General features: G+C 44.5%; 1 protein-coding gene and 1 long non-coding RNA gene across 12 annotated transcripts; both read right to left on the reverse strand.

Moving 5' to 3' along the window:
• Window positions 1-4,656: 4,656 nt before the first annotated feature.
• Window positions 4,657-33,003, reverse strand: LOC106018619 (uncharacterized). The gene is made up of 3 exons (XR_003492459.3): window positions 32,913-33,003; window positions 7,984-8,043; window positions 4,657-5,207 (listed from the first exon to the last, which is right to left on the reverse strand). It is a non-coding gene; the product is annotated as an uncharacterized lncRNA (long non-coding RNA).
• An 11,011-nt stretch (window positions 33,004-44,014) lies between these two features.
• Window positions 44,015-222,057, reverse strand: CADM1 (cell adhesion molecule 1). Of its 11 annotated transcripts, none has more exons than XM_038167497.2 (13): window positions 221,901-222,057; window positions 101,942-102,088; window positions 100,685-100,837; window positions 96,898-97,035; window positions 94,903-95,058; window positions 83,176-83,275; window positions 79,948-80,120; window positions 76,218-76,289; window positions 64,612-64,644; window positions 58,229-58,282; window positions 56,012-56,092; window positions 47,596-47,727; window positions 44,015-46,600 (listed from the first exon to the last, which is right to left on the reverse strand). In XM_038167497.2, exons 1-13 carry the CDS (start codon window positions 222,040-222,042, stop codon window positions 46,482-46,484), a joined length of 1,500 nt encoding a protein of 499 aa, XP_038023425.1. In that variant the 5' UTR covers window positions 222,043-222,057; the 3' UTR covers window positions 44,015-46,481. The 11 variants fall into 11 exon arrangements, with proteins under 11 accessions (XP_038023425.1, XP_038023427.1, XP_071883881.1 ...); XM_038167499.2 differs by lacking the exon at window positions 221,901-222,057 and adding an exon at window positions 217,597-217,778; XM_072027780.1 differs by lacking the exon at window positions 221,901-222,057 and adding an exon at window positions 190,950-190,980.
• Window positions 222,058-257,567: the final 35,510 nt, after the last annotated feature.

Genomic DNA, 257,567 nt, shown 5'->3' on the forward strand with positions numbered 1-257,567 from the left:
AACCCACATTTTCCCCCTATACTACCAATTGTCTTTTTGCCTTTCCTCCCCTCGCCCCCCCTCCTTTTCTTTTCATGATTTTAATGCACAAGAACATTTAGGATTGCCAGTGGATCCAAACCTGTGCTTTGTGACTCATTTCAGATAAACTCTTCTGGACAATAGCAAGATTACCTCTAAAGTGCCAATACCGGGGAAATAAAATTTCTATATCAAAGGATTCTTCAAACCAACAGAGGTGCAAGAAGCTCCAGTAACTGGAATACGAATTTAGATAAAATAACAAAATGACAGACGTAAGAAGCATGTAATGGTGTATTCCAGACCGAATGCCCATCACTGCAGCTGCTGGCCCTAAGACCAAAGCCAGGCACTGGCCTTTCAGCTCAAGCAGTCAAAACTCACTGGTATTCTGCTGAAAGAGCATCCTCGGGTGAAATTTCTATTCTGTCAGCAGTGCATAGCTGGCTTTTATCTGTGCTCTACGTGTCTTTGCATGAAGACATTTTTGATTCTTCAGAACTGACGTGAGAAATCATGACAACACTAATGTAGAAAGATGTAAAGCAAAATCCCCAAACTCCCAAACACCTCAGTTGTTGTCTCTATTCTACAGATAGGTGAATGGGAAAATCTGCGGACATGTGGCCTACTAGAATAGAAGGTAATAGGAATACAACAATGCAACGCCTTAGCCCTGTGATCCTCACAAGCTCATCCCACGCAGTTGAAAAAGGCAGAAAAACTCTCAGGTTTTACTGGAATGGACAAAGTTCTTGTTTCTGGCATGTTTCTTAGAGTATTTCTAGAGGAATATGCCCTTTGTTGAGTCTTCTCTTACTTTCTTTCATTGTTACTTGTGATAAAACCATTGAAAAAATTTGAGTAGCAAAGAACATGGTGGCCATAACTTGGCTGTTATTCCTTCCCCGTTTCAATATCTCAGTTGTTTTCCTCGTTTGAAAAATGCCATCCAGCTCCATCCATGCAATATGTGATGGGGCGGATCCCTTACATCCCCCAGTCAGCTAAGCCTTGCATCGCAAGAAGGCATCACTTTGGGGTCAGAAGGGGCAGTCAGCCCTGTACTAGTTAATAAATTGTCCCTCCTTTCTGGCTGCTAGGAGAAATGAGGCTTCAGTTGGGAGGAAATTATTTTGCGGGTATTGTTTTGCTAACAATAGCAATTCCTGCTTCTGAGAATGCTATTTTGCTTAATACCTTTTTCTGTAGAGTGGTAACATGTGACAGAGTAATAGCCCTGGGAGCAGTACGAAGGGTTCGGGTTTGTGACAAGAAAAACAGACAACTGCTTCCACCAGAAAAGAAAGAGAAAATAAATGCAAAGAAAATAAGTGTTCCACATAAGAATCCCCTGACAACATAAGGTTTTAATCTTCAGGATTAAATGCTGTTTTGATTCTTTACCGCACAATAAATGTATTTATAGGGGAAAAGGTGCCTATTTTGTTCTCCGGAAAGAGAAAAGGTAGCCAGGCCTAACCAATGCACTGCTTGTTTGAAATAAAATGCAAGTGCGTTTTGAAAAGGAGAAGTTTTCTGTCAGAGGAGGAATTAGAAGCAAACCCCACAGATTGGGACAGGACTGGAGCGGATGGCCCAGGGAACACCCAGGCTCACTGCAGCTGACCTGCCAGCCCGGCGTGTGGGAAGGGGAGCAGAGCAGTTCCCGGTGCCTTGTGTCAGCTTTCTGCTCGTATGGGTGTTGATGAGACCGCTCAGAGTGCACAAGCACTGAAAATTAACTGACAATACAGCGGGAGGCAGGACACCGGCAGCTGGTGCTGCAGCAGGCAAGGCAGAGGCTGTTCTGACCAAGGCAGGGAGGCTCCCCAGGCAGTCGCAGTCTTCACTTCCTGAAGAAACTCTTACTTGATGAGTTCATGTGCAGGCCTGAGCTTGCTAAAAGGCTACAAGAAGTTTGTCCTTCCTCATACGGGCATGGAAGCAGAGGCAGATGGAGCAGCAGGCACAGGGCTTCTGTGGGAGGCCTATCACGATGAAGACACAGCCTGATGCCCTTAAAAATGACTTCCAAAAATGGTCCAGTGACCCAAGAAATCTAATTATTTGTTAACGTTTTTTGTTAATTGTTTGTTTGGTTTCTTTTTACAGAAAGCATGGCTGTATTCTCGGCACAAAGTGTTTACGCTGATGAATTATTCAAATTCTGTAAAACTAGACATCATTATTCTCATGTGAGATAAAGGAGCAGTTGCACATATACATGGATGTAGATATAATACAGGCTTTAAAAAGAAGTACAATTATTGGTATTCTCCACCCAAGAAAAAAAAAAAAGACAAAATGCTCTTTTTTTTCTTTTATTTATAAGAAAAGAAACAAATACCAAGCCCTGCCACACATGCTTACGATAGGACGCTGGTGTGCCCTGCATAGTCCTCTGATGATAACTGACCCCTTGCCCACCTGCATCAGCAACCATAAATAACGAACCCATGTGAGCAGTCTCAGAGAGGAGATACAACCCTATGGAAGCTGTGGAGGGAGAAGGGAAGGAACTGCCCCAAGCTTTCCTGCTTCTCTTGGCTCTTCCACCAGGCTGAACTGAGGCTTTTTCTCCCTCTTCCTTCACGAGCAACCTTACCACAGTAAGCCCACATGCACATCTGCAGCTCCCTTAGCAACCTGACAGCTACGGGCATGTGCAGCACCACAAGCAAAGCACCTCTGACAATAAACCAGCACAGAATACCTGCGGCCTGTGGAACCCCACAGAGACAAGCCAGTGCTTGTTGTTGCAGTGCCACCAGCACCGTTAATTGAGCAAGCTACAGCTGACAGCCACAGTGCCCAGAGCATTCCTGTGAAAGCAAACCTGCACGACTGCAGGGAGCAAAGCTCCCACTCCCCCCTCCAAAAAAAATTAAATAAAATAAAACACTTACAGCCTCCCATTTAAACCTCTCAATTAGCCAGGCTGCTCGTCAGAGGGCTAAGCTTCATAATAAAAAGAAAATAACAAGAGACTTCTAACAGTGCATGATAAAAAGAGTGCAAAGCAAAGAGCTTATTTAAAAAAAAAAATGTAAGAAATCTTTTAGCTGATGTCCTTTTCCCCTCTCCAGAGGAGTGATGGAGGGGGCTTGTGTTCTTATTGATCTGACCTGCAACACCCCTAGCATAGCTTGTTAAAAAAAAGAAAAACAATGTTTAGCAACACAACATCTTGTTAACTTGGTAAGCCAGGGTAGCCTTCCTGCTTCTCAGCAATCATTCAGGCATTGCCTGCTTAAAAAGAGCCGAACAGTATTGCTCTTAATAGGGTTATTAATAACTGTCACATTCCAAGAAGGTGAAATAATGTGTTTTCTTTCTTTCATAGATTAAAGCAAACCTGTAGGGAATTGTCTGAGTCCACCTGCCCCCACCCTTTGTATCCTTAAGCCAGTGTGGAAGAACAGTGAAGCGAGTCCACCAGCAAAAATGCTTCATCAACGTGATATATTTAAAGGGAAATATCAGCCAAGAACCTAAACCTAACCCTAACCCAAAACCTAACCCTAAGCCTAACCGTAACCCTAACCCTATCCCAACCCTAACCCTAATTCCTAACCCGTAACACTAACCCTAATACCGTAGGGTTAGTGCTATATATAATATAATATATATATATATATAATTATATATATATATATATATATATATAATATAATACCTGCTTCTCCAGCAGGTCAACAGACTTTGAGGCTCAGAGCACCCTGCCTCTCCTGGGGGAGCTGTAGGAGCACGCCTCCCTGCCTAGCTACCACAAACAGCAGGCTGACAGACTGCCATCATTCTAGCCTTATCATTAGATTTTAAAACCACTGGCAGGTCCTCAAGGTTTTGATCACAGGCATCAGCAGGGAAATCACAGTCTGTAATTGCGTTAGCCATTTGGGATGGCCGCACTGAATTGCCTCAGCCAGAACCCACAGTTTCAGAAGAGACTCGAGGCTTGCTCTGTGGCAACAAGCACTGTTTAATGATGCCTCAACTTTTGCTCTGAAAAATGTGCTTGTGGCTTTATTGTAGTTACAGCTTTAGACCTAAATATAACTAAAAGCCAGGGGGAGGAGAGTTGTTTAAGATTGTTTGACTGCAGGCAAAAATCTCAATCCCTACATGTTAATTTAAAGTTTGAGGTTTTTCTTTGGATGCTGCTGAGATAGACATAGCTATGAGTAAATATGTCAAAATAATCTATCAAGGGGAAATCTGGTCCCTGAGCTGTTCAATGAAAGAGGTAAATTACACAAAGATTATTACTTGATTTCCAAAATATATTCAAAAAAAAAAAAAAAAAAGAGATAAAGAGAAGAATAGGACAAGCGACAAGCTTTGGGGCTCTTTAATAACTTTTAGACAGATTCCATCCCTTTTTTTTTGCTTTGAAATCAGCAAGATTTGGACACATTCATTACTAACTGCAGTTCCCAACCTTTTTCAGCCTAGTTCAAACTAATGTGGAGCTACAAGGCTGATTTGGAGCTCTGAATTACACCGGAGCCTGACTGTCTTTCATCTCTATCACTGCCACTGTTGCCAGATGACTGCGTGCTGCAAAGTGCTTACATCTTCCTTCAAGACTCCAGCTCCTAGGTGGAAGTAAGCATGGAAGAAAGCTGTTGTTGCTGCTGCACAGAAAAGCTTGAGAAATAAGACCCAGCTGTACCCAATAAACTCGGACAAGAAGGTTGGGGAAACAAACAAACAAACAAACAAAAACAGACAAAACCTTCAGCATTTAATTGAAAAGCAAACAAAGGTATTTCTTCAGTGGTGGAAAACTACTTCATGGTTTTCATTGGAAGGAGGCTGCTGAGATGACTTTGCAGACGAGGTTGCCACAAACGGGGGAAGGAATTGTCACAACACGCAGAAGCCCGGTGCAGATCTGGCCCACGCACCCACACGTACACACGCAGATGCAGAGCACAGGAGCCAAGGATCTCAGCAGTACCTGTCCCAGACTGTGTCAGTCAAAGGGCTGGGGGTCTGTGAGCTCAGCCTGGGAGCTGGACTGGCCCCAATCCCCAGGGCACGCTGCACGCACCCGCCTGCTGCTCCAGCCCCTGGGCTTCATCCTTCTAAGTGCTCTGAGTCTAAATCACCTTGCGCTTGGAAAGCCTGGGTAAAAGTTGACCACCGTGCTAGAAGGCTGTTGTTCACTAGTAGAAGCGCTGCATTAATCCATGCAATAAAGAAAAAACTTGTCTTAAAAAAAAAAATCAAAAATATTAAAAAGCCTAACTGAATAGTATTCCCCTTGAGGCTTATCAATGCTTCATTTTCCATCGCAAAAATAACATACTGTAAAAGACTGATTAGTCAACTGATAATTGAGTTCTTAAATGTCAAAAACAATATAGTATGAATATTCAACAGATCATGACACTGAAACTTACCTGTTCAATCAACAGTGACTAACATTTTTTTTATTCCCATTGTTCTTTTCCAGATATTATGTTAATTTGACTTTTCTGAGGTACTGAACAAGGTTCTCTTAAAACATGTCGTCTTGCAGGTTAATGTATAACGGGCTGCTTAAAAGAAAACTGTTTGGAAGTCGTGCCTGATTTATATCCCTTTGCATTAGCTTCATCTCACAGTTCAGGTAAAGGGGCAATTGAAACAAAATTGTGTTGAAACAGATATAGTTAATATTTCAGCTTCCAAGAAGGAGAAAATTCAGCATGTAGTTTGAAAAAAAATGTGATATTTTCCTGCTGTTTGAGGTTAAATGCAGCCCAAGGTTCAAAGTCACAACACATTTCAGACATCATTTAATTTAACAGGGGAAAACACAGGCCAAATTTAATTAAAGGATGTATCTGTGGTTTTTAAATGAATGCAGTGTTATCAGAGCAGCCCAAACAGCCGGGTGCTCCTCTTCGGGCAGGAGAGCTGGGTGGGAAGCTGCAGGAGCCAACGCTTTGCCCATGTCCTCTTAAAACCCCAGTCTGCCACACGCTGCAAGCAGCACTGCAAGCCTGGCGGTCCCAGGCTGTGGCAGCAGGAGACATGGAGCTGCTGCAGGTCCTCCTGCATGCCAGAGAATGAGCTACAGGAGACACCGACCATCATCCCAGTACTTCTGCTGTCTCCTAGCTGCCTGAGATATGGTCTCCTCTGTGTGCCAAATACCCAAAAGGAGCACATGCTCCTCTTGAAATTAATTTATATTTTTAAATAATTTGAAATTAATGTGGACAAGGTCCTCAGTGGTGGACTGTACAGAAACACCTTTGCATTATCTGGAGATAATAAAGTGGCAGGCTCAGTCTCTCCTCTCATTGTTTGTCTCCATTGTTTCATTTTATATTATTCCGCTGTTCAAAATCTAAATGTATTTATCTATTCCCTTCATCTTTCTCTCTTCAGATTTTCTTTGCAGTTTAGCTTCAAAGAACATACCTTCCAGGAAAGAATATTTCTGGAAATAGCAGAGGAGCTCAAGGATCGTTGCAGTCATGCCACAGGGCACCATTAAATAAAGCAACCTTCTCTGTCGTCATAATCATGATGGAATGACTTGGAAGGAAAACAAACCACAGCTGTAGATGCAGTAGCTGCAAGCACCAAATCTCCAAAGACATCTTCAAAATAAGGGCAGATATATCACAGCAAGGAACAAAACGCCTCAGTACTTGTTTGGGACCATTTGTTTTGCCGAGCCCCTGCAGGTGGTCATTGTGCTGCTCGGGATAATTTGCGTCGCTCTCAGCTGCTGAGGACAGAAACCCAACACCCAGACCCTGCTCCAGCACAGCAAACAGCCACACGTTTAAAGACTGAAGGATTACATCTTCCTAAGCATGTTTTTAATTAACACACAAATGTGTCATCCTAAAAGGGAGCTCAGAAGCCTGGCTCTCAGTTACCCCAAACCAGATTTATGGGCTGTATGTGAAGTGGTTAGCAAAGACATTTAAAAACAATTAGGCTCTTGGAGAGGCAGATTCAAGCAGCCCAGACTGCTCTCATTATGCTGGAGAACGGGAAAATAAAGCCATTAGGCTCACCAGACAACTAGGTTATTTGTACTATTTTTTTTAATGATTAGTTTCCTTAATAATGCCTTCTGCCTGCAGTGGGAGAAACTCTCTTGCGCGCTCTTGCACACCAAGTCACTGATGGATGACGCTCCCATGTGACCAACCAAATCCGATTTTAATGTTTCATGATGCTATTGAAATGAATAAAAAGGCAATTATCACTTTCCTTCAGCAAAGCATCAGATGCTGTTGAACGCTGAGGTGCTGCCAGGAGCAGGGGCCCGGAGGGAAGGCAGAGGCAGTCAGTGGGATCGGGGTGCTGCAGCCCTTGCTGCTCTCCCAGGAGTGCCTGCAGCCTAAATGACGACTCACTTTGCTTTTGAGGAAGGTCCAGCCACCTAGCATCATTTCTGACGTGTTTTCTACACTTTTGCTTCACGTTTTGCCTTCAAACTTCCTCTACAGATCACTGCCTGGATTTTCAACTAGTTTTCCAGAGACCCCAGCATACCAAGGCTAGGTGGCCTGAAGGTTGGGACACATGGCTCCAAAGCCGACTGCATTACCCTTGAAAGCCAGCCCTGTTCGGATTTCTTTGTTGCAGACCATCACGCTTGACTTGTCCCCAATAGCTCAGCCAAGTTCAAGCTCGTTTGTACCCTGTGCTGCACAAGCAGGACATGAGAAAGTCCTTGACCCAGAACAGCACAGAGGGGAGCTTGCAAGAGCCTTCTCCTTGCAAAGTGCTTTTCTGTCGCTAGCATTTCACTTTAGAAAATCAGAAAATAACTTGCAGCATGCAATTCAAGACAAAATGATTTTTCCTTTGTAAGGAAAACTTTTCTTCACACAGGGAGAATTTCATGTATATGAGATATCATCCAAAATTTCAATGTTCTAGGAAAAGAAGAACGCAAGAAGCTTGGAGCATTTTTCCCCCACAGCTCTCATTAAGCCTTACCTAGTCACACAGGTACATCTAAGTCTGAGTCAGGTCCATGCTCCAGCTGCCCTCAGCATCCTGCAAACATAATTCATAAGCTCTCCAGCAAGCTGAAAGCTATGGGCAGGGAGTCCCACCTCCCAGAGCCCCAGCCCCAGCCCTTTCCCACCCAAATTGTTCTCCTCCACTGCCTGCTCTGCTGCACATTCATGGAGCTGGGCTCCACAGCCCACGGGCACGGTGCTGTGCGTGTCTGGGTGGTGACTTTGCTACGGCAGGGACTGATTTCAGGAGCCATTACAGTGTCTTGTATGTCAAAGCCCTCCTGAGCAGCTTCCTCTGATGTGAGCCAGAAACTGCTGGGGGCGGGGGCAGTCTTTTTTAACGCCATCATTTTAGAAAATCCATCTATAGAAATAGAATTCAAAATACTGTTAAAAGAGCATTAATATTCCATCTGAGAGAAGTCAGAAATTCAGGGGAATTTCTTTCCCCTCTTTTCAGGTCTGCCATCTCTTACAGCGTTCTGCACATTGTTATGGATATTGCCCTGCCACTCATTTAGTTCCAGGAGATTTTAGGGAAAAGAGAGATGGACTTCTTTCTTCCATGCCAGGATGAGGAAAGGTGACCTCACACACACTTACATTAATCACCACCATGCCTTTCATTTGCTGCCCGGACCAGTATCCATAATTATACTAACATATATTTCACGAGTACAATGAGAAAGTGTTTCAGAGCAACAGAGCTCCAACAGGGAAAAATTAACCGCCTTCCTTGTGCTGAGACATAATGGTTGTTTATTCCTCCTGGTGGCACAGTAATTCTCAGCAGAACTGCCCTGAGAACAGAAGTAATATATAGTGTGAGTAAGGGGTGGCAGAATCCGTCCCACAAATACGAGCTATTAAGTTAATTCCTTTCCCTTCCTTATTCAGGCTCTGCAATGACAGCCGGATATTTTACCAGGCTTCCTTCCAGCCCGCAGTAGCTGCAGGAAAAGCAGGACTTTGGCTGGCTTGTGCTCCAAATATTCCTGTTTCTTTGCTCTTGCACCTCTAAAGGCTGCCGCCAGTGACAGACAAGTCTCATTACAGAAACATTTGGTATTTTGCTCTTCTCCAGGATGCTTCTGTCACCCAAAAGAATCCCCAGGCTCCAGGCACACACACAACCTAAACAAATAAAAGACAACTGCATCTATATGCAACTCCATGGCTGTTTCCATGGGTCACCCTTGGAATTGGGAGCTGGCCTCTTTGCAAATACCTGTGAACTTCATCAGTGTGCTGTCTGGTCCTTGCATTACTCTTGAGTGAAAATCTCTAAAAACCACTGGGTAACGATCATGTGCTAGGAAGAAGTTCTATACACTCATCCATGAAGCATATTTCAATTACAAAGGCAATTGAAATTTTAATTAGTAACATCACAGAAGTGTTTCTAACTCAGTCAGCTATGTAAAAAACATACAAATAAGAAAATGAAACCCTTCATCACTCCAACAGATACCACCTTAAAAGCCAGAAGAGGACAGACATTTTTATAAAAGCCTTATCAAGTCACACTGGTTTCTAAACTCTGTAGCAGAGAGTAACCCAATCAGTCTTGATTTTGATTGCCACTTATGCAAAGCTGCTCAGCTCTGGAAGGCTCGCAGTCTCGGGGCACCTGCAGGACCGGGGCTCGAGCAGCCTGTGAACCCCAAGAGCTGCACCAAGCCCCTTCCTGCCCTTTGAGAGATGCTCCCTCCCTTTAGTTCCCCACAAAAGTTGGCGCATCACACAGGGGAGCATCCAGGTTTGTGAGTGCTCTTGTTTGCGAGCACATCTCTCTTTTTTTTTTTTTTTGTCTGCTTTGATTTTGCTGGATTTATTTATTTTGCCCGGATATTTCATTGATCGACTCACCCCAGGTTCTTTTCAACATTCTCTATTGACATAATGGGAGCTCTGCATTTGTTTTCGCCTTCCACAGGTCTGCACACTGCCACATTTGTACCACAGGAAGCAGAAAACTAGTTTAACATCTCATTTATTTCATAGATGAGAAAGTAATTCCCTGCTGAATGATTGTCCTGAACCAACAATTCAGAAAGCAGGAATTTACAGTGCCTGCCAGAGACGGGAGTGCATTACTGTAGTGCTGTTATATAATGGAGCTGAAATATGTTTTTTTCCCCTCCTGTTAGCCTGAAGAGAAAAGCCATTAAATATGATTAAGGTTAAGAGATTGCTAAAATTACAAACAGCCGCCATTCAATTATTTTGCTCTATAAAATGCAACACAGATTGGAGTTATTTCTCCGAAATGTGTTTTTAGAAAATAACATAACACAACTAATGTGGTTTGATGTAGCAAATCAGGTTTCAGATACTTCTTGTAACGCAAAACTAAAAGGTTCATAATTTAACTCAAAGTTCGTAACTTAAAGTCATCAGGTGCTTGCTGCATAAGAAAGTGTGTGGGGGGGATCAATCCCGCCCCAACTAATATTCTGTGGAGTCATCTAAAGCTGGAGAGTCAATCAGTTTTAGCACCCATTAAAGAAAAAGACAGGAAAACGCAACAACTTGGCATAACCGTCACACATTTTTTATGGAGAGTAAATCTCTTGAATAGTTTCTGTAATTTTTAATGTGACCTAAGGTGGGTGCTACGGATTTATCTGGGCTAAGAGAGCTCTGGAGAAACACAAGTAGCTAATCAAAACGCCTGCCAAGCCTGTGGAGTTTCACTGCAGGTTATGGTCATTGGGAGCGTGGGCTGCGTATTCGTCACTGTGCCTGCACCGGTATTTAATGCACTGGGAGGCTCGTCGTGCACCGAGCAAGCTAAGTATGCTAAAATGTGTTTTCTGTCAGCTGTACAAGGAGCTGAAATAATTGGAAAGTCAGGAAAAAATCCGTATGTGGCTGTATTAATGGTTAGAGAGTCGTGGTTATTACGGTTAATAAAATATGCGGAACTGCATTATTCTGCTGAAAGCAACACAAACCTTTTGGGGTCCCTGGAGGCAGGGCCCGAAGCTTTTCCATAAGCAAACTCAGAGTGAGCTCAGCACAGAGCCACCTCTGTGTGCAGGTCAGCGGCTGCAATGAGCAAAGCGCCAGCTCAGGGTGCTGGATGGGCCCTGCACAGCCCCCTTGTTTCTGGCCTGGGAGCCTCTGCAGTTTAGGGCCAGCAATTTCAGTGGGAATCACACATGCCAGGAGGATTTGTGACTTTACAGATGCTAATTATTCACCTGTTGGCGTTTGTGTCCCTGCAGAAGTCACACATTTTCACTATAGCTAACATGAGATCTAAAGGGGAGCGCGTGACTTCAGTGAAAACATTTACCTCGACTTGTCACAACTTACCCAGAAAATCTCTTTGCAAGCAGGTCGCAAGGGGTTAACAAAGGAGCAATAGATCATTTGATGACTAATTGCATGATTAGAACCCAACAGATCAATAATTTCTTATAACCGTATACATAATTCATTCCACTAATGTGCTTATAATTATCTAACACGCACCCACTTATATCCTGCAACAGCTATTCATTCATTTATCAACGTTACATAAACTGAAGTATGACAGAGGAAATAAACATGAAGGACATTTTTGAACCTACGCTAAGGCTCAGATGAGCAAGCAACTTTACCACAAGACCCCAGAAAACTTGAACACACAGTGCCCCGACCCACCACCTTCATGAAGGCTAGTGCTGGCCCTTGGGGGCTCCTCAGGCTGGGCTGGCTGCAGCTCAGCATCCCAAGCCCCATGGAGGGTACTTTGCAAGTGCAACCTTCTCAGTCACCAAGTCAGAGGGAGAGGCTTTCCTTCCCACATCTTCCTCCCCCACTATTCCCATAGTTATTTCTCCCCAGACTTGAAGATGGCAGCTCCTGTCTAAACAGCAGGGAATGGAAATGTAGACAGCACCTCTGCGTGGCCCCCACAAAATGTTAAATCGTCTTTGCCTGCTGTGCACAGAGGGTTTGGAGCTGATGGAGTACTAAATGAAGGCGGTCTCTGAATACCATTCATCAAAGATGAGCATGAGAGATAGGTCCAGAGTTACTGGAACTGGTTCTGCTACATCCATCCTCTGCCTACAGTTCCCTTTGTCCTGCCTCCTACAATGTTCCCCACATTAACGTGTCTGGGAGATTAATAATTTTGTCCTGAATCAATGAATTACTGATGGCTAGCGAGATACCTCCCCTGGTAGTAAAGATAATACCATTCCTTGTATAGCACACAAATCACACCGCCATAATCAGAGCAGTTGGGCTTTCTATAGCTGTTGCTACTTAAATCACAGCCGTGCATCTAATCGTTCAGTGTACCAGAGCATTTCCGTGGTGCAAGGGTTTGGTGCAGTGCCTGGGTTCTGGGTTTTGCCCGAGATATTCATGTTTGCATGGAGTTGGCTGGATCCTCTGGGATACCACCGCTATGGAACATGAATTTCCTCACTGCACATACATTGCAAGCCTGCACCTTTGGCAGAGTTGTTCCAGGCTGAGGACACCAGGCAGCCACAAGGACTGCTGTCTGCTGTGCAGCTCATCCAACACTTCTCAGAATGTTAATATCCAGTTTTCAAGCCCAAACAAAAATTTCCCTTACTTGCCTCCACCACCCTTGTGCCCATCTCCATTCAGAATGGTGCAAGGAAGAAAACTAGAACAATAGCACCAGCTAGAAGGGGAGCTTAGTCTTGGACTGAAAACCAGCAACAGCCAGCTGGTATGTGAGAGTGACTTGGGTGCCCTGAGAGGTTTGCCCAGGCCAAGCGAGCACTGCACAAATAATGCCATGCTCAGTAATGCCCATCCCTGAGAAAGCAAGACCACTCTGAAAGCAAGCTGCATCTCTGCTCCCTCTTGCTAACTACCTAAGCAGCTATTCAGTGCACATGAAACAGTAGATAACTCTTTATCTGACAGGTAATTAGCTGTAGAAAAAAAAAAATCAAATTAAAAACAGAGACCATATTAATAACAATGCACAAGCACAAATTTGTCTGGAGATGCACAATGAATTACTTCAATTTACAAAAAAAAACTGTTTTCTCTGCGTATGGGAGAGAATACATCTTCATTTTAGCTCTCATTTGTGTGTCAGGCTTTTAGCAGCAGCCAGGCAGGAAGGTGAGGTCGCAGCCAGCCCCTGCCCCTCCCACCTCATCCACTTTTGCCAGAAATCCCCATACCTGCAGTTAGATCCCAACTGCTGGGCTACGTGTGTCTTAGCAATGCACACAGCTAGTGCTATCAGGTGAGCCTGGAACACAGGCTGAATTAATTAACGGTCTAATACAGGGTCTAGGAATCACAGACATGCCCCAAAACACCTCTAAGAACAAAGACTCAATTTCACTCAATTTCTGTTGCAGGTCAATGAGGAATGGGTATAAGCATCTCTGAAAAATCCCAGAAGAAAATTAAGTAATTTAGATCCCAAATGACAAAATCTAGAACGAGGACTCCACTTGAAGAAGCAAGACATGACAATTTCAGGCACTTTGACACGGCGCATGCAGGGATGAGGAGATGCTGATGGCTAGGGGATGGGAAGGGAGCTAGGGGCAGGGGGTGCTTGGCCCCTTCCACACCACCCACCCGCAGCTGAGCCTCGGGACAAGTTCCAACCATGGGCAGGCACCCACACAGCTGAAGCTGGCATGCTGCTGCTCTGTTTTCTTGGAGCTGGATTACGGAAAAGGGCACAGTGCATCAACAAATAAGCACGCACAGAGCCCTGGGACAGAGGAATTAGAGCTAAAGGCCCAGGGTAGGATTTTGCTGGGGCAAGCAACTCCTCCTCACCAGGGTGGCAGAAACAAGGCAGGAGCTTAGGTGATCGCTGCAATTTCCTTCAAGGCTCATTGCTTTTCAGTTTAATATTTAATGTCGAATTTCAATTACATGACCAGTAATATTCATTTAATTAAAAGTACCATCCTAGCCTGGCGGGCTACAGCTGGAAGAAAGGAGGCTAAAAGGAAGGATTGGGCATCACTCCCACGAGACAAGGCCTGCCTGGGTCCCGAGGCACAGCATCTCTGCCACTCTCTTGGCAGCAGGGACAGCACTGTGTCACTTGTGAGCCCTGTTGTGGGTGATGCAATCTGAGGAGGTGAACGTGGGTTTGGTCACACAGGCCAAAGCAGCACTTCTGATGACTTGAGCTCTCCTCCAGCAGCCAGGGGAGCAGACTGAGCTGTCCTGGGGCAGACAAACCGCAGCCTGAAAGCAATTTCTGACTTGGCTTGTGCTGTTTGCAAAGCCTTTTTTTTTTTTTTTTTTTTCCCCTTCTCTCTCTCTCTCTGCCCACATCAAACAAGTGCAAAAAAAGAAAACAGGAGATGCCAAAAAAAGAAACCTCCCACAAAACCAAAGGAGATCTAGAAAGCCCAAACAGAGCCACCCCATGGCAACAGCAAGGCCCCAGGGAAGGCTGCAGGAGGCCAAGCACAGGGGCAGGAGTTGGTGGCACAAGACAACCTTTAATGTCTTCTCGCCCCGGGGCGTGTGGTTAGCAGGCAGCACCCCGCCCCCTCCAGCTTTTGATTGCTTAAGCATCTCTTTGCAAAGTGTTTATATCTTTTGCATGAATGTTTAATCAGATACCACAGCACTCTTCACAGCAGCTTTCCCCTGGGAGGCAGCCAGAATCGGAGCGACAGCTTCTCCCCGAATTGTTTGGAAGGTTTCTCTGAAAGGGAGACCGTGATCTGCCCTCGCACCCAGCCAAACCCCAGCAGTCCTGTGGGGCTGGGGGGCTCGGGGCAGCCACCACTGCATTTTGGCCCCTGTTTGCTCTAAGCCCACAGCTCCAGCTGCAACCTGTCCCAGGCTGGATGCTGCCCCGCCAGGCAATGCTGGAAAACCAGGCAACAGATGTCCCATCCCTGAGCAGGACGGAGGTGTTAATTAACACCCCACAGGGCAGGGCTGAGACATCCATCCTAATGAAGCTGTGCAAGGTCCGGAGGCGGAGGAGCGAGGCTTCCCTTCCAGCTCGCCTCTGCACGCAGCTCTCATCTGCCCCTCTTTGCCCCGGGGCCTTCCTGGCTTATGGTAAAAGCCATTACTTTAGGATTAGGCTTCAGTTTGATTCCCATCAAAGGCTCTGGTCACTGTGTATTTGCTTAACACTAGACCTTTCAGGTGCCATCAAATTTAACAAGGCTTGACAGGTTCGGGATTAACCACAAAAGCCAGACAAATCCATACTTTCATAGGAGGCCCCAGTGGATGCAACAGGACAGGCAGGATTAGGAGAAGAAAAAAAGAAAGAAGAGAACAGAGAGACACTGAAACTGGCTGCTTCTGCTTGCAGCAGGAGGTGGTGGCCACGGCCCTGCACGCTCCCCTCCTCACGATGGCCCCCACGAGTCCCTGCCTGGGGCTCCCTGGGGGGCGAGGACAGGCACCTCCAGACCCTCGCTGTTTTTTTTAAACAAAGCTCTTATTTTATGCGACATTATTCTGTTTTAGTCAAACATAAGCTCAGAACAAGTCTGTCTGATTGAATTGCATGTGTACTATTTAGCAGGCTAGGCTAGATTATCAGATAGTGCCTTCAGGCTTAAAATTATTCACATAATCTATGGAAAAATGTAATGGAAGATATCCGTTCTTCAGTTTTGCTTTCACAAGCTTAGACGAGGATTTCTTGATGGCAAGGAGATAAGGAACTGGTTAACTATTCCATAAGGATGAAGGCTTTTAGTGCCTTTATAAACTAGATGCCATCTAAAATGCGCTTCATTATTAAATGAACATTTCTCAATATTTTCTGGAAAGTTTTCAAATCTACAGTTCTTCTTTTAACTTTTTGTTTCACATGTGTTCATTGGACTATCAAAATGGAAAATGCGAGTTTCATCTGGAAACTGTTGAAAATGGACATACAGTTATGAAACTTAAAAAAAAAAATTAAATGAAAAATGCAATGAAACCAACCATACTGCAAATAGCTTTCACTCTGACAGACTGAAAGAAACATCAGCCCAGCAGATCCTGAATTAGACTTAGAGTCCTAAAAATAAATAAAATCAATAAAATCTTACAGTGTTCCACCTGCACCAGTGGCGATCACCGCTGCCAGCAGCAGCGCTGTCAGCCTCACTTAGGGCTTCGGAGGAGACCGTCAGCCCACTACGAGCCACGAGCTCCGAGCACTGCGCATGTTCGTGCAGTCCTGAGAGGCTCTTTTCCAGCTCTGCCCTGAATTAAACAAACACAGCGCTCCTCCAGCTGAGCTGGGACTAATGATGCAGTACATTAGTGAGGCTTTGCCAGTTTTACCATGTATCTAGATTATTCATGCAAATCCCCCAAATGCTTTTGCAGCATAAGCAAGGGTCCCATTGCCGCAGAGAAGCCTGTTCTTGGTTACTTGGCAGCTCTTCCCGTGCCTGGTGCTTTTTGTATTGTAAGAAATCCCCTGTGGGGTAAAGCAAAAACTCAGCTGTCTTTCATTATTTGCAACTGGCTGCTCACATTTTTGGCTCCGGTGGCAGCTGCTGTTTTTCAGCTCCGCAGAGCTGCTCGCGTTCCCCTCCATCACTTCGTGCCTTACTTCCAAGCAGCAGCTCCTCACGCTGCTCGGGCAGGCACTGGATTGCCCAGCACCCATTGTGAGCCCATCCCAACTCTGCTCCCACCACAAATCCTGGGGCCTTACATACCCAGGAAAACCATGCAGCACGGTAGGTCCAGCTTCTGGTGACACCGATAAAGCACAAACCCCACCACTTGCCCTTTGCTCCTGGCACAAGTCACCCAAATCCAGCCCCTGGTGGTTTTCCCTTCACTCCCAGCCTCTCTACAGGCACAGGAGCTCAGCTGAGCTCACCTGTGGCCAAAATCCTCCTGTGTTCACACCCCAATACCCCCAGGGATTTTGGGGTGCTATGAGAGGAGTCAAGGTGCAGCCAGGGAAGAGAGAGCTGGTTGTGGAGGGGCTTCCCACAGCCAGCAGGACCCAGAGGGGCAGCCGATGGAAATGAGTGGGTTTATTTATACTTGTAAACAAGGGTGTCCATTCTGAGAGCAAATTGGAGCAACAGCCAGTAACTGATAGTAATTTCCAGTAATTAAATACTAATTAATTGATTTAGAGAGAGATGCACTTGCTTTATATATGGCATTTTTATTAAGTAACTAAGGTTTACTAAGTAATTTCCAAGGCATATTTATTAGCATTGCTTAAATCTCAGTAAACAAGTTATTTTTGTTTTCATTGTGGGAATAATTAAGAATTACTGTGTATTTTATGCAAGAGAATTTCCATCCTGGGCTGCTCTTCACGAGCATCTCTCCCTCCCTCTACCCTGTGCTGAAGCCCACGGGGCAGCCCCCATAGTGCCAATCCATAGGGATGTTACCCAGTTTCTTCTGCCCTTAGGAGAGCACGGTGCTCACAGTCCTCTTGCCCTGCAGCCAGGCAGCACCTCCAGGCACTGCTTGGTTCCTGACCCCACTCCCCAGGCTCATCCTCATGGGGGTGGCACGGCACAGTGTGTACCACCATTCTCAGAGGTCCCTGACATCGAGTCCTTACTTTATTTCCCATTTTCCTCCCAGAGAACGACAGCTCTCAGTCAGCACTGACAGCACAGCGTAAGGACCTCTCACGCTGCTTTCCCCAGGACCACACGCCACGGTCCTGCCCCAAGCACTGGCAGAAGCACTGCTGGTGGAGCAGCCGCCCCCCGCGTCCCTCTGCACCACCCATCACCTCCCCAGTGCGCAAAGAAAATCTGAAGGAATTTTTTTTTTGGTCTCACGATTAAAAAATTGGCTCTGCAATGCTTTATGCATGCATCTGTTATGCTAAAATAACCATCCTTCCTAACCATGCCCACCTGCTGTCTTTTTCAATTTTAAGTATTTCTAAGTAGCAATCAAATCAGTATAATTTGTTCTTTATCTCAGAAAAACCATTGTGAAAGAAAAATGTGACCATTATGTTACATCAGGGAAAAATACAAGCCCTTTATTTTCAGCCTTCTCTATATTCTATCAGATCTCACAGTCGTCATTATGCCAGTTGTATTTAATATTGCTCAAATGAACAGAGCTTTCTTTAATCACCACAACCTCCCTCTCTTCCCTTAACCCACCCCTCCCCAAGGTTAAGACTTTTTTTTTTTTTTTTTTTTTAAATTCAAATACATAAATACTCCTATTACGAATATGTTAAGGGTTTCCAGGAGACAGCTCTGTGGATTTGTTTCAGGAGCTCGCTATCAGTAGCATTAACATCAGTTGCTATTGTGTGAGGATCAAGTCGCTGGATCCTAGAAGAAGTAGGATGCACCAGACGTAACCACCACCCACCGGCTGTTCTAGAGAGATCAAAATAAAGCTAGGCAAATATTGACTTTATAATCAATTTCAAGATTAGGACTGACTGCTGAAATGCACCAAGCTTGATGTAAAAACATTCAATTCCATAACTTTCAATAAAGTCTGCAAATTAGAGGTCAACGATAAATTATTATTTATAGACTTGGTGCAAACATAAGGACTGCGAGTCCATTATAGCTTAGATTAATGCTTTTACATAAATGCTGTTTGCAATGCAAGCATCAGGGCAGGCTTTAGGAAGACATTTCTTTGATTTAACTAATGGGGCAGTGGAACCTTTCATCCATAAAAGAACTACTCACACATGGAACAGAGTAGATAATTTTCAACAATCCAATTTTTTTCATGTTTTTCAGCCCAACGGATAACCCCGTGCTTATTTAGATTTCTTTCAGTTTATTGATTATTCAAACATCTTCCACTTCCTCAGCATCTCTGCAGATTGACTGTAAGTACGCTGATCTCCAGGAGCGCTGCTTTTTGGCAAGAGTCCAGCGATGCTGCGCTGAAGCTGAGCCCCCGATTTCCTCCCTTGCTTGGCAGGAGCCCTCCCAGACCAGGCGACAGGTCTGACACGTGTGGGCACGATGCAGCTGGAGCCAGCGTCTGGAGAGCAGACAGCAAGATGGGAAAAATCTGTCCTGCCCTCTGTGCAATACGTGTGTACCAGGCTGTTTCACCTCCTGGACTTAAAGCCGTGTGCCTCACGGTGCCTAGCGGCACGCTGCAGTCTGATGAAGCACGGAGAAGGTTGGCATGACGCTCCCCCCTCAGGTTAATCATAACTCTTCTTTTCTGCCCCAAACTCCCCCCTTTGCAGACGTGACAGAGCTGGTGACAGCCCAGATCTTGGCAGAGCTGGGGGACAACTCAATTCCCAAGGCTCCTTCCAGTGGGCACCCCTACCAGCCTGCAACAATAATAGACCGACACTGATGCAGGGCTTGGAGTTTCAGTACCTCAGCCCATTAAATCCCCTACACATGGAGGCTCGATCCTCGCTCCGTGCTCCCCTCCCACTGCAGACCCATCTGCGATGGTGCTGGCACAGCACATCCCATTCCCCCCTCAGGCAAACGCAGGCTTGTTCACACTGACCGGGGCTGCTGCGCTAGGACACAATCATCCCTCAAGCCCTCTCGGATCCATACAGAACAAGCAAAGATTTGCTCAGCCAGCTAACCAGTTCAGTGTCTTCCCTTTGGAAGAGGTAAGAAAAGGGGGAGTGCAATTAGATACGCTGTCTACCAAGGCAATTCCAGCTGATTTGCTATTTTTGCTCTTTTAAATGTTAAGTAGCTTTGAGAGAAGCTGCAATAGCTGTGGAAAGAGTTACTGCAGCTTTCCTGTAAAGGTTACCAGACTTTTCTTGCCCACAGCGTGGGCAGCCTGCTAGGGTGGTGGCCACCTCTCGAGGCGGGTCTAATCTGTGCCATCCCAGCAGATGGTTTTACAGCATCCCAGCACAGGGGTCTCCAAGGAACTGGATCTTGGAGAAACTTCTCCTCCAGCCTAAAGACCTCAGAGCAGCATCAGTAAGGATATGTTCTTGCCAGGCGGGAGTACAGCCCCTCCAAGCCAGAAACAAAGCAGTCACTACCCAAGCTGCCTCAGAGAACAACTGCACCCCTTATCTGCATATCCACCACACTAAAAATACATTACCGTCCTTCCCTTCCCTTCTCTCCCCAGTGCCAATTCTAAAAATAAAAGCTGTTTTCTGGAAAATCCCCCATTATAAAAAGCTCCTCTCTCTCAGGAACACAATGTTATCGCCCTTTAAGTGAGCTGTGAGCACATCTTCAATAGATGAGAAGAATGGCACACAAGGTTCAGATCATTAAACAGTAATCCAGGGCTGGGGGGTCAAGCATTTCTATTTAACAATGTGCTCCAGTTGCCAGCTCTTTAGTCCACTGAGAGATCAGTGCAAACTCCACTTCTGAAGGCAGAGATGTTTTGCTGGTAGTCCTGCTTCCCTCCACAGCACTCACACCAGCCCTGCAACATACTGTGCCCCTCTGAGCAGCTGCTGGAGAAAAACTCCACTATTTTCCTTTGCTCATGTTTCGAAAAACATTACCTTTGGCTTTGGCTGTGGAGGGGTGCATTTCAGCCTGCTCCAGCTCTGCTTGGTTTGGAGTCAAAAGAGACGTGGAGAGCAACCGCTCATCCCAAAGCCTGACATTTTGGCCCACCCAAAGCAGAGAGATGCTTTCTGCAGCACAAAACACCCGTGTCTGAACCCAGACTCACTTCAGGAAACATCACCTCAGTCCAGAGGTTTCCAAATCTGAACTCAGACCTTGTTTGTCTCTGAGGCTGCTGAAGCAGACAACTTTGGCGTTTTGTCCCTGCAATTGCCATGCGCAACACTGCTGCTGGCTGAAATCAGGGGGGTATTTCTGCATGACAGCAGGAGGGCTTCGACCCCCCCAGCACACAGCAGCAAGCACGTGAGCAGCAACGAGAGGACAGAGATCATGTTTTATTCAGTTCCTTGCTAATTCCTTCCCTAATCTTCCTTCCAAGCGTGAGGTGCTTTTTACAAAGTAGATGGCAGCTTGATTCATACATCGGTGTTTATATATTACAGACATCTATCCCGAGAGTGGCAGAAGGCCTAGACCTCTGCTGAGGCTAGCAGCTCCTGGCCTCACCCCTTTCCCACACAATGCTGTTCAAGGCCACAGAAATGACCAGCAGGTAGCCCAGAACAAGCCTTCCCCCCTCCTCCTTTTATTTTTTCCCCTTCAAACTCAGCTGCAGCAGAGCACTGCTCCCCGAGCAGACCCCTGGGAGCGGCAGTGAACGCAGCCGAGCCCCCGCCGCCAGCAATCGCAGCCGCTGCCATATGGAGGCGAGCTGCTGATCCACTGTGCCTGGTGCTGCGCCATTGGCAGCGGCTGCTGCCCAGCGCTGCTCACATCTCCCTGCCAGTTCTGCAGCTTGGTACAGCAAAATGAAAACCCTGAACTCCCCAGCCCCTCCAGTAGCACTTTGTGCCTGGACGATGCTGGTGCAGGGCATCAGGAGGGCCAGTTCAATGTCCTCGGCATCGCAGACCCTCTATGGCTCAAAGCAAACCACTTAATTCCTCTGCACCTCTGCTAAGCACAGCAAGGGGAATAACGTTCCTAATTGTTTTTTAAACTGCAAGCTTTTGGACAGGACAGTCCTACTGATCCATGTGCAGACAGCAGTGTAGCTCTGACCAAATGTTGGTCCCGTTAAGGTTGCCTGAACACTAACCACGTCTGAGGCCTCTTTCAATGCACAGGGCTGTGAAATCGTGGATCAGGAAGCTTCCCAGATACATTTGTACCATCAGCTGCCGGGTGACTCAGCACGCAGCCCAAATTCAGCAGGCTAACCTTTGTCACGGACAGAGGGGCTGCTTCTCTCTGCTCTGCCTGCCGCCGCTAATCCCACCAAGCCAGGCTGGTTCTTCGTGGCGCGGAAGAGAAATTAAGCCTGTGTTAGCCGTGACTAACGCCCCATGTCAGGGAGCTGCACAGCAATCCGCTGGCTGCTTTGGCTTCCTATCCCAACACGTCTTTCGCACATGTTCTCACATCCAGCTCAGCTACACTTAGCAGATTCTAGTTTCCATAAATAAAAATTAAACAAACACTTAACGAGCGTCATGCATATTAATACCCTCCAGGTGAAGGTTAGCATGAGCTGTGATTGTAGCAAATCCGCATTTGATTAGATTGACTTGAAAACAGGGGAGATAAACAACTCACAAAAGCCTAAAAATTATAGTAATTTATTCTTTTGACCTCTGCAAGTTTCCAGATTTATGCAACTTCAGCCTCCTTCATACAACAGGATTTTTTCCTACTCAGTGTGCTTCAAAGAAGCAGGTGCTGGCATATTAAAAGTGACTATTCCCCTCGCCTCTCGAATTGCTAACCACATGTACAGTATGGCATCTGTATAACAAGTTGGTGCTTTTGACTCAGCCGTCTAATAAAAAGCTCCTCGTGAAAGCGAGAGACTCGTTACCAGTTCCTCCTCTGAGTCCCGGGCGAGAATCCGAAGCTGTTGGATGAGCAGGAGGTGTCAGGGACGGGAGTACCTGGAATCTGACACTAGAGCTGCCTTCTTAACAAATTAGCTGGGTTTATTTTTAACTGGCAGCTGAAGGCTGCCGCAGCACTGCTGGGGAGCACGCTCAGCGCCGCGCGATGGAGCTGGCTTGGGAAGTCGCAGCAGGAGAGCCCCAGCTCTCGCTCTGGATGAGCCCCTAATTTAAAATAATGTGAATGCTGCAATTATCTGCGGGGCTGACAAGGCGGCAGCCTCGGGATGGACCGCGGGGAAGCGTGGGCAGATCGGCACATGCACCGGGAAAGTTGCAGCAGCTGCGATCTGCATTTACTGTCTAAAACTTGGGCATCTGGCTGCTGCTGGGTCCTGGGCGCAGACCGGGGTGCTCAGCCAGTGCCTCACAACCATGGTCTGAAGGGGGCTGCAAGGCAAACAAGGGGCAGGTCGGCCTGCCTGCCCGCAGGCTGGGCATTTGCACCCAAACCAATGGTCTAAGCCAACTTTTTTAATTAACAGAGAAACGCCCATGTTGTATTTTAGATGCCTACATTGAAACAAGGTGATTTGCACCCTGAAAACATCCCTTTCTCCTCACTCCCATGGTAATGTCATCTGGACAGCACGTTCAGACGTAGGTCTGTATTTTGTGCACCTCTAACCCCTTGGCCCAAAGAGCTTCCATCCCCACAAGGCACACACGATGCTGGCTGCATAGTCACAGGAAGGATCATGTCCACATCTGTTCCAGGTTATTATTATTATTTTTAAATGAGCTACAGAATTCGTGAGGCTGAAACAGTGGTTGGTAGGGAGCCTTGCTTTCAGGGACCAAGACCTCTTTAGAGTTTAGGTAAAGCCTGCCCATTTGGCATTCCCAGTGTTAATTCATTCTGCCCTCCCCCCTGAAAAGGGGACAGTCTCTAACAAGTGCACACCTTTTGGACACCTTCCTATAACCCAGCCTGCCCGTTTAGGGCAGCTCAGCCCAACTGCACACCTGGAGTGGTGCAGATATTTCACGAGACTTCTCTCTCTATGGACAAAGAGCCCTCAGGGTGTTACCTGAGTCTTTATCCAGCACAGCAGCCATTAATTCTAATATTCCTGCTCAGTCCCGAGCCAAAAGGACTTTCCCTCCATGGATCAATAGTCAACAGCTGGTTAATAAATACTAATAAAGGCAACCTGGAAGCATCTAACCTGCAGCTTGAAGTTCTCCATGGGGTCCCTACTCTGCTGCTCAGCAAAAGGTGCAATCACTGTAGGAACACCGGTAACATTTTCAAATAGATGGGCAATTATTATTCATTCATTTCCTGTTTATGGTGACAATGTTAATCACAGCGGTCTCTGGGAGAAGGATGCTAATGAAGATGTGATGCGGGCAGCGCAGTCCTAAGCAAATTCCACAGCCATTTCTCAATTCATTAGCATCCTGTCATTCTGAGGGGCAGCCGCAGAGACCCGTGTTCCCACCTTTCACCAAAACATGACAGGATAATAAAGCAACGCTATTTTCAGTCCTGGGGAAAAGCTGAAAGCACTCCTTAAGCTCAGTGGTTGTTACAACAAGTCCCTAAAACAGAAAACAAAACACCAGAACAAAACCCAGGCACCCAAACGAGCATCAACAAAACCAGAACTGTGAAACAAACCCAAGCGGCTCAGCCTGGACAGCTGCACGAGTCCTGCCCCAGCTGGAGGGCAGGGAAGGGTTTTCCCCATTCCCAAGCCAGATGGGAGAACTGATCTCGTTCCCCTCTATTTTACACTCCTACTTGCATAGAAGAGGCCTCGCAGGCCCACACCCCGGTGCAAAGCTCAGCTATAGCTGTGGTGATGAACGAGCGATTGCACAGAACAAGCCTGCAAAATCTGCGTGGGTGTCCAAGCAAAGGACAAATCCTGGAGGCTGACATCTGGGACAGCTCATGGCAGCAGCTGATGCCCTTGCACCATCAAAAACTCTTTATTCATCAGGAAAGACAGAGAAAAGAGAACAGGCAGCAATTCGTAACAGGAGAACCTTCAACCTGCCAAGGGGATCTATCCTGCATGGCATTTCAGTATTTTCTATTAGCTACCCTACATAGCTAGCTACAAAGAAAATATGATCAAACGTCTTTTTTTTTTTTTTTAATAAAAAAATAAAAAATTAGTGCCTGATAAAATATTCCATGTCTCAGGAACTTTCTGAGGGATCAGAAACACTTAGCATTTTTACTTTATTTAAAAGGAAAAAAACAAAGAAACCCTATAATAAAAATTAATACCAATGCTTCCATTTTTGTGTTTTATAAAAACTAAGTGCTTTAATACAGTTGACACCTCAGCCACAAAGGTTACGTGCGTTAACAGTTCTCGGAGGACACTGGTCGCTCTCCCTTGACCATGCAGAAGGGAATGCTTCCTGCTGTAGGTGTTCCCCATCATGCCTGACGAATGCCACCTTTTAAATACAGCAGATTTACTCCAGCAGCTTGACATAATAAACATGCCCATTTCAATGCCGAATTCAGAGCTGGCAATAGCAACGTATTTTCAGAAAAGATGGAGCATTTCATAACCAGCTTTTAGGTTAGAAAATACGGTCCTCCAAATGATTTTAGAGCCTGCAGAGTTAATGTGATAATAGATACTCGCTTTTTTTTTTTTTTTTTTGACTTAATAGCAAGCATCCTGCTTTGCTGTGTTCAGATTTCTATACTATTTAGATCATCATATCTAAACTCAACTTCTATATCCTGATCGGTTGCCATATGTTACCAGCAAATAGTCAGATGAGCCTTGGAAACTCATAAAAGTATTTGCTAAATCTATGGGGATGCATTTTTTTGCTGATTTCCATTCTCTTGACAGTGGTTTCATCTTCCAGCCAGGGAATAACAACAGGACAATACGAGTGATCACAGGCAGATAGCAAACAGCTGGCACAGTTTGTAAAATATACACGATCCACCCGCAAAATTGTTTGTCTGGTGGATACCTATAAAACAAGAAAATAAATGCGTTTACAGATATTTGAAAGGAGTAATCTGATTTCCTGTTTGGGGCTCATTTTCACCTAGCTCTACTGACCCTTTGCAGGTAGAAGGAATGAGTCATTTCTCAATAGCTGCAACAGAACAAAGGTGCACGTATCCCTCCAATGGATTTTTTTTTGAGACTTTCAGAGGCTGCCACAATCAGGAAGATAACAAACATAAGGCCCTTAGAAAGCAGATCAAGCCTGCTAGGGTAATGACACGGGTCAGTATGAACCCATATGTACACCAAGTAGAGTGTTCTCGATAGGAAAATAAATCTTGGTTTTTGCACAGAGAACGACATGCCCACATTTAAAAAGTGTCACCTGCTTTGTGCAAGATGCTCACAAGCTTTAGATTTTGCAGATGCTGGTGCAACAGGGTAGATCGGAGGTCCCTAGCCACAGCATCTTCTAGTTTCCAAAATAAATCATGTTGTTTCTTTCCCTGCTAACGGGTTGAAAAGCTTCCAGCAAAATGTGGTCAGTTTTAAGGGCTCCCTAGCAAAAGGGCAGGCTCAGTGGCAGAGCAAGACAGGAAAGTGCCGGCACTGCCCAGACAGCACTGTGCATCTCTCCCAGAGATCTCACACTTCTATTATTAAATTTCACTCCCTCTCTCTTGGATACAGCCTCGTTTCACTTTCAGCCTCAGCTGCAACACAATATAATTTGAGCTGTGAAAATGCAGTCAGCACATCTAGCTGCTGTTGCCTGAACCATCCATGATTTTGTCAGCTCTCCATGGTTGACAGAGTTTCCTGATGTTAAATAGGTTTTGCAGATGAGTGGGGGCAAGCTACTAGGATAAGAAATCATAAAAGGGAGAGGAAGACAGAGCAAGATGCAGAGTGAGCAAGAAAGCGAGCAGAAAAGGAGTGTGTTCTGTAAGCCAGAGCATCATGAATACATGGCAGTGCAGAGACCTGCATGGAGATGCCATTCCCATACATCAGTGCATAATCTCCCAACACCCAGAGTGATCCAACAAGGATGGATGCAGGAGGAGAACGTTTCCTGAAGTGGTTGCCCCTGCTGTTACAAGAAAAATGCTTTTCCTCTCCTTTCAGCGGGCCTGGCCAGTCCCACTGCAGGTGCAGGGAGACCTTTTCCTGTGCAAGGTGGTCCTTTCAAGCCCCAAAGCAAGGCAGCGATGCAGCTGAGAACTGCAGCTGGAGCCTTTGGTAGCCCCCGCTGGGTTTGGGAAGGGGTCTGCTGGCATGGGACGGGCAGCTGTGCCCACAGGGACGGGCTCACAGCATCAAGGGTGCTGCACAGCTGCTTCCAAGCTTGCTTCACATCAGGGCACATCTAATGTTTGAGAGCAGTGTGTGCTGTTCCAGTAATGCTATATGCAGCCTAGCAAATCACAGCAGCTTTCCAATCTTTATATTTTTTCCCTATTCAACCTATGAGGGGGAAAAATATACCAACTGTATTTGATAAGACTTACTTCCCCTAGAGAGGACTGTGGGGAAAAGTATTCTAATGAAGGAACAAACAACTCCCATTCCTTGTTTATCTTCATATTTTAAGCAAGGGTTGAGGAAAATGGAGTAATATTTGGCTGAATTCCCTCTGTCTGTCAGAAACCAACACTTCATAAATATTTAATTGTGCCTATCTATCACCTGCTGGAGTCAGGGAATCATCACTAGCTTATTCAGCGAGCTCAGTAATAAGCATGTGGTAAAGTTTAGCCTTTCTTGATATTACTGCCCCAAGGATCCAAATTGCTCTCAAGAAGCTGGGAATACTGGGGATTTAGGATGTGGGCAGAAATTCAGTTTCAGCAAGTAAAATAAAGCAGACCTGTTCTGCTTTCCTTCAGCACTTCAGGTAGCAATGATCAGACCCTTAAGTGACCAAAACACTTTGCACTAATGCACAAATGTAGTTTTTTAATTTGTCCCCAGAGTTTTCGGGTGCTTCTGTGTTTTCATCTAGTCACCCCATCAGTGCTGTCTGTTTCACACACGAGGAGACCAAGTCATGGGAAGGGAAGACTCCCAGCTGCAGCGTTTCCATGGCAGCCATAAAGTTAACTCAGAGAAGTCTAGATGGATGTTCTGACCTAGGGAGAAATAGTTTTTCTGACCTCTGAGAGACAGGCAGGAGTTTGGAAAGGGGCTGAGGTCGCCCAGATCTCCCTGCCTGCCATCTCAGTTTCTCTAGAGAATTGCCTTCATGCTTTAGTGCACCAAAGGGAGACTTCACAAGGTGACCAGTCCGTTCTCCTCAAATATTATCTGGTTGGCTATGCAGTTTGATATACCTCTGCTCCACCAGCTGTTTTACAGCCTACCTCATTAAAATGCCAGCAGGGAATATGAAGAAACTAATTTTTTCTTTAAGCCCTTCATTCCTAATATAAAACTGGTGAGGATGAAACCTCTCTCCATTTACATCTCTGAAAATTGAGCTGCTGCTTTCATCTGGGCCAAGGCACCACTCAGCAAGTTGTTTGCCTTTCTTCCTCCTGTCTCTGGAGACCTCACCCCGGAGGTCCTCCCGAGCAGATATCACTAAAGCAAGGCCCTCTCACCCACCTGCACCTCCACAAAGTGCAGGGAGGCCACAGCACCCATCGCTGTGCTCCGTGCACCAGGCTGCTTCCTGGCTGCTCACGCAGAGGGGACGAAAGAAAGGATGGTCTCAGCACATCCTCTCCTGCTCTGATGCATGCTCCTCCTTAACACTAAAAAAAAATTAAAAAAAATCTCACTGCCCCCATCCTCCTCCTGCGAAGCAAAGCTGTACAATGGCTCGGGTTGTTTTTGATGTACTTTAAAAGGCCATACACTTACATTTAATTAAAAGTATCTACATAGGAATGAAATTAATTAATTCTCCTTCTACCCAAGAGCCCTCTCATTGTGTTCACTTAAATGAGGTTTTTAAATGTTGTCTCTGCCATATCTGGACTAGTTCTCTCCAGACAACACTTGGGCCATTATTTGAGCTCATGCTATGCCACCCAGGCTCTCTTAAAAGAAAACAAAGTGTGTAGGGCCATCCCACGGTCTGCTCCGGAGGATACTGAGCACGAAGCTTAGAACACAAATGAATCGAGTTTGGGAGATCTGAGATGCACAAAGAGGATCTGCTCAGCCCACCCGCAGCCCTTGTAGCCTGGGATGCTGACAGCCTCCGCTCACCACACGCAGCCCGAAATGCTTGACCCGCTGTCGGCACAAACAAGAGGACGCCGCGCGTTTGAAGCTTTGCGAGGTCAGAAGGCTGCAGCAAGCGGGCGTGCTGAGGATGAAGACCTGATGTGCAAGGAGAGAGCTGCAAAAGGCTTCAAAGCCCGGCGCGAAGCCCTGCAGGGGAAGTGCTGCAGCCGAGACAGGGCTGCGCTGCCCCGCGGGAGAGATCAGGATCGGTGCGAGGAGCCCTGCAGGGGTGCTGAGGCTGCATCCAGCTGCCAACCAGTGCCTTCACCCCAGCCCCGGCCGCTAAATGCGATGCAAATCAGTAACTCAACAGCCTGGAAAACACCCGCTCTTCAAACTGCCATTTTTCTGCGATGCCTGTCCATTTCTCCACGCAGGTCAATCGCAAAGACTTTCAACAGTGACAGCTGACAGGAGAACTTAGCATTTAACCCTCCGAAATGAAAGGAAAGGAACAAAGCAGAAGAACAAGCTCTCCACATTTGGACAGGGAGGATGCAGAGAGGTGACCTAAAACAGCGCTACAGGAACGGACCCGGCTATTACACACGAGGGGTAACACACCGCTTCTTCAAGCCCTTGCTCTTCTTTGTGTCCAACTTTTCACCTGGCAGAGGAAATATATTCCTTCTAATTTAATTTCAGGTCGAGACCAGGGCACGCTGCACTCCTGGGCAAGCACTGCTTCCCGTGGACACCAAAGTGGGAAGAAAGTTATCTGTGTTACTGCCAGCAGCGAGGCAGGGGTTAGCCCCCAGCAGGAGCAGTCCCAGGGCTTGCCTTACTATTTGTGGCACCCAGCCCGGGGCAGTTTTCCCAGCGGGGCACTGCAGATGGAGAGAGTGAAGGCAGCAGAGGGGAAACCCCCCCGGCACCACAGTAGCTCAGAGCCACCCCAAGGCAGAGCTGCTGGCGAGCTGCAGAGCCCACAGAAGACCAGAGCCAGGCGTGGAGTGCTTTGCCTTGGGTTCAGTAATAAAAGCACAAGTCCACGGGTTACCAGGGGATCAGGAGAAAGGAAGAAATACCCCACAAATGGCACACCAGAACCACCTCCAGCTCGTCCGCCTTCAGGCAGCAGCACTGAGCCACCTGCATAAGCTGTGCTATGATTTACGCCGTGCCTGAAGCCATGTAAAACTGATGTCCTGATGTCTCTCTGCTCTGACTTGGGTGTTTAGGAACCACAGAAGATGAGATGAATAGGGAGTGCGTTATGGTGTGACCTGCTCCTGCAAAGCCTTGCAGGGAAAGGGTCGTGGATGCCACCAAGTCCCACCTCTCTTCGACGCAACAGCCTTCCCCTTTCCCCTCACCGACTGCTTCATTTATTTCTCTTTTCTTCAAGCTGCCAATCTTCCCATTGATACGTGAGCTCCAGGCTCCTGCAGCCAAAGATTAATTGATGGGGGAACAAGAGATTTCTCCTCCCAAACAATGAGCTTCTCAGGCAGTTTCAACGGTACACCAATTAGGCTATTTACATTTTCAGTTAAATGTAAGTCACCCGGAGATTCCCCGAGGCTCATAAAGGTGATCAGAGTAATCTTCAAGATCTGTGCCAAAAGCAGGGAGCCAAACTTTGTTGGCTGAAAGGAAGGGACTACTCATACCACCGGGTTGTGGCCTGGAGAAACCGTGCACCTGGGTGGCACCCGAGGCAGTCCAGGCAGCCACAACGCCCTGATGGGGCAATACTGCTACTTGCGCACTGGTTGGGTTATATCACAAAGCAAAAAAACACATCTGTAACAGTTACCTGTTCAGAAAACGTCCCATGCTGCCTGGGTTGTACCCACATCCTGTCCTCTCCCCCTCCTTTCATCTCCCACAGCACCCGGCCGGGCTGTGTGCCTTGCAGAAGACGCCCCCCACTCGGACCTGTGCCCACGGGTGGGTGCCTGTGGCACTGCTGCGACCTTGCTGGGGAGCCCCACTCCTCCTTGCAGGCAATCGCACGGCTCCCCCAGGCTGCTCCCGTTTTAAAACAACACATTTGCATCACGCTTCCAGAGGCAGTTTATATTTCACCTGAGTTTCCGATGATAAATCCTTATCAAGAACGCCCATGGCAAGTCTATGGTGACTTTGTTCATTCTTATTAGCTCTGCGCAGATTAGCTCTTCACAGCGCTTAGCCAGTTTATACAGATTTCTGATAAATGTTTTGACAGATTTTCCTGACTTTGGGAAAAAAAAATATGGGGGGAGGGAGAATCTTTGCCTTTCCACACTTCAGATACTGTTAATACATGAAATATTCATTGCCTTTCTACAGTGCACGGTCTACAAACCAGTAAACACTTCTACATCCCCAATTCATAATCATTCCTTCCAAGTCCCTATGCTTGTAGCAGCCTCTGGGTCTTGCTTCATCCCCCGAGCTGCCGACCCACAGGGCAACAAGTCCTCTGTAGGATGTTTCTCCGTGCGCTCTTCTTGGAGTTCCTTTGCACTCCAAGAACCAGAGGCTATTGGGGGGATCCTAAAAACAGATCTTGGATGTCTAGGGAACACTTTTCTCCTTCAAATTTACATCTCTGCAGCACCTCTAGTAAATTCTGTAGACCCTTGTTACCTTTAGTGCTGTCTCTCCCCCGTAATACTGATCTTTTATTCAGCTGAATTCTAAGTGAAAGCTTTTTACATAGTGAAGATGACAATGAGAGCACTGGGTATTTCACCTTGGAGTCAGATATTGGGACTTTCAAAGCTCTGAACTTTTTTTTTTTTTTTTTTTGGAAACCCAGAATCCTTGCCTGCCACCCACAGGCTCATACTGGACAAGACCCCCACTCCAGACAGGCTGGAGGAAGCCGTGGCTGTACTGATAGCGATGTGGGTTTTTGAGTTAAAGCTTCTCTGATATCCTAATCTTTCACTGCAAAAAACATGGTTATGCAAATAGAGGAGTGTCACAGCCTGACCCAGGCCATGGATTGCAATCTTCCTGTCCTCTCCTGATACTGTGGCTGAGGATGGAAATTTCCAACATCCCCTTCATGCAACCATTTACTTTCTGCCAGATTTATCTTCCTGCTATTAGCCTTCAGAGCTCTGATTTGTTTGCCTGTCATTTGGACAAATGTTGACGGGCAGAAACAAGCAGGACTTTTTTTTTCTACCCCTCCCTTCCCCCCCCCTCCAGATTCCAGCTCCAGCAAGAACATCAAGAAAAAAGGATGAACAAGTGACCCATAAAATAAATACAAGGCTTACAGTTTCTGATAAAGATTAAATATTGTAGGAGTCATTTCAAATGACTAGATAAAAGCCAGGGGAAGGAAAAGCCTTAGACCTCGACAGAATAGGGGAAAAAAAATAAAAACACATACAGAAAAAGATGCCTTTTAAGCTTTATGTGGTGTTTGATAACCTGAATAAGTTTTGCTCCAAGCAGACCAGCCTCGCAACTGCATCTCAAATATGTCCCTGAGAAATCTTGGGGGAAAAAAATTAAAAAAAAATCAAGAAGCTGAACACTAACATGGTATTATGCTGACCTGGGAGATGTCAGCTTTCTGCCTACTCAGCTGCAGCCTAGAGATAACCCACAGCTCCTCTGAACTCAAGCAGCATCCCCAGCACCCGCAGACCATGGGGGACTCTGAGCCAGGCCTGCCATCAGGCTGTTTCGCTCACCTATGCATAAACAAGAAGGCAGTGCTTGAGAGGAGGAAATCCATGTTACAGATCATCTCTCTGCTCCCAAACCAGCCAAGAGCTCTGCATGAGAGGGGCTGGGACACCCCCAGGCTGCTGGAGGATCGCCTGTACTGCTGCAGGTGCTGCTGTGAGGCTGCCACACAGTTTCAGGCAACCTCTTTATGCTAAGGCAAGATGAGAGTGCTCATCCTGCTTGACCATAGGAGCATGTACAGAACATACTAGACACATTGCTAAAATATTCTTTTATGTCCAGGTTAGAGAATTCTGGTTTAGAGAGCATTTTGTCCCACACTGTCTGGAGCAGGCATCCTTGCTCTTCCTAGTCCCCACCTGCAACTCACTTCAGCTAACCATGAGTTTTGACAAGACACCTATAGACAAATAACTGTAATTTGTAAGTGCTACAAGCGGGCTGAGTTAGATGGGTGTGAACGCATTCATTTCTGTGGCTCTGTGTACTAAACAAGCCTTTCAAACCTCGCAGCCTTTTGACCAACGTGCCCACTACAACGAAGCTGAATGCGAGCGTGCTACTCAGACAACACCCACCACACGTAAAACGCAGATTTCGCAGTAAAACCATGGCAATACCCACAGCCCCTGAGGAAGGCACATCCAGATGCGCCCCCAAAGCCCCCCTTACCTGCAGAGCAGTCCCAAACAGCCACACCACCAGCCCCTGCAGAGGGCATTAACACCCACAGCTGGCAGCAGGCACGCAGGCTGGTGCTGAGTGCTCTCAGATGGGGCAGAGAAGTGGCCGCAGCTGGGAGCACAGGTGGGGTGGGAGGGCAGTGCCCAGCATCCCCAGTATGCTGGGGGCTGCCAGTTACAGCAGTGACACTGGGTTGCTCGGGTTGAGTGGGGATGATGGTGGGGCACAGAGGAAGAGCAGTCAGGGGCTGCCAGGGCTGGGGTGGGGGCTCCTGGGGACAGGTTCTGCCTGAGCAGCCTTGGAAGGGTCAGAGCGAGTCTGGGCGCTTGGGAACAAACCCACGAGGTTTGGTGAAACCATCCCCACCTCCTGCCTTGCTGTGGGCTGAAGGAGGCTTCGTGCCAGTGCTGGCAGCATGGCCCAGGCACCGCACGCCTGCTCCAGCCAGCCGAGGGCTGGGGAGCCTGCTCTTGGCACAGGGGAAAGCCTTGCTTGACAGCAGCCTGCTGGCTGTGGTGTGAGCAAAGCAGGTAGTCTCCCAAAGCACCAAGGTGTTTGCCTGGACAACGACGCTGCGAAGTCTCTGCCCTCCGGTAAGCTTCTCTCCCCCTCCCTCTCTCCGAAGGATCAGGTGCAGTCGGGTCTCTCCATCCAAGCAGACAAGCAATTGGGCAAACACAAGGCAGAGAGTTAAAACGGCGGCACAGAGAGAATTGGAGCTGCACTCGGCAGCAAATTAGACATTTAAAAACTGAGGAGAGTGACTGCTGAAGATTAAATGCATTATAGATTTGCTGGAGGAGAGGCGAGTGAAAGAAAAGGTGGATCATTGACACCCCTCAGGCACCAGGCTGAAGATTTGTTTACGTACCAGTGTGTAATCAAGTAGGAATGAATGCAAGACACGGGGCCTTAATTTTTCATTTGCAATCAAGGCCACGTACACCTTTTCTTAGTCACAGAAAAACACTGCCACTCTCCTTGCTCCTTCTTAACAGCAGCATTACCCAGAGCAGGGAAAATCAGCCAGGCGTGGGGGGCCGGTTATGCCCCAGGGCAGCTGCAGGGGCTGCAGCCTGGGCATGGGGGGGTGGGATGTGGCTGGAGGTGTTCTCCTGCTTTCTGACACCAAAAAAATCCCAGCTGACACAAAGTCTCACATGTGAAGCGTGGCTCTGCTAGACTTGTTGAAAGGACTCCGGTAAGTGTTGATGCCAGGGTCCGGGCTGGGAGGTGTAGAACAGCCTGAAACATGCGAAAGCTGGATCATGACATTGGTAAGAGGTACGTTGGAAGAAACAGAAGGAGATTGGACACCAGCTTTTGCTATAATTGTAGGGATGCGCCCTCAGCTCCTGAGGCTGCCTCTGAGATAAGTGGCTGAGCAGCTCCTGTTTCTTATGAATGAGGCAAAATACCTGGACCTGTCTTTATGTAGTGATAACAGCAGCACTCATGTTGCCTGCTGCTGAAGTCATTCAGATGACCAAGAATCAGGATTCAGAGGTTTCACTGATCTCAAAATAGAAAGGCCTGGGAAGACTCAGAAAAAGACTCCCAAACCTCTTGGAGTGTCCTTTAAACCTGCCAGTGGTGAGCTGTGGTCTTCTGCAAGTAGTCTGCTGCTCCTGAAGATCGCTGGCTTTCACAAGGCTGGATGGAGGGGATGGTTCATCTAGAGCAAGGCAAGAGATGCTCCAGGCACCCCATCCCTGCCTGCTGTGCCCACCGAGCACCCTGCCCGAGGCCATCCTGGGGAGCAGAGGGACCAGGGCTGGGGAAGAGAGGATGGAAAATACAAAGCAGCAGAGAGGCGATGGCAGTGGAAAGAGCAAGAATGCAAGGGAGCAGGGAAGGCAGGCGTGTGCAGGACTGCAGGCTGGAGATCACCTTCCCTCCTCATTGCTATTCCTGTGCCGCTGCCATCTCGAGGAGCTGCCGCCAGCCTGCCGGCTCGGCGCAGACACGAGCAGGGCGGCAAGGTGCCGGCCCCGGGGGAGGCTGCCGAGCTGAGTACAGAGGAGAGAGGAGGGCGTGTGATCAAATATTCCTTTTACTCCTGGCAGTCTTCATATCTCGGGTTGCTTGTTTCATGTGCGCTGCTCCAGGTGCTCTCCGCGGGCGAGGTGACACCGGTGCTTGTTGCAGCAAGGAGGCGGTGGCACCAGCTGTATGAGGGGGACAGAGCTGCCGTGCCTGGAGGAAAGGGGACAGCAGCCCTGGGGGAAGTCCTGGTGGGACACTTAACCCAGGGTACCATGGTGGTGGTTGTACACCCCAAATACAAACTGCTCATCAGCAGCCATCAACACCCAGTCACACAGGCAGAGAGCCAAAGGCTGCAAGGGAATCCTGCTCATCCCAAAGGATGCTGAGAGCAAGCGCTTGGAGGAAAGGCGAAGGACAACACTTTTACTGGTGGGACACGAAGCAAGTCTTTATTTAAGTAATTCAAAGGAAAACAGGATTTCCAGAAAGCAATCGTGGCTGTAACGGAGCGCTCCAAACAGCCAGCAGAACTTTAAAATAGCTCCTGCTCTGACCAGGCACTTCAAGTCTCAGGATCTTTTTAAACACCAGGGACTCCTTCCCTCTTTGTACTCGGAGACGTCTAAAATGTTCCTGATTTCAGAGGGAGCGAAATGGAAGTGGAACAGACAGACGGCAGTCCAGCAGAGTACTGACGGGCACGAGGAGCCTCTGTGACTACTTAGCTATTAAAGTGGAGCAGGGGCTTTCCTGCTCCTGGGGCCAGGGCACAGGACCCCTCCAGCAGCTCTGCAAAGCACTGAGCTGGGAAGGAGCAGGGGGCAGGCAGGAGCGGGTCTGCTCCTAGCACAGCCCTAGGACAGGGAGGAAGGCTCACGCAGGGCCGAACACCCTCATTGCTCTGAAGGCACACAATCCCCTCCTTATCTGGAGGTCAGAGTTTCGCCAGACTAAACCCAGGCTGTCAAGCACTGATAGATCCTGCCTGCCTTTGATTTTCTCCCACTGGTGCTTGAGGAAATCCTGAACTGTACCCATCCCTATCCTTTCTATCTACATTCAGTATCCCTCTTGTGCCTGTACTCCTCTACACCCATGGTTTACAGCGCTCCGGCTGCCATCCTGCAGAACGGGGTAAGAAATAAGAGGGAGGGAGCAGGGGTTGTGTGGCAGATAGGCAGACACACCGGTTAAAACGGGTATTAATTTAGCTAGGCCTGGCTGACAGGGAGAACGGATGGCGAGCCCTGCAGTCAGCGTCTGTCTGTCCGCACGGGCACGGCGCTGACAAGTTCTTCGGAGCAGAAAGCATTCGATCAGCCTGGCCATGTCCTGGCAGGCAGCGTGGCGAGGCAATTAGTGGGAGTGAAATGGCATAACGAAGGGGACGGGGCGGCTGAGGATAGGACCTTACAGGGGACAGGACCACATCCTGGCCGCACTGAGCGCAAGGGGTCTGTGCCAGCAGCATGTACACGGGAAGGGCTCTGCTCCTGTTTCTCACATATTTTTTTTTGTTTGCCTTCCTCAGTGCGAGGACAGTTCTGCACCAAGCACCCACCTGTCCAAACTGGAAGCCATCACCCACTGCTGAGCTGCCCCCTTTTTTTAACCAAAGCTTGCCAAGGAGCTGCTGCAGTTTGCAAGACAGCAGCAGGGCACGCAGAGCTTTGCCCATCTGCAGAATTACTTTTCCCGTTCTTTCCCTACAAGCATCATTTAAAAACCCACCATCCTGCTACCTGTATATTCACGTTTTTCCAGGAAAGACCTTCAATGTGGAGTAGGAAATGTCTCCATGAGTGTTCCTTGAAATAGGACGGAGCTAGTTTAAACTTTTATTGGCCATTAGACTTAAATTATTTTCTCTGTTTTACTAACTCCCATGTTTAAATATTAGCCTGAGCGTTGCTTTTTAGTTGGAATTTGTTTTTCCCCCTTCACCGAAATTATATGTCCAGATACGGTAGGGTTCATTTAAAATCTGAAGAGGATAATGTGTGCAAGGGAGATAATCTTCTGCAAATGGTTGGCAAATTGGAACTACCAGAATTATGGTCTCGTACAGTGCGGAGGACTGAATTGCTCTGCCTAGGCTCACAGGATTCAACTAAAGCTCATTTCCACTCGTATACTGTAAATATTGTCTACATGCTGCGTTTACAGCCCTCTGTTTTCCTGCTCACTGATGGGGCCCTCCAAGGGGCCCACCTTTCCCTTTAACCTCACCTTTTCCTCTTGCTGGCCCACCCGAGGGATGCTGCTGTGTGTGACAGGTACAAGTTGGGGTTCTCAGGGGCTGTGCAGTGCTCTGAGCAGCTGATCCGGAGTCACGCAGAGCTCTCCTGTCACTGAAGCATGCATGGAGATGAGGCATCGTGCTTGGAGGAATTTTTCACTTACCGGTGGGAGTCCACACACGGTCAGGATGTGCAGAGCAAAGCTGCTGTGCCCACATCTTAGCATCCCTCGGGGCTGCAGCTGAGCTCGGGCTTCTGCAGGAAAACAGCCAGAAAGGTTGAGCGAGGTCCACCAGCACCAGCAGGACCTCCCATCCCTCTCGCTCTGCACTCGAAGCCCAGAGGCCAGCCCCTTCTCCCATGCCTGAACAGCTCCGAGCCCTGGAAAGTCCCCCTGCAGCTGGTCCTGTAGGTCAGCACAGCTCAGCGTTGGCCCCGTGAATGTCACCTCCTTGTCCTTGTCCTCTTGGGGCAGAGGCAGTGTCCTTGCTGCTGCAATGGGCTCCTGCCCACGCCTGGAGCCCCAGAAGGGCCTTTCTTGCCTCACAACCCCATGTAATTTTGGGGGCAGCGGGTTAATGCAGCACTGTGTACTTCCTTAGACTCTTGCAACAGGGCAGCCTCATCTGCTGGAGCACGGCTCCAGCCCAGTCCTTGCTGCTGCTCCTCTAAATGCAGGGCTGGAAGAACTCCTCACACTGCAAGCAGCAGTGACCTCCTGAACAGGGTAATGCAGAGTCAGCCCATAAACACACGGCTGCTCCATTTTGTACTGAAATCGCACCGGGGGCACGGGCAGTGAGAGTTCCTCCGGCTATTTGGGAATTATTAATTTGTTGTTGTTGTATGATTATTGCAAACCAAAGCTCCTCCATAGCACCTTTCTCTCTCCAGAGAGAAAAACAGAGTAACATAAAGCAAGAGAGGCAGGATGCTGCTCGGGCTGGCACTAGCCTAGCAAGGGCAGCGAGGAGCGGAGCCTCCACGGCTGCAGACCAGCTCCCAGCCTGCTCTTACAATATCCCTTTCAACCCAGACACAATGCGAAGCCGAGGGGAGGAAGAGGAGGGAGCGCATGCCCTAGGCCGATCAATACGGTGTGGAGCAGGTATGATCCCACGTGGCACACCGTGAGACACTGCCTGGAAGATCTGACTGGATCTTCAGAAAAACCTATTAGTCTGTTGTCAGGGCTTCTGATGATAACTGACCGGCCAGCTCGGATCAATGCCACGGACTTGTACAGTCACACTTCACCCCAGCTCCTCGCTTTTTTTTTTAACAGCAAGTATATTTCAATCACTGAGCTCAGAATTCAGGTACATTTTACCCGATATAATCTAAAGTATCATGTATCTCTGCTTACTTAATGTAGCATAAGCTACCTCGACTTCTAGCAGCATCAGCCTGGCAGAAGAGGCAGTAATTATGCAAATCAGAATTGTTTATGAAGTTAAAATAATTCCTCATTGTACTTGGTAAAAAATAAATAAATTAAGAATTGTATTTCTTACCCAATAAAATAATCATGCAATTAGTGCCAAATTACTTACGCAACTTGTAAAAACATTAAGTTCAGGGCAAACACTACACTTTTATTTTAAGTAATGATCATTTTCTTCAATTTCATGAAATCTAGAAATGTCCTTCAAATTAAAAGCACTTAACAGCAATAGTTGTACAGCCAAAGAGCTGAGAGGAACAGCAGCCTCGGGCAGCAGGCTGCGAGCAGAGGAGATGATCGGAGGCCAAGGGGAGGCGAGAGGCACGGGAGATGGGCTGGGAGCAAGGAGGAAACAATCCCCAATCATCTGGGGATATGACACTGATTATAAATTGGAGAATTTGTTATTTTCTGTTCTGAAAACTGCTGGGGTCATACGGGGCTTGCTAGAAGTCGAGATCTGCTTGGATGTTCGACAATAAAGCGCACTTGGCTTGTGAGGTCTAAATAGCCAAGGAATAAAGGAGGGATGTAGGGTGTGCAATCTGGGCAGTGTGGAAAATTGCTGCAACTTCTTAAGCCTTAGCAAACGAAATCGAGAAGGTTTCTGTGCAGTTAGTTCTCTGCGTGACACTAAATGGCTGGACAAACGAATAATGCAATCACTTGCTGTATAACTTTAAAGTAAGATATTGGACGTTGACAGAAGTCTACTGGAGTCATCTAAGAGTAAGGATTAAGCTCCAGTTGTCCGAGGCAGATCTCCTTATTCCCTGGGATGTAATGAGGTATAAATAAGAACCTTTTGAAGCTGCAGCTAAGTAAATCTGTGATCATTTCAAGCAGCACTTTCTGTTTGGGTTTCTTTTTCCAAACAGATGGATGCTGCAGCCTGAAATTGCCAAGATTAAAGGGAGCAGTAGTTTAATACACATGACTGGGGAAATAACTGGGCCATTTGAGGAGTTGAATCCGAAGTCTTGGCAAAGACCCTGCTCAACATTCACAGAAGGTAAACAGCCTGAGAGCAAGCAACTGCATTTCCTTCCCAGCACAGAGTCGCTGGCAAGCGCAAAAATAATGAGAAACGTCCTGATTTGGGGCATGGTATGAATGAGCCACACATGTCCATAAATAAATCATGAACTCTGCAACAGGCAGCTTATTTGTTCTCACAAAAGCTGTGGCTGGCAGCATTCTTACTGGGCAATGTTCACAACTGGATTCTTAATAGGCTATTAATGTTCAATCAAACTTTTATCAGTTTTGCTCTGGAAACTGAGACGTGGCCATAACCAAATGGCTCCGTCCCTTCCCCATCTCTTGCAGCAGCCTTGCTGTGCTCTTGCAGGCTTCGCTTTTCCACAGCATTCGGTAGATTGCCTTTGTGCTTACTAAATTATTGAAAATTACCGCAACTAGCAGCAGCAGCAGGGCTGCATTTAAAGGCAGACCACAGCATTAATCACAGCTCAGCGCCCTCGGGGAAGAGCGCCGGCTCGAGCAGATTGAGAGGCAAACAGCACGTCATGTTAGGAACGATGAAAAACCTCTCCCCATTGCAACATACAGAGACAGACACTTCAGGCATCTCATGGCAACACAAGTGCAGAATAAATCAGGTTGTGGTGTTCATGAAGTACTCACCCGGTGTTGTATTTGTATGTGCATCACCTCGATGAGAGATGCAGGCCAGCTGCAGCTACCACGGCGCTGAGCGGCGCCACATCTTCTGCAATGATGAACAGCAGGCAGACACTGGCCTTTTCTCCCCATGGGCGTGTGAATCAACAGCCTCGTGGCACGGCTTAAAATGCTACTGAAATGAATCCATGAGGTCCCAGGCAGATTTTAAGAGTCAGGTTATGTTAACGTGTTAGCTGCCTCGTTTCTCAGATGAGTGAGAGCGCCTGGGCAGCCTCGGCCCAGGAGCTGCACAGCTGCCACCCGTGAGGGATTTTATCTGGCACAAAATGCCATCCCGGATCCCCTGATGGTTGTTATTTTCAGGCAAAATAAATAAGATGCCATTACTGAATGCAGCTAAACAATAATCTGCTAAATTCATGCGATAATAGCGTCACTCTGTGATTTGTTATTCTTCGCTGTCTTTATAGTATTTTAATGGAGTTATTCTGCCCGATGGAGAAGTCTCTAGACAGGGTGGCACTGGAAGATGATGAGATGTCAGTGCTGAGCTCCCTCTCACTTGGCAGTTGGGAACGCATTAGGTATTTCTGAGTTGATGGGCTTGTAATAAAACATATCATGACTGCCTGCCAAGGAGCTTTATGGCACAAACATGAAGAGCAGCACTATAATGCAGCTCTGGTGGTTTGGAAGTGAGCGTTTCCACCGCGGTGCCTCAGACGGCTCATGTAGTGCTTTCAACTCTTCCTCGTTGGAAGCAATGCCAAGTGCTTGCTGTATTTTTCACATTTCTCCTGTGCCTTCTTCTTTTACTCCACTTTTTTTTTTTTTTTTTTTTTCCCCCCAGTGGAATAAAGATTCCCAAATTTTTCTTTCACCTGTTCTATCGACATTGTGCCAGACAGGAATGCTACCACCTGAATTATAATGACCATAAAGTGTTCGGAGAAAGGGGAACAAGAACAGGTGGGAAAGGAATTCAATTGCCTATCTAACTCCATAACCTTGCATTTGACACCACAAGTGTGTGCTGCAGTTAGTTTTGTCTTGAAGAGGAAAAAAATCAACAAAAAACAAAGCATTACGAGCTGGCATCAGACATATGATATTAAAATCTCTTGTAAATTGAAATAATTAGAAAATAGCCATGTTAATGATCAAAGAACATATGTTCACACTCATTTTGTATAAGAAAAGGAATAGCTCCTTTTTCTGGTTTGCCCTAAAGCTTTTTGCTCGGTGTCATAATTTCTCTAAGAAAAATGTTGTTTCTCAGAGAACTGTATTAAATGCACCAAGTGCTCGACAGTGCTGAATACCAGCCTTCAAGCATCAGCAGCCCTCGGCACGTGAGCCCAAATATGTAAAGCTACTCGCAAGTGTAGTAGTTGGTTTATGTATGGACATTATGATGGTGTATCTCTCACTAGTATCTATTCAGTGGAAAACAATTGTTTTTCTCCTCCTTCTTTGTCCAAAACATAAAAGATTGATGCTCCTAATTTCAATGCTGCAGCTGCCTCATAACCTGATTTCAGGAGATGCGGCTAAGGGAAACGTTAGAGGAGAAACAAACATTGGCTTCATCACTAGCTACGCTGAGACTGATCAGTGGTGAAACATATTCTTTGTGGCAGCACTTTTTATTTGAGTTTGGTGTTCTGAGGCAAGCAGGCATTACGTATTACAGTCCTGAAATCCTGAGCGTTTTAAAGGGAGATGCAAGCAAATCTGGCAGTAATCAGAACTGAGTCTGGGATAGCTGTTCAGTGAAGAAAGCTGCGTATTTCAACACTCACCTGCCATTACGGGATTTACATATTTGTCTGTTATTAAACGTTTGTGCACTGGGCTGCCCAACATCAGCTCTGGAAGATTGAAGTATCAGTTACAGATCAATTTTCTCCTTAAGTAAACACTAATGCAGGATAAACAGTATTAGAAGATGCAATCGTAACATTGCTGACTGCAGGCTGGACTTCCTGCTGCTCACAGCAAGTTTAAGCCTAGAGATTAATTAACCTGAGAAGATATCACTTAAGGAAGATTTAAGGCTCTTGCGTTGGGAATATGAGTGAATGAGAAGTCGTGCGTGCTAACAGGGAGGCAGCAGAGACCGAGGAAGGCGTAATGCTCTTTGATCTTCCCATGGCTACCTTTTGTTTTGCTCAGCGCCGACTCTGTACGGCTTTACGGATTAGGTTTGTGAAACCGGGAGAGTTTTTCTTTCATGGCTAAATGGCTGTAAAACCACAGACTGCCAAAGAAATTCCCAGCCGTGGCTGGAGGAATGGGGCAGTTCCCAGAGCCAGCACCTGCACGCGGGCATTGCTGCTAACAAATCACCCCTGCGGTCCTGGTGTTGCATGCACTGCAGACCAGGTGTGATCAAAAAAAAAATTAAAAAGTTGTGCTTAAAATCAGCACAACTTGAGGCTCCCAGGGTTGTCACTTCTCACTCACCTGTGTTTCAACCAGTCCTTACCTTCTGTGAACTTTTTTTGTTTTATGAGCTGTGCTGCAGTTGCTCTTCAGAGCAAAGGATGGTGCTTTGTGTTTAGGAAGCAGGTATTACTTAGCAAGCACTGTCATAAATAAATAATGACTGTGTAACTCTGAAGCTGACTTCACTCAAGGAATAAAGTGCCATGGGAGTTATTCTCTGGTTTTGAACATCTAAGTGTCATGTAGAAGACAACATCCTGTATAAGACCTGGAGATCTGAACTCGCATGTGAGCTAAATTGCAAGCCCCCTTTTTTTCAACACACGACTTGAAGGTAAGCTCTATTTGCTACTCTGAGTTTGTGATCGGCAAAGACCAGTCTCAGAATCAGTGACTGCCAGATCATCGGATATCACTCTGGGGTTTCAGTAATCTCTGGAATCCAAGATTATGTGACCGATTTGGAATAAAAAATTAATTCCATAGACAGATAGAAGTAACTCTGTACAACACAACATTTTGTATTGGCACAACCTGTCCCTACAGAGGAGGAGCACGTCCCTCGCACTGATGAAACACAACCGGACCCCGAGCAGAGGACAAGAGCTCAGCGTGAAGCTGTGCGACTCCCTCGGGCAGCAAGCACTGAGCGAGGCTATGCGCTCTCAACGCCAACGGGCACCACGAGGCTGAGCGCAGGTGCGTGGAGCACCCTGCCAAGTGCTTCTCATCTCGGGATTATCCTCCTCCGTCCAGGAGCTGTAAAAACAGACCTCTCAGCAGGGCAACTGCATGCAGCAGGCCAACATTATTGCTGTGCTCAGTAACCATCACATTATGCTGAAACTCAAATTAAATACTTTACTTATGCAAGGTAGCGATCCTTCCTTAAAAAAATAAAATCTTTTTCATGTCAGCCACCAGCCTAACGAAGCAACTAGAAATACTCCGTCCAAGCACTCCTAGTGGCTTTTATTTTTTCTCCTCCCCATTTGGCCCTTCAGAAAATACTGCTCACACTGCTACCATGGATTAGGAATGAGGGTGTGATGTGGATTTAGCAGTCTGGGAAATCACATCAATGATTTCTCAAAGGAGTAAACCTCTTGTAAAGAGCAAGGCTCCCTTCTCAGACTTGTGGCAGACACTGGAAGGGAGCATCAGGGCTCTTGCCCAACATACCATGGGAAGTTTACCACTGCCGACCTTTTCCACAGCACTCCCTCTGGCTCGGACCGGCCCCGTCCTCGCCCCCGCGCCTCCGCTGTGACCACGGCCTCCAGAGCAGCGGGAGATAAAGAGCGCAGAATGAGAAGTGAAGATAGTTTTGTAACATTAATTTTTTTTTATTAAGAAGACAGATATTTTATAGTACTTCTTTTTCTTTGTAAAAATGGTATACATGAACCAATACAAAATGTGAATGGGAACATATGGATATGTATTTTCTTACATTGTAACATCTTCCATGGACACCTTAAAACAGAACTGGCCTAAGGGGAAAAAATAAAAAGGCTGGGTGAACAAAGAACAAGGTTGTTTAGCATCAGTCACGCATCCTTCATTTGTAATACTCCTTTAAACAAGTTTGTTCTTTCTCCACACTTAAAAATCCTAATGACCTAAAGCTGTACAAAGTAATACTCAACAATACATTTCAAACAGTGCACTGTATACTGAAGAAAAAATACATAAACCAATATACAACTAAAATTCGTAATTTCCTGTTTTTTTACTCTTTTTTTTTTTTTCCAATGTGTGGGGCCGAAATTTTGCAATCTACCTGAGACGGAAAACACCAATCAAAACACATGAACCTGAGACATGTCAACATTTTAAGTCAAAGTTACATCGGTAACACTGCACTACTGTACACTTTCAAAACAAAGATGGGCTGTTCAAAAACAGGATGCCAATTCCGTGATCGATGAGTAAAAAAGCCCCCCCGAACTCTAACATGCTGAATGCTTCTCACCATGGTGTGATTTGGCAATGGTGCTGAAGGCTCAGAAAAGAGCTGCGCTCCACAAAATTTGCTCAGAAAAAAGCTATTCCTGTGAGTTTCTTTTTCTCGTATAAAGGGGAAAGACAGACTACTGCTTGAGAATGGGCTTGTCTGCTCTCATGCCGTCCCATTCCCAACAGACTCCTGCGTCATAATGGTTCTGCCAAAAACAATTAAAAAAACACACACAAAAATGATCCTCCCAACCCCCTAAAAAAAAGTTGACGCTAAGATTAATGTTTCCCTTAAATAAATCAGCATACATGTTCCACATAAACACAGTAAAAAAAAGTATCTCTCAAAATCCAAGATTACTCACCAAAAACAAGTCAGCATATATAATTTTAAAACCGTCTTCTCATTGTGATTTGCTATCTGTCACAATTCTAATTTACCTAAATTCTTCTTTTTTTACCTATGGCTTTATAAGTCAGTTAGCACACTAATTTTTAATGCAAATTCCCACGTTTTACTTATCTGATAAAAAAAAGGCAGTTGCACCTGTCCAGTTGCTCCAGGTTTCGGATCTAACACATGCGGAAGGTGAGGTGTTGCCAGTCGCTGTGCCCCACGGCTGCGGCCGTGCAGGGACAGGGACGGGGACAGGGACAGGGGTGCATGGCTGGCAGCTTTGAGGCAGGAGCAGGGGTGGGAGGCAGCCGGGCATCGGCCAGCACAGCCCGGCCCTGGCTGCCTGCACCCGGACCAGGCTGGGGGCCGGGAGCTCGCAGCTCCCAGAGGACAAACGCGCCTGAGCACCGGTCCCTGCTGCCTTCCCTGGCACAGGGCAAACGGAGGGGAAAAGAATACAAAAACCGCTCGTTTGCAGCCTTCTGCTCCCCAGGGGGGGCTTTTCCTTTTCTAGCAATTTAGGGAGAAGTCAGGCCAATCGGGACAGCGCGACGGAACGGTTTGCAACAAAAATAAGCCCAGAGAAATCCCACCTCTGCCCCTCTGCGGACCAGATCCTGCCACCCTGGAGCCACCTGGGCGGCAGGAGGAGCCCTGGCTGGGAGCAGGACACGGGCACGGGCACACGGGTTGGGGTCACGCCGCGACACATCGGGCACACGGACCCCGGTGTCACGCTGCTCCGCAGTTTTTCTGGGTTGCAGGCTATTTTCTAGTCTCCACCATCTAAAGCATTTGGAACATGGGCAGCCACAAACAGGTTCTCATTGTTTGTTTATCCAAGCCTTTACGACAATAGAGAAAATGGAATATGGGTACACTGAATTGCAAACTATGAGATCTAAAATGTGCTGGTTCTCCTCCGATGAGACCGAGTTCCAAACAGAAAACAGTGAGGATAAAAAGAAAGAAAAATACCTTAAAAAGAAACCAACCTATTCCAAGGGGTCCCAGCAGGCAACTCCAGAAACAGAGGACAAAAGGGGAAACAAAGAACCACAGAAATCCGAAGGGAACTAACGCACAGAAGCCCCTCTTCTTCCCAGCCTCCCCCCCAACCCAAACAAACAGAAATAAAACAAGGCACAGAATCTTCTGCAAATGACTTCACTAAACTAAATCCAAGCCGGACTTGGCCAAAAAAATAAAACCCAAACAAATTGAGGTGTCAAACAGCAGAGTGTACTTTACGAAGAATATTTTTACACAGCAAATCCCGGACCCTCCCAGTCTCACAACTCTCCACCCATTTGCGTTTTTCTTTAAAAAAAAGACACAAGCTGGTTGCAACTTCCAATATCACTGTCTCTTTAGCGTTTAAATAGGGCCAGTAACCGTCCACAGTTGGACACCTCATTGAAACCAAGGCTGCTCTAGATGAAGTACTCTTTCTTTTCTTCAGAGTTGTTTTGTCCTCCTTCTGCATTGATGATAGCTGTGTCTGCGTCGGCTGCATCGTCTGCTCCTTTGGCTTCATGAGTGAAGTATGTACCTGAAAGCGAAGCGGCAAGGTCTGTGACATCGCGAGCGAGAGAGCGACAAAGCCACGAGCAGGAGGGGAAATCAATGCCACAGGAAAGAAATGGAGCCTGAGAGCAGGTCCCACGCAGCTGCGGCTCGGGACTGTGCAGCTGTGATGTTACCAAGGAGCACGACACCACAGACCCCACGGCACGGGGACAGTTATCTCCAGTCCTGCCTGAGGCACCCAGATGTGCAACTCCTTCAAGAGGAGCTGGGCATTTTTATCCTGCATTTCCCATGGAAGTGCAAGCAGAGGGCACAGGAAAGCAGTGCCGGGGCAAGCAGTGGGGCTGATGCTGCCCCACGTCCCACCGCAGCGTTCCCTGCCACCAGCCGCAGGCTGGGCAGTCACGTCCCCATGCAGACGTGATGGTGTGCTGTTCTCCATGGTGTTGTAGTACAGAGAAGAAACTAGGTCACACAGTGATTTTACCCTTCAAATGTCAGTAAAATTGTGTTTTAAACACTTAAAGGAAAGGCATCTTTCATCTTCCTGTTCTCTCTCCCCTAATGTGCCTTGTAGTTTTTTTTTCTCACTGCTTTCTCCTCTCTTCTCTGCATTATTCCTTCCACCCTGGCTGGGGTCTCAACCAGCTCGTCATTATTCTGACACCTTTCCCAAATCCACTAAATAAAAGCTGCTAACAGAGAATCCTTTTGTGCAAACACCTGCCCGTATACACAGGGACTGGAACGGTCACGTCACTGTGGGTGGGTTCAGCCTTACTCTGGAGGTTGTAAAAAGCTCCCAGGATGGACATTTACATTTTACAATGAAAACCACAAAACCAAGACGCTGGCATGACACACCAGCTCAGGTCAATTAGGTTTTGTAGTAAGACTTCCAAATTTCAGTTTTAGCCTGTGTTCGGAGTACACCTAGAGCAGCAGTGCTGACTGCAAGCTTCAGAAGTGACAGCTGTACCAAATCCCTTCATTTTTCAGTTTCAGTCTTTGCCTTACCTTTATGCCTTGCAAAATATCGCCCTAAAATGATGAGCAGGCAAAGCATGGCAAATACGACCACGGCCACAACACCACCGACGACTGCATGGTCCACGCTCCTTATTGACCCCTCCTCACCTGCACGAGAATCTGTTGAGATTAGAAGAGGAATAAGAATTCGGGACTTATTACGACACAATCTGAAGGTTTTGGCTGCAGCTGCCCTCAGGATTGGAAAAGCCACCCTTTTGCTTTCCAAAGGAAAAGGGATAAAGCATCAAGCTATCTCGACAGATGAGTTCAGGCAGAGGAGCAAGCGGGCTGCCCAAGGCTGAACTGATCTGGCCGATCAACTTGCAAGGTATCGTCCGCTATAAGCAGCAGCACTACTGCTATGCACGGGGAAGACAGCTAGGATAGGGAATGGGAGAGGAGAGGAGATGTGGAATCATTGGTGGACACGTGTTTTTGGAAATTTCCCTAGAACACTCCCCAAATTTCAATCCTCCTGGGGAGCAGGGGGGCACAGAGAATAGCAGTAGAATGCTATATGGAAACACGAATCATTAGCTTTAGAGAAACATCATTAAACGAGTGCCCTGGTGACACATTTTAATATCAGCCCCAAAACCTCTACAACCACAAAACAATCAACCAAGCTTTGTAAACGTGTTTGCAGCCGTCTTCTCCCCCAACCCAAGAACTCAAAGATTACATAATTAAGCACAACCTTTTCTGTTCATTACAGTTCATGACGTCCTAAGATGCAAAACTCTTAACCCAAACTATAAAAACCTCTTCAAAAGCAGACAGTAAGCAATAATTGTGCATTGCCTCCAACTGCTTTATTTTATTTATTAAACACCTCACCACGCAATTAGTTTTCTTTTATAAGCATCTCTCCCTTAGGATGCCGTCACTGGGAGAGGAATGACTTATTTGGCTGAGGAACAACTCTGAAATGAACCCAGAATGAGCTATGGCCATGTAAAAAGAATGTATAGCAGTGTAAACAATTTTAATTTAAGAACACAGCTACATCAACCCTTGCTGCAATTCTAATGGCAACTGAGATTTATAACATAGTAAAAAACAATTATTCTCCCGTTGATTAATACATTAACATTTTGGAATAGAAGCTAAACCATTGTCTCTATTTATTTATTTATTTATTTTTTATTGAGTCAAGCGCGACACCTCCATTAAAATGATTTACTAGCCATACCTTACAATTTAAGCATAGCAGCAACAGAAACGGTAAAAATCTTTTAACTTTACATGATTTGTGAAGTCATATGTGAAGGATTTACCATTTAAATCTTTCACTACAAGAAGCACATGGCCTATAAATCTGCCCTGCATGCAGTTGCCCAGACACCTAAGAGAAATGCATTTTACTAGGAAGACTGAGAGTGCAAATTCAAGTCAATTTTTAAGAAAGATTTATCCCCGTCTCTCTCCAAAGAACAGAGCAAATCTCTGAAGCCTCCACCTCTAATAATATTTGAAGTTTATCGATCAAGCGTACAGATCCGTGACAGCTAAAGGTAATGGTGCTCTTTTGAGCTGAAACCTGATACAATGCTTTCAAGCAGGAGCCCAGGATTTACACTTTCTATCGATATTTCCAATTCTGTTCTAAGATTAAGTACTAGGGGATGTAAGTAAATAACTCGTGACTGAGACTGTATAGTACGCTTTAATTAAAACAATTTAAGAAAAAAACGTAGAGCATTTCTTCAAGTAACTTTAAAAAGTAGCAGCTTTGGCATAGGCAGTGGGATGCCTGGGTTTAATTTTGCCAAGGTTTGGTGCATATTAAGGGAGAAAACAAACTAGTACCTATTAGCACCACAATGAGAGAAGTCCTTTCAGCAACTTATCTAACAAGCTAAACTAAGTGTGGCAAAAAATATACCACTGTAAATCAGAAGCGTTTGCTTCCACATCATCTAAAGTCAGGTCATTTAACTGTGGTAGGAACACACCAGGGAAATCTGAAAGCATATTAAAACCTGGTGTTCAGTAAAGTGCATACCAACAGCACACACATCATGGGCAAATATTTTGTAGAAATTCACGATTAGAAAAAATGAGATACAAAAAGTGAAACATAAACTTCCCTCTTACGTTGTAATGACAAAGTGCACTCAAAGGACAAAACCTAATTGCAAAACAACCCATAAAATATCTTACTCTGTTGAAAAGGCATACACACAGCTCTCTCAATGAGGAGAATTAACTGATCTCGAACTGTCGACAGTTCCACATCCAATGAAAATTACTGTCTTTGAAGTCAATTATTCCCAGCTTTCTGATGAAGAAAAATAACAGTAAGTATTTAAGAAAATGGTGCATGTCCTGGAACCACTACGCAAGGATTTCTAGTTGCTGTGGCAAACTGCCAGAACCAGCAGCCTCTCAGAAGGTACTTTTTTTTTTTTTTTTTTTCCTTCTTTTTCTAAATAATCTTCAGTAGGAACAGACTGTATCATAAGCACTTCCCAGCATTTGCTGCTTTGGCAAGAAGCAGAATATCCCTGCTTGTTGATGGGAAAGATGCCCATGAAAGCACTGCAGCGTGCCAAGGAGACCGCCTCACTTGGGAAGAGACACTGTTGTCTGTCTGGAACAGCAGCTAGGGGAAAACCAGAGGACTGGGGAGTTCTAGGTAGAGAGAGCACTCAAACTGAAGTCTCCTCGTGGCAGCTTTGGACAAGTTGCTGCTGCAGACATGCTGCACGCTGCTTTACCAAGGTGACAAACACGTCTGTTTGTCGGCACAGCGCCCGGCAGCACGCGGGGCTGACCTCCCTCCTTGGCAGGTACCGAGCACCAAGGTATGAGAGGATGCACTGAAGGCAAGAGGGAAGCATCCCAAGCTGCAGGACGAATGTCTTACTGGCCTTTGGAACAGCCGAGCAGAATAAATGCACTGAGTTATGGCTCTGTAATGTGTCTAGAGCAGGATTTTGCATCGAGGTGCATTTTTTTTTTCTTAATCACTGTAATTAAGAGAGTTCTGCACCCATGGAACCTGAACACCAGTTGCTGCACCTCATCCTTGCAACACCAGCCTCAAGGCGGTTATACTGAATTTGCAGAGCTGCAGAGATTCAGGCCACTGTTACTTGGAGGGCTGTGCTAAAGCCTTACGCTTGACAGATCCTTTGCAGTTTCTACTCGATTTGCAATTAAGTCAAGAGCAAGGAGTCAGCATTTCCTTGAGAAGGGACAGTTCCGGCCAGAAGAGTTTATTAATTATGAGTTCTTCTACTGGGACATGCACAGCTATTTTCCTGAAGTATTTCTGTTAAAAACATGGCAAAGTGCAAACTGCAAGCTTGTTTTATTAGGTACTCTGCTAAATACCTTTGTCTTCAAGTTTACATACAAAGTAAAAATTAACTACATGCTGAGGATGTCTAGTGGTTGCAAACCATCTGATACCCGAGTCTGTGAGGCGGCTGACAGTGTACTTTTGACTTTAAAGATAACATATTTATGTTTATATATTAATTATCAAAGTGAAAGGAATGGCTCTTCATCTCTAATTGCAAATGTTCTGGATGAAACAGGCTGGAGCTCTGTTTAAAAATAAATATGCCATATTTAGAGGCACTAAAACACTTGTACTTATCAAAATTAAATCCTCTTCCTGTCTTTTCTCTGTTGCATCAATTTGTTCTCCAAATAAAATAGGTAAAAAATCAATTTTTAAAAACTGAAGCCTACTGCTGAAATGAAGAAAACCATTGTTTTCCTCTTCTTAAACATAAAATTAAGAACAAGACAGTAGAAATCCTTAGGAGTCCATATGCTCTGAGGCTCACAGGGGTTTCTACTTCTTTGCTTTTGCATTTTCAGGACGGTGCTTGCCATACAAGCTCACCTGCCTAGGCACCACCTGCACCAAGTCAGCGGGTTGCCGCAGGAACTACTTGAAGCTTCGGGATAACACGGCCAGAAATTTTTGCAGGTCCTGCAGGCAAGCTGGTTCCTTTGACCTTTGCTTCTGCAGTGTGTTTATGAGTGGGATTTTCCAGAAGCCCTTGCCTGGTGGCAGTACTGTTTCTGTTTAGTTCCTTAACTCTCCAAAGGTGATGATTTTTGTCAGCTTTCCTCCTCTTGTCCTTCCATCCTCATCTGCTTCAGCTGTCCCTCTTTCCTAGCTCTTCCACTGTCCACTTTTAATAACCGGCTGCCTTCTGTAATGCTGACCCCCTATCCCCACCTGAACAGCCACAAAAAAGAGCCTCTGAAGAACCTGGGAGCCCAGGGTCTGCAGTGCCCATGGCAAGGCCACCGATGCCGACACCGTTACACCTTTCCTGTGTTTTTCTTTCAACATCCCATCTAAGCCCTGTCTGCTTCAGCTCAGCCCCGCGGTGCCGAGCACAGTGGCTGCTACCCAGCGTGAACAAAATCCTGCCTACGAACGTGGAAGGCAACACAAAGCCGGCAGCTGAGAGCTGCCCCTCGACAGACCCCATCTCCAGCAATCCTGGACACCACTATGGGCAAATCGATCTGTATGCCGCAAGCAACAGACCTGCTTAATTTTCTGTAAGCACCTCGCTTCAGAATATTCTCACGCGAGGTGGGAATGCAGCCAGCCTTCCAATATGCTTGCTAACCCCTGTAACGGGGACGTGAGCCTGCAGCTGCTCCAGCCAGGCTTCACAGACAGCAGCTGCTGCAGCAGGAGCCTGGCACCAAACCGTGCGCCCCGTCCCAGCCCCTCCCCTGGCAGAGGGGGCTCCGGGGAAGAAGGGGGCTTGCTCCAGCAGCAAGGCTGGAGATGGGTATTATTTCATCCTGAATAAGCATCAATAATTGGCATCACTCATTATTTCTTTGGTAATAAAAAAAACGTTGCGACTATGGAGCAGACAATAATTCTCCGAATTTCCACCAAGACAGACAAACTTGACCTTAAAAACTGGAATCTGCTTTGAAATGCTTTCTCCAATTCACAAAATCTATTCCTGCTTCATATCTATGATTAAAAAAAGAAATCACAACTTTATTACTGAAGAGGGAACAGACTAGATGGCAGGAACTGACAAAATGCCACATTATTTGCTAATCCTAATATGTTATTCTTCCTTAAGATTTGCTTCTCTCAGCACCAATTCAATTATAGATGCTACAAATCCTTCTGACATTTAATTCCCTCTTGTCAGAGAGTAGTAAATGTATACATGCAGAGCTTTCCCATTAAGATGTTAATATATATTGGAGCATGCTGGCCTTTAAATCGAATAGTCAGAATTTTTCTGCTATGGCTTTGTTTCTGTTTTGCTTGTGTTTTCTTGAGAGTGAGAGTGGAAGGAAGGGGGATACGCAGGAAGGGAAGAAAAAAGTCAACATACAGACATTTGCAGCATGTTGTGAACAACATGCACAACTACTTTGCTACTCTGCAGCTACTCTACACCTCAGCTGAACCAAATTCCATAGGGTGGTGTTTTGGATTATATCAAAGCACCTTAAAGGAAAACTGCAGTGATAATGTTACAGTCCACTTAGGACAACTTGATATACACAGAAAAAAAAATCAATATATATATATTTTTAACTGCTGTGTTGCTCCCTTGAGAGAATGGTATGATTGTGTCCTGCATTAGGGGGATGCCATAATTTTATCTAACGTAGCATCAAACTTCTCTGCATGAGATGCAGCACAGTATACAGCAGCAGAGAGCACTGTAGTCGCATTTAAAATTGTGGCCAATAAGAAACTTTGGTAGCTTTAAATTAATTTTTGTTTATTATTTTAACCAACTGCTACTTGAATCAACAAAAAGAAATCATAGCACTTCAAAAAAAAAAAAACAAAAAAAAAACCTGAAGTTTTCCTTTAAACAGAAAGTGTAATTCACGAAACACTACACACAGAGAAAGTAAACGCACTTTTGGACTGGTTCCTGTTTGACACCCTACTAACTCATGTAATTTAAAAATTTTAGAGTCCTGAGCCAATCTGATTAAAGATGTAGCAGCACACCCACAGCAGGCTCCGGGCTGCACAACTTCAGTTCACATCGCTCACCTTTTTCTTGGCTAAAGGACAAACCCACACTGGGCTCAGTTTTACCTCCCGGCAGGACAAACGCAGATGACAACAATGACAGCCATCGGCCCCAATAGCTGATCACCGAAAATGACTCAGGGAAGTGGTAACAAGGAACCCAAAGGAGATGTTTATGCTGCTAATTTCCCTTGTAAATATTCTCAGCTGACATCCATACTTTAAACCCATAGAATCCTACTTGTTATGTATTTATTTTTGTGCAAGGGGAGATGCTTTAAAATAAGTGTGTTAATGATCTCAAATTCTCTAATATTTTTGCAGAAGTAATTGTTTAAAAATAGATCACTTACTGCAGCCTCAAGAGTATGAAAAAGGCTGGCAGATTTTAATGGTAATATCCTAATAATGTGGGTTAAGCAACTACAGCAAGGTTTAGCATATGGAAGACTTTTCTCCTCCCAGCCACTCCATAAAAAGGTTCCATTAAATTCTGTTTTTAATGAGGCTTTATATATATATATATATGCATACATGCACATTCATGTGTATTCCTGCTCTTGCTTTTTATAAGTGGCAACATCTCAAGATTAAGAGAAAGGACTAGATCAGATCTGACTGACTCCGCTAGCTAGTATTTTAAATATCAATTACATTGGAGTTAAAAGCTTTGGACCTACAAGGAATGAATCACTTTATTGCTAAAGCCTGCAGAAGAGGTGAAAAACTCCCAAGTGACTTGACTTCAGTCTCACCAGCAGCACAGAAGGTCTGCGGGTCACCTCCAGCACAGAGCCAGTCGCTCACATTTCCCACTAGCACAATTTCTGCTATTATTGCTTTGAACAGTGTATCTCACTGTTTTCCCAGTGTGCTCCAGCACTGCTTCTGATTAATTGATAAGAGTTCTTCACCAACATATAGTATAGGTATTAATTTTGGCATATTTGGATTTATTGCTGCGCTCCCACAAGAATGTCTCTTTTATTCTTGGTGAAAATTAATTTCAAGCTACTGATGTAGCACAACACGGGTTGAATTTGTGTGCACGTATGTACATGTATACAACGTACATATAAATAGCTGCAGTGCTTCCTAGATGCAATATCTGCATCATGTTAGGGAAAAGACCTACATCAATTTCTTTCAAGAATTCCTAACTTACCAATCTTTTCTTCTTCCTGTTAAGTTTATGACACAATTAAAACACCAACATGATGCAGGCTTCCACACTTCTCTACTGGTCATGATTGAGGTGCAATGACCTTAAGTCACTCATGCACTTCTGAAATATTGATAAACCAACTATTCCTCTTTCCTAATAGGAAGAAAACTTAAAAGGAAGTTAGCACTAACATTTTGCCACTGAATTTTATTTTGATGAATAGCTGGTTAATCCTCTTGTAGAATGGAGTTTTTGACATCATGGAACATTACTAAAATTTGGGTGGGCAGGCCGGGGTGCTGGTGGGCAGAGCAGGGGAAAGAACAAGCTGTCATTATTTCAGAAACACTTTAAAGTCTTCATCTACAATCTGGGAGGACAGTAATCACTACCTGCATGACAGGATGAACAATAATATTATTCATTACTATAGTCCAGCATTAAGTGTGCTACCCCTACTCTAATTTATTGATGGACTGTTAAAGAGTAGTGTTAACCTGTTCGTCGTATTGTAATTGAATTTTGTCTAATTTATGCTAGAGATATTCAAGGAGTTCATCCTTCTTCAATCAATAAGCTCCTCTTCAGTGACCCATTTCAAGATCGCTTCATAAAAAATAATGCATTTTGTTTTAATAAATTTAATCACTATGACAGGTGCTCAATGTTTATTGGTTGTTTCTTCAGACTTCTCTCTGCTAGAAAATGGAGCCACACTTACAATCAATAGTAATTGATTAATCAGCATCCCCCTTGAACAAAGGTGCTAATCAGGTTTTGATTAGTTAATCAAACCAGATGTAAAGGCTACACAGGTCTTTCTTGATTGTTCAATGTTGTACAAGATGTGTATCAACACTGCTGGGCAAAACAAGAAGACCAGAACGCACCTGAGGGGACTGAAAATACCCAGGTATGGAATTAGATTAACTGGATTATTGCAATCATAGCACACAGCAGCATAGATATTTATATATGTTTGTGTGTGTACACATACATACACACCGATACGTAGCATTTTGGGCTGGTGATACACAGCACTGCAGGGAACGTCTCTGTAACACCACTAGGTTGAAAAAGCGCTGCGGTAGAGTAAGAAGTCAATCTGTGCTGCAGAAGCACGAGACAAACTGTCTCTGCACTGTTCTTCTACGTTAGGAACAAAAGGTCTGTGAGTGGTATGGACACACACAGCTCAACCAGCAAAAGTTAACACGACACTGGACACTAGCTACCTGGATGCAAGGCAACAGACGCATTACTTAATTGTACAGTTGGCAGAGCCTCCGTTGAAGCATTTAGCAGGACACGAGTACCTGAAACGAACAGCACACTGAGCAAACACTGCAGCAGGACCAACACATTCAGTTTTACCACGTCTCAGCAGCGTGCCACCCCTCGGAGGGCTGAGCTGGAGCCCGGGCGCTGAGGGCAGGCTCCAGTGCCCCGGGGGCAGAGGGGACGGAGCCGATGCCGGAGCGGAGGTGGGGGGCAGCGCTTCCCACGCAGAGCTGGCTCAGCACTCACCTGTGCTACCCGTCTGACAGCTCAAATTTGCTGACACCAGTCCACAAACGGGATCCTATGTCAGTTTCTCAGGAGTCTGGGCATGAGTTATGTGATGGAGGGCAGAGTTTTGGTCATAGCAGAGAACAGTGCAGGGCTGGTTCTCTATTTCCCAGTAATACCGGTAGGTTTGACTTGGTAGAGTCACCCTTTGGTCGTACACAAACAACGTAGATAGCGACAAACGAAATCTTGAAATTCTTGGGAAAAAAAAAATCAGTCTTCAAAACTGATGCTCCAAAATGGGTGTATGTTAGTGCACAAAGGGTGCTTGCTCACCTGCTCGGTACGGCCAGCAGTTGTGCTTGCACTGCTTTGTGGAAAATCTGAAGCAAATTTTGACTTACGTTTAAGATTCACAAAAATAGAAAAGTTCAAGTATATCGTCAGAAAGACATACTAGCCATTCAACACATCCACAGCTTTCTGAGAAAAGAGAATGTGTCGCTGACTGCACTGCAAGGGTAACAGCAAAATTCAACTACGTCACCCCCCGCCGCCCCCCGCAGTCAGTACTGTCACTTCTCAACGGCATGCTACACTTAACTTGTGCTGCTACCAAAAGCTGAGAAAGATTCACTTAAGGGAAAGACAGGACTGCTAGCAGACACCCATTTTGAGGAATTCCTTTGTGGAATTGTTTCCCGTTCTTCTGTTCATTCACCAAAATATGTATTTTCTTTAAAAAAATACAAATAAAAAAATAAAGCTTATCAGAGCAAAACAGTTACTTTCCATCCACACAGTGATATTCAACAGACACCTAGTGCTTCTTACCTATGAGATCTGGCCCAGGCCTGCAACAATAATTATTAGTATTGCTCAGGTGTTAGAATACATATCGAATTAATCAATCATTTCTAACCTCTTGGCCAAAGCATACCTATAGTAGCTTGCAGGAAGAGATGCTGCTGGTTTGATTGGGTTAAAGCATTTTACAGAAAAAGATGAGGGCTCAGGGCTTTGCTTTCTGGGGTTAGTTTTCGTTGACTTTGTAAACTGCAAAAGGGAATAACAGTGCTGGACCCAAACCCTTCCGGGCAGGGCTCTTTGCACGCCCCCCGAGGGCAGGGACCCTGCAGGGATGGGTGGTGGGCACTGGGTGGCCCCTGGCCATCTCCAGGCTCCTTCCCATCCCGCAGGGAGCTGCAGAGATTGTCTGGGAAGCGGCAGCGAAAAAGGGGCTCGTTTCCAAAAGCACTAAGGAAGCCTGTCAAACCACGAAGATCAGAGGTTTAGACTGCTATGACCCTTGTTTTTGAACATACCAATTGCCCCAACTCACCCACTGAGGATGCTTTTACTTTTTCATCTGAATTCACGCAAATTTGCAAGGACCAACTATAAAGTCGCATTTATGCAACTTCCAGTTGCTTGTCGATAAAAAAGAGGTCCAAATCATTGTTTTTATCTCAGCCAATAAAACAATCACCTCCTTTTGATCTCCCACCTGAAATTCCCCTTACAAGAATTTACCAAACAGCCTAGACGTAGAGCCGGCTGCACTTGCTAAAGACAGTTTTGCACATTACAGCGTAGTTGAGTGTTTTACCAACAAAATTTCAACTCAACCATTCTCCAAATTAGTGTTAGGAAAATTACTGCAAGCTACTGAGGCCACAGTAGCTGGCGCACAGCCTGAAAGGTGAACCCCACTGCTCTGAATGCGCCTCCCCCGTTTTCATGTTTCACAGCAGGGTGCCAATGCCCCAAAAAATGGGAGGGAAATCCCAACAGAAAACAGCGTAACTTCCAAGTTGCAGGACTGTGTGCAAATAATTGCCACACCATAGCGACTATACAATGCAAAATGGCCAAGACGCAGAAATCAGTGGAACCAGTATCTACGTAGAAGAGCAGTGCGTTACCTAGGTGCTAGCCCTTACCTGAGAGATCCCCATAGTCCAGCTCCTCTGCGGAATTTGGCAACTGAGTAAAGCCTTACAAGTAAAAACAAACTCATTTTTCTTTGTATTTCTCAAGTGACAAAAACAACACACTTAAGAACTGAGGATGAATTTCTTGGGGGAAAAAATGAGTCAATCACTTGCCATCTTCTGCTGGTTTGAGCAGAGTAACTTGTATTTCAGAATTCCAATCATTTACTTTATTACTGACAGACTGGCAGAAACATTCCTCAGTCTACACTGTTAACACACGAAACATGTAGGTGAATCAAAATCACTCATTCATAACAGCATGCAGAAACCCCCAGACTCAGTCTTTTACTCATCAAATAGGGGCGAATTTCCCAATTTATTCTGGTTTGATTTAGGTTATATATACATGTCAATGTAATTTTTTCTTCCAATTTTCCAGAGAAATTAGATATTTTTGGTAATGTTGACAAGCACAGCAATTTATAAATTAAAGAATATTGAGGATCACATTTCAAAACTGTAAGGCATCTGTACTTGCAGACTGCAGGCTGTACCTTTTGTAAAAAAAAAAAATAATCTGAAACTATTTTTTTTAATTTCCTAAATTCAGTGCATTTCTGAAAAAGTATCTGTCCTCAAAGCTGATAAAGCAGTTCGACAAGACAAACTCTTGTGACCACAAAAGGCAGACACAAAAGAAACGCTATCACTACCGGCCATTTGGAAAACTGTCAGCAAAAGCTTGAAGACTGACAAAAATCCAGATGTTTTGTGGGGAGAACTGAGAGCAGCAGCAATTCAGTGTTCTGTTAATGCACTAAGTGGCAGCTAAACACACGCTCTGTGCTTGCCCAGTTTCTGTAAAATGGATCCAGTGAATGCTAACGGATCTCAATTTGAGTTCTGGGCTTATTTGCAGTACATGATAACCCCTCTCTTCAAGTAATGACTGGCCAAAAAAAAAACACCAAAAAAACCCAAACACCTAATGTAGCTTAAATATGCTCCTGAATAACATTGGAGAACAGGTTCCTTGTGCTTACAGGGGCTTTGGAGCACAAAGAGAATTTACCTGCAAGATGCTGGCCTTGGAGGAACAGAAATACCCCCATCCCCCATCTACTTTTTACATTTTGGGGAGGAGGTAGCAACAGAGGGCTAGAGACATGTTTTTCCTAGGACAAAGGCTTTCGTTTAAATAACAAAGATATTAATAAAGTATAATCAATGTGCAGACTTGTCTCCTATTGGAAAGCCATAAGCAATACATATATCTCATTAAAAATAAAAGTCTTTTTCAGTGATGGTGTTTAAAATATGTCATCGGGAATCTACCATCTGAATTATCTTCTAAAGCAGGAAGCCATTTAGATTAATAGCTAGAAATTTGTTTTTGTACCACTATTGGATTTCAGGGAGTTTTTACGATAATATATAAAAAAATAATTACAGTTGACTCACAGAAGCATTGGACATGCAAATCTGTGCTCTGCAGAACAGCCATTCAACTTTTCTCTCTCTAAAATTGCCCCTGTATAGTCTTCCCTTTCACTTACAAGGAACCACATTTTCTCAATAATGAAAAAGGGCAATGTTACATTTTTAATGAAGCAAAAAAATCTTTTTCAAAAGAAAATTTAACAATTCAACAATTCGTTTTCTACCTGCACCTGGTATACTTAAAAATGCCACTGAACAGTATTAAAATGTGTTGTGAGGCATTTTAAATGTGGTAAATTACTTCTTGATTTTTCTCATTAAACTTTCATATCAGCGATTAAAGTCCCTTCTTTTCATGTCTGATCAGAATGTATTCAAAGTCTGCTGCAACTTCTTTTAAATAAATGAAAGCTAACTTTTCACTCAGATACAATTTCCCTGTCAAATAATAAATCTTAAAAGTGCACAACCAGCACGCTGAGTTGCATATCCTGAAGCCTGATACAGGTGTTTAGACAATTAAATGAACACACCATTTATTTACAGGTTTATTGACAGAGTAATGCTTTGAACTTCTTCATAGGTTACCTCCAATTTTTAAGCAAAATATAATTTTTCCTTTGTAACAAACTGTAAATAACCAATTACAGATTCCGTTTTATGTTGTGTATTCTACAGGGCTGAACAGAAATCTTAACATGTGCATGGATCTTTGTGATGTTTTATTCAATTGCCCCAAGGATTAGGTCTGGAAAATATATTTATAAATGTATTTACTATTAGTTGCACTTTTAAGTAGGGCATTTTTAAAAAGGAAAAAAGGCAGTTGGCCAGACAGAGCTGCTTGATAATGCTAATGCAGAAAGCACAGAGGCTTTTTTTTCCTTGTATGCTGTTTAATTTGGCAAGATTTGGAAGCTGACTAGTGCTCTGGCATGGCTGAGCTTTTGGCTTCAGCCTCATTTTCAGAGACTGAACACAACTGGAAAAAGCAACAACAGCTTAACGCAGAAGTGTTAAATATTTGTTTACAAAACCTTGCTAAGACCAAAAATTCGTATCAGCCTTCAGGAAGTATTTCCAGCTTAGAAAATAATTCCTCTGCTCTATTATGGACAACGCGTTTTCTTGCAACTCTTCGCTCTTGTTTGGGATGTTTTCGTACCATTGAACCTTCACTCCAGACTTCCTGCTTTGCCAGCTTCAGAAGAGATTTTTTACACCCTATTTTCTAATTAACGTTAGCAGAAGTTCTGCCTATCCTAAAAGAACAGCACCTTCCTTCTGCCTCAGGAAGGGAGCTGAAGGCAGCTCGGGGCACCCTGGTATGGAGCCAGAGCCTGCTGCTGGGAGGGATCGCCAGCTGCTGGTCCCTTTGGTGTATGCACCCAGGTGCCCAAAGACATACATGCATAACACATGTAGCAGACGTAACGCATGGCAATGGGCATTGTCTGTGTGATTTAAAAATCATTAAGAAGCTTGTTTAAGCTCTTAGCTTACCATAGGGTGGGGGGAAAAATTTTGGGGGAAAAAACATAAAATTTGTTACTTTTGCTGTAGCAAAAGAACATCGTGTATGAGGTCATGGCTGTTTTTACATGTTCTACTGGTACAGGAGGCAAAAAGCGAGCTTGGTAATCTCACACAAAAACTTTCTCAGAGGGCAGCAACCCTGCAAGGCTGTGTTCCTTAGAAAGCTGTGGAGCCAGCACATTTAAGAAATCAAAAATTTGCATTTTGATTTTTAGGGGGAGGAGGGGTACAGGAGAGAAGAAAGGGAATGGGAAAAAACATTTTCCAAGTTCAGTGGTGGCAGACTTCCAGAGCCGGTGCTGCCACAGCTGCACCAACGGGTGCCCTCATTTTGACTGCGTGCAGGCAGGGAACTGTGATTTCAAAATGCACCAGTGCTTCAGCCCCACTGGCTCCCTGACACATGAAGTGCAAAAGAGAAGGGAAGGAGGGTTTAAGTTCAGTAAACCCAGTGTAGTGCAGTGCAGCAGAAGCACAAGCCTTCCTGCCGGCCATGACCATGCTGTTATTGGAGTTCTGGCAATGAACAGTGCAGAGAAAGGAGACAGTGCATCAGAAAATTTACAGTTAAACTCTCATTTTTAAACAAAAGAGTTAACAATGTTCGTGCTTTAAGTCACTCATGCATTGCTGCTGTTAACTCCATTCCGTAAGAAAACAGGAATGGCAGGGGTTTTGCTACCGCTTTTACATGCATACACATACAGGACTCCTTTTCCCCCCAGTCCTCTAGGATACACTCCAAAAAATTAAATTACTCAAAAATCCTTTCCCCGATTGAAGTATTGTGCTGGTTCCACACTAGCCTTACGTTTCATTTTCTTTGCTATCAATCTCTTTTTTAGGTTTGGTTTGTTGGTTGTTTTTGTTTTTTTGTTTTTTGGTTTGGTTTGGTTTTGGTTTATTATTTTTTCTTCCCCCAATTCATTTGAAATCGTTTTTGGAGAAAATCCATTTGGCTTTAGTTCATGCCCATGCATTTCTAGTCATTCACATACATGCTCACTCCAATTGGACATTGGTAAGAACAAATGGCCAACGTACATAAACACCTGGTATACTCCATACACACTCCAGCAATACAAGCTTGGAAAGAAACCCCAGAGTCTTCGCAGGAAAAGAACCCAGGAGGGCAAACACAGTGGAGTTCAGTACAAAACAGGCTGATTTTTAAGGCAGAAAAGTCTGTCAGAACTAATTTGATTAGGTTTACTTGTCATTTCAGTTGTCAATCTTATGCAGCTGCTCTCCTCCCCCCAGAGGTTAAAATATTCAGAGGCCTTCCTTGAATTAAAAATGTGCTTTCTATGGCTTTCCCTGACACAAAAATGGAGAGATTCCACAAGATGGAAACCATCAGGAACTGCACCGAAGAATCAGGCCAGGGTGACGATGCTGCGTCTCCCCCTGTCTGGTGCAAGAGCTTCCCAGCCTGACCTCAGGGAGAATCAGATTCTCGTGGGCTTTTCCCCAGAGCAGCTCCAGTTATGCACAGATTAAGGGGACTTGTGTGTCAGAAAAGGCTTCCCAAGATGCCTGAAGTCAGGCTAATACCAGAACTATCTGACCCTTCCCATGTTTAGGAATCAACCCCTGCACATATGGATTTCTAGTGCTGAAAAAAAACAGAAAGATGTGAATTTGTACTATTTTCTGATAGCGCAGTCCTCTTTGTTATTTTGCCTCAACGTTCTACCTTTTCTTAGCAAATCCTGGCACCAAAGGCACGGTTACCTCAGCTGAACTGAAGTACGGCGGTGGTGAGCACCCTGTGCCCGCAGCACCCACCTTTCAGCGTGGCACTGCAAGGGCTGGCAAAAGCTGATGGAAGAACCCCCCCCCCCCAGGGGCTGGGAAGAGCAACTCCAGCTGATTTAACTGACAGGATCTCAGAGGCTTCTCAAGCTCCACTACTGGGGTAAGTGCTTGAGTAGATCGACCACCTTTAATTTCTATCGCCATGGAAAACAGCCTCATCTACATGAAAAATGCTAAATTGTTTACCTATATTTTCCTGTAACATCAATTACCTAAAGCTAACAAGTCCTTTTCTTAAGCTGTTATTTAATTCAACCATGCTCCCACGTTCATTGTCTTTCGCTGCCTTTAAAGCCTTCAGGACTTTCCCCAGGGGTGATGATTGGGTGATTAACGTTTTTGCCTTCATCTGACTTTCACAGGCATTAGTGTAGAGCGAGATGAGATGTCACTTGGGACTTTTATTACCTTGCCATGACTTCCATGGCAGTAGCTACAAACTTACTGATGTTGAATCTCGACATTATACAAAATGTACATGGGGAGATCAGCAACGTATAGAAAACAGAAGTATGTCTGAATGCCTTGAAGTTTTACATAAAGTGGAAAAATGCATCCATGTAGGTAAATTGGAAAAAGAGCTGCTTTTCCTTCCGTTTGGTAGGGGCAGTGCTGTTTAACCCCAATTTTACTCAGTCCTCCATCTGCCTATATTACCAGAGCTGTGCTTTGTTGGGAGAAAGCAAGAAAAAAAGATAGTTCAGCACTACAGACTTCTGGCTTATATAATTTAATATCAAAAAGAAAAACAGTTGATTTATCAAACTTTAAAAAAAAAACCACTAAAATAGCAAACTCAAACATGGATTAGTCTTAATTAGAATTGTCAGAGGTTTTGGTTCTTCAGCTGAAAAGCAAGCTTGTGCCAAAAAACTGTATGCTCAACTTTCAGTCTGAAGTGACTATTTAAGCTTGCTTTAAAAATGTAGGAAGCTAAGGAAGCTGTCAAGCTGTTAGCTAGACTTCCTTGAGCAGATGAGAAGGGTTAGTTTGCTAGACTGCTATGCTGATAAGAAAGTGTTGCTATTTGTTTTTAAAATCTCCTTCTGCAGTGTAATAATGAAAACTTCCCTTCTGACCTCCAAGGCAAGGGGCTTGTCTGCCGAACTCCCGCAGAATACCAAGCATGCCGCTCGACTCTGGTGCTCCTGCTGGAGGCCACCTCTTATAAACTTGAAATAAAATTTAAAAAATGCTGAAAATTTCATGCATCTCTTGAAAAATTAAATTTGAATTCATATTTTCAAAAGCCAGATTTCTTTTTAATGTTTGAAATGATTACCCCAGTAATCGAGATTGCTGAATAAATTATTTGCTTCCTTTGCACTCCTCTTACATGTGCGTCATTTCTCCTGGATTTTGGGAATCGGTGCTGGCCTGGAACCACAACAACTGGCTATGAAACTCACAACTGAAATGACAAGACTAGACAGACTTTCAAGTCTTAAAAACTATGTTATATTTATGAGATCAGTCCACTTGAAACATGGTTTTCCCTTGAAGACTACATTTTCCTTTTTTTTCTTCCCCTTCCCAGGCTTGTCTTGCCACTCAGCAGTGCTGAGAAATAAGATAAACAGGAATGTGATACCAACCGTGAACTGCTGGTTCTGTCGTCGCCGTTGTGTCTACACACGGGAACAGAGGATTGGAGGAAGGGAAGAAACAGGAGGAACAGCATGCAAAAAAAGGGAAAATGGAAAAAATGGAACAGATAATATATGAGCAAGCTTTCAAAGAACATTGCGTGACAAGCAATAATAAAATGAAAGGCAAAAAGCATTTGAAGTGAGTTGCACTGTTTAGAAGACATGCCTCGAGTTCAAAAGCTATGAGCCTGAGGAAAACAGTAAATTTTTATTTATTTTTTTTTCTCCAGGACCTTGCCAGAACAATTACTGGTGGTTGCAAAGTCATGGGAACATGAGATGGGGAGAACACCAACACCAACTCTTCTGTTGGTAAGTACCAAAACAGAAGCTCAGGACCAGCACACAGAGCTCCAGCACACAGAGCTGATGCTTAGAAAATATTTTTATTTTTACACATTCAAACATTGCCTTCACCAAAACGCTCCCTCCAACATCCAGTCCAGGTACCTGATCACCTGGCAGGAGACAGTGAATGAATCTTGTTTCAGTTTCTTCCCCTTTGCAGTGTAACCTCTGAGTCCAGACCATTTTTAGAGTTGGCAAGCAAATGATAAATCTCATTGCACACTAGCTGCATACATGGCCTTTTTGCCTTCCTTATGCTGAACCACGTGCCCACAAGCTGCATCTCTTTTCAGTGTAAAAAAAGCTGTTCTAGAATGGACAAATGCAAGTAGATATTCCCAGTCCCTCTGATGTGAAACATGTCCTGAATTCTGGAGCTGAGTTTCACTGGATCACACCCTCAAACTTTTTTTTTTTTTTTTGTGGTCAACGTTTAGTTATATTATATTATTTTTTTAGGGGGTGGTTGTTGGTACAAAGCTGATTTTACTCCATTGACATTGCAAGCCACGGGAAATTTCTTGGAGTTGCCAACTCAGTTTCATCTTTTCAAAGGTGTTTGGAATGTGCAATTCTACAGACAGACCCAAAGTCACAGTCTTTTCTAGACAATTCCATTCTGACAGCACATTATGCTATTTCAGATACCACTGGGTCTGAATCATATGTCCTTCATGTTATCCGGAGTCCCATTATTAGATAATCTCATCTGGTTCTAGATATCCTCCTCCTGTTTGCTAGGACCTATCAGTTGCTCTTACTAGACAGACTTGTTGGCTGCTTGCTGTAATAGTCTGACTTCAGGATATAACCACAACTTTGTGAATACCTATCAACACTGACAACAAAGCCCAGATGTGGTTATTCTCAGCAAAGACAGGGCTTCAGAGAACTCTGCTTGGTTTGATGCAGGCAATGTTTAAATGAAGCGCTCTACTGCATGTTTTGCGAACCAGCCTGGAACTTCGGTTTTGTAGCAACAATGGACAATTCACATTGGTGTTTCTGCTAATTAATTGCTGTCCGGAGAACCCTAGGAAGGGTAGCCTTCCTGCACATTCAGAAAAAGCAGTGGAAAAGTGAGGACCCATTCCTTTTTAATTTAGCTGAGGACAGCCCTAGTCTGGTTTTCTGAAGCACCAATGAGGACAGGAATCATACAAGGAATACACAATGCTTACAGATACAAGGTCTACATGCTTTAATTATAAAAGCAAAACAAATAAACCCTGCACAATTTAACAAACTACACCAAAATTTGCATAACAGATTATCAAGCTGTCATTAGCCTGTTTCCACTGCCAACATATACTGTTCTCATCTTGGCAATCAAGTCTAACACACACTTAAATATGCTAGCATTTGTTCTCCTGCTGGGAACTCTGGTGGAGGCTGCAAGGGAAGCCTTCCAAAGCACAGATGAGAACAAGACTGGGACTCTTCTTTGTTTCTGAGTAGCAATCCTCAAATAATGCCTCATTTTTACCAAGCAAATGGTGAAGGGGAAAATGGTGGTGAAGGTGAGGGGGGAAGTTGTGTTTAGAAAGGATTATAAAACTGAGTATTAATTCCTGAGATAGCATCTTGGCATCTATAAATAGTCTCAATTTACTGTCTTCCTGAAATAAAAAAAAAGTTATGTCAGCTTTTACACTAAATAGAAAATCTGCTGAAAGCAAACTCGTATTCACGTGCTGGAAGAGATATTAGTCAAGAAACAGTGCAAACTGGACAGTGCATCTCGCTTCCCCATCTGGGGACAGAGACCAACAGGTTACAAAAAATAAAGTTCTCAAGCAGTTGTAAGTGCGAACAAATATCCAAGTCAAACAACATGTTGGCTGCAGCTGGAATGACAAAGTTATGATTAGCAAATGGTTTGGATGATTGCAATAGGAAACACAGACCAGTTAAAGTTTAGAATGAATTGTCTGGAAGTCCAGTTCAATCCCAGAGTCTTCTTTGAGAACGATTGTAAATACACAGTGCTCCAAAGAGGAATAATCTCACGTTAAAATAAAGCAAAGGATACACCCCAACACACACACACTACTACAGCAGTTGCATTACAAAGGAGAGAAAAATTGCCATCATTGCTTTGGTATGAAATTAATGAATATATGTAGAACTGTGCATACGCCAAGCTCCATCGCTCTTCTGCCTTATGTAAGAAGGAACATCCCAGGCCCTGCAATGTTGCTGCTAAGACAACCCAGAATTTTAAGACAGACTGGCTAACTTTAAACTTTTTTTTTTTTTTTTTTAAAAAAAAAAGAATAACCATCTCTATATGCCAGACCAGACATACAGAACTCCAGTGATCAGACTTCTGCCCCAGACCCTAGATGAAAAATCTGATCCCCTTTCCTCATGTATGGAGTAAAAACGAAGCACTTGATATGTTTCTGACTTAAAGGTTTAGCAAAGCCCGTGAAAGACTTCGCCATCACCAAAAAGCACCGTTCTGGTTGTAAGTGACAGGTGTGAACCGCTGTCACACAGTCGCACCAAGCTGATGCATATCAGTTCAAATGAGCTGGTGCTGAACCAGGGCTGTTTTACAAGATGTGGCAAAGCAGAGAGGATGAAGAAAAGCAGAGAAACAAAGAAGCTCCATGTGGCACTTTTGACCTTAAGATGAAGATGAAACAGACAAGGGTTCTTTTCCTGATTTCAATCAGGAATACTCAACAGAAGTTGCTCTATGTAGAAGTATAACCAGTGTAACAGTCTTTCAAAATCTACCTGTATGTAAGTTCACTGGAGGACTGATTCATAATTAAACAGGGAAGTCAAAATATAACTATTGGCCTCCATAAAGCTCCACTTTTCACTTAATAATGATTTCTTTTTAGTATCAGTGGTAAGAACAGACTTTACCGTGGCCAGCTCTTGAACAAGGACAGTAACACACTGTGCTGTGATACAGATGGTGGCATCTGCCAAACAAGAAAACTCGAGCAACACCCAACTTTTACGCATTCACCGCTTTGTTAAGTAGCTACGCAGCCACACACACACACATATCTGCATGCATTTATGAAATTACTGCACAAAAGCATCTGGGCAACATTTAGTTGAGTTACGAGCTCCACTGTTACGCCTTCTAATTTTTTCAAATGGATTGTCTCCAACTTAAAACTGTTGGCTGAGTGTGACAGACTGGGCCTTTAAACCAGTCCGTAATTAGTCCACAGCCTTGAACAGAATGAGCACAATGGAGAAAATTAAAACCCTAGTAGCTAAATTAAATTCACAAACTTGAATGCTTATTTTCTTTCTTCAATTGAACTGCAGTGCTACAGCCTTAGAGAAATACACTGATACATTGGAGCTTAACAGCACACAGCTATTGCAAAGAGCATTACAGCAACACCTAATCAAAATAACAGCAAAACACACATTTCATATACAGCTTTTTTTTTTTTTTTTTTTTTTTACCACTTTCAATAGATATTAATAACTATGAATATCTACTTGATACTTTGATACTTAAGCACTGACTTGTGGAGCTCTTATTCTTTCTGATTTTCTAGACTACTTCACATTTAGTTACCAGGACAAGCACAGATCCCTTCACTGTACTGTTTTCACAGCAACCTTAGGTATCAGTGTTCTGTACTATACACAGAAGATTTCTGCTTTATTTCAAACCTTCAAGGCAAATAAAAAAAAAAAAACTACGCAAATCCTCCTAATTTCCACTGACCTGTGACACCTGTTAGACATTAACAGTCGTGTTACCTTTCAACTACATTGTGAGACAGTTGTCTGAGGGGCAAAAGAGCTTAAAAATCCCCACAAAATGAAAAACCGCAGCAGTTCTTCCGTTCTCCAAATATTCCTCAGAAGGATGAATAAAAATGTACTGTGCATTATGATCCTATATGACGGACCTCTGTAAAGTGATTCCAGCTTGTGCTGAAAGCTTTTGTGTATGGGCATGTTGCAATGCACCCCAGGGACAATTTGATTTGCAGAGCAGATGTTTCACAAAAATAATCACAATCTGTATGGAAGCTGTGTGTGACAAGAACAAAAATATTCCTAAATCAGTGCTGCAGCTCAGGCTACGCCTTCCTATGTTTTTCCAGCAAGCTCTAAAAGGATTTTGTTTTTTATTTAAATCCTGACCTCCTGAATATAGTGCCAAGAACCTTTACAGATTCAGCTGAAACTTCATCCAGCAGCCAACACCGATCTATGCAGGCTCAGGCATTCACCCACGCCGCTCTGCTGGCTCTGGCTGGAAGCACCTTGTGTCCACAAAGCTGGCCCACCACGCTGTGGCATACAAAACCTGTGCAAATGTTGCCCATCTGTACTCCACCCATGCTCAGCTCAAGGTGTCCCAGGGGATGGGGTGTCCAGGGCATGGGGTGTCCTGTGCACGGTTCCCTCCTGCCCTCGCTTTCCTGAACGTCCAAGTTTTCGGCAGGACACAAAGATGGTTTCTGCACCGCTTTCACTGCATTATCACCCATAACACCAGGCGTGACAGTACCGTGTCTGCTACTGACTGTAAGTGGTACCAGAAGACTGGATTTCGTTTCATTTTTAACAGGCCTGTGAGTTATTCTCTCTTCCTTTATTCCCTTTAATGTGGTCACATACCGGATGAAAATGTCAGAAGAGTGCAGTATCATCTGTAAATTAACTTGACATTTTACCGGGGACATGCAGAAGCTTCAGCTAAAAGCAAAAGCTAAGCAATAAATAATTTGGGGAAGCAAATCACCGCGCCAAGTCTCTGTGCAGCCAGCCCTGGGGGGCAGGCAGCACCTGGCCCCGCACGAGGCTCCCCTTGGGGCTGCCGGCACCACGACCGCTCTGAGCATGGAATGGGCAAAAAGCACCCAAAGAGGATGTGTGTGGCCCTCACAGCCAGGCTGGAGCCGACCACAACCATCCTTTTAATCTGCCAGGGGAACAGACACGCTCGCTATTTATGATGAAACTCCCCGTGAACACCACCACCAGAAACAAACACAAGCAACCATACCTGGTCAGATTTAAAGCCTGCGATGCTGCTAGTGCACATGTACTTCAGTAATCCCCACGTTGCCTCTTCACCTCCTACAAACCTGCTGCAAGGTAATTTGAGCAAAGAATGGCTTTTATTGCATTCTTCCCACCCACTACCTTTTTGGATTAGTGGTGGAATAAATCCCATACAACTGTAGTTTTTCCACACAACCAGATGTAATCAGAAAATAAAAAACTTCTGCTCAGGATAAAATAATCATTATCCTCGTTTTAAAGAAGTTTTCTGGCATGTGAATTCATGGCCTGAAAATGTCACACCATTTCTTTCTCAATAATTTAAGATTTCTATATATTATTACTTCTTCGGTAGCTAATATGGTATAAAAATGTGTTTTTTTTATATGGACCATACAGAGCTGGCATCTACATAGCCTTTGTCAAGTAGACACAAAGGATCTCCGCCCTCACTCACTTCCAGTGGGCTAATGCATGGCCCCCAGGGGCAAAAAGGAGAGCTCAGCCAATACATGAGCCTTGTTAAGATGCAACGTTCAGATTCAGCATCATTTAACCATTCCTGTAGTGGAGCTTGCTGACTTTAGAACAGCTTTGAGAGAAACTGAACTTTCTTGGGCCTGCTTACAAAAAAAAACTCGCCATCCCAGAGGATCTTGTAGTGTTTTGACAGCACGAGCTCAGTGCCTTTCAGTGGGTCTCATCATGGGGCATGAGCAGTCTTGGGAATTTTTAATCCAGAGCCACTGCCAGCAATGCCTCAGCCCCCTGAACGTGCACACCTCTTACTGCATATTCTAAGGGATATTTGGGTTTAAAATAGGGTTTAAAACTGCACTAAAGACATGCAATAGTCACATCTGCCAGCTTGGCACTGTTGCAAGATGGACAGCCTGGGCTTCGCAGAATCAATAGCACCCAATGCAAGGCTTGAAATACTGGTAACGTGCATGCATGTTGCACCCTCAGGTCTCCACTAGAATGGTTGCCAAGACACCTGCAAGATCTAGCTGCAGAGAAAGTGTGATAAATGCAAATTTGGATGTACAGGTAACTCTGTAGATCCTGGGGCGTGGAAGTGTATGTGCTAGGCAAGTCCAGAAGGCAGCAAAAGAGTGTTTGAAATGGCAGGCTAAAACACTCCGTTCTTCCTTATGCCAAAGATGAGGGCTTGGTTATTATGAAGAACCTTTATCTCCCAGGAAACAACAGCTGTCCAAAACCAGTATTTCAAGTAACAACTCCAGGGGTAATTCAAATTATGCGGTTTGCTCTGCTGTATCGTATTGTACATCTTAATGAACAAAGCCACAAGGACAATTTGAACTGATAAAAAAGGGCTTGCCGGTGATAACAGCTGAAACACCAAAGGATGGTCAGAATATCAATCCAGTTGGAGGATATACTAAAAAGATCAAAATGTCACGCAGGAAATCTTTTCAAGCACCTACACTGAAGCAAAGCAACAGTGACAGAGGAAAAGCTTTAAAGGTCGTGCTGTTTTGGAAACTTCACCACTGTTCAGCTTTTCCTTCTCCTGGAAGAAAGAAGTATGTTAGCTTTTCAGAGTTTAGCTGTGATCTTCCCCCAAACCTCCGTGCCACAATACTACTTTATCAGCTCAGCATGCCTTTGCAGGTCAAGCCCACAGCAGCGCTGGTGCAGCATTTTGATTTGTAAAGCAACAGCACTGCTAAAGGCACCCTGTGCCTTACACAGTGATTTCAGGGGGGCTAGGGAGGGATTGTGAGCACAGCCCGGAGCTGGGCAATAATGGCCACGTTACATCATATACCTACACACTGCATTCCTTGCCCTCTTGTGTTTGCTGCACCTATTGCTCTGGCTCGTATTTGCCGAACAGTGTCTCTATCATCACTCAGAGATAAACTCTTTGAGGCAGAATTGCATTTCCCTGTCATGTCTGAACACAGTTAGAATAGAAATACTGTATGTAAAGCAAGTACAAAAGATGTCTGTTGTTGGAAGCTGCTCAAAATGAGTAACTTACCATGCCTGTGGAGTAGCAAATGTAGCCCTTTGAGATTGTTCCGTTAGATAGCTTTAGCAGGGAAAAATGAAGCCAGCACAAGTTATCTCCAATAACTCAAAAAGAATAATTCCAATAAAATTTTCTATGGGCATCTACAAACACGAGTTTTGGACATAAAAATTTGTTTCAGTGCAGGTCTCTTCTTTCCATTCCCCCCACCATACCTTTTTTTTTCCCGATTAAATTAAAAATTTGCTTTTCAGAACTAGTCTGTGGCTTCAGGGGACACAAACTACGCCAGAATTACACCAGAAATAGGAGGTGGAAGGGTGGGGAGATGGTGGTCAAATAACATAGATTTAAAACTCTCCTCATCCTAAGCAAATGTTTTTAACCTGGCTGGAAGATTACTCGCACCTTGCCTGCTGGCGGAAACAAGAAACGCTCCCATCTGCTAACAAAGCCATTATGCCACAGCAGAATATTTCAGCAGTTTGGTGATGACAGGAATTAAGTTATCAATTGTCTCTTGAGGCTTTAAAAAGTGTTTCAACACTGCTATGCTATGTAATTCTAAAGATTATGTTAATTTGACCTGATTTTTTTCATCTACAAGATCTTGTACTTATTGAGGGAAGTACATTTCCAGGCTTCGTACCGCCTGGCAGTGGGAGCCTGCATGACCAGCAGCAGTTACTAACATTCAGTGCAGGTTGGAAGCAGGAGTTAATTTTGCCACCCGTTTATCAGACCTGGCTACCCAGCCACATGTGGAGGGCTGCCTGCAGGACCGAAATGCCCAGCTGTGCGACCCTTATTTTGGGGCAGGAGGAGCACACGTTACACTCCACCAGTGCAGCTTTCACCATAAGATAAATACAGCCACAGCTGCCTGCCAAAGATACAGTAACATCCAAAGACAGGGATTTTAGAAAGTTGTCATACTTGGCTCTATTGGCATATTCGTTTGGTGACTACCAAAAGGGTGAAATTCCAAACAGCATCATCCACTTCACTGGAGTACAGGCATGTTGCTTGGTTAACACGTACAGAAAACATACATACGAACGTTTATGCACAAAGAAGTGAGGCTAAATGTTAGCTCTTCTTTGTGAGAAAAGCTATTAACTTGTGGGCAGACACATTTTAAGAAGGTTCAGCATTGCATCGGTGTCAGGAAAGAATACAGAAATCTCCCTTCTCAGCTGCTTGTTAGCAAATCTTCCTACATACCATAAGCACTAACTGCTGGTATCAATAAACAATTTTAGATTTTCATTACATTTCTAGCCTTGTCAGTAGTTCAAAACCAATACTGGAATTCATCAAGGAGGCAACTGAACCTGTCCAGGATTTGCAAACAGGAGGTCAGCAAGCTTGTAGATTCTCCATCATTGCAAATAGAGATGTGAGAAAAGCATAGGCCAGTCACACGCACCTGAAACCAAAATACTTCTGCTAGCCTGACAAAAAAGCAACCCCCAATTCCGCTTGTAAAGGAAATAAAGAACTGCTGGTCAATGAATCTTAGTAGTGCGCACTGAATCATTTTTCAATTTAGTCATACTTCCTTATAGTGTAACAACCTCAAAAAGGGTAGTGCTGAGCCTGCGTTCAGGGAAATGGTTTGCTCTGATGGGAAGTTACCCAGGAGGAATAGCTGGGGAAGTATCATGTCAGAAAGCCCTCGCTTCCTGAAAGACCGTCATTACCATGGAGTAATGTCTTCTCAGGAAGAAGAACCCACGGTGCTAAGCTCAAGAGCGGAAGAGTAAGGAGCAGGGATTTAACCTGAATGGATTTCACGTCCAGGAGTTTGATCACTGGCAGCGACCAGATGGTGACAACTCACCTACTGCACCCAGGCACATCATGCTGCTGGCGCCCTCAAAGGCTAAGGACATCCTGGGATCCTTGTATGTCTGAAGAAGTACTAGGAACTAAATTTATATTACAAGGGCTAATGTTTGAATGCTGGATGGGAAATATTATAAGGGGAAACAGGCTCGAGAGGAAAGTGAGAAATTATTCAGAGTAAAGAGAAAACGGAGTTTCCTCCCTTTTTAAGGCAGAGTCAGTGGTGCTCTGGTGCACTGCGGTTATGGATGTACACAGGGGACTGAGGAAAAAGTCTGGGTGAAGAAGACTAGGTTAGAAAAGCCTGTATTCTCCATGTTTAAAGTAAACTTATCTGGGATGACTTCAAAAATGGTTTCTTAATAGCTTTGGATAGAGTCTCAGGAAGCACCTGGCTTTAGTCATGAGGGTGCTGAGCCAGGTCCTGGGGAAGTGCTGGACATCACCGACTTCTCAGCAAGGCAGAAACCCACCCCGCTGTGCCCAGTGCCGTGGCTGGGCTGCATGGTGAGGGCAGGAAGAATGTACCTACGTTCTCACCCAGCTCAGGCAGGAGTCCAGGTGACAGCCCTGTTCGATTTCAAGGCGGATCCACCTTTCCCTTCTTGTTTTTAACAGAAAAAAGTTAGAAAACTACTGCAGAGGAGAGCTTAGAAGCCTAGAGGATACTTAAAATTGACAAACAAGTTGCAATGATTGCAGCAGAAGAGCAAGCAATAATACTGCTATTTATTATTAACAACTACTACTTCAGAGTTTGCAACAGCAGGTGAGGTTGGCATGCACTTTTACAGTAAGTCCTCAGGTGATCCCTGAAATGACAGGCTGATAATAATTCAGTTCCAGGGAAAAGGACAATTGTTAATGTTACCAGGCACTGACATAAACATAATGGGGTCAAATCAAGCATCAAGACAAATTCTTCCTTTTAGTCTTCTATAATTCACCAAAAACATTAACAAATTACTGTAAAACAAAAAAGAGAACTGTATGCATGTTTCTTTACACTGACAGACACTGGACCAAGTTTCTCTGCAAAAGGCTCTTAGAGAGACTTTGAAATAATGAAGTTTGAAAACTATTCTGGAATGAAAATTGGTTAAGAGATTAAAAGCAGAACTGAAATAAAGTGACTAAATTGCAAAATGGGGAAGTGTTCACTGCAGAGTGCCTCAAGCATCCGAACCTGGGTGCCTGGAGTTCAATATTATTAATAGCCACCTGGAAAGAGGAAGACAGAAAATGGAAAAGTCCAGACAACACAATGATATATGGAAGACAGTGCACAGAAAGTGCGTATTAAGGCACATTGGAAGAAAGACTTCAATTGCTTGTCCATGCTAGTGGAGTCTGATTTGGTTGTAAAAACCTCAGAAGGAAAAAGCCACAAAATGCCCTGAACAGGACAGTTAGAATCAGCTGAGCAAAATCATAAAAGCAAATAAAACGTGACGGTATTTGCAAAGGGGATGGTTTAGAGCAACAATAAACATTATACCATTAGCTATTCAATGGTCCATTCTCACCTTCAGTTTGTCACTTCTACCTCAAAAAAAAGAAAAAAAAAAGAAAAAAAAAGGAAAAAAAAAAAGAAATAAAAGCAAAAGCAGCAGTTGAAAAAGAAAACATCAGAAAAATGACAATGCAAATGAATACAGAGAAATTAGAAAGGGCTTTTTTATGAGCGGAGAAAGTTGGGTCTAGTGAGGAAATATGATGCATGTGTGTAAAATAGTGGTGTCTCATGATCACCTAGTTGCTTCTGTTCATGTTTTCTTACCAGACAGGCATAAAGCTAAATTCTAAAAGCCAGCTCCTCAAAAAGGCTCCTACAGACTTTTTTATTTTTGACTCAATACGAAAATAACTGGTGGAATTCATTTTTCTGTGAGACTGAGGTAGACAGCTTATTACAGAAATACACAAAACACCTATGCATGAGAAAAAGCATCTCTACATTAGGTGAATTAAACCACTAAAGACCAAACTTTATGCTTCCAAGTACAAATTGCTCAGAAATTGGTACTGATGGGGTTGAGGGTGAAACAACTCCCCGCGTTAACTGAGTTCTAAGGCTATTTATATGCTTCATTTGGAAGTACCCAGTTTTTGCCACCAGTAACTGAATTAATAGCTTTTTCTGACATGGCAATTTCCATGTTTCAGAAACACCTGCAGTAAGGACTATCCAACTCGTTGAACTGCCAGATTAGGACTCACACAGTGGATGTATTTGAGAAAAAAAAAATCAAGAGATTTGTTTGTTGTTTTTCCCCAGGCTTCAAGCTCTGCTTAAATACATAAAAGACAATAAACATTCAGGACATTTCCAATGGTTATGAAGGTACCATACCTGTGATGGTGGTAGGGATGGTGGTGGTAGTGGTGGTGGTTGTTGTGGGAGGAGGGATAGTTGTGGGGGGATCTGGATAAAATATAAAAAGGAAAATAATAAAAAAGCAAATTAAGAAAAAACAAGCAGAACACAACAGTGATCAATAATGATCAGAGAAAAAACAAGGACGCTAAGAAGCAGCGTAGCTCTTGGGTGCCCTTCCTCCTCTAAAACCAGGTGGTGACTTTCCAGCTGGCTTTAAAGACAAAGGGCCAGATCCTCAGCAGCTGAATCTGAATTTCTAGCTCAATCCGCATCGGGGAGCTATGCAGAGACGTTAACCAGCTGGAGAATCTAGCCCAGAAACTCTCCCCCCTTTTTGCTTTCTACAATGCTAAACAAAATAAAAATAAATAAAACCCAGCATAAATTAGTCAATGAGAGAGAGAGAAATGGAATGGGAGAGCTGTAAGAAAAATAAACTGCACACTTTCCACAACAAAAAGAACAGTTTACATGTACAAAGAAAGACACAATGGTGCTTTGTTGTTTGTCTACATATACATTTGAAAATCCAGGTGGGAGGTTTGTGTGAGGGGCCCTGCTGTGCTTAACAGACTAAATATCAACAGCACATGAATATATCTCACTTTTTTTCCAGGGCTGTTAACTTCACTATTCTTCCTCTATGAATACACGTCAGCAGGATGTTAAAAACTACTTCAAAGATAGTAATAAATACAAAGAAATGAGAACATCATTACTAAATATCAATTTCAAGGTACAAAAAAAAATCACCATATCTTTTTATAAAAAAGCCGATATTTTTCTGACAATTTCATTTCAACACTCTTGGTTTTGCTCATAGTGCATCATTAATGAGAAACACAGATACTGAGATGTTTCTCTTTGTAACTAATAACCGTTTCTCAGAGACACTTGACCTGCTAAGAATCAAACACTGCCACTCTTCCCAGTATTTATATTATGTACAGGGGCACATCCTCAACAAAACTATTGGGCAGGAGAAGGTAGATATGAGAAGATGTAAAAGAAAAAATATGTATCAATGCCCAGATGATCAAACTGAATGTGCTAAGTAGTCGGGAAGACTTTGAACTACAGATTCATCCTGCAATAATAGAGCATGAAACATTTCAGAGGCTTTTGATTTTAGGTTTTCTCTATAGCATGTCAACTTTTCATCACTAACACATCTGCTACTCTTTTATCTCCAAGTGAGCTCTCAGATTCCCTAATTAATACATCTGAACTTTAATTATATGCTGCACCTTTATTGTATTCCGTACAACTTCCAGAAAGTTGAGCAACATTACCTTGGAGTTGACTTCACTGTGGAGACAGATAAAAGGAAGTGGTCATTTACACTGAGTGCCATTTTGTCCTGCTCCTAAAACTTCCTTCCTGCTCTTTGTGCCCAAGGCCATGCTGATGAGATGCTGCCACTTCTCCACAGTAGTAGAGATGGAACAACAGAAGCACAGGAATAAAGTCCCTGCCCTATCATTGTGCCAGCACAGGCAGATAATCCCATCTCATTTCACACCCTGCACTGGGAATGGTGCTGTGCAGCAGATTCTTCCTTGATAAATGCAAAAAATGAATGTTTGCTAATTGTGCCAGAAGTTTCTAGAAAAATGTGTCTGCCCACTCCCATAGGCATGTATATTATTCCTTAATTTCTAGTGGGGGAAGGTGCCAAACGCAGCAAAGGCTGGAGAAGTGCTTTCTGTTGACACGTGGACTGAGACCAGCAGCTCCTTTTCACACTCAACACAGCCACACTGGTTTCCTTTGGTGACACCTTGAGTTAGATTCTATGCCAAAGGGCTTCAGACGATGACCACAGCCTAACCACTTCCACTACATCAGCAGCTCTGGAGGTCTCCCTTCTCGATTCAGGTCTAAAGGAATTCTTTCTGTTGTCCAGAGTTCTGAATGCTCCCAGACATCCAGGAACGGAATGGGATGGGATGTAAAACAATTACTTAACAGAGAGCTCCTGACAGACCATGAAATGCCTCCCTACATGCCAAAATGTCTACTGGGTACCTGAGCTAGAGTCCACGGGTTAATATCCCCTGGGAAGCTGCATCACCTTTACAATAACACCGTCTCCTCCTGGGAATTGAATCACAAGGGGTGAAAGCTCTGATGAATTCCTGTGTAATCTGGTTCTTGCCCACATCAAAAACATGAAATAATTAATGATTGTGAGAGTTAATATGAGGTCTAAATGGCTTACTGAGACCACATTTACAGGTGAGAATGGTGTTCCATCTCCAGAGCCCACCAAATCCCTGGTGTGTCTGCAGGGACACACATTTCAGCTAGATCCTCTGTAATGGTTCCTCCCGAGCCTTACAGAACCTGGGCACTAACCAGGTCATTAACATTGCTGAGAGTTATTCTAGCACTCACTTGGGCCAAAATAGGTTCATTAAACTACACAAGGAATTAAACAACCTCTTCTATAACTGCTTTACTACAGTAGCTTTCCATGCTTTTCATGGGTTGCTGCCTGTATCCTATTTCAGCTTCTTTACTACCTCCCACAACATTTGCTGTTTCTTCAGACAGTGATGTAAACAGTTTTACACCAAGAGTGACTTATTCCATCATCAATTCATATCTGACTTCATTTTGTAAGCTGGAGTATTTTGGAGCTACAGGTGTAAGCTTTGTTACAGCTACAGCTGTAAGGTTTGTTATCAGCTACAGTCTCTGGGCAAGTTTCTAAGACTGGGCCCAAAACTGGTGACACACCACTGGCACCGGATAGGTGATGTTAAGTTCCCAACTATTTACTGGGATCAGAGCAAACACAAGAGAATTTGGACTGCAAAGCTTCGAGCAGCTGTTGCATGGATTGAACTTCAAACCAGAGCACGTCACTGTCCCATCTGAGTAACAGGCAACACCCACCAAAGCTTAGCAATGCCACACAATAAACACTCTAACAGATAAAGTTTAAATATGCAGCCCAGGGGACTTGTTCACAATTAAAGTGGGGGATCACTCCTCAAGTGCCTGCTGAATCTTCATTATGTGCAACACCTCATGACAAGAGAACAACAAGGTTTAGAGCAATGGCAAAATAATACAGAGGAACCGAAGTATTAAAGTAGGTACTTAATAGCACTTTAAAAAGATGCTGAGACATGTTTTAGTGTCTGCTCAGCAGCCAAATATAGGCTTAAGACATCTCATTCCTCCAGTTTATTTACTGGTTTGCAATTATCCAGGGATGCTGGCTGATTCTTCAGTCACTTAACTTGCTAATAAAAGACAAGAAAAAAAAAAAAAAAAAGCCAACCCTGCACCATTGCTGAAGACACTGAAAAAGTCATTACAAAAAGGAAAATATATCGGAGAAGTCCTGTGAGAACTGTCAGGCTAGAGAACTTCACAGTTCTCCCCATGCCTCCATTCTGGCCTTTTCTCAGGCCTCATCTGACAATGCACAAGTGTCATAGCAAGTCCACAAAGGCAGCTCCAGAGAAAGGAACTTAACGGCTCTGCACCTGATGCACGACACCAAGAGTTACAGAAGCAAAAGAAATGCTTTTCCAGCCCCTACCCCAGCCCAGTATAATGTAGATGTGTTGGGAGCTATCTGTAATTCTTGCAGAAAGCAAAACGTTAACTTCTTTAAAAGCTTTCAGAGAGAGGTATGTTGCAATTATGTGTAAATGAGTCTAGAAGAACGGTGGTTTTTCTCACGTACCGTATACAAACAGCATGTAATCCGCATGTGATTTCCCCACCGCGTTTGAAGCCTCACAGCGGTATGTACCATTATCTGTTTTGTTTAGGTTACTAATGAGAAGGTTTGAACCAGACACTACAACGTGTTGAGGCATCTCATCATCTACTCTTAACCACCTCATGTCCGTAGGCCTACAGAGGAGGGAGAAAAAGAAACAGTCACATTACTATTTTCCTATGGTAAAGATGGCATCTTCAATAGTTCATCCACAGACAGAAAGCCCAAACCAAGAAAAACTGTAAAGAAACAAACACATTGCTTTTGCACTTCTCAAGCCCAGATGCTGTCAGGCTTCCTCAATTTAAATTTATTTTAACCCAACAGGAAACTGTATCCAGACCTTATATTTTCTGAAGACACTAATGCAAGCAGGAAGAAAGTTCATTAGTGGTTAATCATTCACTTATTCAGTAAACCTGAAATCTTTGAGATCTATGGACTAAAATGTGCATCCACAGGGTGCTCTGAGTGCAGATCTGGACATGTGACAGAACAAGTACATTTTCATGAAGTTTGAACCATTTCACAGAGAGACGTGATAGACCTATTTACCTCAATTTTGGCTCTACTGCTTAGTGGCAGAATTTTAGCCGCTAGCAAACAGGAACACCTTTCTTCTCTCCCCCAATTATGCTTCTCCAATTGGCAGCCTGTTTCCTGCATCCTTTTACTAATGGAACCAAAATGAGTATCATGTTTGCATAATTTAGGGAACGAAATTAGCATGTCTGTTAGAGCTAGTAAAGAAAAGAAGTGCTTCAGGGCCTGGGGAATTCTTGTTAAGAATAAATAAATAATTATTACTATGAAAACTTTTAAATAGCAGTAAGGACAGATCAGCTACTCCTATGAGACAGCCTTCGCCAGCAATATATAGCAGTTTTTAGGACAACTGAACACTAAGTTCTTAAAAAGGGGAGGTCTACAGAGTAAAACATTTGTCAGACTGCCTAATTCCAAAGATGAAGTTTGCAAGTCATATTCTACTGGGAGCTAGCACTGTTAAAGGTATCAAAATAGCCTGGGCTTTTTACAGTGTCCATATGGGAGAGTACCGTAATGAAATAAAAGCTCCTAAAGTCTCAACATCCCAGCCCCACAACTGGAATGGACAAAATACTGAATAAAATCAGTTGCCTGCTACAAAGTCAACATCTGGTTTTGGGCAACAGCTTGGTGTGCTCTTCCTTGCTTTCCCATCCATGGCACTTACTGCCTGGCGAGGCTGCAGAACACGCTGCTAACGTGTGAGCCTCTGTCCTACAACAGCAGCTCTCCAGAGAGCAGAGCCGCAGTTGCAGTTTTACCTCAACACTGTTGGAAAGGTTTTGATGCTCCTGGCTACAGCTTTCAAAAGCTATTAGTGATTTTGGAGTCCCAGGGTTTCACATGCTGCATGCGCTACACAGCAGCCTGTTTTCAAAGATGTGAATATCCTAAAAGGGATGGTTTCATGGTTTTAGCATATTCCCACTTCTGTCACAGGATTTTGTTGTTTTCTTTAACTGTCTAGCCTTGGACATTGAAAACTTAATACCTGTATTAATACCAAAACAGAAAATTCTACTTTCTCGTGTTTTGTTTTTCTCTGAACTTCCCCCAACCCAATGTTCATGTTGCAAAATATTGCAGAGAAGGATTTTAACTGAAGAAACATCCCTGTTCATCCTAAACCTCTGCAAAGGATTTTATGAAATTTATTATTATTTTTTTCCCAAACAAAATAATAATAATAAAAAAATAAACAGAAACATTTTACTGCACATTTTCTTATGCCTTGAGAGAGACAGGTGAAATGACCTACATAAGGAAACTCCTAGCACATTACTAGCATCACCGTAACATTAAGTGGCATACAGCCTGGGAGATGTGTCTGTCTTAGTTAACATGTGTATGTCTTATTCATAGCCTGGAAAAAAAAAAAGGTAAAGAGGCCTATTCATTAAATTCCCACATGATAGCAAATGGGAGGAACTGCAGTTACCCATGAGAGGAGAAATGCAAAGGGGCTTTGACAGATTCTGAGCAGGGAGTAGATATTCAAATGGGATTATTCAGTCTCTAATGTACAGGGAAGGAATCAGCCACATGCTGAACAGAAGAAACTGAGAAGTGGAAATAAACAAAACAATCTAGGTGAGGTAGGACACTACCGTGGAGGATGACAGCATCACAAGCCTTCTCACTTCTGAGCTGCATAGACCCTTCCTGTCCCTGCCCACAGAAACAGAACTGTCAAACTGGATGACTTCAAGTTCGACTACACCTGGAGTAACTCTTCAGTTCTGGGCACACTACCAAGGAGATGCTGACAGACTTCGGGAATGTTTGCAGAAATCTCATGAACATGATGAAAATAAAAAAGGATCGTAAATACTTGACAACCATAAAGCCAAGTGGGAGAGGAAGTATTAAAAAAAAAAAAAAGTCAACAAAACTTAAATTAGAACAACAATGGAAGTGTGGAAGAAAATCTACCCTCTCTTGTCAGGAATTTCCTGATGCATAAATTTCTTAAGCAATGTAAAAAAGCCTCAAGGGCATGGTATGAAGAGGAGAAAGAATACAACTTGCATTTCATAGAAAAAACATAGGCCACCAAATACGGAGGAGAATCATCATATAATCAATATAAGCAGAAAGACAGACTGCCTTACCTTACAGATCCATTCCACTTTTAGAAGTGCTCAATTCTTTGGGCCGTTCGCACTTCTGCATACTTGCACCTTACTAGGATTCAATACGCAGGCCACTGATCTTGCTTTTGCAGATTAATTGAAATCAATTGACACCTAAGCTGGGAAGAGACTTCCCTGGGGAGGAGATGCATGGCTGTGTGGCACCCACGCTACCACCCGTCCATTCTGCATCAGAGGGCTTGTTCCGCTCCTGGGAGCTCTTACAATAAAAAGTCTTCAACCTTTTTTTTTTTTTTTTTTAAATGTAAGAATAAATGTAAATAAAAACAGATATCTTAATTTGGCAGCACATGCTCAGGTGCAGAAAGGAGATCTCCATACTTTCTTTTTCATACCCTTGCATTGCCTTCGCAGCAGAAAATAGCACACTAAGTTCTGCAAAAGCTAAAGAGGCCTGAAATGCCTACATGCATTTTTGCGTGGCCCTGTAGCACGGCCCCGTCACTGCCAGACAGCCTGGTCCATCCTCTGGTAGTTTCCAACTTACTGTGGTTTTCCAAAAGCTGCACACGTCAGTTCGAGTGGCTCCCCTTCTCTCGTGAGGCCTTGCACTGGGTAATTCTGAGAAACCCGCACTTGAGGCTTATCTGCATGACAAAAACATCATTTCATAAATTTTCTTGTCAAACAGAATCAGATTTCTACGCACTGAACACCAAAAGACAGTCATCATCACTGCTTTCCTCTCGGCCCCCTCTATGCCATTTGTCTAATCAGTAAGTGAACTTGGTATTTGCTTCAAGCTGAAGTGATTAGCACCGAGGAGACGCGAGGCAGATCGGAGATCTGTACTCCGACTGAAGCACCACCGTTTCCCGGGAAATGCTTTTTGCTGCACCCGAGTTTATCTCTGAACTCACTCAAGCTAAAAGGAACTCATTTGCCTTCATGCTGAGGTGAAACCGGAGATATTTGTGGTGCTCAGAATTGATACGTTTTATCATGTATCATATATTACTGTATGACAACACTTTGTGTCCATGCATTTTAATACGTTTGGCTTTACAAGAGATGTTTGTTAGAAACACAAAAAGAAATCACAGCCACTGATGCTTTTGTTTAAACAATGGAAGATTTTAGTTAGTCCAAATGAAGCTCTTCTAAATCCTAAAATAAACACAGAGAATTAAAGCATTTATAGTTAGGGATCCAGCTTCAAACCACTTTAGTAAGACCCTGCAGGAGAAAAAAAACACACACACACACACACAAAACACAGTGGAGTCCATGATTAAAAAATTCATTACCTCCTATAACTGAAACAAAGATTAAAAACGCAATCTAAGCTGTAGCTAAAATGTTATCAATGCAAAAAATCAATTCAATACTACAAATGCCATTAGGCCATATATATTTTTCAGGAATTTACTCAACTGTAAGAAATAAAGGAAGGCAAAAAATCAGTATGCATAAAGGTTGAAACAATTTAAATGTTTCTCGTTCCTTTGAGAGTAACTGCTACCAAAAATATCGGCTTGCTGCATTTTATTAACTGTGTTTAACTCATTAACATGCTTCCTGTGGAATAATAGAGATTAGAAAAAAAAATCCATGTCAGGATTTAACCAATTTAAACTCTCATAATTTTCAGTAATGGAATAAGCTACACTAGTAAATCCTCTCCTGAGATGACTATACCACAAACATTTTATAAACTAATCCCCATTACAGATGCTTCCTGCAGCTATGAAACTAAGGCGTATCTGCAGGCTGGAAAGCACAGCAGCAGCACACGGATTACGACGTTCTGGAAGTGTGTTACACGCCTGAGCTGCAAAGTCCCAGTTCCTCTGGAAACACAGGAATGCAGCGTGCCTGAGAACAGGAGCTGACCCCCAGATAGTGACAGTGCTCAGCGCTTTGAACATGCAGAAGAAATGTGTGGAAGCCACCAGCACGTTCCAGGTGTGAGCAAAGACCGTCCCTAGGAGGGCAGACACAACCTCGGTGCGTGCCCTGGAGCTGAGCCCCAACAAAGGGTGCCTGGGCTGTGCCGTGGCAGCGAGGGGCAGGTGCTCCCCAGCCGGCAAGGTCCAAGCCCCAGACGCACAACCCAGTCCTGTGGGGCAGTGGCACAGATGCACACACACAAAAAAACACAGGAAGACAAAGAACAGTGCTGAAATACCACACTGGGTTTGGTCTGCAACACGAGTACTTACACAACGCATAAACACAGGACAACCAGTGAAATAGTATCATGCAGCAAGTATGCCACAAGCAACACCTTACGTGCTATGCTCACACTTACCCCTCTTGTTCACAATCCCCCCCATCTCGGCCATCTGCTTACTATTTACTATTTGCTTTGTGACAGTATCTAAGGGCCCATGCCAGAAACACGGATGCTATTACACTGCGTGTTGTGGACAGACTGGAAAACCTTCCCAGCCCTATATACAGGGGAACACAAGGGCTACCCTGAACGGCTTCCCTGGGCTGGGAAAGCCATGGGTGAGATCTTCTGCAGCTTGCCTCTTCTGGTGCTCCAATCCTGTTTTTATGAGACATATTTTAGTATTTCTAACGAGATGTTTACCAGCTGTCAATTACTTATGGAAGGCAACAATACACCGAAGGCTTGTTGTACTGAGAATAAACTGCAAGCTCAGTAAGCTCTCCCAAAGCCACAGAAACTGCCCCCCTCCACTTCAGCGTTCTAGCTCCATCGTCTCCACTAATCAAATGTAAGAAGGAAAGTGAATCTATACCATTTTGATTTGCACACTGTAGAGGTGTCACATACAATATAAATCTGGACTTGATTAGCACACATACATGTACTCGTGAAGACAAGAACATTCCCAATAGAGTTATCACAGTGAATGTCTCTTCTAAGCAGGACTCACCAGCATGCGAGTAATTACTGAAGGCACTTATGGAAATAGGAAGTGCTTCAAAATTCTGAAGGATTCAGAAGGATGGCTTGGCACTCAGGAGAACTGACATTTTAATTAGGCTTGTAGTATACAATGAAAATTTCACTTGCTTTGGCCAAGAATTTGGGGGAGGGGATTTTTTTATTATTATTTTTTTAGGACACACATTTAAACGATCTTTAATCCTACTCCTACTGCTAAGCATCCCATCTCAGACAAAGTCAGAATCTATTTTCTTCAGATTATACACTCTGTTAGGTAAAGCTTTGTAAAATGCCAGGCACTGTGGGATCCTGAGCTCAGCTCCTACCTGCAATTGTGACATTTAGTAACTGACACCAGCAAGCTTGTGATGGTTTTCAAGGCCTGTACTAGCAGTTTGCCACCTATTAGCCACTTTATTAAAAAGGCCACGTTCCAGTAGTGACATCTGTGGTACTATAATCTGGGGCTATCACCATCTCAGATGGCAGTCTAGGGCATAAGGCAAGCAGCAGAAGAATTTTTACTACCAAGTGCATTCCAACAGCCTGAAATACTTAACTTGGAACTTCATAATATCATATTGCTGGATTACTAAATAAAAATAAATGCCTGCATCTACACATTTAAGCCACAATATACTCCACTGGCAGACAATTAGATCTAACAACCTCAAGCTATTTCCTAGTATGCCTATTTCTAGTGGCTTAAAAAAAAAAGCCTAGTAATTTAATAAGGTACCTTTATTAAGCTAAATTCATTCAAAAGCTACAAGTGATATACAAGGTTAAATACCAGTAGTCTAAAGGTTACACTGTAGCAGCAACCAATTTGAAAAACTTATTACAAAACCATTCTGCATTTGATGAGATTTCTTTTACAACATGCATACCGTGTGCCTGTAACGCATCCGAAAGGCAGCCTTTAGAGAGGCGACAGCACGCCCTGCTCTTTGCCCCGCTGGTCAATTATGGAGTACACGAGCCCGGCCCCCTCAGCCTCCCACAGTCTTGAAGTCAGCCTGAATATGAAAAATGCTCCTTCTCCTCCCTCTCCGCCTAACAACCTGTATTTTAATTTTGCAAGCAACTGGGATGCTGACGGCTCCTCTGGTGCAAGGCGGTGCCATGGGACAGCCTGGCTCCCTCGGGGCTTCACCTCCAGCTGCACTGGGAGCCGTGGGCTGTGCGTGCTGGCAGAGCTGCAGCAGTGCTTGGCTCATTCCCCCGTCAGATCCCCTCTCGTCCCTCTGTGTGGCATTGCCTCTGGGCTGACGCCATGCGTTTCAGGCTCCACGTTCAGCCTAATTGCTTGTGACCGAGGCACGGAGAGGGCGTCCTCCTCTAAAATGATGTGAGAAACAGAGAACCCGCTGCTTCTCTTGAGAAAGGTCTCAACAAATCGAGACACATTTAAGATGCATCTTCTGTCCTCATTTTGTCTAGTTTAACTTCTAGCCAAAGATTTCTGTTTTTCCTCCCCCTGCTGGATTACAGTTCCCTTTGTACTTCGCACATTCTCCCCATGGCTGTTCTTCTATCCTGTGAACAAATTGCTTCTCAATACTTTTTGGTAGGACAGATTTGGCCAGAGCTTTTTAAGTCTCTTCCTGGGTGGTTTCTTCCTGTTCTCCGCAATTTGTCCTATTTTCCAGCATCTTTTCAAAGTCTGCTCACGAAGGTGCCATGCAAGATTCCAGGAATGGTCTCACCAACACAGAAGAGAAAAGCCATCATCTTAGCCCCAGCTCCTTGCTTCACACATGCAAGGAAGCACTGGCTTTGTCAGGTTGGTTTCCTTGGCAAAACCTTACATCAGGCGTTTTCCCACTACAGCACTCCAAGTGTTTTCCAGGATGTAGCTGCACTTCTGTGAAGAAGGGATATAGCCTACACCCGCTCACCTTTCAGAGTTTTAAAGTGCTGTGGTTCAGAAGCTACAAAAACTCTCAAGATGTTCTGTGCATGCACAACTCTTCCTCTCATTAAGTGTTAGCCAGTTTTCTGGTCATCAGCAAAGATTATTAACAGTGATTTATTATTTTTTTTTAACTTTTTTTTTTTTTTTTAAGAACTTCCAAATGAGTCATGGGAGCACTGAAGAGCATCAGGCCAAGCACCCAGGCCAGTGCATTTGCTCTAAAAATACCATCGCTTGCTGATTACTCCCTAATGACTATTCGTTGAGATCTGCCAGTTAGTGATTTCTTAATCCATTTAAATGTGCGCTCCATCGATTATGCTTAGATCTCATTAATCAGTCAGGATATCACGTTATACAGAGTTCGGTGTCTTACAAAAGCCTAAGCCCATTACTTCTACCCATTTACTTTCATCAGACAGACCTATGATCTCAAAGACAGGCGAGCTTGTTGTCTCAGGGAGTGCCGCCAGACCGATCTGGTAAGCCTGATCTCCTGCGAGGCCCCAGCACTGCTGCATGGGTGCATTGAGGAGCCCGGCTGGGACCCCCAGCAGTTCTCGCCCCTGCCCCACCGTGCCTGGTTCTGGCTGCAGCCTTTGGAGCTCATACTGTCACCTCGGTCCTCTGCAGCTCCAGGTCAGCTCGGGTCAAGCAGGTACTCCCAATTTCTGCCTGTGCCATAACGCACCGACCAGGGGAACGCAGCCAAGCTCTGCTGAAAACATTTATCTTGTTTGTAACGAGACTAAACCCAACGGCAGCACTTGCTGGAGACAGCACGTCTCTCTGCATGCAGTAAGTGCTGCGTGGTGGCAGCGCAGGTTCCTACAACTGCCGAGCCTGTGGCTGAAGTCTTGGGTATTGCAGCCCACAAGGATGCTAATAGGCAATAGATATGACTCCTGCTTGGAAATACAACCTTAAATAAAAGGGTGGTTTTCTTGGCAAATGCAAGAAGGCACGTGAACAACATCTCCCCCTGAAACACAATCAGAATATGCTTAATGAGGAAAATGTGCAGTACATTTAACTCTGTGGCTATATCCATGTAATTTCACTGTGCACAAAAGCTGCTAAAAGCTGCAAAACAAAAGAAAAACACATCACACTTGAGGTAGATGTTCTTTGGGGCCACATCATTTCCTCCGAGTTGAATCATCACACTCCAGCAGCTCCTGGTCCTCCAGCAATCTCAGAGTGATATGGCTCCTACAGTGCAGCAATCTGTCCACTTTAAACACAAACATTGCACTGAAACAGTCATTAATAACACAATAAAAACAGTCTATGAAGCATTTCTTTAGCAGGGGATGTTTTTTTCTCAACTTGTCCAACTCACCAACCACCAACAGCGGCAAACAAGTCAACCCTTCCTGCCCACACAACCACCCCAGCTGAGGTCAGAACACAGTCAAAAAAAAGCCTTCTTTCCCACATGCTGCTTTTGGGGGCAAACACACAAAAACACAGCTGAGGAAAACCAACCACTGTTTTTTTTGCCCCACCACAGCCCAGGAGCAGCACCGAGGTCCTCCTGGCACTTCCATTACCACCATCACTCAGCCGCACACGCAGCATGAAGGGCTCTCAGGACCAGTGCACATTTTCAGAACGGGGTTTCTTTCTCAGCTCCAAATTACAGCTAAACACATACATTAAGTAAATTGCATGACTATACATGGCTGGTTTCTTCATGGCAGACAAGAGCAGACAAAACTGCTCCTGCAGCGCTTCTGACATAGTGGTACTGCAGCATGGGGCTCAGCGTGGTTTGTAATGCCAGACTGTTTGCCAACTGAGAAAATTACAAAATGGATTCTTTCAATGATTCAGCTGAAAATTCTCTTGCCTGCATTGTAAAATTAGGTACTGAATCCAAGTTTTAAAATCCATTTTGTGATTACTGTATTAATTCCTGATGCGTACCTCTTTGCAAAAATAATGACAGATGGTATTCTCAAGAGAAGAATATCCTGCAGGTCAAGCAGAGTTTTTGCCCACTTTAGTTAATTCTAGCTTCAAAATCACCCCGAGTATGCTTTAGTGCTCATCTGAAGAAAGGTGTTTATTTTATACAGATCCTCACCTCTGCTTTGCTCTGTGGCCCAAACTAGCATAGTATATTGAGTATATATATATATAACAAGGATAAACTATTAAAAGAAAATGACTTCTGGCAGTTTCTGTATCTCACTACACTCACCAGCTAGGGAAAGGTCAGGAGGAAAACATTCTTCAATATTAAAAGAAGTCAGAGAAGTTAACATAATACGTAGGTATAATAAATACAGCCATCACCTTTATCCCAACATCAAGCAGGTTTACTTAGCAGGAAATGAAGTCTGCATCAGTGACAGCAGAGACCTGGCTACCCTGTGTTTTCTCCCTAGCTTCTAGAAGGACAGAGCCTGCACTGCAGCCAGCGAGCTCTGCATGCTGTGGTCCCACCAGGGTCACAGCTCTGTGTGGCACAAGCGGCTGGTAACCTGGCTGCTGGGTACTGTGTGCACCGCGGTGGGATGTCGTGCTCAGGAGAACAGGCAGGTATGTTGTACGTGCACGTCCCCATTTCAAAGATGTAGCTGCATGCTGCTGCTGAACACTTCCAAAACGCAGCGTCCAGACCGTACTGTATGCTCTTCATTCCCAACAACACTCCTCTGAGAAAACCTTATTAATGAGCTTGCAAACGAGCACCCAACTGGGAAATGTCACAAACAAGAGTGGCTAATGCCCCAGAAAATCAAATAACTGAACACTTGGCTGATTGTGGTGCTTTTCATATTTATAAAAAGAAAAAAAAAAAAGCTTTAAATCAAAGTTTCTGAAGGGGTCAACACCTCACTGAACAAAACAACTCATTTATTCATTTTTAGAAATCTCCAGATGATAAATTACATTGATGTTAATCACTTCACTGCATAGTATGCAATTAATATTTGTACTCAATAGAAATATAAGGATTACTGGAGATGTGACGGCATACACATATAGCTGATTTTTAACATAATTGGGCACAAAGAGTTCTCCCCTTATAACAGCAGAGGCTGTAACAGATTCCATCAATGCACGTTTTAGAGGTATACATGTAGGTATTACAAAAATGAATGTGTAATTCATTATAACTTCAGAAAAAAATAAAAAACAAACAACTAAAACCAAGATAAAGTGTCAAATGAGGACCTCATCTCCAGTATCACATAATGACCTAAAAAAAAAGTACCACAAAGGCTGAACTTAAATATTTCAGAGTATCTAGTTCCATTCAATTCCTTAATGATATTTTAATGCATTTTGGTGCTTCATTTCCTTTCTAAAATTACACTCAACGCACTGGTCTTCCATCCCTCACTGGATAATCGGAATGACAAAAAGAAAGCAACTTGAGCTGAAATCAACATATATTTTCAAACCAATCCCATGTAACTTATTGTGGCCATCCATTGCACAGGGTTATACGTTCAGTGGTGCAGCTATTAATCAAGCACAGAAGTGTTATTGTTACTGTATGTACATGGCATCCCTTGTCAAACTCTGCTTTTAAAAAGCACTCCCAGGAGATTTTCATAAATATTACAAACTGCTTGTTTGCAGAGATTTCTTTTTAAAAACATACCCTACATTCAGATAGAAGCATTTACTCAAAAATTCACAAAGGGGCAGGATGTGCCACATTATACATTCAATAGCTTACTCCCTGAGTAGGACAAGTTAATACTCAGCATGAGTAAGTCTTACTCAGTTTCACTAACTACAGCAAAAGTTTATTTCCCCCCCAGTATCTGTGCTGGTCAGCTTCAGGTGAACCTGCTATTTATTTTTTTAAAGCTTAGCTTATAGTATAATAACAAGTTATTGGTATGTACTATAGAATTTTACCAGATAACGCAACTGTTCCATTATTTTGCCAGAGGAGAAGCCTCTGCACACATAGGAGGAGCAAGATGGCCATTCCTCTCCCTCAGGTAACAGCAAAAAAGACTGTGCCTGTCCTTAAAGATTTTACATGCTTAGCACCTATAAAGATGCTTGGAAATAACCATGGAGAAAACAAGGCTCCAACAAGACAGATCACATTTACTGTAGTGAACAACTGCCTTATGCAACATTATCACAAATCCCATACTTTTGTGACATGCGTCTGAAATTACTCTGCCTATCTCCCCTTCAAGAGCATTACCTGCTTCCTGGTTCAGGGCATCTGGAGCAACCACAGCCTGGGGTGATAAGGCCAATAGTCAGTTTGAAATATGTTCCTGAAGTTACTGAGAAACTTAAAAAAACCACACAACTCAAATCTGCAATTTTCTTTGAACTACAGCACAGACGAAAATGTTCATTTGAATTGTTTTTAAAATAAAGTGAAGTAGGTCACTTTGCAGACTTCAATTTCTACATCTTTTTTTTTTTCCTTAGCAGAGAAGAAGATTTCAATAAAATGAAATAAATACATATTCTAGGTGCCATCTCCAAATGCACCAAAATAAGTTGAAGTACAAATGCTCCAGATTTTCAATGACACTTAAGATCCTAATTTACAAAAAAGAAACATTTGACATACCGAGCTTTAAGAAAAAACACTTTAAAAAGATAAAAGGTAAACCCTTTGAAGGGAAAATAATGCAACTCTGCAGGAAGACGTGCCTGCCTCCCCTCCGCTCTGGGCTGCTGCAGCCAGCCAGGCGAGCCAGCCCTGCAGCATGGGAGCACGTGCCCTGCCCGCTGCTCATCTCCACTTTGATTCCTCTCTCCAGGAGCATTACAAAAGTCAGTCTCCTCCAGAAGCGTGTGAGAAACAAGAAAAATGTTGGAAATGGCTGAACTGTATGGGAGAGTAACCTCTGAAAATGCCTTTTGTCATTTAAAGATAGCACAAACAGCACTGAGGTCACTGTTTGTTCCCTTTTGCAGGTTCTGTTTTGAGTAGTTTTCGAGGATGATGTTTGCTTCCCTTCCCTCCCCTCCCACTGCAAACTACGCAATTTTTTGTTGTTGTTCTGTCTTCCGTGGTTCTGTTTTTTAAAAACTTTGAATCACGTTTTTCAAAATCTCTCAATTTTCTGAAATTTAGTCAGACAAAAATACCTAATTATCCAAGAAGGTTCCATCCATCATCCTCCTGTCCTTCCCCAACACATTTCCTGCTTGTGCTGGATACACTAAGTGCAGAGAAATACAACATCCACTGAGAAAATACTTTACTATGTCCTGCTGGTGTTCCAAAGAGATGGATCCACTGTGCTCTTGGTGTGAATGGGCAAGACTTAAGCAGAGAGAATGTAACAGCAGACACTTCAACAAACAACATGCAACTGATCTTGAGTTATACCTCTGTGGCTGCAAGAAAAGCAGCTAAAACCACACACACTACCACAGTCACTGAATGCTAAATATTGCTGCTTTGGAGATTTGGCATTGTGCGTGCCTGGAAGGTCACAACGTGGTCAGTGAAAGTGCATGAACAGCAACTGGAAGAGATCTGTTCTGATTGCAAATCCTGTATCTAAAAAGCAATTGAGAAAGTATCAATTAGGCCTGATTGCCAGTCTAAGTTCCCCAAGAGACTAAGTTCATGTCAACAGAAGCTCTGATTGAGATGCCACTCGGTGAAGACATGAAGTTTCCTTCTGCTCGTGTTATTCCGAAGAATTGAGCTGCCCTCACAAGACTGAAGCAAGAAAAGCTCAAGGGTAAATGTTCGCTCTCACTGCCTTTTCTACCCTAAGTTCAGGTCCAGCAGTAGGTATTAAATGCAAACGTCTGGACATCCTCCAGCACACGAAGTCCTGAAGCCAGTAATTGTGGGGAGCTGCAGGGTTACGAGGCACTACATGTTCTTCTTCTGGTACTCTCCTCTCAAGCCATCTGCTACTGCCCACTGAAGCAACTAACTAGACTAACATGGGTCAAGTCCCCGTAAATAATTTCTGTTTACAAACTGTAATTTTAATTCACACCATGTTTAACATCCAAATAACCGTATTTTACGTGTGCTTTGCCTTCATTGTATATGGAACCAACCCTGTAAAGACTGCAAACGAAAATAGCCAGGAAGAGATTTATTTGATATGGAGGAAGAACGGAAGAACAGAAAAAAAAATGTTCCCTCCCAAAACAAACAAACAAACAAACCATTGATCCTCTCCTATCACATCAAACTGTCAAGATTTCAGAGCAATTTCTAAAAGGAAGCCTAGAAGTAACCAGATGTCCTTTCAAGCAAGGGGAAGATATCCAGATATCCTGGAAGATTTCACTATCTGCACATAATAGGGAAGATAGGATTTTTTTCCCCGTTAAGTATTTGATCAAGCCTCACAAAGGTGCTAATGTATTATTAAAGCTAATGGAGCTCTACAAGAAATGTTAATGGACATTAAGTTTGCATAAATGAATTACGCATTAGCACAGTCGCAAGAAATCTAGTATCTGCCAATTTAGGTAGTATCTGATCATTTCTGTTTTCCTCATTACAGGAACATTACTTCACTCTAGTTTCAGAGATACGAGAATTGTAACCAAGATGTTCATAATGAAACTACATAACGAAGCAGATGAAATAAATTAATACAACCTCTTCTTCCCCTTTTAATGTAATGTTATAGTTGAAGTGAACCTACAAAAATATGCGCTTTGAATCATCCTAATGCCCTTGCTTTTCATGGTACCCAAACCATGTTGTGAGGACCATCTGACTTTGGTTTTGGAAGCCATTTTCTGAGCAGAAGCGCGTGCACATAGCAGCTCCATTATCTCCACCAGCTGAAAGTCAGGCATGTCTGCATTTGCGACCACTGGTATTTTCAGATAACTGCTCAGAAACCCTGTTAACATCACATACAGTAGAACAGTTCCTAAACAAAGTGAAAATGCATTATTAACAATGAACGTGTTAGGAACATTATAGCAAAGAATCTGTAGGCCTTTGTCAGTGGTGTTGCTACCAATTCCACATACTTCACCTTGCCCTAATTTAGAAAAACAGATGGAGCTGTATGTTCACAATGCACAATAACAATACTACTTTTGCATGGTGGGCAAGTTTTTGCCAGTAAGCTTGCAATGGTGGCCAGTTGCTTTAATGTTGTATTACAGAAACACTTTCAAAGAGAGTAGGTTGCTAAAAGAAAAATACTTGGATTTAATCTTTCCTGGCAATTTTAAAGCCCAGCCAGGAACCTTTCATGGTGCAAATTCAATGTGAGGAAAGTTATTTAAGAGAATAAATGTATTTATGCTGTTGCAAAAGGGCTGGGAAAAGTCATGGCTTAACCTATTAAATGGTACCCAACATTTTTATTTCAGTTTTTAAAGAACAGAATGTAAACTCCATCTACACTATAATTTTATCTAATCATACAGCAAATGGTTCCTGAGGCCTTAAGTGAGCAATTTTATACATTAAAAGCATTACAAGTTCTGCTACTCACACATGACTTCTAGGTAACGTTGTGTCTGCAAGTCTTTGACAGCCGGGTGATCCACCAAACAGATGACTGGGACCCCGTCGTCCTCACGTCCCACTTTCAGCAACAGCTGGCTGGTCACTGTGTACATATCAGACCACTGCTCCACTTCAGACTTGCCTGGCAGGGAGATGAAAAAGAAAAGCATAAAGTGATTGGGGGGAGCATCTACTGGATGCGCTCACCTTTCTTGTTTCTGTGCCCAGGTGGTGTGCTCCCTTCAGCATCTATTTCCCCTCTTCAGATACAAGGTTATGGCCAGGATGCACGCAGGTATGGAGTAACACACCTCTCCAAGAATTTGTTCCTGATTAAAATCTACACTACATTACCACAATGATTTACAATCCCCTTACACCATCCCCAAATCCCCAAACTCTTAAATCAATGGAGCTACAAATCCCCTCCCACTCTTGAATCAACAATTAGCTAGAAAAGTGATTAAACAGATTAACTTAATTAAAAGTAGTATTGATAGGCTGAAATATTTCAGCAGTACTCCACCTGAAGAAGAGAATAACCACAATGGTGGGAGCAAAGCATAGTTCAGGATTTACTAGGTGGTGTAACACACAACACAGAATCAAGAAAGAAAAGACACGACAGGAGAGAAAGAATTTTTCCATGAACTCTGCAAGCACTTGCTGATAGTGTGCCTCCACTGTGCTTCCAGATTCTCTTATCTGTGGCTTTTTATTTAAGAATTCAGATCACATAGTCAAAACATTAAGAGTAACTTGTAGCAGAGGTCTTTTAAACACAAAATATTTCTGGATAATATATTAAAGTAAAACACGAGGAGAGCTGCAGAAAGTGACATCCCTTTATATTCAGAGGGAAGGCTTTCTGATCAGAGAAGCTACATTTTCACTCTATTCACAACCTAAAACCAAGTATTTCATTTTTTCTACTTCTGTTTAAAAAACATCCAAAGAATCAGCAGGGTGAACTGGTATTTCAAGGAGCTACTACTCAGCTCAGCAGTCTTCAAAGATAAAGGAAAGCTGGGATTCAATTGCCAACGCAAGAAAACTCAATCAAGAAGCTGGACAGGTCAAGCATGAAGGGTCAAATACTATTGCACTGCTGCCCGCCAGAATGGGAAAGGGAACTAAGAAAGAGATCATCTGAAGATCGGTATAACGTTTAGATGACAACAGGTGCTGGAAATCAGTGGGGCACCACTTCAAGCAGCAGCAGGTTTGCATTCCACCTTTATCAGCATACGCTCAGCATGTGTCATACTCGGATGCTTGTAGGTGTTGTACTTAAATAGGAGATTTTATCTTGCCCTTGTAGGGGGGGTGGATTTGAAGTAATGAGTCTGGACTTCTGTAGAGAGCCCTTCAGTGTCTCAGCACAAAGGTGTTGTCAACCAAGCTCACATCTACATGCAGACTTAAACTAACAGCATGACACATGCAATCAGTGTCAGTGACTTGAATGTGCTAATACCAGAAGCGACCAGATTTTGGTGAGTGGGAGAAATCCATCTTACATGAATATTCCACTGAACACAGAAAAAAATACTGTATAAACAAAAGAACTGGATACGAAGGTGAACTGAAAATCTTTACAGTTCAAAGTGCAAATGATTTTACTCATACCTAAAACAGGGGAGAAAAACAAAAACAACCACAGAAATAAACTCTTTGCACAGTTTTTGAGCTCTTCAAAGTCACCTGCAGTTACAGAAAGGCTCCAGAACCCTGTATTCAATTCTGGCAGGTAGGCAGAGGACAAAATGAAGTTCAGCCCTTTTGTGTTAAAGAATAATTTAAGTCTGCCCACATACTCTTTTGTTCCCAAGCTGGTGTTTAAAACAGCTTTCTTTTTTCTTTTCTTTTTTTTTTTTTTTTTAAGTAGCAGAGAACAAATAGACAATATTACATGAATTATTTCAGCCATGTAAAAACAAACAAACAAAAAACAAACAAGTGACTTAGAGGATACATCTACCAGTTAGCTCCTTGTTTCCTTTGAACCATCTGATTGTGGTGGCTGGTCTGCTGGCCATGGCAGTGCAGTTCAGCTCAATCTCTTCTCCCTCAACAGCAATTTCTTTTTGGATATCAATTACCAAATTGCGTGGTGGTACTAAAATGAAAAAAAAAACAACACAACACATACTTGATGAAAAGACAAGTAAGACATTTTCTGATCACTAACACAAGACAAGATCTTCCGAAAAACCCATAAAATCTACCAGAGTAAACTAGCCACCAGCATTTACTTGATCTTTCAATCGATCAAATCCTTTGATAGATGGTTTCACAGTAATCAGAGTAAGTGCTTTCACTCTCCACCTAATAATCAAAGTGGTTTCACAAATTATCACTTATCAAGTTCTTAACTTTCTGTTCTCTCTCCTAGCAAGGCACCACTCCATGGATGAGTTTGAGTATTCCACGTTATTCAGTTGTGTATGTTGCTATTTAAAATACAGTTTGACTTCATGCACATTTCTTGACTTGTGCTGACAGGCAGAGGAAACACCAAAGCTGACATTTGGAAGTGCATTACTTACCGCAGTTCTAACCTCAGAAGGCAATTTTTCTCTCCTGCTGTTCAGTTTCAAGCCTCAGCCTTAAGGAATGGAAGCAGGCCAGCAAACATCAAGCTCATTTAGAATGCTCAAAAGGCACTGAGCACAAGACCATGTTGGACTGCCATCACCTTTTAAACAACACTGCCTACTCCCACAAACTAAACACAAAACCACCCCAGAGAGAGGAGAGAGTCAGCTCTGCATCCAGTGACAGATCCTTGCATCATTTGGTAGTTACTCTGGGATGGTAATTTGCCATTCTCCCCAGACAAGTTTTCTCTACAGATCAAGAGTCTTGCATGAAACATAATCCAGTAATGTTGAGAAACAGGCCAGAGCTTCAGGGTGATAACAACTGCACCATAACCCAGAGACATGACAAACAAGCTTAAAAATTATGACATAGAAACAAGGAGTCTTCCCCACGAAAGAACCAGTAGATAGAGGCAAAAGACAGAAAAAAAAATGAACATCAAGAGTTCATGCAGCGCTGAGTTGTACTTACAGGGAAAAAAAACACGGAACTTCCAAAGGAAACTCAACTTTGCTCTGATCGATATGATTAAGCAACTGTATAGTTCAAATGCGACTAACACGTTTTTCAGCTAATGAAGAACAAATATGTATAAATACCATCCAGATGATCAAATGGACTAATTAGTCACTTGTGGCTTTTCTCTAAAAAGAACAGAACAGGCTACATATTGGAGATTTTCACATGTTCCAATTAAGCGTGAATAAATCTACATATAGTCTCACTGAAGACATTAAAGTCACGGGGAAGAGGAAGGAGGAACATTACTAAAGGAAAAGAAAGTGTGAAGCTCCTCTAACACTGACTGCATAGAAGGATGTCTGAAAACTTTGCCCTGCTCTCTAAAGCAAGAATCATTAGAAGCAGATCAACAAAACTACTCTTTGATATAACTTAAAATATATAGGAGCCTGAGTAATGACTTCGAGATCTTGGGTGGGAAATGAATTCCTAGGAGGACCAACAATGTACTGACACAGATAACTACTCCCCTGCCCTGTCCCATTTTTTCTCCTAATTAGGGAGTCAATAATATGGAAGAAAGGAAAGACATGCTACCCTTGGCTTCACAGCACCCTATCTTTAATTACAAATGTTAGCTAAGATAAACAATCCCCTCCTTAGTCTTCTAATAATAAACATCTATCTTCATTGCCTGCCCTGTGAACTAAGGTTTTGCCTGAGTATGTGATAAAGGTGGACACAAAACACTGCATTATGAATGTGAGGGAAAGGCAGGCACACATTGGTCATGCTGCAAATTTTGCTTAAAAAGAAAAAAAAAAAAAAAAAGAACTGAAGTACAAGACAAGAAAACAGACTTTTTCCTGAATTCTGAAGCATAATGTATGCTAAAAAAAAAACAACAAGCCACCAAGTGCATTATGTTTCCCACTTGAAAGGCATGCAGTGCTGGCTTATAGGCGAATAAAGTAAATACTATTATGTCAAACATATTGTTAGCAGTGAGATTAAATACCACAAAACATTTTTGTGTATGCATGATTACAGAGAAGAGCTGGAAGAGAACTTCTAATATGGATACTGGAAACTGCGCTAGGACTTAAAAGCTGTTGATAAATGTAATAGCTGTAGTAGAACTGCTTACAAACATTACTTAAACAATGTATAAAACCTAAGAACCAAATCTCATTAAATAAAAGAAGAAAGATTTAAACTAATCAGCAAGTGAGATCTTACATTATATCATCCTCTGTAATGCAGGTTCTCCTATTAATAGAATCTTAAAAGCCACTGATAATCTGTAGAAATAGCTCTAATAGCACAAGTTGCTATTACCCGTAACCACAACAGTCTTGCAGCTGCATATCCACAGTCTTGCAAAGCATGAACAAGGTGGGGGGGAAGGGGCAGAATTAACTTCAACTCTGCAAACAGCAATTCCTAAACAAAGGGGCAACTTTAGGATGTCAAGTGAAAGATCTTACATTCCATTACACGTGAAAAATGTTTGCTACTATTGATAGGAAACTATCACTTTCCATTAGTTGAACTTTAGATTTCCCTGAGTTTGTCAACAGACAAAGAAAATCTTACGCATCTTCACATGGTAGGAGGTTACTGAGCTATGCTGTTACTAATATTTGCCCTTAAGGAATTACCATGGACAAGCGAAAATGCTGTCTTTCTTCATTATAATATCATCCCCAAGTTTTAGAAGAAAAGATTTAGCATATGACCCGATCAGTCAGATTACTGACAACACAAAATTCATGAACTGAATTGTTCTACCATGTTATGAAGCATTAACATTAATTTATTTTTCCTCTGTAAATCAGATAATTATTGAAAGACATTTTCTACAGCTTCTCCTTTCTGGCTGACTTCTTTCTTTCTCCACAGAATGAGATGCAACCATCACAACATAAATTCCCTTGCTTGCAAGAAATATATCTTCTCTAGCTCTAAAAGAAGGGGACACATGGCAAGAGGAAAGCTTGTTTTAAACAGCACGTGCGGTCCTGCAAAGCCACTCAATATCCATTCCAGGATGCTAGCAGGTTCAGACTTGCCCAAAAAGCATAATGATTCACTTTGATGTTCTTACAGACAGGCAATATGACAGTTAAAAAATTAATCCCTGCCAATTGTCTGCAAAACAAAGCTTGTGCTAAACTCCACTTCATAAATGGCAGGAAACACAGCAGAATTTCCAAGTGACCTGCGCAGGTAAAACAGAGGCTTAGAAGTAGAAATTACCTCCCACTTATACCTCTGCTTATTCCTTGAAGCTAAAAATACCCTGTGAAAAAATGGGGAAGACCCAATAATCACACTAAGTACAACATGACCTACAAAGACAGACTGGGGGTGCAATCAGGGGTGTGCTGCAAGACAGGGAGAATACACAATGGCCAGAACACACCACTGGGCTTGGTATTTGCAGGCAGCCCTTGAAATTCTCATGCCTGCAAGTTCAAGTACAAAACTGCATTAACCTACTGAAGAGCTGAGCTGGTCTCCAGTGGGGGAGCACTTAGTATTACAATACTTAGAGTTTACCAAAAATCACTGGAGCGCTGTGGCTCTTTTTGGGCAGGCAGAACTCCCCAGTCACAGCCCTGTTCTACTGCCTTATCCAACCCAGACCCCATGCACAGAGCACTTGCAAAGTTCATCACAAGCATCGATTGGGTCCTTACCAAGCACTGTAATAGTGGTATAAATTTCCTGCGGGGGATCGGTGTAGAGCTGGCAGAAGTACCTTCCTTCATCAGAAATAGAGACGTTTGTCAATGACACTCTGAGTTCACTGTTGGAGAAATTCACCAGCTGAAACCTGCTGTCCTTCAGCGCTGCAGAGCAAAGGGATCGTCAGTGACTGTGATGACAAATGCAGCAGTTCCTCTCACAACAAAAAGTCAAAAGTCTATAGAAATGTGAGTAACATCTAAACCAGAACCCCATGGGCTCCTGACTGCAGCTATAATCCTGCTTCTTATGTTTAAGTTTGGATCTATAAAATACTTCTGTTCCCAAATCATTACAAAGAATCAACATAAGCAAATCCACTGGGCACAGCACCAAATCTTTTGACATGGTGTTTATCTTCATACAGCTTAGGGATGCGTAGGTAAATTGCTTACTCTGCAAATCCGTTTCTATATGCTTGCATTTCAGAGTGCAGTGAGTGAACCAGGGACAGTGTGAAAGACAAAAACTGGAAAAGGATCATTTAAGATTTGTTTCCTGATGAGTAGAGGCTACCTAAATTCTTCAAGGAATTTGGAAACCAAGCATTTCAAATCTCCCCAGCTAAACTGCAGGCCACAAATGGTAGCGCAAGTGAAGTGAGCCAGCCTCCACTGCCCTCCCGTACTTGTAGATCATAAAATGTCTCAGAAGGGAATGTGATCTGCCATGTGTTTCTATAATGTGCCAGCATCTCTGCTGTGACATTAATACAAAGAATTTCAAATATTTTATTGCCGCTATGAGGCTCCCATGGTATTGTCACAACAGGAAACAAAGCCAGACTCGTTCACTGGACATCGCAGTGATGGGAGATTTTGTTTTGGCTATAAAGAGGCATAGATTGTCTTGAAAATTTCAGTCTTCAAACCAAACAGATTACCTCTGAGAACATTGCACCGTCTCTGCTTTGCCCTATTCAATTTGTTTGTGTCAGCTAAATATTTGGCACTCAATTGCAATTCACCCTGAATTACTACAATCAATTCCTATTGCAAAGTAAGACAGTCTGACTTTTAAAGGGGACCATCAAGGTTTCCATTAAGGAGAAAGATTATGATTGCCTGTTTCATCTGCCCTCTAAAGAATTGACTAAACTTTAAGTGTCTAACATTAAATTAAAAGAAGAGATCTCAGCAAATGCTTTATCCCAAGTGCAAGCAAGGTACAGGAAAAGTTGTTACCAAATATTAAAAGATGAAACTTACGTCTGAAATCTCTGAAATAAATCGTTTGTCTGTTGGGATTCAGGAGCTGAATCACTGAGTCATCGCTGTTTTTGACTCTACAGCTGATGGTGGCAACATCTCCCTCCACTACCGTCACATCTTCTGTAACCAAATTCTGACCATCACCTTAAGAAGAAAAGGAAGATGATATGAAAATGATAAATGACATCAGCAAGTTTCATTTGGAATCATATAACAGAGTACCAACAAAAAGATCAAACTTCAGTAGGCTCCTACACCCGAAATAGGAACCGATGCCAGCCCCTGTGACAGCCCCAGGAGGTCAGGAGCTGGCACTGCAGCACAGTCAGGGTTTGTGCAGTATGTGTTCAGCAGCGAACATATTCTACAGCCATTTGTTTGTTTGTTTGTTTTGCTGGTATTATTTTCATTGAACAAATGCAATCACCTACATGATAAACACACAGAGTTACAATACCAGGGAATTCAAGGAAGTATTCTCCCCCCCCACCTGTATTGGACATCAGTGAATTGAAGAGGAACAACTGGAAGGGAGATCCATAGCTGCAAAATGCCTACTGTATGGCCCCATTACAGGGCTTGTTTTTTTATTGCAAAGTCACTTTAACTCAGTACATTCTCTCCATTATATTTTGAATAATAAAAAGTAGAAGACTGGGGAAAAATCTCACTGGACTTCACACACCCCTCCAGGCTTTAATACTTGTAGCAGCCCCAGGAGTGTAAGGTTCATGCCACATGCACGGAGATAGTAGAATTTGCTTCCTCTCTTAAAAAGACAAATATTGTTAAATTACCTTGAAAGAACAATTTGCTGTAAAAGGCATTTATCCTTTGACTTTAACAGATATACTTTTGTGAGCTGGTTTTTACTTAATGTCTAATCAGTGGGTGCTATTAATGTCCAGAGGCAGGAAAAAAGAGCTCGATGCAATTATGCCGTGGGAGTCTTGTAATCATTTATAGGTCATCACCTCAAAACTCTCTCTCTAATGAATTGAATCATTAGATCAGATGCACACTGAGAAATTTGGTTCACATTTTAAAGATTGCAGAGGATCATCATTTGAAAAAGTGTTTTGCATTTCAGTTTCTCCACATATTCTTTATTAGGTTAAAGCTGGAAGACTGCGGTGGAAAGGCGGAGCAGCAAGATCTTGTCTGCTTTCAAATCATACAAACGTTACAGACAAGGAGGCAAGTGCAAGTAAGCTTTACTTGTTGATGGCATAAGAAATGAAATAAAATGGGAGAAATTTTGAAACCTTGACCATCAATTTGTCAAATTAAGAGAAGGTGTGTGGGCACCTAACCAACTCCTAAGCTGGCTATGATGGAAAAATGCAAGATTTTGGTAAAACTCAAAATAGGGTTTGCATTTTTGGGCAGAAGAACCAGCACCTCTTCAGCAGCCAGATGCCAGTGTAAACCTGAGGGCCGCCACGTTCAAATATTTTAACAGCAGTAAAGGCAAAAATATTAAACATCACTAACTGCTTCTACGGAGTAATTTTATCAAACCCATTCAAAACAAGGTTCTTGCACAAGGATCAGCTTGATATGTTCTCATAAATGCAATATTCACTACAAATCATTAACAAAGCTATTAAGATTCGATTTCCATCTAAGCAATTATTGCAAGCATATTTTTTTTTCTACATTTACTTTAAAAGACTCAATCCTATTTTCAATTCATTAAACTGTTCCTTGCATTTACTGAGTTTTACATCAGCTTGGAAGCCTATTTGAATTAATAAGAATTACAGTAGAAGTAATTTAGAAATAAATTATTTGAAGTTCAAACCACTGAAGCTTTTCATGCTGGAACGCTGCTACATTAAGCCTGCTGACTGATTGCTTTAGAAGTCCAGCATCTAGGTCCAGGCTGGCGTCAGGATCTGTCTCCAGGAAGTATTTATTCTCCCTCAGGCTTTGGGGTTAATGATAGGCACAGTGCACATGAGGACAAAGCTTCTTGTTCTGAAACAGCCAGCCTTCATGGATTTTTGTGTGTTTATTCTGAACCAAAGGGCATCCTATCTGGCTGCTGTTTGCAAAGATTCTCTTGCTCTGCTGACCTAAATTTGTTTGCTTAACTAACAGCACCAGACAGTACAAGTTAACACTTATGGTTATCTGCATTCACATCTGCTCCCAGTTACCACGACGAGGAAGCTATTCCTGAGAACAGCATCAATTACAAACTTCAAATGAAATAAAAAAAAAAAATGCAACGTGAAGTGAGAACTCTCTAGACCCATTTTAATTTCAACATTTCAGGAAGTTATTCCCTAATATTTACTGGCACCACACAAGTGTTCTGAGTATTAACTTTCATTGAAATACATACATTTAAAGTACCACAACATCACTGTAACAGGGAAAAGATCTGGGTGGGGAGAGGGAGGGAGAAGCTGAATACTATGGATCCTGCACAGAATCACAGTAGATGAGAGGGAAAAAAGGGAAAGTTGCTATTGATAAAGAACTCTGAAAACATCTGCCAATTAGCAGTACTCCTGGGGGGCAGAGCATGAGCAGGGCAAATGGAAAAAAAACAACAGAATTATTCTCGCTTTATTTTCATCTAATTAAATTTGAATATTCATATATAAATATATGAAAGCCCCCATGCACTGGTTTTGTATCAGACACGTCCATGTTGAGAAATCCAAACCTGGAGTTTCCTGGACTAAGCTTTTCATCACTGCCTCCAGAAACTTGCACTTGAAGTAATATGCAAGCACATTCTTGATCTGAATTATAAAACACCATTATTGAGAGAGGAAAAAAGAGAGGAGCCTGTATTAAGCCAGCTTCCAGGGGTGGGCTTCAGTGTGAACTGACATACACACGCAACACATCCGTATAACATTAATGAGCAAGTATAACAACTAAAAGAGTTACCTGCAATGTAAGGGGAAGAAAAAAAATGCTGTGCATGTCTGTTTTATTACCCAAAGCAGTTCTTTGGTGTCATCTATTGAAATCTCTCTGTGCAATGTAAAAAGCTGTTGTATTTCACACTTACTGAAGGGGAGAATAAATTGGAGAGATCCCATACTTAGGGAAAAGCTTTGGATAGATGCTATACAATTAATTTTTGCACTTGTATTTCTGCCTTAGATCACTGCAATATTTGTTTCTAAGACTGCAAAGTAAGAGATATTGACCAGTAAATCGTGTTTAAAACAAGTTCCTCTAAGGTAGACACAGCACAGGGACCTTGGCTCATATGCAGTGGTCACGTTGAAAATTAATTCTTTTTTCCAATTGTAGCACATCAGGATAAAGCGAAGCATCAGGGAGAAAAGAGGGAAAGATTAAAAATACGTGCCTGTGAACACGATTCTTCAATTCCTAACAAAACAGTAGCCACAGGTACTTCATCATGACCAACTGCACTGCTGATTCAGTACACAGAATGCAGACACAAATGCTTTCCAAGAAAGAGTAATTTTCATGAAACACAAAGTATGTAAACAGACACATAAACAAACATTTCTTAATAAATTGAGCCAAAGGGGAAAAAAAGACTTTGAGCTTTGAATTTGACTGGATATAACTTTGGATAATAATGCTTAAAAAAAAAAACCACAAACACAAAACAAACTATTTGTACATGTATTTGATGAAGAATGACATGATGATCAATCCACAGAATTAATGTAATTTTAATGTAAAAAAATATATATATATAAATTTCAGTTATCCAGGAAGAATACAGTGGTTAAATAACCAACCAACAAAGGGTGGGACAAACATTAGACAAGTTTTATGAACGCCTAGCAACATACCTACTCCAAAAGCTTTGTCTCCTTGTTACTGCTTTTCCCTGAGCAGTTTCTGTGCTCTTTCCACCCATCATGAAGACAGTACTGCTTTAAGTTAAGTATCACAAACTGTATTTTCAGCAAGACTACAGTAATTGAACAGACATTTTGCAGTGATCAGATATAGCAACCTTATAGAGCAGGAAGGAGGAGAACAAATCACCATTTAAGTTCTCCGCAAATTTGCTTTAAGGAGAGAGAAGAGAATTGACAGCAGCGTGCTGAAAGCAAGTTGCTGGAGCTCAGTGCATCTGGTCCTGAAGCCTCAACAAACTGTTTTAAAAAGCAACCATCGTCACACTTGATCTTTTGAGAAGAATGGACAATCCACGCTAATTGTGTTGGCAAGAAAAGGCAATTGCTTTCTACGGAGTTAATTTCGTGACATCTTCTCATGCACAAAAGAATGATAACAATTTTAGATCAGGCTGTCTATAAAATATACCTACACATGCGAGCGTGTGACATGGCTTCCATCATGTAGGAAAGCTGCTGCAGCCTGCACTAGTGATGGAAAGGGCTGGGTCTGGCTTTGGATAATAATGCTTAAAACCCATGCAATAATAAGCAGTCTTTAATCCTCAACACGTATTCAAATACACAGAAATAGATACGTTGTCTTCCACCCGTATAAAAAAAGCTTACTGTGAACAACTTGAGGAGCATGGTAGGGAAGGAGGAAAGGCGGCACGCTGCTTTTTATACCCAGAAATACAAACTACTGACTAAGCAAATCACACCGATGGGGTAAGGCTGGGAGCCTTAAGGGCATGTGGTGCTCTCACCAGAGCCTGCAGATGCTGTAGTGTTAATGTGAAGTGCTACCAACAGACCTTCACCCCACTTGTGCTCTTTAACCACCATAAAACAAGGGTTGATCTTCTGATCCCTCAAAAGCATTTCGGTGTGACCCTGCTAGGATGTGCTCCAGGAAGAGGTCCTAGATCAGTTTTTGCTACTTAACGGAGCTGCTTGGCACTAAGCTGTGCAGTGCTGCCTCCACGAGCAGCTCAGCTCCAGCTCCAGACACCGCCTGAACCTGCTTCAAGGGCATCTGTTAGTCCTGCCAGCCTGGGTGAGCACAATTTCACTGCGTTATTAGCCTCTCCGCATCTCCCAGTCCATTTTGCCTGCCAAAGAGCGATGCCGAAAGCCTTCCACGTTAGCAGCTCAGGACTGACGTGCTGGGATAAGTGCTGGCACACATCCGACACCACCTTGCAGCACGTGCCAGCACCTTTTGCATCACCCAGGGAAGAGGAAGGGGGGAGCCAGGAGCTGAGACCCCCCCAGACCCAGCACACATAACCCGGGGGGAGCTCTGAGCGAGGAATATGTCCTGAGACAGCTGTGAACAGATCACGGCAATCATGCTGAGTAACACTGCGTTGGGAAAACTACTCATACTTCTGTTGAAGAAGCCAAGGGCTTTTGGACTACAACGTGAAAGGGCAATTTCTGAGCATAAAATTGGGTTTCTGTGACTCAGCCCCAGCAGCCCATGGCAAGGGTTGGCTCCCTTCAGCTGTCTGCCAGTTGCTCTGACATCTTTCTGCCCCGGAGGCTCTCTTCTAAGTCCAGCCCAAGCAAAAATACTCAATAATGGAAACCCTCCCAAGGCCACAGAGCCTAAAGCTACATGTGGGTGTTTCTGAACAATTATTCTTTTAATTTTATCCTCAATCTCAGAGGAAGATTGTTTTCGACCAGGATTTACAGCTAACATTTTGAAATAGCAACTTTATCTTCTAATAAGATCTAATTACCAGTTTTGTGACCTTCAGTCAAGTATCTTTGAGATTTTACTGCGGTCAAGTAGCTTTTACTCTCTCTTCACAATCTTCTCCATGACTAGCAACTGTCTTAGTATGACCAAAATGCAACTCCACCTCCACTGGGAAGAAGCTCTTCAAAAAAAGCACTGGTGGTAAACAAACAATTCTAGAAAATCTCATATTCAAGTTTGTTTTGCTTTGCAAGTCTGTCATCTTCAATAACGTAATGTGAAGTTTTACCCTGTGTAAAATCTCTGAGTATCAGGAGTGACAGCTACTTCACAGCGAGGCACCCCGCTGCAGGCTCAGAACCAAACTGAGCAGACGAAGCTCAAACGAGATAGAGGGGATGGGACAAAGTATCTCCCCTCCCGGGTCTGAAGTTGAGACTACAGCAAATTGATATAGTAATGCTCACCCTGCATTAACGTTTACTTTCAAATTTTGTGCATATTACTCCTCCTTTACCACAAAAGCTAGCCTTAAAAGGGTTACTTTGATGAAGGGCGCTGATTTCCATGTCAATCCTGTTGCTACAGGTTTTGGTATCACCTGATGCATGCACTCTGGAAGAGCGTAAGCTAAAAGTATTAGTTCTTCTGCAGTAGAAAAAAGGGACAGGGGTGCTTAACATTCATGGAAACTATTCCAGTGTCACAGATCTGTAAGAAAACAGCTACTGCTTATCACTAATGAAGCAGATTGTCAATTAAGGAAGTATTTGGTATTAAGTGCAAAGCCTCTATTTCAAAACAGAGAACAATTCTTTGTTAAAGTTCATCATTTTTCAGAAGAAGAAACTAAAAAAGATGGAGCCAAGAGATGAAAGCTTCATACTGAATTACCAGAAGGGCCAGGATTGTCCCCAGGGAGCAGCAGCACTGGAAGAAGCTCTCTTCATCACCCTCCACAGCATTTTGCTCTCCAGGCTTGGTTATCTAAAGGTTGTTTGACAATCTTCTCTGACAGACTTCATCACCAAATCTAAGGTGAAGAACTTGCACACGTTATTTTTGGATGACCAGTAAATCCAAATGGATTACTACCAGCAACCCCGTAATTTGGCCTAACTACCCCAAGTCTTCCGTTCTGTTATTTACACCGAATTTCAGCAGGTTTCCCCAACATTTTCTGCAGGGATGAAAACACTTCGACCATTCAGCATCCTCGGTGCGAGCGATTTAATTTTCTTGTCATATGTTTTACTCAACCTCTGTAATTGCAGGATCCTATTTTCCCTCTCTTCTCAATACATATTTTAACAAGTGTACACACGTGTGAATGCTTTCAGCACCTTTCATCACTGATTCACCCAGTGAGGCAGAGAACTCCTTTGCCCACCTCTCACTAAGCTACAGCTAACATTTCTCTACCGAATTACTCGCCTGTTTTCTGAGAGAATATGCAAGATTGTGCTAAAAATTGCTTATTATTGGGAGCATGTTTATGTTATGAATTATACACTTCAGAAAAATATACTGCAAATTTGAGTAAGTTGTGCACAGCTATTAAATTTCTGCAGAAGAAAAAATGCTATAGCCACCTTTATTGCTTTTCATGCTTAAATAGTAAGAATAAAAGATGACAACAGCTCCGAACTGACACCAAGGGTTTTATTTACTTTAAACATTTGTGAATTTCTGTGTGATGAAATTGCATTGGGGAATTCTTTCCGCTGGTGTCTAACCAAAAGGGTATAAAGATAGAAAACTGATTTGAAATACAGCTAAAGCAACACAGCCGGCTAAGTATTGTTAGTCTGTAGAAAAGCAGTTACTTTACTAAACCCGTGCTCCATCTGAATTATTAAAATTCTCCCTGTTATTTACCCCGGAGGCTGCCGGGAGCTGGGAGCGCCCCGTCTCCAGCTGAAGAGGGAGCGCTGCAGGAGGCTGGGCACGGCGCTGTGGGGCTGGGCATTTCTCAAAGCCAGTCCAGCCTAAAAAGTCAACTTAAAAAAGTCCTGCTTACAAGACAACGTGTGCAGCGAGCATCTGACTTTCATGTTGTACGACTTGTCTGAACAACCAATAGTCCACATCCCATCTGAAGCATTTTGATCTTACATATTGCACTTGTGAATCCAAACCCTTCTCCTATGACAAAAACCTATGTGCTTTTGGCCCAAAGATCTCTCAGCCTGAAGCATTTCCTGATCTCACCGTGCTCATCAGCACCCCTTCAGCCCTCCCTCTTGCAGGCCTCCCATTACCAGTAACCATATCAGTTCAGATTTATGATCTGTCACCTGTGTTGGGATTAGATGTCATGCTTGTCTTTCTATTACTCAGATATTGATAGATAAAATTCCACGGCCATACATTCCCTGTCCCTTCAAAGGTTACCGTCAGAGGATGCTCAGAATCGATACAGATCTTATCTGTCACTGACCTCGGCGGGGCACAGCAAACAAGGCTCACGGGAACACAGCAGAGAAGAATTCGTCATGGCTCACAGGATTAGTACGGTCTTTTGCAACAAAGCCTGTTGTTCTGCAAATCTGATTTTTATTCCACATTTCTAACCAAACCAAGTCTTGTGGGAGAACAGGATTTACAGCAATTGCCAGGAACAGCCTTTCAGAATATGACCATATTTCAAGGTAAGGCATTTTGACCATTTGGAGAGAGATCGCTACAAGCCACACTCACCACAATGGACCTGGTGTCTACAAGCACAATTTATATGCTTTGCTGCCATGGCTAAGTTGGAAGGCTGCTGGCTATGCTTTTCCTGTGTTAGAACTAATTTCTTAGCTCATCTGACAGCTCATAAATAAAAGGTGTTGCTATTGCAGCCTTTTATTTATATGAATTTATATGTAGGGATGCTCAAACAAGTTTAACTAATGCACCAGAACAGTTTTCCAGAAACTGGGACAAGCTCAAGTCTTGCTTTTACCCTGGAAGCACGCAGTAGATTGCAAGACAATAAAAGGTCATTTATTAACAGACTGCTTTGCACCCGTAAGGTCAGAGGTTCATTGCAATACGATCTCCCAAGAAGAAATAGGTGAGTACCAGTCCTTGGCTGCTGCACGCAGAGGACAGGAAGGCAGCAACCAGCTCCAGACCCTCCTGTGAAATGTGGCTGCAAGTCCTTGCCAAGCCCCAAGCACCGCCTTCTCCAGGCAAGTCTTTTTATTCTAGGCTGTAGTGCCCAGCACATCATCAACCTGGTTTCTAGGTGCTTTATGAGTATGATCATCAATAAATGTTTAAAAAGTACGATATATAAAGTAGAGCCTCAGTTTCTTTCATCCCTCCTTATTTTACAGGGTGCTGCTGCAATTTCATTGTGATGGAGCAACTTCATTCTGGTTAGGGTCATAAAAATACTAAGAAAAATACCATGAAAGATCAAAAAAGTGAAGCTTCCTTTCAGGGGAGGAAAATAAACCACTGCAGACACAGAATGGGAGCAGATCAAGGAGCTCAAACCAGGAAGCAAACCAAGACACCGCATGGAACAGCACCGAGTGTGACCGGGTTGTGCAGCACAAGAGCCAAATTGCTCTGCATTGTACGGGAAGACAACCGGTCAATTAAAAATCATTCAGTTACTGAGCAGGGAAAAGGACAGTAGGTAATGTTTTTGTTTCTACCGAAGAGGGAGAAGCTTTGTGAAACAACCACGATCCCAAACAACTATGTGGGTCATTCAGTACTGTGTGTACGAGTCCCAGCTCCAGGATGCTTTCAATCATCGACAAAGCAATTTAGAAACAGCGAGGACTTCAGGTGACAGGAGATGCTTGATTCATACTCCTATCATTCATCACATGTCTCAAAGACATGTATTGTGGAAAAATTTGAGAAAGCATAGGTACTGGTGAGGCAGGATGAGGAAGTCATCTGCTGCCTGAAAAGCAGCAGCTACTCACCCCTGAGAGATGCCTGCTGGCCTCTAAATGGGGCTGTCAGGTAGAGATGAAAAGGGAGAAGTGAAGAGCATGGGAGTGAAAGCTAAAATGCAGCAAAGGGCAAAGCTCTGCACAGCCTCAGAAGAAATGCAACGTGTGTATCTTTCACAAGTTTTGTGCATGCATTCCTCCTCCAGCTCAGCCATCACCACTGCAAGTCATCATCTGTCAAGGACACCACCTAAAATTCAACAATTCAGTCTTCTTGCTAAAGAGAGATGCTCAGAAGCAACAGCCAGCAAGGGAGAAATAGTCTGACAACATAAGATGGTCCCAGCAGACTGCTGCCTCCATTCAGTATGTTTAAATAATACTCAATTAGGATCAACATTCATTTATTATTAATGTTGTTCTAATACAGAATTTCTTATCTGCTTTTTTTATCTCCCAGCTACATCAATATCAAGGACACACACAGCCTAGATCTAAGAAAGGAGACCTTGATTAATCTGGAGTTTAAAATACACATTGAATTTCCTGTACCTGCCGTGACTTGTTCTATTAGGCACTGAAGCCTGATGTACAGCAGGTTGCTGCAGGTAAGAAGAGGAAGCATTGATAAAATATTCAGTTTTCACGGACAATGAGTGCATTCAGTACATTTACATTATTAGAACAACATTATTTAACAGCTCATGCTGCCTTACATTCATTTCCAATTCCGTCACAGGGGTCTAAAGCTGGGGCAGCCTTTGTTGAAATCCTAACCATGGAAGGAGAGGAACTGTGCATCTGCAGGTGCGGCACCTGCATCACCACCTCAATTTTTGTAACGTAAGGGCTGGCAGCAGCCCCACTTTTCAGATTTCGGATTGGTTGTACTCTGAATTGGCATGTGCTCTGTCTCCTGCACCTTTTCTTATGGCCATTGAAGCTACGCTTCTCACTACCAGCATCCCGACTGTCCACCAGCTACCACCACTGGGCAGCAGCTACGGCATGCCACGATTTTCCTTTGGCATCACATCCTCCACACAGATCCAAGTGCAGGAAGCACTTACTAACCTTTGGTTATTCTGCATCCACCCCTGCTGAGATTGTCTCGGTGATTTTCATGTGTTCTGTAATGCTGTTGTTACTATTAAAGCCCATTTCTGTACGCACTCACTTATTAGACACATTACCTGCTGTAGGCACAACACCCACACCCCCCCCTAAAAAAAAAAAGAAAAGCTAACACAGACTACTCAGAAAGATGGGATTTTCCAATAATGAAGAAAACTGTTTTAAGTCAGATGATGGGTAACATTTTATTATAATGAGCAGATAATTCTTATATCCATACCTATAACCCATTTCTTGGGGATTTTTTTTTAACATCTATAATATTTTACTGTCAGTAGCATCTGTCACAATGTGCAGCTTAATAATCTCTTTTTAAATCCAAGAAATCTTTATTTCCGTAAAGTATCTGAGATGAATTTTGATCAACAGCTTGATCTCTCTCATAAAAAAGGATCTCCCTGAACTGCCTGCGCATGGTAGTTAAAGCTCTTCTAAAATCTTTAGTTCTGCCACCGCAATAGGCAAGAAGTGACAAAATTAATAACAAATGTGCAAACCTGTAGAAAATATCCTAAAGCACAATGGGATAAAAGCAGATAATAAATTGGAATACAGTATTTTTCTTTGGGTATTCTGACCGATTCCCATCCTTTGACTAAAGCAACACGCAGGCAGCTTGAGATCACCGCACTTTACGTGGTGTGTCACACACGGGAGCTCTGCTGTAAGACTTGAATTAAACAGCCCCAGAACTTTTCTCCGAAGCGTTCATCTTCGCTTGATGCACCAAATGCACCAAATTCACCTTCCGAGAGCTTCTGCCTCTGGTACACCTCATTACTTACAGACCCAGAGGAGGTTCTTGTGAAAGCTCGTGCTGATACACCCTTGGAGAAGCACGACAGCACGTTATCGCCAATTCTTACGCAGTACAAGGACGTCCAATCCCACCCTAACTAGCTCGGTGTTATCAACCTCAAGCATTCAGCAACGGTAACACTGCAGATTAAGATACAACATGTCTCCTGCTTTGTCAGCCTCTAGGATTCACTCAATTTATATTTTCCAGGTCTTTCTTTCCTATGATAAGACCAAAACTGCCGCTACTGTCTTTTACAATACAAGCTGGGTTTCTAATGAAAGCTATTGATTTCAGTAGCTGGGGGCTTTCGTGAAATGACAAATATAACTAGGTTCAATAAAAACCATGAGATGGAAACAGCATTAGTGCAAAAAAGCAAAATATAATTTTATAATGTTCTGTCTCCTCAAATACACAGCGTAATTCTGCAAACCTAAACCACTCTCCGACGTGCTACCCAAGGATTACCAGGAGCTTAATCTGATGGAGCTAACGAAGAGCGTTATCAACTGTATGTGATACAACAGCTAATCTGACCGGCAGATCCTGCTGCTTCCTACCCAGAGCAGCTCTCTGCCAGCAGCTCACCGCAGCCAAGTGGGCAGCAAGTCAAACTGCAGCAAGATTCACAATGCCGCCTTTGTGAATTTTAGGATACAACATCAGAGCCGGCAAGCTCGCCAAACAGTTCAAGGGCAGAGCAAGGTTTACACTTCTAATTAGTCGTTTTTATAACCCTGCGTTTTACCACACTTCACAAATCCTCCAGCAGTGCTTCAGACCCTTACAGATTTTGCATTTGTGCTGCAAAACCTATATTTACAGAGGGGAATTAAGGGCTGATCCTCAGCTTCAGCGCACCTTAAAAACAATACAAACAAGCAGCATTAATTTGTTTTGCCTCTGCTTAATAACTGCATATACTCATAAAGGAACTGAGAAACTTTCCGCTGATCTCTTGGCTGAAGTTATTCTGCTGCTTTGCAACGCCTGTGAAATCCAGCTACAAGGGCCAGACAGGTCACTTAAATATCTGTGCATCATCTGTACGCACACAGTTTGATGGGGAAGGGGTATTGTGCTTAGGTCTTTTTTTTCTTTTATTTTCTTTTTTTAGTCTTCCCCTGAAGGGAGAGATTAAAGACAAGATCTTTTGTCAGACAGAAAGAATGACAGACGCTATCAGCTAGGGTTATGCACCCCTACCCCCCCAACCCAAAATCAGGGAGAAAATAGTCGCAGCAGCAGCATTACAATCAAAGGGAGAACTCCTTCCAATTCCAACTTCCAAGGAAGGATAAAAAGGTATATAATAACAAAAGCCTTTAGTCTAGATTCCAGATCAGACACAATGATGAATGCTAGCCTAAAGGGCAACATATTTGTAAGTTTTAAGTCTCTTGCTACACCAACTGTCCTGATTCATCCCTGTGATAAAGGCAGTTCTGAGAGCTATTTTACCATATTTATTATTTTACAGGAGAGGAAGAAAAAATGTGGAATCAGCCTTCAATCTGCCACCCGTCAGATTTATAAATGTTGGTAAAAGAACAATACTAGTGCCTTTAGACATTAATCTACTTGCTACAGAATCTGCAGGTCCCCCCGTCAGCCCTCACCCAGTGGTTCTCTACAGTTGGGGTGGAAAAAAAACCAACAAAAAAAAAAACTTGTATATTTGAAAATACAATACACATGCACACAATTTTTCCCCCTTTATATCTATAGGATTCACTTTCATTAAAACCATGACAAAACCAGAAAGGGCAGGTGCTCCTGAACACATTACTACCTGCTGTCATTGCTTTGCTGGCTGAGTGGAAGCACAAAGCTCTGATCCAGTGTTTATTTTTAAAGATGCAGCTCGCTTGATACATGCTCATTCTGCAGACCTTATTTTCAATAGGGAAGCTGTGTATGCTTGCTGGCTAACTTGAGAAAGGCAACGTTGAAAGGAAAGGAAAAGAAAGCGTACACTGCACACAAAAATAAAACCATGATTTTATAAACTGTGTTAGCACCATCTCCTTTACTGCCTCTGGAGTTACAGCAATGAAGCCATAAAAGAAATAGAGAAATAATGAGAAAGAGAACATTTTTGATTGCTTAGCACCATCACGGAGCAGCAGGAGAGGTAAGGAGAAGTTTTGCACTCATCCAGTTTTCCAGAACCTGTTCAAAGAACAGGAGCTCCACGGCTCTGAATTCACAAGTACTTTTATCAAGCACTTTGTAAATTTTATCTCCTACTTCTTAAAACTGCGGTCGCCTTTTAAAAAATAGATTGTATTTAGTTTTTAATTAAGTCTTCGTCTTTGTATAAAAAACACAGGCCTTGAGGTTTAGATTGTCATTTTAAACAAAAGTAAAATGGTAAATGCCTTTTACATGCAACACCATTAGATATAATTAAGCAATGGGTAAAGCATACATCGTGCTATAAATGTCATTTAGTTTTACAGTTAAACTCATCAACATTTATCAAAACACTGCCTCAAGAAAGAACGAGACAGCTACAGCTAGTGACTTCAATTCACTGCTGTCTTTGAAGCAGCATGCTCGGAGGCAAAGCTGCAGCAAAAAAAGCCTTCACATTTCATATTTTCATCTTTTTGACTGAAATGTTAATTTTCTGCTACGTTTCTGCGTATGCTGGGACGGGTGATGTTTAACCATCGCTCACCAGAACTGGAGAGCTGACTCCAGGAGGAACTGCTGACGGAGGGGCAGGGACAAAGCTGAGCCAAAGAAAAGAAGAGCTCTGGTGCTGGGGATGCTGCCCGCAGCCCGAGCCCTGCTGTGCCACGGCTGACACTGAGCAGCCGGACAAAAAGCCAGGCACTCCCAGTCTGCCCCGTCTGCATCATCTGCCAAGGAAAGGTGCTCTGTGCCCCATGATTAATTGCAGTGTCTTTATTTAATCACTCGGTACAGAAGCAAAACAACAACAGAGACCTAAACGTTGTCTCATGCAGCTCACGCTTGTTTCTCTGCGTTTGTATTGTTTTGCTTTGCCCAAATTTTTATCTTAGCGATTTAATACAAAATCCTGACAATGGTCCAACGTGACAACCCCATTGATAATATTTCTGCCAGCTTAAACACCTGCCACGTCTACCACTGTTCCCATAAACCACTATGAAAAGACACAGGAGTTCTTTACTGGACTTCACAGGCGTTCAGCAAGCGCCAGCAGAAGCCCGTGTGTTTTGCTTTTGTTCATTACCATCCTGCTTTGTTCTAGCACCTTCTGCTGTTTGAGTCTTTCAAGCTACGTATCTCTAGCTGCCAATACTGAACACAATATAAACCCAAAAACCACAGCCAAGGCCTTTACACTGGTGACAGTGCTGTCATTGCCCTAGAATCTAATGGTGCAGTCCTGCTCACAAAAAAAACACAAGTGTGGAACAAAACCATACGCATGTTACCACCTCCTCCTGCTGCCTGAGGCAGCAAAGCCTCCCTGGCCCTGCCAAGCCATTTGAAATACTTAAAGAACTTGTAATTTTTTTTTCCTTTTTCCCCTGAGAAGCCCTAAAAACATACAAACTGAGCCCATTAAAAGCCATTTTTAATTTGCTGATGCTCCTTGACACACCAATGGCAAACACCAGCAGGTATCAGGACAGCAGGCACCGAGCTGACTGTAAGCTATGTCAAGCTCTCTGACTTTGCAGCTTTAGACAGACAAGGCATTAAAAAAAAAAACAAAAAATAGATTTGAAATGGATGCATTTTACCATTACCCATCATTAAATAATTACACTGTTGCACAAATTCAGAGGTAGCAAGGAGTGAATATTCAATGTTTCTGGAAATACGTATTAATTCCCTGCTTCCGCAGCCTGTAAATGAGTGTTTTTAAATCACTGCCATTCTCTACCTTCTCTCCCCCTTTCCTCATCGCCCTAATCTGCTCGGCATTACACTGCTGCTGCGGAAACAGGGTTGCTTTGCTTAAAAGCCTGCTTCACACCCAAAGTGCTGCGGAGCGTTGGCAAGGCAACAGACGGCCACCCCGGGCCCCTTGGAAAGCACCAGCGCGCGTGGCACGGAGAGGAGGACACAGGGCCAGGCAGGACACACGGGCACGGGGTTCCGAATAAAGTGGAGCCGAAGCAAACTGAATGCAGCCTAGGTTGGGAGCATCGTGGGGGTGTTTCCTTCACGGACCCATGCTCACCACGTGTCTGATATCAACGACCAGCCTTTGGAAGGGCCTCGGTGGGTACAGGTGTGCCCCTGCTCTCCAACCCGCCTCCATCCACCTGGCAGCATGGGAACTCCTACCAGGCAAAATCCCATCATCCAGTTCCCTAAATTGCCCTTAAACAACAACAGAAAAAAACAACACTGTGTGTGTGTTGTATGCGCATGGAGAGCATCTTACAGCTACAACTAAGTAGAAGTCAAGGCAGAGATCTCTGGAATGGAAACCATACCCTAGCACCAATCCTCTGGGTCACCTTGTTTTAAAATTGTGTGCTAATAGAGAGAGAGAGACCACTCCACTAAAAATCTATCTTCTTAACTGCTTGAAACGGAATTTAAAATGCATGTATGCGGTGCTCCTATCTGCTCACTATTCTGAGTTTCTCCTTTGGCCTTATGATAAAAGAACGCAGGAAATTATAACCAACTTTCCCCCTAGCCCGGAAAAGGGAATTAATTACTGTGAGCACAAAGTCAGTGCTATTCCAATAAACCAATGCAATCCATTCAAGCACTGAAAAGCAAGAAAAAAAAATTTAGAGGTTTGATACCTTGCTAGTCATTCACATCATGTACCAAAGTGGATATTACAGAACAGCAGTGCCTGAGACTATCACAAAGCCAACATTATCTCTACCATTATTAGAATTAAATACAGCTTCTCTTTCTACACGCACAGCACCAATGTGGCCAGGATTACAAAGCAACGTCAAAAAACCTGCAGCTGCTTGCAGCGCCTGGCTTCATCACAGAGTTTACTCTTTTAGCCAGGATGAGATGATCACAACAGTCAGTGACAAAGTTTCTCAATGTGACAAGACATAAATACGTGCTCAGAGCCATCTAAAACCGTCTGATGCTGCAGATCAGCCCGCTGAAAGCTCTCTCGATGAGTCTCACGTCAGAAGAGGAAAGGATGCTCAGCTGGTGCGCGCAGGTGGGGCGATTTGTCCCCGGTCACTCATGTTTGAAAGCCTTTTCAACCTAGGGTCACCTGGCTGCCTTGCTCTCTCCTCACCACTCTTCTTTCCCTCAGAGGACGGCACCTTTCTAGCGAGCCGGGACAGAAGGAAGCCACCCTCTTGTGCCAGGACTGCCCGACGGTGAGCAGCCCCCGTGGCTTTCGTGAGCCCCAAGGGCAGGATGCTTTGGGCTGTGGGGTGCAGAGCTTTAATTGAACGCTGCTGTTGCGAGGACCTCACAGAGGTGTCGGAGAATTCCGAGCACTCAGTTCTCCAGAAAGGAGCATACGGATATGTGGCATATAAATGGCTTCCCCTCTTTTCATTTGTAATTAAAATAATTGCATTTCAAAATCACAGCCTCCCAAGGTTCGTCCTTGTGCTCCCATTACCAATTCTGAATGCACTCAAATCTTCCCAGCGACATGCCACAAGAGACACCAGACCTTTTACAGATGTTGCTAACAGCAGCCGAAAATCTACTAGACATTTGCTTAGCATTTCTTGAAAGAACAACATTTTAAATTATATACATTCTTCACAATTCTTTCCTCAAACCCCAACAGTTCAAAGAGGTTTGCTTATTTTTGCCAGCTTTTAAGGAGCTGGAAGACTGACCTCTTGTATTCAGCACATCAAAGGGCAGAATATTTAAAAACAAGGCTCTTTCTTAAAGGAAACATTCTGTAACAAACAATCCTGCAGCACAGTCATGACATTTCAAGTTTTCAACTCTTGACTGATTCAGGAGTAGCATCTGCATCCAAGAACAACAGAAGTTCTTCTCTCCCACCCCTCGCCTCCCAAAATTAACAATATTCTGTACTAGTAGCATCATACGGTCCCCTTGGGTTTCCAACATAACGTGCAGCAGCAATTCCCATTTTGGGGAATTCCCATTTTTCAAAGCTGAATAGCTTACAGGTAACTTAAAGTTGCTAGAGATCACCCGGCCTCAAACTGATTGGCCCTACTTTTATATCTCAGCCAAAACATTAATCGATACAAACAGATCATATGCACTTAAGAACATTATATATATAAAAAACACTAATTCCTGATAAGGTCTATCAAAACCACCTTTTTTAAACAAACAGAAACCAGAAAGCCTGACCTTTCAATACCACTGCTGTCAATGAACTGTACGATGCATCATATTTTGGAGCTACAAACATTAAGTGCAATTCATCGTAGGTATTTTTCTAGTAAGTCACTGAAATTACAGTCTGGATCAATCTGGCTTTTAAAAGCAGTTTATAAACTTTAAAATGGCTTTTGCTGAAATGCCACTTGGGTAGCTTCTATACAAAAGGTGTTTTTTCTTTTTTTTTTTTTTTTTTCTGGTTTTAAACTGTCAGTGGTGCAAACACAGATTGAGAATAACCTAGACAAAATTTACAATAGATAAAAACTGGCTTACAAATAATATCAGTAATGTAGGCTACCTGTTAGCTGGAAGAGATACACCAGTTCCAGTCTGCAGGTACCATAAATCACTTTAACCTCTGAAAGGTGCTCACAAGGGTTCCACCTACCAAGTTACGTTAATAACACGCCCAGATCTGAGCAACAACATCCCTTCTGCAACAAGTGCAATGTGCGAGTACAACTCATCTCAACAGCCAGCCTCATTCGGTTGCTGCTTGAAATTCATTACCATGGAATAAAGATTCTGTGAATGGAATTTATTAAGCTTGGTTGATGAGATAAAACACTCAGGTTTTGTAGAAAAACACTTTGACACAGACACCATATGCTTAACACCGTAAATGAGCTAGGTTACTTCAACCAGGAAAATTTCGTTTTTCTACTGCATATATTTAATTCGGTAGCAGCTCGTCTTCCTGTCACAACCCTGAATAAGGAAATCTATGCAGCACGCCTGGAAATGGATCAACGAACATGTGCTTTTCTCCGGTTTGGGATGAATTATCCTTTGCATGCTATCCAAAGACAGCCACGAGCAGCCTTTACAGTTTGATGAATGGCTTTTAAGTTTAGGTTGCATTATGAGAACACAACAAACGATCGTGAATCATAAGATTTTCTGGGTATGCTGTTTCTTATAATTTCCTTTAAAAAAAATTAAAAAAAATCACATTCTGCTCATTAACAAACCTTGCTGCATAAAGCTCAGGATTTGAGAACGTACAACAAGCTGATTATATGGAGGGTGTGTGGGGGACAAGAGATAATGAGTTAAGTCAAATTCTCTTCTAACATGCCCAAAGAAACAATAGTGTGATCAAATGGGAGCAGGGAATTAGAAAGGAAATAAATTTAGCTGCCACGCTCTTCTTTCCAACCCGAAATGCAATATAATGAATTAAACCTGTCACTTGCCCTCTGCCAACTGCCAGGAGCCACTCGGTGCACCCAGGCAGGGGGCAGTGACAGGGAGCCCACCAGCACCACCCCACCGAGCACCTCCAGGGACCCCAGGGCATGCCCGCAGCCGGCTCGCTCCCCACCCCGCTGCCACCACCCACACACACTGAGCACAGCACGGGCACCCAACGTGTTGCTGAGCACACAGACTGGAAGGAAAATATCATTTTTCAATGCCAATTGAGCGTGCATTCATTAATACGAGGTTTTCAATGGCCTACAGAGCTACGCACCACTAGAGCAACGGCACCGCTGGTGTATTTCAGACTGAACCACAGCACACACCGTGCTTGCCTTGCTGTTCTCGTTCCCTGTAGGACGAGCTTTTCCTGCTGGCTCAGAGCACTTTTGGTTTGTTTTCTAAACAGACACCAACGAGGTTTGTGCTGGTAGGCAGGCTGCAGCAGACACAGGCGCCCCCCCGAGCAGAACGGGCAGCAGCCGAAGGTGCCAAACCCATCGCACTGCGACCAGGCTCCCGCTGGGCACCTGCCTGCCTGAGGAAAACAAGGGGGAGAGGCAAGCTCCCAGACACCCCAGAATGAAACACAGGTCTTGAACACAAATACACAACAGGGGGTGGTTTATTTACAAAATCTACGTTGTAGGACACTTTCTAAGCGCACCATCGGTACGTTGGGCGCACAATTACATGACCTGTGCATTTCTGCTTGGGATTATCTTTGAATAGGATGCATCCAATAGCCACATCCCAGCACTTTCTGACAATGCAGAGAACCGCCAGCTTCCTGCACATTGATGAGCCAGGCGGGACCTTTGCCATGGGCTGCAGGGGACAGTCACCAGCCGGCACAGCAGTGCCCAGCACCAGCACCCGGCGACAACCCAGGGCTGCTCCAGCCACTGCCACTCTCTGCAAGCTACCGAGCCCTCCCTCAGTTTCCAGGCAGCTCATTAGCCATAGTGTGAAGATGTTCAAAAGCCAGGAAATTATAAAGTAATATCATCTGTGCAAAGCAGAAGTGCAAGGCCAGTGATAGAAACCTTGCACGCTGGGGAGGGCGTAGGGCCCCTGCGCCCCTGCTCGCCCACCCGCCGACTGCCCCAGAGCTTCTCCCCCCCAGCTCTTCACTTCATGCCCGTGCTTCAGCAGCATCAGACCCCCTGCTTCAGGTCTGCACGTTCTCAGCATCATGGTTTTACAGCTCTCTTTCTGCTAGCAATGGAGTACAAGCTCCTGCCAAGTGCGTGCGTAATCCCGTATTTCTTTTCGCAGCCTTCCCATGCTGCGGTTGGCCATTACCCTGACTGCTGGCTGCTGAGACTTACGGGGGCCGGAGGTGCTAAGGAACAAAGAGCACTGCCAAAGCAGCTCCTCCACCTCCGATCACGTCACTGCTAATTAGGATGGCGCTGAAGGAAGGGAAAGCAAGCCTTCCCAAATACGCGTGATAGTTTTGCTATGACGAGACTCACACAGTTGAGAAAACGACTCAGAGTACCTTTCTGGTCTCAAAAATGCTTTATCATGCCTTAATACCATTGCCAAACCCATTAACAGAAAAAAATAAAATAAAATAAAATAAAATAAAACAGCTTCTTGATCATTTTTCCCTTTCTACCTCCTCCCTACCCCACTGCTAGAGCTCGGGACACAGCACCAGCACTGAAGGGAACATTTCAGATGGCGATCCCAATTAACAGGCACACATCTATTCAAGTCAAAAGGTTTAGCAGCTTTCATTGAAAGTTGTGTTTTTGTCTTCCCGCCATCCCTTCCCAAAGTAAGGGCTCATTACTGATGTAGAACAGTTTTGTAATTGGTTGGGAATGTGGTTCTTAACACAATACCCTGGAGAGGCTGCATTATTAGGTTTCCTAATGCTACTAAAGAATGCAATAAAAAACCAAACCCAGATGTCTGGCTCAAAACCAGGAAACTTGGCTGGTCCAATGAGATTTCCATTACCCTGATATTGTACTGCTAGAGCACTGCCTAAGTATTGTACTTATGTAAAGGTGGCATTCACAAATGAACACTGTAAAATAAAGAGTATAATCGCTACTGCTTTACGCAAGCTTTCCTCCCAGAAAAGGAGAAAGCTTGGCTTCCTTCATGCTGTTTGAGCAGCACTGAACTGAAACTTCCTGCAGGTGAGGTGAGGCTATGATGTCTTAGCACAAAAGGGAGTCTGTTCTTCACAAGTGCTGGTAAGACATAAATTCGTACTCCGTAATGCCACTTTGAGGTGTCAGAAGTCAACGCACCATTTAGTTAAAAATTATGCTCCGAGACTCAGCGCACTGTTGTCCAAATACATTTTTACAGTTTTCAGACCTCTTACACATTCTTTGCTTTTTGTAACCCACACGGTATCCCAAGGAAAGTCATCATCTTTACTTAAACAGCTTTGCACATGTAAAAATGTGAAGTCATCTTCTGTCCAAAGAGAACAAGTCTCTTAAACTGAGAGAATCAGTAAACAAATTGCTGAGGAGAAGCTGCCTGCTGAGGGATCAAAGACAGATGAAGCCTGAATTGTGACAGCTTTGCCAGCATAGCTCACCCCCTCCCTTTCTGTGCCAGAACCACTGAAGCTGACCCGAAAGGGAGCCCATCAGCTGTTTGTCACAGGACACCAAGCCGCAGTACAGAGTACAGCATTATGAGCGAGCGTTTCGGCATCGTGCTGCAGCACTAGGTAGCTAATAGCAAACTTTGCAAAACACAGGACCAGGTCAGAAAAGCATCTCAGAACTGAGGGCAAGAGAATTATTTGTGTCTCAAAACCACACACACACCCCTTAATAAAACAAAACAAAACAAACAAAAAAAGATGCAGTAGAACTCATCACGTTAATTGCTCTGGGGTGATGCAGAGCACAGTTTTGGTAGAACCCAAAGCTTCAAGCTCCTGCTTAAAGTGAAAGATAAGGAGTGAAAAGGTCAATGAAAGGAGACATTGCCAGAAAAGCACTTGCTTATCTGGAACAAATTTTCACCCCCTAAGAAGCACATTCCTGTCTAATTGTCCAGGACAGCAATAGATTGCCTGCATGACAGAACTGGCAGAACATACAACACAGGAGAGTCCTGTTACAGGAGTTTAAATACTAAGGGTGTCTACAGTCACATCACTTCACTTGCCAAAAGCACTCTAGGAACATAAAATAAACATAGTGAAAGCCTCTTAGTGAGATTGCCAAGCTGGAAAAGCAAGCCCTCCATTTAATTAAGAGAGGCAGGCAGTAGCAGGGAGCTTCCTCTGCGCATCCTGAGGATGCGTCATCACACCTGAAGAAAATGGAACTTTTGTCTACAGATAAAAGGCTTTTTCTTAGTTCAGCACATCATCTTCTGGCATTATTTTTGCCACTTGAGCTACAGTTTCCCCAAATCCCTGCTCTCAGAGTCCTGCTCAGAGCCCTCCTAGCAGCCGCTCTCTCTCAGGAGCTGTGCACGGGCAGCCCGGGGGTGGTGGACACGCAGCCAAAGCAACGTGCAGCTGTGGGTTTGGCAGAACCCACACAGTAACGCTGCAAAGCCCAGGAACCTGATGGAACACACAGCTCTTCACAGCAATATTTGCATCAACAAGCGGAAGCAGACAGCCATCTCGTATAAAACAGCACAACTCAGATAAAACACACCGATACGTCATAGATGCAACCAGCACGCACCCTTTGATCTGCCCATCACATGCCTCAAAATGCCCCTCTTCAAAAGAGAAGAGGTAGAATGACACCTCCTCTTTCAGCGTGCAACGTCAGCCTCCCAGTGCTTTCTCTACTGACCCACAGGATAAGAGCCCTTCAAGCCCGGGAATGAAAATGAAAAAGAGGGTACGGAAAGTCCTCCAGCTGAGGGGTTTGGCCAGATGGCCTCTAATGCGAGTGCTAATTCCATACGGTGTTCTAGACCGCAGAAAATTTGCCTTTTTATTCATTTGAAGCAAATCTGAATTTTCCTTTTGTACGTCAGATAAGATACACTCATTGCATCTCTTTCCCTGGAGGGCTTTATAGAAATGTTTTGCGGAAGTAATACCAACCGTGTTTGAAAGATAGTGTTTCTATAAGAAAGAAATTTTGGATTGGGTTGCTAAATGCATCAGCCTGCTTATCAATCTAAGAGCAGCATCTTTAAAGGTCACAAGCGGGAAAAAAAAAAGTCAGATACTCATTCTAATTCCTAGCAAACGGGAGCTCATTTTTCACAAATCCACCCTGCAGTGCTCAGTAACATGACCTTTCACTTACAAAGAGAATAGCGGATTTCTGTCTCTTGTGTTAACCTCCCTTCTTTTCCATAAATTAAGCACAGTCTTGATACCATCTTTACGTACTTTTCCAACAGTCCCCCTGAAGTTTCCACAAACCTTACAGTTTTTGGAACTGTGGAGGTTTGGTAACATGTCTTGAGCCCATGTAATCACGGGCAAACAGAAAAAAAGCAGAATTAAAATGAAAAATTCAGGCACACCGCGTTTGTGGGGAAAAAAATTGACCACAAAGATTTAGCATGGACAAACAGAAAGGTGCTTTTATATAAGCATGTGCTTTTCACTGTACAGCCACAGAAGTTCTAGACACCGATCCAATCACCATTTCACAATTGTTAATACCTTATCAGGATGATATGAGACTTTTTTTTTTTTTTTTTTAATGGTACCTAGCATACATGAAGACATTCCAAGGAAACTTGACAATGAGAATAAGACCTTTCCTCTCAAAAGCAATCAGTTGCTCATGATCTTAAAAATGCAGAAACAAAAAAAAAAAAAACCAACTTGGAAGCAGAGCTAAGAACAGTACAATTTGCAGAACAGAACTATTTGTGGAGTCCTCAAGGGAGATCATAACGTGTCTTTTTTCAACCAAGTCTGGAGTAGTTATTTGGACTAGGAAAACCCAGATGAGAAACATCCCCCAAAACAACAGTCACTCCTGGGGTGGGAGTTGTAAGCTGTGTTCCCATACAGGGAAGTACAGGAGCAGAGTTATCACCTCCTACAACACAGTACACCCACAAACAGCCTTACCATGATCCGCTTGGAAAGCCACGTATTTAACAATCGTTACATTTTGGCAGCTAAAAAAGTTGGCAATGCCAAGATAGGTCGATCTTGTACTGCTGTACTTACTCATAATGATCTTTAGTGGTTGCATGATCTTTGCCCACTTGTTTGCACTACTTCATCTCTTTTACAGAAGCAGAACATGTGACATTTACCACTGCTGCTTTGTAATTATCTCTTATTCTAGTTAGATGTATCTAAAATGTCAGCGTGGGATTCCACCTACACCCATTGCTGCCCAACTTCATTTTGGCCACAAACACTCGCAGGTCTCCACCTTGCCTTGTGGTTTCTCCTGCTTGACACGACTTTGAAAGGAGCTTGTGCTGCCCACGTTGTCTGATCACAGATGTCCCAGGCGTATTCCTGAGGGACAGGGCAACTGTCACCACCCAGGAAAGGACACGTCCCCAGGAAAAGCTTTTATTCAAGGTCAGCGCAGACTGGGCTGGCTGGACACCGGCGGTGTATCAGAAGCCAGGCTTCTGCTGTTAATCTCACACGCTTACAAGGGAGACCAGAAGAAAGAGAAGCTGTCACGCTGCCTTTTAAGCTCTCCTAGGTCTGTTCTGAATATTATGCATGCTTTTTTCCCCTGTGAAATGTCCTGTCATCATGTGACTAATACCAGGATGATTTGCCAATTTCTAAGGCATATGAGTAGCCACATGTAGGACTGCTGACTTCTGATGACTGTCACAAGTGTGACAACAGGATTTGACTATTAGCCATGAGGTCAATTGGCTTTCTGGGAGCTGAGTCAGATCCTTTCTACCATGTAAATGCTCAAAAGGTGTCCCTCAGCTTACATTTTTTATTGTCAACCTTTCACAAAATTAGAGGAGCTTGAGACTTGCTCATGCAGCTGACTGCATTTCTGCAAGGCTCCACAGACAGCTGCACCTATGATCACAGGCATCTAGTTGAAGTAATTATGAGGCATCACTGGAAAAATGGGGGTAGGAGACACAAAACAGCTGGAGAATGGGTCTGTGTAAAACAGCACTGACTGGCCCACAGCACGCTGCGGGTCTGACGCTGTCTCAGTCTCTCCCCGTTCTCCCAAATGGGTTTGTTAAAAATATTCTGCACTCCTCCTTACTTCCAAAAACGGGAAACTAGTAGCAGCCTTCACTAGATTATCCTCACAGAGGAGGGGGTGAGTGGGTTCCACGGCGCTATCAGGACCAACACTATTTGAGTGTTTATGAGTGATGAGATTAAAGCTCGAGGCAGTGTGTAGGGTGGCCGTGGGAGGGGAATAGCTAGCATTTGCAACAATTTTTGCTAGCTCTTCAAAGAGATTTGGCAGATGAACGTGTTCTCTCCACCTCCAATCTCTGGAGGTGAGTCAACGACGAGTCGCAGGCTGTGGTCAAAGGTGAGTGTCGAGCATAATGACCACGCTCAACCGAGACGGACCGGCAAAAAAATATTTCCAGAGTCAACAAGTTACCTCATCTTAAGAGCAAATTCAGTTCCATATGTTCATGAATTATTGATCTCTGCCACTGTATCAATAGTAAGCAGGCAAAGCAGATCACAAGCAATTCACACTTCACAAAAAGGAGAAAACAACTCCGGAAAACTCAATACAAGAACAAGAAATGTCTCATTTTAACAATTCGGGTTTAGTTACGCATTTCCAGCAACTCTTTTCATCTATATCTTTATCACCATTATTTTATATTAGCTTCATGCTTTCAATTCTAACTTTGTCTGGAAAATATTTCTCAGAACATTCTTTGTTCACCACCCACCACTGCAAGGCTGTTGCCAGCTCTCATAGCGGTATCACAGACAGCATGTGCCAGATGAAGAGAATGGCATGTACCTGTCAGTCTTTGTAAGAGCAGCTATTTCGGGATGTGATTTACATGAACAGTCTCCTGCATATTGCTCGAAATCTCCATTTTATAGAAAAATCTGATGTTACCTGAATCCTGTCAGGTCAGACCGTACCAGCATGCTAACAGCGGGCGGACACCACCAGGGCACCTCCCGGCCGTGCTCAGGAGGGAGAACCACGATGCTTAGCTCCTGGTTCGCTTCTTCACAGATTTAATTAACTCGAAAGGCTTTAGTCTTTGCACTTGCAAAAAAGTATTTTCCATCTTAAACTAGGGATAATAAGGGCAGCTGAGCTAAATCTCAAATCAATTTAGAGATACCGCAACGCTTAAGGAGAACTGATGAGACACTAAATAAAAATGCTGTTTTGTGTTCAGACGTGTTATGCTCGGATGTTTTGATTCTCTTTTGTACTTCAGAGCTCCAGCACACCAGTATCTCCCAGGGAAGCCTTCTGGAGCAGACTTTTTAATACACCTTTCCAAACTGGAGCCTCAGATGAATAAATGCAGCACAGAAACACAGTCACTTACCGTGCCTATTCAGATAATCTTTACAAATAAGTATTTACTGCAAACTGTGCTCAACTTATGCCAAGATTCAGCCTGCTCCACTTACCAAAAAGGAAAAACAATAGAGATTTTGAAAATGGCAAAGGCCAGAAATGAGCCAACAAAATCACCGCACACCAACCCATCAAGCCTGCACAGCACACGAACGTACCACTTCTGCCACCAAAAATCCAGCCGCAGCCCAGACTGCTCGTCCACCCAGACTGGAGGCTTTCTTATTTTACAATTCAGCGCCACATTCTCACACTTCTGTGGTCTGACACACTTCTACTGAGGTTGAACTGCGGTACGGAGTCCTCCTGCACAGAAGCAAGCACAAGGCTCAGCAGTCACCACCATCAGTCCTGCTAACGGAGGTGACACTGGGTGCTGTGCCATGCTCACCACCATCGTCCCCTAAAACTGCTCCCGTTCTTATGAAGATGGAAACAGAATTGCAAAAGTGTTTACAAAGTGTGCAGAAATAATCTGATTTGGTAAAAAAAAAAATAAAAAAAAAAAAATAAAAAAACAGACAATTTTAAGTTTGCTCTGTACAGAAGTCATCAAAACTCCTGTCTGATACAAAAACATGGTTTCAGATTAGCTACTTTAAATTTATGGCAGTTGCAAATATAACAGCGTTAGTTTTATCTGGTCTAAATTAGGTTATAAACAGGGAAACTAGCATCTCAATTGCTCTAAGGAGAAAAGTATCATTTTTGTATCATGAAAATTTCTGAAAATAAGTTATTGCAGGAAGCTGTACTTTGCCCACTGGACTCTGAACAGAAACAAGCGTTCCTGATAGTATTCTTCCCTGCCTGAACATATTTTTTCCATGTAGATACCCTTGACTTGTTTTATATTTGATCATTTTTTTCTACAGGATATGTTCACTGAAGCTATTTTAAAAACTAATTACACACTTTCTATGTGATGTAAAAGCAAATGCTTAGAATACATTTCCTGTGGTCACAGATTTTGAAAGCATGTAGGGTAAAACAAGGTGGGACTTTACATTCATTATAATTATCAACATATGTATATATATATTTTTTAGACTAAGCTTATCTACAGTATTTTTCACTTTTCAGATTAGAGGAGCAGTCCACCCCTCCTCCTTCTGCACAGAGAGGAGAAGGTCCTAAAATACCCAACTTGCCCTTTCAGTACCTGTGATTTCCCCATTTTCCACAGGATATTGAAGTTATATTGACGTGCCTACAGGACGCTGAAGCAGATTTACCAGGCGTACACCAACATGCACAGCACAAGCTTTGATCATGAGACCTGTGGATGAACCAGGGAGATGAGCTGGGGATCCAGCTCGTTGGCAGACCTCAGGCAATGGACGGTGGTGCCTGAGAGTGCCCAGTCAGGGCAGATGCTGCGGTCCCTGCGAGGAAAACTACAAAACTAGGAAAAAGTTCCCTGAAAGACTCCTACTTTACTGAGTTACCTTAACTTCATGTCCTATAAAGCTTAGTCACGCAGCTCACTCGTGACCCTGCAGGGCACGGTGTCAGCTCTTATTTTGAGAAGGATTCTTGCACATGTTTGCAGAGCATTCCCAAACCCATCCCCATCTGCAGAGCTTCCTCGCGCAGCACCCTGCAATGCGCGGGGCCAGGCAGCCCGAGGAAAGCGCAGCTGAGCAGCAGCACGCAAGGCACTGCCTTCAAGGCGACCGACGTCTACGAGCACATCCAGCTGGCAGCAGCGAGCAAATAGATCAGGAGACCTCAGAGTAGCAGCCTAATGCAGCTTGGACAGAGGCCTCTCCTACAGCAGCTCGGGCTCCGAGGGAAGGGCTGCCAGCAGCTCTTTGCAGAGACCTCGCGTTAACCTGGGCAGGTGAGGAGATGCGGGAGGCGACCCCCCAGAAGTGAAGCCCCTTTCGGCTGCCCCTGCACTGGCAGCACCGTGCAAGAGCTGCCTCCTCCTCCAGCATTCACCCAGTCTCTTCCCTCCTTTTGCTTAGAGAAGCTCCACCTGTACCAGGCTTCATCAGCACAAACAACAAAATAAGAGTTCAAAACCAAAACCAGCATTCAAAAAATGCACGAGATGACATTAGCAGCTCTGAGGTCATGCGAGTTATGGGCTAATAAAACAGTGGTGTGAGTAGCACTTCAGGCGGCTTCAATTTCCACTTGGGCAAGTTCATTCCAAAAAGTTACCATCCTAGGAAAAGTAATGAATTCTGGTTTTCTTAGTACAGTAATAATTCTCTGCTCCATTTCCACAATAGCTACTTCTTTTTAGTAACTGCCATAAACTCTGATCTTGAACAGAATTTGCTGGTTTGCCAGCACCAACTTCATTGCAGGATGAAAGCCACAAAGGTGAAAGACTTTCCTGACTGAAATTGTGAGACCAGTCTGAAAATAGCACCCCGTTAACTTCGGTCGTCAGTGAAAATCCTTAAAAGGAATTTACTTTATGTGGACTCTTTGAATCAAACGATCTCACTTTTATCATCTTGAGTAAGACTGACTAGCAATAGAAAAATCTTTCAAATGCAGAAAAAAAAAAATCAGTCTCAAATTCTGGATGATTCTCAGTGCCTTTCGCTTGGATGGAATGTTCAAACACCAGAGTTAAGTCTTCTTAAATAATTGGAGGACTTTTCCTCCCTCTTTAAAAAGGCAAAAACGAACAAAACAAGGGTTAGCATTAAATAGATGGCAATTTCCTTTACGCACCTTTATAAAACCTTGCTATAAAATCAACAGTTGCATCTACGAGTGCTGTGCTCACCACAGTTGTGCAGTTATCACCAGGACGCAGCACAGCAGGGTAACGCTGTTCTGGCTCAAACACGTTGGTGTCCTGCCCACAAGGGCAGGTTTTGTACAGCTTCGTTGCTCCCTACAGAACCAGCTCCTACCATCCTGAAAAGGCCGTGGGGAGCCGCAAAGGAACGCTGCCTGCACAGACTCAGCTCTTCATGGATATTTATTATATAACGCCAGAGATGTCTGACATCTACCTCTACAGATGGACAGTAAAAAGTCCCCGGCTGTCTACTTGCCAGGCCAGGCACTCCCGGATTTCTGTCTAGGGGAGAGCTTTAAGATGCGCTTTTACACAACTAATCTGCATTTACGCAGCAGCCAGAGTATCTGGGACAGCTTGGGATCAGGCAGCTGTTTGCTCTGGAGCTACCGAGTACCCAGATGCTGCTCAGCTCCTACAGCAGCTAATCCCGGGAATGTCAGCAGCTCACACGGGAGCATTTTAAGCTTTCATCTATTCCAGCCGGGACTGCTCTTTCAGCTTCCCACACCACAAAACGATTCCTTTTCCAGCCTGTAAACATCTACCGGTGCTAAACCAGAACCCAGCCACCAGAAACACAACAACCACGACACCAAAGCACCGCTGGGCTGCTGAGACGCGTGTGGCTGCTAAATAACTCCGGGATGGCGGACGCAGAGGCTGCAGCTCGCTTCTTCTTCTCTCCCGCAGGCGGAGACGAGCCGCCAGCCAGCTGGGGAGGGCACACGAACGGAGCAAATAATTAGCTTTGCACGCCGCTTCCCTATGGAAGCTGAAAACTGGATTGCAGGGAACGAAAACAACATCGGCGGCGCGAAGCCGGCAGCAAGGCGTCCACGGCTCTCCTCCTCCTGCCCCGCGCCACGGTGCGGCTCTGTGGAATTACCCCGCGCCCAAACGCCTTAGCAAGGCTTTGGCGGCGGATACGCGAGATAAAAGCGCTGCTTTCCACAGGATAGTGACCGAATCTGCAGGGATATTACGCTCAAATTGTCTGGTTAGAATAATAAATAGCGGGTTCGCTGTGTAGTGTCAGACATGCACAACACATTCATTTGTGATCCAAGGCTCAGATTTAAAAAGAGGAAGAAAGGATCCTTGCCTGCCTGAAGATAAACTTAAGTAAATAATGTTTGCCATCAACTCTAAATGAAGAATGACAGTTAAATTTTATAATCATCTTCACAGCTTCAGGACTTACTTTATATTTTCTCAGGCTCATGACCCAGGGGTTGTCATGGCAACTAGGAAATCCTACCTTATCAGGCTCTTACATTTACATTCCTTACGGCTGCTTCCCTTTATGAATTAAATCCATCATGGTCTTCTATTCTCAAAATAAGAAGTTCTTAGGATTATCTCACAGAAACAAGGATCAAATGCTTTGATTGAAACACTATGCAAAAGCTAATTCACTGGTGGTTTTCTTTAAGGGAAGATTGACTGTGCTACAAATAAATGGCTCCCGTCCAAGTTTGCAGTTGGCAGTTTTTCACAAAAAAAAAAGTTAGGAGAGCAAACATGGATTTCACAGTATGTTCGTGTTAGTCTAAAACAGCTTTACATCTGGACTGTAAGCAGAGTGTCTGCTTGGCTGAGACGCCTACAGACAGAGAGCTTCCAAGGCACCGATCAGGTCACCACCAGCACGCGCTCACGCCTCCGTGGAGCTGTGTTACTGCGGCGTGTGGCACACTTACACCTACAGAGCTCGTCCCTCCCGTGCTCAGAGCTGGCAGCAGCTGGAGCACAGGCGCCGAGCCCCAACAGGCTCCGGGCAGTGCAGGCAGGACAGGGCAGCCCCATGGCGTTTCCCCCACCTTTGGGCGTTTCTTCACTCAATAAAACCCAACCTGCGCGCTCCCTGCAGCGGAACTTCGGGTTTAGATCGTTATCTCCTCTACCTTGACTGGTTTATGGGGATTTCTTTTTAACGTTCAAGAGTTACGTGGCTGTTTTCTCAAGCATAAGCACCTGAAAAGGAGCCAGTGAGCTGCCACCACCCAGCCCACCACCCCAATCCTACTAGCCCCCTCCAGGCACTTGTACAAATTCAGTGCTCTAGGAGAGAAATCTAAATAAACCACCAAATGCACGTCCATCAAGCAAGCACAGGATAAAATTTGGACATTTGCCAGAGCCCATGTATTCAAGCAGCACCCATTAAGAAATACAAATTTATTTGCATGCATATGTTAGAGCACAGAGATCCTAATACAGGCTGCTTGGGTATCTGCTTAGCTGCACTAAATACAACACTTTCCTTCAAAGGCGAGATGTCATTGGGAAAGGGCATGAGTTTTGGTTTTGCATATGGGGATGTGGGGGAGAGAAGGAGCACGTATAACTGTTTAAATGAAATTCTTCTACATTTGATGGGCCCAGACACAGAGCACATTTAAGGATTCAAAGATGAGCACTGTCGCTGCTGTTCTGTCTGTCCTAAACAATATAGAATGGAAATTAACTTTTCAATCCCAAAATATTTTCTGCAGGAGTCTTTTGATTAACAGAACTCTTCTAAATTGTAATGAATTTCATAAAGGCAACTCAACATTTGCAGACCTAAAGGCATCAAAAGTTCAATTTGGTTAATGTACTTTTTATTCATTATTGGTTCTCCACAAGAAGCAGATCACCAACTTGTAGAGTGCATTGCTTAATTATCCATGCTGCACTCCTTAGAATGAGAAGTATTTAAGTTGTCTGTCAATACTGCAGGCAGGGCAACAGCTATGATCGATCTATGCAGGGAGAGCAATGCAGCTGGAATGTCAAAGAACAGCAGCAGCACGCTGCTCCACGACAGGACCTAAAGAGTATACATAAAGGAAAACAATCAGAAACTAATTTCAAAGACTTAAAATCTTTTTTTATTTCCAGGGATATAATCTTCTGTATTTGCAGCCTCCAGAACTCTTCCTGCATTCACTGTACATCTTGGTTTCACTGCAAACAGCTCCTGAAAATCTTGCCTGGGCAGCTTGACTCCAGAAGTACGTATGTTCTGTGCTTTATCTCCTTCCTCCATATTGCTTATAGGGAGGACAATGAAAATGTGTATTCCAGTCATCTGCCAGCTCCCTCCGCTCCCCAGGAAACGCAAGCTGAAATGAGAACTGTGCTCTCAAGAGCACTGTTTACCTACACATCCTTAATGAAATTTAGATTTTGAATAACACACATTTACACCAGGATCACCTCAAACTCAGCGACTCAATACACACAAATTACGCACACTTCGACATAAGTGAATGCAGATGCATTCAGAAGAATAAAAAAGAAAACCTAGAGTGCTCTCAACACTGACCTACAACATCTTTCTAGAGAGGTCAGCCCCTGCTCCAGTCTGAAATCCTGCCCACCGATGTCTTGATCAATGGCAGAATTTGGCCATCCTATTTTTGCCTTTGGTAACAAAAGTGATGCTGTATAAAAGGCACCACCCAGCAAAGTATTTTAATTGGCACTCACGGCATGACACAGGGGTGCCTGGAGCCAGGATGTCACCTCGCACAGGACCGTGCCACCTTGGCCGGCCAGGGCTTGCTCATCTGACAGCGGTTCAGAGCAAGGGCAGAGCAGGCACGGTATCTGAGCGTGCCAGTCCTCGTCAGTGTGCCTTTACTGAAATATTCAAAATCAGGGGATCAATAATTCATCATATAATATGATAAAAGGTAATCCACTGTTTGAAGTCAGAGCTAAAACAAACTCCACATCAGTTGCAGCAGTGCAAGGTCTTAGAAATTTCAAGGTACTTTGTGCCATCGTGAAAGACAGAAAAACACAGTCAGAAGGGATGAACGCATCCCTGCTCCACTGTTCTGGAGTCTTCCAGTCCATGTTGGGATGGAAACTATTTACAGACAGGAGTTAAACCAGAAGCCCTTTGCAAAGGGATGCTAATTCAATATTAAGTTACATAAGTCAATATCCTTGTTTCCCTTTTTATCCTTTCAGCCAATGTAAACTAATACAAATGATAATGACATGTCACCCATGACCTCTTAAATACTCTCCTTATGTTAGCACTCTAATATTTATTCTCCCCTTGAAGCAGATGACTCAAGTTGAGTGAAAATTTACTTTCAGTAAAGGAATACCTAAATTGCATTAATGCAATCCTCCTAACATGTCAAAAACAGCACAAGCATATTTAATGCTCTATTTTAAGCGCATAGGGTAGGATTTTCAATACAGTGCTTTACTTCAGCAGCCCAGACTATGACTGTGTATTTATCTACACCATTTTCCATCAGGAGTTTCAGTGTTTTTGTTTGTTTCTTCGGGTTTTGTTTGTTTTTTAAAAGAAAAACACAGCCCAAGCACACACTTCCTAATACCATACCACAGGAGCTTCCCTCCCCAACACACGTACGTCCTTTTTATGGTAGACATGATGGTTTTGAAGAAAAGCATGGAGTTCAATAAAAGAATTAACACAAGGAGAGAGGAGAAAAGCTCTGGACCGGTTTAGAAGCAACGAATCTCGACTGTTTGCCAAAGGTGTCAGAGCTGGCAACGTGCGGGGCTCTGCAGCAAACAGACACCGAATTTTCCGGATTTTAATAGGCATTTGTAACATGTTCTTTCACGGACTCCTCATCAGACTGAAGCTGTTTAGGAGAGCTTAAAAAGATAGGTATCTAAATAGAAAACGTATCTAACCTTCACAAAAACCTAACCAGCATAATAAGTGTCAACTGGGAGATGCATTCGAAAGGGGAAAAAAAAAAAATCAAGTTTCCCGGCCTTCTTCAAAACCCACCCTAGCCACAATGGCTGCTTGTTCTTAGCATAAAAGGCCACAACAGCGCACAAGAAACCCCGCTGATACTTAAAAGGCAGAGATCCAAGGTCAGCCAGGCTCTGAGCCAAGACTTCAGCAATAAACCATCAGATCTGTTCTGAAGTGGGCAAAGTAAAAGGTCTTCTAATTGTAGGGCTCTACAAGTCCCTCACGTTAATTTTGTGCTCACCTTGGAACATGAGCTTTCTACAGAACCTGCAGAGGGGCGAGGATGGGGAGGCCACCTTCTGGAAGGTGCAATGTTTTTTTCCCCCCGTTTAAGTGACTGATCATTCTGGTTGTTAAAGACGGCAGTAAAATACACTCTAAAAGCACCCATCACTGCACCACGTCCCAAATTCTTCCCCTTAACCCCATCTCCTCGGTGCTGGGGATGGCCCAGCACACGATGCAGCGCATGGCAGAGCTGCCTGCAGCCCTTTCTCTTCCTTACTGTGCTCACTCAGAAAGGCTGCTCCACTCTCCAAAGCAAGAGTTATTTGCATTAATGGTAAGAGATGGGAAAGAGAGAAGCATAAAGAATAATTAGCTTAAACAGAAAAAAAAACAAAGAAAAAAAAAAGGCAAACAAAATAAAAAACAAGCACCATGAAAAAACCATTCCAGCCTGTCAGACTGGTGGCAGGAGCACACACCTGCCCCAGCACGGCTCATTACGTCCACCCACCTGAATTTGGGTTCACCTCACCTTTGGGTTTACCAAGCCTGCCCGTGCCACCCAGCCCTCTCCATCCCCAGGGGCACCACGACGGCACCGCTACAAAAACAGTCGCTGTGGCAGAGACTTTGTTTGCAAATTGAGTGAGAAAGTTCATTAAACGATAAAAATTCCAGCCATGCCACCGGGATGTAAATTGCATTCATATCCAGGGTTGACATGTTAAACAGTTTAATTTAGGTACAGCTCTTAGCAGCATTGGGTGTCTGCAACAGAAACAGATGCCTTGAATCATTTCAAAGTATGCTCCTGTCAGAAATGTCCTTTGTGACACCAAAATCAATTTCATTCTCCTTTACTAACTACTTTTCCAAAAATAGAATAGAAAAAGTTGCTTTAATTCCCTCTTTTGTAAGCGGTACAAAACGTGCTGTTAAGCTACCGAAGAACATGGTAGCATGTAACATGTGCAACTGCAGTAATTAGCACTATTTTGATAGAGTAACTGGCAAGGAGAATGAACCTGATCCATCTTCATTATGGAGATCTATAAAACCTTTGACAAGCTTCGTATAAACGGAAGACGGGCTGCTTCCTCCTATTTACACTGGTGTTTCTCCACGAGACAGCTCCAACCGGCAGGGCTCGGAAAATGGCAGAGCCCCGCTCCTCCTGCTCGCCTCCCTCTCCTCGCACACTTCGTGGCGCTTCCACTGTTTGAACAAACTGAACACACAGAACCCGAATTATTTCACGCTGATGGTCAAACCAACACCTCAGCAGTTCCAAAGACCTCGGCGTGCATATTGAAGCAGCCCTTGTAAATCACGCTTTTTCGGTGTTTGCAAATCCAATTAAAACAAAAGACACTGCTATAGAGTAATGCAGTGGGTAAAAATAAAATAAAACCTGAAGTGCTTAGTGACTTTCACTATTAACATTCAGATGCTGTCTACTTGCTCCATTCCCCTCCTCAATCTCTAAAAGGAGGCACCAACAAAAACAGTGTCTTTTTCTCTAAAAGGATCACTTTTACTGTAGAATTCCCTTCCTATCCAGATTACAGTAGAGCAAAAGGATTCAGAGCAAGTGGTATTTTCCTCTCCTGGACTGCTTTAAAATACAAAATGGCATGCCACAGTTAGGTTTTTATCTTGGACCTAGGACCTCAGCCACTCAGACAAACTATCCCCTTTTTAGCTGCACTTTCAGGACGACTTTGCTCTTCAGTACATCCTAAACCTATCTCATTCCCACAAGGTCCTTCCTCTTCAGTTCCACCAGTAAAAGGCAATGATTGTGACCCCCAGGGGGAAGTACATTAACAGCCATCTGAAAGGAATATCACCCCAAAATTCATTTTTTTTTTCCCCTAGTAGCCTAATTCTAAAAACCCAAACACATCGGAGGAGTGACCCGGTTCCTGGAGTTCTCGGGAAAGGCACCCATTTTAGAGGCAGTGAGTCCTCCCCAACCCCGACCCTCCTCCGATGCTGCAAAATCTGCTTGCGTGCACCACAAGGGGCCACGAGTAATAAAAAATAAGGCATTGGGCCATACAGAAAACATTGGAGGCTTCTGAAAATCACTTGCCCACTGCCAGTGTTGGCACCATTATTACATTTGCTTCAGTAAGCCCCTACTCATCCCCAGGCTATGGACAATGCATCTATCACTGGCTGCCTCCATTCAGTGCTTTAAAATGCTTGGTTAATTTAACACTGGAACACAAAAAAATACCAAGACTTCTTACTTATGAACAGTCAATTTTAGATTTTAGAGCCATGAGATATGTATATACTGACACATGTAAATATCTATACTTTTTTTTTTTTTAAACCTATATAATAGAAAAAACACGATGGTTTGTGCTCTGAAAAATCATGTGGGAAACCAAGCTTAAAAAACAAGTACAGCCACAAAAATATAGCCCAAGTAAGTTCATGTTCCTGAAAAATTGATTCAGAGGTTCCCAACTGAACAATGAATCAGCTTGCTAAGGGCATCTGCATATCAAATTAACATGGTTGGGGAAAAAAGGGGACTTTAAAAGCCATCAGCAATAGCATTTACCATCATATTTTAAGTTTATTTTTCCTTGTATGACCAGTTCCCATAGGGCAGAAGGCTAATGATTGCACTTCATCACGAGGAGCACTGGGTATTTACATCCATCCTGCAACTGTGACAGCTGTGTCACTGATTCCCTAACCATTTCCACCACATGAACCAATCATCTGGTACGAAGCTGCAAGATGGAGTGCCCTGCAGTCATTATTCACCAAGCACTTTCATTAACAAACTGCCCTTAATTACAGTGGTAATTGCAAAATTATTTCATAGCAGCAATTATTCTTCTCAGCCCAATCCAAGCTATTTAAGTGGGACATTGTCTCCGAAAATGGCATAAAGCCAAGTAATCTACAACCAAGAATTTACTTTAATTGTGTTGCACGGTTCTTAAATAGTGCATCCAAAATGGCAGCTTTGCAGAGACCACTGCTCGTGGGAGCGCTAACACCAACCTGGCAGATTTCTGCTCTGCAGACATGCCATCAATGCACATGGACCACCTCGCGTTTAATGCCAAGCTCTTAAACCTAGCACTAGATGTGAACAGGACCGAAGTCGCAGGCAGAGCACAGCAAACCTGCATTGCACATCACCATCTCTGGCGCAGCTGCAGCAGGAGAAAGGCATTTCTGTCATCCCCGGGGCACTTCGCAGGGCAGTACCCCACACAGCACATAATTCAAGGTACTAAAAGGGGTAACAGGGAAACAGCTCAGTAAACAAATGGAAAGGTCGAGAAGAGAAGCAGGAAAAAATAGTTTTTCAGAACTGAAATGTAAAGTTTTCTTGGGTACTTATGATTTTCAAAGTTTGTGATTTAAAATACAAACCTGCATCTCATTGTAACAGCACAAGATTGAGAAATGTGTGATTTTCTCCAAAGAAACTATATTAAAAACTCCCCATAGATCATCCTTATAACAACTCTACAGCCAGCAAGTGAATCTATTTCATTTTGATCATTTCAAATATTCCATTAATGAGAAAAATTTGGGCATATTAGTCAGCGATCTAAAATACAAGCTTGGTGCCAGGCTGCCAGCAATTCACAGCTTGGATGGGATTAGGGGCAAAAAAAGGGGAAGTTATTGCATATCACATGAGTAACTGCCACTTGAGTTACCTGTCTGGCACTCGCCTGTAAAAGCCACAGATTGGTGAGATTTGCTCAACGAATCCCATGCTTCTCCTTGCTTCTGCAGCTTTTTAACATCCTCTGGAGTAAATACGGTGGCTGCAAGTGTGCAGAACCCTGATCACAGACGATTTGCAAAGCTCTCTTGTAGTCAGAAAAAACAAACAGCAGATCAACCTGCCTCGAATTCGGCTCTTCTGGGCTTCCTGAGCGCCTAAATGCACTCAATTCTTGACCTTGTTTATGCATACAAATATTGAAATAACACAGTCTTTGATACTCTGGATGTACTCAATCCACAACCACAGAAGTTGGTCGCAAAATACCCAAGTTACCGATTCCCTGCCCATTGTGCTTCTCGAGATTTTTCTCCCTGTGCTGATAACAAAGCGATCTTGTCAGCCTTGTGATGCCTTCAGCAAGATGTGCCTCAATACGTGCTGGATTGTTTCTTTACTTCGAATCTATAAGGTGCTAGGAATTCAAGGGTAATTTATTTGTCAATTTTATTAGAAGAACGCCTCCTACATCACACAGACACCTTGGCTAAATGGGACTGAAAACAAATTTCCAGAAGCTTCCAATGTCTCAGTTCTGAGTTTGGTAAGTTAACTTGAAATGTTTGTTAAATAAAGTCCTGCTGTACGATATGAGCAATGGTCTTCATTTCACAAAAAACGATCCTTTTTCTACCCTAAATTCACAATTTTGAAGTTATTTTTATACCGTTCTTCCAATTGCAAAAAGCTGCCCAAGTCTGATGAGACCTCTAACTGCTGGGGAAGAAAGGGAATCAATTTTGTTTCAAGGGACAAAGAGTAGGCAGGTATTTCTGCCAAACTGATCAGAGCCAGGGTTGTTAGCGCTGCCCCTTAATCAGTCACCTGAGATGAGCTGAAGCAGGCTGTGCCTCCCGGAGCTGCGGCTTCCAGCTCCATCCAGAACGGCTCAGGCAAAGGCTCCCCGTAATGATCTGCGTTGCCAAACACTCGCAACGCCTCCGGGCAGCGCGTAGCTGCGTCGCCGGCACTCGGTGGGTAAAAGGCTGCAGAAAGCGAAGAGGTGCAGACGCGTGGTTGGTAACAGCAGCGATGACAGATAGCTAGATCAGACACATGTTCGCAGATACCTCAAATATCTCAAACGACAATACGCTTCCGCGTGCCGTGTTACTGCACTTCTCAGTCAAACCAGAGACATTCAATAATCACCCAGAAAAGCACCATCTGTTACGCCTTATTGCTTAATTAAACTAAAATACAGAACTCCTTAATTCTCACAGCTCATAAAGATAAAGGTCATCACGCAGCTTTACTGTCAGGTATTCGGTGTATAAAATACGGAGGGTGGAATTTCTTTCGGCCAGGCATCACTCACACATTACTCAATCCACTTGGCACACAAGAGCAGAATTTCGGCAGCGTGATGCCGATCGATGCCGTGACTTGGGGCCTGGCAGCCCGAGCCCCCAAGGTGTTCTCCTCACCCGCCTGCCCACAGCCTCAGCCCCTTCCTCTCGCACCCACACAATGCTGCCCCGAAGCCGTGTTCCCACATCCTCCCCTTTTGCAATATCCTCATTAAAAGCTCTTGCACTGGTTGTTTGCCAGCTGTCGGTTATTCACACACAACTACACAGGTATTTGAAAGCTGCTGAGCTTTCTGTGTGTGCAAAGTCCTAGAGGGGCTAAGTCCTTCCAGGGACACCCCATTAGACATTTGTTACATGGACAAAATAAAACTTGTCCCCGGGATTCACATTAAAACAACCTATTTGAGCCTGCACAGCAATAACCCTTGCAATACAGCAGTAGGTGAAAGCTGAAACCCGCTGATGACGATTTGAGGAATGAAAGAGGAACTGCGAGATTCCCATACTTTCAGTAGAGAAGCAATAGGGGAGCTGTCAGTGCTTTGTTTTTCTCTTCTGAGCAAGTAAACAGAGAAAGGGGAAGCAGAACTAAGTATGGAGCATGCCTGAAATAGCAGCGCTTAACCCAAAATGAGCCCAAGACGGTCACAGGTTGCTTTTGGTGTCCTGTTCCTAAGAGGGGAAGCCGGTGCTACTGGTGAAGCCACCTCGCAGACACTGCTGGAGGAACTGGGCAAGCACGAGGCACGCAGTGTTTCACCTCCTTCCAGTCCAACGCAGCAGCCTCAGCTCCAGTTCCAGAGCAGGCAGGAAAGGTGCCGCTTTCTCCTTTTTATCATTTTTATGTGAAAAAAGGATTTCCAGCACATCCACTTTCCTGAAGTTCCTGCCCAACCTGTCTGGTGTGATCGATGTGAATAATTCAGCCTGGTCCTCTCTTCCTGTGCACAGACAGGAGATTGAGACAGTTACCGTGCTGTTTGCCTACAGCCTGTTCCATCTGGACAGTACTCAATGCTCCACTTTACCCAAAGCTGCTGTCTTTTAAACCTTCCAGCATTATTAATGTTCTCCTCAGAAATATCTGCTTTGTCTTTCAACCACGAACCCCAGTGGAAGCCTCACTAATGCCAACCAAAATTCAATTACTAGCTTGTCAGCTCTTACGCCTCTTCCTTTTTGAGGTTTGGGTTACGAGAAAAGGTGAATTAAAACCTGTCTAATGGCTAAGAAGTCTTCAGACCACCACGGCACCTTTCAGTAGCACGTCTGAGCGCTTCACTCAGCAATCAAGCCTGATGAGATGCTTTACTGAGCCTCCCTGAAAGATGAGGACTAACAGAAGGCGCTGTGATTTCTATTATTTATATATTTATTTTGCTTTCTGCTTCCTGTAGGTGGAGGCAAACTCCTTGCTGAGAGGAGGAGGACGTGCAGAAAGCAGAGCCGCAGGGTACCTGAGGTAGCTGCAGGAGCAGAGCCTGGGCTCCCCAGCACCAGAGCCTGGCTCTGCCAACTCCAGCCCCAGCGCAGTAACTCAGTGCAGCTCCATGCCCCATCTTTAACAGGTCTCTGGTCAGTAATTTAACGTCAGAGCACTCGCTGCCGAAGACTTTAAGTGGTGGTTTTGGCTCTCAAAACCATGACCCAACACGTAACCTGGGCAGATGCTGTTCACCAAGGTGTTTGCCTAGCACTACAGCACGTAATACATTCCGCCTCACTGAGATCTTCCAAAAAAGATCCTAAAAAAAAATCTGCACCCGGTGCAGGTGCAGTGCTTTATATCTTCATTAATGTTTTACTTTCTCCCATCTCCTCCTCCTCCTGTAACTGCCCTCATTTCATTTCTGTCTGCAGCAGATACCATCCCTTCTTACTTCTGAGCTCTTGTTTGCTTAGAGAAACGCTCCCTGCCGTGGGACTGCACGCTCCCGATGAAATGAGCCCTTCCCCTCTGCCCGGGGTTAACTGCTCCTGTTGCTTCTTAGGCTATCAAGGAACGTAAAAGGCCAGCAGAAGGCTTTGGCTTGCCTCTTGTTCTCCCAGTCCTGCCTGCTCACCGAGCACACCCCATCCTAGTGTAAGCAGTCCCAGGAAGATGAAGTTACGTGCTGATGTTCTGCACATCCAGGCATAGCTGGTGGACTGCTCGGACTGAAATCTTCGAGCCCTGTGGTCACTTGATAGTTTTCCGACTTGATTATGTAGAAAATTAAATTATACAAATATTTCACTAAATATCTCTTAAGCCCATTAATATTAATATCAATTCTGTCTCTTATGTGCCTGGCATTTAAAAATCCATTTTAAAATATCTCGCACTAATTTAAGATTCACATCTAGAATACCAATGAGCCAGTAAGATTCCCTGCTCTCTGTTTTGCCTGGCACCCATGTCTGCCCAGTTTGTCTTAGATGTCACTTGGTAGCACTTAAAAAAGATGAATATTCAAAGCATGCTTTTGCCTGCAAATGTTTTATAGCTTTCTGACCACTGAATTTGTTTAAAGCTGCAATTATACTGAACAAACAGTCCCTAGAAGACCAAAGTATTCTGTTCATTTGCACGACACCATATAACTGGCACTCTGATATGACTCCAAATTAATATTTAGAATTCTATACTGAATAAAATCAACATTGTATTATGTGCATGTCCACGTGTGTGAATGCATTTGGTTTGCTGTACGTCTCATTCTGGATATAATCTTTAGGGGATAACATTCAGTAAGAGCTGCATAGTACCCGATTTCCATGCTATAGCCTTTGCCATTTCTCCTCCTCCTATTGAACTCCCTTGGATTTACATGCATTTATTTTATTTATTTAAAGAGCCATTTTCCCTGCAACCAGCTTGAGACAGACATCTTATTTTTGTGCTGGTTAACCATCCTGAAGCACATAAAAATAAGAAAAATCATCTTTTCTGAGTCGACTATCCAACAAATTAAAGATAAACACCAAACGAGTATCATTTAAAACCCTGTATATCCAAACTTACAAATGAAAGAGACTTACGCTGTCTGGCCTGTCCACTTGCCTGCCCACCAAACCACTTGCTACAACACACACCCAAGCGCTTTGCCCATTCTAGCCCAGAAATGACAAGTCATTAAGCCTCCACCGTTCCTCTTGGGAGACTATTCCAGTCTAATAAATCTCATCACTTCACATTGCTCAGCTTATGCTTCACCCTGCTATTTCCAATTCCCTTCCTGGACACAGGTCTGAGCACGGCTCCTGCAGCAGGGAGCTTGATTGCTTTAGACGCAGCGGAACGCGATGCCCTCCCCTCGCCTGCAGCCCCGTCCTGCCGCCCGCGCTCCCGGGGCTTTTGTCAAGCTGCAGCCACGTCCCGGAGGGACAGCGGCAGGTCTGAACCCCAAATTCTCTATTTCAGCCCTGAAACAAGGAGCAAGATCTCGTGTCTGCATCTCAGCTCCAGGCCTGAGCCACCAGGAGCTGCACAACTGTTTTGCATCCCTTTAATCAAAGCTCACATCGAGTCCTGTCACTGGCACCCACTGAAAGCTGGCTACCCGCGCTGCCCTCTCCTCACTTCTCCCAGAAGAGAGTCAGTCAATACTCCCTAGGTGGATTCATTAAAAAGCTTCCAGGTAATTTAATTTCCTTTCTCGTTTTTAAGTAATTCTAGAACACTCTGTCATCCTTCTGCTCTCCTGCATACACAGCACCTCCCCAACAACTCACACAAGATTAATAAGCTACTCCCCCCCAACCCCTGCCTTCTTTTTATTTAAAGAACCTTTATTAACAAGCTAGTTTAACAACAATCCCTGCAGCATCTCGCGGGCTCCTCCTCCAGATCTAATAAATTCTGATTTAATATTATGCCAATCTGTTTTCCAGTCTGTGTAATAACATCCAGACTCGAGCCAATTTGAAGCATTATGGGATAAAATCATGTCAAGTTTTACTTTAGTTCAGTTATGCAATCACTTAGAGATTTGAGATTCCAAAACTTTCCTGAAATCACACAAGCTTGGGTAGCCTTCTGGTGTCCAAAAAAAACCCTCCTTCTTGGAGAGCCGTCCATCCCAGCCTGCATGCCCTTGAAGGGAGCCTGCAGCACTACCCAACGCCACACTGCCCCAAAAGCACCAGGGCTGGCCACCGAGAGCAAACTGGGAAATAAAAACAGGCTGGAAAATGCTTTTAGGGAGAAGAGAAGAAGTCAATGTGGCAGTCACACGCTGCACCAGGAGACAAAGGGCAGAAACCAGTGTCCTCTGCACTACCTGTTCTCCGAGCGGTTGGACCACGAGGACAGAGGGAGCTCAAGCATGAAGATGAGGAGGGACAGCACCATCAGCATCCCGATGCAAATTGCTTCTCGTGTACTAGGTCTTTTGAAGAGCCACAGTAGCAGACACATATTTGAGAAAACTGCAGCCCCAGCTTTCACACCTCGGCATTCACCTGCTGGCACGGCAGGCACATGCTCTGCCATCCCTGTGCCACCATGCCCGTCCTAACAGGGGGTGAGATGAAGAAGAGTGTGTAGCAGAAGAACAGGGCAAAAGACAAAAAATGCACTGGAATAAGGGCAGCAGGGGAAAAGGTGGCAAAAAGCAGCAAGACAAGACTTCACACCACCAACCAGTGCACTGTGCGGTACCTAGGAGGGGGCAAAGCCTTCCTCCCGGTGCCGTCCCAGAAGAGGGAAGCAGTTTCAGCAGCAGCCTTGTACTTGCAGTCTGAAGGACACAGATGAAGGAGGTGACTGCAGAGAGGTCATTCATCCCTTTTAGAGAGAACACGTTTTTATTGTGCCTCTGCAAAGGAAAGGAATTTGTGCTGGATTATGGATGAAGTAAGCTTTGGATGCATTCAGAGACAGCCTGGCAGTAGTCCACTGGTGATACTGAGGTCCCAGTCAGTGAGAAAAGAAATGGGAACTGAGTGGACACCACAGCTTCCCAGGCTGAGGGCATCAGTGCCCGCAGAACGAAGTGAGCTGCTCTCCAGCCTCAGCCCCCCTGTGCTGTATTCCCAGCCTTGGCTCCTTCCTCTGCTAGCTGGGGAAGCCACGCGCGGCTCTAGTGCTCGTGCTTCTCTCCTTTTTATCTCAGATGAGTCATGAGCTCATATCAAAATATTTTCTTTATAGCTGGCAAAACCGAAGCCAAGTTTTCCTTGCCTTTTATAAGGGAAACTACAAGCACTGTAGATACAGTCGGGGAGCCACAAGTGTCAGTTTTGCACTTCAACCGATTCGCTCCTTTCTTATCTATCTTGCAAACTAAAATGATAAAATGATGCATTTTCAAGGGCAGTACCCAATTATCATCATGCTAAATATAACTGCAGTTCATGGGGAAAAAAGCACACATCAGCAAATCCCACGGACCTCACACCGATACCGCCGGGCTTGAACTCATGTCTTAACACAAACAGTAATGCCATGGGGCTGAGTTGTACCCCTTGGCTCTACACATCCACCAGTCCCAGGGCAAAGGAGGAGCTGAGCTTGCCTGGAGAGCAGAGCCAGGCCATTCACAGCACCACCACTGGTGCTGCTGCAAGCTGTTGCTCTGCAGCTCCGTGCCACGGCGCTTCAGCTTCTGGAGATCTTTCTCCTGCTCCCATCTGTATCAGCCACCCAACAGGTACAGAGGGTTCGCACAACTAAACCAACCACCACTATCATTTTGAACTAGCAGACATGTAAATAAAAAAATATATTGCTGGAAAAAAGTACTCAAATAATATTTTCCTATTTGCATGATATAACAAGACGTCCCCAAAACCTGAGTTCATCAGTGCACATCTTTCTCCACAAGCACTTTGCAAAGTCCTTGCCTGCTGCATCCACCTGAAGGTTCTCCTTTCAAGGCCACACTGGCAGATCAACCCATCTGCTGCACACCTGAGATCCTGCACACTAATTCACAGCTTTTCATATGGCAGGGGGAAAAAAAAAACAACCTGTACACCTTCTTTAAAATAAAGCCCAGCAATCTTTATCTGCTGGATTATTTGTTCTTCCAGTATCTAAACTATACAGCAACAAAAAGTTGCCGACATAAATTTCAGCAACCGAGTCTCACTTTATTTTACCAACAAGATCAGAAAACAATTCTCTATCTTCTTGTCAAGTTAAATGTTTCAATATCTAATTCAATGTTCCCAATCTAAAAATTTATGAATTCAGTGAGAAGCCCATGTAATATCTTCACTTTATATCCATCTACTAAGGAAAGAAATTACACCAGCCATTTGTCATGACCGTCACCGCGAAGATAAGTAACAATTGAAATAACTTTAACTTACCTTAAGAACTATGGCTACCATAAAAAAATAGCTGTATGTGCAGGTTCTTCTATACTATAATAGAAGATCGCTTTAATTTGATTCCTCGGGAACAAAGTTAATAGAGAACCTAAAAAACAGTGTCGATTTATCATACTGAAGAGCCACCGCTATGTTTTGCTCAAGAATGTTATCAGTGTAATAGCTAAAGAACATATCAATTTCAAAAGAATCTACAGAAGCCATAATTTTCTTATAAATAGTAATATAAGGAAATGAGATTTGGGTTGGGGAAATCCACGTTTTGATCCTAAATTGAAATATTACACATGTTATTTTTGTTTCCTAAGCAAAGAATATGGGTAGTTTTTTAAAAAGCAAAAAGCTTAATGGCATATGCAAAGTGCTATTACTTAAAGAGAAGATTTCCAGCACATCTTTCAGCCATAGCACCCTTAATGTTTCGCTGAGCATTTAGTAGCAGCACAACATTTTACGGCAGATGACAGAAGAACTCACACCCCCCGACTCAACAAAACCAATGCACGCTCCCTTGCAGCATTCTCCTGTTTGTCATAACAGCTGTTACAAACAGTTTTTGCTAGTCCAAAGAACTTGCTAGCATCCAGTATGTCCTCATCCACGGCACAATGGCTTTGTGCCAGAAGCGATGGCAGTTCAAGTTTTGCCTCGCCTTTGCTTTGTGTTGGATAAAATTACAAGATTTACACAGGTGCATTTTGTTCCAAGAAAGACACATGCAAGTTTAAGTGGCTACAGCAGGAGATAACATTACATTTAAGTCTCATTTTTCAGCTGTATGCCTAAGACTAATAATAGAAACGTACGCTTGCCATCTAAGTAGCATTTTAACACTCAAGAGAACTTAATTTCACAACTGATAGGGGTTATTTAATCCTTAGATGTCACCAAATTCTCCTTATTAAAAATGCAAACCAACTGGTGCTAAATGAAAGGCTGGAAAACAATGCAACAATCAAGATGCAGCAAATACATTGGTAGGGCAGATGAGCTGAGTTACTGGCTATTCAAGACTGGACAAAATTCATTGGTCAGCTGTGGGAAACAATTCATCAAGATGTCTTTGGAAAAGATGAGCCAGCTGTGAACAAAAATCTTTCATAATACTCCCTGCGATAGATCGGATGACCAAATTCACACACACGGTCTCAAGATATTAGAGTTTTCCTTTTTGGTGATGAGAGGGGGAGTTTGGGTATCTTCCTTTACACACCTCACCTGTTTATCTGCCAATTCCAGGCGCAGCTGAAGCAGCTGTAATCTCTTTAACTCTATTTGGAGCAGAGCTAGCAACTATCAAGGGCCGACTCTGCTTGTTCAAATGCAAAGACAAGAGCCCAAATAAAATTTTGAAGCACAGCTGCCTCAAAAAGTTTCTCCCCCAGAGGATTCTCGTTTGAATAGTCCTCATAACACAGCAGAATAATTTGCCTTTGCTCAGTCATAGGCCTAAATTTGCTGGGGGAACATCTGATGTGTTCTCCGAGGGGCAGCTGGGACAGGTACGGATGCGCTCTGCCAGTGCCTTAATGAGGCGTGTGATACTCACAATTCTAACAAATTCCTGAGATCAGTGATTTGCTCAAGGATTCAAGGCTGGAAGGGCCTGAAGAGGCCTAGAGCACCCCTGGGGCACACGGGGCTCTTCCCGAGCAGCCCATACACGTTGGGTCCCTGCGGGCCAGGACCGGGTGTGGGATTCCAGTGGGCACCCGAGGCCTTCAGGCACAGCCCCTGCTGGAGGCCAGCAGCGGGACAGCTGCAACCTGAGCGCCTGCCAAATGAAAAAAATACACTATTTGTCATCGCTGCTTTAGAAAACTTCACATCTGAGGCAGAAACCAAGGGCAAAACTAATCAAAAGAATTCAGACGCTGCGCCTGGAACGGGGAGCGTGCGGAGGGGGGGAGAGGAAGAATAGGGGACTTCTCTCATGGCTAAATTTAGTATGATTTTCATCTGCCTTGAAATGTCAGCACTCAGCAAGGAATAAAACAAGGTTAAAGAATGTGAAGTTGAAAGCGGATGTCTTAGTGTTTATCTACAAAAGCAGCACAACTTTTAACAGCATCATCCCAAGCGGACACGATGCGACTCCAAACTGCAGATCTGCATAATAAATCTCCACGTTCTCCTCGCTCCACAGAGGAAGCCTTGCCCTCACCCTGGTGGCTGCAGCTCCGCTCAATTTGTCAGGATCTCTGCAATCGACAGCTCCACTTCTCTTGCCAAATATTACCAGTGAATGTTTTTGCAGTTGGAATCCTCCTGATGCAGGCTGACAGCACTGTCATTATTACCAACGCTTTCGGCTCGAGCGTAAATGCACCCTGAAGGCCTTCAGGAAAAATCTTTGTTCTGCAGGCTCTCCTGGAAGCACTCAGCTGCTGCTTGCTCGGCGTCCTCGAATGCTGTCACATCAAGCTGCCGCACGGCCGTGCCACCTCATGCACCCACCTCCAAAATCACTAATCCTACAGGGGAACTACGGCACCGCGCATGCTAACATGGCTAGGAATGACCAAATATCAAGTGCTATCAGCAGCTACACTTCGTTGTCTCAGGCACCGGTGGCTCCCGAGGGGCAGCCAGGCAGCTTTTTGTTCCACGTGAGCCCACTCGTTACCCTGATGATGAGGAGGGGGAGTGTGCCCAGCACCATCCCCGCTCGGTCCGAAGGATCTCCTGCGGGTGCCCTCCTCCCCCAGGAGCACTGCGTAGCCAAGGTAACTCGGAAAAGATTCCGAAAGCTTTCCTTCCTCTGCAGCTCTCCCCAACTTTTGACACGAGTACACTACATATGGCTACTATTTTCTCCACTGCGTGTTTCATACCACCGCCTGATAAAAAACCCAAAAATCCCACACAAAGTCTGTGGACAGGATTGGAGTCGTGGTTATCTACCACGTATCACCTCGAAAAGAAATCTTGGGGGATTTGGCAAAGCAAGCAGAGAACGACCAGGAATCAAAACATGCTAGTGACTCATCTGTGGCATATAACTAGAGAAAGGCACTGTATAAAAATGAAATGGATCCTAGGATGTTAATAAGCATCAGTGAAGATGAGATATCAGCACTACTTCTTCTGGAAAAAAAAAAAAAAAAAAAAAAAAGATAGCAGCTGCAATAAAGTCACACAAATAAAGAGGTTTCTTGTGTTATTGATAAGTTTTACAAGTTTGTTAATGAAGACTGCAAATTACCAGGCTAAAACCTGTCATTTACTAATCAAATTTAATACTCACTTTCTTCCTACAGACACAAGATGATTTATCAATTTCTGTTTATCATAATTAGTTCAGAAGCAGTCTCCAGTTCCACACAAGATTAGATCTCCAGGGTCTTAAGCGAGCAGCTCCTGCACTGGGCAGTCACACCTCAAACTCTGGGCAAGCCTGGAATTCCAAATCCTGGGTCATGACACCTAGGAACTGACAACTTTAATTGTAGAGTTTTATCTGTAGCAAAAAGCTGATGGAAACACTAAGTGCTGAAAAGAAATACCTTGGCTTGTATATTTCAACAGTGCTGTGTGTTTGACAGCTTCGGAGCTTCAGGCTTTGGGAGTTGCTTTATTTCAACCTCTAACAAACATCATCGATGCCTTAAAAAACCTTCTGAGCTACTGATTCCGTATGCAAGGATTAACTATCACAAGCACATCTCCCCAAGCAGCTGATAAGGAGCCAGTTACTCAGGGGCATTGCTGAGACTGAGGAGAAAGAAAGAAATAAAACTATTATTCAGATATTTCTTTAAAAAAAAATGTATGAAGATTACTGTAACCCAGACAATGTTCTAACAAAGTCATCAGATTACTAAGTTTGGGAAAGCCTGAAGTACAGGCTCAGCACTGGTGTTTGTTTTCACTAGAACTGTATTAGATTAAAAGGGCCATGCTAATGTGACATTTTCCTATCACAAAGAAAACCCAATGCTAAAATTAGAACATAAATCAGGCACAAATATTCTTCCAGACATGCAATCAACTTTGCTTTCCACTTATCCTCCTTTATGCATCAAGGGGTTATATTAAATTCTATTATGTATCTGTTAACTGTAAGCATTGCTTCTTTATAACTTCAAGAGAGGTGCTGAAGCAGTTATAGCACTGCAAAATACATTAGGTTCACTGCAGATAAAGCAAGGTGATTAGAGCGCTTTGAAATATTCTTTTAAAACCAAGATTGAAAGATAAATCCTTTAGAGTCTGGGATACTTATCTAGACACATTCCAACTGCAAGGCACTATGGGGGGAAAAAAAAAAATAAAGGGCTTGAAATGCAGCATCAGCTCATAAAAGCAATAGCGTTTGCACTGAAAATAACATTACAAGCCAAGCAGCTATTTGGTAACCAGCAGACAGCTTTAAGTATAGATTGCACATATACAAACTTCTAATTAATACAGTCAACTTCAGCCAAACTCCATAAAATATTATCAAAATGCATACAAATATGTCCAGACCAGCACATCCAACTAGCACCTCACTTTCTGCTAGAATCTCAGTTTCCTAATTTAGCAGGCAACAGGCATCATACCAAAAGTTGACTCATGGTATCTGAGGAACCAAAAATATCCACATCCTTTGGAAGTCATGAGCCATTCACCTGATTTGCTTAGCATCTCTAAACCACAGAGAAACTCCCCATGAACTGAGTTGAAATTTCAAGACTATCATGGAAAGTTACTGAACCCAGTATGAATACAAACTTTGAATCCATATGCTATGAAATATAAATAGGCCACAATAGGCTTCCCAAATTAAACAGTACATTTTATAGCGTATCAGAACTTAGCACATTAATAATTAGCATTTTCTTTGTCCCAACTTCAATGAATTTATATCATCCTTCAACACTGTTTAGCTAAAGCAAATAAAAAACAAGAAAATCACATTACTTGTTCCAATCCATACAAAATGATCTGGATATTCACGTTCAAATTTGCTATCATGGATTAGCTGAAGGCAATTACTTGACTTGCTGAATTCTTTTACAATAATTTAAAAAGAGAATTCAAGTCTTTTCTAATAAGAAAAATGAAATCCCATTAGTTGCATCTCCAATGTATATTAACATTCCTTTTGTTTAGAAAGGTTAATATCCCCCAAATAAAGGAGCACAGACTGCCTGTTAAAATAATTACATCATGACATTTCGGAAAGGTTGGCAGATAGACATGGTTTCAAGCAAAGAAAAAACAAAATAAGGAGGCTTTTTTTATTATTATTTAAATTATCCAAATAATATGAAAGGCATTGGCAACTCCCATCATGCTAACAGCTTTCACGGAGGTTTTCTTGTATGACACTTTTTGCCCTAAAGGAAACACTTTAAGATCCCAGTATCTAGCAATTTGCAGGGTAAACCTGAAGCCAGCCAACGTTACAACATCAACATCCATTCCAACTGCTAGCATAAGGTACCCGGGTAGCCTCAACACTTACCTTCCAGCTAGCAGCTTTAGAGGGTTGTATTTACCACACATGAAGATCAGATTATTTTTTTTCCTTTTTACAACACTGTTTCCAGAAATGCACAAATCAGTAAAAAAAAAAAAAAAAAAAAAACTCAACCCACCATGAAGCAAAGGTTACATCATGACCCGTGAAAGATGAAAGGGGAGGTGAAGTGGCTGTGATGACCTGACAACGCTCAGGTGCCACACTGAGCTAGGCTCAACAGCTGCACTGCAAAGTAATTGAAGGCACATGGGAAGGAACGAGGAGAGCAAATGCAACAAACATTCAAATTTCAGTAAAAACATGCTAATTATGATATGAATCGAACACTTAGTAATTAGCAACCTACATACGCTTAAAATTTTGCGGTTTGAGGAATTTCATTTTAAGAGCTTGGGGATTAAAAACTGGTAAAGGTGGTGCCAGCGTGGGCTCCGTGCACCAGTACATTCATGCAAGCCCTTTGCAGCTGCTGGGCTGTGTCGCAAAGCAGCCAGACCATGTAGACAAATACCACCACGGATCAATTCTTTTGTTACTGACTGGATTTCCTGGTAATCTTCCCACTACTTGTTTAACAAATTCCTGTGCAGAAGAGTAAATAAATACTACACCTGTTCATTTTTCATCTGGGATGACATGCATTTATACGAAGCAGTGTAGATGGGAGAATTCCCTCTCCTCCTTCCCTGATTTTTCCAGAAATGGATTCGCTTTGGACCTCCAAAAAAATCATGTTTTAGTTTAGCACCATTTGTGGATTCCTGGAGAAATCAGTTCTCTTCATTGTATGAAATATTTGCATATTTCAAAGTGTTTCAAAAGCAACAAATGTTACAGTTTCCAAATGATTTTGGAACATGCACATATAATTAGCCCTGTCTAACAAATCTGCTCATGACTACAGTAGTAAACAAGCGAATTTAAGCCAAACCTGTTTCAGAGACATCAAATGTCAAGGACTAACTCCTATTCTAACACTTCAGTCAAAGCGTGGAAGGTAATATTTCTTGGGGTTTATTTGCTTTGACTAAACAGTGCTGAAGGATAAGATGCACTTGATGCAGCAAGTTTTCACATGCAGTAAAGTGCCCTGTTTAGTTCATGTGGTCTACCATGGTTATTCTGTTTCAGCTTGCAGAGGATTGAAGGCCATACCAGGATTACAAAAAAACCTCTGCAAAACACTCCCAAAGAGTTGTCATGAGCTTCAGGGCCCATTCTTCCCTGGGGATGTATGTGTGCATGAGGGCAGGAAGCAAGCAGTTAATATATTGCTGTAAGTTAACTTCTGCTATCCAATTTTAAAAGTAACTTAAACAAATCTGCTTCTGATTATAGTAGTTAGCAACTGATTTTAAGCCAAACCTGTTTTTGCGACCTCAAGTCAAGGTCCAACTCCTACTCAGCAGCATCTCAAGCTGCAAGCCATTTCGGTAGGCATCTCCGCCCCCACAAAAGCCGCTTTGTGACAGCAGGGCGCTGCACCCGCTGCACAGCCACCGCCTGCCTGTGCCGCAGGACGACTCGGAGCTGAAGAGCTGCAGCTCCCGAGCCAGCTCCAGCTCCAGTAAATGATGGCAATGCGATTTTCAAAGTGACAATCTCAAAAACTGAAGACACCCAAACAGCGAATAAAAGATGCATCTCATCATTCATAAAAAGCCAATAACGTTCAACAGCTTTCTTGGTGGTTATCTTGCAGGAGAAGGAACTCTCCACTGCGAGCCATCCATTACACACAGGCAACCGAAGCCAACCTTCCTCCAAAGAGCTGGCTCGCAGCAACTACACCAAGCTCAGGTGGATTTCAGCTGTTTTCTTAACACACTCTAGACTTTTTTGGGCTCTAACAGTGTTCCTCGTCCACTCGCATCTGATCACAGACATACTTAAAAGAAAAAGAAAGGACTTTAATAATGTCAAGGTTAACAAGGTCACAAAACAAAATGGAGCATGAGCCACCGTGTCATGGGGACTACCTGGCACAGCCTCAGCATTATTTTCTGTGCCTATTACTGATGGAAGATTATGGAGCAGCAAAAAGCCAAAGTTGACTGCAGAAACTGTAATAGGGAAAGCAAACATCTTTGAATTCTGAAGTAGAGAAGTATTTCTGGGAAAAGAGAAACAACTGCCACCGAACCCCACCGTTTTCACACGCACTTAGCAATGAAGGCCAATTCAAAACATCTTGGTTTAAGTGGAGTTCATTACAGAAGATGACGCACGGTGTGAGAACAGTAATGTAATAGTCAGTCATCTTGCCTTTCAAGTCTGAAATTAGTAGAGAGAAAATTACATTTTTACAGAAGTCTGTTCAAGATGACTTCCACAACATTATACCAAAATACTAAATTGTAAGAATGTTTAATACTGACGATAAAAATCAATCTTTTCTTATTGCCTCTTCCATGAGATTGGAATAAAGGCTGCCTTCATACTAAAAAGGTCATGTTTGCATTTCTGGTAAACACAATGCATTGTTTTTTCCTCTCCATCCAATATGCTCAAGTGAGTCACATCTGGCTGACTTGTCAAAAGATAGTGAAAGTTTGAGGAAATGGTGTTCCACAGATGTTGCAGACTAAAAATAGCCTTTTCACAAATGATAACAATTTTCCAGCTCAGTGGCCAAATATACCGCTCAAAGACACGTATTGCCAATAGAGATTCATTGCAGATGGTAAGTTAAGCAACTTGTTTCTTGTACCATTATAACTTCTCCCTGCTACCAGATTTTGATCATAACCAAATAAAAACTTTCCTGAATTTCAAATCCTACTTAAAAGCCTATTTAAGAACTTCAGCTTCATCTGATCTGACAATCTACCTCAATATCGTCCCCAAGAACAACCCCTTCCAAACAGATGGATCATCCTCACGCTATCCATACTAATAAAGTTATTCCTTGCTGAGTAGAGCAAGGCCACGGGTTGGCAGAACCTCTAGATAAATTATTCATCTCAGTCAATTTTCATCCAGAACTGCAGGCCAGTAGAATAGTACTGCTAGGTTTATTAAAGAACACTTATCTGGGCAAGATGCTTATGCTGACAAAATTGTTGTTTGAGAAGTACAGCACAGGTTTCTCCTCTGCTCATAAAAGTCTAGGGTAAAAGGACCAGCGGGAGCCTCGTACAACAGGGCTATCTCAGACAAGGAACCTCAGCTTCTAATTCTCTTCTTCCATCTCTTCTAGTTCAAACCTGCAGGAATAGCTCAGATGTTATAAAAAGGTGTTTCAAAACTGAGATTTTTAAGAGGCTGGAAAGACATGCATCCAGCCTACACTCATACCTGTGTATTTACACCTTTGCAAGCAGACAACTCTAGCAACTGTACCAACCATTCCTGCGTCAGCTCAAAAATTTTATTTTCAACACTGAGTTAGCATGAGCTCTTCATTGTCTCTTCACCCCAATTCCTCCATTCTATTCGCATAAGGCTGCCGGCAGCATTTCATCGTGGGTCGGCAGCCCCTGCAGGGAGCAGGGCTGTCCTTCAGATGCCTCCGACAGGCACTGGCTGCACCCAGCCTCACCCAGTGTGGCTCACCACGCATCCTCACTGCAGGCTCTTCTCTCCTGCCTTCACACAAACCACTCCAGTAGCACGAAGAAGGGTTTACATTTTCCCAGTAAAGCACCAGGAGAAAAAAAAACAGAAAAAAAGCAATGCCTTGGGTTCCTGCTGAACAAGAGAGTAAGGAGTACTCTAGAAATCCAGGCAACACTTATGGGGAATTTAGCAGCAATGAAGACAGAGCACTGCAAGTCCAGCTTTGCAGTGAGGTAGTTCTTCCTAAGCCTGAAAACAAGCTCTGTATCACATACATTATTTCAAAGGAAGGAAATACTACTACTGCCTCACCACGCAGCTGAGATCTATCTTAAAGTATAAAAAATATGCAAGCCCTTAACTTCCAAAGGATTAATTTTCAAATCAGCTACCTGTAATAAAAACAGTTGTTCTCCTGCAAATTAATCAGTAGAAGAAAACTGCAGATTTTGCATCTTTGGATAGCATCTTTCAAAGCTGTATCTCAACAGGAATACAGAAAAATAATCATGTTTTAGTGCCGACCAATAAATAATAGAAAGAATAAAGCACAGACAAAGCAATTTCTGCAAGCACTGCTAGGACTGCTTCTACAGTTATTGATAGCAAAAAACCTGAATATGAACAACATCAGACTAGCGAAAATACGAAAAATCTTCCGGAAAAAAAAAAATCTATAAAGTGAATACTGATATCCTACTGGCATCTAACTTAGAACTCTGCAGAGGATAAAACCACCTCAAGACCCGATGCATTTACTGTTGAAAATTCTTTACATTCCATGACTAAATCATAAACACTACAGTAGTATTTCAATCTCAGATTCTGCTGATGTTCACAAACTGAACTGTATTTGTATAGTTCATGCTGTCAGCAGAACCCCTAGACTGAACACCATGTCATTCATAAGATAAAGTGTCCAAAAGGCAATTCACCAGGTCTTAAAAAGGGAAGAGTGATGACCTCAATCCCCTTAGGAAGGCTGTCTCCCTAAAATGTCTCCGAAAAGTGAGAATAATGGATTCTGCGGGAATCTATCATCTCTTACTTAAGTGGCCAGACTTAATGCGTAGCATACTGCACTTTCGCCTTAAATTATTCAGCATTTAAATTGATCTCTGTCCTTCATACCAGCTGCTCACGTAGGGACACACAACATATGTACATACAGATTCAGGCAGTAAAGCAGCCTGCTTCGTTATAACTCCTGGTTACGGGCTGCTTAAGAGGCATCACCGCAGCCAGCACGCGTGTGCTTTGTTTAAGCAACTCTCTGCTCTGCTGTCCTAGTACCTGCAAGTACTTGCAAGTACTCCTTGTGTTGCCCACTCCAATATGTGTTATCCAAAGCTGAAGCTGTTACTTACAATTTGTATTCCTTTGCTTCTTTCTGCAGGACCGTGATTCAGTAGCTCTGCTTCTTAATGCAAAGAGTCCAAATTTAGATGTCACAGTTATTAAACAGCCACAAAAAAAGTTAATTTTGCTCCCTTTTATTTCTCCTACCACCCTCTGCAATGTTGAGCTAATTCAGAAATTCACAGTCTATCTCCTTTGTGGCAGGGAGGGGAGAAATGAGGAGGCAGTGGGCTGCAGACAGCCGAGAAAAGTAACTGAACTGCACCACAGCCACCACGATGACCGAAACCTGAACACGAGGGATTCTTACTCAACACAATCCTTTGTGTTTGGTTTTCTGGTTGCTGCTTGAATTCACAAGCCATATAAATGTTTGGAAGAAGGCATTTGTTAAATCTTTTATAAGCGTCAATTTAACTGATGGAAAGCAGCAGATATTTTTCCTTACTGCTGCAGTAAGAAAACACAAAAGAATTTAAAAAAAAATAAAAAAATCCCACAGCAGCTTTTTCCCTCCAGGGAAGATGGGTATTTGATATTCTAAGTATTTCTACAGCAAAACTGCAGGGAAACAAAGAGACGGCATCTCGGGAGCTCCGTGCACACTGTGTAACTGAGGAAAACGCTCTTCCTCCCCCCTTTCCCAGCCCACCTCTGGGTGTTAACAGGCACCCACCTGCCCCAGTCTGCCGCCAGCTCCCCAGTTTGAACAGAGGCGTCCAAATAGCACAGTACCGAGACTGAAAGACTCAGGCTGGAGCAGAGGGAGCAGGAACTGCAGCAGCAAATTCTTTATTATGGTTAACAACCACGACGCTACTGCAATCCTGATAGCACGGCCTGTTTCCTATCCCCACGTCTCAGACAGATACCCAGCACCAATGGAATGAAATGTGTCTGTGTGGACGCAATGTAAGAGGAAAGGAAGCAACATCCCTAGCTCTTGATAGCCTTGGAAATGCGTAGCAAAGCCACAGCATCCCAACTGGTTACCTGCGGCAGCAGCTGAGCTTGTGGTTTCCTCCTAAAGAGCTGGAGAGCTGCAGGAGGCACAGGAACACCAACAGCAGAACACACCATAAATAAACATCTCGGAGAGAAAGTTTTGTAACATCTACTATGCCTGTCACATACCAATGTTCTGTGCAGAGACAGATGGTCTAGGCTTCTATTAGCAATGAATAATGAGATGTGAAGTGAAAGGTGTGAGATGCTATTTAACCTTGCTTCCCCCCAACATCGTAAGTCCCGAACTGTACAGCATTTGATATTTTTGTGGTTATAAAACACCAAGAGCAGCAATATCACAAGTTAGCTAAGCACCAGCTATTTCACTATCTTTTAAACCAAATCTGTTCCTATTCCTTTAGCCTTCTTCAATATCAGCTGAACTGTCTGCAATAAAACAATGCAATAGCCAGCTGCGGTTAAAAGGAGCTACCCAGTGAGCAACCCACCATCCTAAGAAGCAAAGCAATCCACACCAGACGTTTCTCCACCAACACCCAGTATTACCTTCATTAATCAAGGGGCCCTGAAGCAGCCGTTCTGACTTTACAACAGATCCAGAGATGAGCTAAACTAGTGAGAAGTGGTAAAGGAGCCAAACAGGGAACAGCCTCACCTGTCCTCACTACATCCCCTCCAGCTCGTGCCCTGGTATGCAGACACTGGTGTGCCTGCACAGCGAGGTAGCATCCCAAACTGAAAACTAACCTGGCAGGAGGTATAAAAACCAGGCGTCTCCTCTCAGCTGCGTTCGTGCTTGGTTCACTGCAGTTGTGCATTCTCTAAAATGATGCAACCTGCACAGAAACTGAACTTGCTCATGCTGGAGAGGACATCGGAAAAAAAATAATGGTCTCCAAATTGCAGCTACACAAGAGGTAGCTGCAATGAAAATATACTGCTCTGCATAGACATTACAGATCTGGCAAACTGCAACAGGTTTAAACCACAGCGTGGCAGGTTTATTCAAGCATGAAAAAAACCCACAGAAATAGATTGCTTAAGGCAGTCAGAGCAGTTTTAAAAACAAGCTGATGATGACTGCCTGTCAGGAATGGGTTGGGGAAACCTGATCCCAGCCCAGGCAACAAGGGCAGGGACAAGATGACTTTGAAAGACCATGAAGTCATCTTCCAGCTCAGGACACACTGGCCTAAGCCAGCAGAATTTACAGGAAATTGTAACTGAAAGAAATTATTCAGAGATGAAGGATCGAGTTAAAGCGAGTGACAGACCCCCACAACCCTGTTCTGCTAAGAAGGACTCCTGCTACTTACGAGGGTGGCTATGGAGTTAAACTTCAAATTAAGAAAAAGGATAGGAAAGCACTCATTTTAACACTCTATCTCCAAACAAACTCAACCACTATTATCTATCTGTGGTAACTTGCTGAAGCAGAGAACTCCCCCACCCCGAGGCCCATCACAAGGTAACTTTTGCCATACTTATCAGATGGCACAAGCCCATCTTTGCAATCACTGCTCTGCGTTAATTGAACAGTCTGCAAAACATACAAGCAAATTGCAAGAAAGAATTTATTAAAAAGACAAGCGTTCTGAAATGTAGGCAGTTCCTAAAGCTTTACTTGATATGCACAACCTTCTTCCAAGGCTATTCAGTTCTTTTGACACGTATGCAGCAGTTCTTTCAACTATTTACCTAATTTTACTTAAAAACGTAGGTTATGAACTAATTTCAGCTTGCCAACCAATTTACTAGTTTATACACCTTCTAAATTCAAACAGCCAAGTAATAGCTGTCGCCTGCCATGAAAGCCAACTGATTCCAAAAAACCTCTGAGGAATGCCAGAGCACAGCTAGGCTCTCTGGCCTGTTTCATAGCTTAAGAGCATGCATGTTTGCGTATTGTACTCTCCTTTATTAGCTTGTACAAATAGGATGAGTAACTCAAACCATCAAGCCGTATACATTCTCTAGTCTTTTTGCATATCTCTAGCAAATCAGCAATTAAACACACAAGAAAGCCTGCGACTGAATGTTCCTACGATTCATCTCTCTGTACTGCCGGAGCCCAACATTATGCAGAACTACAATATCAGTGCAAGTGGAGATTCCTCTCAAGCCCGTCTACCACACATCAGAACAAGTATCAGCACATCTGCTCATTTGCTACTTGTTACATCAGAGACACTAAGCTTTTAGGAATAAATAATCTAAAACTATTTAAAACATTTTGTTCAGATTAATGGGCTATTTTGTACAAAAACACAGTCCCTAGAGTCATGTGCATTTGCAAACATGCTTGCATAACCAGTTTTAGCGATTTGTAGACAAAAATTTGGCAACATGATACATTTATCCAGGGAATACACGTTATGTTTTACTTAGATAAATACACATAATTGCTATTCCCCATCTATTTTCAGCAGCTCCATTACTAGTTGAATTGACTAATAATCACAAGGGTTCACTACCTTCACACTGGAGAAGGTCAAACCTGCTAGGTGGGAAAGGATGTTTCCTCTTTTAGGCGTACAGAGGCTTTAAAAAGGTTTCTGGGATCACAAGACACTCATACAAGGCTGTAACTCTCAGCTACCTTCAAAATCCACTACTAATAATGTTGTCGACAGCAACCTCTCTGCCCTTTTTCTCTGAATTTCAGTGACAGTAATCCATAGGATCTGCTTTGTTTTGTTTTGTCTTTATTAAGAAGTGGTGGTTTGCAGGTGCACTACACATTTTTAAGGGAATCCTTAGGTGGACACACTGCACTGGAATTCACGGCTTTGTGAACAAATAGGAAAAAAATTAAAATGCAGTGGACAGTGACATTACTAAAAAGCCACACAGTAAAGAGTGGTTTACATCCTTGTAAGAAACTGCCCTTCATCTGAGAAGTTTACTTTTTCAGTTGGAAAATTACAAAATAGCAAAAAGTGATTATAGAAAGTCTACATCTGTTTTTAACTACTTCATTAGTATCAAGTTGTTTTGTTTCCTTCCCAAATTACAGATCCGTCCCAAATCGATTCCATATTGATCTCATGTTAATGAAAGACCAACTAGAAATCTATACTGAGAAGATTAGCAGGGAAAACTGGAATTAGCAATGCCTCCATAAACTGGCATAACAACAGGCTAGAGGCTCATATCCATCCCACTCCATTACCTTTGGAGGATGTGAAGATGCTATTTGCACTGACTAAAACTTCATTAACACCACAAAAAGGAAAGCATCATGTGATTTTGTCTTTAGCTATCTTTTAAACCCGAATTAAAGACCTAAAACCTCCAAACTACTCATTAAGTAGAAATAGAGCCTACTTACCAAGACAGAAAGTCCATGCCACATTCAGCTCGTATGTGCAAGAAGACGCAATGACAGGCTGCTGTCATTGGCCTTGGCTCATTGCAAACTGAAGACAAATGGTGAGAATGCAAGTGACATCCTGCAAGAAACACGGGTACTACCCCCTCGTTAACAAAAAACAAACAAACAAACAAAAAGAAAACTATAAAAGAATAGTGAAAATAACAGAAAGGAGCAACGGCATCCCAGTCTTACTGCCAAGCCACGGTCAAAAGGAAGGTAACTCTTCTGTTCAATACCTGCCTCTCAAATTCTGACAAACTTGAGCAACAACAAGGAAATACTTGCACATGCTTTCTCTGTCTGTACACACCAACACGTATACACACACACACACATTAATAGCAAAGGGCTCCAGCACGTATCGCAAATCCTTTCCTCTGGGCAAATAAAACACTCTTGCAGAAGCGAGTTTTTTTAAATCCAATTTGTCACAACAAATAGAAAGGCATGAAATACATTGTTACCGTTACACAGACATTTACATTCCTTATTGCTAATTTAAAATGGGAAATAACATTTCTTTCTGGCAGATGAAATACAGCTCTCATCATCTTGAAATACGTTAGAAGTAACTGTGTTCTGAATGAAATACGCTTCCTAAATACAGCAGTCAATATTAATAGGTCTTTAAATCTCACAGGATTGGAAGCAAAAATTCATCCAGTTTAACAATGTCTGAAGTAATAGGACACTAATGAGTTGCCATGAACTCTTAAAAGTTCACCTAAAGATAATTAAAAAAAAAGCCACCTCCTACCTGTTTCATGTGGGAGACGATAATGCCAAACAAAATGTTTTCTCCTACAGCATCTCCATTGATGCCTCTGCAAAAATTCCATTTCCAAACAGCCTGACATTCAATACTGAGATGTTAAGATCTGACTTATCCTTTTCAAAGCAATCTCCTTGCTAATGCATCTCTCCCCACCAGCCTTCCCTGTGGCTGATCCCTTTCCTACAAAGTTGCTTGTGATTCAAGCAGATAATTTCTGTCTTTAATCTAGATTCCAGAGGAAACTAAATTAACTTCTCAGTGCCACAAATGGAAAGCACTGTGTCTGAGAACTCACATTTGAGGAGTTAAGGCTGTCAGCTTCACCAATATATCATAACAAGGTATTTACGGAAGCATCCAAACGCTCTCAGACAGGGTGCCTGATAGATGCATAAACAAAACGCACGGTTCCTGCATCCTGCCTCTCCTTCCTACACCAACACCAGCCCCCGTAAGCCATAAAAGCCAGGAATTAAGAGTGGTGAGGAAATTAAAACCCAACGCACGTTTCCGCACAGCAAACAAGGCGTCGGCGGTGCTCAGAGGGCAGCCAGCACAGGGGGATGCAGCTCCTGGCCCCCGTGCCCAGGTCCCTGTCCCCGTGCAAGTTCACAAACTGAACTAAAGTCACAAGTGTAAGTCATATCCGATGCCTGAACTACTGATAGCTACAGAAACAGAAAACTCAAGCAAGAAAAACACATGGTGAACGTGCCACCTCACCAGATACCGAGCTGTCCAACTTAAATATTGAGGAATGGGGAGGGAAACCAAAGTCTCCTCAAAACACAGATCCCCTGCTGACATCAGGAAGATTCACACCTACTTGTTAACAGGAAAGAAACCATCAAACCATAGGATTAAAGGCTTCTTTTTGCTAAATTCTTGTTTTGACAATAGCTTTTTTTTTTTTTTTTTAGAGACATTTGTCATTAACAAACTTTAGACAAGGTTAATGAAAGTTCTGTCACTTTAATGTCTAGCCTGCTTTAAATTACAGATGTCATCTGCCATGACTAAAGAAAGGGCACTGTGCAATAATACCATAAACTATCATCTCCAGGGACACACAGGTAATTGCATAGCTCATTAAAAAACTGTTTTAATTATTAATTGACCGTGTCAGAGTTGTCCTTTGAAGTCAAGTTTAATTTTTTTCCTTGCAAGCATGCTGATTCCAAGCTGACCTACAGAACTTTCTCTGCCACCCCACGAAGTGGAAGGGAAGGCTTGGGACCAGGCTCACAGCACGGGACCACATCTCAACAGCATGAGTGTTGCACCATCACACGTACCTCAATTGGCAGTACTAAGGATTTCAGAAAGAATAAAGATGACAAAAGTACAAGTATCATATGGTTTCCTTAATTGCCAGGTGCTAGACTGGCAGAAAAGGAACATTTAATTCAACTGTGGTTACCTCAAGAGGAAGAAAGCATCCCAGCAGCAAGCATGAGCTGCAACTGCACTCCCGGACTGAAGTCATAGGAAAGTGAGTTTACAATGCCAGAGTAGTTAAATTCTACTTTGTTCCCCTGAATCTTGTAGTGTGGCAAAAGACACAGTTTCTTGACAACTTTTTCCACGGGCATTAATTTTACAAGGAAGCAATAAAACTCAGCTGCTTCTACCCCCAACCAGCACCGACAATGCAAGTAACACCAATATGATGTAGAGCAAAGAGTTCAAAGCAGCATTCTTGTGTATCCAGCTGCAAAGACGAAAATAACATCTGCTCCACACTGGCTTGAAAGACGGACTTCATGAACACTAAGGCAGCTGAGAGTCCCTACGTGCACCCACCACAATCTAGTGGTGGCTAAATGCACAAAATGTTGCATATATATCAAAACATGTAAAACACTAAAGACATTTAGAGGGACATCATAAAATACACCAAACAAGCAGCTTGTAGGGATGCTATGTGAATGGGAGGGTTAAAAAAAAAAAAAAAAGCTTTTATGCCCAAACGACATGAATCCACAGCTTGCATTCCACTGCCCTACAACCTTCCTTTTTACCCAGTTCCTGTTCACACTATTTGCTAACGTAATTGAATCCTTCAAGCGTCTTTATATTTCACTCTGGTTTGGGGACAATGCTGTTGAAATGTGTTTACCATCCATCTTTCTTAACGTGCTTAATCTAAATAGAAGACTCAAATCCAAGATCACGCGTTTGATGGATAGCTCACCTTTTTCCAACATTATATCACAAATGCATCCTATTATAGCTCTCAGAAACCTTACAGAAAGCCTGCATTCACAGTGATTTTAGCTTCTCCCACCAAGGTAGCTATCATATATACTTATTACAGCATATTATGATTAAAAATAGAGAAGGTAAGGTTAAAGGAGCTGCCATGTATAGGACAGGGATATGTGAACAAACTTCACAGACCCCCACACAAGAATTTCAGGTTGCAGAACTACAACCTTGCTTCCCCAGGTCACCCAGTAGCTTTCATTATAGTGAAGAACATCATCAAGGTATGCTGGGCTGGCTTACCCAGTTAAAAATAAATGAAGTAAAATGCATTCTCTGTTTCCCAAATCAGGTAAATATAACTGTACCTGCCACATCCATCTCGTAGCAAAATACAACGTACTCCATAAAGTCCCAAGCAATTCCTAGCGAAACCTTAAGTTAATAAAGATAATAACATTGCTTTATGGCATTTAGATGCAGACCTGAGATAGAAAAAAATGCATTACATTTGAACAACAACAAAAAATTAATTACTAATGCCACACAGTGCCAAGAAATCCAATTTTACGTGGTTAATATAATTTTGTATTAGGAGAGTGACTTGGATATTCTTGATAAAAAGCAAGTATTTTCCTAGATCAGGGAGGCTCAAAGTAGCGTAGCATGTATTGCTAAAAAACGTGATCCTTCATTTCTCAGTTTGTAGTGTTACACAGCTCCACATGTACCCAGCTTTCAAAAAAGCGTATGTTACTTTGCATGCAAATAAAGCAAAGAAAAATGCCTGCTACTCAGAAAACAACGATGTACTCTTCTGTAATAAACAGCTGGTGGTACTTCATGTACAAGGGACTTCCCGCATAACTACCAGTTTACATTGCTGGTTAATACTAACCACAGCGCTTGCAGCCTGGCCAGTACCACCCTCTCTTGTGTAAGGATGGACATGAGGCTGAAACATTCAATAATGGGAAGATTTGCTGCTGCTACAAATTTCAGTTTCTCCCACTTACACGTGTCTCCGTTTCTCTCTCTGTAAACCAGGGCTCTGCACCCCCGTGGAGCCGGGGGGAGGTTTTGCAGTGGCTATTTTAATGGACTCTCACCAATCATTTATTACATGCTGCTTTCCATCTGTGAGCTTCAAAGTTCACAAGATAATAATATGATGCATTTTCTAGCATTTTACCAGGAATGGGCAGCTGTGCCAAGTAAGTGTCTACCCATCATACTTAACATATTTGGCAGCAGAGCAGCTGTTGAATCTTGGCCTAACAACGGGTGCAGGACATCTGCTAGCATCCCCGAGACTTGCACGAAGCACCTTGGATTATTTGAGACTTGCTGGAATCTTCCTGGAAAAGTTGATTATGACATATAAGTGGCACACGGGTTTTATTAGGCAAATATCCAAACCAAAGGTAGTGCTGCATTGCTTGCTTTCTTTTCTTTAAGAAAAGCCAACAACCTGTAAGTGCGTACAGCCAAGTCAGAGTGCTGTAGGCAATGGTGCTAGGAGAGCTACAAAGCACCAGAAGAGTACAAAGCAGGGCGAGGGCAGGGAAGGCCATGCAACGTGCTCATTAATCATGAAAACCAACCAAAATAAAAGCCAGGCCCAACAAGAAGGAGAGAGAAGTGCCTGAATTCTAGTCCCAGATCTCAGGGCAGGGCTGTGACCAGCTGTACCTCCTCGCTGCCCAACCATCACCGTCCATGTCCACTTCCAAAAAGAGCACCTTAGTGCCACGTAACTGGTCTTGCAGAGTACAAATGCAGATCAAGTATAAATAGTGGTGGATAGTAGTGAAGCATCTTCAAAGTGTTCTGTACCAAGACTCCGCAGTTGCAGACCACTTCATTTATACCACACGGGGTAAGTGGAGGGCATGCAATTCACCCCGGGCCAAGCGTGTTTCTGCTGCAGAGCTCGAGAATTGAAACATGCCTTCTGCACAGTGCTTGGGATAAACAGGAAGGCAGACAGCGAAGCTTCAGTTTGTCACTGGAGCAGCTACGTGCCTTTCCTACAAAAGGGAAAAAAAAAAACATCTTTCCCCCCCATCCCTCTGAGCCATAATTAAAACTGCGTTCAGTATTGTCGGAGCACTGCAAGGTCTCCCAAGGAGCCCGCGCCTCTGGCGCATCCAAAGGCACCTCTTTACAAGGGTGAGCGATACGATACAGAGCTGTAAGGATCATTGCACTGGCAAGTATCAGAAACTGCCAGATAACCTTTCCGAGGGAAAGGAGAAATAAAGCAAAAGAGATGTGCAAGAATGAAATGAAAACATTTTTATTTCTGGGAGCAAATTATATATACCGGTCTCGTCTTTTATCCCTGTTAAAGCTCACCCTGGCTTCCACAGAACAGGGAAGAAACAAGGAAGAAAAAAAAATATCAGAGGTCAACACCCTACGTCAATTTTCCAGCTTCTCCCCAGTCAATGAAATAGTTAATTATAGTTTTTCTACTTGTTTAACTCAGATAGAAAAGTCAACCACTTCATTTAATAATTTAGTTGAAACATATCCACATAAGAACACACTAATTTCTCATTCAGTTTTCAAATTGAATCAATTTAATGGCTGCCAATAATACAGCAGCAGCAATGCAAAGAAACCCTAACAATTGACAGTAAACCAAAGTTAGTCGTTCTTTATAAATCGACTATTGTCTCAAAGCCTGAGAAAGAAATCAATGCACATCAATGTCTAGAAACTATTAACCTATCTGCACTAGACTGCAATAATTGAGCACAATTAGCCTTCCAACTTACGGAATTCATCAAAACGAACAAAATGCAGGAATTTTCCATTTAATTCTTGTTCATTTTTGGAAGCACGCTGCCTTTGCTGCAGCCTTGTGTCCTGCTGGTTCGTCACCACATTCCTATCCTTTACAGAGGAGTTGAGCAGAGCACGAACACGCGGCTCGATGGGGACCACCGAACATCGCCCATGCACCATGCACTGGCAGCTGCTGCGGGCTCGGGCTTCAGATATGCACAGCAGCACACCACCGACATCACCCCGCTCACCGCCCCACGTCCCCAGCACTTGGCTGGGCCATGGTCCTTGGTCACCTGCCTGGCCAGACCACAGCAAAGCATTTTCTGGCCAGCAGCAGCTCAACCTCTGCACTTGCAGGACTTTGGAAAATATCCCAATTCAGCTTTCGGATGTCTTGAAAAACAGCCCCATTACTCACTTTGTAACAACATCCTTTTCAAGCAAAAAGGCAATTAACATTGGAAATGATCTTGCCATGAAACCCGCTAAAATTGTTTTAGGCTGAGTACTCCATTACAAACCACAGAGCTTTTCTACCCCCTTTTTGGAAGAAATATTTTTACCTCCAATCCATTTGTTCTAGAAGTCAAACTGCATTGGGTTCATACGTCATCTCCTGTCCCCTTCAACCAAGCAACCCCAATGCCAATTTAATTTTGCCCTGCCTTGCTGCTCCAGAGCTCTTTCACACTTCCTGGAGCCCAGGGATTAGCACACTGGCGTGGCTCTTGAATTGAAAAGTGAGGCGGAGAAGATAATTTGAAGATAACTGGCTGATAGGTGCTCAATCCACAGGCACCACTGCGGTGACCTTTTGGTAGCTGCGCTCAGCCCATCAGCTCCCATTGCCTCTCTGGTGCCATGGGTTCAGCGGCTGCTGGTCACACCACCCTACCATTTACTGCAGATTTAAACCCACTTCTGGAAACGTTTTCCATTCAGAGGTCGTAACGGTGACTTTCGTTTTGGGTTACATCCTTAAAAGGCAGTTATTACATCATTTTTAAAGCCCCATCACATTTTTGCACAAAAGCAGGGAAAGAATCAAGTTAAAAGTAAAAATCATCGCTTCCCAGTTCAGACTTTCATTCCTCACCCTCTATCTTCAATGGGAAAAGCTCAAGAAAATATTAAAAAATGGGCACAGCACAGAAGGGAGCATACCTCTGTGTTTTAATGCAGCTGAAGCCCCGTGTCCTCAGGTTATCTCCCAGGAGGTGGAAATCAGAGTTAAATTTACAGTTTCAAATCCTAATCTTTCAGAACACCAATAATGCTCCTGGTTCAAACAGACACAGGTTAGGAGTGAATGAACTAAAAGAGGAAAGATAAAGGGTACTTGTGATGCCAGTGCTCCTCTTCCCATAAATCTACTTCCTTTTATATTAAAGGAAGTCATTGATAGCAAATGGATTTTTCAATGTATCAGCCAAATGCAGAATTTCACTGAACTCGGTCATAAATTACCCACGAGGCAGAGGGCTGGCTGGGGAGGGAGGGAAAAGACGACAGTTACAAAACAGAAGCAGCTCTGCAAGAGACGAGAAGCAAAGATGCCCTACTTTCAAAGGATATTTTTCTGCTAACTTTGTCATTTCCCTCTTGTACGTGCACCTATGAAGGATACTCGCAGGGGATGCACACTCCCACACAAGTGGAAGCTGCCACAGGAACGCGTCAGCGGTGGAAGAAACATCGAAATCCACTGAAGAAAGCTTTACAGCACTATCATTTTACAAAACTGTCTTGTGAAGTCACTGTAGGCTGTAGTCTAAAACAAAAGTTAGCCAGCACACATTACAAATGGAACAAAGGAAAGGTACAAAAACTAGGAGACCTACTGCTATTTTCTTTTGAAGTCAAGTATTTCTTAAGGCTAAGAGCAAAACAAGATACTCTGATAACAATGTTTCCTTATAGCCTTTTTTCTCCTTTTTTTTTCTTTTTAAAGTCCATCTCCAGAGGGAAAACTTGTTTTTTATAACCAAACATATGTGAAAAGCAATAACAAAGCAAATAAAGAGATTTAAGTTGCAGGCAGGACCTTATGGTTTATGGAAGGCAGAAATCTGTGCTCGCTCAACTCTTCCAGCGTCACCAATTGAAGAGGAAAATAATGCTTAAGCTCTTTAGTAGTAAGAGGACGGAGAAACTGCTTAAAAGAGAAAGGGCACATGTTCCACAAATCAATCGAGTGCTACAAGTTACTCACAGAGAAAAAAACGGATTAAAAAAAAAAAAAAAAGGCATCTAGGCAATGCTGTTCTTGTGAGCACCGCCCCAGCACATTGCTGCTAATGCCCACAAGAGGCTTTTTCCATCCAGACAAGTTCACCCTGCCCTCGCCCCAGGCTGGCCCGTTCTGAATTCCTCTCGTGTAGCCGCACATCGCTCCGCTATGTGCTGGCACCAGGGGCAAGCCAGGAACGCAGGCACTGCACATCCACGGCCACACAGCGTGCACAGAAAGAATTTGCAGCTGTCTGCAAAAATCTAGTGTACACATATCGATTATTAGTTGGTGGGGCCAGCAGCACTTGCTGAAGCTGAAGCTGCACGAAGATCTTATTAGTGCTATAAAGGATTGTATTAAAAATACATGAGGTATGCAGACAGCCACACTTTCTCTATGTGGCTTCACTGCTTTAAGCATCTGCAAATGAAGACAGCATTCGAGCAGCAGTAACTTTCTGTATGTCGTTCCCTATTTTTATCATCTTTGCTTGCTACATGCTTGGTGTGTAGGAAATGGTTGAGCTCAGAGGCAGTGTAATACAAGCACTTGCTCCAAACCCCACTTGAGCAGTCCAGCCAGCACACCCCGGTCCTTCTCAGCCCTCGCCTCAGGGGCCAGATCATCCTTGTACACACAGCTCCTTGGATGAGAACAAGAACTTCCCTTTGGAGACCCCTCCTTAGCTGCTAGCCATCATGATACACACCAAAATTGCCAGTAACACTGTCTTAACTACAGGCTCTGAAAAGGATCACAGAAGGGGCTGTCGAACTGCTAGCACAGCTCTGTGCTCCTGAGATCAGCAGATGAACTTGCTCCAGGAGTCACCAGAGGCAGCACCACAGCCCAGCAGCAGCCAAAGTCATCTCATGCTGGCTGCAGGATGAAAACGTTGGCAAGATACCTTCAAATGTACCTGCTAAGATCCCTCTCAAATCCTAAAGAAAGCAGATCACCAAAACCAAACCCCTGGACAAGGTGCTTCTTCTCCAAAAGGACGAAGTGAAAGCCTCTGTCCTGACAGCAGGGGGACCCAACCCAGCTCCCACGTTACCTTATGCCAAGAGCTTCTCACCTGCTGAGGAAAAGAGGAGCAGCTCTTGTCAAGGCATTCCAGGGGCAAATTTCTCTCTGGAAAGCTTCCTGCATCAGCCTGGTCAGTGCAAACGAGCAAAGAGCATCACAAGTTGCCACATCCACCCATCCCAGGTGCGCACGAGTTTTCTACTCCATCTCATTGCCCACGACACATTATTCAGCTGATATCTCCATGGCAGATAATCAAGCCTCTTCACTACCTTTCTTTATTAATCCTTCCTAATCCTCTTTCAAATTTTAGCTTCAGTTTTAATTAATGAGAATCTGTTTTTGTAAACGTGTAAGAAGCACCTTGTTGAAGCCTGTTATTGCACGAATTTGCTTTCCGCAGGGTCCTGTGCTGCAGCAAAGCCACAATTAGTGCCTTGTCCTCACTCATATATGACCCATGGCAGAAAACAGATTCCAGAAGCTAAAAGGGTAAACGTTTGACACCACAAAAAGGTAGCGAGCCCATTCAGCTGTCAGCCCTGCTATTCAAATCACAAGTTAAGGGAAGCCATCTGCTCACCCTTTTGCTGTACTGTTGCCACCTTGGACACCCAACACTGCCACAAATGTGATGGGATAAATAAAGTTAGAGCATTAACATGGTTTTATAGGAAAGTTTCTGCAAAGCAAGATCAGGAGGCAAAGTAATTGTGGCTGTATACGTACACACACAAGCTACCAGTGCAGTGTGCCACAACCCCATCGCCTTTTTCTCTATTATGTTTTGTTACACCCACCAGGGCTTGAGGTTTTTCTTTGTTTTTGATGATCATTTTTAATACCGCCTCTCAACGTACATTTTCGTCCTTTGCCATCCTGTTGTGAGGTCACGATACGTTTGTGACAGTTACCATGGAAACAGACTGACGACACAAACACAAGATTAGGATTTCTCTGCAAAGCGGGAGGAGGAGATGGGTTGCGAGGGAGCAGGCTGTTACTCAAACAAATCTCTTCAGTAATAGCTATGGGAATAGAGAACATTACTGGCAAAGTAAATTGCTTTTTGTAAAAATGTTCTCTTTTTTTGAAGTTTGCCCCCATGTGAAAGTCTCTAAGTCAGAACCTTAACATTATTTTAATGTACTATTCTGTATTTAATAATCTTCTGCTTCAGACACTAGTCTGTTACCATGGGAATGACAGCCGCACAAATACAGGATTAAGGCTATCAAGCAGAAGGAGAAAAGAAATTATGAATAAACTAGTTATGTTCAATAATTAGCAACTATATGAAAAAACCAAAATCATGAATTTAGATTGATGCATTTATCTCAGTGTTTGAATACAACGATGAGGGTGTTATTGCTCAAAAAAGGGATTCTAACACATTACACAAGTATTTTTTACTAAATGGCTCCTAGTTGGAATGATAATTTATTTTACTCCCATTCCCATTTTTCCCTCCTAATTAGCAGACCACTCCACACATCTGGTTTTGCATATGAAAGGCAGGCACGCAGAGCCTGCTGAGCCTCACCGTGCACGTCTGGAGCATCCTGGCTGAAAACAGCAACCTGTGCACAGGGGCTGTGGCTCCAGAGCTGAAGAGGGCAGCACATCTGGGACAGCACCTCACAGCTTCTGCCCAGGCCAGCACCCACAACCACACAGGCTGGCTCATTCAGTCTTTTACGGCATCACATACGCATCGCTGAAAGCCAGAATTGGTGTTACTTTCATGTGGAGGCCTGCACAACGGGACTTGTCTTCCCAGCTTAAACCATGATCCACAGTTCACTGCAGTAAATTAAAGCTTTTAACATTTCCTTTTTTAAAAATTGAAAATGCTTTCTGCTTTAATTGGAGTTAGCTACAGTGCAGCCATATATCTGACCCTGAATGGCACCAGCTCCTCAACTGCCAATAGTACTCAGGTCTTGCAAGACTGCCTCCTGCATGCACTCCAGATTATGATAGCACATCTGAAACAAAGAAAAGCCAACCCTGTGTCTTCCCCAGAGCCCTGCCTCTAGAACACAGCTGCTTAAATGACACCTCCAGGAATTAGACAAAATGCTGTGTTACTTAACTGGATTCTTAGACAAAAAGACTCTGAGCGCAGCCAACACCCAGTATAAGATGCTCGTATTTTCCTGTAATACGCCCTGGCATTAGTAAAAGAAGGAAACTGACGCCTGTGGTCAGAAAGCTGATCATGATTGTACCTGAATTAAAATGCAACACCCTCTCCAATAACGAACTGAACTGAAATTATGGATGTGTATCACTTAGAAGTATCAACCCTCAGAAGCGGGGCTGCAAATCAAATTCATTTACATAGGCAAGGTTTGTACAATCAGAAGTGAGGATGCTACAGAATGGTTTTGGAACTGCTACTTTATACTAATTTATTTCTGGTTGGGAGGCTTCCACATCAACAGGCAAGAACTATGGATTCTCACAACCTCAAAACCTCAAAGTAGATGCTAAGTCTTCTCTAGCTCCAGTGGGGAAGGCCAGGTTTTAGGTTTGTACCACAAAAGAGTTGCATTCTTCAAACAGGGTAAAGATCTGTCATTTACCAGTCTGCATTCTTTATTCACTTGAGATGCTTTCCTCTTTGCATATTTGTTGCTATTAAAATTCCCCTTCCAGCATATAATTCCCTCTACTAGCTTTTCTTGCTTATTAGATAAGACAAAAAAGTATTCTGAGAATCTGATCACAGATCTTACTTTCTCCAGGCACTCCTCTGAATTTAATTCTAGGTTAAGCATTATTTAAAAAGAAGAAAAAAAAAGAAAAAAAAACTTCTTGCCTCTTACCTCATGGTCCCTTTCAACACTAAGCTGAAGAACACTCCCAAGCCAAGGAATCAAATTGCATTTAAAATTTACTCTTTGAAGAATAACAATCCTAAGCATACAATGGAAAAAAATCAGACCGAAAAATCACTACTTAGGAAAGACTAATGGGTTTTCACAGCAGTGGTGAGAGAGGAAGTGTGAGTTCTCTCCTCAACCAAGTGAGAGAATCCCAGAGAAAGAAAATGAGAAAAAAAAAAAAAAAAACACACACCGTAGATGCTTTAGAGAAAAAAAGAAGTCAACCTGCCACCTGAAGTTATCAGCACTTTCCAGGTGACAGAAAAGGCCACTGCCTATCCAAACAAGCCACCAAAAACGCCAGCATCCAGAAGTTGAGTGTCTCTGACCAACACAAGGCTGACCCCCATGCGTGCTGCAGGGACACCACAGCTCTTGCATGTTTCTAGACTTACTAAGGAAGCATCGCTCAGCTGACAACTGGCTTACGGTTTCCAGTGTCCAGATTCAGCAGTTGTCCAATGCAGAACATTAACATTCAAGTTGTATCCACTTACCTAAAGAAAACAGAGAAAAAATAAAATTAGCACAAACATAGCAAGTTACATGCAAAAACCTAGAAAAGAAAAATGCTGCCTTTATGCTGTAGCATTAGAATACAGCGAATACAGACCCTAGCTCCACGATAAATCTTAGAAAAATCACAAGAGCAAGATCTAATGCTGCCTATCACGCGAAGCTGCACAGCAGCAGATCTGTCCTGAGCTTCTGGGCACTTTTAGGTGATGGCACAGGCACCACTCCAGTTGTGGCTCAGTCCAGAGCCCACTGCTGCTCAGGTTGCAGCAAGAGGAACTCTCTGCAACTGCTGGAAGTTATTGCTTTTCTGCAGGTGTATGACAACAGCCCTAAATTAGCAGCCTTTTTTCCAGAAGAGGTTTCTCTGCTTCAGTAAAGTGGGAAACAGTGCACAGACAGCTACCTAAAAGCCTTGACCAAGCTTTTGCAGCCAAGTTAGGCCCCTGAAGAAGAGGATAGGTTAATAAATGCTGAAACAACCTTTGAGGCCTTTTTATTTATACCTACATACATATTAGCACAGGGATTTGATGAATAATACTTCTCAAATCACTCCTACGATGTTAACACTCTTGAGTATTAACTTTGCTGTGCCTGAAGGAAATGGGTCAATTTTAATTCTTCAAACAATTCTTACTGGCACAATAACTCATTTCTTCAAGCTACAGATAGCAAGTTGTGCTTTTGCATTAGGAATCCCATCACAATTCAAGCTCTGGGACGCGAAGCAGCGGGAAGGAAACAAGCAGAGGCTGCGCTGCCTCTCCAAGAAAGCCACCAGAGAAGCTCTTGATGCATTATCAGCTGACAGAAAAACCCAAACTCCAAACCAAAAATAAAGAAATTACAGCTACAGGAACACTTGAATAAGGATTCTGCGAAAAAAAAGCAAAGACGTTTAAATACATGCCTTTGCCAACACATCTCTTAATTACACTCAGTCATCTCTAAAAGTACATTTCCACAACTGCTGACATGGAATCCCTTCTCTCCCAACAGGGACTGACAAATAGAAACAAACCCTTTGAAACTCCCTCAGAGCAAGAAATGGATATCCTCAGTCTCTGAAAATGTCTCAATACTTAATCCCCTGGAAAAGACCATTTAACCTTGCTCCAAGAGGAGAATTTTAGCAGGTATATTCTTTCTGCCAGCACCAACTGAAGACACAGCAAAGTGTCATACAGAGGAAAAATTCCCACTGGGTGGTCTAAAACCACAGCACAGCCCGATCCCTTGTACCACAGACACTTCTGTTCCTGCATCCCCCACAAAGCGATGCTGCATCAGGACAAGGCAGCCCCCCACGCCATGCAGGAACATTTATGAGTGCAGCCTTCATACAAGGCAATATTAGGACACTATCACGAAACTCCCATCGCCTCCAACTTTCTTCCTTCTTCTGTTTCGGATACCCTAGCCATTAGCCTGTGTCCTCACTGCAATGCAGGTATCAGGAGCATTTTTGACTGGGCTAGATCTGTATTCTTCCTCGCCTCCTTTCCTAGTACAGAGAAAACCTCAGTTGAGGAGGTTCCTCAAGTCCCTCATTGGTATTCTTCCAGCAGAAAAAGTATTACCATTTTATCTGCTTCATGGTAGCCCTCTTCAAGATGTACCCCCCAGGCATTCTTGTTGCCTGGCCTACACATCAATGGAAAGGAGCTAAAGCAAAATCATCCTCACAGCATCAGAGTAAAAGCGTACTAAGAGGAAAACAGATCTCATCTCCAGATATACATAACCAACCAACCCCCAGCTGTCCTAAGAGCCAGGTAAAACAGGCACTCCCGCACGTCCAGAAGACGTGGTTGAAGAGCTAGCCTTAAGTCATTCTCTTTAGCAAAGCTCCAAGTCGCAGCAGGTCTTTAAGTGGTAGAGAAAGGCTCAGCAAGAGCTCTCGTGGACCCCCGGCAGAGCCCCAGAATCCCTGAGCACGAAGCTTCGCCTCTCAGCCTCTGCTCGTCTGCAGAAAGGGAAGGCTGAAAACACCTCCCAAGCACAGGGCTCTTTCTCCTTCCCACACACATCACCAAAACTTTCCCCAAGCCCAACAGAACTGACGAGTTGCACCGCCAGGCTGAGGCTAAAAATTAACCCCCCTGTCTGGGCACCAAGTCCTTCCTCCCACCAGGAATAGGATCTATTCCTGTGGATATATCAGATATCAAATGGGATATACCTGACCTTTGCTGATGATCTGCCTTTATCATGCCTGCATCACGTCACATCTTAAATTTGAGAGGCACCAGCACCCATCCTCTGGTGTCTGTCAGCGGGAGGCCGTGGCCACAGGGTGTGCTCAGGCACCAGCCCAACACCGCAGTGACAGTGGGACATGAGCCGGGAGAGCTTTTTGGAAAGCCAGCCGGGGACAAACGAGGCTCCTCTGCTGCTGGCTGCCTTTGTGAGGAGATGAGCAGGAGGAGGGGAACGCTGAGTGCACCAAACCCCTGCCCGAAGCGGACCAGGCCCGCAGCCGGGCCACTGGGTGTGCTCCCAGAGCCCTGCAGCTCCTGTGGGTGGCATGGCATAAAACCATAAAACCCTGCGTGTCCCCGGCTCTAACAGCCCCTTCCACCTAAAGACATCTCTGCCGAGAGAACCGTTGAAGATTTGTTGGCACAAATGGGCGTAAAATCACAACTGCTGGCTCCTGCGGGCGACACCCTGCCCGTGAGCCGGCATGGTGCACAGGCCATTACAACGCGCTCTCCCAGCCGTAATTACACATAGTAATTACATATTTAATTGTTACACATTAATATCACCTCAGCCTGTAATTACAGCGTGTTCATGCAAACCTAATCAAGGAAAACCAGCATATTTGCATAAAAGTTGTAATGAAAAGTATAATGATTTCACTAACAAGATGCGGATAAGAATGCATATCTGTGACAAACACTTTGTGTCAAGAAGAATAGAAAACGATTTTCTTTCCTGAAGATTATTTCAGGCCCATTTAACACAATCTGTACCACTCCATTGATGTGCAGTATCTTACACACATCAAGTCATATCTGGATAATGTTCCTGACTTCAAATAAAATTTCATTACTATATTTAGTTATAGAATGGTTAGAAATGGTTGCATTGTTAAATTTAATAAAAATTGGAATTTGTGAAGTATTAGACAAACCTCAGCACTGGTTTTTCTCCTTGCCATTCAAACATTGCAAGCGTTCTAACCAAGTCTCCTCACACTGCAGTTCGCATTACAGCCTAATTTTCACCCATAAAACAAGCAATTAAGAATAAGTACAACTGCTCTGGAGTTCCTGAGGCCAAAGATAAAAATAAATTGGCTTTTATAAATTCACATTTTGCAATGGTAAAACAAAAAGCAATGCTAATTATCAATAATTTGTCACCTCTAATTTAAGCAGACATACTGACGGGCATACATCTGGATTCTTCCAAGCCCTGAGATAAAAGACAGGTGTATGTGTGGAAAGCCACCTTCTACGTAATCCAAGCAAACTGCAGCAGAGCACCTGAACTTTAAGCAACTTGATCACCCATTGCTCAGAGATACCTCCACGGTTAGATTCCTGATGTGTCTTGTAATGGCTCCATGTGAAGCTTAAGGCCTTTAACACCCTTTATTTCAATGATCAATGGAAGAAAGTGACTTGCTAATAGTAAAGTCAGGACACCAGAATCCTACCCTAAGGTTAGCCACGGAACAGCAACTGCTTCAGCATAAACTGCTTTTACCTCATTGTCTCTTCACTTGAAAACAGTAAGAACCGCTCAAGTACTGGAATTTCCAGAGGTAATTGTTATGGAAATCATTTAGATCCATTCATGCAAGTAAATCCAGAAATAAGTATTCTTAGAAGAACTGCGAGTCCCTGCACCTTCTCAGTGCCTTGCAGAGAGGCAGAGCCCTACCTGTGCACGCAGGGAAGCAGCACCTGCTTGGTGCTCCCCGCTCACGCTAGCGCACACAAGCACCAGCTCAAAGCCAAATGTGCTCACAGACCTCAAACGTGCTCCGAAAAAATAATATGCTCACCATTACGACTGTGGAAAACAGCACAAGAGTTCTCCTACACCACCATTTCTGAATTTGCCCGTATCCTCTCAGCTGCAGGTAAGCAAATAACATGACTGAAAATATAAAAGCAATAAATTGATGCTGGACACTAAGCCTAATTTCTCATCTAGTTGTAACAAGGTGACTTACCCAGCAGAACTGCTACAGGTGATTTACAGACTGCTTTTTGCCCAAAGAAGGAGTCAGCACTCCTTGCATTTAAAAGGTTGATTACATATTATTCCATATGGAAAGCATCTTCAGTTTCTCACTTCTTAAATGTTATTTCCCTTTCCAATTACGACCCCTGCACATCTTGTCTGCTCTTACATCGTCATTATCAAGAGCAGCTACTTAGAAGCCTGCATTATCAAGGTAAATAGAGAATTCCCTAGGAGCACAGATAAGAGGAAGGGGAAAGTTGCTTTCTTTGTATTCAGGTATGTCATTGCGAAATCTATATTGTTCAGGCAACAGCTGTACATAACATCTGGAGAACTTCAGTGTCACAAACCGCTCGCTTATAGAACTAAGAGGAAACATGCCAATGTCTTTAATGCTGTTTCTGTGAGTTCAATAGGCTTTATTTGTCTCCTTGACAACGTGCAGTATGACTCAGTTTTCTTAGCAATTAAGAATTTCATTTTGAGCAAGAGGTCAAGGAAGAAAAAGGCGGTACAATTGCTGCCACTCGGAGGACGAGTTGGCAGCCACCTCTAAAGCTCGGCCAGGCTGCACTTCCAACAGACCAACTTGCCAGGCACAGAGCTTGCTGCATAACTGGCTCTGCTTTACTTACCTAAGAAGATGAGTAAAGCCACAGCTAAATTTCAGACAATCTGTAGGAGTACATCTCTCGCAATGAATTTCAGTTCAATGTTATCTATGGCTCCACCTGCCATTCTGTTTAAATACCGTAGCTCAGTCATCTTATAAAAACCAAGTCAAACAATTAACATACAACATACCCACAGTGTGACATAGCTTAAAAGCTCTCTCAGTTATTGAAAAGCTGTAAGTAATATCATAGAAGGAAAAAATCCTTTCAAATGTCTGCATCTCTGGTCAATTTTCTGCCAATTTTCTCATTAATCCTCAAGGAACAATGAAGTAAGAAACAATAGAAAGCATTCCTGCTTTTGCCTATCAACATAATTAAACCTGGCTATGAGAAACGGGCTGTGAATATGGAATGATACAGTCAACCACCACCACAAAGCAGCACCATATCAACAGAAAGAAGAATCCCAAGCAAGCAACAAGTATTATCAGAGACGCATACTGAGCAGCAATTCCTGCATAGGGGCATAATGTGCCCTGGACTAGGATAGTTCATCGTCCTCAAGTCGCTGTGGACAGCTTACAGGGTTGGACATGATGACCCAGAGCTCCTATCCAGACTTCTGTTCAGCTGCAATTATACCTCAATCTTCTGAAGAATGAGTGCTTTACAACATCTACACACATCTTTGGTATTTTTTATTTTGTCCATTACCTGTAATGAAACTGTGCATATAATGTAACCATTAGTTCATCAAGAGAGAATGTAAACATGACATACTAGTAATTAAACTACAGAAGAACCTGGCTAATTCACATTAATGATTAAGAGCCATTGCAGACTAGCAAATTTTACAAGCGAGTGAACATGCAATAAAAATCTTGCTCATTTATTTTGACAAGTGACACTTCTTATTAAAGGTACACTTCATGGACTCAAGTCTGCACGCAAAACTATCTTCCCAACATGGCACCTCATTTCATCAAGTCCCAGGCTTGGCAAAACATCTAGCCACGTGCAGAACTTGAACCACACCTGTCTGGAAACCGCTGCAGAAATGCACTGAGAAGGGGGGCTTGTTTGCTGAAGGCTGCCTGCAAGTTACCGCACGCAGAAATGATGTGTGTTTTTTTTGCTTTTTTTCCATCCGTGTACCCTGAGGAGGTGACCATGCTGATCGAAGCTGCCACGCAGCACACCTGGGCTTGAAGGACACATCTCGGAGCCGCACCACGAGCGGTGCCAGCTCAGCCCTTGCCAGGCTGGCGAGAAGCAGCAGGCAGCGGCGCTGCTCCCATGCCGCAGAGCGCAGCCGGTGCAGGCACAAGGCCTGGGGCCACCCAGCGTTTTATTTTGACTCCACCTGGGAAACACATTTTGCACTCCAGGTGCTCACTAATTGCAATGGCTGCTGCAAAGAAAGGGATAATTGATCCAATTTGTTTTGTTTACTGTTTCCTACTAGAAAGACGACCACGTTTCTGCAGCGTATAATCAATTTCAGAACATTTAATTTTTCATCTGACATGTCCCTGCTGCTCTTCTTTTCTTGTCCATTTGCCTTATTAGGGTCAAAAACAGACTCAGCAATATGTGAAAAATGCTTCTCCATTCCCTGGGGAACAAGGCTCAAGACTGAAACATGAGAATTTCACTGGAGCAGCCCAATCCTCGATTGATTAAATATCCCAGAATTAAAGATACATTTTTTTAAAGATACTTTTCTTAACGATATATTTCTTAGGTCTGAATTATTTACATGGAAATGGTTAATCCTGATGAACAATGCTGCTTGCTTCTTGGCTAGCTGATGTTCGAGCAGTATCTGACTACCTGTTTCAACACAATTCCAGAGTCACAGCCAGAAATACGTGGCCTTCAAAGGCATCTTCACTGCTTGGGAAACAAGTTCTGCAGCCCACAGAAGGTTTGCAAGGTCACCGGCAAGGAACGCTCAAGGCTTGGGCTATCCATTCTGATATTTAGAAATAACAGTCAGTAATTAGTTTTATTTTTTATTTATGTGCTTGCAGAAAAGTCTTCAGAGCTTTTCCCACTGCCAGTGGAAGTTCCCTTCATTTGGATTCTCAGGACAACTTCAGAGAGCCTGTGTAGGAAGTGATAATCTAACTAGTTCAGTCATTTATGACTCAGCTACAGTCTGCTGTGATTTTGCGTGTCAGGATGCTCCTACTCAGTCACAACAACCATGGAGCCAGTAGCCAAGAAATTCATCCATCATAATGGCAACACATGAGGGGAGGAGGGGGCAGACAAATTGTGAAAGTTGACATATAAACATCTTGAAAAGCAAAGCCCACACCCCTGTAGTTTTTATTTTGTGTTTTAGGAGTAACTTTCCAGTTTCAAGAAACAAGCCTGCTGCCCCAGCCCATACCTGAGTACACGTACTCTGCCGTGTATTTTCACACACTTCTTTGGGAAAACAAACAAACAAGAAGCTGTGCTTCCATTCCTGTGAGCGTTCACACAAGTCTTCTCCTAAACATTAACAGTTTCAAATAACCAACTCCGTTTCCACTGAAAAAACACAACTCATTCTACGCTTCTGCCTGAACAAATTGTACAGCTTTCCATCAAGCACCTTCATAAAAAAGTACTTGACAACTTCAGAGATCATTTAAAAAGAAATACGTTACAGGAGCTCTGCCAACCACAACAAGGTCCTGTGCCTCAAAAGATCAAATCTGATAGAAAGAGTACTTAAACATTTTTACACAAAACATTTGAAGTCAAAAGTTCAAAAATTAATATTTTTACGTCTGCTCACAGGCAGATGCCCCGAGGTTATTCTCTCAGCCCCTCTATCTACAGCTATCTTCTTGTAACACTTCATTTTCCTTGCAGTATATATCCAGGCAATTAACTTCAAAATTTTGCTACAGGCATTAGGTGCTTTGAAAATAAACAAAAATGTTTTCAGAAACAGACATGACTAAACTAGGTAAGGATAAGGTTCACAAACATGCTTCAAGGTAAATATCTTTGCTACGCTACAAATTAAATGTCTCGATGCCTTGGGGCCAGCACACACTCCAGAAAACAACCCGCCCTGAGCCGTGTATTATCCTACTTACTATGCATGTAGCTTCCTACTCGCTCTGTCTTTATGTAAGTACGGAACAACATGCTTACATCTGATGTATAAAATATGCATGACCTTTTATTTAACTTTGGAAACATCTAGGATTAGGTGCAGAGAATGCAGAAAATGCAAAGGTACACAAGCCTCGAGCTACGCTAAGGAACCGGGTTTGTTATTCTACCAGCAGCGAGTGCAGACAGACGGGCAGTGCAGACACCAGCACTGCGCTCCGAGGGGGAAAACAAAAATCCCTCCCAAAGCCATAGGAAGCACTGCATTGCCAAATGGGCCTCAAAGCAAGTTTCTGGAAGAGGTATTCCAATGCTGCAGTGACTTTTTAAGATAAAGTCCGTAATCATCCACTGTGAGGTGAGGTTAGCACAGCTGCCAGCACTACCCGTGTGTTTTGACCAATTCATGGCATGCCTGCTGAGCCAGCACCAGCGGTACCAGGGCAGCCTGCTTACACCAAATGCCACGGGGGAGCTTTGGGATGCAGTCCTTCAGATTTCACACCAGACTGTTCATCTACCGACAAACTCTCTACAGAAGGTTTAATGCTGCTACAACTTTCAGGAGTTCACCCCTTGCTGTACAGCCCAAACTGCAATGAAGACTAACACTTAGCAAGAGCAGTCCTAATAAGTTTCCACTGTCCGTTTTTCAAGGTGACAGCTTCACAAAGATTAAGCTTGTCAGTATTAACTACCGTAGCTTTGGCTTAGTGGTTTCCACCTACTTCAGGTTGATGCCCTTTCACATCACAAATCCCAGGCACCTTACGAACCTTTGGCACCTTATGTTTATATTGTACATCACAACACCTTGTGAAATATTCTAAATTTCTTTTGAAGAGGTTAAATGAAAATTGAAGTAGTCATCAAGAAGACTTGAGCTTGAGATCTGCTAGTTGAGAAAAGAAGAAAGACTAACCTTTATTGGCAATTTAAGAATACTAGTAATTGAAAAAAACCACACCTCACTTTCAGTCTAATCCAAAAGAAATAAAGATGTGCTTATTTTATATTATTTTATATTTTTTGTTGATCTGTCTACAAGAAAGCAGTATTTTCAATAATAAGCCTGCAGTTAAGATCAATAGCAAATGTTATTTTTTCAAACACTTCTCACAAGCCTTTCTTTTGTAGAAGATTAATTGGAAATGTTGAAGGTACACATTTTAAGAAGGGTTAACTGTGCACGTTACTCTTATATGATTTATTCTGCCAAGCGTGAAAAGCAAGCAATGGAAGAAGGTTGCCAGGTGTTGGTGGCACCCGTTCCACAGCAGTGACAGCCAGGGCTTAGAAGTTTTGTCTCGCTCCAGGCTTTCTATGAATTGCAAATCTTCAGGTTGCCACAGAAACTCTATGCACTGACACACAGCCATCAGGAAGCATCACGGTCATCTTTTCCATCTTGTTTGCTTTGCATCAGAGCACTTTAAACTCCCTGTGGCATTGGTGCTCCACAGAATGATTCCCTCTACGCAGTTATTCTTGTGCAGTGTCCAAGCCGCAGTGATTAATCATTCCTGCTTCCTCGGCTGACATATCGAGGTGGGGAAACGACATCCTAAATGAGCAGAGCTGATTACCTGGGAAAGCAATTCTTCAAGATAGCACAGCTAACTAATAGCTCCATCTGCTACAAAAACACATTCCTAAGCCCCAGAAGTAGTGTCAGGATACAGCTAACAATTTTGTTACATCTGCCAAATTTTAAATTGTTTGTCACAAGTTGCCTCAAATATGTGGGGATCACTTTACAGTTTCTCTCGATATTGCTTTGGAAGGCAAGGAAGCTCAATCAGGAGGTCTGCAAAGACTTGTGACAGTGGAGTTGAAGGGCAGATCTGGATTGAAAAAAAACAACCCCAACATTACGTATTTCAGTTTTTGCCAGAACAGTCCTTTTCCTTCTTGTCTCACACGTCCCCATTTCTAAGCAGATTTAGCAAACTTCTGTCCCCACTGAGACAACAGGAGGACTTCAATCACGGGATGAAGGATGGAAGTTTACCAAGGCATTAGCATACACAACTCAAATACCACCCACCCGTTCCTCAAAGGAAAAAGAAAAACAGAGCTGCAAATACCCCTAAAGGAAATCAGTTTTAATCAGTAAAGGAATCAGTTTTAGTAAATAATCAAATGAGTTAAGAAACAACCCAAGAATGAAGTTACAGCTAAACGCAGGTTAGCTGCAGAAGCGCCAGCTACCAGGAATGACAGCCCAGCAGATGTGAGGAGCTCACGCATCATCACCAATTTAATGCCCATCTTGTGTGAAAATCCTGTTATGGTTTCCATTGGTCGAGATGATGTAGTGACTACAGGAAATAAAGGCAGAATTTGCTTTTATCAGTGCCATTAGCGGCACTGACTTCATTCATTACGGTGCTTGGACACTGCGGACTGAATATAATCACTTATAAACGGCTGAAGCATTTCTAGCTGGTGTTACACTGCCTCACAAACTTTCCTCGCAGATCATTCACAAGGTGACAGAACAACATTTCTTCAAGAATGATTAGAGAAGCCACAGACACGTTTTGCAAAACACACGCATCACTGAGAACAGATGAATTACAACAGTCCAAAATAAAACCTGAAGATGCCACCATGATAGAAGATGCTCCATGCAGCAAACAGAGTGTAGCACACAGAAAAAGCCTTGTGGTACCTGGTCCATACAAGAACCTTAGAACTTACTCTGAGTTCAAATAAAGCCAGAACTTAAAAAGATGCAAATATCCCCATTTTGGCAAAAAAAAAAAAAAATACTTTTTTTTTTTTTTGTCACCTATGTGTTTGCTTTAGTCATTATAAGAACATTGGTGAGAAACCATTGAAGAATGACAGTATCAGCAGATCTATCAGACCTAAAAGCAAAGCAACAAGCTGGTCCTTTAAACACAGGTTTAGAGGATTAATTTGGATAACACGTTCACCTAGCATTAGGCGTGCATTGGGTAGAAGAGGCAAGTTATATATAACATTAATGCTGCAGTAAAGCTGTTTATACTCACACACTGTCTCACCAACTCATATCACTGCCAACAAACCTATCAAAACACTAAGATATTTTAATACTTCAAATTGCTTTGCTTTCCTATACCATTATGTCCTCAACTCTCTTCACCATCTTCACCAATGCATCAAATTTCCTGATCACCATGGCATGTTTTTGCCATCACGTGATGGCAAAAGCAAGAAGCTGTAAATTAGGATTGTTCAATTGATTTGCTGGCTTTGATCTATTTATTGCATTTGCAAAATAAGTAAATTACCATGGTATGCAGCTGAATGATAGAAGCTCAATCCCGTAAGAAATTAGCCCATTAAATGGAGAACCACAAGGCCACAATCTTGTATCTGCTTGGACGTGCACTTCCAACCTGATTTAATAACCCCTCTGTGTAAGTCACTCACTTTCACCCAGGAATAGAATGTTTATATGCTTCTGTAATTAATACAAGAAAACTGCATGCACAAAAGCATTTTCCTAAAAATTACTTTTGCTTCTATCTAAACAAATCTCTCCTGTTCCCCTCTATTGTGGAAGTAGGGAGAAAAAATGCCTCAGGAATAGAGATTTGATAATTTCATTCAAAAGTCACCATTCATGTGCAGTGTGGTTGACAGCTAATTAAGTTCTCCCAAGGTAAAGTAAATGTAATGCTTTAAAGTTGCTTCCTTGTTTTAAAAATCCTGACAGATATTATACTTAGATGTTATTAATCAGGGAGAAACAATTAAATACAGCATTTGGAATTTACTTAAGCTAGAATCCAAGAACCTTCTGCTTCTTCTAAGTAGGTCACTAATCAGGTTTTGGTTTAATTTTGCTCAATTCTATTTCTTGGCACTGACAACTATCACCCTGGACACAAGTACTTACTCTGCAACTTTGGTGATTAGACAAACTCCATTTTGTTTTGTTAGGATAAAAGATGGTGAAAAGCTAGCAAACAAGACAAAAATGTTGAGCTACGACGCGGGTTTCCTATTTTCACCTCCAGGTTTTTCCACACTGCACCATTTCCCTTGAGGCCAGTGCTAAGTAACTGCCTTTCACGTAAAGCCCCCCACACATCTAAAGGAGTTTTATGAGCCGTGTTGAAAAAGGGGTTGAGAAAAAGCCACAGGTTTGGTGCTGTTACGGCAAACAATTATAAAACCTTCCTGCAAAATCACCACACAGAAAGGACATTTCCTCACACATTACGGTGGCTTCAAGACATATTTAGAGCTGTTTCCAGCAGACCGTAACGTACATTGCAAAGCCAGGACAAAAGAAAAATCTGTTCCCTCGAGTTCATCCAAATCAACTTACCAACATAAAGCAATTCTGAGATTCATTTATTCCCTCATATTCCTATGATCAATGTTATTTCATGCTTAATACATAGCACAGCTACTAGAACAGCTGATACGTATTACTATCCAGATCCAAGTAGATTTAACTAAATAACGATTCAAATAAACATTTCAAGCCAAAATTACTGGACAGCAGAAAGCAGCCTTCAAAGCCCCATTTATCAAATATCTCTGCTTGACTGTTTTTAAAAACGCACACAGCAAGGCGAAAATATATTGAGCCACATCTCAATATAAAAACGCCAAAGCATTATCACAATAGCATGTCCACAACAGTTATTGCAGCAAAGTGCCTTTTCTTCATCTTCTGAAAACCTGTGTAGATAATATTTCAACAATAACCACACATTTCTCCCTGTGGTATAGACACATACAAAATGCATTAGGAGCAATGCCAATAACTGAAATGCTTTTCTCAGTAGCTCTATTCAGGCGAGTGTCTTGCAGGTGCTGCAAAGCTTTCCGAATTCAGCTCCAATGGGAGCTCCAAATCAATAAGGCTCCTCGGCCATCACCCAGCGTAACTAAATCACTCCAAGGGCAAGCCCTGCTGAATTATGTGACCATTTCTTTTGCCGCTTTACCGAAAACGGCATGCCATAAACCAATTCAATTCAAGGTAACACAAGCTCATGGGTGAAATGGAACACACACAAGCCACAAAGCAAGACAGGCACACATTTTAGACCATGCTCTGCAGAAAAACCGGGCTGAACAATATCGCACCCTTGTAATTATGAGGATACAAGCAAGAGGAATCACCTCTGCATCCCATCATTTCTCTCTGGCCAAACAACGCTGTCTTTTGAGCTTGCTGGGTGCAAAGGTAATACCAAGATAGGAAAACACACGGGTCAGCTGTCTGTGCAAAAGTGCTGCACCACCATGTAAAAGCTTCGGCAGTGATTGAGCATACTACGGAAAATAAATGTGTTTACTTTCCCAGATCAGGGGAACTTCACGTCCTGCTTGTGGCAAGTAATTCAAAGATGGTTTTCACACAAGCCTGCCGAAGACAATTTGAGGTTTGCGGGCTGCATGGCAGGAGACTTTTGGTTGGTTGCTGGTGGAAATTGGGTTGAGGGTTGTTTTTGAAGTATTCGGATTTTGCTCTGATTTCCCCTAAAGTGACCTGCAAAAATAAAGGGGGAGGAAAGAACTTGTGCTTATTTTCTCTAGTTTACTGCTGTCAAAGATACTTTAAAAGCTTTCAGAGATTTTTCCTACCGTTTTTCTTTCTCCACGTCGTAAATTCAGGTCATGCCTGCATTTGAAGATTATCAAAAGACAAACTGGAGAAACTGTCATCTCTGAAAAAGCAACAGAAGCTATGCTTTGATGTCCTGGGGGCTTCGACAGCAGCATCACCACAAAGAGCTTCCATTGTCCTAGCTCTGCTGAAACAACTGTTGGTGGGGCCACACTACGAAACAAAGAACCGATCTGACTTTCAAATGAAAAACAAAAACGTGGGCAGAGATTGCTAGCACCTATCTCAGCATCTATACGGATCAGAAAAAAAAAAGAAAAAAAAGAAAAAAAAGAAAAAAAAAAAAGGAATTTGCTATGGGGGGGTTAGCCTCCCATTTGAATTAAGTGCACAGCACAGCTGGCAGTTGCATGGGATGGCCCCTGAAAGAGCAGGTCGGGTTAGGGCTGACATTCCTTGCATTCCCTGTGCAAATCCCACAGGGCAACAAAAAGTCTCCCACTCTAATCAAGGTGAAGTAGCCCAATCGAAACACAGAGCAAGGCCAAAACCACTGACATCACTTCCACCAAAAAAAAAGGCAAGAAGTTGGAGTTCGGACTGCCCTACATCGCTGCGTTACAAACTTCGTGCCCCCACGCGTGCTGCAGCTGGCCAAGTCCTGGCAGAAGGGAATTACACAACGCATGCAGGGTCGGCTCAATGACATTCGGAGGACACTCCAGGCTGCCTTTCATGTTTTCTCTTGTGTGCCCTGGACAGCAGGAAGAGGGAATTCTAAACCCTGAAAATACTCAATTATTTTAATAGGATTACATTTGAGATTGACAGTGGCTAGAACAGCCCCTTGAATTTATTAGCCTGCCAGCACTCCAGATAAGTAATTTGAATGCAAAGATCTCTTCAGTTTAAGTAAGTAACTGGCAAAAAGTCAATTCCCACCCTCCGTAGTTTCTTATGCATAACAAAGTTTTGGAAATGAGTTCCTGAATGGAGCAGTAAAAGCCTGACACAGCCTTATGTAAGAAATATACAGGAAAGGTTAGATGTAAAGGTTTTTTTTGTCTGTTGTTACAAACACATACAAACAAGTGCAGAGGAGCTATAAACCACAGGTTAATCCTCCCTCTTTAAGCATCCTGTATTAAGAGTAAGCCAAGTTGTAAAAATGAAAGCATATTTTAACATTTTCTCTGCACAAAGAAAAAAAAGAAAAAAAAAAACTCTCCTTTCATCCAATATAACTTACTTTTAAACCTTGAAGTGGCATTTCAGAGGATGACCGTTTTTGCAGATTGAAAAAAAAAAAAAAGTAATAATTAATAAAGCTGGTACCAAGCCAGCCTGCCCCTAAGGGCTATTGCCTTCTCATTTAAATGCCTAGCGCTACGTGGCTCCGCTCCTACCTGACGGTTCATCTGCAATCTCACCGTGGGGCACAGCCAGGGGGCACAGACCCTCTCAGGGGCACATGGGCAAGGGTCTGCGGTGCCCAGCAGCTGCCATGGGATGTCCTGGCTGCCGGCACGGTGCTGCCCTGCCTTCCCTGCCTGCCTTCAGGCACCGCGCGCACGGCAGGGGTTATTTACTTGAGAGCATGCAGGGGGTATTAATAAAAAAGTCATATCTGATATTTACATAAAGCTTGACATATTCAAAGCCCTGTGTAAACATTAATCCTTAACAGCTCTCAGAGGTAGGTCAGAATTATCCTCTCCCCGCATCAAAGGCAGCTTTGACAACCGCGCTGGCGGAGGCTGCAGCCGCAGCGCTCGCTGCGGGAGCGACGGCTCCCGGCCCCGGGGAAGCTCCTCCACCAGGGCAGGGAGGCTTTGTTCCACCCAGCCCCACCACAGCATCTCCACTTCCTCACTTTTTGACCACCCCCCCTCCAAAGGTGCCTGCTGTAACCACAGAAAGCGTATCTAGATGGTCAGTGGTAAATCCGAATCCTCACAAGCCCTGACCCCGGGCTGAGTGGGGGAACCCATGCTCACAGAAGAGAATAGCAGATTTTCAGCCAAAACGTTTTGGGTCTCCATCATGTCCAGCCTGGAGGAACCTCCATTTTCCTTGCAGAAGGATTTTTACTGTCAGTGCCCACAGGCGGCATCTCCAGCAACCGCATGCTCAGGAACGAGCCTTGAAATTTGACAAAGAAGCCGAGGGGAAGGAGGGGGTGCAGTGGAACGAAAGTCACTTCTGTGACAGCAATTTACCTTAATTTTTGATGGAAAAATCTGTGCAAGATGGGCCAAGTCCCATCTGGCTGTATGTGTGTAGGAGAGGGTCAGCAGAATTTGGCAGCTCAGATATCTGCAGACCCCATACCTGCACGGAGCCCAATTCCTTCCTGCACGGCCCCCACCTGTGTGACCCCTCCAGTCCCCGTGCCCATGGACATGGGGGCTTCACACAGCTTTTCCTAAAGATAAGCCAGCAGGGAGGGAGCACGGAGCCTGCCCACCAGCAGGGGTGCAGCTGCTGCCACCCCCACCTCCGGAATCCAAAAGGAGACAAATGAGAGGCTACACGAGCTGGTGGAAACCAAAAAGAAAAGTGAGTAGAAAATGAGACAGCCTGGGGTAAAAGCATAGAAAATCTATGAGCAGAGCATTGCCAGAGCTCCCAAAGCAAGGCCAGAATGCTGCAATCCTCCGCTGCTGTCAACGAGTATCTATAAAACCCATTCACCAGCGCGCATTTCATCCCTCTTCTCTTGACTGGTTCACACAGAAAATAACAGCTTACCGCAAAGTTTCTGCATTAGCTCAGGAGACAGAGGTCTCTTAACAGGAATCTGAAGGCTGATGATCCACACTGGAATAAACACCCTTCAGGTGTCAGACTCTGCATTTTCAAGTTCTCAGATTAGAAGATTGCATCCAAAAATTACACAGAGCACCAGCAGTCCTCTCTCCTTCCAGTTCGTGCCACGTGTAATGAAGTGCCTTTCCCAAGCCATCCTCCGGCATGCAAACATCCTGAACAAAGCGAGCAGCATAAAGACTGCCAATTACTCCTGAAGCCTATTCTTAGCCTTTTCCCTTGAAATTCAACTTCCTGTCACCCCAGGTTTCAAGATACAACTAAGATATGGAATAAGCATGCCGCCCCTTCCAAAGGCTTCAACACTTCTGAAAAGGCAATTTAATGCTTGCTTTGTGTTCAAGCTGGGGGAACCAAACGAAGGGAAGGAAACATGTAGCGGCATTATCACGCTGGCCAGCAACCAAAAAGGTAATTAAAAACCTCCCCCGAACAGGTGGTCAACAAAAACCACTATTAATGCCTTTGATTGCCAAGCAAATGTCTTTTAGCACACTAGCTGTCACAGCAAGTCCCTGGGATTTGAAAGCATATTTCTGTGCTTTGACATCTGGCCCATAACAGAATTGCTATTGATCCGCCGCGAGCCTCCAGCGGCCGCTGCGCCCACCTGGCCACGGGGAGCTCGCCCAGACCCCGGTGGGCACGGGGCCTCTGCTCCTCACCAGGCTGTGGAAGGAGGAGATTTCAAGGAGGAATCCCAGGGAGAGATCCAAGGAGCGAGGGCTGTAAACGTGTTACTGGTTAAGGCACCGGAGGATCAATACCGCCTCTCCGGGTCTCGCGGTGCAGCGCTGCTGTGGAGCACGAGCACGGGGCTTAGATTACTGCTGAATCCCTGAACTGACACCTAAAGAATTAGTTTCTGCGGATGATGTACTATTCTGAAAGAAAAATAATGAAACAAATCAGATGAACAGTGTCAGAACTGCTCACCAAGATAAAAGAAATGCCAGCCCCGAGTCAGACTTTGTGGTTACAGAGCAGTAAGTGCTTTGATTTACGATGAAGCAAGTTTCATTAAAATACTTGAGCTTTTAAGGAAAAGGTCTCTATTAAAGCGCTATTTTTATTATGGAACTTAACTGGAGATGCATTTTTTCTTGTTGAGGGCGGCAAAACGTCCACATAATTTTAGACCTCTGTAGTAAACACCCTAAAAATATATACTTTTTCAGCAAATAGCATTACCTGGAACCATGCTTGCTGAATCCTTTTGCTTCTTCGGCTAAGGTCAATGAAAGGAAAACACTATATCCAGTGCACCTGTGCTCCAGCCCTCAGCAATTTGCTGCACATGTGTTTAAATCCCATTGAGCAATTTTACAGCACAAGCCTCTTCAGCAAGAAAGGTTTAAACTTAATAGTTAGAAAACTTATAAATACGAAAACTATCAGGACAGCTAAGCGTGTGTAAAGGCTGCCAAGGAGCATTACAGGATCCCTGTAACTGGAGGATTTTCAAAACTAAATTAGAAATTATCTAATACATCAGATCCTATCTCAGAAATAAAGATAATCTCTTTCAGCTCCCTTTCTATTATCTAGGGTGCTTATACCTGTACTTTCCATCACTGAGCTTTTCCAGGAAAAATGTGATTTCTTCAGATGGATTTTTTTTTTCAAAAGCAGAAACGTGTTTTATTCAAGAAACGCCGACTTTTGAGCTTGCCTGGTTTTAAAAGCTATTTCTTAACTGATATTAACCTTGCAAGTGTTTTGACTGTCTGTTGTTTTTCAAGGGGTTAAATCTTTCCACAGAATAGGATCTGTGATGCTCTCTGGAAAGAATGACAGCAGCAGTTAAGCTGTAATGAACACCTACGAACACATGCTTTGCTTGTGCTTCGGAACATCTTCACCTTTAATGTAACGGTATCAGCGAGCACTTATTTTTAACAATAGCGACTAATAAGCACTAAGTAAAATTCGATACACTGAAATAAATCTCCAGCACACCTTTATTGAAAAGCACATGTATTTTAATAATCTATGCAGTTTCAAATCAAACTAGCCAGCCTCAAAGCCACACTCCTCAAAGTGCAGGTGGAAACTGGGTCATGCTCCAGGTCACCTCCGTACAAGCGAGGGGGCCCGCTGCCAGCAGCGAGCGTGTAGCTGGAGCCCATGCACACACAAAGCCGTGCTTCCCAAACCCAACCTCTGATGAAATTAGTTTAACCAAGGACAGCATCTTCCATTCGTTGCGCTCTCAATGCAAGAACACTGCTGACTCTGTGGTGTACTCATTAACTTCATTATCTTCCAGTCCTCAGCACTGACTTCCCCGGACAAGTGGGAGACACGCCGGACTTGCACAAGAGCTGCATTGTCCATTCAGAAGTTGTGCAAGGGCTGCAATCATTCATTTATAACCAGCAGGGCAAAAAACACCAAAGGGAGTACAGAAACATCGTAACTATGTCCTCCCAAAAATCTCTGCAAGTACCAAACAGCACAAGATCACAATAGCTAACTATTTATTAAATATTAATGATGAAGGGAAGTTATTCATCGGTATAACCATACAGATACATTTATCCTGAATGTGGAACTGCAGAGATAACAGGGGAACTACCAAACAGGTGTGAACTCCACTGCAAAAAGTTTAAATAACACCGCCTGCAATTAGATGTAGTCTCTCATTCATTCCAATCACATCATACAGAGAGAAATAACTTTCGAAAAGGACATCAACTGCTTTCTTCATGTGTAACTGCTTAAAAAATAGCTTGACAATATCAATTGAAGCTTAACATTGGACATGCATCTACTTCACAAAGCAAGGCTCAAACTGTACCAGTGCAAAATGTGAAACATTTTCTTACACTTGGGAGACTGCAGACTAGTTTTCCATGTACTTACACACCATCACCTCACGATGTGGTGCACCACCTTGTAGGGGCAGAGAGCCTTGGCTCCGAGAGGCAGGAGTTATCAAAGCCATCCCAGGACAGGCTCACAGCGAGCAGAAGGCAGCACACAGAAGACGACTTGGCATGCCACCCCCGTTTATTTCATGTTGCTGTCGAGTATGCTGAAATTATTCAACCCGAAATCCGTAGATGGGAAATGCATCTGAACCATGTGATACAAGATGATTTGTGAATGAGGACGAGACACCTGGGATGTTTATTTTGGGGTGTTTTTTCCCAAGTTTACTCAGCTGTTTATTATTTATGCAGACAGTTGTTAAATACCACAAACTACATTTCCCACAGAAATTAAGGGAGCTCCACATCCTACAAGGGTGTAGGAAAGAACCAAGACCTACAAAGCCACAGTTTGCCCAGGAACATGACTGTGCTGTGAGAAGGGCAGCAGCTGCAACCTGCTCCTTCCCATGCCACGGCCAGCACAGGCTGACCTGGGAGAAGCGCTACATTCATCAACTTCTTCAGGGTTATTACTAGCAAACTAAACCCCTCATTCACTAGAAAACATTTGCTTTGAAAAGGATAGGTCTCCAAGAAGGCTCCACAAAGGTGTCAGCAGTCACCGTTCATCTCCATCTGACGGAAGCAGAAGCAATCCAGGCAGGGCGAGCTGTGACAGTGACAGATAGCCCCTCTGCCCGGTAAGCGCAGGCAACCAACCTCACTTTTCTTCTTCTCACCCATGCACGAGCAGGGGCAATCCAGTTCACTGGCCTGGGCCAACGCATACAAAGGGACACATTAGATTTACAACTGCGTTGGCACGCCAAGAATATTCACTGTGCTTTAAAGATGATGACAATTTTGTCAGAAAATCCCCTCTGGGATCAAAACTTAGCACACGCTAACCTCCAGTATTTCCTGGGAACGAACTGTGCTAACCAACTGGGGTTACTTCATTGTGTCAACAGCAGCAACCAAAGACTGCGTGTCCAACAAGCCTAGTGTGCATTTACAACTGCAGCTGCTAAGCAGCTTTCGTTGTATATAGATTTACATGCATATAAACACATCAATCTGCTAAAGAAACCAATACTCTTGTACATAGTTCCTGCAACTTAGTAAGCTCATTAAGTATATTAGCGACTGCAAAGTGGCACACAATGAAAAGCTTCTTACGTTGCTCACAATAAAATATCTGTGCTCCCTTCCTAAAATGGCTGATGAACTGCCTGAGAAAAGCAAAAGGCAGGCATCAACAGCAGAAGGCTACTCACAAATCCTACACCTTTATGGTAATAGGCAGCTTGATAAGAAAGTAGACCACACCAACAAATTCCCTGACAACGCAAAAGGGCCCCTTATCAAAAACTCACATGGCAGTCTGAAGTGAACGTGAAGCCCACAACAAGACTCCTTCAACTTCCAAGGAAATCCAGCTTCCCTTAAGCTACCTTTAAAAATGCCAAATCACTTGCAACACACTGTAAAACTTCTTACTTGGAAATAAACTTGGAAAATCCTGCATCCCCGGATGACACAGGACTTCTGTTCCCCATAACAGAGGAGGTAAGAACCTTCATAACGTACCTAGGAGCACTGAAAATTTAGTTGAATATTATTGCATCCCAAAACCATGATCCTTATTGCTTTCTATAGAAAATATTAAGAGCAACTGGGAAAGCTTGATAATGCTTAAGCCTCTATATGGTATATTAATGCTTCCAATAAAACTAAGGTTCTGCCAGCCTTTAAATTACAACTGTGTTGCAGAAACCAATGAACTGCCAAAAAGTGAAAAGCACAAACCAGTTTATCTACCTCTAATCCGATAAGTAAAAAACAAGCAGAGCAATGCAATGTCACTTCCCTTAAACATTTATGATTCAGGGAAGAGTCTGCCTTATTTGAGGCTAGAAATATTGAGAATGAAAGTATTAAACATATCTACTACCAATTTACCTATAAATTCTGGGAACAATAGTACCAAAACAGCATTTGCTCCACATAGAAGAGCTTGGCTTAGGATTTACTTACAACTTGCATCTTCATAAGTTAAGTCAACAAGTAAAGTGTTAAACAGCCCTCTTGCAGAAGCCTTATGAAAAATATCCATACAGAAATGCACATATTAAAGCTACAGACCACTGGGCAGCTGCCAAAAATGATGGAATACGGCAGAGTTTACTTATTTCTTTTTAATGGCTCCAACATTCCACCTGAAAAATTGGTCCCAGAGATACATAATTGGGGATAAAAATTAAGCGACAGTTACCATTTGTCACTCTGGGAGCTGATCACACACATTTCTCATAAAGTCATGCAGAGCACAGCTGACCGTGAGTTCCCCTGTCCTAAAAGGAAGGGCTGCAGAATAAGCGTGTTAGTTACAAGGCAGTATAAAAGGATTTCATAATACACAAGTGCAAATGTGTTTATTAAACAAAGTGCAATGGACATTTGTGATTTGCATTCCACTCAACATCACTGACATATTTTGGGTACTTTGACCTACAAGACATTGAGTGTTTGACAAGATCCCTCTAATACTGGAATTCCCCACATCTTCTCCAGGCTGTAGGTCAGAGAGTTTGGACAGTCTATTCTAAAATACTGTGCAACACGTACCACCAGCATGATCTACTGCTTGGTTTGACACACAAGCGTTGCTCATTTTTTTCTCTCCAGTCAGTTTCAGGAGATGTTTATAAACAATTGAAGTCAAACCAACAATATACTAAGAAAGTTCCCTAAATCCTTGAAAGAGTTCAAACTATTACCCATTTTGCACTGAGCATCAAGTCTATAGAACTTTTTCTAGGAGAGTCAAGCAACTCTGTTGAAAGCCAGAGTAATTCCTCCTAGTTCAGCCATAGGATAACTCCAGCTTCACTGCCGGCACATGCCACCCACCACAGAGCCTAGAAAACCACCTTTGGTAGCTGCATTGCTCAGCTCACTCATTTCAGCCCCGTACTGGAGCCCAAAGCAGCAGCTCCAAAGCCAGAAGACAAGATGAAGCCCAGGGCAAGCTCTGGTGCCTGAAGTGAGAGTATTTTCCTGAAACCAGGCTTCAGTTAGAGTGCACTGAATTGCTGACACAGGTGGCAATTGCTGTCAGACACTTTGCATCGGTAACATTAGTTTGTGTGCAGTTATGACCACAGGGCTATTTTATTTTTATGTACAGAGGTTTACTACCACCTTATAAAAGAAGCATGTCCAGAAGGCAAATGGACCGATGTCTCAAAATAGAGTGTTTACATTAACACTTGGCAAGCAAAGCCCTGCAAACATAGATGAATAGAGATAAGCTATAAAAACACCATGGACATTTACTTGCTGGAATAGTAGCTTGTAATCCAATTTCAAGTCTTCCTGCCAAGTGTTACACACAGCATCTTTGTGTATGACGATTTCAGTCCTCATCCCCCACCAACCCTCAGCGAAGATTAGCCAACAAGAAGAAGCAGCAATTCAGAAAAACGCTCCATTTAAAAAGCCATTTAAGTGGGAAGTTACGAGCTGGGTATATCAGAACCCACCGTCCTTCCATTTGTGGAAACATTAAAAGATCAGGAAAGGGCAATAAATACGGTACGAGCATCAAACAGGGATGCAGAAGTAAATGTGGAAAACAAACCTTTCTGCACCTTTCTGTTCTTTATGGAGAACAAATAGGCTTCCCCTACATTTAAAGGGCTCACCAGAGCCTTGCTGATGGAATTACTGCTTTGTAATTAAACATGTCTGCTTGTTTCACACACGATACACAAAAAGCAAAGGTGCATAAAGCAAGATAATTTGAGCTAGCTCACCCAAAATGAGACAGAGAAGGTACCTTGTGTGATACAGAGTAAGAGCACACACCACAGGAGTTACAGCAGTGAAGATAACACACATCAACATGTTAACCCGGAGCAACGTGGGCATCGAAGCCAAATAGACAGATGTGAGCTCAGCCGGCAAATATTCCCTATGAACACACACTGGTAGTACCATGCTTTCGAAATCTCGATACAGCTTTAAGCAGGAGAGGAAAACAAAACAAATGATTTCACAAACCAGCATGCCAACCCACCATACCTGGAGATGAAAATCTGTCAGATGTATAGATCAGCTACCCTGAAAGTAGAGTCAGGCAGAAGATGCAGCCCTTTTCCCTCTACAGTTTTGACTACCAAGTTTAATGTGCACACACAGGGATACAAACTGGGTCAAGCCATCTTCCCTGCTGCTTGACAAGCAGTTTTCATTAACGGAAATAATAAGATCATTGTTACTAATTGTCAGAGGAACAACAATTGTGAGACCCTTTCAGGCCAAAATACATCCTTTTAGGTGACTATGCTTTGCCTTACTCAAGTTTTGCCTGAAGAGCACTGGTCCAAAAGTCAGTTCTGCAAAACTGCACTGAGCCTTGAAATCAGTATTTTAGCTTTACTCTGCGTACCTTTTTTCTTTAAAATCTATTTTAGAGGCTGCCATACTTCTGAAATCAGTTTTAACGGCCAAAATCACTTTGTTTTTTGGTTGGGTTTTTAATGTAGGAAGCTGTATTTTTTAAGCTTCCATTTAATTTCATCTCATGCATGGGAAGAATTCTTCTTCCATTTGATTCTAGTTTGACACAACACAGAGAAGATCCATAATTCAGTTAATCACTCATCATATAAACAAAGAAACCTCTTGAGAACCAGAGAGCAACACGTACATGTATTTGCAATGCATAAGAGGGTATTTTTTTTTAAATAGTAACAATGCAATCTATTCAGTGCAAAGAGTATGTGAGGCCAATTAAATACTTTGGGTTCCATAATTATAATTGCAGTAATGAATGGAAAGGAGCATTACAGCTTGCACAATGCAGTTTTTATTCAATTCAATGATTCAGTTCTTGTCTGCTTTCAACTAACCTTTTGTGTCTCTTCATATCAGATCTTGCAGATTACTTTCAGAATATAATAAAAATAACCCCCAATATCCCAGGTAATGTAGTACATTAAGTATCCTTTGATTATGCCTACATGCAGTCTACTGTCAGGATTGTTCTCTACATAAGTAACATTCATATTTGTTAGTTTTCAACATCAACAGAAACTCAGAGTGGCTTAAGTCCCATTTGAACAGTCTGGCATGCCCATAAGAGAGTAAACGGGTTGGCCCACAAGCATCAGATGGGATTACAGAAGTAACACGAAAAGCAATTCATTTCCTGTGTTGTGTTATTACTCTATTCTTAGGTTTGGTAGGGAAAGTTCTCCTCTAACATTAGCAATGATTTTGTTTATTTGGAACAGGGCAGAAACCAGAAGGTATAACAAAAGCGAATGCTGCCTTGCACTAGGCACTGCGTAACATCTAGTATGAAAGCCATCGACATAAATAACTATCTGGGAAACAAGACAACAGTAGGGAAACAGAAGTAAAGACTGGCAGCATTTGTACTGCCAATACAAAGGAGGTCTGGAGAGCAAGTTGCATCCCTGCCCACATGACAGTAGCTGTGACATTGCACACACTGCTTTCCCTCCCTGTGAGCAACTGCTCCATGCACACACACAGTAAACACAACAAAAACATTGGATGCAGACCCTCGGAGTTGGAAATGCAGTACTACAGACTGCACAGAATACAGGAGCTTATTTCTGATGCCACAATCACTTAAACTAAGTTGAAGAAACCTCAGTTGCGCTACAAGCAAAAGCTGCTTTTACTTCTGAAAGAAAATTTTCCCTTTTCCCATACTCCAGCAATTTCTCGTGGCTTCACTGCAGTGTTCTGCTCCCCATTTCTCCAAGATTTAAAGATTGCTGACAAAGACTATAGACAGCTTCTCCTTTACACTCCTTCCCCAATTAGCAAAGTCAGATATTTCAAACATTAGTCTTATTTCAGTGAACACCGTGCTCCCTAAGCAAGCCAGATGGCTGCAACTAGAGAGAGTAAGTGGAAGAGAAGCACAACAATGCTGTAAGAGAAGTCTAAGTTTCTCCGTGTTTGTTTAAAATAATTTGCATCAAGCCACAGTTTACCGAAAAGGATTGCTTCCTCACTTGCCCCAACAGCCACAAATCTCTTTAGAGACAACATTGCATTACACCCACAGAAGGTTTATGCAACATAGTTAATGTTTGATACGTTAGTCATGACTCCAAAGCACTGTTTTCTTCATTTACTAAATTCAGAGATGTTCATTTTCCCTGAAAGAGAAAAGGGTTAATGCTAGACCAGAGCTACACATGTACTGACGCAAGGCTTTCACACCAAAGATTCCTTTTTCTTCTGTATTAAATTCATGTAGCATGGTCTGGTCTGGTACCATCTAGATTTGTAAAGAGTGTAGTTATTTGGTATCTAGCTGGATGATCTGATCACCTTTGCCAACAAAAGCCCTGTGCATCATGGCAACGTCTATATGCAAGTGGGCCCTTTTAGAGGTTTTCTGCCTTCTTTTCTCACAGCTACAGGCAAATATTACATGCAGCTCATGCTGCTCAACAGCAGCTCAGACTGCAACACGGAGCTTCCTTCCCGTTTCTACCAAGCTTGTTTTAGACAGTTAGAGGCATCCTGCAACTCAGCTCCCAGATTATGGGAAATCAGCTTTTAGAAAGCTTTCCAAAATCACTGCCTGCCTCCAGAACTTTCAAGAGACTCAACCGCATAGCAAATCAACCTGACCACACCTTCCAGTTATGTCTATTCATTTGCCTCAGGTATTTTTCAGAACAAGACCACTTTTAGGCCTCCCTTCGCTCGCCTGGTTCAGGATGGTTCATCAAAGGCCAAAAGGAAATCTGTAAGACAGCTAATTACACAGCTTTCACATTTACCACCTTCTAATGAACCGAATTCACAGAATTTGTCATCCAGAATTTAACAAGACTTATCAATAGCCACATGCAGCAGTCATACTTGCCTATAATTAATACAGACCCATAAAAGCTTCAATACTACCCCAATCTGGGCTGAGAGAGCGAGTACGGACATATTAGTTGACATTTCCTGTTGACTGAATTAGAACATCTTTTAATGAGGCTCACTTCAAAACCATTTTAAATCCATTTGCTCATGTCAACATCAATGTACGCAGCATTATCTACCAATTAGTAAACCGGAAAGTATTCTTTAGATAATCTAAAATCTCAGTAAAATATTCAACATGTCATTCATTTACTACAAACTGCCCTATAAAAACAAATTACTGGAACCAGCTGTCACAAAGCAACAAGTATCTAAGGACAGAGTGCTTTTTTTCAGAAAGCATCTAAGTCATTAATGTTAACACACCAATGTCATATCTTCATCTCATGCAGAAAACGGTCATCCCACACACTGTCTGTCTCAAAGGACCGGGTGAAGCAACTAGGAGCATTTATACCACGATGTGAATGCAAATAGCTCTGTCTTGGAGTACAGGAGGTCTTCCCGGTAGTCAAATGCGAGAGCTGGGACAGCCTCTGCCCTCCTCTTCCCTTCCAGTTCCAAGGATCTGACTTCTGTGCTGTTCCTCTTGGCTCTCCTGAAGCACTGCAGCACTGGATGCCCCACGGTGTGATGGAGAGGCTCGTGACCCAAAACAGGCATCTTCTCAGGTGTGTTAGCAGAGTCCTGCCTGCCTTCACAGGTTTATTAGGAATTGCCAGATTAAGTGATAGGAAGGTGTTTTCCGGTAGATCAGCTTGGCAGGGATCTTAAGTGGCTCACTATGTTCAAGCCAAGACAACTACAGCGAAATGATTCCAGGAGCACGGCTCAGGTAGGGCACTTGGCCAGGCTCACCCCAGCCAAGCTGACAACTGCTCGAGAAGGGTTTCTAAGGAGCTGAGCTCACCCAGCACCCACACAAGCCCTGCCCAGCAGTGTGCAGCTGCTGCATTCACCCAAGAATATCATACCCCGACAATTCCCTGCCAGCCGCAGGATTGTGAGCGTCAGAGTAGGGAGGAATCTGAATGCCTTGGCAGAAACATAGCAAAGGTTGGTTGGTTTTGTTTTATTTATTTATTAAATATTCACAAGAAAACAAATCTCCTCTTTTTCCCCCCGAAGTTTTTCAAGGGTATAAAGGGAGGCTTGGAGGTTTTTTTATTTTTAATCTCTGGAGTGTGGCAGACCTGTAAATCTTGCATTATGCTCTGCAGAGTGTCAGGCTTGGGCTTCATCTTGGTCTCAGATTAGGCTCCTGAAGCAATGAATCTTCCATCACGGAGGCCATTACCAACACAGTTTTCCTTCATTTTGGACTGCTTTATCCCTGATTGTATTATCAAAAACTTATCTTCAACCTTCCCTCAGCTGTAAGAGGCTCAGTAGGCCTCCAGGCTTTTCAAATATTCATCAAGCACGGAAGCCAAAAGCTGAAAAAGCAGGAGCTCCAAAGATAGGACAAGCTGTCCTGTACAACCCAAGATTTTGATACTGTAGCACAATTCTGTGCTTTTTAAGTATGTTACTTACCAGCATTACACGTCCCTTTGAAAAATCAATTTGACAAAATCCTCCAATTTAAATAGAGCAGCATTTTGATGGTCTTCCACTTACGATCCTTCCAGTTCTTTTCATTTAACACTGCTGTTGCAAACAAGCAGTCTGCAGCAGCCTCTCCTGGGGACAAGATTAATGCCTTCATCTCACCGAAAGGGAAGGCAGGATTTCTGTCCAGTCCGTCACCTTCACGGCACACACGGTGAGCCTAACTTGAACTTCGCAGCCCTCACAAGAAACCCTCAAAGCATGCTTCAGACATGCTGTTTCCTCTTCCACTGATTTTCCTTGAAGCTCTCAAACCCACACACAAGATGACGGTAACTGAAAGAAGCCTCCAGTCCTCTGCCATGAAGCCTAGGTTTAGATGCTCTCTAGGACAGGAATCGTCTTCGCTATTTGCAGTAACCGAGACAAACGGTCACCAAATCCCCAGACACTAAAGCAATACAAAGGAAACAGTTTACAACGTGAGCAAGAGCTACTGACAACTTGACATGCTCTCCTTTCAGAATTGTGTTTGTTTACATTGTACCTACAACTACAAAACCAGAGGAATTTAGCCTTATTATGGATTCTACTGCAATACTGGAAACCCAGTCTTAAACCAGCAACAGGTACATATTTCCCTTGTAGTTGTTCCCATCTGAAGACACACCTGAGCTGCAGGAGAGCAGCCCTGGGTAAGGCAGCTCCCTGGGGCCCTGCAGCATCCGAATCCCACTCGTGTGTTTGATAGGACCACTCTAACGAGGACGTGTGAGCCAGGGTTGTGCCAGAGCCGTGACACTCTCAGAGCAGCTCACACTGCACCCTGACCCCAGGGACCACACGTGCAGGAAAATGCAGGCGCTGCAGTCAACACCTCAGCCCAGGAGCCTGAATCGCTTTGGTCCCAATTAGCACTTTGACATCAGGTGCAGATTAAGCAGCCGGCAGGAAAGTTGAATGACTTACGAGGAACGAATCCTGTGACAAGGGTCATACCTCAAGTACTCTTAAGTATTTGCCTTAGATTCAGGCTGATTAAGCCAGCCACGGCAATCTGCCACAGCAAATTAATGATACAACAGCCAAAGAATTATATAGTATAGAGAGGAAGAACATTTACATAGGCTGGGAATGCGTTTCCACAGACGGAGAAGAAACTAACCTTTCAGATCATATTAAAATCATGCGATCCAGAATCTCAAATTACTGTATGCAAATTTTGATAATTTAAAGGCATTTATAAAATTCAAATAAAATAGTCCATGAATATTGAAAAATGCTTAAGTGCTAAGTTAAATGACAATTTTCAAAACACACTAAGGAAATCTGATCGTAACAAACCAGTCCCATGAAATACCATATCTATCATCAACTTTTTAATTACCAATTGATCAACATGTAGACAGTGTAATAGCTTTCAGCTTTTAATTACTGAACTATCAAAATTCCAACCAAAAAAAGGAACCTCCAGAGATGAAACTGTAATGCTTGATTATTCATTGCTACATAATGAATGATTTGTTTTTAAACAAGATGTCAAGTTCCTCATGTAATCCATCTGGATGTGTGACTCTGCAAAGCTTACACTGCCCATATTAAGTACTCAGGATTCCTATCCTCCCTTTTTCCTGACCCCACAAGTACAGGTTTTTTTTTCCCCCCTCTCAGGCAAAACACTCCTGAATCAAGGTGCTGAAAGGCAAACAAATCAAACTGAGCTGCAAATCCAGACAAGCAACTCCATCTCCTACCGAAGGGACTGGTTTTGCAGTTGCAATTCATCCCTCCTGAGAATAAATAGATATCCCTTCCTACTTGTCTATATGCCTGACAAAGCAGCTCCAAACTGAGAAGTGCCTTAGCTGAGCAGCGTGCACAGTTCTCATTTCACACGTACAGTGCTGCTGAGATGGCTGGTATCCTGAAAAGCTAAGGCCATAAGAACTGGGACACAGATCCTAGGTTTTCCTCACATAGTCTAAGCTGCTGTGAGAGATTTAAGACTGTAAGTGTTGGTATTACACAGGAAATTACTTGGACAGGGTGGGGTGAGACGGATACTTAAAATAAAAAAAAAGTCTGTGGTCTAAATTCAGCATCAAGGGCATTATATCTAACCAGTGAACATAACTGCATCTCCATTTACCGCTGCCTTGCAGCATCACACTTTCGCAAATCAGCTTACAAACTTTGATTACTTAGGAGTGTGCTGAGTTCACATCATCGGCAGCAAGTCCAGCACTTCATCCTCCCAGCAGCTGGCACTATACAGCACTGATGAAGCCACATGCAAGTACAGGAGGCACCATCTGTTACCTGCCTTGTTTTTCCCTCTCCATATTTGTTTGGTTTTTTTTAAATGTAATAACCATTGCCACCTTAAAATACCTCAAAACCTCAAATTACACCCCCAAACTGTCATTTTTCACTGGTCCAAAGTACAAGAACTGAATATCTTCAGCAGCTTGAGGATGTTCCTCATGTCTGCAGGGAGCCCTCTAGAAGCCACAACCCCTAGGGAATATTTTGCCAGATCCAGGATTACTGCATTTGGAAAGACATTTCCTAGAAACAGTCATTTGGAAACACAGGGGGTCTAGATAGATATGTAAAGCACCCTGGAAGTAATGCTATTAAACAACGGTAGTTCAGGCAGAGCGTATTAGTCAATTAAAAAGAAACTACTAGCAAATAATGCATTTGTTCCTTCAACCCCAGTGGCAACGATTAACATCACTCACTCCAAGCCCCTTGTGTATAACATTACAGATGTTTTCTACTCATATCCTCCCCAAATAGTATTCCACATAATGGCATCTGTTCCCACCAAAAAAAAAAAAAAAAAATTGCCTCTTATTTTTCCTTCATTAAAGCCTCAGAACCCCAGTTGTTGCCAGACAATACTTCCTCAATAAATTAGCACAATACAGCCACACCTAGGATTTGATTTCTCCATGAAAAGCCACAAGCTCATTTCACACACTTCCCTTGGGAAGCTGCTGGTATGCATAGCTTGTACAGATTTTCACAGAAGAAATTCAGTAATCAGTCCAGTAGCTGTAAGCACTTATGACAACAATATCTATCAACGCTTACCATATTTACAACTAAATCATGTAAATACAAGTCAGCTCTCCTCTGCATGCTGATAACCTGGACAAATGAATGCTGAAAAAAAAAAGTCACTCCGAGAGAAGACTAACATACAAAATCACAAATTGTGAGCAACAGATACAGATAAGTGAAATTGCTGAAGTCAATGCACAGGAGGAAACAGCAACCACTCTGAGCACTGACTGCAAAACCAAAGGGAACACCCAGGACTACTTCTGCCACTGCTGCAAGCCACGCGAGTAGTAATTTATGTGCTGTAGTTTCTCAGAGCTTGGCTTCTATTCCACACTGTCCATATATTTTCCAGAAAAATAGGAACATGTTGCTTCAATATCTACCCGGAGCTGTTCATTCTATCTGCCTTTGAATTCCTTATAAATCCTAGGAACCAATTTAAAATGAAAAGATACCAATTTCAGAGGTGCTTTTTTCACTAAGATTTACCGTTTTATTATGCTTATTAAACTGACAAAAACGACTCTTTAGCTAGTTCATTCAAATGCAACTTTTACAGAGGTTTAGGCAAAAGATTTCATTGGCATTTATAAATCAGCTGAGCAAGGAAAAGTTATTCTTTAAGTAATCTGATTTTTTTGGCACAACAAAAATACTAAGTTATTAAAACTTTAATATTGTTTTGGATTGCATCTTTAATGGACACCACTTTATTGGCCTGCTACAAGGGATATTTTATTTAAAGCAAAGAAAAACTGCATTTCTAAAGGCTTCCCTTGTGAATTCAGTGACAGTTGGAAGTGCAAGGTTCATTCTTCAGGCAATGAAACCCAGCAGCAGCAGCAGCGAACAATCCACACCATTTTTCAACAATATTCCCACACCCCCTTTAGTCTGCGCTTACCAGACAATGTTCCCATTAATTTCAGCACAAAATCTTTTCATAGATACCAACACAGAGAGCCAGCGCTATAGGTCAGTCCGTTTGGCTCTCCCCAGATGGACAGGCAGATGACCAGGCTCAAAATAGCTTCCTAATGCTTGTTTATTCACTGCAGAATTAATTTACGTTACTCTCTTGTTTTACAAAAGGATTAATATGTGACATGGGCGTTGATGGGCGAACACGACACACTTTTTCCAGCTTGTACCACTGCAGGAGGCAGCACTGGCCTGTCAGCCAGCAGCCTCCTAGGGGTCCCTCAGGGCACCAGGACTACCACTGACCCCATGCTGGGCTCAGACAGGGCAGTAAGGCCTTCCCAGTAAGAGTAAGGCCTTCCCAGTAAGGCCTTCCTGCTGCCACCACCGCAGGAGGCCCATGCATGCCAGCAGGCCGCACACCAGCCAAGAGCCTCCACTGGCAGCCTGGAGGCCTCGGTGGCCTTGCAGAAACCAGCACAAGCACTGCTTACCACTAACCCTAACGCCCCTCCAGGAGCTGTTTTTAATGAAGTCCACGAGAAGAAACCAAGCTAAAGCAACTGCAAATAAAATTCTAGGGGCGTAGTGACCGGTGCTGTGAAATTCCATAGTGAAAGACCCTACAGCATGGCAAAACCCTGAAGATTACACTGCATTTTAAGCCTGAAAGCAGATTTAACTACTCACTGCTGCTGTAACAGATTACTCATAAAAAGTCAAGCTACCTCTTCACCCACTGAGTACATACAAGTAGTGTAAATTCTTAATTCCTTGGTTATTTGCATGTACCGCAAGTTTCTTTAAGCTGCTCGAGATGTCTTACCCTCCAGATGCACAGCACTGTTCCACAAACACTGACTCATTGCACATGGCTGTGCATTCCCTGAGGATTAATTCCTGAAGTTAATAAAAATGTTGGACTCGAGCTGCCAACGTACGCCAGTTGCATACGTCCACCTATTTTTCTTCTCTATTCCTGCCTCGGTAGTCTTGCACGTAAACCCAAAGAAGTCAGATTTTGGGAGGGGTGTGGTGTGTGGGTGGGAAGGAGAGGTGTCAGAGAGGAAAAGGTGAATTGTAAATACAATGGGTCGTCCACAAAACATTTGAATCTTGCAAGGAAATACAAAATTAATTCTATGGTAAATAGTTAAGTTATATTTATGAGGAGCTCTTACTAAAGACAACCTCTGTGATCTCAACCAGGAGCAAGATCAATAGACCCATCCAACTTCAACATGAAATTGAAAATGAAAAGCTACCCAAAAAAGACAAAGTAACAGCTTTATCTAACATATAAACACCCCTTCAGAGCTGCATTCTACATACATCGTGTTGTGCTAACATACTTGAAAACTTAAGATCCAATTTACGAAAAAGAGCCTAGAGGAGGGAGGCATAACTGTGTATCCAAAATCCTCACAGAGATTTAAAAAGCTACATCATTGGTTTTGCTATAAACCCCCTGTTTACAAGGCTCTATGTACTGCTACATAGCAATAAATGATTTGCCTCCAAGTATTTTCTTTATTTCTTGTCTACAATTTTCTCCATCCTTCCCTGAAGATGTCCAAAGGGAACAGTGTTAATCTCCTATCTATCCCACTTTAATCCTTGCTTTTATTTAAAAAAAAAAAAGTGCAACTACACTTGACAGGCAAAAGAAGCAGTAACTGGCAGGTTCGGCTTTGGTAGGGTTGATTAACATGTGTACATTCTACTAAAGATTATATGGAATGATTAAGACCTTTAAATCAAACAAAAAATTGTTTAAGTGGGCAGAGCTCAAAAACCTGAGCATAGGAGTCATTTTCAGTAGTTCTGCCTACTAGGTTAATGAGAAATATCCATTTCAGAGCCACCCTCAGACCAGAAGCTGAGCATGGAGGAAGAACAGTGCTTAAGTGCGATATGGCAGAAAACAAAAGTCATGCAATCATCACCTTATACATCCACTCCTAATGACACAGCATAAGTCTTCATTTGAGCAGCAGTTAAGCTATTAGAAAATTAAGTTCAAAAGTGAAAAATTCAAACGACAAAGGAAAATTATACTCTGTTTTTACACACCCAGAAGAACCTTTCCACACACCCAGACTTCAACAGTGACTAAGAATGAGAAGCTGGAACAAGTTAAATGGGTTCTGCCTTATTCCCACCATGAGCTGCTGTAAGCGTTTACAACGGACAGATTAGGAGCATGCTGTATCAATACGGGTACCGACGCCAAGCCACAGAGCTTTCTGCCAAATCACACTGCTCCCGGCAGGGATCTCTGCTCCTCTCCTCCACCCACACACACCGAGCCCGCGCATCCTCTTCTGTTCCACCGTCCATATCCAGAAGAACAATCGCTTCCCTCACATAACAGAGGGTATTACTTTGCAGAAGAGCAAGGGAAATACCAGCTCACTCAGCAGGATGCCCTATTACAACCAAACTACACCCACTGCTCAACTGCAAATCAAAATGTTTCCGCACATCAATTTAATTTGACCCCCTGTTGGTTAATATGTGCTAAGGAACTGGGCGTAGTTTCTGCGGACTCCGCACAGCATGGTAAAAAACTAGGGTGGTAAAAAAAAAAAAATTAATCTGCTTAGAGAATGAGTTTCTGTTAAATGACCTAGATTCTCACTGTCACCACAAAAGCACTTCCTATGATAAGAAAGGGTTTTGCTTTGCTTTGTTCCTGCTGCACCCATCCCAAAAAAGCACGCTTACTCCAAACAGGCTCAACTAACCCAAACACTCCTCCCTCTTCACACCTGAGTTTGACAAAGATGACCATCACTGACAAACATTCACAGTTTTGATGTTTGACTAACTATCCACCTGACTCCAGAAGCCCAAGCCAGACAGTCGTCATGAAATGGTACCAAAACAGCATCATTCCGGATCTCAATATGAAGCAACGTAATGAAGTTATCCAGAAATCTTCCCCCAATTAAGGCAGGAAATGGGATCTGGGCATAAGCATTTCTAACGAGCTGCTGACAGCAAGAACAACACAGCATACTTTCTTGTTGAAGTTGCTCACAGGTACACGGCAGTGACTACCCTCAATTCTGCTAGGAGGAGCACCTACTTTACACAGGCTGGGGAAAGCACGAAGGGCAGCTCACAGGACCTTCTCTGCTCCTGCTGAAGTCTTTTCCTTCTGACTTCATAACCTAAGTACAGGTAAGCTAATATGGATAAAGATATCAGAGAGGCAAGTAGTGGGAGTACAAATGGATAGCCCATGTTTAGAAGCAAAATAACTTAGTATCCAAATTAGAAAAACAAACAAACAAAGAAACTAACAAACAAACAAACAAAAAACCACTACAGCACTAAGTCTCTAAATGAGAATATTTTAGGTCTTCATTATAATGAAACCAGTGAAAATTAGATGTGACCCTCCAAATAACCTAACTCTGCAGTCCAGGGTTTTCATGTTTGTCCTGGTTTATGCAACAACAACTTTGCTTAGGTTTACCCAACACAACTTCACCGCATCATTGGATTATCTGTGGCATAACAAAAAACCTTACTTCAAGCAATGTTTTAAAAGAACTGATGAGTATCTTTTAGAGCAGTATTCCCAAAAGCAAGCCATCTTATCTGCAATGTCCAGCAAGAAGTTGGGAATCGCTTTCTGCTTTAGGAAAGTTTAAAAGAAATAAATACTTGTCGTTCTTCTACAAACCTCGACCAACTAATCCGTACGTAATGCTTGAGCAAACACAACTGTGTACCCAAAGGCAATTATAGCTTTACAACTGTACGGTAAGTGACAGTTTTGATGTTATGGAGCACAGCAAACATTAGGAGCTGGGATGGATGTCCACATGCCTCCAGCAGGCACAGTAGAAGGCACAAGAGACAATTGTGGCTGAAGAAGAAAAATCTTTGCAGGTAAGCCATACCCAAGAGCCAGCAGCTTTTCTCCCCTATTTGACCCAGCTGTGCAATTTCATTGCCTTTCAATGGACAAAGAGCAGCTGTTGCCCAAAAGTTATCCCATGCCCCACTGTGGCAGCAGGGCAGGGAAGCGAACGGCTTTCAATAAAGCCGTGTACGTTTGCCAAGGTCGCAGATGTCTCGGTGTCACAGAACACATTTCAGAAGAGCACTACTGCAATAAAACGCATGAAGTGAAAGTGCTGTCTCTGCAATTAGAGCTGGAGACGAGCGTTCCTCTTCTCAGGTACGACATAAAGGCCAGGAGGGCACGACACCCCTTTCTTTTAGCGCGTTAGCCCAGAGCTGATGCATAACGCTCAGAGCACACAAGGAAAGTTTTCTTTCTAGCCTAATTTTAGTAGAGCCCTACTTCACTATAACCCCAGCTCCAAAGCTGAACATCACCAGTATTTAGAAGTGTTCTGAGAGGGAAGCTGCCAGGCAGCCTCATTTAAAAACAGAGAGGCAGCAACAAGCAGTTCCTCATGCTTGATCCGATTACTCTGATCTCTCTTTTGATGCTGCACTCACTCGTATTTCTATTACTGAACGGGGGGAGCAAGAGAAGGGGGGGAATGGCACTTTGCTGCTTGGTGCTTCTTTCTCCCTCATCACACTCCCAAGGAGGGATACACGCTGTGGTAACTGGCATGAAGTGGATGCAAGAACTGGAAGCCACGGCAGCCTCGGACCTCTCCTGCTACCGCCTGCCAAGTCCTGCTTTGGTCTCATGCTGTCCATGAGAAGATCACATCCACAGCTGGCACACCGCTTTAAGAAAGGTGTGCTTCCGCATCAAATTTTGAGATGTCTCAGGTCCAAGCTCACGAAAGTTGTCGTGTGGTGGATTAGCACTTGAGTGCATCTTTGTGAATGGAAGAAAACCACTCGAGTCCACCTCAGAGACGATCAACTCGTGATGCTTTGCGATAGCCTGGGGAATACAGTAACACTTCCATTCTGGCTGCAGACCTTTGAAGAGATTATAAATCAGATTCGGTTGCTCACAAACTGTTAAAAAAGGGCAAAACAAGATCAAAGAGGTTCATCCACAGCCGTAACCCAAACCCAGTGTTTTATATACCCAGAGCTTGTCAAGAGCCAGTGTAACTTCAGGAGGCGACGTGCCAGGTTTGCAGATCTCCTCGGCTCCACCAGCTCCATTTGCACCTCCACCACCACTCAGGTGGTCCAGAGACCACCACTGCCCACGGTGCCTCGCCTCCAGGAGCTCCCCTGCCTGCAGGGGATTAACAGCCCACGCTTCAACTCCTCACCCCAGATAAGCGCCCACGCTCTGCATGTCAGCAGTGCAGAGCTCGCATAGTTATGCTGCATCGCTACAAAACCAGAGGGAACGTGCAAGCTGCCTTCACCCCGACGCGAGTAACGCGCTGGCATTGCCTCAAGCTCTGTACATGAAACGCCTGCCTCCTCCCAGAGCTGGCTGGGGAGCCGGTACCCAGCGCCTGGTGGTCAGCAGCAGATCACCGTCCTGCAGGAAACCCAAAGGGAACGAACCGCACAGTCCCACACCCTCCCTAAAAGCCAGCGAGGGCTTGCCTGTGCCCTCCGGCAGCTTAATCCTGTACACGGCACCAGACACTGTTAATGTAATTGTCAAATGCATTTTTCAAAGAGTTCCCTCACTTTCAAGATGCTGAACATACAAGAGATAAGAGAAGTTCACTGTCATGTAAGCTAATCAGTACCTGAACCTTCTCGGAGAAAACCATTTGAGCAAAACGTTCAACTACAGTTTTTTGCTATTAAGCTTCTTTTGCTTCACCAAGGAGTCTGGAAAACGTAGTACCAGCCACGGACTTTTGCTGTCTGTCCTAGTGAAGAATCGGGCCAGTAATATAAATTGTTTAGGGCAAACACTTCACAGCTGGTCTTGGCAGGGAAAGCACATTTCTAACACAACTATTCCCCAGCAGTGCCAAACATACACCTGCATTTTAAAGGAACGCCTGTCATCTCCTACAGCTCAGAGCCCATCGTCTCCTCAACAATTACATTTCCCTCATATTGTCACTAACAGGAGGGAAGGGGCTGACACCGACTTCAGTGATCTGGCAAAACCCACAGAAATATTAACTGCTGCTGCTTTAGAAGTTACAAAAAAAGCCAAGCCCTGGCTATGAACACCATTTCCATCTACCCTTCAGAGAAAGCCCTGTGAACTGGGAAAGCCGCTTATGCAACTCCCGATCACAGCACTGCAATCCCCAGAGGCTGAAGCTACCCACACATGCCCTAGGAAGGTAAAAATATAAACCAGAGAAAACAACACAGCACCTCCAGATAGGAACGACAGCCAACAGACACCAAGATATGCAAGCATTTCCAGTGACAAAAAAAAACTTATGCTGAACAATCTCTTTAGTTTTTATGTTAAGACAGCCCTTGAAAGTTTTATATTTCTGAGCAGAGATGTGCCTGAATACCATTTTAAATACCATTTACCTCTATACTAGTATCTTAACAGGGTGTCAGTTGTTATAGTAGCACCACCTTGAGATATCCATTAGGGTTTGATGTTATTACTCAAAATTTTAAACTACAGAAGAACATACTCAAACTGAACTGTAGAGTAGAAATATCATGCTGGCCAAACAGGGCCGTCACTGATTTTAACTAACTACCCATGCAGGCCAGTAGGAGTTCCTAGCACAGCCCAGGTAAGTGTTTTAAATAAAACAGAAAAGCCACTCGGCACGTTCAGCAGGTAAACACCAACTATGACAACGCTGCTGTTCAGGTACTGTTATCACTCACGATAATACACGCTGAACAGATGAATGAGATTAACCCCAAAGTCCGATTTCCAAAGTCCCATCCACACTCTTAGCACAGCTCCCTAACAGCTAACTCCTTTGCCATACAAAGACTTAAGATGCAGCCCAATGTGCAGCACGACAGGAAAACCAAGATCACCAGGTAACAAATACACGAGGAAAGATGGGGAAAAAAAGCTTATTCTGGGGGAAAAAAAAAGCCAAGAGAAACCAGGCAGATTCTGTTCACGAGCAGACAAACATCAGAAGAGGAGCCAGCTGCCACGTGCATCACTTGCACTCGGGCTCTTTGCGCTTGCAAACCAAGGAACCAAGCACCCAAACGCAGGGGCAGGGCTCGACCATGACCAGCCACGAGCTGGGAGCAGTGGACCAGACACCGCGCACCAGCGCGTAGCCCAGACGCCAAGCGCTGTTGTGAAATACTCCCCTTCCAATTACTACATTTTTGATTGAAGCCTCGCGGTATCTTTTTTTCAGACATGCAAAAATAGCCTCTTCCACCAGCATTCTCCCCTGGTGCCTGGTCGTGAAGCCAAGCGCACCAAAGCTTCCAAGCCAGCACTGGACGACCTTCAAAGAGCTCTGTGGTGGAGCTCCCGTGAACCACAACAGCAGCTGCTAGCTGCAGCATACAATTAAATCGCCAGGGAAGTAACTGATTTATGAAACTTAAACAAGTACATACCACTCGTAATTACAACATTCCAGCTAGGGTCTCTTCTTCATTGCAGGTTTCCAAACAAAGTCTCTTTATTTAATGCCAGTGGGTTTGTGCCACTAGAGAACAGCACACAGTATTCCTCAGAGGAACAAATACAACTTTTTTAATGTCGCATCCCATTTCTCAGAAGAGATACAGATTACACGTCCGGCTTTGCTTGTACTCTCAAACCGCTGCATAAGTATTTACTTACTGGCTGAATTCCAGCTGCAGTGAATGCTGCAGACTTACAGCTTGCATTACATTTAAAGCTTCTGAAGTCTGTTAAAATCATATCTCCCTGAACCACAGAAAGCAACTTCATTTTTTTTGGATATGCAGAGCCCCTGTATTCAAGACAGGAGTACTGCTACACTGTCAAAAAAAAGGCACCAGTTGTTAAAATCCCTTTTAAAATTATGACAATAATCTCTAGAAAAGCTGGCGCTGAACAGAAACGCCAGAAAAATCTGCCTACATGCAATATCAGAAAGCTATTTTGTAAAGTAGGTTTTTGAGCAAACATGTTATTAGGAGCATTTAAACAGTCATTTCAAAGAGAGAGCAGACCTAGCCTAAAACAAACGCTTTATTCTGGGTGGCCCCGGGCAGACAGAGGGCGAGGAAGCCGACCCATCCCTTCTCAGCCAGGCGACGGGGCAGAGCCCCGGTCCGCACGCCTCTGCCCCCCCGAACACGCATTGGGCTCTGGCACAGACCTGAGGAAGCAACGCCAAGCCATCTTCAGTTACTGAGTCAGGGCTGTTTGATTACAAAGCCTTCTTTATTTACACACCCAGAAGAGACAGAGTGAAATACAAGCAAGGAAAACAGCGAAGCAACATCAACAGACCAGAGACTGATAAGGACGGGCGCGCACAGGAGGAGCGCGTCTCCTCCTCCCGGCCTCAGGTGCACCCCAGACACCTCTGCAGAGGGAACCGCCAGCAGCCCCCGCTCTTGCCAAAGCATATCGCGACGTCCAGTGCATATCGTGACATCCAGCGCTGCCAGCAATAAACCCAACAGGTGTCCATCGGGCCAAAGGTGCGAGGAACTGCCCCCTCTTGTGTGTAGATCCTGCACAGAGCAGAGCCGGCTCCCCGCGAGGCTTCCCATCCTTGGAAATCACAGGAGGCTCCTTGGCAGTGGTTTCTCAGCCAGATTGTCGTGCTTATAAACCTGTGCCCAACTGCCTACATGCAAGACAAATGAGCCCAAGCTGCAATCCAGATGGATTACTTTATTTACCAGCCTCTTCCTTGCAATTTTCCTCAAGTGTTTGCATTTCATGCAGAACACAACCAGAACGTCAGTGTATTTTCCAATGAAAGCGCCCAGCCAAGTCTCAGCAAAACCGTTGCAGATCAGCAGCTTTGTCTTGCTTGCACACAAAAGCTCCTTAGAAACTGACTCCGTATTTACAAAGGAGCAAAGGTCTTCCCCTGGCCTATTGCATTTGGGGCTTGTTTCACGTTGGCAGATGCCGCAGCGCGCAGTTGTGACCGCTGCTTGTCCCGAGGCGCACCCGCAGCACCCTTGTATCAGCACAGCCGTCGCACCCAGCACCACGACCGGGCTTCGGAGCAATGCTGGCACCGCTCCTCTGAACGCCTCCCGCGGCTTCGGCTGGGAAGTTATTCTTTCTAAACTGCTGTGCAACATGGCTGTGTGCCGCCAGGCAGCTGCCGTGCTCCAGCGCTGACTGCGTCTCAGCCTTAGCCGAAACCACCCCTCAGCTCTCGTCCTACTTCGCAGGGGTGTTACAAAGTTTAATTCACCGTAAAGCACCGCGATCAGATCAAAAGGTGCTGCAGAAATGCACGGATTCGTCTCCAGGTACCAGCTCAGTTTAAGCAGAGTCCTAGCATTGCCTATCGCCAGCCCAACCACCCGAGCTCCAGGCGGGCAGGGAAGCGATGGCAGCAGACTCCAACGTGTGCTCCGGCTCGCAGGATGCTGCTGCACCACGGTACAGCATGAGGCTGGCGTTTCTTGCGTGGCAAGCGGTACGGAGACACGGCGACAGCGGGCAGCAATCACTGCCAGACACCGACTGCCACACTGCTGGGTTTCTCTTCCAGGAGTACTGAGGCTAACAAACTAGTAGCTTTTAAAAGACAGGGGAGAAACGGAAGGAAATATCAAAAAAAAAAAAAAAAAAGCCAGAAGTCTTCAGCGTTAAGTTTTGTCTGAAATACATTAAAGCAGGACTTTTAGGATGTTATCCTTTATTCGCGACAGAGCACTGGCATCACCAGATAGTTATCTTCTACCAACAGCATCACCATCTCGGTTCGTACCGTGCGGTGCCTTTCGCTATCGGCAAACATCAAGCGCACACGTCAGGCACCGGCATCGAGCTGCAGCACCCAGCCCCGGCTCGCTCCTTCCCAACGGCTCCAACGGGCTGAAGCGGGGCTGCTACGGCCAGCAGCGGGGCTCCAGCTACCAGGCTCGTGCTGCTGTGACACCGCACGAGCCCCTGCTAAAAGCAGCCCTTAAAAACGATTTGAAACGCGAGGGAAGATGTTGGGAGGCAGATGGCAACACAAAGAGCGAGCGGAGTTATCCCCCAGCAGGGCTTTTGTTTTTATTTCAGGCTGGTCGAAGTGGAAGCTCTCCACAGGTCAGACCGACAGACGATTCCCTGCGTATGGAGCTGAACCGAGCGCAGATCCCACCAAACCCACCTCCGCGCAAGCCCTCCGAAAAAACTACGAGGACAGCGCGTTAATCACATAAACATCTGGGCGGCTGCTGCCGAGCCGTGCCGGAGCGACACAAGTGTTTCCCCAGCTCCTAATAAAAAGGGGCTGCCACCGACGGCTCCTTTCCACCCCGGGGGCCGCAGGGCAGCCGGAACGGAGAAAATCGCGGGGACGGGGCCGACCCCCGGGGCCCGCAGCGGTGCCCCCCGTCGGGCTGAGCCCCCGGCGGCGGGAGCGGGCAGAGCGCGGCCGTGAATAAAGCTCTTTGTTCGGCCGCGCTGCCCGCCCCCCCCCCCCATCCTTCTCCGTATCAGCGAAACGCAACAGATCGCTCAATGGCTCGCTTGTTCCGCCGCCTGGTCCCGGGCAAGGCACGCCAGCTCCGCTCGGCGCGGCAGCCGCTAAATGGAGCCTTGTGCGGGCACCGGGCGGCCCCGACGGGCTGCCCCGACGGGCACCGGCACGGCCCTGCTGCAAAGGACCGGGTCGGACCGGGCCAGGATGGGCTTCCCCTGGGGCAGCGGGGGCTCGGGGCTCCGGGGCAGCCCCGCTCCGGTGCCGCCCGCTCAGCCCAAAGCCGCCGGGACGGGGCGGACAGACAGACGGACGGACGGAAGGAAAGACGGAGTTGCACGCCGCTGCCAACAGGTCGGCGGCCGCCCGGCGAGCCCCCCCCGCGGCCAGCAGCCGCTGCCATGGAAACCGGCACCGAGCCGCCGCCACCGCCGCGCCCGCCCCGCGCCGCCCAACGCCCCCCGGCGGAGCGGGCAGCCCCGGGGGCGCCGCCACCACCGCTCCGAGCCCCCGGGGGGCGGCTCCGCGGGCACCGCCCGCACCCTGCGGGAGCCTCCACACGGCGCCGTTCCCCCCCCCCCCCCTCTCGCTGGACGGACAAACAGACGGCCGGACCGACGGGGCGCCCGCTGCCCCCCACCCGCCCCGCAGCCCCGCGGCGCCCCCCCGCGGACGGTGCGCACCGGGTCCAGCCCCGGGGGGGGGTTTTGGTGGTGGAGGGGATGAAGGGGGGAGAAGGGGGGGGTCCGGTGCGCGCCCTACCTCTGGGGATGACGGCGGCGGCTGAGAGCAGCAGCAGGAGCGGCGGCAGCGGCAGGAGGCGGCCCGGGGGGGCGCGGCGGGGCGCGGGGCCGCGGGGCTGGGCGCGAGCCGCCATCGCCGGCACCTGCTCGGCTCTGCGCCCCGGCCGGCACCTAGCGACCGCGCGCACCGCTAATGAGATGCGGCCGCGTCACGGCGCGGGGAGGGGCAGCGCCACGGCCTCGCTCCGCCCCGACGGGGGGGGCGGAAGGGAAGAGAGGGGGGGGGACGCGGCCCGGTGCCCCCCCCCCCAGCGGCGGAAAAACGGGAGGAGGGCGGGACCCACCCCCCCTCACTCCACTTCGGGGATGGGAAGGGAAAGCAGCGGTGGGGAGTGGGCGGCGACGCTCGCGACACGCGTGGGGGGGCGTCGCGATATGCGTGGGGGTGTCGCGACACGCGTGGGTGGGGCCGCGACACGCGTGGGAGCCCCCCCGCACACACACTCCGCGGCCGCCCACCCTCGCCGACCCCCGCGTCGCGCACCCCACGCGTGTCGCGGCCCCGCCCCGCCGCGTGTCGCCCACCCGCGCCCCCCCGGGGGCCGCCGCGGCCGGAGCCGGCAGCCGGGCCGCTGGAGGCGATGTTGAGCCTCCCAGCGGCCGCGGGAGAGGCGCGGCGAGGCCGGGCGAGCCCCGGCGAGCACGGAGAGAACCCGGCGGCAGCCCCCGGACCGGCAGCCCCGGGACCCGTTACCCCCTGCCCGGTACCCGCTACCCGACGGCCGCCCCCCTGGGGGTCTCGGCACCCCGCAGCGGGCTCGGAGCGCCCGGGGAAGGGGAGCCGGGCCCCAGCCTCCGCTGCTGAAGCACCGCGGGCCTTCACGGGCAGTGCCGGGGGGGGGGCGGAGGGGCCGTCGGGTGGTGCTGCCGCCGCTAGCAGGGTTATTCCGCGCTAAGCTGGGCGCTGGTGAGTTCTCAGCCCAACTTTATCAGCACGTCCCTGCTGAGCCCGCAGCTGAAACGGCTCCGGGCGGGCGTTGGGTCCCAGCGCAGGGCTGGGGGGAGCCCCCACCCGCAGCCTGCCCCCACCCCGGAGCCGTGCCCCGTGCCCCTCCCGGGCTGCCAAGCATCTTCGCCCTGGAGAGATGGCAAGTGCCACGTACACGGAGTTTCAGGCTACCCTGCTCATCACGATTGTGCGACTAAGCCGGATTTATCCTCCCGTTTAGAAGAAAGCGTTTGTCTTTGTCCACGACGCTAAATTCCCTTCCCTCCAGAAGGACTTTAGCACTGGTAAACAGCTTGGGCTTGAGAGACTTTGCATAGAGGCTCCATTTGCCTCTGTGTCATCAGGCACCAGATTATCTTGTTTGTCTATTTTTAATTACATGTTTTAGACCCCTTTGTACAATATTGTGCATTATGACCTACTGCTGCTCAAACATCAAATTGGAAGACAACCCATATTAAGTAAAAAGGTTTATAATAATTTAAGTATTCATAGGGTGCAGAACAATAAGTAGTAGGAAATACAATTTGCATAATAAATATCAATATCACAATAGCTAAAACAAACCATGACAAATTATCTGCTGCTAAATGACCGGGAGATTATAGAATGCAAATTGCAAATCCTGAACTCTAGGAAATGACTTCCGTAACCTGCAACGTCTCGTTCAGCAGACAAAAAGGGACTCGAGATGCACTAAAACTGGCTGTGTTCCTGCTGGAAACATCTTATTGCATTCCATTATGCATCAACTTTAATTTCAAGAGGAAAACGATTTCCTCTGTCCTGGAAGCTTAGCCTCAGATTATTTGTCACAGTGTGTTTAGCAGTTATGATATTGAAGCGTGAGCCCCATTGGCAGTGATTGAAAGCTGTATTAAATCAGCGAGGGCTCAACTTGCAGGCAGCGAGAGACAGCAGCTCGCTAATATGGGAGTGGTAGCAGGAGCAAGGGAAGGGGAGAGGAGAGAAAGGTCTGATGAAGGTTGACCTGACCCACAAATATAGCTGATATAATTGTTGGCATTACATGACAAGGTTGCTCCCGAAGTGACACATCCCACTGACAAGCAGCCACTCATTCTTGAGACTCGCTGTGACCTGTCTCTCATGGGAGGCAGCCAGGAGCCACAGAACGATGGAAAAACCAGTCTGTTCCTGCTCCAAGAGCGAGGCTGAGCTCAGGCTATGGCCCTCCGGGTTGTGAAGGCCTGTCGGCATCCGTGCAGCACGTGGCACCAGGGAGAACCTGGGGGCCTCGGGTAGCAAAGCACCAGAGGGAACAGCCCCTGCTCCCTGCTGCTTTGGCTGCTTTAGGGTCCCCCTTGCACGGCTGAGCTGGTGTAGCACAGCCCCCAGCGAGGTGCTTTGGTTTTCCCTCGTTGCATGGCGTGGGGATGCTGTCACATTGGTGTTGTGGGCAGAAATGCTGCAGCACCCCGTAACCACAGCCCCTCTGAGCTTCAGAGGTATGCGGATGGAGGATCACGTTTCAAATCTCGTCTCTGGGTGTTAGGGGTTACGAGCAGCAGGAATTTCGCACAGGAACCTTTCCTGTGCCACTTGTGGCAATCCTTCAGATTTATCATTCCTGCCCCTCCCGCCCCCCAGCAATTTAGCACATCTCAAAGACCAGATGGTGTTTTTGCATTTTAAAACTGATAATCAATTGTTTGTTAATTCAGTTTTTAAGTCAAGAGCAGAAATAAACTTAAAAATGAGAATTGCAATCTGTGGCATACTTCTGGAGAAAGAGCCAAACCCCATTTCAAACACACACATAAGACAAGAGGAGCAGAAAGAATGAGAAACATTAGTTGTGCTTTACCTTCCTGTCACACGAGCTTTGGACCCAACTTTGGGCAATGTTTTGAGATGCCTTGAATGAAACTTGGTAGCGTAAGCAAGCCCTGGCTCTTTGGATAAATAGAAATTGGCGAGACATCAGGCTGGAGATGGGAGCAGCTCCAGTGCAGATCACTGGTACTGCCTCTGTGGCTGCTGCTGGGAATGGGGTTGGAGGGTTCAACCTCACCTGGCTTCCGACTGATTTGAAGCAGCTGATGTTAACTACGGCCACTTCATAAATAAATGCAGCCAACTGATGGTTTCTGTTCCTTACTTTCACAAAGGCTGGTGAACCAAGATTACTCGTTAGTCAAAATGGCTTTCCGTCTTGTCCTCCAGCATTGCCATTCGCTTACTGTGTGAATCTAAGAAGGGAAAAAGATAACCTAAAAAAGCCCAAGTTTTCCACTCTAGAAAATGAAGGTAATGCACACTGCATTTAACTTTTGCAGGTACTGTGGGACTTTCCATTCTTACACAGCTCTTTGAGTCTCAGATTAAAGGTGCTATAGAGACTGAGAGACCAAAAAGATTTCTCTACAAATGGCAGTGTTTGTTCACTCCACATACTCTGTCAAGAGAAATAAAACAGTTGTCGATCTTGTGAAAAGCACCGGCTCTGAAATTTTCAAAGAACTGCATGGAATTTTAGCCACACAATTCACATTAAAGCTGGCATGGGGCTAAATCCTGTGTAACTCTTTGAAAATTTAGGAGTTTGTCAAAAGGAATCCAGAAAAGGATTAACCAAGTTATAGCATTTCAGATTTAACAGCTCATCTGAAGGAACTGTTGCGTGCTTCCCCCAGCCGGACTGGCTCCCCGCCGGGGCCTCCGAGCATCTCCCTTTACCTGTCCCCAGAAGGAAGCACTGAGTTCAGCCTGCTTAAAGATCGGGTAAAAATGCAAAGCCTAATTTCCACTCTTCCACGTACTGTGACAAAGTTGTCATTTGCTACGCTCTCCCTATAGAAATTCAGTGCTTTAGTTACAGTACAAATATCTCCCAATATATTTTATTTATCTGGCTCCCACTGCGATCAACAACAAATTTGTTCAAAATTTTAAAAGGTATAAAACAGATGCCAAAATACAAAGCAGAACTACTGCTGCCATCACCACGGAGGAGAGGAGAACTTTATCTCATCCCAGCCCAGCAACGCACAAGGATGTGCGCCCAGGGAGCAGCCAGCATCTCCCCAGCAGGGCAGGGGGGAGCCTCAGTTGCTGGTGGGAACACTTTTAGGGGAAAATACCTGGTTTGGTCCTAATCAGTTACAGCCTGACATCAGAGAGCGGAATACATAGAAAAGTTGAGCAGGCTGCTGTGCCACAGCGGGCAGCTATGTCCCGCACTGCCGGGCAGGTGACCCCCCAACCTAGTGGCACGCTGGAGGTGCATGTGGCACCACAGCCCCTCTGCAGACGGGAAAGCCAAGTTAGCCAAGTTGCAGCAGTGCACTGACCTGCCGGGATGACACAACAGGCAGCTAGCACAGAGCTGAAGGCAAAACGTGCCCCTCCAACACCGCGGTGTTTCAGGTAAGGGTTGTTGGAGCTCCCCGTTCCCAAGCGCTGAGGAACAGCTGCCACATTTCGCTGCAGCATTCACAGCTTCTTGGAGGTAGCTAATACGGTACCAAACACAGCCTGCTGGCAGTCTGGAGAGCCTTTCCTTCTTGCAGGGAAGGAAACAGCAGCTCCGCTTCAGCAAATATCTAAGCAGAGGCTCAACTTGCAGCATGTGCAGTCACATACATGTCTAAGTATTTTGCTGGAGTGGCATTTACATGGAAAAGACAGTACATTTCCAAAGGATTCAAAAACAACTGGTGCCAAACCAGTAAATGAAAGCAACATTTATACAAGTGTATAAATACGTTGACTTTAATTCCCTTGCGACAAACACTGCAGGCACACACAAAGACCAGTCACACTTGCTGAGAGCAATAATGTAGTCTTTGTAAAGCGCATATGCTCAGCACCCACTGTAAATACGATATTTTCATTTATAATTTACAAAATTTTCTTTAACACCTACTGGATATTTGCATTTGCTTTGTCCTTTTCCTGCATGTGGGGGGCCTGTTTTTAAATTTTCATTTTCGTTCGAGACCTAGAAGATTAAATTTAATTATTTTTTAAGCCACAAGTGTGACAATAAAACAAAAAAGTCTTTTGATTTTGGAGAAATCCTATTGAGGATCTGAAGGGCTGTCATCAGTGCAGCATCAGTCTTCATTATCTGATTCTTTTTTCAATTGGCAGAGCTTTACAGAGAACACCGCTCTTTCAACAAAATGATAAAGGGGTATTTGAAATAAACAGAGAGAGTCCCCAGCCAGTGAATACCTTAGATTGCTACGGACCGTGACTTAATGCTAACTCCTATGAACTTCTCCTTTTTTATCTTTTAATAAAAAAGCTGTACAGATGGGATTTTTTGCTTGGCTAAAACCTTTGTTAAAAAAGAAAACAAAAAAAAAACCCTAAGGAGCAACAGCCACTAAAAGTACAAAAGTTCTCTCCAAGCAAAATCTCTTGCATGTATTTATTTGAGACGGTCCAAAAAAAGCATTTTCGTGCCACCGATGGCTGATAACCAGGTGCACTGCTGTCACCTCCCTAGCTCCTCTGCTATCGTGTGCACGCAGCAAACTAGAGCAACCCAAGCCTGGATGTGCAGCATGCCACCTCTCCCTTTCGGCAGCAACTTGGCACCTGGAGGCACTGTCACCAAGGCAAGGGCTCACCGAGCCAAGTTACAAAGGGCAGGCGGTCTGCTTTCATGGATTTAAGATTGCTTCTACACACCGGAAAGAGCCTGGAAAGGTGCACCGTGGCTTTCATTAAAGGAATTTCCCTTCCACTCCAGACAATCTTGTCATTGATGCATACAGGCAGGAAATGAAACGGCAGCCCAGGACCGTGGGAGGCAACTGTTGTCGCGCTCTATTCTCGGTTCGGCGAGGGGAAAAGCAGCCCAGCGAGCCTTGGTCTGTGCTGCTCCCCTGCAAAGTATTTCAAGTTTCCGATGCGAAGCGGGGGAGAGATGCCTGCTTTAAGCTTCACACAAAAGCCGTTTGGAGCAAGCCAATGCCTGATGCCAAGCAAGACACGAGAGAGGCTTTGCACAGTGCGGTGGCAGGCGGAGGGTAGTTGCATTTCTAGCTCGAGATGTGTGTCAGCTATATTTATCAGCAAGGCAGCTGCCACATGAAACCCTGGAGCCCTACTGGGTGTTAAAACTCGGGAGGCAGCTCAGCTCCCCACTTCAACAAAGCACATGTTTGTACATCAGCGGCACGGAGCACAGGCCGGTATGCATTCCCCCCTCCCTCATCTCAGCAGCATTGTCAGAGACGCCCCCGACTGCCAGCTTCTCCTTCCAGGAGGGTTCATTAAGCCTTGGCATAGCTCGTGCTTGTGTTCAGCCATTGCAAAGCAGGGCATAAAATAAGTTCCTGAAGGAAAAATGGCCAGGAGCACACCACGGGGAAAACCGAGTGCAGATCAGAGGCAGAATGAAAAAAGATGAGAGCTTATCCCAGCTACGCAGGTGCCTGGCAGCACGTGAAGAGCGAAGTTCATGCTCGGCTGTGAGGCTGGGATCTGCACCACACCTTCATCAACATCTGCCGAGGCATACCTGAGTTCAATGTTTACATACACATTCTCCTACAGACATAATCTGGAACAAAAAACACGCTGTAAAACAGCTAGCACACCTCTGTCACTGAAACAAACACCGTGGATGTGGACCAAAAAAATCACTTTGTGAGCAGCACAGCACCTAGCACAGCTCCTGCTCTCCACAGCCGTAGCACCTGGATGCTAACAGCACAAGTACAAAACTTCATGTGAACTGAACGCCTTATTTCTGCCCGTCCATTACGACAGGGCTTCATCTGGGCAACAGGATTATGTATTGGTACAAAGCAGCCATGCATCAGCCACTGTGACTATATTATTTAGTGCCTGATAAGATACATGCACAAAATACTGATTGGTTTTCTATCATCTCCAATAATTATAAGCAGAAAGGTTAAGCCCCCAAGTCTGCTGAAGCAAGATGAAATATTTTCAGATGGTTTTAAAGAAACCAGATTATTCCCTCGTGTAACAATAACGCACAAAAAAATCTAGCCAGTCTGGCTCCCCTGCCGGTCTAGCCTTTTTACTGTTGGATAATAAGGAATAAGCTATAATTTAGATTTTTATTTTTTTTTATCACAGATCCAATTGAGAAAGAGGGACGAATCATTTTACAGTCTTGCGTCATCTTTTCCTGCAGATGAGTCTAATGCACCCTCACCATAAAACTCAGGAACTGTGCCCTCCGCATGTTGTTGTGACAAATTTCAAATCAAGAGGGTGCTTGAATTGGATTTATTACAATTGGGAGACAAGAAATTGTAATCTTTATGAGCCAATGACACAGAGCCTTATAATAAGAGAATGAAGTATCATTTGAAATGTAAAGCAAATTAGATTACCAGGGTCAAATCCTTCTACAGAGACATCATGTCTTCGGAGTGTCTCTTGCGTTTGACATCCTCTTTTCAGGTTTCACATTAGCATTTAAGTGTTTTTTAAATATGCTTAATATTCTTATAGGAGAAAAGTGCCTGCAAAAGTCAAGACATGGAGATCATGGGGATGGGGGGAGAAAGCAAGCCATCAAAATAAGTGCCGAGGGAAGCTACAGGTCTGTCATAAAGAGAAGGCGTCAGAGCTAATGGCGTCCTGGCGGGCACTTCTCCTCATCCCCTGTGATGCTCACGTCCTCCATCCCCCGGGGGAGCTGCTGTCCCCACACGAGGACAGCTCGATCTGAGCTCCCGGCTGCGGGGAGGCACTGGCTGGGGAGGCTCCAGCAGCAGCCGGCTCCAGACAGACATCGCGGTGTGGCAGGCTGTGGGGTTTTTTGTTACATGCAGCTGGGGAAAGAAAAGGAAAAAGAAAAAAAAAAAAAAAAGCCCCTTTGATCACATCAAAAGCCATATCTTCTCCGCAGCAAGATGACTCACGGGTGTTGTCTGCCCCACCCGAATACCCAAAAACCCAGCGTGGGCTCGTGTGACAAGGCGTCAGAACACGAGCCCATTGCGGCATTGCTGTCTAACCCTCGTGTTTTGGAAACATTCAAAAACATGCAGAGGCACAGTTTTGCAGAGCAGGAATTGCAGTTTCCTAAACTTCGAAGTTTTCCTTTGAGGAGGTGACAAGCAGAGTAGTATAGAAGCTGGAAACCAGCTGCACCAGTAAGATCACGCACTCCAACTGCATCGCTACCCCTAAGGGACTGCTCTCCCCTCCGGTATCCTGCTTGTACGACTGGGGTTTGTTGTTCCCTTCAGCATCTCATTTGCTGTGGACACCTAAAGATGCAAGAGGCAGCAAGTCCAAAACCTCAAAGCCAGCCTGAAATGATTAAAATGCTGTGGGTAAACACCTGAGCACACAATGCAAAACTTTGACTGTTCCTCTGATTTAAGAGACTTCATGTCTTAATCATCTGTCAACACCACATGTAACCAACCATGGTACAGAGGAAAGGGCTCCCAGAAGGGATACAAACATCACACATGAAAGGAAAAGTCTTACTCAGCCTAGAGGGAATTTCAAATTAGGTACAACATTACTTCAGCTTTCACTGTCAAGAATGGTTAGATTTCCATTGACTTATTTTGTAACAGTAGGGTTTTCCTTTGAAGAATCCACAAACATCTTCACCTTCAACTCACATTTACTAGCTCTTGCTCATTTTTTTGTACTGCAATCCTACTTAAAAGCCACAGTCAGGGGCCAGGACCCCAACTGCAGCAGATGATGTACAACAAACAGGAGTTTACCACTTGCTCACCCCCAAAAGAGCTTCCAATCACTAAATAAAACAAGAGAAGACAGGTGACTACAGATAATATGGCAAGACAAACCGCTGCCAGCCAGGGCAATCCGCAGCAGTCCCCAGACAGCCTTGCTGCTGTCGAGGTTTTGACAGCCCAGGACTGATGCGGTCAGAAGCATCCCCACCACTGATCCACGCCATCTCGCTCCCCGACCACACACCTTGGTTTGGGCAGGCTGAGAAGGAAAAGTCCCTGCTACCAACCCCTCAAACCAGGACATGCAGAATGATTTGGGAGAGAGAGAGAGAGCATTTGGTTATGGACAGAGAGTAAGCAGGAAAAAAAAAAAAAAAAAAAAAAACACCAACAAAAAAAACAGCTTCATTTAGGTGAAGTACAAACAACTGAGGAGTGTGTTAGCATTTAAAATTATCAAAAGGAACTCAAACCTATTTTCTTCAGAAAAATGCTTTGCCTGGCTGGGGAAGAAACTAGCTGCCTGGCGCTTTGCAAGGGCGAACTGTGGCAGGTTGGTCTTCAAAAGGATTGTGGACTTTGGAAGAAATGATTGTTGTGCTTTCAAATCACCAGCTGGAATGCTGCAAACAACAACATTTACGGGGCAGCCTCCATCTCTAAGTTACTGCCATTTTCTGAGCACCAGTGGGATGGATGAAATCCAGAAATCCCTGAGCTTGGACACCTGCTTCTCAACATCTTTACAATTCCATTTTTTAACTGCTTCGTTTACTAGTAGGCACATGCATAAGTGGTGTATATTCTCACATATGCCCCCAGCAGATGTGTACACACACATACACGTATGTATACACACACAGTATTACACACACACACAGTGCTGTAGGCATGCATCTTAGCCCAATAATTGCATTTTTTGTAAGCTTGTCCCAACTTGCCGATAGCTACAGAGCAAAACATAATTCGTTAACTCTACTCAGATATTGAAGAACAAAGCTGGAACTCCCATACAATTATGTTTTATCTCAGAGCAAGGTGAAATCATTAGATATTAGTGAGGTGCAGTGGCATAAAAATGATGTGTTAGCGGGGGTTCATTACATTGTATTTTCAGAGCCAGGAAGATCAATGCGTTCATGCATCATGAATTAGTCTCATGCCTTAGTCTTCCCTGCTCTGCGGAAACCCAACATGATCTATTGCCAGCCATACATCATTGTTTCAGCATTGCACATTAATGACAAAGCTACAGTTTCCACTTGTCAAGCTGACCAGCTGCATTTTTCTGCACAAGATGAAAAAATTCAAAGAAGGAGAAAGGGGGTCATTCCTGGGCCAGACTTTGCAGTAAATTTCAACCCTTCAAACCTCTTCTTTTTCTTTAGATCCATCACTTCTATAATCAGTGCATAAACTTGCCCTCATTGCTTATACCCAGAGCTTGGAAGAGCTCAGGGAAATTAGAAAGATAAATCCATTAAGTGATTTTGCTAAATCCCTTTCTGCCAATGCAGAACTTTGCCTTTCCAGGCACATCCCACTGCCTGGGACCCCCTCTGGGTTTGTGCCTGCAGCAGGAAAGGTTCCCATCGCTAACTGGCAAAACCCTTTTAGTTTCTCCCCAGATACGTCAATAAGAAAATGCCATTTTCCAAGATACCTACCTACCTAAAAGCATCACCTTTGCACCTTGATTATTCTCTTTCCACACACTCGGGCCAGGAGATGCTGTCTCCTCCCTTCTGTTTTCCCCTCGCATCCTTTTTGCAGGGCAAAATTCAATTTTTCCCTCCTGACTCCAGAAATCCAGTTACAAGTTTGAGTCTTCCCTTTCCCGTCAACCACTCAAATGTCTACCACTACATATTGTAATTAATTATGGGAGACACAAGTGACTGAGATAGCAGTTGCTAGGCTTCTCCTGTCTACTGCACTCAAACTGTTCCCAGGATGGTAGCATTAGAGCGTCCTGCGTCTTTCATACACATTTACCACCCACAGAGCAACTCCGAGATGCTATTATCCCCATTTTCCAGGCAGGGCACTGAGCTAGAGATTAATTTATCCAGTCCCACACAGAAGGTAAGACAATACAACAAATTTAATCTGGGTCTCAGGCACTGAAACTTTCCCTTCTTGTGACCATCCACCACGGTTCCCCTCAACTCGCTCCATCTATTCCCTGTGCAAGGCCCGTAACCTCTGACAAAGACCAATTTGTTATTTGATGTGACTTTGTCCACCTTTTTGAACACCAGCCACGATGCTCAGGGAGAAAGGAGATCACCTACATCCCGAAATAAGAGGCTCTTCCTGGGATTTAACCACTATGCAGATAACAAGCTAACCCTTCAGCATGACTCTAGCTAAAAACTTACTGCTTGACCTTCTGCTAGCCCTCCTAAAATTGCAGCTACGTGTGCTCTACAAGCACTAAGAGCTCAGGGATAGCCCAGGGTCCTCGCCTTGCCTGCTGTCCCCAGCCCCTTGCCCCCGAGAGGCAGGGGGCATCTGTCCCCCTGCCCCTGACCCCTGCCAGCTTCCAGCTGTGCAGCCAGCACCGCGCCGCCGGGTGCATTCAGGGTGATTTTTTATTTTTTTCTATGAGACATTGATTAGCAGTGTTTGAAACATGACAATGTGCCAATACTTTCCTTGTTGTATGACAGATTACTGCATGGATGCAGGGCTAATGCTGCTCTTTCTCCTTATTATTCACTAATGCTCACAAAACAGCTGACAGTTGGCTGAGCTCTTTAGGGCAAATCGTTTCTTTCCTGGCCTTGGCTGCTTCCAAGGTAATGATCCAACTGTGGTTGTGGGGCGAAGCCCCTTCCAGGCTACATTTTGGTTTGTAGGGACCCAACGTGCCTGCTCCTGGAGCTCCTGCACCATCAGCAGCAGCCCCTGGGAGGCATGCCCAGCTGGGTGCACACATTCTCTGATTTTCTCTGGGTTTGGGCACCCACCCCTCGCTGCCAGGAGGGAGCTGATGGCCCATCCAAGCCCTCTGCATGCCACCAGGCCTCCCCACAGCCCCAGCTCCTGCAGGCGTTTGCCACCAACCACAGGAGCCGAGCGGAGGCTCCAGTGCCCGCACAGCCCGGCCCCAGCCGCCTGCCCAGCGGCCACCCTCGCCTGGGCTATTGACAGCGAGCGGAGCCTTTCAGTGGCTCTTTGTTAGTTTTAAACAATGGCTGTGGCCAGTTCTATTTTCGCTTCCTCTCCCCCGCTTTTCCCTTCTGTACAGGGCTGGGGCTTTTTTTTTTTTTTTTTTCCCTCCCCAAATCAATGGGCTCAGAGAGTGTCGTACTCAAAGTGACCTTTCAAATACCAGCCAGAGACAGGTCACCACAAATTGTGCTCTCCACCCCCGCAGAACATGAAAGCCTTTTCATTTCTGTCTGAAGGGCTGGGGAAGAGCACGGCTGTGTTTCGAGGACATCCACTTTGAGCCTCGTCCTGGCATTAGCAATAAATGGTGGCTTCCTGCCCTGAGAGGCAGAACTGCCCTGGTGTGACTGTCAGCATTATCTGCTGCATCCGGATTTTTGGCCACCCTATTTTTCTTCTTTGAACAGCAGCCACAAGACGAAACTGAAATACTGACATCTGAAAGCCAACAGGACTGCGTATGAAAACCCAGACGAGTCTGACTTTTGCGAGCAGGGTGTCTCTGCAGGGGGTAGGCAAGCATCCTGCTGAACGTGCCTGTTGGGGAAGGCATCTCTGGAAGTCTGGAAGCCCATAATCAGGTAGGCATTTTGTGTGCAACACAAACCAGAAAAGCTGCTTTCTTCCCCACCAGTAAATAACTCCCAAGAACCACTAAATTCCTGTGGCTGTCACGACGGCAGCCTTTCAGAGCATCGTACCACACGGTGCACAACCACAACATTTAACACTGTCTGCCCTCTGTTTCCAGGGCAAGGAAGAAGCAAGGAAAAGTCATTCCCCCAGAGCTGACAGAGCTTACAACAGAAGCAATTTTTAGTTACGCTTCCTGGGTGAGACCAGGCCCAGCGTTCTGGCTTAGACCTAGGAGCAGGACCCACTGCAGCAAGGAGGGGAGCAGGCATGCAGGCGGGACCATAAAGCATTCATTCTTCTTAATAAAAATGAAGATTTGATTATGGATGACGGCAGAAGCCTGCAATGCAAATAAGAGCTGATTTCCTCCGGCAGAAGTGCAGTAAGTGCGAGGTGTACTTCAGAGGACAGGGTCGGCACACAGGGTAAAGGTTTGCTCTGCAGGGTTAAGCACCGTGTTTGTACAGCTGGCCGGGGAGAACAAAGCCGGCAGCACGGCCGCTTGCACCCCAGCAGGCAGGAGGAGCCGTGCTGGATGCGCCCACAAATCGCTCCTGTTTCTTCAAGCCCATTCACCAGCAAGCTTCGTCCTTTCCAAATGCAAAGAGGGAGCCAGCACGACACTAACGCTGCTTTAAAATGTGCTCTACCGGGGCATCACAGACAGCCCATGCTAAATGAATTCAACTGCAGTTAAGTTCTGTAACAAATATTCAAATACCCCTTTTCCTAGGATGCAGGAAGAAACATTTCCAAGAGCACTGCTTACCATTAGTGTTGTGCTGACTTTTGCTTTCCACGCTCTCTGTACCAAAGGGTCAGATAACTATTGCTACTGCAACTTTGCAGTGGCAGAGGCAGGCACATGAAACAAGGCCCTGGAGCTGAGCAGTGATGCTTCACACCTCCACTCTGCCTTTTCCCACCCTTGTGCACCTCGTCCTCCACGTGACCCCCAGCAGCCCCGTGGGATCTCTGATCACCATTTACCATCTGGAAACTGACACTGCTGCCAAGCAGAAACAGTAACATTTTGGGGGTGATTTTTTTCCATTTTGCCCCCAAAAGATGTGAAGTCTAGTATTTTAACGGCATTTAAGGATTTTCTTGCTTTCTCGTATGCAGAGCTTAAATGAGTAGCTTGCTAATTATTTATTTGATCATTTAGGCTTATAATATCTACAAACAGGTTTCAATTTTCTCAGATTTTCTCATTATTGGGAATTATTCAGAAAGTCACTATGTCACTACAAAGAAATCAATGGCTTTGATCATATTCCTTTGCAACTGTTCAATGTTTACTACTTAAGCTGTATTAAATTACAAGTGGCTTCAAAGGTCAGGGTTTTATCTTGGCTTATTTGCTGGGAGAATTGAGGAATCACACATTTAAACCCAAGACTTGTCTGACTTGTAAGCAGCCAGCTACCAAAAGCAAACACGTTAACGACAGCGAAGGGGAAGGAAGGGCTGTGCTTGGCAGGATGGGCAGGCTGCGAGGACGTTCCCAGATCACAGCACCAACGGTGCAAGGCAATGAGTAGGGGACGTGTGACAAACACACACCACGCACCCTGAGAGCCCTGCAGCCCACAGCGAGCAGCCAGGCCCAGTAACAGAGCCCCAGGCTCTTTGGCAGAACAAAAGGAACCGTACCATGGCTATGAGTAAGCCGTTTCACGAAATCTGGCCTGTTCCAGTCTGTCTTGAAGCCACTGCTTATTTTTAACAGCTTCTCCCCCACCTTTGCCTTGCTCCTTATCTGCTGGGCCAGCAGGACACCTCTCCCAAGACAACGTACTTCTCTGGCATAGGGCATGAAATACCTATTTTTTTGGATCCAGCCACAGCTGAAGCAGATTCACGCTGCTGCACTCATGCCCTGGGGCTGCTTGGTCCGTAAATCAAACGGGAGATGAAAAGTCCCCAAGGACAGGCTCCGAAGCAGCATCTCACAGCAGTGCTGCTAGCCAGCAGAGCCTGCTCTGGACATTTTTCCTACTCCAAAGCCTCCAGGAACACGGGCTGTAGCACAAGGTACTACAGCACTCTATAAATATTTAAAGGAACAAAAACCAGTCCTCATTTTGGCAGAGACCTGGCTCTCGTTGCAACCCCGTCCTCTCCTTTTGCTGGGCTGGGATTCCGGCCACCCTGCATATTTTGAATTAATGTGGGTGGCTTGCCTGCCTCCCTCACAGTGCTTAGCCTCAGGAGTGAGTCATCACAGGCCACCGAGCAGGGATGAACTTCTTTCTACCTTTGTTTTCCAGTACACCTCTCCAGCTTTTGTATTTGATTTTGCTTCCATTGCTGCATGTGATGCTTTTGTGGACAGGAGTGCACAGGCTTTGCTTGCCAGGAGAGATCCTTCACAGCACTGATTTTGACTGAATGTTGGAGGAAACAAATTCTTTTTTCTTGGGCATTGTGTTAAAAATACCTTCACCTCCACAAGGAGAAACTGCCTATCCCTGGCTGGTGTCTCTCTTTTAGACCCTCAGTGCTGGTAGTTAAAAGGAACAAAAGTGTAAGTATAAATTGAAGGGACACTGCTGTAAGTGAGCTAAATATAAGTGCCCCAGGAGCAGCATTTCCCAGTTCAGGAGTTGTTTGCTGCTAGCTTTCTCCTCCCCCTCTAACAAAAGATCTCTTTCAAAAGCCTCTTAAAAAGTTCCAATGAGCACTTACAGCATATGGTCAAAGGGGACAAGATGAGGACTGTGACATACAATTTCTTTTCTCCTAAGTGCCTAAAAAAAGACACATTTTACTGACCGCATTTATGAACACTGCTACACAATCTTAATGAGGCTTAATGTAGGACGGACAGCCCGAAAATCACATTGAGCCAACAAATGAGAGACATGATTAGCAAACTCTAAACTTGAAGGATTTTAAGCACTTTTGACCAGGCATTTTATTTCAGCACAAGATGTATCCAAGAGATCTATTATGCTTGTCAGCCAAAGCCAGGGCTGCAGAGGAAGAGTTAAGTGATGCCCAGTGACACTTGCTGTAATCAGATTTTCACATTGTTTGAATAGATACAGTTTCTGAGCTCTCCAGCTGTCCTGCCTCATAAGCAAACAGATCTTCCTAACGCAGGCGGGCTGCAGCTTTAACTTAATATGCAGCCAGGCACGGGAGCGTGGCCTCAGCCCGAGAGGAGCAGGGAGCACCCCAGGGGCACGGCTCACGCTTAATGGGAACCAGGTCCTCGGAGCTGCTCCCCCCCAGCCCCGCTCCCCCAGCTCTGGGCCGTCACTCGCCATCGATTTCAGGAGGGATGGTGCAAAAAGCTGCAGTTCAAAGTCAGTGGATGCTCTCCCTAATGCAGCCAAGAGCTTTCACTACCAGACAGAAAAAAGATGCATTGGTTCGTAAGTGGTAAGGGCAGCCGTAGCCTTCCCAGAGCGCCTGTCTCAGAGGGATCCGCTTCCCAGCCACTTTTCTGAAGTCAACAATTTGTAAAAAGGTTCAGTCTAAAATCCATAAGTCCTCTGCTCATACGCAGGTTAGTGATTTCTCCTTCCTCTCTCCCAGACAAAGAGCTCGCTGGAAAATAGTATTTACTAAACACACACATTTGTTACCCAACATGTTCGTATCTCCGGGAAAGCTCAGTGGCACAAAGCAAACCCAGGACTATTAAGTGAAAAATTCATGAACACTGTGTGGAAGCAAAGACTATTCCAAGAAAAAAAAAAAAAAAAAAAAAGAGCTCCTGGCTTTGCTGCAAAGACAGTGGTCAGAGAAACAGGGACAGAAGCAGAAGCAGGATCAAGGGTGAGGAGGAGGTGGTGTTTTCCAGCAGCTCAGCAGGCAGCTGAGAACCAGGACTGCCGGACTGCGGATCGAAGCCATCACTGAGTCACCGAGCAGGCACCTTTGTTTCATTTAAGCGGCTAAAAGGGAACAATAAGCAGCACTCGTGCCTGCAGGGATGTTCAGCAGTTGCCAAGGGCCCCGGGTGAGAGGCACTACAGAAGCACAGGAGTGCAGCTCTGAGAAAATACAATATTTACAGATGATGTCAGGATGGGGGCATACAATGAGAATCCACGAGGAGCTGGCAATACATCCCTGCTGTTGATGCAATAAAGTACATAAGCCCTTATTTTTCTTAATTATTCCTGATATTTCACCTGTCATGTTGTCAGCTTCCTCAGAGAGCAACGATAAATAGTGCTTCTCATCTCACATCCTTAGGGAAAGCTTGCTATTTATTCCTGTGATGGGCAAGACATCATGACTAATTAGGAAAAATGGTAGCCCCCTTGCACCCAAGCAGGAGAAGTGTGTCATCAGTCTCCTTTCTCGGGGAGACTGTCGGTTTTTCTCCATGGACATTCAACAGCTGCTCCAAAGGCATTTGTTAGCGGCAGCTTGGGAGTGGGAAGGGATGGAGAAAGGGTTCCTCCGTCCCCTGGGAGCTCAATGTCCCAAGTCTTAAATAAGGGAGACAGTGATCCTGAAACCATAGCACAACTGGATTTTCTGCTAGAGAAGTGGCTGCACTGTCAGATGCTCTGCTCAAGGAACGAGATGTTTTAAAGAGGGGCATCCCCTAATCCCCAGTCCATCCCTTGCAGAGGAAAGAACATCATCCTCCTGCCATAGCCCCCAGACCAGAGCACATTTTAAGCAGTGGCACGATTTGCTCCTCCTCTTCCCCTGCCACCACACACACTCTGATCATAACAAAGTAATTGAGATCAGTGCTGGAGAGGACAACTCATTTGGGAACTGCAAATACTTCAGATTAAAAGTAAGCAAAATTAATTTGGAAGTTGCTATGACCACAGAAGAGAACAACACTTGCTATAACTCTTAGATCTGTGCTAAGCAGCAAATGGGAAGGCAACCGCCTTCCCCTCCCTTCTTCCCCTATCCAAAACCAGATGTGGAGTCAAATTCACACAAATGACTCATTCACACAGGGGCCAAATCCTGCTACAGACGCACACCCAGGGCTCGTCCAGCCCTGCATCAGTGCGGCTGGGGACAGCAGGGAGAAGGGTGTCCTCGCTCCTCAAATCACCGCGACAGCACCAGCTTGTTGCAGAGCAGTGGGGTGTTGTTGAAGTCTGTTCCTACTGACAGGCAATAAGGGCTGGGCAGAGCTGGAAGTCTTTATGTTGGGAAAACTAATGAGGACAAAACTCCTATTGTCACTGTCATGTCAGAGAGCATTGCCTAGGATTTTTGCAATCTATTGCACACTGTCATGTTGGGTGAAAGTTATTTGTTTGCAAATTCTACCTCTGGGCACCAGCCCGTTCTAAATAAGCTGTCAGACTTAACCAAGGCAGCTAACAAAATAAAAGAGGTGTGTGTGGGGGTAAACTCCTAATAAATTGATGCAAAATGAAAAAAAAATCCCAGTTGGCAAATCTCATAACTCGAAGAATAAAACCACACACACATACAGAGGCAAGCGAGGCAGCCACCCTCCTCGCTTCGGGCTCGTCACTGGCAGATGAGCAAGCCGGGAGCAGCACTCGAGCCCCGCGCATGAGCTGGTGCACAAGCAACACTTGATTAACTGGGAGAGTGCCAGCCACTGTTACAGGGGCGAAACAGGGTGTAGCAAGCCTCCTGCGTCAGTGACTCATTTATCCAGGATTTATCTTGGATAACGTGCCAAGGCTGCCAGCTTTGCCTGTATTCCCACCCGTTCTGCTCTGGGCTCGTGGCCATGGAGCGCGCTGCTACCCAACGGCACGGGGATGAGCGGCTTCTCCCTGCAGCCCCAGGAGCGGTGCTGGGCTGGGAGGGAGGGGACATGGACAAGAATGCGCTGGAAAGCAGGAGAGGAAGCGGTGTAGCAATCTCATTTCATCACCAGCAAGTGGAATTGAGCTGCTGCTGCTCCTCTTTACCAGGCAGATTGCTGCTCGCTTCGCACGGGAACTGCCGTGCCCAGCGATTGTGTACACAGGTCCTGGGAGCGTGGGTTCAGGACTGACATAACTCAGCTGTGGTTCCATCACATTTCTGCCGAGAGGAGCACGCACATCGCTGTGCCAGGGAGGATAGATGTGCTATCTGCTGGAGCACAGGGCGGAGGGCGAAGGAGGAGAGCAACGCACCCGCCGCACAACGGAGCGCCAGGTGGGATGCTGATAATCTGATTCTTGACGCTGCCCTTGTCCATTTACAAGCCGCAGACAGATTTGCACATGGGGTCCCCCACATTAGACATTTGGCAGTCGGCTGAGGAGCGGCTCTGTTACATGGCAACAGTCAGCAGCTTTCGGCCGACCGACCCCCCCTTACAGCCAGGCTCTGCAGGCACCCGGGCACCCATCCAGGCAGACCGACGCAGGAGCCTCATTCCTTCCAACCTTCAGCGAATGTCATCGCACGTCCTCCCCCTTTTTTCTCACCACGATTTTAGGCTCAGCGCTGCTTCCCATATGCCACCAACGTTCCCCATTCATAAAACTCTGCACCCAAGTCACAGCGCTGTAGACACAAAGTTTACAGAAAGAGACAGGCATCAAGCTCTGTCTGCCAAATATTTGCCAGAATCCGTGAATCCTCCAAGGCCAGAGAGAAAATACTGAAACAGCCTCCTCAGAACTGAAGTCTGGGCAAAAGGCAGGAGGATGTCCTCTCTGGATCTGTCACACTGCCACCTTAAAAGCAAGCTGGGACAACAGATGTATGGGCCTCATTGCAGGATCAGATCGCTACCTCCCATTTCTCAGGGTCAGGATGGCAATTTGTCATGTTCGGCACCACGCATCCGACCTACGCACACAGCACAGTGCAAACAAAGCTCCCAGAGGCAGCAGAAGGCAAAGAAACAGTTTTTTCCCTTCGGAGGGGGTAAAGAAAATAAAAATTAAATATAAAAAAAAATCAGAAAGACCTGACCATCCAGCATCCACAGGCACGTCTCAGCTCAGCAGAGGCTGAAACAATTCCTGCTTGCAGATACAGTTTCTTACAGGAGCCCAGTAAATTAAATTAAAGCTATTTACTCTGTATTTACAGGCTTACAAATAAATCTCAGAAAGCATTTTACTGAAAGAGGCAGGGGGAGGAGGAGAGGAAAAAAGCATTTTCTGGGCCAAATATAATAAACAAGGCCACAAACCTCCTCATGATTACTTATTAGCTAAGGGAAAAGGGAGCTGAGAGCTGGTATGGTAGGAATAATGCTACGCAGAGTGGAGGAGCACAGCATTTCTTTCTCATTTGCAGGTAACAAGAAAGAAAAAAGCAAAATGTTCTTTTTATGTAAGGGAAGAGCTCTCCTGAGCCCACATCTTCAGCCCGTATTTGCACTGCTACCTTCATTTTAACTGAGTGCTATGGGTCAATGGGAACCCTTTCAAGTTATAACTGCCTGATCTGCCCAGCCCATAATGGGAAGCCGATGGGGTTTGTTTGATTTAGTTTTTTTATTATTATTATTTTATTTTTGTTTAAGTGGCTGATTGAGTTCTTTTTGTTTTGTCTGGTGTGTGTTGCACAGCGTAGCAAGGTGCATCAGTCAGGAAAATCAATAGTGGTTTCAAACATGAAATTCACAGGTGACCCTGTGGGCTGAGGAGGGAGGCACAAAGGTCTCCGAGGCAGGGATAGGTGCGAGGAACCCGGCAGGGCAGAGCCATGCCCTGACACAGGGAGATGCCCAGCCTGGTGTTAGCAGGAGTGGGATGGAGCCTGGGGTGCCGGGGGACCGGCTGTCCTGGCCGCTCTGTCAAAACCCAGATGATTGATTCCTGAGCAAACCTTACATCTTGGAGGCGTGAGCTTGGTGTGCGATCACATCGTGCATTATTCCAGGCCTGGTGTCTTCTTGAGGCTTTAAGCTGCTCCTGGTCATGCCCCCAACGCCCTGCTCCACAAGCCAAGGGCTGAGGTTTGCACTCTTTTACCCTCCTTTTAATACACAGAGAAGACAAAGGACTGAAGCTCTTAAAAATGCAAATATCGAGACTCGCTATGCTTGCAGTTTCACTGCAATACTATTTTTCTTTCCAGACACAGACTGACATTGATATTTACCAGACAAGCAGCAGCAAGCCCATGCAAGCAGACTGAGATCCGTGCTGCGCTGCCAATCTCTCCCGTCAAGGGGCACAAAGACCAAACCCGCAGCACCAGCCTGCAGCCAGGACCCTAATGCACATACTCAGGGCATGACGCAATGAAATTTAAGCCACGCATCTAAACTTAAAGCTTGTAAATGATTAGCCCTCCTCTAACAAACCTCTGCTTTGCTGGTGAGGCATTAACCAACAAACTCACGGCCATCGCTGACTCCAGGCAGCTCCTTACCCTTGCATTACTGTGTTTCCCAGGAAATCAGAGATTAAAAGCTATTTTAAAGCCACTGTTCACAGACTTCACCTAAAGTACATGGCAGCAGGTGACCCCATGGTGACCGAGCAAGCTGTTATCTGAGACTTGCTTACAAATACAGTATTTTCCTCTCTTTCTGGGACTTACTCTGGTGTCAGAGCTGTGCTGGGTTGTACTGGAGCCCATCCTGCCCGAGGCCACGTGCCAACCTGCCAGCCCAGCAGCCTTAACCCTGCCTGCTACCTCAAACTCCTTCTGCTGCAATTCTGACCAGGGGAACCCACTCTTTTTCTCTTCCCCTGATCAAACCTGCACATATTTCACATCAGACCTGCACGTATTTCACAGCACCCAGTGCGACACCTGCCCAGGTGTCTGCGCACAGGACATGAGAACAACGCCCGTCCACACCGTGCAGCTGCTTCCTGCGAGAAGAAATTCCACCAAGAAATTCTCAGAGCTCTGCTGCGAGTCATGTCCCAAAAACCTTAGCCCTATCTCTCCTTCATTTCTGGGAGGAGTGTGAACTCAGCTAAATCGATCGATTCTGAGCTTTCTGTACCAGGCTGCTCACCGTGCCCTGGTTTCCTTTGAACATTTTTCCCCCCTGAAAAAGCAGTCGGGCTAATCTATAAAAATATTTTGGATGCCGTTTTGCAGCCCCGGATTTCTGCTTCTGTCTTGTCCTCCCCGATTGACACAGGTGTCTACGAATAGTTCACATTTGATACTGGTATCATTAATAAAGATGTAGCAGGCACTGCTTGGTGCTTCGCTGCATGCACAGCGAGATGTCGCCTCTTTAAACCCACACCTCCTTTGTTGCAGAGCACCGAGGCTCTCCGTGTGGGTTGTGCAGGGAGCTCTCATCTGGCTGGGGATGTTTGTTAATCAGGCTGGTGTCTGCAGTGAGGTAGTGATCCGTTTTGGTGATAATTAGGCTCCAGTAGCTATGTCTTCAGGCAACTGTGGTGCAGCTGAACTCTCGTTGCTGCAGCTGCTGTCACTGGGCAGGGGTCTGAAGCACAAGCCCACAAAGCGGGCACCTGCGGGTGGTGCCAAGGAGGAAACCTGCACATCTGCACTCAGACACAGAATTGGTTCAGCAGCAAGAGTCTGAAGGGAAGGGTGATGAGCGGCAGCACAATGTTTCTCCCTCTGTGTAAAGCAGCAGCTCTACAAGTGCAGGGCTGGCTGCGGGGCTGCTCAGCCATCCCCCAAAGGCAGCCGGGAAGCAGAGGGAGCAGACCGAGGGCTCCCCATCCAACAGCATTAAGTCCGTCAGTAGAAAACACTTGGCACCCACGGCTTCCCTGGATGAGCTCAGCACATTCAGCAGCACTAAAGAGCTTGTTAAGCAGTCCCCAGGTTTTATGCTGACTTCTCCTACGGCTATTCCAGATGGAGGCCGAGTTGGCACCCGCGCTAAAAATCCGGCATCGCTCTTGGCTTCTAACTCCACCAACCACCATCAGCTCGTGTGCTTGTCACAGACCCCTCCGTGAGCCAGACAGCCCGTACGGGGTCAGAGACGGCACAGACACATGGCACAAAGCTGGTGAGCAGCCACCGCACCGCTCCTGCCTCGCCACTGCTCCGACTCCAAGCTCATGCCTGGGCATCACCTCCCAGCCGAGCGCTTGAAACTGAGTCTTATTTATTCACTCCCTGTGAGAGGGTAAATAATATGCTGCCACAGCAGCCAGCATTCCCTACACGTGCCTAATGGCTGATTGCTTATCACACTTGCTAGCATTTAGGTTCATTTCCTCTGCAAGGAGGAAAGGCGGTGACCCTAAGCACTTGTACCCTGGGGTGAGGGCATGGGACACCCAGGCACCATCACAAAGGGATTTCCAGCAGAGACATCTCAAGTAGGAACATGCAGAGAGGAGAAATTAACGTTTCTACAGGAGAGACAGCAATGGGGCCAGAGATCTCCCCCAGATTTTCAGAAGCGAGGCTCTTCCCGCACGCGGTGCATGTATAATGCAGTGTGGGGGATTCAAAGGCCCCGCTGCACAAGGTGTTGCACAGAAGAGGCTGATGAAGAGGTTGTAATCCAAGCTTAAGGACAAACAGCTGGTGATTAAACAACAGATGGGAAGGAGGGGAAAGGGGACAGATTTCTTTCCCCTTCCTCTCTCCCCTTCCCAGTTTTTATTTATTTATTTATTTACCTTTTAACATATTCCATTTCAGAGACAGAATGCAGAGGAGAAGGGAGCCCTCCCCCAGACAACCACTTGAAAGCAAAGAAAGATTTTAATTTGCACAGATGTTAGGGAATGGAGCATTTCCAACAAAATGTTATAGCCTTTTGGGAAAACATTTACTTAAAACTCTTCCTACCTCTTCTCTGAATCTCTGAGAAAGGTCAGAGATCCCCAAATCTGGGGCAATTCTCCCAGGCAGAGGTAAGATCTGTTCTAGCAAATACATTTTGCCCCAAGGAGCCCAGCTCTTTCAGCCCTCAGACCTCATCGTTCAAGAGATTTTAGCTTCCGAAAGAGCACAGAAGGCTTTCCTCATTTTCAGATCTGCTCATCTGTAGTAAACATCAGCACTGCAGTAAGAAAAAGAGCTCAAACTCTGCAAGAGGTAAGAATCCTTAAAATGAATGTCAGGTACCACTCCTCTCCCCACACCCCTGCTGGGTGGGAGGGAGAGAGGGAGGCTTTTCCCTTTTTGGTTTCACGAGAAAGGAGGAGAGTAAAGTCAGCAGTAATTTCAGTTATGTTCCCCCCCCCTTTAAAAATAATAATAATAATAATAACAACAGGAGACCTCCTGTGCAAATGAACACCATAATAAAGTATGCAAGACAGGCTTCCCTTTGGAAATGGGAGATTAAAGTACAGGGATCACATGAACACATGCAGAAAGCAAGGCTGCTGCTTCTTCCCCAATTATTGTGCACTCTCTGCTCTATTTTGTTGACCTCGCACATTTCAATCAGGTTTCAGCACACTCTGCCTTCACCTGCTATGAATCAAAACCTGGAGGGCTCAGATCTCACTGCAAAGAAACTCTTTGATAAGCTTGTTATGGATGCTAGACAGCTCTGGTTTGGTAGGGTGCTTTTGCAGAACACCATTGCAAATTTATGTCGTCACCCCCAAAAGTTGCAGGATTTACTTGGCAGCGTGTGTGAAGGTAAGGGAGCTGAAACTCTGCCTAATTTGCTTCAGCAACAAAAGACTGGAGACGGGAGCACTTCCACCAGCAACCGGACCAATGAGAAAAGTTGCTTACGCCTGATCTAAAAATCAAAACATGGAGAAAATGGGGCACTCTGGGGAAGGCTAAAGCCAGAAACATATGGAATTTCTACCACATTTGCCTTGTCAAGCAGCCAAGGATCTCTTTTGCTGCTGCTTACTTTTAAAGGCTTTAAAGAAACATTCATCCATATGTAGGGCATTTAACAGCACGGCACGGAGCGTGCCTTGAACGCTGGGTTAGGAGCTGAGCAGGCTGGCATCCAGGCCCTGCGTTCTGGGTGCGTTTGCATGAATGCAACCAAAGCAATCAGACCCCGAACACAGACAGCTCCGTCCCAAGGCCATTTGCACCACCCGAGTAAGGGCTGCCAGCCTGCACGCGGAGCACTGAGATTCGCTCGTCCTCCCAGCTCCAGCGTCGGTCGATTTGCTAGCCCAGGCAGCAGTTCACTTTACCATCACCCACTGCTAATGCCCCACTTTCCAGTAAAACATCAAATATTCAATACGCGCTTGTTGTCAGTTTGCATGACAAGAATCAGTTACTGGAGGCAAATAAGCATTCCCTGGGTCTTGATGCTTTTTGGTTTTGTTTTTACTTTTCTAGTTGCTAGCAACTTATTTCTGCTATTTAGCCAGCTTTTCACAGCCATCCCTCCTGCTCTGCTGAGTAGCAAAGGGAGGGAGACAGAGGCAGCATCCTGATGCCCTCCCAAAGCTCCTCCACCTCCTGCATGCAGAGGCTCCTTTTACCTGGCTTCTCCATCCTCTGTTAATCTGGTTAATCACTGACCAGACGCTTCCTTCTGAAGGAGCAGCATCACTCCCCCAGGTTTCCCCTGCAGGTCTCACATTCCTGCTCAGGGTCGCAGAGCCAAGATCACAGCCTAGGACAGAGGGCTGGGGGGCACGGCCCCCAACCTCCACGCATCTGGGGGCCTCGGGCTCACCCCCTTCAGACCTCCCTGCAGAATGCACCTGCCTGCCCCGCACTGTTTATTCCTGTGAGTTTTACCTCGCCGGCCCCAATTCCCACTCTGCACTTAGAAGCACTAAGCACAAAGCCATGAAGGGTTATAAATACCCAGAGTGCAGCCTAATTTTAGCCGTGAGTTTCAGAAAATTTAGACAAACAGCATCCCAAGGGCTGGACTGCTCTTCTGGAGTACTTGGACAGACCCATCACGGGTGAAGCCCTCTTATTTCTCACATGCACGAATTTATCCTCAGGCTGGATGTTACTGCTGCTGTACTAAAACATGACGTCAACGTGAGGCAGGAAAAGTGCAAGCACACACATGGAAGGTAAAGAAAGAGCAAGTAATTTGAGAAATTATGCTCGTGAAGAGAGCTCTTCAGATAAAAAGTATCTTGCAGATGACAGAAAAATGCTTCGTGCGGGGAGGTGAGACTTGGTGCTTTTGCCTGAGGATGCTCAAGCCAGCAGGCCTGGGCTCTGTGCCCATTTGGGTGCCTCCAGGCACCGTGCCCTTGGGCTGGGTGCAGGATGCTGCTCAGTGCTCTGCCATGGGCTGCCCTCCCTCCTGTCACCACGCCCTTGTAGCCTGGAAGACCTTTGGCAGGGGCCTTTCCCATCCTGCATTTTTAAAGGCAGGCAGCAAGCCTGGGAGAACAAAGCCACCAGCTGATGGTGGGAAGCAGCAGCTCTCCCCTCTCCTTTGCCACTGTCCTGCTGCAGCTGGGGCAAAGCTTTGCGCCCATGTTTCCCCCCAGCACAATTTCATTCCCCGTCATCTTCTGTGAAATGTTTTGAGATCCATTTATGTTAAGTGCCAAGTAGGAAATATTTCACTGGTAACACAGGAACGTTTTGACCCAGCATCCGCTGACAAGAGAGGTGTCGTATTCCTGTACTGCCAGGTTGCTCCCCGATCCAAATAAATCCGAAGCAGGCCATACTGAGCCTCATTGCAGCTCGGCCCGTTGGTCTTGTCCATCTGCACAGCTCCAAAAGGCAAAGATGCCTTCTCAAGCTGCTGTACATCTCTGTGCAAAACCCTTCCTGATTTTTCAAGCTGCTTCCCTGTGCCTTCCCTCAGGGTCTCTCTGTGTACCACCCATGCCCCACAGCAGGGTGTTTAAGCAATGCAGCAGACACCTCGCCCCTGTGCCTTCCTGCTTTGTCCTCTCCCCAGGAAAATGGTGTGTGCAGCCGTGCAGGGTGCCCCAGCTCCCGCAGAGGTGTCCTGAGCCTGGCTCTCTCCCTGCCTTGCTGCCCAGCACTGCTCTGCTCAGCCCTGCCGGTGCTCCCTCTGCTATTCTGCTCTGTGGCACGTAGTTTGTTTTTCTGATGAAAGACAAAGCTCGATTTTATGTTTTTACACGAGTGTAGATGTTGGCTGACAGACTTTATCCATAGTAGTGAGGAAATTCAGACCCTCCGGCACTGGGTGAAATAACACAGTGCATGCAAACTCCATTTCATAATTGGAACCATTTGTTTGTGCAGCTCTGTGCAGGGGCACACGGGCACCAGGAATGTTTTCCTTCTCCCCAGGTTTGTTTCATGGAGCTCCAGAACCAGAGGCTGAAAGAATTTAGCAGAGTTCACGACCTCCAAAGCCAAGCAAACCCAGCGGTTCAGGAATTTGTGTGTACTGCATCGATCCGCACCGTACAGGCCTTGCACCTTTCAACTCTTTGTTCAAAGAACAGTTTAATTCTCTATTTAGCTGAATCAGATCCCCTGGTCAGAGCAGCACTGCTTGGAGCAGCTCACTGATAACAAATCTGGGCATCAGCTGCAGAACTGGGTGCTTTGGACCAAGTTCATGCCCAACCCTGTGTGCGCAATTTGTGCCCTGCCAAATTCTGAGAAATCTGAAAAAAAAATTAAAAAAAATCAGCTGCACCTTGCAACAGTGCCATTTCCCCACTCCTGGCTTCAGTTCTTAGAAGCCACTGCTGACAATGAATTTTTTTGTTATGAGAATGACCCAAATGGGACCGGGATGCTTCGGGGGGGGTCCTCTGGAGCCGAAGTAACAACCCTCAGCAGCGGTGAGGCACGGCTCCTCCAGGGTCCCCCAGCTCCCAAAGGCAGGAGACAACCCCTGATTTCCTACAGTCTGGGCTCTCATCGCTGCAGCCTGGTGCTCTTCACACCCCAGCCTCATCCAACGGGCAGCACAAGGTTATTTGCTGCCACACAAGGCAAACACACTTGCATGTTTCAAGCCTGGCAGGCAGCTTCGGATCGTATGGTCTGACCTGCTGTAGTGGAGAGGCTACAGAACCGCACTTGCTCTCTGCAATATGGAGCCCACACATACAAACACAAATATTTAGATAAACGATGGCTGTTTTCCAAGCACAGTATTCCTTCTCTAGCCACACCATCATTCCGAACACCGGGACACCGCTGTGCCGTGGCATTTTGGGGAGTGGGGCACAGCAGAGGGGGGGCCGACAGCAGCCGAGCCAGCAGCTCCCCACAGCATCCCCCAATGCTCTAAGTGAAAACACAAACAAAGCAAAAGGTTGTTCTGCTTCTCAGCCTCTGAGACCATATGGAGCTGAGACATGATTGCATTATTTCTACTGTACTGCAGCAGAACGAAACAGAAAGCTGTAATAAACTACTCTCAGTATGTCCCTTAGCACAGTGCACAGAGGAAAAGAAAAAAAAATAGCTAAAAAAAAAAGTGTGCTTAAATAACCCATGCTTCTGAAGGTGAGCTGTACTCTGAAAGCAAAGGCTCTGGAGCTCCAAGTCATACAGATTTCACAAGGTTAGATGATGAAATTTCTATGTGCTTTCTTCTCTCCACTCCCCCCCCTTTTGGGATAATTAGATTTGTGCCTGGCCAGTTATGGAGTATGATGGTTCTTTAGTATGGGCAAGCACTGGAAAGCTATTTATAGAGAAGAACACAAAATGAATTTGTACAGGATTGGTGTAAACAGGGTGCTCCAGTGGGCCCACATACAGCCGATGGATAGCACAGATCCTGTTCTTACTCCCCAGCTCAGAGGGGTCAGTGCCAGAAGCAAAAAGAGAAAAATCGTGAAATCCCTGTAATTTACTGCTGCATACTACTAGAATGTATAGGACCCATGGAAAACGGATAATTTAGCTAATAGTTCAGCTCTTGCACCTGCTGAATGGGCAATATCAGACTACAGAAGCAATTAAAATCTTGAGACAGATACAGAGCCAGAGACAATTCTTTCAAACTTCAATATAACTTTGCATCAGCCACAAGCACTTATGCCAAAGTACCAGAATGAATCTTAAACTCACAGATGCCCCCACATGAAACAGCTTTAATCTCATCTTTCCCCATCCTCTCCACTAAAAAAAAAAAAGAAACCAACACATTCAGATCAAGAGAAATGTCATTGCCAAAGCCAGTCACAGGAAGGGATGCCTCAGTAAACGGGATGCAGGAGCCAGCTAACAATTCCAAGTCCTCCCAGAAAGCAAGCTGCTTGCAAACAGATTTGCAAGTAGCATGTGTGGGGGGGAATATCTGTGAGATTACTCATTCAGGAGACATTCAGAGATGAGCATTTCTCTGTGCTCTGCAGCAGTGCACAGTCACCCAGCCCTTCCTCAGAGGCTGGATGTGGTGGAACCGCCAGGAGCACGGTGCCTGAGCTCTCTGGCCCTGCTCAGCACCAGGACCCTTGGCTCCACCACAGGGCTCACCCACCCCAACCAGCCATGGGGATCAGCTGCAGCAGACACAGATCTCGTGTCCACACTGTCCTCCTGCATGGGGTGTGGGCAGGGACACCACAAGCCATGCAATTTTGGTGCAAGCCCAGCACCCACAGGCTTCAAAGTGCCAGTTGATTTCTCAGCCTGCCTGCACTAAGTCCCTGTTTGTGAGTGAAGAGGACACTGCTCCTGGTGGTCCCCAGGAGGAAATCAGCTGAAAGTCAGCTCTGCTTGCTACAGCACCAGCTGCTCCTGCTGATGAGCCCTCAGAGGCCTCCACGGGCTGTAACACGAGCAGTATGGGATAAAGCAGTTGTCCACCATCCCAGCAGGATTTAGCCCCATCCCCTGCATCCCCACTGCCAATTTAACAGCTTCATGCCTGGGAAGCCCCCTGCAGCCCATCCTGGTGAGCATGCTCCTGGTTGTGGCAGAGCCTCCGAAGTCCTTGGCCAACCTTCAGAGTGCCTGAGCACAGCAATCACCGCGGTGCAGCCTGGGCGAGTGGCTCACCCTCCCGTCCCGGGGATGGAAGTTTATGAGGCTGTGGCCCACATCAGAGTTATTGTGCTGTGGTAAATTTATTGGTACTATCTCACCTCATTAAATACTTAAATAGACCTGACAAGACAGAAAAATGGGACTTTTTTAAAAAAACGAACAGGAAGCTGGCGTTCACATGTTTTGAGTCACCTTTAAGGCAGCAGCCTGCACTTCAGGGAAGGACGGGGCGCAGGAGCGAGCCATGGGATGTTTTACAGCCTGGAGCTCACTGCCCAAAAGCCCTGTCCCTAGAGGAAAGGCTCTGGCATTCGCTCCTGACAGCCCCCCAGAGCAGCACGCATCATTTCTACCGAAAGGTTGGCACAAGGAAAGGCAGGACCCAGAGCACTGAACTCCTCTGGGTGTGAGCTGAGCTTTTCCCCTGCACGCAGCCCACAGCAGCCGCTGCCAGCATCCAGCCCTGCATGCTGCAGCCCTACCAGGTGGCTGAGACCTTCGTGGGGATTATTTAAAGCCTCCATTTGTTCTGTACTCTTAACCTTCACTACAATTACCTGCCTGCTTTACTCCAGAGCCTTTTCTCTGCTTTGCTGGCACAGAGATGGGCTGCTCAGAGCACCCTGCTGCAGCCAAGGGCTGGGGCGGGCAGCGCTTCCCTCCTGCTCCAAACAGACGGAGCACTGCACTTAATTTTGATTTAGTGGGACAGCTACAGTATAATGGCTGCAGGAGACCATTATCCCGTGACAATGTTCTGTTCCATTGTTATTGCTTCATTAATTAAGTACCAATTGACTATTAATTGCAGGAGATATTTATTATGGGAGAGAATCAGTTACCAAGCAGTTAAAGGTCAATAAGAGGTCCAGCCCATCGGTTGGTGTTTATCCACACTCTACACCTCCACGCTGTGTTCAGAGAAATGTCTTTGGAAAGGAGTGCACACACAGGGGACAGCATCGTGCTGTGGCTGCAGCAGCCATCCCCAGGCTCGTGTTTGAGCCCTTGTGCTCTCTGAGCGCTTGGGCTTCTGAAAATCAGGCCCTTAAAGTGTGCAAATAGAGATTGCCAGATGAAAGGGGCAGGTATTGACTAGTCATTATTTCGTCAGTTCAGGATTATTATACATAGGGAGAGAAAGATCACCACCGGCAGATCTCCCCCCGTGCTCCTCCCTCAGGACACCCACATTTAGCTGGAGAGAATTACCGGCCCGACATGACGGGGCAGGAGCAGGGGCAGATTAAGTGACTTGCCCAAATCCTACAAAACCTGCAGCTGGAGGGAGTAATGAACTCAGAGTTGTGTTTCCCCAGACGGTGCTCAGCCCACCAGAGTCTCTTAAGAAAAAGATGCGCCTGAAATCTTGGAAGTGAATTGTCACAGAAGTATTTTTATTTGCCTTTGGAGACCCATCACTCACTCAGGCAGGCTTGTGCAGCATCCTTCCCGATTCCAGCAAGGAACGTACAGGGGAAATGCCATAGTTCAGCAAGTTGTCCCCCATGAACGCAGACAACATTGTCACAGACAAAACATCTCCGAATTTAAGTGACAAGCCATGCAAATTTCAGCTAATTGATATTAGGTCTCGTTTCCCTCTTTAGGTTGCTCTCAGCCTTTAAAATGTGCTTTAAAGTGACTCTAGGCTAATGTGCTTCAAACCTGAAAGGAGATTTGGTTAGGAATAGACTGCTTTTCCCACAGAAGAGCTCCACTCTTACAATGACAGAGATTATCTGAAGAGACCTTCGCTCTCATTTAACAAATTAAATGACTAGATTTTCAGGAGTTCAGCATCTGAAGTACTACACTGTTTTTGAAAAATCTGGCTGTAAATGTCATCACGCTGGGCCCTTTAGAAAAATCTGACTGCAGTAATGGTTGGGAACTTTTGAAACCCAAATCCTCTGAGCCGTTGAAGTACTGACCCTAAATCGATCCTATTCAGAACCAGACACCCATCTTTGGATGTGGAATTTACTCTCTACCTTCATTTCTATTTCAAGTGAAGGCATTATGAAAGGAGGAAAATAATCAAAGGGCTGAGCATCCCTTCCCTCTTCATTTCCGATCCCGCAGTGCTGAGCACACCACACCCGACCAGCTCCAGCCCCAGCACCCTGCTTTTCCTTCCTGGGCTCTCCCCTAGCCCAGCACCTCTCATCCTTCCCAGGACAGCTCTAACGGAGGTGGACCGAGGCTGTTACACACTGTTTATTAACACTGCTGTCTTCTCTGCATAAATTCAGTGCACCGAAACAGATGGCATTTCTTTTAGCGAAGCCAAAGCTTCCCTAGGAACGAGCTAAGTAATCTTCATATGATTTTTCCCCCTTTCAGAAAGGGGGTGGAAGCAGGTCTGTAAGGGAAATAAGGCACCTTGATTTAGCTCCTCTCCGGCTGCGCTACACCCCAGGAGCCCTGTCTGCTCAGTCAACTGACAAGAACAAGTCATTAGGGCCATCAGCACAGCAAAAGCAATAAAGCTGCAGAGGGGAGAGCTGGAGTGTTATTACATCACACAGGATGTATGGATCACACAGGATCATAAGGATTACCATCCTTAATACTACACCAGCTCAGTCGGACTCGGGAACAGGTATTGCTGGCAGCGGAGAGGCCAGAAGCAAAATAAATAAATAAAATCACAGGATAAAAGCAGAAGAGACCAGCTTGACAGATTCCAGCTAGAGCTGATAGCCTGGCTTCAAATTCTACACTTGCTGGGGAGGTGGCGAGGTCTTTTGGGCAGGGACAAGCTTCTGGCTGGAGGTGACGATGCCTGGTGCAGGAGCCTTGCCCTGCTGCCCCTCTCCCTACCCTGGACAGGGGCAGACAAGGGCCAGGTGCTCCCTTTCCAGGAGCAAAACAGCAAAAAAAACATGAGGCAGCAGCAACCCGAGACCCAAGCCCACCCTGGGTGCTGAACAGCCTTTGCTTCTTTGTTTCGCTACAGCTGCTGAACTTCCCGCTTGAAGCAGCTCAAGTTTCGGATTGCTCACTTCTGCCTTCTTGGAGTTTACTATTATTATCTCTTTATTTTGCAAACTTCTCACATGCCTGTAGCCCAGACCCAGGAAACAGCTGAACAAGGCAGCTGATGAGGCAGGGTACAAAGAAAATGCAGTCATTTAGGAGAGCGGAGGCCTCGCATCTGTTCCTGGCTGTGCTGGCGACCTGATGGATAATCTCCGGCGTGACACCTCCCTCCTGGTGCCTCACTTGCACCCTCGTAAAAGAGGCAGAGAACCAAAATACGGTGACACTGCTCCTGTTGTGACAGCTGTACCCACACCCTCCCTGCCACCAGCCCCAAGCAGTAAGGGGGGAGCAGAGATGGGCACCCAGTACCCGCGGGACATCACCAGCCAGCGGGGAGGAGGAAAATGCCACGGCTCTCCTCCTGCAAGCACTGCGCCCATCATGGCACAGACCCTTCCCTTTCAGTGCTTTCACACCCGCAAAACCCTCTTCATGAGACTGAGAGCATGACACCACACCACGATTACACCCGAGTGCACAAAGCCGGCTTTAAAGGCATAAATTTAATATGCGGAGAATGAGTTCTTTAAAAAGTGCCCTAAAAAGCAGCTACACACTGCAGGAAAAAGGGGAGTTTCATGTATTGAACAATAATAGCAAGATATTATCAATGTAGGGCTCTGATTGTGCCATATAAAAAATAAAATACACACTGGTTAATCAAAGAACTACAGACACTTTTAAGTAATCCCAACTCTGGCTTTGCATACTCCATATACTGCCAGCAGCACTCCTGTCAACCACAAGAGACCATCATATACATCAAAAATTCTCCTTTAAATTTATTTTCTGTAAAGATTGGTCTTTTGAACTGCAGTGGTGGAAGCTTAAGGGTACAAAAATCTGTCTTTTTTGTCTCTCCCTCTCGTGGAGGATGCTGATCTGTGGGGAAAGTGCTGCCACAAGCTTCTGTGTCTTGTCAAGATACCCGTCCTTTTCATGGATCACTTCTCTTATCAGCCACTTGATTAAGACATTAAAAGAAAGAAGGTGAAGGAAGGTTGTGCAGCAGGGAAGAGGCAGCAAGAGGCTTCCTCCTCGGCGAAGGCTGTGTACAGCCGCCTGCTTTCCTGCACGGGTCCAGCAGATTCGGGAGCAGAAGCACTGCCCAGGTCCCAGGCTCACCCTGCCTGCAGAGGATGCTCCTCCTGCTGCTCCTCAGCAGCCCAGGGAGAAATCAAGCACAGCTGCAGGCGATCTGTTGGGGAGCAAGTTCCCTTGGTGGCCAGCACAGGCTGGAAAAGCAGATCTGTGGTTTGGAGAAGCAGAAAGCCCTCAAACTGGAGGAGCTGAGAGGCAAAGCTGAACGATCACATCCAGTCCCAGGGATGTGCCCCAAATCTCAGCACCAGCCACAGGCAGGTGCCCTCTGCGTGGGGGTGGCCAGTGGGGGGAGAGCAGCTGCTGCTTCCCCCACGGGACAGAGCTGGGCTGTCCATGGGATCATCATGTCCTTGGAAGGGAGCTATCGAACCCCATTTGCTACTCCAATTTCCACTGCAGCTGCACTGCCTTGCAGAAGTAGGACTGCAACTGAATTAGCAGCTACAGTAATACACCAGTTCTGGTGTATTATAATGTCAAAGGCGGATTTATGGTTTTATAGGCTAAAAATGTCAAAAATAGTTATGGCCTTAAGGCAACAATATGGTTGGCTGGAAGTCCTGGGGTTTTTGAGGGACTTGGGCTCAGATGTGTGAACTCCTATCGGAGATAAAAGTGGAACATCACTGCCTCAACTTCCCTGAAACTCTGCTTTATATTCAGTGATCTTTATGTTGTCAAAGAACTTCATAAAAGTTAAATTAAATACTTACACTTCCCCTGTGAGGCATCAAAGCATTACTTATTGTACGAGTGGGGAAACAAGAAAATGAGGCACAGTCGAGACCAGAATCCAGAGGTGTGTTTAAGAACGTGCACTAACACATACACATTGTAAACAGCTAGTGAGGCTTTATCTGTGAGGCTTTAATGTGCTGTACAAAGCCTTAAGCACACTAAATAACTACTTGATCCCAGGGTGTGTTACCAAAGGCATTCTAAAAAAAAAAAAAATATTTTAACTTTTTTGTGCAGAACATGTTTAGTCTGGACACACAAAGAGATGAAGCAATTTTCTTTTACAATAACTTGAAGGTAAAGGAAAGATTGCAGAACCATCAGGCCTCCTGCCTGTTCAAAGCCACCCAGGCACCAACAAGAAAAACAAGCCAGCCAGGAAAGCAGCAATGGCTATACCCGGGGGGAAGTCCTTTCTGAAAAATTAACGTCCAGAGCCAAGGCAGGCTTTCTAGGTCAAAGTGTAGGGCTAGTATTAGGCAACATCCAGCAGCAACACCCAGAGCAAACTACCACAGTCCGACCATGAATTAGACCACAGAAAATGAAGCCTGTAACACTCCCTTGTTTTCCAGCTCCCAGTGGAAGGTGCGGGAGAAGATTAAGAAGTTGGTTCAGTTTATTAAAATCTAAGATCAAATTCCCAGTAGATGATCCAGACTCCCTAGTGTAACAAGTGCATTAAGGGAGAGAGAAAGCACATCCTGACAAATGTATTTACAGCCTTTAATAATTCATACTTGCATATGCAGCCCCCAATAGAGAGCAGTCCCTCGGAAATCACAAGCCTTTCTGATTGCACAGACTCAGCTAATGTCTTCATAAAAGGTTCTCAACCAGACCTTTTCTCAGTATCAACTGCAGCAAAGAAAAACTAATAGCTCCAGCTGGTACTCATTGAAAAGTCACTTAATATTTCACCATGCAAGGAGCTATGCTTAATGCGACACATTGTTTTTCCCTAAGCAGTTGGAAAACCCCTTGACATCATATTAATAATGTCAAGTTTTATTGGCTCTCTGATTTGAAATGATATTAAACTTTTCAGACTGTCTCAACTGAAGTAGGAAGCTGTTAAGATGTGGACAGTTTGGATAACTGGAAAAATAATAGGTCTTGTCAGACATTTCTTCAAGACTGTGGAGGAATGATGTGGAAAAAAAAACACACACCAAGGAATGAGGCATTTATCCTTTATGCTAGCTTCATAGGAGATGTGCTTTCTGTGGACAAATGCTGAATTTGCAAGGAAGATGCCTAATCTCTGGCCATGATAATACAAATCATTTGCATAGCAGTTGTAATGCAAGCAACAGTTGGGTGTAGTGAAGAAAACGCCTTTGCTTTTAAGCTCTACAACTGATACAAAACAAGCTGAGAAGTAGGTTATATACAGCAGTAGATCAACAAGCCTGCCAGTGCTGCAGTCCACTGAGCACAAGCATTTCCCTTCTGGCCACAGATACACACGCACCGCTGCTGGAATGTCCTTTTATTCACCTTATATGTATGCAATTTATTTATGCAATCTCGTTCCCTGACATGAAGGTACATACACAGGAAATAATTCAGTGTAACTGTATGTGGAAAAAGTCAATTAAGTTTATGAAAAACTAGAAAGTCATGTGTCATTTTCATATGCATCCTTTCCGCTTTCCTGCTGTCAAACAACTCTTCATTACCAGTTTTTTCTGGACCATTGGCTTAAAGAAACACAGTTTTGACAACCAAATACTGCTCAATACATCCAAAGGATGATATTTTAAATTGCACCTTTTGTTTTGTATGACATGAAATGGTCATATTGTGACTCAGCTTATCCAGAGGTTCAGGCAACCCCTCCCTGGGTTCAGTGTATAGCTCTGGAGCTGATGGAATTTACTTTGCTCCATTGAGACAGCGCAGAACTTGCTATTGCTGCCCTGTGCCAAACAGCAAGTGCATCCACTCTGAACAGCATCCATGAATTCAGGCTGTGCACATGCCCAGTAAGCCTACTTGGGGTATAAATTGTTCTAAGACCATACAGGTAAGCCTGCTCTTCCAAAAGCAAGTCCCTAAATCCCTTCAGTGAAGCCCAGGTCACATTCAGAACTAGTCCCACTACAAAGACCGACTAACAACATCAGCTTGCCCTTTTTGCCAAGTGGATAATTTATCTTTAAAAGGACTTACCCAAAAAATATCACAATTAGACTCCAGAAATCCAGAAATTCCTTCTATTCTTGAGATGTTTCCCCAGTACCGCGCCTCCTCTGCCTGTAGCTCGGTGAGTATCTCCTACTCACAGGGAGCTCCTTAAGTGGCTGCACCTCCCACACCCTCCCCAGAACCGTGCTCTTCATCCCCCCTCACACCTGTGCTCCAGACAAGCAGCCCGGGTGCACCTGGGCATCCTGCACACGGGAGCCCTGATCCCAAGGTGCCCCTTGTTTGGCTGCCCCCTGCCTGGAGAAGCTCTGCAGTCAGCCATTTGACAAGGCAGCTTTGCCTTTTGATTCTTTCCCACAGCTGTGTTCTAAATTTCCTTGTGATCATGGTTTTCCACTTTAACAGGTGAATAGACCCATTCTTGCTGACAGAATAGCCAAGAAGGAGACTCCATCTCTATCTGGGTAATTTACAGGATGAGCTTAGTTTCCCTCATGCAGATTCAGGCCTTTACTCTGTCAGATTTTATCAATTAGCAATTAACAGTATAATGGACATCTCTTAAAAACCTCTTTTGAATTATGTCTATTTAAAAACCCCGAGCACTTTGCCTGCCGATGTGCTGACACCGCTGCCTTTCACCCTGCCACTTTACCCCTTTGTTTCCCTGCAACCCTCCCCACCACTGCCTGCCTTCCTCTTCTGGTGGCACATGCCACCAGATTCGTCAGGGGTCCGTATAAAAAGATGCCAATATCCTGCACAAACCTGCTGTAGTTGCTTCAGCACAAAGCTCACAGGGTGTAACAGTGCATCGGATACAAGAACCGGTGGTAAAAGAGTGAGAGGGACCAGCAGTATGTGGGTCTGAACACATCAGGCAGCAGCAAATTGCAACAGCAGAGGACAATAGCAGGTGGTACTGAAAAATCAGGTTGCTATTCTTAAGCTATATAGAGGAGGGAGGCAAACCTACTGTTTCCACTCTGATTTTCAGGGCTGATAAGACCAGCAGCAACCTAAGATCCAAGATTACCTATGGCACGCCATATATCATGCATCATCCTGTTAATTTAAATGCACCATGGACTGCAGCATCTTCAGGTTTATATATAGTCCCAGACTATTGTTAGAAAATTTATACAGCCACATTCACAAGCAGTGTGCTGCTCCAGAAAATTAAACAAACTCAAGCTCAGTGGGAGAGTTATAAATAAGCAACTCGCCCACTCAAGAGGTTGATCCTGCTCTTCTTTTAGGCAACAAGCATATGGAACTCCTCTAGCTTTTCCCATGCAGGATTTTAACAGGAGGATTACACAGCTACATCCCTTGGCTCTCTCCATGGACAGAGGCTGGGCGTAGTTACCACCAGGCAGAGGGGTTCAAGCAGGCAGTAAGCTGCAGCCTCACGTATCCCTCAATTCCCCAGCTATGGCAGACCAGGGTATTAGCTGGCTATCTGATGCTGTTGGCAGGTGAGATTAAAGTCAGCCCAGCCCCAAGGCACGCTCCAAACCCAGCGCCCAGCCCCTCTTCAAGAGACACAGTGTGCAGACCCACCAGCAGCACTGCACGAAAGCAGAAACCTATGGGAAAGCTGAAAGGGTTCTTCTGAGTCTGTCGGACTGTAACACCATCCAAAACAAGCACATTAACAGGGAAATTGAGTATATCAGAGTAATACGAGGGAGAAGTGTTATTAAGAGTCTGAGGTTAAGAGAAATTACTGTTATTTAGTTTATTTAAAGCCTATTACATCTTGTTTATTGGGTAAAAGTTAAAAGTTCATATCAGGTTGGATAGCCAGCACTGGAGCAGTGGCAGGGATTTTCATAAGTGGCTCATGAGGTTCAACACCCAAAGGAAAGCAATTCCAGTGCTGTTTTTAGAAAGTAGTTAGCAGGCAGCTTCCAAAGGTCAGGCTTTGTTCAAACAGCTCAGTTTCAGACACGAGGCTTGACACCATTAATCTCTTTGGGAAATCTTGACCTGCAGTTCTAACCGAATCACTCGGCCTAACTTCCATATTTGTGACTATTGGCATATTCAAACCTACCTATTTGTTCCATTAAACCAGACAAACAAACATTTTTAGTTACAGACGTAAGGTTTTATGCTTACAAATAACCACACGTACCAAGCTATGCATGCAAAGTGGTGAAGCTGATTTATGACAGCATCATCTGAAATTAAACTAAGTGCAAATGAAAAGAATTTTGCAAGCGCTCTTCTAAGAGCATGAAAATGTAATAGGGCCTAGGGCTGTTTGGCTTAAGAACTTAATAAAATGCTTGACTTGCTGAATTTTGTTGTATGTGAGCAAGGGGGGATACAAACACCTCTAGGAAGTTCTTACTGGGGCTGTGTTGTGTTTTTTTTTCCTACCCCCATAGCAATATTAGAAACTGTTCCTAATTATCATTATCCTAAACACCAGCATCTTTGTTGGGGAAATCTTTGCCACGGGCAGGGGGTTTTAGAGAGCAAATGGATCATGCCCATATCCCCATCGCAGAAGTTCAGCTGAAGCAGGTGGGCTGCTCAGAGCTCGATTACAAAGCACAGGCAAAATACTAATGCCTAAATCCCAGAGGGCAGCTTCCAGGAAGGGAAGAGGCAGCCTAGAGCTCTTCCAAACACTAACACCATTAATATTCTGCCAGCCCTCCCCAGGAGACTCCAGCAGCCCTCAGCTCCACCTGCTCCCAGCACCATTTCATCTCGTCGTGTGGAAGGGCCTCGCATCTCCCCGCAGAGCTTCCCCCTGCTCTCTTCTGCAGGCCTCTGACCGAACCCGGTACACAAATCAGCAGCACTGGGGGCTCTGTAGGGCTGCCCAGCTCCCAGGATCTGCTCTGGTGGGACCGGGGTGGTCCCTGCCCAGCACCAGGCCCCCAAGCATCCCCGGAGCGGCCGCAGGCTCCTTGCTGGCTGCGCAGCAGAGGAGCGGCGTCGGTTTCAAGAGCCCCCGACCTTTAATAATCATTTCTGCTGTTATCTGAACACTTCCTAATTCATCCCCTTCTGTCCCTGAAAATCTAAATCCAATTTAAGTTAATGCCCTTCATTTTCATTTATAAAGACAGATACAAAATAATTATTTCCTATCTCTGCTGTTTCCTTATCTTCTGTCCTAATAATTCCTCACTGTCTCTCTTTCATCATCTGTCTTCAGTACAAGAAACTTTTCTGTTAGTTAAAATATTCTGTGTGTTCATTTTCTCTCTCTTTCATATCTCACCGCTTCCCTCTCCGTACCTGCCCTCGCTCCCCCCGCTTCTGGGGCCTGCCAGTGCCTTTCATGCTCACCCTTCACACTGATCTTCACATCTTCCTGGTGTTTGTATTTCGGTTTGCAATTTTATATGCAAATGCCGGCAGGCCACCTCTCCAGTCTCTGCCTTTGATACCCGAGTAGCCCTGCCTGGCTGAAGTGCTTTGCATAAACAGAGGCAAGCTCAAAAGGACGGCTCAGTCCTCACCTCGGATGAAAGCGGCAAAGCAAGCAGTAACAGATGTGTTTCCTGGTGACAATTTGATTAAAAGAAAATAGAGGTGTTTTGTTCAGGAGACCAACCCTGCGAGCGGCAGAAGAAAGAGACCCTGTCCTCCGGCAGGCACAGGCAGCATCTCACCGCAGTGCCCATCAGCCCTGTACGTGGGGTCAGGCTTCTGCAGCAACCAGCACAAACCATTTGTCCCAGCATCGCCTTCCAA

This window comes from Anas platyrhynchos, chromosome 25, assembly GCF_047663525.1.
Source record: "Anas platyrhynchos isolate ZD024472 breed Pekin duck chromosome 25, IASCAAS_PekinDuck_T2T, whole genome shotgun sequence".
Lineage (NCBI taxonomy): Eukaryota > Metazoa > Chordata > Aves > Anseriformes > Anatidae > Anas > Anas platyrhynchos.

What these genes read in the sequence shown, in the direction of transcription:
- CADM1 (XM_038167496.2), bottom strand. Translation starts at nt 168,185, where the DNA reads ATGGTGCATGGGCGATGTTCGGTGGTCCCCATCGAGCCGCGTGTTCGT. An exon ending in TTATTTCAGAGATTTCAGAC is followed by an intron (nt 100,838 to 101,941) that starts GTAAGTTTCATC and finishes TTTGCTCTGCAG; the next exon opens with CGCTGAAGGACAGCAGGTTT. An exon ending in ATATTTTGCAAGGCATAAAG is followed by an intron (nt 46,601 to 47,595) that starts GTAAGGCAAAGA and finishes CTTCGCTTTCAG; the next exon opens with GTACATACTTCACTCATGAA.